This window comes from Hyla sarda, chromosome 3 (genome assembly GCF_029499605.1).
Source record: "Hyla sarda isolate aHylSar1 chromosome 3, aHylSar1.hap1, whole genome shotgun sequence".
Taxonomy (NCBI): domain Eukaryota; kingdom Metazoa; phylum Chordata; class Amphibia; order Anura; family Hylidae; genus Hyla; species Hyla sarda.
Window position 1 is genome coordinate 5523580 of NC_079191.1, and position 288358 is coordinate 5811937.

The 288358-nt window shown below is 45.4% G+C and overlaps 2 protein-coding genes and 27 non-coding genes across 32 annotated transcripts; 17 read left to right on the forward strand and 12 right to left on the reverse strand.

The window, feature by feature from the left end:
- Window positions 1-56559: 56559 nt before the first annotated feature.
- On the forward strand, window positions 56560-60100 carry OST4 (oligosaccharyltransferase complex subunit 4, non-catalytic). 2 transcript variants are annotated; one of them, XM_056562984.1, is made up of 3 exons: window positions 56560-56716; window positions 59182-59299; window positions 59989-60100. In XM_056562984.1, exons 1-2 carry the CDS (start codon window positions 56589-56591, stop codon window positions 59294-59296), a joined length of 243 nt encoding a protein of 80 aa, XP_056418959.1. In that variant the 5' UTR covers window positions 56560-56588; the 3' UTR covers window positions 59297-59299; window positions 59989-60100. The 2 variants fall into 2 exon arrangements, with proteins under 2 accessions (XP_056418959.1, XP_056418960.1); XM_056562985.1 differs by lacking the exon at window positions 56560-56716 and adding an exon at window positions 57150-57291.
- Window positions 60101-73033: 12933 nt separating this feature from the next.
- Window positions 73034-140955, reverse strand: AGBL5 (AGBL carboxypeptidase 5). 3 transcript variants are annotated; one of them, XM_056563709.1, is made up of 18 exons: window positions 140858-140955; window positions 127999-128048; window positions 127616-127870; window positions 126590-126761; window positions 115183-115349; window positions 107154-107334; window positions 106899-107077; window positions 104099-104660; window positions 101391-101560; window positions 101079-101214; window positions 100427-100617; window positions 96225-96406; window positions 78419-78604; window positions 78028-78158; window positions 77893-77939; window positions 77585-77748; window positions 77119-77228; window positions 73034-73507 (listed from the first exon to the last, which is right to left on the reverse strand). In XM_056563709.1, the coding sequence occupies exons 3-18, from the start codon at window positions 127825-127827 to the stop codon at window positions 73430-73432; spliced, it is 2868 nt and encodes a 955-aa protein (XP_056419684.1). In that variant the 5' UTR covers window positions 127828-127870; window positions 127999-128048; window positions 140858-140955; the 3' UTR covers window positions 73034-73429. The 3 variants fall into 3 exon arrangements, with proteins under 3 accessions (XP_056419684.1, XP_056419683.1, XP_056419685.1); XM_056563708.1 differs by lacking the exon at window positions 140858-140955 and adding an exon at window positions 140707-140847; XM_056563710.1 differs by lacking the exons at window positions 78419-78604; window positions 140858-140955 and adding an exon at window positions 140707-140847.
- Window positions 140956-151062: 10107 nt separating this feature from the next.
- On the forward strand, window positions 151063-151134 carry TRNAG-UCC (transfer RNA glycine (anticodon UCC)). The gene has a single exon. It is a non-coding gene; the product is annotated as a tRNA-Gly (tRNA).
- A 2328-nt stretch (window positions 151135-153462) lies between these two features.
- Window positions 153463-153548, forward strand: TRNAY-GUA (transfer RNA tyrosine (anticodon GUA)). The gene is given in 2 exon segments: window positions 153463-153499; window positions 153513-153548. It is a non-coding gene; the product is annotated as a tRNA-Tyr (tRNA).
- A 392-nt stretch (window positions 153549-153940) lies between these two features.
- On the forward strand, window positions 153941-154012 carry TRNAE-UUC (transfer RNA glutamic acid (anticodon UUC)). Its single transcript has one exon. It is a non-coding gene; the product is annotated as a tRNA-Glu (tRNA).
- Window positions 154013-156180: 2168 nt separating this feature from the next.
- On the forward strand, window positions 156181-156252 carry TRNAE-UUC (transfer RNA glutamic acid (anticodon UUC)). Its single transcript has one exon. It is a non-coding gene; the product is annotated as a tRNA-Glu (tRNA).
- A 1136-nt stretch (window positions 156253-157388) lies between these two features.
- On the forward strand, window positions 157389-157460 carry TRNAE-UUC (transfer RNA glutamic acid (anticodon UUC)). Its single transcript has one exon. It is a non-coding gene; the product is annotated as a tRNA-Glu (tRNA).
- A 13370-nt stretch (window positions 157461-170830) lies between these two features.
- Window positions 170831-170903, reverse strand: TRNAA-AGC (transfer RNA alanine (anticodon AGC)). Its single transcript has one exon. It is a non-coding gene; the product is annotated as a tRNA-Ala (tRNA).
- Window positions 170904-171626: 723 nt separating this feature from the next.
- Window positions 171627-171700, forward strand: TRNAN-GUU (transfer RNA asparagine (anticodon GUU)). The gene has a single exon. It is a non-coding gene; the product is annotated as a tRNA-Asn (tRNA).
- Window positions 171701-172112: 412 nt separating this feature from the next.
- TRNAA-AGC (transfer RNA alanine (anticodon AGC)) lies at window positions 172113-172185 on the reverse strand. The gene has a single exon. It is a non-coding gene; the product is annotated as a tRNA-Ala (tRNA).
- A 3014-nt stretch (window positions 172186-175199) lies between these two features.
- On the forward strand, window positions 175200-175281 carry TRNAS-AGA (transfer RNA serine (anticodon AGA)). Its single transcript has one exon. It is a non-coding gene; the product is annotated as a tRNA-Ser (tRNA).
- A 2060-nt stretch (window positions 175282-177341) lies between these two features.
- TRNAN-GUU (transfer RNA asparagine (anticodon GUU)) lies at window positions 177342-177415 on the reverse strand. The gene has a single exon. It is a non-coding gene; the product is annotated as a tRNA-Asn (tRNA).
- A 5273-nt stretch (window positions 177416-182688) lies between these two features.
- TRNAE-UUC (transfer RNA glutamic acid (anticodon UUC)) lies at window positions 182689-182760 on the forward strand. The gene has a single exon. It is a non-coding gene; the product is annotated as a tRNA-Glu (tRNA).
- Window positions 182761-183085: 325 nt separating this feature from the next.
- On the forward strand, window positions 183086-183171 carry TRNAY-GUA (transfer RNA tyrosine (anticodon GUA)). Its single transcript is given in 2 exon segments — window positions 183086-183122; window positions 183136-183171. It is a non-coding gene; the product is annotated as a tRNA-Tyr (tRNA).
- Window positions 183172-195096: 11925 nt separating this feature from the next.
- Window positions 195097-195178, reverse strand: TRNAS-AGA (transfer RNA serine (anticodon AGA)). Its single transcript has one exon. It is a non-coding gene; the product is annotated as a tRNA-Ser (tRNA).
- An 18773-nt stretch (window positions 195179-213951) lies between these two features.
- On the forward strand, window positions 213952-214023 carry TRNAG-UCC (transfer RNA glycine (anticodon UCC)). Its single transcript has one exon. It is a non-coding gene; the product is annotated as a tRNA-Gly (tRNA).
- Window positions 214024-215364: 1341 nt separating this feature from the next.
- Window positions 215365-215436, forward strand: TRNAG-UCC (transfer RNA glycine (anticodon UCC)). The gene has a single exon. It is a non-coding gene; the product is annotated as a tRNA-Gly (tRNA).
- Window positions 215437-215754: 318 nt separating this feature from the next.
- On the forward strand, window positions 215755-215827 carry TRNAA-AGC (transfer RNA alanine (anticodon AGC)). Its single transcript has one exon. It is a non-coding gene; the product is annotated as a tRNA-Ala (tRNA).
- Window positions 215828-215919: 92 nt separating this feature from the next.
- TRNAY-GUA (transfer RNA tyrosine (anticodon GUA)) lies at window positions 215920-216006 on the forward strand. Its single transcript is given in 2 exon segments — window positions 215920-215956; window positions 215971-216006. It is a non-coding gene; the product is annotated as a tRNA-Tyr (tRNA).
- A 231-nt stretch (window positions 216007-216237) lies between these two features.
- On the reverse strand, window positions 216238-216311 carry TRNAN-GUU (transfer RNA asparagine (anticodon GUU)). The gene has a single exon. It is a non-coding gene; the product is annotated as a tRNA-Asn (tRNA).
- A 2579-nt stretch (window positions 216312-218890) lies between these two features.
- TRNAG-UCC (transfer RNA glycine (anticodon UCC)) lies at window positions 218891-218962 on the forward strand. Its single transcript has one exon. It is a non-coding gene; the product is annotated as a tRNA-Gly (tRNA).
- Window positions 218963-227960: 8998 nt separating this feature from the next.
- On the reverse strand, window positions 227961-228032 carry TRNAE-UUC (transfer RNA glutamic acid (anticodon UUC)). The gene has a single exon. It is a non-coding gene; the product is annotated as a tRNA-Glu (tRNA).
- Window positions 228033-228594: 562 nt separating this feature from the next.
- TRNAN-GUU (transfer RNA asparagine (anticodon GUU)) lies at window positions 228595-228668 on the forward strand. The gene has a single exon. It is a non-coding gene; the product is annotated as a tRNA-Asn (tRNA).
- A 2206-nt stretch (window positions 228669-230874) lies between these two features.
- Window positions 230875-230956, reverse strand: TRNAS-AGA (transfer RNA serine (anticodon AGA)). The gene has a single exon. It is a non-coding gene; the product is annotated as a tRNA-Ser (tRNA).
- Window positions 230957-233048: 2092 nt separating this feature from the next.
- TRNAG-UCC (transfer RNA glycine (anticodon UCC)) lies at window positions 233049-233120 on the forward strand. The gene has a single exon. It is a non-coding gene; the product is annotated as a tRNA-Gly (tRNA).
- Window positions 233121-252518: 19398 nt separating this feature from the next.
- On the reverse strand, window positions 252519-252590 carry TRNAE-UUC (transfer RNA glutamic acid (anticodon UUC)). The gene has a single exon. It is a non-coding gene; the product is annotated as a tRNA-Glu (tRNA).
- A 25247-nt stretch (window positions 252591-277837) lies between these two features.
- TRNAY-GUA (transfer RNA tyrosine (anticodon GUA)) lies at window positions 277838-277923 on the reverse strand. Its single transcript is given in 2 exon segments — window positions 277838-277873; window positions 277887-277923. It is a non-coding gene; the product is annotated as a tRNA-Tyr (tRNA).
- A 199-nt stretch (window positions 277924-278122) lies between these two features.
- TRNAE-UUC (transfer RNA glutamic acid (anticodon UUC)) lies at window positions 278123-278194 on the reverse strand. The gene has a single exon. It is a non-coding gene; the product is annotated as a tRNA-Glu (tRNA).
- A 5034-nt stretch (window positions 278195-283228) lies between these two features.
- TRNAE-UUC (transfer RNA glutamic acid (anticodon UUC)) lies at window positions 283229-283300 on the reverse strand. The gene has a single exon. It is a non-coding gene; the product is annotated as a tRNA-Glu (tRNA).
- Window positions 283301-288358: the final 5058 nt, after the last annotated feature.

The window sequence follows — 288358 nt, forward strand, 5'->3', positions numbered from 1 at the left end:
CCTGTACTGTGTGGGAGCAGAAATCACGATCTTTTGATAGAGTGAGCCACAGTTCCTGCGGCATACACTGACAGGCAGCATTCCCCTGTATGTGTGTGTGTCTACAGCTGAAGGCGGAGCTCGCTTGCCTGGGGATCTGGGACAATTACCATTAGCGTCCTGAATCCTTATTAGCGAACAAGCCTGAGCCAGGGCTATGGGGGTGAGACTTAGCATGATTCCAATAATACCAAACTTGAATCATCTTTATTTTGTTTTATTTTATGATTTATTTTATTAAAACTTGAAAAAAAAACCTGTTCATTGCCATATTCTGACCCCTATTTTAACTTTTCTAATGAAAGAGCTGTGTTAGGGTTTATTTTGTGCACCATGAGCTTTAAAATGTTAACAGTGTCGCATTTGTGTAGTTCTGGCTTTTTGATCTTTTTTTATTCTATTTTCATGGGATGTGACAAAATATCTGGAATTTTAGCATTTGGCAAATATGTCTTTTTTTAGCTTTTTTTTTTACAGTATTTTATTTGAAAGTGGGGTGATTTTAAATTCTTATTAGGAAGGGGATTTAAAATGTTTTAGATGATTTTTTTTATGATTAGCCATCGTTAGATGCTATTGCATTACATTGAGTCTTCAAAAATTTCTTACGCATGGAAGTCTACGGAGCACAGGTAGGACCCCGGGCTTTCCCAGCAACCCATGGGTACCCCGTGAATACTTTGCAGAGGTGTCGATGGGACCCCTAGTCACCAGGAATTACCAGCATTTTTTTTTGTTTAAATGCTGTGATCTCTATTGATAACGGCATTTAACTATTTAAATGATAGACATCGGAGCGATCACCAATGTTCCTTATTACCGGCAGATGTCAGCTCCTGATAGCAGTGGTTATGTGCCAGTTATGACACAGACCCACGCTATAATCCCCTCATGCAACCCATGACGTACATGTATGTCATAGGTCGGAAGGGGTTGAATATTGTTTTTGTTTTAACCCCTTAACGACCACGGACATAAATGTACGTCCTGGTTTGGCGGGACTTCCCGCACCACGACGTACACTTACATCCTGTGTATGACCACGAGCATCGGAACGGTGCTCGCGTCATACACGGCAGGTTCCGGCTGCTAGTAGCAGCCGGGGACCCGCCCGTAATGGCCGACATCCGCGATCGCGCTGATGTCTGCCATTAACCCATTAGATGCCATGATCAATACAGATCACGGCATTTGTGACAGTGCGGTACTTTGAATGGATGATCGGATCGCCCGCAGCGCTGACACGGTGATCCGATCATCCAGCATGGCGGCCGGAGGTCCCCTCACCTGGCTCCGGCCGTCTTAGAGGTTTCATTAAAAAGTACAATTGGCAACGCAAAAAACAAGCCCTTATATGGGTCTGTAAATGGAAATATAAAGGAGTTATGGATTTTAGAAGGCGAGGAGGAAAAAACGAAAAACACTAAAATAAAATTGGTCCTTAAGGTGAAAATTGGCTTGGTCCTTAAGGGTTTACATTTTATTAATAATTTTTATATTTTTTTGAAAGTAGTAAAACATAATGGAAACTATATAAATTTTTGTTATCGTACCAATTTGAGAAACACATCAATTCTACTGAACAGTAAATGGTATAAAAACATTACATTGTCCTCCGTGATGCATTTTTTGAGTTATATCTTTTTCATCCAGATTTGTATTTGATCATATGATTTAAGGTTTTCTGTTCAAAAATTTGAGGGAAAAACATCAGGAAAAGAAAAAACGGCCACACGCACTCACACATGCATCCAATAGAGATCTGTAGAAGGAAAAAATGCCACAAACTGGTTTAAAAAATGCTGTTGCCGGAGTATGACGAATTAAAAAAAAATTTATAAAAAAAAAACTGCCACTGACCCCGAAAAAACTCAAATAAAGCGAGGAACAAAATGCTATGAAAACATTGCAGGTGAAGTGTTTCATATTTCCCTACTGAACTCCAGCTGACATCTAAATAAGATGTTTTTTGTAATCAAAAACAAAAAAATTCCACGTATCCCCCCCCCAGGTGTTCTTAACAATGTGCATAAGAAAAAGTGCCATGACTAAAACCTCCATTAGGCTGCATTCACATCTCGTTTTGTACATACGGGCGCCGGATCCGGCTGGGGGAGGGGCAAACCGGGCACTCCCGTACCCCAGCCGGATCACCCCGTGACTCCATTTACTTTAATGAGCCGACCGGAGTGAAACGGTGACTCCGGTCAGCTCAATTTTGACCTGTATGCGGTTTTGGACTGGACCTAAATCTGTAGTATACTACGGTTTTAGGTCCGGTCAGGAAACCGCATACGGGTCAAAACTGAGCTGACCGGAGTCACCGTTTCACTCCGGTCGGCTCATTAAAGTAAATGAAATCACGGGGTTATCCGGCTGGGGTACGGGAGCGCCCGGTTTGCCCCTCCCCCAGCCGGATCCGGCACCCGTATGTACAAAACGAGATGTGAATGCAGCCTTATGTTTGAGAAAGATTTATCAAAAAAATTAAAAGAGGGCCGTGTCATTGCTGGATATACACACTGAGAAAAGGAGAGACGACTGTATTTGAAAGCATTAGTGCCTACTATACATTGAGTTAAGGATTTACCCCCATCCCACCAACCATGAATACAGGATCTGCAGATGTGGCCCTGAAAGTCCTGCAATACTGGCCCTGGGGCACTTACCTCAAGCAAATGGATATGGAAGGCATAGAATCATTTCTGCTAATCTTATTCATAAAATAATTGACAGTGAAGACTCCACCGATGATGACGTCTCCATCCTGAAAATATTCATAATCCTCAATAATATTCACCAAGGGCAGATGACAGGCTGCTGGTGGATTCTGGGATCTACAATGTGTCACATGCAGAATCAGGACAAGGAATAGAGTTATCCTTGTGTATGAGGTGAGGTGTAAAAGTCTTTTCATGATACCCCCAGACTGTGCACCCCAATATAAAACAGAACAGGAGCAGGAGGCTGAGGAGCTCAGGAACATCAAACATCATTTAGGACAGGTCACCCCAATATAACACAGGACATGAGGCTGTAGAGATCACGGACATGAAGCGTGGTGTAGGACAGGTCACCCCAAGATAACACAGGACAGGAGACTGTAGAGATCACGGACATGAAGCGTGGTGTAGGACAGGTCACCCCAATATAACACAGAACAGGAGACTGTAGAGATCACGGACATGAAGCGTGTTGTAGGACAGGTCACCCCAATATAACACAGGACAGGAGACTGTAGAGATCCCGGACATGAAGCATGGTGTAGGACAGGTCACCCCAATCTAACACAGAACAGGAGGCTGTAGAGATCACGGACATGAAGCATGGTGTAGGACAGGTCACCCCAATATAACACAGAACAGGAGGCTGTAGAGATCAGGACATGAAGCGTGGTGTAGGACAGGTCACCCCAATCTAACACAGAACAGGAGGCTGTAGAGATCAGAGACATGAAGCATGGTGTAGGAGAGGTCACCCCAATATAACACAGAACAGGAGGCTGTAGAGATCAGGGACATGAAGCATGGTGTAGGACAGGTCACCCCAATATAACACAGAACAGGAGGCTGTAGAGATCAGAGACATGAAGCATGGTGTAGGAGAGGTCACCCCAATATAACACAGAACAGGAGGCTGTAGAGATCAGGGACATGAAGCATGGTGTAGGACAGGTCACCCCAATATAACACAGAACAGGAGGCTGTAGAGATCAGAGACATGAAGCATGGTGTAGGACAGGTCACCCCAATATAACACAGGACAGGAGGCTGTAGAGATCACGGACATGAAGCATGGTGTAGGACAGGTCACCCCAATATAACACAGAACAGGAGGCTGTAGAGATCAGAGACATGAAGCATGGTGTAGGAGAGGTCACCCCAATATAACACAGAACAGGAGGCTGTAGAGATCAGGGACATGAAGCATGGTGTAGGACAGGTCACCCCAATATAACACAGAACAGGAGGCTGTAGAGATCACGGACATGAAGCATGGTGTAGGACAGGTCACCCCAATATAACACAGAACAGGAGGCTGTAGAGATCACGGACATGAAGCATGGTGTAGGACAGGTCACCCCAATATAACACAGGACAGGAGACTGTAGAGATCACGGACATGAAGCATGGTGTAGGACAGGTCACCCCAATATAACACAGAACAGGAGGCTGTAGAGATCAGGGACATGAAGCATGGTGTAGGACAGGTCACCCCAATATAACACAGAACAGGAGGCTGTAGAGATCACGGACATGAAGCATGGTGTAGGACAGGTCACCCCAATATAACACAGAACAGGAGACTGTAGAGATCACGGACATGAAGCATGGTGTAGGACAGGTCACCCCAATATAACACAGAACAGGAGGCTGTAGAGATCAGAGACATGAAGCATGATGTAGGACAGGTCACCCCAATATAACACAGAACAGGAGACTGTAGAGATCACGGACATGAAGCGTGGTGTATATAGAGGATAGTGCATTAGATGTCTGTATCTCCCTCCTTTTATACAGTACAGTCTCATACATCTCTATGTGATCTGGATTTAGGCAGAGGCTCAGCTGGTCACTGACTAATGTTTTTCCTGGTCTTATAATATCTCCAGGAGATCATTTATAAGCTTCTTTCTTGGGACGCTTCTTAGAAGAGTATTTTTCTTTATCACTTTTTCTTATTTAACAATTGCTAGATTTGCCTTTCCCTGTAGTGTCCTCAATGTTGTAATAATACACAAGTACTCATTCAGCCAGTTCTGATCAGTAGCCATTGCCCCCTATTCCCATGTAGTTACAGTAGTGTGGTAGCCACAGGGAGTTGGACAGACTGTGGTATGGCACGTCATTCAGGGTGGTTGGATGTATCACTTTGTGATGCCAGGACACTGTCAACCTACATAGTCCGAGGATAGGACAGCTTCTCCTGGGCCAGGCACAGGATAAGAAATAGACTGATGCCAGGTTACGGATAACTGTCTTTACTGAGGCAGGAGTACATGTTACGCATCCTCACAGCGTAGATTAGAGGAGATGCAGTGTAACCCTTGGGAGCCCTATAGACTTACTGTGACTTTTAGTATTGTGCTTGGGATTTTAAGCCTAATGCTGAGGCCTCCTACGCTGACTAGGGTTCTGATAGTGTCCAATAATGCTACACCGCCAGGGTATGAATTATCTCTGTGTGGCATGTCAACTCACCGGGTATTATGCTTGCAATCAGGAATTTCTTAATCCTCCTGGGCGGAGAACATTTGCAGCATGGTGCAGTCGCTTGTTGTAGATTTGTTTAAAGCTTCCGTTAGATTCACCTCACACTCCCTCTGTATCTGCTCCACACTGAGCTCTCACTGAGCTCTGCAGTAATGTCGAGTAAACTGAACCTAAACTTAGACTAAACTGAATAGCTTCCCCCCCCCCCCCACACTACATTTTATATGGCCTAGCTAGGGGGGCCTCCCATTGGCCGTCAGGGTAACATGGGTACTCTGCATCATGCCTTCTTACAGATATCCTGAACATTTCTTAAAGGTACAGTGCAACACAACATAAATTAACAAAGATTATAATAAATATTAAAGCATCATCTGAGAAGCAGGGCCTAGCGCAGGCATCTGAAGCAATGTTTACCTGACAGGACGCACTCCGGTACTGGGATACCGCTCTATTTCCAATTGTTATCACCTCAGGAATATATCCCCAATAGAAGCCAGTGTTGTACTCAAAGGGAAGGCTATCCAGGGTTGTAGTCCCTCAGTAGCAGAAGATAGAGATGTCCCATGGCAGGGTGGTTTTGTCCTGCTACCATGTGACTTGCAGTGCTGGTTCACACTGATGATTCAAGGGGCATTTGCCATGGGTTTTCTAACCAATGAACCACAAGACCTGATCAAAATATCATGGCAGCCATGTTGTCACGTTAGCAATGTGGTCATCAGCCATGTTAGCTGCAAGGTCGGACAAGGTTCACCTAAAAAGGTCCTATTCCCGAGATATCTTATTTGTTTCTTCACGTGTTTCTCTCCACAACTCTCCATTGTATAAGAAAGCCCATCTTGTCATTTCAGACTTACGATGGGTGATAAGAAAGGGTTTGTATAGGTTATCTCTGTAGAGCAGAGCAATGCCGTCCTCCACCACACATTTACTGTAGAACAGAAGGGAAAAAAGGGGAAATAGGGAATGAAAACAAATATGTTTATCCATATAATGAACATTATCTCTTTTAGTATAAAATAATCCATTAAGGTCATATATACTATTAAGGACATCACACATACCTATCCCTGTATAATTACACTACACATAGTTATACCTTATCGTTCTATACATTATTGTCCCTCTTTATATATGTGACATACGATCTCACATAGACATGGGGGATTAGTAACATTCCAAGGCTGACCTGATGTTCTAACATTAATTGGTCGTATGAACAATGGAGCTGTGTCTCCATATTGAGAGGACACATCCGTCTATGGAGAGCAGGAATATGTTATTTAATGTTAACTGGTGGTTGTGTGAATAAGGAGACACCTACAGATAGTGCTGGGCGATATACCGGTTCATACTGAATACCGTTTTTTTAATTCTGTCCGATATGAATTTTTCCTATACTGCAATACCGGTCGGGCCCCTCCCCCCCCCCCCTTCGAATGAATGAATTATCAGCCGCAGCGGCTGTCCCAAGAAGCCGGCCGGCTCCTTACATGACAGTGCGCTCAGCCTATCACCAGCCGAGGTGGGACATCACTGCAGCCGGTGATGCGCTGACAGCTCTGTGATGTTCCCGTCCCCAGGAAGCAGCATGAAGATCGCAGCGGAGGCAGCGGAGAACAGTGAGGCCGATACGGGGGAACGTAGGAGGGTGAGTCAAAGTTTATTTTGTTTATTTTTGTAGCCCGGGCACAGAAATAAGTAAAATTAATCAGTACAGATGTCATTTATTAAACATTTCCGGTGCTGCGCCATGCAACTCATTCATTTAAAGCGCCGGCGGCTCACAGGACTATGGGGGGTGGAGCAGCGCCCATGGGTCACATATGATTAGTTCCCCGATGTGGGGGACAGCGCTGCGGCTGATAATTCATTGGGGGGGGGGTGTTAGAGAAGCATAGCAGCACCCGGGGGTCACATATGATTAGTTCCCCAGCGTTGGGGGTGGGGGGAATACCGTTTAATACTGTGGAACTGCCATAACTTACAAAAATACTGTGATCGCCCAGCACTACCTACAGATTTATTATGTAACTAGGCCCTAACCGGTGCCTGTGTGTCTGGGAACCACCATATTTAATTGCCCAAGTGTCAAATCCCTACATTTGATGGATGTTTGAAAACTCAAGTTAGTTCTTGAAAACAGTTAACCCTAGACTAGCTGGTTGGTAATGAATATAATTACCTATGTAATAGTGCAACCTAGTGTATAAGTGGATGATAAATAAATTGAAAGAGACATCACATGGTCATTTCAGCATATACATACCCAATATCCATTTATTGGGTAAATCCAATTAAGGGGGTGTGTCTAACTGATTAGGAATTCTGTTTAAACATGTTTACGCCTAATTGGGGGACACACAAAAAGAATTCTTCTGCATACTTCATACTTCTACTACCAGATCTCAGGATGGAGTTCCATATTCTTTCATAGATCTTGGATGTAGTTCATTATAAAGAAATCTTATATGATCTTCAGGACTTCCTTACATCTCTAGAATATATCTGAGAGATGGTCCATAATGAAAAGTCACAGGGAGAGCCATGCTGCCAAGTTCTTTTTGAGATGCCCATATGGTGACAAGACGGGACATGGTCTATGCCAAGTAATGCATTCCCATGATATATATATAATATAGTCTATGGATTATCCCTCCACAATCTTAATTTACATAATTTACAACAAAAAAATCCCACAAAATGGAGCTTCTGAGTTTTCCCTCCAAAATTAATGTACAGTGGATCACTGTATACATCCTAAACTATGTCTCATAAAGTTCTTACCAAGTCATGTGATGTGTAGTTAGTTACAAGGGGTGGAGTTTATTTATCATTTGATAAGCCTATTAATTAGATATTGCCCAATTGGATATCATGAGGTTTCCTCATGCAGAGTAATTTACCTACTGTCTGTATATAATGTCCAAACTAACCTGGTAACTGTTGTTATATTGGGATATAGTTTCTAACTTCTGACTTGTACTAATGATTGTATGTAGAACAATGCTTTACTAATAATCTTTCCATATATAGATATCTCATCGATATTCATGCATATATATTGCTGTGTTTATTTACTCATTAATCTTTATTAAAACCAATAAGCCTGCATATTTTTATAACACTTGTGTAAAATGTTATATTTAGCGTTAATTTCATCTCATATCATCCAAAAGAACTTAACATCTCTGAGAAATAGTCGGCTTAGATGTGAATTGTATCAAATATATTTGTCTGCAATTCACCAGGTCATAATTTTGATTCATAATTATGTTGTGATATGCTATAAAAATTATAGATGGAGGCAGTGCTGAGATCACAGTGGGATGTCCACTAAATTATCGCATTTTTTGTATGGAAGTGGTTTTGCAATATTAATAACTTGTGGCTATTGTTAACCTCACTCTGTGTAATTCCATTGCATTGCATTGTGTAAGTATTGGCCGGGTGCCATCTTAGCCATGCGTAGTGGTTATTGTAAGCTGTTCTATTACAGCACGCCAACAGTGAATCCAAAATGGTCATGTATATATGTGCCGACCAAGAGCCAGACCACATACATAAAAACCCTTAAGTGGGTGTGGTCTATAAATAGTCAAGATCACTGTCTGGTCCTGAAGGGGTAAGACCCATCCCAGAACCACAGCTGAAGTTGGAGCAATCTAGTGTTAGTACACAGAAGCAATAAGTGCAAGACAAGTAAATTAACTGCACATGTCTATGCAAAACACAATTGAATTTATATATTGCTTGGAAATCATTTCAAGTGTCCCAAAATGTTCAAGATAACAAAGGCAACATATGTAGGTCTTATTAGCCTAGGTGATATAGGGTCCTGGTTCTACCATAACCTTCCCATAGACACTCATCATTAAATAGATTTGTATTGAAGTCCCAATTAAAGGGAAATCAAGTTGGGTAACTCAGGGCGTGGCAGGAGAAAAAAGTAACTTTGCAATAAAGTTTGACCCAATAACTTCCTAATAAATAGAATCAATAAAAGCAATTTGAATTACACATGCCAATTCCTGTAATGCCAGTGTAACCATGTTTTCTTGCATTGTTTTTGATTCTAAATTCCTGAGCTGCGGTGGTTGCAGACATGTTAATTCCCCAAGGGGGGAATTGTTTTGTTTAATAAATATATCTGATATATCTTTTCAAATGTCTGTTTATCTGTTTGTGGGTTTCTTCCAAGAGTGTACCTGGACTGAAACCAGCCTGTTTGCTGCTGGACAGGAGAAAGCCGTTTTCCAAAACACTTTTACAAGCTAAGACAGTTTGTGAGGTAAGTGGTAAAGTTACCAGCCCTCTATAATGTAGGCAAGAAGGTGGGCAAAGGCTAGAACACGGGGAGAAAAGTTATATGCCAGCTCTACCTGCAAGTCTTGAAGCTGCTGACCCTGTGCTTTAAATTAATAAATATATTCCTTCAATAAAGCATTATAAATCTTTGCAGAAAGGAGGGGGCTATAAAAGAGATACCGCAGGAAACAATTTGGTTTTATCTCTGCGATCAGATATTTCCTTAGGTCTAGCTGAATTCTTATGTATCGGACCATGTGGCTCTGGCACACTCTATGATATGCCATTACAAATACCGACACAGTGTTTACCCTCTGATGTGCCACTCCAGTCGCTCCACATGGCAGATGGAGTACAAGAAAAAGTCTCACAGCAAACAAAGTGGGTGGATTTAGGTTAATACTTACAGCAAATTTAGAAGGAAGGTGGCCGCTTGCGGAAGGTTTTTGTGGACCAAAAACTGGTGCAATTGGCGCTCTTCTCCGGTAAGATGGATTGCTTCTCTCAGTCACAAAGGAAGGGTAGTGGTAGATAATCAAAAAATTGTTCTTTTATTGCATAAAAGCAAAGTATAAAACAGGTACCAAAATTGATGACGCGTTTCGAGGGGCATGACCCCTTCTTCGTCAGGTCATATAATTGGACAGCAGAAAGTGACGAAATGTATGCAGGAAAAACCCGCGAAAAAACAAGATTTTTAAAAAAGTATACAGATGCATGTAATCAAAAATATGTAAAATAACATCATGTTTATAAATAATGGATGTTCTGAAATATATATTATTTCTAGCATTTTTTCTTGGAACCACCATTTGAAAGAGCGCTATTTAGAACGCTCAGAGGATCTGATAGTCTTTCCTAAATGGAGGGAATACTATCAGATAGACCTAGTGTCTAGCTGTATCACAGATGTGCTTGTTGCAGCAGAGCCCGTTCGGGCACACTGTGCTATGGGGGACCATATGTCTAAAGTAATGCATCAAATGGATAAATAGTTTAAAACGACAATGTAATACAGCCCTTTTCAATAGCATTCCATACATGTTATTTAATGTATTATAGATATCAGTATCAGACGTTATCTACAAGTATATTAACAAATATAGCCATAATACACTGATACAAGCAATTAAAGTGCATTTTTCTTTGTTCACTGCCAGTAAATCTTGTAGAGGGCAATGGAAATATACAGGATGGGCCATTTATATCTATACACCTTAATAAAATGGGAATGGTTGGTGATATTAACTTCCTGTTTGTGGCACATTAGTATATGTGAGGGGAGAAACTTTTCAAGATGGGTGGTGACCATAGTGGCCATTTTGAAGTCAGACATTTTGAATCCAATTTTTATTTTTTCAATAGGAAGAGGGTCATGTGACACATCAAACTTATTGGAAATTTCACAAGAAAAACAAAGAATGTGCTTGGTTTTAACATAACTTTATTCTTTCATGAGTTATTAACAAGTTTCTGACCACTTATAAAATGTGTTCAATGTGCTGCCCATTGTGTTGGATTGTCAATGCAACCCTCTTCTCCCACTTTTCACACACTGATAGCAACACCACAGGAGAAATGCTAGAACAGGCTTCCAGTATCCGTAGTGTGGTAGAACGACGATAGATATAGCATGAGAATATATTTAAAACATAATCATATATAATCATATATATAATAATTCAATACAGTCTATGTGACTTTAAAGATCTCTGCTTTCAGCTTGCTCATGTGTAACAGATGGCAGTGGCCTTCCTTCCAGAGTGTGGTCTGATTATCAAGATTAAACTTTGTTCGATCAAATAGATAGTCATGCTGTACTAGAACACATATTGATACATCTTCTGAACAAACGCCTGATATTTGCCTGACAATGACTTATCAATAAAATGTCAGTGTCAAGCTGACCTACTGGGGGGAAGGAGGAACAAACTATGATTACTTAGCGCTTACAGAGAAAAACAGGGGCATAAGCTTAGCGCATGACAGAACCGCATGATAGAACAGCACATACACGTCATTGAATGATGATCGATAATATGGGTGATGATTTATGTTAATCTTGAGGCCTTATAAACCTTAGTAAAATGCTTGAATAAACAGATAATAACAGATAACAGAGATTTGGTTATCTGAACCATGTGTCAGCTGTCTCATTTCTCCTCCACCGATGCATGCATTATATATTCAATTTGGCCGGGAATAGATAAGCACTGTATACCTGGAGAAGTCATTCTACTTCAGTTGGCGCCCGAACAGGTATACAGTGCTTATCTATTCCCGGCCAAATTGAAAAAAACAAGGAATGCATCGGGGGAGGAGAAATGAGACAGCTAACACACGGTTCAGATAACCAAATCTCTTCTGTTTATTCAAGCATTTTGCAAAGGTTTATAAGGTCTCAAGATTAACATAAATCAACACCCATATTATCGATCATCATTCAATGACATGTATGTGCTGTTCTATCATGCGGTTCTGTCATGCGCTAAGCTTATGTCCCTGTTTTTCTCTGTAAGCGCTAAGTATTCATAGTTTGTTCCTCCTTCCCCCCATTAGGTCAGCCTGACACTGACATTTTATTGATCGGTCATTGTTAGGCAAATATCAGGCGTTTGTTCAGAAGATGTATCAATATGTGTTCTAGTACAGCATGACTATCTATTTGATCGAACAAAGTTTAATCTTGATAATCAGACCACACTCTGGAAGGAAGGCCATTGCCATCTGTTACATATGAGCAAGCTGAAAGCAGAGATCTTTAAAGTCACATAGACTGTATTGAATTATTATATATATGATTATATATGATTATGTTTTAAATATATTATCTTGCTATATCTATCGTCGTTCTACCACATTACCCCGTTTGATAATGTATTTAAACATTCTTGCCCTAAAATAAAGTCCTATCTCATCTGTCCTATGTACTTCTCCAACTCTTTTTCTTCTTGCTGTACATTAGACGAGTCATGGCTATTCCATGACCCCCCTTGCCACAGACTTTGTACATAGGTTTTCAGATGCTGTCCCTTACATATTTAATCTTTTTTAGTATTTGGGTATTTCTTCAGGGGTGCATGGGGTTAATCTGGGTATTTTTCTAAGTCGATGTTTGTCATCAAGTGAGTAGCATTGTCCATGGCTTTTTCACACATCTTCTTCAGGCATGGTAGAACGCAACAGATGATAAAAGCTAGGAGAATGAGAATTGTTAGAATTGATATTCCTATTTGCATCAACATTTTCTGTCATCCCCCCATTCCACTAAAATATTGGTCCCAGGGGTCTGACACTCCTGAATTTCTTTTGAGTTCTAATGACAGGCTTTCTAATTTCTTTATGACTAGGGTTACTTTACCATTGGGGCCTGTATTCTCTGGGATGTATGTACAGCAGGTATCCCCAAACATTTAACACACCCCTCCTTTTCTGCTAGAATCATATCTAAGGCCACTGCCATCTGTTACATATGAGCAAGCTGAAAGTCACATAGACTGTATTAAATTATTATATATATGATTATATATGATTATGTTTTAAATATATTCTCATGCTATATCTATCGTCGTTCTACCACAGTAGTTTCAGGTGCTGCACAACTCGTATCTTCACAGCATAGACAATTGCCTTCAGATGACCCTAAAGATAAAAGTCTAAGGGGGTCAGATCGGGAGACCTTGGGGGCCATTCAACTGGCCCATGATGACCAATCCACTTTCCAGGAAACTGTTCATCTAGGAATGCTCGGACCTGACACCCATAATGTGGTGGTCACCATCTTGCTGGAAAAACTCAGGGAACGTGGCAGCTTCAGGGCATAAAGAGGGAAAAATCATCATGTAGCAATTTTGCATATCCAGTGGCCTTGAGGTTTCCATTGATGAAGAATGGTGCTGGGACCTGTGGCTAATGCTGGACATCCCCGATCGCAGTGATGCTCAACATTAACCCTTTAGGCGCTGTGATCAAAGTTAATCACAGCATCTAAAATGTCAATTAACTGAGAGGATGACGGAAGGGCCCTATGCTCCGGTCAGACATGGCAGGCTGGAGCAATCGAGTACTGATAACACTGATAAATGCTATGCTATGGCATAGCATTGAGCAGTTTATGCAATGAAAAGATTGCATCTTTTAGTCCCTATCGGGACTGCAACATAGTAAAAAATAAAATAAGAAAAAAAAGTTCAGAAATGTGAATTAACCCCTTCCCTAATAAAAGTTTGTATCATCCCCCTATTCCCATAAAAAAAAAGTAAGCAAAAATAAGTATAAACATATGTGGTATCATCACGTGCGTAAATGTCTGAAGTATAAAAATATAATATTAATTAAACCGCACGGTCAATGACATATATGTAAAAAGAATTGCTTATTTTTGGTCATGTATACCCTAAAAATAATAAAAAGCAATAAAAAAAAGTCCCATCAAAACAAAAAGATCACAGCTCAAAAAATTACCCTCACACATCCCATATACAGAAAAATAAAAAAAAGTTATTGGGGTCAGTAGAGGATTATTTTAAACTTACAAATTTCCGTATAAAAAGTTATAATTTTTTTAAAGAAGTAAAACAAAATAAAACCTTTGGGTATCATTGTAAATGTATGGACCTACAGAATAAAGTTAATGTGTCACTTTTACCAAAAAGTGTACTACATAGAAGAAAAAGCCCCCAAAAGTTGCAAAATTTAGCTTTTTTTCTCGCACAAATAATTTGGGGTTTCGTCGTAGATTTTGTGGTAAAATGATGAATGTCATTACAAAGTATAATTTGTGGTGCAAAAAACAAGCCTCATATAGGTCTGTAGATGGAAAATTTAACGCGTTATGATTTTTAGAAGGTGAAAAGGAAAAACCGAAAATGCAAAAACAAAAAAAAAAAAAAACTTTAAGGAGTCTTTAAGGGATTAAACTTTCAGCTTCAAATTTGTGATAAGAAGGCTTGATGCTCAAAGTAGATTGGTCTTGATATTGTGATAGCGCGGGGAGTGATGAAAGGGTGTTGGATTAACCCTTAACTGTCGTGACACCAGGGTGCAGGCTCCTCTCCGTATATGTATCCTACCGCCACCCATCTCAGGAATGATAGGGAGGAATAAAGGATTTCCACAACTGGAATTTTAGTAAACTGAAGATAACTTTACTGCAGATTTTATGCAGGTTAAACGTAGTAACAGTCTTTACAGCGGACCAGACTTTAGGCTCCTCACAGGTTTGGTTGGGACCTTGTAGGGAATAAGCTTGAAGGATTTGCTTTACGCTGTTCCCTGGATTTAGGGGTATTGTTTAGGTCCAGCAGTCATGTAGGATTAACGGAATTTGGATTGAGTAGACTCACGTTATAGTAAGGCTCTGGATTGGTAGGCTTCAGGCCTAATTTGTCTTGTAGGTAAGCACAGAGCTCCGCTCGCTGTCATATCCCAAGGGAAAGAGCCGGACAAGAGAGCGATGATTGGATAACAGCGCCCTTATATCTAAATAGGCAGACTTCAAGCTTATTGGTCCCCCAGACCTGTCAGTCCTAATACAAAGCATTGTGGTTAATCACGTGACATGAGCACATGACCTGGAAGGTCCTTAACCTTAGCAGAACAACATAATTATTAATCATGTGACCTAAGGTCCTGGAAGCAACATTTACACTATTCAATATATAAAATATATACATAAAATTAAAGAACGAAGAGGCGACTAGGGGTTATCCCACTAAGAGCATCCTATCAGTTGAGGAACTCTAACTTTGGGGACTTATTACACAAGGTATAGTACATGTACAGTACCGGGACACCACAAATCCCCTTACTTGAAATGAGTCGACCTCGACGACTGTCCCCTGAGACAGAGGGACAAAGTACTGAAAGTTTTTAGACAGTCCTGGGCATAATTGAAATGTCCTTTTAGTCAGGCTGTATCAACACATAACAAAAGAGTCCTTGCATTTGAGAGAGTCCTTGCATAAAAGTCTGTGCAGGCTCCAAATATTAAAACAGTTTTTTTTTTTAATATATATATATTTTTATATCAACAAGAGTATACTACATCACTTTACTGTACAAACATGGGAAGCTAGTAAACTCATGAACAGGATTGTATTGTCCATGAATTCAAGAACAGGATGACATTATTACACATGAAATACAATCAATTATTGACTTTCATTATTTACTTTTTCTTTCTCTGCTTTGACTAAACTGTTAGAGGTATGTATGCTAAGCTGAGAGTTACTACATACTAAGACATTTGAATCTCACTTTATATTTTTATTTATACCACACTAGTTACCTGTTATGCACACTGGTAGTGTATTGGCTTGCCTGAGGCTGTCTGACCAATACCTAGCTACTAGGGTCCATTGGCTACACGCACTTTTCCCTAGAACTCTTCCCAGATAATCCTGACATAGATTATCTTACTGAATACGTGTTTACACTTAGGCTTACAGGAGCGCCTTCTGGCCAGGAAGAGCATCCTGAATACGTAGAAAGAAAAAGAACAAGTTAGTGTACAAACAGTGGTGTTACGCCGAGCGCTCCGGGTCCCTGCTCCTCCCCGGAGCGCTCGCGGCGTTCCCCTCTCTGCAGCGCCCCGGTCAGACCCGCTGACCGGGAGCGCTGCACTGACACTGCCGGCGGGGATGCGATTCGCATAGGGGGACACGCCCGCTCGCGAATCGCATCCCAAGCTACTCACCTGTCCCGATCCCCGGCTGTCATGTCCTGGCGCGCGCGGCTCCTCTCCTTAGGGCGCGCGCGCCAGCTCTCTAAGATTTAAAGGGCCAGTGCACCAATGATTGGTGCCTGGCCCAATCAGTCTAATTAGCTTCCACCTGCTCCACGTCCATATAACCTCACTTCCCCTTCCCTTCCTTGCATCTTGTTGCCCTTGTGCCTAGAGAAAGCGTTTACTTTGTTTGCCATACCAGTGTTCCAGACCTCTTGCTATCTCCATTGACTACGAACCTTGCCGCCTTCCCTGACCTTCTGCTATGTCTGACCTCGCCTCTGTCTAGTCCTTCTGTCCCACGCCTTCTCAGCAGTCAGCGAGGTTGAGCCGTTGCCGGTGGATACGACCTGGTTGCTACCGCCGCAGCAAGACCATCCCGCTTTGCGGCGGGCTCTGGTGAATACCAGTAGCAACCTAAAACCGATCCACCGGTACGGTCCACGCCAATCCCTCGCTGACACAGAGGATCCACCACCAGTATCCTCACAGTACCCGGATCCTAACAAGTGGTATGAAACTGAATAACGACACGTTACAGTCCCTAAAGCTTTGTGTTGAGTTACTTGAAGTGTGAGATATTTATTTTGTGTACTGAAATTAGTGTGAGGTAAGTACAGTAGAGAAGTGAGGATATGCACTATGTGTACATGAAATTATTTGGATGTCAGTCTTGGTATCTGAGGGGTAGATTACCCTGAGTAGGTGTTAGCGATGAGTGACATGATTGTTACTCTCAGTGGAGCTGAGAGAGCCACCTGAATACAGCTACTACCCTTAAAATTTTATGTACCCATGTACAAAGTTGAAATCCCTGTACAATAACCATTTACATTAGTTTACATTAGTTTAACCTTTAAACACACATTTATGGGAGGACACACAAAAATTGACAGGTGCATTTGTTAAGGATTAGCTAATGTGCGGCCTTAATCTGTGAGTGACTACCGCTGTACTAATTTCCGACGTAAGATAATTCACACCAGGCCAGGTTGGTATGGGTCCTCTCCTCGGTACCCCAGGGAGTTCTGTTTATTACAGGAAGTAAATTTAGTTTTTACAAACTGAGAAAAATGGGAGGGTGAAAGGTAAAATTATGCATCATTCTGTATGCTGATTGGTCATTTGAGCGTGGCATAGCACAAGCCATTATCTTGAAAGTCCTCTTGGCTTAAGATTTCAGCATCTTTCCACAAAGTCCAATGTTTAGACGTCTTGTCTCCATAGTCTCCATCTCAAGGCTCTAGTCTTAGTTACAGGCAAAGTGATAAGATGAAATGTTCTGCATTTAGCATTCTGATGTATCTGAGTTAAAGGGTAATATTAATATATCGATCATTCATTAGAAACATAAGGGTCATCCCTATCAATTCCCCCCTAAAAGATATCTGTTACCGTACATGACTGTTACGCCGTGCGCTCCGGGTCCCCGCTCCTCCCCGGAGCGCTCGCAGCGTTCTCTCATTCGCAGCGCCCCGGTCAGACCTGCTGACCGGGTGCGCTGCGATATTACTCCCAGCCGGGATGCGATTCGCGTTGCGGGACGCGCCCGCTCGCGATGCGCATCTCGGCTCCCGTACCTGACCCGTTCCCCGTCTGTGTTGTCCCGGCGCGCGCGGCCCCGCTCCTTAGGGCGCGCGCGCGCCGGGTCTCTGCCATTTAAAGGGCCGCTGCGCCACTGATTGGCGCAGCAGGCCTAATCAGTATTCTCACCTGTGCACTCCCTACTTATACCTCACTTCCCCTGCACTCCCTCGCCGGATCTTGTTGCCATTGTGCCAGTGAAAGCGTTTCCTTGTGTGTTCCTAGCCTGTGTTCCAGACCTCCTGCCGTTGCCCCTGACTACGATTCTTGCTGCCTGCCCCGACCTTCTGCTACGTCCGACCTTGCTCTTGTCTACTCCCTTGTACCGCGCCTATCTTCAGCAGTCAGAGAGGTTGAGCCGTTGCTGGTGGATACGACCTGGTTGCTACCGCCGCTGCAAGACCATCCCGCTTTGCGGCGGGCTCTGGTGAATACCAGTAGCAACTTAGAACCGGTCCACCAACACGGTCCACGCCAATCCCTCTCTGGCACAGAGGATCCACCTCCAGCCAGCCGAATCGTGACAGTAGATCCGGCCATGGATCCCGCTGAAGTCCCACTGCCAGTTGTCGCCGACCTCACCACGGTGGTCGCCCAGCAGTCGCAACAGATAGAGCAACAAGGTCACCAGCTGTCTCAACTGACCGTGATGCTACAGCAGCTATTACCACAGCTCCAGCAACAATCTCCTCCGCCAGCTCCTGCACCTCCTCCGCAGCGAGTGGCCGCTTCCGGCTTACGATTATCCTTGCCGGATAAATTTGATGGGGACTCTAAGTTTTGCCGTGGCTTTCTTTCGCAATGTTCCCTGCACTTGGAGATGATGTCGGACCAGTTTCCAACTGAAAGGTCTAAGGTGGCTTTCGTAGTCAGCCTTCTGTCTGGGAAAGCTCTGTCATGGGCCACACCGCTCTGGGACCGCAATGACCCTGTCACTGCCTCTGTACACTCCTTCTTCACGGAGATCCGAAGTGTCTTTGAGGAACCTGCCCGAGCCTCTTCTGCTGAGACTGCCCTGCTGAACCTGGTCCAGGGTAATTCTTCTGTTGGCGAGTACACCATTCAATTCTGTACTCTTGCCTCCGAATTATCCTGGAATAATGAGGCCCTCTGCGCGACCTTTAAAAAAGGCCTATCCAGCAACATTAAAGATGTGCTGGCCGCACGAGAAATTCCTGCTAACCTGCATGAACTTATTCATCTTGCCACCCGCATTGACATGCGTTTTTCCGAAAGGCGTCAGGAGCTCCGCCAGGATATGGACTTTGTTCGCACGAGGCGGTTTCTCTCCCCGGCTCCTCTCTCCTCTGGTCCTCTGCAATTCGTTCCTGTGCCTCCCGCCGTGGAGGCTATGCAAGTTGACCGGTCTCGCTTGACACCTCAAGAGAGGACACGACGCCGCATGGAGAACCTATGCCTGTACTGTGCCGGTACCGAACACTTCTTGAAAGATTGTCCTATCCGTCCTCCCCGCCTGGAAAGACGTATGCTGACTCCGCACAAAGATGAGACAGTTCTTGATGTCTACTCTGCTCCTCCACGCCTTACTGTGCCTGTGCGGATATCTTCCTCTACCTTCTCCTTCTCTGCTACGGCCTTCTTGGATTCCGGATCTGCAGGAAATTTTATTTTGGCCTCTCTCATCAACAGGTTCAACATCCCGGTGATCAGTCTCGCCAGACCCCTCTACATCAATTCTGTTAACAATGAAAGATTGGACTGTACCGTGCGTTACCGCACGGAACCTCTCCTAATGTGCATCGGACCTCATCACGAAAAAATTGAATTTTTGGTCCTCTCCAACTGCACTTCTGAAATTCTTCTTGGATTACCGTGGCTTCAACGCCATTCCCCAACCCTTGATTGGTCCACAGGAGAAATCAAGAACTGGGGTACTTCTTGTCACAAGGACTGTCTTAAATCGGTTCCCAGTACTCCTTGCCGTGACCCTGTGGTTCCCCCTGTATCCGGTCTTCCTAAGGCTTATATGGACTATTCTGACGTTTTTTGCAAAAAGCAAGCTGAGACTTTGCCTCCTCACAGGCCTTATGACTTTCCTATTGACCTCCTCCCGGGTACTACCCCACCCCGGGGCAGAATCTATCCTCTGTCTGCTCCAGAGACTCTTGCCATGTCGGAGTACATCCAGGAGAATTTAAAAAAGGGGTTTATCCGCAAGTCCTCCTCTCCTGCCGGAGCTGGATTTTTTTTTTGTGTCCAAAAAAGATGGCTCCCTACGTCCTTGTATTGATTACCGCGGACTTAATAAAATCACGGTAAAAAAACGCTACCCCTTACCTCTTATCTCGGAACTCTTTGATCGCTTACAAGGTGCCCACATCTTTACCAAACTGGACTTAAGAGGTGCTTATAATCTCATCCGCATCAGGGAGGGGGACGAATGGAAGACCGCATTTAACACCAGAGATGGACACTTTGAGTATCTGGTCATGCCCTTTGGCCTATGCAACGCCCCTGCCGTCTTCCAAGACTTTGTTAATGAAATTTTTCGTGATCTCCTATATTCCTGTGTTGTGGTTTATCTGGACGATATTCTGATTTTTTCTGCCAACTTAGAAGAACACCGCCAGCATGTCCGCATGGTTCTTCAGAGACTTCGTGACAATCAACTTTATGCCAAAATGGAGAAATGTCTCTTTGAATGTCAATCTCTTCCTTTCCTAGGATACTTGGTCTCTGGCCAGGGACTACAAATGGACCCAGATAAACTCTCTGTCATCTTAGATTGGCCACGCCCCTCCGGACTCCGTGCTATCCAACGTTTTTTGGGGTTCGACAATTATTACAGACAGTTTATTCCACACTTTTCCACTATTGTGGCTCCTATCGTGGCTTTAACCAAGAAAAATGCCAATCCCAAGTCCTGGTCCCCCCAAGCGGAAGACGCATTTAAACATCTCAAGTCTGCCTTTTCTTCCGCTCCCGTGCTCTCCAAACCTGACCCATCTAAACCATTCCTATTGGAGGTAGATGCCTCCTCAGTGGGAGCTGGAGCTGTCCTTCTACAAAAAAATTCTTCCGGGTATGCTGTGACTTGTGGGTTTTTTTCTAGGACCTTCTCCCCGGCGGAGAGAAACTATTCCATCGGGGATCGAGAACTACTGGCCATTAAATTGGCGCTTGAGGAATGGAGGCACCTGCTGGAGGGATCAAAATTTCCAGTTATCATATACACTGATCACAAGAATCTCTCCTATCTCCAGTCTGCCCAACGACTGAACCCTCGCCAGGCTAGGTGGTCGTTGTTCTTTGCCCGTTTTAACTTTGAAATCCATTTTCGCCCTGCTGACAAGAACATTAGGGCCGATGCCCTCTCTCGTTCTTCTGATGCCTCTGAAGTAGAGGTCTCTCCGCAACACATCATTCCTCCGGACTGTCTGATCTCCACTTCTCCAGCTTCCATCAGGCAAACTCCTCCAGGGAAGACCTTCGTTTCTCCACGCCAGCGTCTCGGGATTCTCAAATGGGGACACTCCTCCCACCTCGCAGGCCATGTGGGCATCAAAAAATCCTTGCAACTCATCTCTCGATTTTATTGGTGGCCGACTCTGGAGACTGATGTTATTGATTTTGTGCGGGCCTGTACTGTTTGTGCCCGGGATAAGACTCCTCGCCTGAAGTCTGCTGGTCTCCTTCATCCTCTGCCTGTTCCTGAACAGCCTTGGTCACAGATTGGTATGGATTTTATTACGGACTTGCCCTCATCCCGTGGCAACACAGTTGTTTGGGTGGTCGTTGATCAATTTTCCAAGATGGCACATTTTATTCCTCTTCCTGGTCTTCCTTCAGCGCCTCAGTTGGCAAAGCAATTTTTTGTACACATTTTTCGCCTTCACGGTTTGCCCACGCATATCGTCTCAGATAGAGGCGTCCAATTCGTGTCTAAATTCTGGAGGGCCCTTGTTACGCCGAGCGCTCCGGGTCCCCGCTCCTCCCCGGAGCGCTCGCTTCTCTCTCGCTACCGCAGCGCTCCGGGCAGCTCCACTGACCCGGTGCGCTGCGATACCGTCTCCAGCCGGGATGCGATTCGCGATGCGGGTGGCGCCCGCTCGCGATGCGCATCCCGGCTCCCGTACCTGACTCGCTCTCCGTCTGTCCTGTCCCAGCGCGCGCGGCCCCGCTCCCTAGGGCGCGCGCGCGCCGGGTCTCTGCGATTTAAAGGGCCACTGCGCCGCTGATTGGCGCAGTGGTTCCTATTAGTGTGTTCACCTGTGCACTCCCTATTTATACCTCACTTCCCCTTCACTCCCTCGCCGGATCTTGTTGCCATTGTGCCAGTGAAAGCGTTTCCTTGTGTGTTCCTAGCCTGTGTTCCAGACCTCCTGCCGTTGCCCCCGACTACGATCCTTGCTGCCTGCCCTGACCTTCTGCTACGTCCGACCTTGCTTCTGTCTACTCCCTTGTACCGCGCCTATCTTCAGCAGTCAGAGAGGTTGAGCCGTTGCTAGTGGATACGACCTGGTTGCTACCGCCGCAGCAAGACCATCCCGCTTTGCGGTGGGCTCTGGTGAATACCAGTAGTAACTTAGAACCGGTCCACTAGCACGGTCCACGCCAATCCCTCTCTGGCACAGAGGATCCACTACCTGCCAGCCGGCATCGTGACAGTAGATCCGGCCATGGATCCCGCTGAAGTTCCTCTGCCAGTTGTCGCCGACCTCACCACGGTGGTCGCCCAGCAGTCACAACAGATAGCGCAACAAGGCCAACAGCTGTCTCAACTGACCGTGATGCTACAGCAGCTACTACCACAGCTTCAGCAATCATCTCCTCCGCCAGCTCCTGCACCTCCTCCGCAGCGAGTGGCCGCTTCTGGTCTACGACTATCCTTGCCGGATAAATTTGATGGGGACTCTAAATTCTGCCGTGGCTTTCTTTCCCAATGTTCCCTGCACTTGGAGATGATGTCGGACCAGTTTCCTACTGAAAGGTCTAAGGTGGCTTTCGTAGTCAGCCTTCTGTCTGGAAAAGCTCTGTCATGGGCCACACCGCTCTGGGACCGCAATGACCCCGTCACTGCCTCTATACACTCCTTCTTCTCGGAAATTCGAAGTGTCTTTGAGGAACCTGCCCGAGCCTCTTCTGCTGAGACTGCCCTGTTGAACCTGGTCCAGGGTAATTCTTCCGTTGGCGAGTACGCCGTACAATTCCGTACTCTTGCTTCAGAATTATCCTGGAATAATGAGGCCCTCTGCGCGACCTTTAAAAAGGCCTATCCAGCAACATTAAAGATGTTCTGGCCGCACGAGAAATCCCTGCTAACCTACATGAACTCATTCATCTAGCCACTCGCATTGACATGCGTTTTTCCGAAAGGCGTCAGGAGCTCCGCCAGGATATGGACTTTGTTCGCACAAGGCGTTTTTTCTCCCCGGCTCCTCTCTCCTCTGGTCCCCTGCAATCCGTTCCTGTGCCTCCCGCCGTGGAGGCTATGCAGGTCGACCGGTCTCGCCTGACACCTCAAGAGAGGACACGACGCCGCATGGAGAATCTCTGCCTGTACTGTGCCAGTACCGAACACTTCCTGAAGGATTGTCCTATCCGTCCTCCCCGCCTGGAAAGACGTACGCTGACTCCGCACAAAGGTGAGACAGTCCTTGACGTCTACTCTGCTTCTCCACGTCTTACTGTGCCTGTGCGGATATCTGCCTCTGCCTTCTCCTTCTCTACTATGGCCTTCTTGGATTCCGGATCTGCAGGAAATTTTATTTTGGCCTCTCTCGTCAACAGGTTCAACATCCCAGTGACCAGTCTCGCCAGACCCCTCTACATCAATTGTGTAAACAATGAAAGATTGGACTGTACCATACGTTTCCGCACGGAGCCCCTTCTAATGTGCATTGGACCTCATCACGAGAAGATTGAATTTTTGGTCCTCCCCAATTGCACTTCCGAAATTCTTCTTGGACTACCCTGGCTCCAACTCCATTCCCCAACCCTGGATTGGTCCACTGGGGAGATCAAGAGTTGGGGGCCCTCTTGTTTCAAGGACTGCCTAAAACCGGTTCCCAGTACCCCTTGCCGTGACTCTGTGGTTCCCCCTGTAACCGGTCTCCCTAAGGCCTATATGGACTTTGCGGATGTTTTTTGCAAAAAACAAGCTGAGACTCTACCTCCTCACAGGCCTTATGATTGTCCTATTGACCTCCTCCTGGGCACTACTCCACCCCGGGGCAGAATTTATCCTCTGTCCACCCCAGAGACTCTTGCTATGTCGGAGTACATCCAGGAAAATTTAAAAAAAGGCTTTATCCGTAAATCCTCCTCTCCTGCCGGAGCCGGATTTTTCTTTGTGTCCAAAAAAGATGGCTCTCTACGTCCTTGCATTGACTACCGCGGTCTTAATAAAATCACGATAAAGAACCGCTACCCCCTACCCCTCATCTATGAAATCTTTGATCGCCTCCAAGGTGCCCACATCTTTACTAAGCTGGACTTAAGAGGTGCTTATAATCTCATCCGCATCAGAGAGGGGGATGAATGGAAAACGGCATTTAACACTAGAGATGGACACTTTGAGTATCTGGTCATGCCCTTTGGCCTGTGCAACGCCCCTGCCGTCTTCCAAGACTTTGTTAATGAAATTTTTCGTGATCTCTTATACTCCTGTGTTGTTGTATATCTGGACGATATCCTGATTTTTTCTGCCAATCTAGAAGAACACCGCCAGCATGTCCGTATGGTTCTTCAGAGACTTCGTGACAATCAACTTTATGCCAAGATAGAGAAATGTCTCTTTGAATGCCAATCTCTTCCTTTCCTAGGATACTTGGTCTCTGGCCAGGGACTACAAATGGATCCAGACAAACTCTCTGCCGTCTTAGATTGGCCACGCCCCTCCGGACTCCGTGCTATCCAACGTTTTTTGGGGTTCGCCAATTATTACAGGCAATTTATTCCACATTTTTCTACCGTTGTGGCCCCTATCGTGGCTTTAACCAAAAAAAATGCCAATCCCAAGTCTTGGCCTCCTCAAGCGGAAGACGCCTTTAAACGGCTCAAGTCTGCCTTTTCTTCGGCTCCCGTGCTCTCCAGACCTGACCCATCTAAACCCTTCCTATTGGAGGTTGATGCCTCCTCGGTAGGAGCTGGAGCGGTCCTTCTACAAAAAAATTCTTCCGGGCATGCTGTTACTTGTGGGTTTTTTTCTAGGACCTTCTCTCCGTCGGAGAGGAACTACTCCATCGGGGATCGAGAGCTTCTAGCCATTAAATTAGCACTTGAGGAATGGAGGCATCTGCTGGAGGGATCAAGATTTCCAGTTATTATTTACACCGATCACAAGAACCTCTCCTATCTCCAGTCTGCCCAACGGCTGAATCCTCGCCAGGCCAGGTGGTCTCTGTTCTTTGCCCGATTTAATTTTGAAATTCACTTTCGGCCTGCCGATAAGAACATTAGGGCCGATGCTCTCTCTCGTTCCTCGGATGCCTCGGAAGTTGAACTCTCTCCGCAACACATCATTCCTCCTGACTGCCTGATTTCCACTTCTCCAGCCTCCATCAGGCAAACTCCTCCAGGAAAGACCTTCGTCTCTCCACGCCAACGCCTCGGAATCCTCAAATGGGGTCACTCCTCCCATCTCGCAGGTCATGCAGGCATCAAGAAATCTGTGCAACTCATCTCTCGCTTCTATTGGTGGCCGACTCTGGAGACGGATGTCGTGGACTTTGTGCGAGCCTGCACTGTCTGTGCCCGGGATAAGACTCCTCGCCAGAAGCCCGCTGGTTTTCTTCATCCTCTGCCTGTCCCCGAACAGCCTTGGTCTCTGATTGGTATGGATTTTATTACAGACCTACCCCCATCCCGTGGCAACACTGTTGTTTGGGTGGTCGTTGATCGATTCTCCAAAATGGCACATTTCATCCCTCTTCCTGGTCTTCCTTCAGCGCCTCAGTTGGCTAAACAATTTTTTGTACACATTTTTCGTCTTCACGGGTTGCCCACACAGATAGTCTCGGATAGAGGCGTCCAATTCGTGTCAAAATTCTGGAGGGCTCTCTGTAAACAACTCAAGATTAAATTAAACTTTTCTTCTGCATATCATCCTCAATCCAATGGACAAGTAGAAAGAATTAACCAGGTCTTGGGTGATTATTTACGACATTTTGTTTCCTCCCGCCAGGATGATTGGGCAGATCTTCTACCTGGGCCGAATTCTCGTATAACTTTAGAGTCTCTGAATCTTCCTCCAAATCCCCATTTTTCGTGGTGTACGGCCGTCACCCTCTTCCCCCCCTCCCTACTCCCTTGCCCTCTGGTGTACCCGCTGTAGATGAAGTGACTCGTGATCTTTCCACCATATGGAAAGAGACCCAAAATTCTCTTTTACAGGCTTCATCTCGCATGAAAAAGTTTGCCGATAAGAAAAGAAGAGCTCCCCCCATTTTTGCTCCCGGAGACAAGGTATGGCTCTCCGCTAAATATGTCCGCTTTCGTGTCCCCAGTTACAAACTGGGTCCACGCTATCTTGGTCCTTTCAAAGTCTTGTGCCAAATTAATCCTGTCTCGTACAAACTTCTTCTTCCTCCTTCTCTCCGTATTCCTAATGCCTTTCATGTCTCTCTTCTTAAACCACTCATCATCAACCGTTTCTCTCCCAAGTTTGTTTCTCCCACTCCTGTCTCCGGTTCTTCTGACGTCTTCTCAGTGAAAGAGATACTGGCCTCCAAGACGGTCAGAGGAAAAAGGTTCTTTTTGGTGGATTGGGAGGGCTGTGGACCTGAAGAGAGATCCTGGGAACCTGAGGACAACATCCTAGACAAAAGTCTGCTCCTCAGGTTCTCAGGCTCTAAGAAGAGGGGGAGACCCAAGGGGGGGGGTACTGTTACGCCGAGCGCTCCGGGTCCCCGCTCCTCCCCGGAGCGCTCGCTTCTCTCTCGCTACCGCAGCGCTCCGGGCAGCTCCACTGACCCGGTGCGCTGCGATACCGTCTCCAGCCGGGATGCGATTCGCGATGCGGGTGGCGCCCGCTCGCGATGCGCATCTCGGCTCCCGTACCTGACTCGCTCTCCGTCTGTCCTGTCCCGGCGCGCGCGGCCCCGCTCCCTAGGGCGCGCGCGCGCCGGGTCTCTGCGATTTAAAGGGCCACTGCGCCGCTGATTGGCGCAGTGGTTCCTATTAGTGTGTTCACCTGTGCACTCCCTATTTATACCTCACTTCCCCTTCACTCCCTCGCCGGATCTTGTTGCCATTGTGCCAGTGAAAGCGTTTCCTTGTGTGTTCCTAGCCTGTGTTCCAGACCTCCTGCCGTTGCCCCCGACTACGATCCTTGCTGCCTGCCCTGACCTTCTGCTACGTCCGACCTTGCTTCTGTCTACTCCCTTGTACCGCGCCTATCTTCAGCAGTCAGAGAGGTTGAGCCGTTGCTAGTGGATACGACCTGGTTGCTACCGCCGCAGCAAGACCATCCCGCTTTGCGGTGGGCTCTGGTGAATACCAGTAGTAACTTAGAACCGGTCCACTAGCACGGTCCACGCCAATCCCTCTCTGGCACAGAGGATCCACTACCTGCCAGCCGGCATCGTGACAGCCCTCTGTAAACAGCTCAAGATCAAATTAAACTTCTCTTCTTCTTATCATCCCCAATTCAATGGGCAAGTAGAAAGAGTTAATCAGGTCCTGGGTGACTATTTACGGCATTTTGTTTCCTCCCGCCAGGATGACTGGGCAGATCTTCTACCATGGGCCGAATTCTCATACAACTTCAGAGTCTCCGAATCTTCTGCTAAATCCCCATTTTTCGTGGTGTACGGCCGTCACCCTCTTCCCCCCCTCCCTACTCCCCTGCCCTCTGGTTTGCCCGCTGTGGATGAAGTGACTCGTGATCTTTCCACCATATGGAAAGAGACCCAAAATTCTCTTTTACAGGCTTCATCCCGGATGAAAAGATTTGCTGATAAAAAAAGAAGAACTCCCCCCATTTTTGCTCCCGGAGACAAGGTATGGCTCTCCGCTAAATATGTCCGCTTTCGTGTCCCCAGTTATAAACTGGGACCACGCTATCTTGGTCCTTTCAAAATCAAGTGCCAGATCAACCCTGTCTCTTACAAACTCCTTCTTCCTCCTTCTCTCCGTATTCCCAATGCCTTCCATGTCTCTCTCCTTAAACCACTCATCCTTAACCGCTTCTCTCCCAAAGTTGTTTCTCCCACTCCAGTTTCCGGATCTTCTGACGTCTTTTCTGTGAAGGAGATTCTAGCATCCAAGACGGTCAGAGGTAAAAGATTCTTCTTGGTCGACTGGGAGAATTGCGGCCCTGAGGAGAGATCCTGGGAACCTAAGGACAACATCCTGGACAAAAGTCTTATCCTCAGGTTCTCAGGCTCCAAAAAGAGGGGGAGACCTAAGGGGGGGGGTACTGTTACGCCGTGCGCTCCGGGTCCCCGCTCCTCCCCGGAGCGCTCGCAGCGTTCTCTCATTCGCAGCGCCCCGGTCAGACCTGCTGACCGGGTGCGCTGCGATATTACTCCCAGCCGGGATGCGATTCGCGATGCGGGACGCGCCCGCTCGCGATGCGCATCTCGGCTCCCGTACCTGACCCGTTCCCCGCCTGTGTTGTCCCGGCGCGCGCGGCCCCGCTCCTTAGGGCGCGCGCGCGCCGGGTCTCTGCCATTTAAAGGGCCGCTGCGCCACTGATTGGCGCAGCAGGCCTAATCAGTATTCTCACCTGTGCACTCCCTACCTATACCTCACTTCCCCTACACTCCCTCGCCGGATCTTGTTGCCATTGTGCCAGTGAAAGCGTTTCCTTGTGTGTTCCTAGCCTGTGTTCCAGACCTCCTGCCGTTGCCCCTGACTACAATCCTTGCTGCCTGCCCTGACCTTCTGCTACGTCCGACCTTGCTCTTGTCTACTCCCTTGTACCGCGCCTATCTTCAGCAGTCAGAGAGGTTGAGCCGTTGCTGGTGGATACGACCTGGTTGCTACCGCCGCTGCAAGACCATCCCGCTTTGCGGCGGGCTCTGGTGAATACCAGTAGCAACTTAGAACCGGTCCACCAACACGGTCCACGCCAATCCCTCTCTGGCACAGAGGATCCACCTCCAGCCAGCCGAATCGTGACAATGACATCTCTCCCTATGGTGCGTTCTGCCTAACAGTCCCAAGTTCAGGTGGAGAAAAATAAAAAACGGGTATGGGATGCTTCACTGAATTGAGACGAGCGGCCCCTTGTGAACCGCCCCCCTTTGTAGTCAGACTAGTCCTTTACCTGGGACTTCTATGTTCACCCTACTCTGCTGGGTATACACTTGCACTATTGGCATACAGGATGGTTGTTCTCATGCGGGGAATTCCCTCGGTCATGTTTGGGTCTGATGTATCAATTAGGTTCAGATAAGCTGAAATAATAGGTTCAATATCCACAGTTGTTCCCCCAGTAGTCATCTGTCACACATGATATGGAGTATGGAGTCCAAGGTCTGCTCCCACCACTCTCCAATGTTCTCTTGTAATATCCACAATGAAAGCCAGTCCTTGGTCGCTTTCTATTACTTCAGGGACTCCAAATCTGCATATCAGTTCTGTTAGTAGTTTCTTTACAGTAGTCTTTGCTGTAATATTAGTGACTGGGTAGGCTTCTGGCCATCCTGAGAACATGCCCACTGCTACTAGCACGTACTCAAACTTTCCACTTTTAGGCAGTTGCATGTGATCAAGCAAGGTTTGGCCAAGTGTTTCTTCTCTTCCAGGGTTGCAGGTGTTGCAAATGTCACATTCCTTGACATATTGTTCAACTGGTGTTGTTATTCCTGGTGCAAGGTAGATTTGTTGATAGAAGTGATCATTTGGTTTTTCCCTCTGTGGGTGACTCCATGAGCCCATTGAGTCACCCCCGGATAAAGGGCTTGGTGAAGACAAATCTTGTTTGTTTTCCTTCATAGGCCGTCTGAGTTCAGCTCCCATTTCCTCTTTCCCTTGTTCAAGGCTTGAGTCTGGAACTGTTTCAGTGTCTTGAGTCCGGGGTTTTCTTTTTCCTCTTCTGGTTCTTCTGATCCTTTCTTCTGTCTTCTTGTCGTGGTCCGGGTTTCTTCTTTCCATCTTCTGGTTCTTCTGATACTTTCTTCCATGAGAGTCCAATCTTCCATGCGCTTTGACTTTGATGATCTCCACCTGTTCAGGCAATTTTAAGACTTCAATCAGGGTCCTGACAGCTTCAAAGTTCTTTATAGGGGTTCTATTTGCAGTCATGTACCCCTTTAGGGCCCATTTAAATCCGAGGTCCAGCGCCACTCCATGCCCATAGGCAGAGTTCGTGTAGATGTTGGCGGTTTGTCCTTCCAAAATGTGTCAGGCTTCAGCTAAGGAAATGAGTTACACCTCTTGTGCTGAAACACGGGAAGTCTCGTTCGCAGAACTTCAAATGGGCCAACCACTGAGTATTCTGTGTGGAAGTTGCCACTTTCATCAGCATATCTGGACCCATCTGTGTAGAGAGTAAAGGTTGTATTGCCCAATGATGTTCTTAGTAGATGTGATGTCTCCATTTCCATAACCTCTAAATAATTTGTTTTTCTTCATCATCCCCCCTCGAGAGAGAGGAAGCAGGGTAGCTGGATTGAGGATTGTGCATCTTTGAAGGGTGACTTTATCCGGGAGTAAAAGAGAGCATTGAAGTTTCACTTGTCTTTGTAGAGAAAGTAGATTTCTTTGGCATTGAGTCAAAATAACTTTCAGTTCATATGAAGCGAGGATAATGATAGAATGTCCAAGAATGATGTCCAAAGTTCAAAAGGTCTTTAGCAGCTATCATAGTTCAAAGTCAGCTGGGTGCAGTTTGTGCAACAGGATCTAGTCTGGATGAGTAGTATCCCAAAGGTCTCAGTTTGTCTCCATGTTTTTGTGCAAGTATATTGGCTTCGGGTTTTAAGAAGACCTTTACAGGCGGAACAGGCAAGAGTCCAACATCATCTGGGCTTTTGAACCAGACACAGTCAGGAATTTGTTTTAGATGGACATCGGGTATAGTCTTTGTTGGGATGTTCATGACCATCAGTGGAGAGGCTGCAGGACACTAAGTTCTTCAGGTGGGAGTGGTTAGGATAATTCAAGGTACATCCCATCATCCTTATTGGTTGCTTCAAGTTTCAGAAGTAAATTTCAGATCCAGATTTTAGACAATTTCTATATGAGACATGATTGGCTGGATTCTCTTGAGTTATTCTGTTGTTGGGTCTTCATTGTTGATTCATCCTGGAGTAGTTTGGGTGTCCAGAGAGAGGTCCAGATTGTTGTTGGTCCATATCATGACGGTTTTGTGACATCATTGGCCTTACAGTGGCTGAATCCATTTGGTAGTTAGAAGGAGGAGGTCTGGTTCTGCAATTTCGCTGGACATGTCCGATTTTATCTGTAGCAGATGATCGTTCTGACGGGTGATCTTCGAGGGACATAATCCTGAACCGGGTATTGTGCTGTAGCATTAAGCATCATCGATGCATCTTGACAGATTGACACATCCGAGCTCTTCTTAGTAGGTGCCACTCCAATTTGTGTTTCAGTAGCTTCGACAATGAGTGAAAGCTGTTTTGGTTCAAGTGTCACATATTCAGGCCTAGTGTCCGTAAGTGTTTCTTTAGCATCGTGGAGGCCAGTAACAAAGGTGCTAATGAAGAGGTCTTATGGAAGTTGCTTCTTAGGTCATAACCTTGATCCTGGAACAGATTATGTAGTCTGGAGAAAAACTCTTCAGCTGATTCCGTAGGTTCCTGAGAGGCATCATAAAAATTGGTGGAGCTTGAAGCTAGTCTGTCTTCGGCCCAGGCTTGTAGTTGTCGGCAGAATTCTATAGCAGAAGAGTATGTCTCTGTGTCCACAATAGCAGAGCTATCAAGGCTGGCAGAAATGATAGGCCAGAAGGCGTCTCCAGTTCTGATAGAGACTAGATTATATAAATCTTTCTGTGGTATCCTGGTACCGTATTGTATACGTTACCTTTATAGAGGTCCCCATAGTCAGAGTCCCTAGGACGTCGGGGTCCCTCTTCTGTAGTTATCCCTTTGTCACCCCTCAGTTATTCCATAACTGTATGACGTGTTCACCCACAATGCACTGTAACGGTGAGTGACAGTTGTTATGGACCAATCCAAAACAGCCAGCCCCTGCCCATATAAGGGAGCTGCAGCCATTAATCTCTCTCTTGTTCCTGTGCTGCCAAGCAAGCAGCATCTCTCTTGGGTTGCTGGCTCTGGAAGAGGTAGGACCTCCGCAGCTTCGAAGACGATTTACTAGGCCAAAGCCTTGCGGCCTCGGCCTCTAACATAGCGGATATACTAAGCAATTCACCGCTACTCACCGCAAGATCACTGGACCTAAACGCACCCTTAAATCCAGCGGATCTATGCTACAAAATCCCTAAAAAGCTAAATTGGGCTTATCTGATCCCAACCAACTGTCAATCGCTGCTCAAGCCATATGTAAAGAGGCTCTGGTATCTGGACTGTTACTATTGCTGCATGTACAGAAATTACTCAGTAAAAGTTCCTGCAAGTTTTCAGTTAACAGCGGTTGTGGACAATCCTTTATTTCTGCATCACCTATTGCTCTTGGGAAGGGTGGCAATAGGCCTATCAAGAAATACAGTATTTAACCCTCACCCCAGCGTCACGAGTGACAAGGGTTAACAGCGCCCTTTATTATCCCGAACAGCAACACCCTAACTACCCTACACCCCACAAGGCTTTATCCCAATTCAGCCACCACAAGCCTTTTTGGCGTCACAAACAGGATTCGGGTGTGTGCATGCTGCTGTTGCAACTAGTGAAAGTGTACTCCCCCAAGTTCACCACAAAGCCTTTTTGGCGTCACACGAACAGGATTCGGGTGTGTGCCTACTGCTGTTGCCACTAGTGAAGTTGTACTCCCCCCCAGAAAGTAACAGATTTTATTCATGTGTCGCAGACTGCATTACAGTGTACAAGAGAGGTGCGTGTGGTGCAAGTTGCAAGGGGGCCACGTGAAAAGTAAGGGGGAGGCGAAAATTCATGCACAGAAAGAATGTGTAAACTGCGAAACGAATTCATGCTACGATCCTCTGGTCCAGTCAGCATGGGAGGAGTTAACCTGCTGCCGGAGAAGCGCGCGAAGAAGTCCCGCGCTGCGCCACGACCCGCCCCTGGGCGTGGTTATCAAGTTGCTGTGTCGCAACCGAAAGGGAACTTGGAGACACAGGAGTTGTTTCTGGGAGGAACGGAAGTCGGGGCTGCACCGATGACGTCTGTCACGATGCCGGCTGGCAGGAGGTGGATCCTCTGTGCCAGAGAGGGATTGGCGTGGACCGTGCTAGTGGACCGGTTCTAAGTCACTACTGGTGTTCACCAGAGCCCGCCGCAAAGCGGGATGGACTTGCTGCGGCGGTAGTGACCAGGTCGTATCCACTAGCAACGGCTCAACCTCTCTGACTGCTGAAGATAGGCGCGGTACAAGGGAGTAGACAGAAGCAAGGTCGGACGTAGCAGAAGGTCGGGGCAGGCAGCAAGGATCGTAGTCAGGGGCAACGGCAGGAGGTCTGGAACACAGGCTAGGAACACACAAGGGAACGCTTTCAATGGCACAATGGCAACAAGATCCGGCGAGGGAGTGCAGGGGAAGTGAGGTATAAATAGGGAGTGCACAGGTGAACACACTGATTAGAACCACTGCGCCAATCAGCGTCGCAGTGGCCCTTTAAATCGCAGAGACCCGGCGCGCGCGCGCCCTAGGGAGCGGGGCCGCGCGCGCCGGGACAGGACCGACGGAGAGCGAGTCAGGTACGGGAGCCGGGGTGCGCATCGCGAGCGGGCGCCACCCGCATCGCGAATCGCATCCCGGCTGGAGGCAGTATCGCAGCGCACCCGGTCAGTGGATCTGACCGGGGCGCTGCGGGAGCGAGAGTGTAGCGAGCGCTCCGGGGAGGAGCGGGGACCCGGAGCGCTCGGCGTAACAGTACCCCCCCCCCCTTGGGTCTCCCCCTCTTCTTGGAGCCTGAGAACCTGAGGACCAGACTTTTATCTAGGATATTGTCCTCAGGTTCCCAGGATCTCTCTTCAGGACCACAGCCCTCCCAGTCAACCAAAAAGAAGGTTTTTCCTCTGACCTTTTTGGAGGCCAGTATCTCCTTTACAGGAAAGATGTCTGAAGAACCGGAGACAGGAGTGGGAGAGATAAGTTTAGGAGAGAAACGGTTGATGATGAGTGGTTTAAGAAGAGAAACGTGAAAGGCATTAGGAATACGAAGAGAAGGAGGGAGAAGAAGTTTATAAGAGACAGGATTGATCTGGCACAAAATTTTGAAAGGACCAAGATAGCGTGGTCCCAATTTGTAGCTGGGAACACGGAAGCGGACATATTTAGCGGAGAGCCATACCTTGTCTCCGGGAGAAAAAATGGGGGGAGCTCTTCTTTTCTTATCAGCAAACTTCTTCATGCGTGATGAAGCCTGTAAGAGAGAATTTTTGGTCTCTTTCCATATGGTGGAAAGATCACGAGTTATTTCATCCACAGCGGGCAAACCAGAGGGCAAGGGAGTAGGGAGGGGGGGAAGAGGGTGACGGCCGTACACCACGAAAAATGGGGATTTGGAAGAAGATTCAGAAACTCTGAAGTTATACGAGAATTCGGCCCATGGTAGAAGATCTGCCCAGTCATCCTGGCGGGAGGAAACAAAATGCCGTAAATAATCACCCAGGACCTGGTTAATTCTTTCTACTTACCCATTGGATTGAGGATGATAAGCAGAAGAAAAGTTTAATTTAATCTTGAGTTGTTTACAGAGAGCCCTCCAGAATTTTGACACGAATTGGACGCCTCTATCCGAGACGATCTGCGTGGGCAACCCGTGAAGACGAAAAATGTGTACAAAAAATTGTTTTGCCAACTGAGGCGCAGAAGGAAGACCAGGAAGAGGGATGAAATGTGCCATCTTGGAGAATCGATCAACGACCACCCAAACAACAGTGTTGCCACGGGATGAGGGTAAGTCTGTAATAAAGTCCATACCAATCAGAGACCAAGGCTGTTCGGGAACAGGCAGAGGATGAAGAAGACCAGCGGGCTTCTGGCGAGGAGTCTTATCCCGGGCACAGACAGTGCAGGCCCGCACAAAATCAACAACATCCGTCTCCAGAGTCGGCCACCAATAGAAACGAGAGATGAGTTGCATGGATTTCTTGATGCCCGCATGGCCTGCGAGATGGGAGGAGTGACCCCATTTGAGGATTCCGAGGCGTTGGCGTGGAGTGACGAAGGTCTTCCCTGGAGGAGTTTGCCTGATGGAGGCTGGAGAAGTGGAGATCAGGCAGTCAGGAGGAATGATGTGTTGCAGAGAGAGCTCTACTTCCGAGGCATCCGAGGAACGAGAGAGAGCATCGGCCCTGATGTTCTTATCGGCAGGACGAAAGTGAATTTCAAAATTAAATCGGGCAAAGAACAGAGACCACCTGGCCTGGCGAGAATTCAGCCGTTGGGCAGACTGGAGATAGGAGAGATTTTTGTGATCGGTGTAAATAATAACTGGAAATCTTGATCCCTCCAGCAGATGCCTCCATTCCTCAAGTGCTAATTTAATGGCTAGTAGCTCTCGATCCCCGATGGAGTAGTTCCTCTCCGCCGGAGAGAAGGTCCTAGAAAAAAAACCACAAGTAACAGCATGCCCGGAAGAATTTTTTTGTAGAAGGACCGCTCCCGCTCCTACTGAGGAGGCATCTACCTCCAATAGGAAGGGTTTAGATGGGTCAGGTCTGGAGAGCACGGGAGCAGAAGAAAAGGCAGACTTGAGCTGTTTAAAGGCGTCTTCCGCTTGAGGAGGCCATGACTTAGGATTGGCATTCTTTTTGGTTAAAGCCACGATAGGAGCCACAATGGTGGAAAAATGTGGAATAAATTGTCTGTAATAATTGGCGAACCCCAAAAAACGTTGGATAGCACGGAGTCCGGAGGGGCGTGGCCAATCTAAGACGGCAGAGAGTTTGTCTGGATCCATTTGTAGTCCCTGGCCAGAGACCAAGTATCCTAGGAAAGGAAGAGATTGACATTCAAACAGACATTTCTCCATCTTGGCATAAAGTTGATTGTCACGAAGTCTCTGAAGAACCATGCGGACATGCTGGCGGTGTTCTTCTAGGTTGGCAGAAAAAATCAGGATATCGTCCAGATACACAACAACACAGGAATATAAGAGATCACGAAAAATGTCATTAACAAAGTCTTGGAAGACGGCAGGGGCGTTGCACAGGCCAAAGGGCATGACCAGATACTCAAAGTGTCCATCTCTAGTGTTAAATGCAGTTTTCCATTCGTCCCCCTCCCTGATGCGGATGAGATTATAAGCACCTCTTAAGTCCAGTTTGGTAAAGATGTGGGCACCTTGTAAGCGATCAAAGAGTTCCGAGATAAGAGGTAAGGGGTAGCGTTTTTTTACCGTGATTTTATTAAGTCCGCGGTAATCAATACAAGGACGTAGGGAGCCATCTTTTTTGGACACAAAGAAAAATCCAGCTCCGGCAGGAGAGGAGGATTTGCGGATAAACCCCTTTTTTAAATTTTCCTGGATGTATTCAGACATAGCAAGAGTCTCTGGGGCGGACAGAGGATAAATTCTGCCCCGGGGTGGAGTAGTGCCCGGGAGGAGGTCAATAGGACAGTCATAAGGCCTGTGAGGAGGAAGAGTCTCAGCTTGTTTTTTGCAAAACACATCAGCAAAGTCCATATAGGCCTTAGGGAGACCGGTTACAGGGGGAACCACAGGGTCACGGCAGGGAGTACTGGTAACCGGTTTAAGGCAGTCCTTGAAACAAGAGGTACCCCAACTCTTGATCTCCCCTGTGGACCAATCCAGGGTTGGGGAATGGTGTTGAAGCCAGGGTAGTCCAAGGAGAATTTCGGAAGTGCAATTGGAGAGGACCAAAAACTCAATTTTTTCGTGATGAGGTCCGATGCACATTAGGAGGGGTTCCGTGCGGTAACGCACGGCACAGTCCAATCTTTCATTGTTAACGCAATTGATGTAGAGAGGTCTGGCGAGACTGGTCACTGGGATGTTGAACCTGTTGATGAGAGAGGCCAAAATAAAGTTTCCTGCAGATCCGGAATCCAAGAAGGCCTTAGTGGAGAAGGAGAAGGTAGAGGCAGATATCCGCACAGGCACAGTAAGACGTGGAGAAGCAGAGTTGACATCAAGGACTGTTTCACCCTTGTGCGGAGTCAGCATACGTCTTTCCAGGCGGGGAGGACGGATAGGACAATCCTTCAGGAAGTGTTCGGTACCGGCACAGTACAGGCAGAGATTCTCCATGCGGCGTCGTGTCCTCTCTTGAGGTGTCAGGCGAGACCGGTCAACTTGCATAGCCTCCACGGCGGGAGGCACAGGAACGGATTGCAGAGGACCAGAGGAGAGAGGAGCCGGGGAGAAAAAACGCCTCGTGCGAACAAAGTCCATATCCTGGCGGAGCTCCTGACGCCTTTCGGAAAAACGCATGTCAATGCGAGTGGCTAGATGAATGAGTTCATGTAGGTTAGCAGGAATTTCTCGTGCGGCCAGAACATCTTTAATGTTGCTGGATAGGCCTTTTTTAAAGGTCGCGCAGAGGGCCTCATTATTCCAGGAAAGTTCTGAAGCAAGAGTACGGAATTGCACGGCGTACTCGCCAACGGAAGAATTACCCTGGACCAGGTTCAGCAGGGCAGTCTCAGCAGAAGAGGCTCAGGCAGGTTCCTCAAAGACACTTCGAATTTCCGAGAAGAAGGAGTGTACAGAGGCAGTGACGGGGTCATTGCGGTCCCAGAGCGGTGTGGCCCATGACAGAGCTTTTCCAGACAGAAGGCTGACTACGAAAGCCACCTTAGACCTTTCAGTAGGAAACTGGTCCGACATCATCTCCAAGTGCAGGGAACATTGTGAAAGAAAGCCACGGCAAAACTTAGAGTCCCCATCAAATTTATCCGGCAAGGATAGTCGTAGGCCTGAGGCGGCCACTCGCTGCGGAGGAGGTGCAGGAGCTGGCGGAGGAGATGATTGCTGAAGCTGAGGTAGTAGCTGCTGTAGCATCACGGTCAGTTGAGACAGCTGGTGGCCTTGTTGCGCTATCTGTTGTGACTGCTGGGCGACCACCGTGGTGAGGTCGGCGACAACTGGCAGAGGAACTTCAGCGGGATCCATGGCCGGATCTACTGTCACGATGCCGGCTGGCAGGAGGTGGATCCTCTGTGCCAGAGAGGGATTGGCGTGGACCATGCTAGTGGACCGGTTCTAAGTCACTACTGGTGTTCACCAGAGCCCGCCGCAAAGCGGGATGGACTTGCTGCGGCGGTAGTGACCAGGTCGTATCCACTAGCAACGGCTCAACCTCTCTGACTGCTGAAGATAGGCGCGGTACAAGGGAGTAGACAGAAGCAAGGTCGGACGTAGCAGAAGGTCGGGGCAGGCAGCAAGGATCGTAGTCAGGGGCAACGGCAGGAGGTCTGGAACACAGGCTAGGAACACACAAGGGAACGCTTTCAATGGCACAATGGCAACAAGATCCGGCGAGGGAGTGCAGGGGAAGTGAGGTATAAATAGGGAGTGCACAGGTGAACACACTGATTAGAACCACTGCGCCAATCAGCGTCGCAGTGGCCCTTTAAATCGCAGAGACCCGGCGCGCGCGCGCCCTAGGGAGCGGGACCGCGCGCGCCGGGACAGGACCGACGGAGAGCGAGTCAGGTACGGGAGCCGGGGTGCGCATCGCGAGCGGGCGCCACCCGCATCGCGAATCGCATCCCGGCTGGAGGCAGTATCGCAGCGCACCCGGTCAGTGGATCTGACCGGGGCGCTGCGGGAGCGAGAGTGTAGCGAGCGCTCCGGGGAGGAGCGGGGACCCGGAGCGCTCGGCGTAACAACGTCCTTCCTGCTGGCCGCCATTTTGGGGAAGCCCACTATAAAAGACACCACGCACAGCGACCTCTTCAGTCTGCACAGGGAGCCGGAGAGTACAGACATGGCGGAGAGCAGCATTCCACGTGGTGAAGAAAGCAAAATGGTGCCGGAACAGCGGAAAGTTGTGGCAGTCGCAGCCCGACTTTTCCAAGAACTTGCTGACCGTCTGAAGCGATTGTCATTAGATGAAGAGGGGGCCTGCAATCTTCCCCTACTGCCTGATGATGATGACGACGAAAATTGGCCAGACACACCTCCAGAGGAGAGCGCAGGGACACCTGGAGGTGCATCGCCGGTGAGATTGTCCCCTCACCACAGAACTTGGGGCTAGTGGGCCGAGATCCCATCGGAGGAGTTTGCAGTGAGTACCCCGCCAGAGGCGGCCTATTCTTCCTCCTCCAGCCCTGAAGCTAAAATACCCTTATCCAGATTGCCAAGTGCACACCAGATTTGCCCCAGTGGATCTTTGGGGACGAGCCGGGACTCATCGAGTATATGCACGCGGTTCTACAACCCATACCTGGGAAGCCACTCCCACCAATTCCAGCCGCACAAAGGGAAAGGGCCCGTCAAGAAGCCGAGCTGGCTGAGCTGAGGAATAAATTAAAGGCCAGACACAGAGAACTGTACGCCCCTAAGCATGTGCATTTGCCTCCTGAGGAAAGAATTCATTATCAGGAGAACACTAAAGAAATGGAAGCATTATTCATCCGCAAATAGGACCATCGCTGAGAAGGGGAGGAGCCTCTAGAATGACGAATAGAAACTGTGGCCAAGTTCGACAAGGTCAGAGGTTATGGGACACTCCTAGATTGCCATACAGGGCAAACTATCCTCGTAAACCGGCGAGCAGTACAGAGGCCATATCTTCACAAAAAGTTCTACTCCTTGGAGGTGGGTGAGATAGTGGAGTACACCCCCGTCCAGAGCCTGCGTGGAGAATGGGCTGCAGCGGTCACAAGACCAAAAGCCCCAACACAGCTTCCGTTCAAATACTTTCCGTCTACAGATTGGGAATCGGATCCCTTCAACCTGAGGCCGAAATGGTCTGCTCCTGATGCCTCCACCATCGTACTCAAGGAGGAGGAGCCTCTACAACATCAATCATCTTCTGTGTACAGTAAAGTGCCAAGTCCTGCTCAAGATCAAGAAAGTAAGCCTAAATTGGGGGCACCAAAGACTGTACCTAGACCCTCTCGGAGCAATGAGAGTATGTCTGTTCCAGAGGTACCAACGCACGTACCTAGGCCCTCTCGGAGCAATGAGAGTTTGCCTCCTGCACAGGTACCAACCTATGTACCAAGGCCCTCTTCTGACATGGAGTTTGCCTGCTTCCAGGGTACTGACGAAAGTGTTTTGCCCCACTCCTGATATGGCGATGGTGCTAAAACCCTATGCACCAACGGTGATCCCAGCCAATAAACCTCTGGTCACCTTGAATCCTACTGTTACCCATTCTACTCTCACCAATGTGGTGTGGGAGAGTTACATTAACTCCTCGCCTGCTCCAGATGTTGGCAGATATAGAGGATCTACAAGAGGCACAAGAAGATTCAGAAGAAATGTCTTTTGAAGGACTGTAAAGTAATGTTTATTGCTTTTCTATGCTAACCACTTTTGTTTTTCAGTAACCAAGTTCAAGACATGTGCCTAGCAGGACTGTGCTAAGATTGTTCCAGCTTCAAGTTCAGCAACGTAACCATCAAGCTTTGTGCCTGACCATCAGGTCAAGAGACTCCTAGCCAGTAGGAGATTCATAAGTTTTTGTGCCCTATTGATTTGGGACAACCGTGAAACATAGACTCCTAGTGTAGGTGGACTGCAGATCCTTACACGTCCATTCTATGTACATAACCCTATATTTATAGGAATCTCTGGCGAAATGTTGCACTTATCAGGTGTATGCGCCTGAACCTTGATGGAGTGTTAATAAATGTATAATAAAAATGTCTATGGTTCCTGTACACAGAAAAATAGCTTTGTGTCTGTGTACATAAAAAAGTAAGTAAAGGTTGTACACGGAAAATTGTCCGCTATGTGCAAGTGTACACCAAAAACAAAAATGTAAATAACTCTTGTACACATGTACATACAAAGGTATAAACATGCTAATGTCAGCATCCGGACCGGTATGCAGGGAGGACACGGGTGGTGGATCCTCTGTGTCAGTGAGGTGATGGCGTGGGCCGTACCAGGGGAACGGAAACTAAGGGGTTACTGGTTTTCAACAGAGCCCGCCGCAAAGCGGGATGGACTTGCAGCAGCAGGTAACCCCCAGGTCGTTCCACCCGATAGCGACTCAACCCCAGATGACAGCTGAGACAGGCGCGGTACACATGGACAAGGCAAGAGCAAGGTCGGAAGTAGCAGAAGGTCTGGGCAGGCAGCAACGGGTCTTAGTCAGGGGCAACGGCAAGGGTCTGGGTACACTGGCAATGGAACACAGAAACGCTTTCACAGGGCACAAGGCAACAAGATCCAGCAAGGACAGGAAGGGGAAGTGGGTTTATATAGTGTAGGGAGTGCTTGGGACTAATTGGGCCAGGCACCAATTAATGGTACACTGGCCCTTTAAATCTGAGAGACCCAGCGCGCGCACGCCCTAAAGAGCGGGGCCTGAACAGGAGGACGGGGTAGGTGAGAGACACGGGGCGCGATCCGAGAGCGGGCACGTCCCGTACCTCGGATCGCGTCCCCACCAGAGACATGGAAGCAGCGCTCGTGGTGAGCGGTGCCGACCGGAGCGCTGCATACACGGGCACGCCGCGAGCTCTCCGGGGAAGCGGCGGGACCCGAAGCGCTCGGCGTGACAGTACCCCCCCCCCTTGGGTCTCCCCCTCTTTTTGGAGCCCAGGAACCTATGGATGAGCTCCTTGTCGAGGATATTGTCCTCGGGCTCCCAAGATCTCTCTTCGGGACCACAATTCTCCCAGTCAACAGGAAAAATTTTTTTTACCTCTGTCGACCTTGGAAGCGAGGATTTCTTTTACCGAGAAGACGTCAGAGGACCCAGTGACAGGAGCAGGAACGGTGACCTTGGGGGAAAAGCGGTTAAGAACGAGAGGTTTGAGAAGGGATACATGAAAGGAGTTAGGAATACAAAGAGAAGAAGGAAGATGGAGCTTGTAGGAGACAGGGTTGATTTGACTTTTGACTCTAAATGGCCCGAGGTAACGAGGACCCAGCTTGTAGCTAGGGACATGAAACCGAATATATTTGGCAGAGAGCCACACTTTGTCACCAGGGGCAAAGACAGGAGGAGTTCTTCTTTTCTTATCCGCATGTTTCTTCATGCGAGAAGAGGCCAGTGAGAGCGACTTTTGAGTCTCTTTCCAGAAGTCCAGGGTCAATTCCTCTATGGCAGGAACTCCAGATGAAGTGGGGATGGGGTGGGGGGGAAGCGGGTGATGGCCGTACACCACAAAGAACGGAGACTTGGCGGATGACTCAGAGTTTCTGAAATTGTACGAGAATTCAGCCCAGGGTAACAGGTCGACCCAATCATCTTGGCGAGAGGAAACAAAATGTCGCAGGTAGTCACCAAGGATCTGGTTCACTCTCTCCACTTGTCCATTGGACTGCGGGTGGTAGGAGGATGAGAAATTTAATTTGATCTTTAATTGATTGCAGAGAGCTCTCCAAAATTTAGACACAAATTGAACGCCTCTATCCGAGATGATATGTGTGGGAAGCCCGTGAAGACGAAAGATCTGCAGAAAAAATTGCTTCGCCAACTGTGGCGCAGAAGGAAGGCCTGGAAGCGGAGTAAAGTGAGCCATTTTGGAAAAACGATCAATGACCACCCAGATGACAGTGTTGCCATGGGATACAGGAAGATCAGTGATGAAGTCCATGGCTATGTGGGACCAAGGCTGTTCAGGCACGGGCAGCGGATGGAGAAGACCTGAAGGTTTCTTTTTTATTCCAGTGTGACCAGCCAGAAGGGAGGAATGGCCCAATTTGAGGATCCGGAGGCGAAGACGGGGAGGAACATAAGTCTTTCCTGGAGGGACAGGTACAAGAGAAGCAGGAGCAGAAGAGATCAGGCACTCAGGGGGAATGATGTGCTGAGGAAGGGTCTTGGCTTCAGAGGCATCGGTGGTACGAGATAGAGCATCAGCTCTGACATTCTTGTCTGCGGGACGAAAATGGATCTGAAAGTTGAAACGGGCAAAAAAACAACGACCACCTAGCCTGGCGAGGATTTAGCCACTGGGCGGATTGGAGATAAGACTAATTTTTGTGATCTTTATAGATGGTGATGGGGAGAAGGGATCCTTCCAGAAGGTGTCTCCACTCCTCAAGGGCCGACTTAATCGCCAATAGTTCACGGTCTCCAATGGAATAGTTTTTTTCAGGAGGAGAAAAAGTTTTGGAGAAAAATCTGCAAGTGACATTTTTTCCTTTAGCGGATTTTTGTAGGAGAACAGCTCTGGCTCCAACGGAGGAGGCGTCAACCTCGAGGAAGAAGGGCTTCTGAAGATCTGGTCTGGACAAGACTGGAGCAGAGGAGAAGGCGGCTTTGAGGTGTCTAAAGGCTTCCTCCGCCTCTGGCGGCCAGGATTTCAGATTAGAATTTTTCTTAGTCAGTGCTACAATAGGAGCAACGATGGTGGAGAAGTGGGGAATGAATTTACGGTAGTAATTTGCAAATCCGAGAAATCTTTGGATTGCTCGCAGGCCAGTGGGACGAGGCCAATCCATTACCGCAGAAAGTTTATCAGGGTCCATTTGAAGACCTTGTCCAGACACAATGTAACACAAGAAGGGAAGACTGCTGCGTTCGAATAGACACTTCTCGATTTTGGCGTAAAGTTGATTTTGGCGTAGTTGCTGGAGCACTTGACGAACATGAAAGCGATGTTCCTCTAGGTTGGAGGAAAAAATTAGGATGTCGTCAAGATAGACTACCACAGAAGAGTTCAGCATGTCCCGAAAAATTTCATTAACAAAGTCCTGAAAGACTGCTGGGGCGTTGCATAGACCAAATGGCATAACTAGGTATTCAAAGTTATCATCTCTGGTTTTGAAGGCGGTTTTCCATTCATCGCCTGCTCGAATACGGATGAGGTTATATGCGCCCCTTAGATCTAGTTTGGTGAAAATCTTAGCACCTCACAGTAGGTCTAAGAGTTCGGAGATGAGAGGCAGAGGATAGTGATTTTTTACGGTAATTTTATTGAGACCGCGGTAATCAATACAAGTGAATTTGGGTAGAAAAACAGACATGGTGCACATCTACAATCTTGTATAATGATCTGATTGCTTCTCAGCATAATATCAAAAACTAACAGGTTGTTATTATACATTTTTGATCAAAAAGTACAAGCCCACTCGCCACGTCAAGGCCACCTATCCAGAGTGGGTCCCTAATGTCCCTAGCATAAAATGGCGCAGCACCGGGCGGCGACCACCACCGCCGCGACGCCAATACCCACAGGGGGGAACGACCCACCGGCAGAGCGGCCCCAATGCCACTCAAACCAGTCTATGGGCCCGCACCCCCCCCAGAGACAGCGCCACGGGAGCAACGGACACCGCACAGCACCACACCAGTGTGAACAGGGATGTAATAGCTCACTTACCATACTCTCCCAGTCAGACTGGGAGGCAGCTAGGAAAGAAATGGCCCATGTGCAGCTAATTACTGATTATATAGGGTTGGGCTGAGGGGGTGGGGAAGAGTGCAGCACATGTTAAAACAAAGAAAAAGGAGGGGATAGAAATCACAGTGTGAATTCGGGTAGAAAAACAGACATGGTGCACATCTACAATCTTGTATAATGATCTGATTGCTTCTCAGCATAATATCAAAAACTAACAGGTTGTTAGTATACATTTTTGATCAAAAAGTACAAGCCCACTCGCCACGTCAAGGCCACCTATCCAGAGTGGGTCCCTAACGTCCCTAGCATAAAATGGCGCAGCACCGGGCGGCGAACACCACCGCCGCGACGCCAATGCCCACAGGGGGGAACGACCCACCGGCAGAGCGGCCCTAATGCCACTCAAACCAGTCTATGGGCCGCCTCCCCCCCCCCCCCGCAGACACGGCGCCACGGCGCCACGGCAGCAACGGACACCGCACAGCACCACACCAGTGTGAACAGGGATGTAATAGCTCACTTACCATACTCTCCCAGTCAGACTGGGAGGCAGCTAGGAAAGAAATGGCGGCGGGCGGTGACCACCACCACCACCGTAATCAATACAAGGGCGGAGAGATCCATCTTTTTTAGCGACAAAGAAAAATCCAGCTCCAGCCGGGGAAGAAGATTTCCGGATAAAACCTTTTGTGAGGTTTTCTTGTATGTACTCAGACATAGCTTGGGTTTCCGGGGCAGAAAGTGGGTAAATCCTACCACGGGGCGGTGTGGTACCAGGGAGCAGGTCGATAGGACAGTCATAGGGTCTATGTGGTGGTAAGACCTCTGCCTGCTTTTTACAAAAGACGTCCGAAAAGTCCTGATAGGCCTTAGGAAGACCTGACAAAGGAGTTGCCATGGAGACCTGGCAGGAGGAAACTGGGTGGAGACATCGCTTGTGGCAAGAAGATCCCCAGCTCTTAATGTCCCCGGTAACCCAGTCGAGGCTAGGCGAATGACGTTGGAGCCAGGGCAAGCTCAGAAGAATTTAAGAAGTGCAGTTGGGTAGCACAAAAAATTCAATATGTTCATGATGGTGAACTCCAACAGTCATGAGTAGCGGTTGAGTGCGGTAACACAGGGTGCAGACCAGTCTCTCTCCATTGACGGATGAAATGAAGAGAGGCTTGATGAGACGGGTAACTCGAATGTTGAATCTGTTTACTAGGGAGGCTTCAATGAAACTTCCTGCTGAACCCGAGTCCAAGAAGGCCACAACGGAGAAGGAAGTAGCATTAGTGGGTATAGCAATCCGCACAGGTAAAATCAATCGTGGAGAGGTAGAATTCACTCCTACCAACGACTCTCTTACGTTGACTAGGTGAGTGGGTGCGTTTCTCAGACGTGGAGGATGAATAGGACAGTCTTTTAGGAAATGTTCGGTGCTTGCACAGTATAGACACAGGTTTTCATTCCTACGGCGAGTCCTCTCTTGTTGGGTCAGGCGAGTCCGATCCACTTGCATAGCCTCCTCGGCAGGAGGCACAGGAACAGACTGCAAAGGACATTGGAGGAGAGGAGCCTGGGAGGGAAACCGCCTGGTGTGAACAAGATCCTTTTCCTGACGAAGCTCCTGGCGTCTTCCCGAGAAATGCATGTCAATGCGGGTGGCCAAATGGATGAGTTCAGACAGGGTAGCAGGAATTTCTCGTGCGGCCAGGACATCTTTGATGTGACTGGATAAGCCTTTCTTGAAGGTCGCGCAGAGGGCCTCATTATTCCAGGAAAGCTCAGAGGCGAGGGTGCGGAACAGGATGGCGTATTCGCCCACTGAAGAACTCCCTTGGACAAGATTCAGCAAAGCAGTCTCGGCTGAGGAAGCCCGGGCTGGCTCCTCAAAGACACTACGTACTTCTGAGAAGGACTGGATTGTAGAAGTGGCAGGATCGTTGCGGTCCCAAAGCTGTGTGGCCCATGACAAGGCCTTTCCAGACAGGAGGCTGACCACGAACGCCACCTTAGACCATTCTGTAGGAAATTGGTCTGACATCATCTCCAGGTGCAGGGAACACTGGGACAGGAATCCACGGCACAGTTTAGAGTCCCCATCAAACTTGTCTGGAAGAGAAAGGCGGAAACTGGGAGCAGCCACTCCCTGCGGAGGAGATGCAGGAGCTGGCGGAGGAGATGGTTGCTGTTGTTGCGGCAGAAGCTGTTGCAGCATGGCGGTCAGCTAAGTCAGCTGTTGTCCTTGTTGTGCGATCTGCTGTGATTGCTGGGCGACCACGGAGGTTAGGTCAGCGACACTGGGCAGCGGGACCTCAGCGGGATCCATGGCCGGATCTACTGTCAGGATCCGGACCGGTATGCAGGGAGGACACGGGTGGTGGATACTCTGTGTCAGTGAGGTGATGGCGTGGGCCGTACTAGGGGAACGGAATCTAAGGGGTTACTGGTTTTCACCAGAGCCCGCCGCAAAGCGGGATGGACTTGCAGCGACAGGTAACCCCCAGGTTGTTCCAACCGATAGCGACTCAACCTCACTGACAGCTGAGACAGGCGCGGTACACAAGGACAAGGCAAGAGCAAGGTCGGACGTAGCAGAAGGTCTGGGCAGGCAGCAACGGGTCTTAGTCAGGGGCATCGGCAAGGGTCTGGGTACACTGGCAATGGAACACACAGAAACGCTTTCACAGGGCACTAGGCAACAAGATCCGGCAAGGACAGGAAGGGGAAGTGGGTTTATATAGTGTAGGGAGCGCTTGGGACTAATTGGGCCAGGCACCAATTAATGGTGCACTGGCCCTTTAAATCAGAGAGACCCGCGTGCGCGCCCTAGAGAGCGGGGCCACGCGCGCCAGGACTGAACAGGAGGACGGGGTAGGTGAGAGACACGGAGTGCGATCCGAGAGCGGGCACGTCCCGTACCTCGGATCGCGTCCCCACCGGAGACATGGAAGCAGCGCTCGCGGTCAGCGGTGCCGACCGGAGCGCTGCATACACGGGCACGCCGTGACAGCTAAAAGGTGTTTTAGTAGTTGCTCAATAGGTGACTCTCTTGGCTCCTCCGAGAGTGACATTGTTTCTAGTCGACAATCGCTAGTACCTTTCATCAAACAAAACTAACAGGGTAAATTACCCTTAAGATAGAAAGACTAACTAGTAAGCAGTACTTGCACACATAATACTTAACCCCTTAAGGACTCAGGGTTTTTCCGTTTTTGCACTTTCCTTTTTTCTTCCTTACCTTTTAAAAATCATAACCCTTTCAATTTTCCACCTAAAAATCCATATTATGGCTTATTTTTTGCGTCGCCAATTCTACTTTGCAGTGACATCAGTCATTTTACCCAAAAATGCACGGCAAAATGGAAAAAAAATCATTGTGCGACAAACACGAAAAAAAAACACCATTTTGTAACTTTTGGGGGCTTCCGTTTCTACGCAGTGCATTTTTCGGTAAAAATAACACCTTCTCTTTATTCTGTAGGTCGATACGGTTAAAATGATACCCTACTTATATAGGTTTAATTTTGTCGCACTTCTGGAAAAAATCATAACTACATGCAGGAAAATGTATACGTTTAAAAATGTCATCTTCTGACCCCTATAACTTTTTTATTTTTCCACGTACGGGGCGGTATGAGGACTCATTTTTTGCGCTGTGATCTGAAGTTTTTATCGGTATGATTTTTGTTTTGATCGAACTTTTTGATCACTTTTTATTCATTTTTTAATGGTATGAAAAGTGACCAAAATACGCTTTTTTGGACTTTGGAATTTTTTTGTGCGTACGCCATTGACCGTACAGCTTAATTAATGATATATTTTTATAGTTCGGACATTTACGCACACGGTGATACCACATATGTTTATTTTTTATTTTTTTTACACTGTTTTATTTTTTTTATGGGAAAAGGGGGGTGGTTTAAACTTTTATTAGGGAAAGGGTTAAATGACCTTTATTAACACTTTTTTTTACATTTTCTTTTCAGTGTTATAGGTCCCATAGGGACCTATAACACTGCACACACTGATCTCTTATACTGATCATTGTTATCCCATAGGGACCTATAACACTGCACACACTGATCTCTTACACAGATCACAGGCGTGTATTAACACGCCTGTGATCAGTGTTATCGGCGCTTGACTGCTCCTGTCTGGATCTCAGGCACGGAGCAGTCATTCGCCGATCGGACACCGAGGCAGGTAAGGGCCCTCCCTGTGTCCGGTCAGCTGTTAGGGACGCCGCGATTTCACCGCGGCGGTCCCGAACAGCCCGACTGAGCAGCCGGGTCACTTTCACTTTAGAAGCGGCGGTCAGCTTTGACCGCCGCTTCTAAAGGGTTAATACCGCACATCGCCGCGATCGGCGATGTGTGGTATTAGCCGCGGGTCCCGGCCGTTGATGAGCGCCGGGACTGACGCCATATGATGCGGGTTCGCGGCGCGATCCCGCTTCATATCGCGGGAGCCGGCGCAGGACGTAAATATACGTCCTGCGTCGTTAAGGGGTTAAATAAACTCACTTAAATGTACTACCTCAGTCTACTTCAGTACATACACAAAAACAAAAATATATCTCACATTCAAGAAACACTTAGGAATTGTAGCCTACTGATACTCAATTCCGGCCACTGTTAGGTACACTCATATTTCTTTTCTCTGTATTACGTGTGTGAGATGCTCTACCTGGCCAGTAGGTGCTCTTGCGAGCTTGATATTAGGCACGTATTTCTAAAGGTAACCTAGGTAGGTTATACTGTTGTGTTCTAGGGGTAAGTAGCTTGTAGGCGATAGACCCTAGTAGCCATCCTTATTGGTAGAGAGCCTCGGTCAAGCCAATATACCCTTCTGTGTACTAACAGGTGACTCATCGTGGCAAATAGAAGAAATGTGGTGAGATTTCAAAATGTTTAGACAGCTTGAGAATAAAGGTTATAGAGAGCTGTACTAATGTATAGTTAGCCTCATAAATGTTATAGAGAGCTGTAATAAATGTCTAAGGAGCTAGAAACTAAAGGTTAGATAGCTTCATCATTATCTAGATAGCTTCTTAATGTCTAGATAGCTTCAATATTGTCTATTCAAGATACTAGTAGGAGTATCCAGAGAATGTGAATGTGTTTAATGTTTACTTAGGTTTTGTCAGGATGTAAAAAAAATTATATATATGTATAATCCTGTTCTAGTCCTAGTTCCTCTGCCTTAGGGGACAGGCGTCGGGGTCGACTTATTTTAACCCGATAACGACCATGGACGAGTATAGACGTCCAGGTTGGACGTCTATACAAGTCCATTATTCTCGTGGGTGCTGCCCAGTGCACCCACGAGATCGCGGCAGGGACTCTGCTGTATCACACAGCCGGGACCCTGCTGCACTGCCGGGACCAAAGTAAACTTCGGTCCCGGCAGTTTTAACCCTTACAGTCGCGGTCGGAAGTGACCGCGGGCTATAAGTGTTATGACAGAGGGAGGGAGCTCCCTCTGTCACCCCTGAAGCACCCCGCATCGCGATCGCGGGGTGCTGTGTGTGGCCGCGGCTGGCCGGGGCCTGCCGCACTGCCGGGAGTGAAGTTCACTTCACTCCCGATAGTTTAACCCTTACAGCCGCGGTCAGAAGCGCTGTAAGGAGTTCTGACAGAGGGAGGGGGCTCCCTCTGTCTCTCCTGCAGCACCCCGGAGCATCGCGAGGTGCTACTGCATACCTGGGCAGCCGGGGGTCCTACAAAGACCCCAGGTCTGCCCTGAGTATTGCCTGTAGGATGTGCCAGAGGCACGTCCTGATATGCTGCCTGCTAGTGAAAACTGGCAGGCAGCATATAACTGCAATGCTTTGAAATACTAAGTATTCCAAAGCATTAAAAAGTGTAAAAAATAAAAAAATAAAATAAAAGTGTAAAAATACATAAAAATTTAATAAAAGTGAAAAAAAAGTACATTTATTAAATTAATCTAATAAAAAAAAATGTATAATGTGTAGGATCGCATTGGCGGATATCCGCAGCATGTAATATGCTGCGGATGTCCACCATGTGATCCTACACATTATGCAGCAGTCACGGTGTTGAGCTCCCTGCTGCGGCTGGGTAGCTTTGTGTGTCCACTCATAGCGGTGGATTTCCCGCCAGCAGTCATGAGCGGACACACTGAGCTACCCAACCGCAGCAGTGATGGATATATTCGCCATGAGCGGGTGCTTATTCCCACAACATGGCGGATATATCCATCAGGAGCCTTAACTGTCACAGACAGACGCGTTATACTGCTAGCCGACCAAGGACCAATCAGAGAGGTCCCTGGTCCAGCCAATAACTTGTAGGGGTGCGGTATATAAATGGGGTCACTTGTGGGGGTGGGGGTACTGTTCTGCCCTGAAAGCCAAATGGCGCTCCTCTCCTTCTGAGTCCTACCACGTGGCCAAGGAACCATATATGGCCAAAGCGGGGGTATTTCCAAACATGGGAAAAGCAGCTAAATAAAATATAGGGGCATTTCTTTCAATATCAGAAGTGATGTACAAAAAATATGTCCCACAAATGATGCATTTGAATTTTTAACACTGACTTTGTAATAATTCCTGCCAAAAAACTATGGTGTTAAAATACTCACTGTACCCCCTAGCGAATACCTTGAGGGTTCTAGTTTTTAAAATGGGGTCATTTGGGGGGTGTTCCTATGTTCTACCACCTTCAAATTTCTGAAAACCTTGCATAGCACATAAAAAAATATGTACTTTTCAAATTTTCTAAATTTCAAGTTAAATTGTTCGGCTTCTAACTAATTTAAAATCTTAATTAAAAACAAAAAAATTACGTCAAAATAAAGTAGACATCTGAAAGTATAAGTATCATAAACTATTTGGTCAGTATGTATAAATATATGTAACCTATTAGTGGTAAAATAGCAAAAAATCTTAATTTCTTGTAAAAATTTCATGATTTTTTGCATTGTAAAAAAAAATACAAATGATATCGGCTTACTTTTACTATGTACATGAAGGACGACTTGTGACAAAAAAAACAATGTCAGAATTATCGTGATTGGCAAAACATTACCAAAGTTATTCTCTAATAAAGACAGACATCCCCGATGTGAAAAAACAGGCCTGGTCTTTCAGGGGCGTACAGGTTTATTTGTATTGGTCCTTAAGGGGTTAAGTATGGGGTTTTGTGATGTCCCGGTACCATATTGTATACGTTACCTTTATAGAGGTCCCCAGGACGTTGGGGTCCCTCTTCTGTAGTTAGTCCATAACTGCATGGAAGTTCTTATCAATATAAATATAAGTATAAGTATATAAATATGTATATATTTAATTGCCTACCTATTCAAGCGTAGCAGGACCTGCGGGTCACGTGATTAGGTTTGAACTCTATGGTTTTGCTACAGGACCTTTGGAGGTTCCCATGACGTGTTCACCCACAATGCACTGTAACGGTGAGTAACAGTTGTTACGGACCAATCCAAAACGGCCGGCCCCTGCCCATATAAGGGAGCTGCAGCCATTAATCTCTCTCTTGTTCCTGTGCTGCCAAGCAAGCAGCATCTCTCTTGGGTTGTTGACTTTGGAAGAGGTAGGACCTCCGCAGCTTACAAGACGATTTACTAGGCCAAAGCCTTGTGGCCTCGGCCTCTAACATAGCGGATAGACTAAGCAATTCACTGCTACTCACCGCAAGATCACTGGACCTAAATACTCCCCTAAATCCAGCGGATCTCTGCTACAAAATCCCTAAGAAGCTAAACTGAGCTTATCTGACCCCAACCGACTGTCAATCGCTGCTCAGCTATATCTATAGAGACTGTTATCTGGACTGTTACTATTGCTGCATGTACAGAAATTCTTCAGCAAAAGTTCCTGCAAGTTTTCAGTTAACAGCGGTTGTGGACGATCCTATATTTCTGCATCACCTATTGCTCTTGGGAAGGGGGACAATAGGCCTATCAAGAACGACAGTATTTAACCCTCACCCTGGCGTCATGAGTGACAAGGGTTAACAGCGCCCTTTATTATCCTGAACAGAAACACCCTAACTACCCTACACCCCACAAGGCTTTATCCCAATTCAGCCACCACACTTCCATACTGATGAATAGGTCTGTTGGATTTGCTTAATTCTTCTGTAGAACGGCTTTGGCTGTTTCTCTGGGTCAGGTAGTTGGGCTACAAGATTATTTACTTGTACCAAGGTAAACGGAACATATTTATAAAGACCCTTTATTTCCACCACTATAGGTAAGTGGTATTGGCATAGTTTGCCGCGGACTGGATTCACAAAAACTATGCAGGAGATCTCTGGAATCCTCAGTCTGTTTGGGCAAAAGTTTAGATGGCGCGGATCTGGGGAATCCATGTTGCCGGTTATCTGAATCATCACGTGACATTGGGTGTTTACCCAAGAGGTTAAGTTGATTGAATAAGTTGGCAGCATCCACCAGAGCTTGGACTGTTTCATATGTTTTAGAGATAAGCCTGATTTCTTGCAATGTTGGTATTGGCTTGTGATTCTCAATACTGGACACTATTACATTGGCAAAGATATCAAGAGGAAATCCGAAGAGACCAGAACTGATGGGTGGAATGGCCAGGGAGGAAATTTCTTTCTCTCCAGCTAAATCAAGAATGTGGTCCATTGTGGACTGAAGCTGCCTTATGCAGGCATCATGTTGGGCAGAGGAATATCTGGGACCAACAACATGTATTATCATGTGGCAGGGCAGTGTCCCAGCACCTGTAATGGCCAGTTGGGAGGTTGAAATGGGCCATTGTTGTTGTATTATCAACCGATCAGAGTCCTGCTGTATACTATTCCCCTCTGCCTGCACTAAGGCAGCAGCAAGGCCATCATTATACTTAAGATATGGATTTGCAGGGTTAACTATAGCTTGCACTCACTGGGTTTCCATGGAACCCATGCCAATCCGGAGTAGGGTGTTATTCCAGATCTTTGTTCCAAGGGCCAGTTGAAAAGATTCAGGCACCATATCTGCTATAATGGTTTGGTACATGTTACTGTTGGAGGTATTGGGAGGGTCATGAAATTGCACCCCAGTAGGTGTGATTGTATTAACAGGTGAAAGTGGTCTCTTTCCTGGGGACTGGAGATGATGATCATTGGTAGGAGAGTTAAACTGTTCCTGGAGTTCATTTCGGTCTGGATGACTGTCTTCACTGGGTGCAGAGGTCTGACTTCTTGGTGAGGCACAGAAATTATTAGCAGAATGAAATCCAGAGCTTTCCGATGAGGGCTGATCCCGGAGTGTGCGGGTTTGATTTTGGTATAGGCCAGTGATCTGGTCATTACGTACAAAGTAACTCCCGTCCTGGGTCACACCTGGAAAGAGATCAAGTGCTTCAGCACTAGAGGAAGTTTCATTTGGAAACCTTCCAGCAACGGCCAAGTTCTGTTTGGGTATACTGCATGACGGCTCGTCACACAGAATAAGTAGATTTGTTGAACCAAAATGGCTGACAGCACAGGAAATGGATTTTGCCACACTTCCTGGGCATCCAATATGGCTGCCAGTACAGGAGGTTACTGTAGTAACATGGCCACCACTATACGGAGGTTGAATAGAATACCGTAGGGTGGGTGAATTTTTTTTTGGGGGGGGCTTCTATTTTTCCAGTATACGGAGGGGCTGAGACAATACCTGGTGGAGCATTTACAGGCCAGGAACAGGAAACAGTCTCTAACAGTCTTTTACTGAGGGCAGGTTTTACTGACCACCACGGGAACACAGCCGACAGCTGCGGTATTACTCTTCTCTACATTCCATCTCTATATATTTTCCTTTTGTTATGGAACATGAGGAATGATACCAAGCTTGGGCAGCAGCCAACAAATCATTAGCTTCTAGAATTGCTTTATATTTCTTCCTTTCACAGTGCATAACTATGTCATGTGACTCTAGATAGCCAGGGATAGAAGCAGTCTGACTTTTAAACAAATACGGCAAGTGTTCATTTCTATCTCCAAAAGTTTATCTGTACACTAAGAACAAGTAGGGCTCTGTACACTGAGGACAAGTGGGGCTCTGTACACTGAGGACAAGTGGGGCTCTGTACACTGAGGACAAGCAGGGCTCTGTACACTGAGGACAAGCAGGGCTCTGTACACTGAGGACAAGTGGGGCTCTGTCCACTGAGGACAAGCAGGGCTCTGTACACTGAGGACAAGCGGGGCTCTCTACACTGAGGACAAGCAGGGCTTTGTACACTGAGGACAAGCGGGGCTCTCTACACTGAGGACAAGTGGGGCTCTGTACACTGAGGACAAGGGGGGCTCTGTACATTGAGGACAAGCAGGGCTCTGTACATTGAGGACAAGCAGGGCTCTGTACACTGAGGACAAGCAGGGCTCTGTACACTGAGGACAAGCAGGGCTCTGTACACTGAGGACAAGCAGGGCTCTGTACACTGAGGACAAGCGGGGCTCTGTACACTGAGGACAAGCGGGGCTCTGTACACTGAGGACAAGCGGGGCTCCGTACAGTGAGGACAAGCAGGGCTCTGTACACTGAGGACAAGCGGGGCTCTGTACACTGAGGACAAGCGGGGCTCTGTACACTGAGGACAAGCAAGGCTCTGTACACTGAGGACAAGCGGGGCTCTGTACACTGAGGACAAGCGGGGTTCTGTACACTGAGGGCAAGCGGGGCTCTGTACACTGAGGACAAGCGGGGCTCTGTACACTGAGGACAAGCGGGGCTCTGTACACTGAGGACAAGCGGGGCTCTGTACACTGAGGACAAGCGGGGCTCTGTACACTGAGGACAAGCGGGGCTCTGTACACTGAGGACAAGCAGGGCTCCGTACAGTGAGGACAAGCGGGGCTCCGTACACTGAGGACAAGCGGGGCTCTGTACACTGAGGACAAGCGGGGCTCTGTACACTGAGGACAAGCGGGGCTCTGTACACTGAGGACAAGCAAGGTTCTGTACACTGAGGGCAAGCGGGGCTCTGTACACTGAGGACAAGCGGGGCTCTGTACACTGAGGACAAGCGGGGCTCTGTACACTGAGGACAAGCGGGGCTCTGTACACTGAGGACAAGCGGGGCTCTGTACACTGAGGACAAGCGGGGCTCTGTACACTGAGGACAAGCGGGGCTCTGTACACTGAGGACAAGCGGGGCTCCATACAGTGAGGACAAGCGGGGCTCTGTACACTGAGGACAATCGGGGCTCTGTACACTAAGGACAAGTAGGGCTCTGTACACTGAGGACAAGCGGGGCTCTGTACACTGAGGACAAGCAGGGCTCTGTACACTGAGGACAAGCAGGGCTCTGTACAGTGAGGACAAGCGGGGCTCCGTACAGTGAGGACAAGCAGGGCTCCGTACACTGAGGACAAGCGGGGCTCTGTACACTGAGGACAAGCGGGGCTCTGTACACTGAGGACAAGCGGGGCTCTGTACACTGAGGACAAGCAGGGCTCTGTACACTGAGGACAAGCAGGGCTCTGTACACTGAGGACTATTGTCTTTTGCTTTTACATTTTTTATATTTTTTTCATACCATAAAACAAAAAATATCCAAGTTTTTTTTTCTCAGGCTCTTTTATGCATCATATGATAAAATAAAGTGTGACAATGAAAAAGTACAACTTGTCCCATAAACAAGACGCCCTAATACAACTTTATTGGAAAAATTTAAAAGTTACGGTTTTTGGAATGTGAGGAGGGGAAAAACATAAACAACAAAAATAAAAAATGAAAACAATTGCTTGCTCATGAAAGGGTTAAATGTATAGAAAGTTTAAAAAAATTAAAATAATTTGAAATGCATTAAAAAAATCTATTTTTTTTTTCTCGCCTCATAAAAAGTCAATCAGCATATACATATAATAAAAGTGAATTAATAAATTACATGGGCTGAAAAAAATAAAATAAAAAAGCGCCGTACAGATCATTGTGCAAAATGACAACAAAAAAGAAACGAGACAAAACAAACAAAAAAAATTATTTAATTTATTAAAAAACAAGCGTGAAAACTTCATGTGTAAAGTGTCAGAACTTTTTATTGTTACAAATGTAGTGCGCTTCCACATGTGGCCACTAGATGGCTCCGGTAGACTCTGCAGTTATAGACTTGTGCGGCAGGTGGCGCGCTGACACCTACATTCTTCATTTTATCCGCCGTGTTCTGCACTTCCACCTACGGCCGCCAGATGGCGACATCAGCAGCGTTCAGTGTGCAGCCGCGCGCTCCATGCCGCGAAGCGCAGATGCGGACGGAGTTTATACCGGAAGTAATGGCCGCGCACCGGAAGCGGAAGTTGAGCGGTTGACGTGTCCACCGGGAGTGCGGACTGAACGCAGCGGAGACCACACTGACAGGTACCGGGGGGGGGGACGCGGCCTCTACAGCAGCTGCTGCAAAACTACAACTCCCAGCATGCCCGGACAGCCTTTGGCTGTCCGGGCATGCTGGGAGTTGTAGTTTTGCAACAGCTGGAGTCACCCTGGATGGGACCCCCTTCTGTAGAAGTCTATTCATGTCTCCTATTATGTGAGGATGAGCAGCCGATCACTGCAGGGGCTTCAGGAGACTGGGAAAGCTGGGTGGCAGACCATATGTATGCCATCCAGCTTTCCCAGTTTCCTGAAGAGCTCCAGTATGGCTGCTTAACCAGACTGATAATTACTTCAGGAGACTGGGAAAGCTGGGTGACGGGGGAGTGCTGTGAGCCCTGCACTGTGTACTGTCTTCCACCCAGCTTTCCCTGCCTCCTGAAGCGATCATCTGGTGCAGCAGCCATATTGGAGACATGATGTGAAGTACCTGATGTTGCTCTATTATTCTGTCATTCAGGAGTCCTAGTGCAGTGCTCATCCAGCTTTTCCAGTCTCCTGACGTGATTATGTGTCCGGTGCAGCAGACATATTGGCCATTGGAAAGCTGGGGAAGTCCTGTGAGTCCTGTATCACTGCACGAGTGCGGGGCCCCGGGGGGGGGGGGTGAGCGGTGAGGGCCGGGGGGGGGGGGGTTGAGTGGTGAGGGCCGGGGCCCCGGGGGGGGGGGGGGGTGAGTGGTGAGGGCCGGGGGGGGGGGTGGGGGTTGAGTGGTGAGGGCCGGGGCCCCGGGGGGGGGGGGGGGGGGGGGGGGGGGGTGAGTGGTGAGGGCCGGGGGGGGGGGTTGAGTGGTGAGGGCCGGGGGGGGGGGGTTGAGTGGTGAGGGCCGGGGGGGGGGGGGGGGGGGGGTGAGTGGTGAGGGCCGGGGCCCCGGGGGGGGGGGGGGGGGGGGGGTGAGTGGTGAGGGCCGGGGGGGGGGGGGGTGAGTGGTGAGGGCCGGGGCCCCGGGGGGGGGGGGGGTGAGTGGTGAGGGCCGGGGGGGGGGGGTGAGTGGTGAGGGCCGGGGCCCCGGGGGGGGGGGGGGGGTGAGTGGTGAGGGCCGGGGGGGGGGGTGAGTGGTGAGGGCCGGGGGGGGGGGTGAGTGGTGAGGGCCGGGGGGGGGGGGTGAGTGGTGAGGGCCGGGGGGGGGGGGTGAGTGGTGAGGGCCGGGGGGGGGGGGGTGAGTGGTGAGGGCCGGGGGGGGGGGGTGAGTGGTGAGGGCCGGGGCCCCGGGGGGGGGGGGGGGGTGAGTGGTGAGAGACTTGCATTGAGGGGGCGTGGCTGTGACATCACAAGCCTCCGGAGCTGCTCCCGACGCTCTAAACGAACGCCGCGTGCAGCAGGGAGGTCACAGGGGCCCCCAGAGGTCAGACATCTTATCCCCGATCCTTTGGATATAAGACATCTAGGGGCGGAGTACCCCTTTAACCCCTTAGATACATTCCCAGCAGCTCAGGTCATTGGGGTACACGTAAAAAAAAATTCCAAAGTTGCGCATCTTTTATCACTTTACCCTAAAAAATTGTATAAAAAGTCCGATCAAAACAAAAAATGGTACCGACAAAAACTACAGACCACGGCGCAAAAAATGACCCTCATACCGCCCCCGTATACGGAAAAATAAAAATAAGTTATAGGGGTCAGAAGACGACAATTTTAAACATAGTAATTTTGGGGCGTTTAGTTATAATAAAATAAAACCCCTATAAATTGGGTCATTGTAACCGTAACGGCGCCCGCAGTCTCTTTAAGTTGTAATAACTTTCGGCTTTTACTCGGAAACGCGATTCTGAGGTTGTTTTTTTCGTGAGATTTTTTACTTTATATTTGCGGTAAATCTTTGTTAATTCGTGCTGAATTTTTAATGAAAAACTCCAAAATATTGTGAAAAATGTGAAAATTTCTGACTTTGTATTTATTTATTATTTTTACCGCACAGTGAGCGCCATAAAAAACTAAAATACATTATTTTTTTTTTTTTTTTTTTTTAAAGGGGCATTTATTTAATTTTTTTTGCACTTTATTTAGTCATTAAAAACCTTTTATTTTTCTAGTCTGTCCTTTTTCCCTGTTATGCTGTGTATACTGAGCTGCAGTACAATGTTACCTGACACTCAGCCTAAGGCTGGACCCCACAGGCTGCACTTCTGCTGCCATGGCAACTAACAGGGTGCCACAATCACATCAGGGGGTCCCCATCAGTGGTCAGGGCAGATCACAGTATTTATGGGGTTAATGCTGCCTGATTACGGTCTCAGCAGCTGCAGCGCCCCCCGACAGTGATTGACAACCGGATCCTGCAGCGCAAACATGTCAGCATTTGGGACTTACGCTTATGTCCTGGGGCAGGAAGGGGTTAACACCTTCCCAGAAAACCAGTAGATATATAGAGTGTGAAGTCTATGGGGGGCGCTGTATACTCCTCTCCGTATATACTGTATTACCTGTCTGTACTTTGTCTCCCCCTGCAGGATGATCACGGACGTGCAGCTGGCGATCTTCGCTAACATGCTGGGGGTGTCGCTCTTCCTCCTCGTCGTTCTTTATCATTACGTCGCAGTCAATAATCCTAAGAAGCAGGAGTGAGTGGTAAGTGGGCGGGGCTTATACAGTGGGGGCGGGGAGAGGGGCTGACCAATACCATAGTGAGAGGGCGGGGCTGGGATAGGGGCTGACTAATACCATAGTGAGAGGACGAGGCTGATGCAGTGGGGGCGGGGCTGGGAGAGGGGCTGGTTAATGCTATAGTAAGAAGGCAGGGCTGATGCAGTGGGGGCGGGGCTTGGAGGGGCTGGTTAATGCTATGGTAAGAGGGCGGGGCTGGGAGAGGGGCTGACCAATGCTATAGTGAGAGGGCGGGGCTTATGCAGTGCTGGGAGAGGGGCTGACCAATGTCATAGTGAGAGGGCGGGGCTGATGCAGTGGGGGGTGGAGCCAGGGAGGGGGTGACTGATGCAATAGTGTGGGGGTGGGGCTGATGCAGTGGGGGGTGGAGCCAGGGAGGGGGTGACTGATGCAATAGTGTGGGGGTGGGGCTGATGTGCAGTAGGGAGTGACTGATGCCATAGGGGTTTTTACTCCTATTAACCCTCCCTGTATTGGTCGCTCAGCAGGTTTCTCAGGTTAGGAGTGATTGCAGCAGGGGAGACAGCACTGAAGATCATATACTCACCTGTCTCCTCCAGAGGGCAGTTCTGGGGCAGATCCTCATGTCGGGGTGGGGTGGTATAATCACGTGTTGGATTAACACTTTATCATCTGTATCCTTTTATCCTCAGGTCACATGATGATCCAGCAGTGGCTCCGCCCCCCATACTGTACAGATATTTTCTAAGTTTGATGTTTTCTTATGAATGTGGATGAATAAAGTCCAGATGTTGAGTCCGTGAAGCGTCTGCCGCCATCTTTATTTATTGAGGGGGACGCGTTCTCCGTGGTACAGGGGTCTGCAGGGAGGCGGAGCTGTAAAGGGGTCGTCCTATCTCATCGACTCAACTTCTCGGCCACCTCCAGCCTGTTTACCAGCCAGGGTGCCTTCAGCTGTTGCACTACTACAACTCCCAGCATGTCTGGACAGCCAAAGGCTGTCTGGGTATGCTGAAAGTTGTAGTTGTGCAACAGCTGGAGGCACCCTGCTTGGGAACCACTGCTCTTAATAACAGCCTGTGCTGTATGAGGAGGAGACTGACCTGCTGCACCAGGATCTGTAACTCTACCGCCATCCAGTGCATAAACCACCAGATATCAGTGCCTGCAGAACTACACATACCAGCAAAATCACTGAAAAACTACACCTTCCAGCAAGTCCCTGAGATAGCAGCAGTATACAGATAGAGCTGGAGGGGAAGTGTATAAATAATAATTATACACTTCACCTCCAGCTTTATCTGTATACTGCTGCTATTTCTATGGGATCAGTATATAGTAGTTATACACCACCCCTCCAGCTCTATCTGTATACTGCTGCTATCTCTATGGGATCAGGATATATAGTAGTTATACACCTCTCCTCCTGCTCTATCTGTATACTGCTGCTATATTTATGGGATCAGTATATAGTAGTTATACACATCCCCTCCAGCTCTATCTGTATACTGCTGCTATCTATGGAATCAGGATATATAGTAGTTACACGCCACCCCTCCAGCTCTATCTGTATACTGCTGCTATCTCTATGGGATCAGTATATATAGTAGTTATACACCTCTCCTCCAGCTCTATCTCTATGGGATCAGTATATATAGTAGTTATACACCTCTCCTCCAGCTCTATCTGTATACTGCTGCTATATCTATGGGATCAGTATATAGTAGTTATACACATCCCCTCCAGCTCTATATGTATACTGCTGCTATCTATGGAATCAGGATATATAGTAGTTACACGCCACCCCTCCAGCTCTATCTGTATACTGCTGCTATCTCTATGGGATCAGTATATATAGTAGTTATACACCTCTCCTCCAGCTCTATCTGTATACTGCTGCTATATCTATGGGATCAGTATATAGTAGTTATATAGCTTTTCCTCTGTCTCTTCCAAAAAAAAATTTTTTTTTTTTCATGCAATAGTAAGTTTTAATAGTTACCTGTTTTTGTAAGAAGTTTTAAAGTACACGAATGGTGTTTTATACAAGTCTTCTTGAAGCAAGTGCTCCTCCCTCTTGAACTTGGTATTTAGGAGGTGAGGAACACACAGGTGGTGTGGTGATCAAGAACGCGCATGCGTTCGAAACGCGTCCATAGGAGTTGTTTGCTGACCAGGTGAAGGTGGATGGTGTGTGCTCTGTACTTTTAAAGAAAAGTGAAATAAAGGATCTACGTTTTAAGGGACTGCTGGACTACTTTTCTTCATTTACCTACAAGTCTCAAGCCTGGCCGGGCTCGGGTCCTTGCAGACCGTGGAGGAGGTGAGCTGAGAGAACTTTATTTCTTATTCATTTGGCATGCATTTTGGCTGACTTTCGAGCTCCCTCTGAAGACCACACTCACATCAAATCTCCACACATCAGAGCACCCCACACCTCACTGAAGACGCCAGCATAAACACTCCATTTTCTCTCCTCCTTATTGCCAGCCAACAAGGCAAAAAGCACATACTGCTATAATATGGCGACGGGACAGCAGAACAAACGCAATCGCAAAGAAAAAGCTGCTGAATTGTTCTCCTCGTCTGCACAGCAGGAGCAAACGGAGGTGAATTTTAAAGTACTATTGCATGATTTGGAAAAGTTACTCTCACAGGAAACAAGAGTTTGGTGGGATCAAGCAACTCTAAGCAATTATCTGAGTCAAGAAATGATACCGAGAGGATTAAGAGTAAAAAAAATCCCAACCACAATTTACTGTGATGAGATGTTGCAGGAGTGGAACCAGGCACTCACGGTATGTTCAAAAACTCTTATTAATGTCATCACTAAATATGAAGCAATCAAACTGGATGATTTGAAAATTGACATAGACAAAACAAAAGAAGAAGTGGAAAAATACAAAAATTTACCGGACTATGATTTATTTCTGGAAAAAATTAATGATAGAGTGGAGAAGCTTGAGAATTTTATCATGGAAACGAAAAAAGTCAAATACAAAAGGGACACCAAGGATTACACGTTAAATCAAGTATATGATTGGCACAAATGGGAAAAAAATTAGAATGTTCCCAGATCTATCCTAAAAAGGGGTGGATACAAAAGGAAGCCGCGTAATCATCCTAAAGTAACCTTCAGTTCTACAGAAGTAGATACAGATGATGCAGAAAGTACAGGATCAGAAAGTTCCACGTCACAATTTAAAAGAAACGTCCCCTATCAACACAAATCAAAAAACTGGAAGGGCAAAAAAGGAAAAAAACAGACGGGCCGGACGCAAACATAGAAGAAGAAATCGCAGAACAAACGTTACAGACCCGAAGCAGGGTGAAAAAAGCAGCGTCCTGAACCTATCATCAAAGGATTTAAGCCCAGAACACATCGAAGTATTAGCCCTTGGTTTAAATTTTGCACCCACCAATAATTTCAATGTTTTCCACACTCTAACAGAAATCAATAAATTTGTTCGGAATCTAACAGTCAAACGTCATTTTCATAATCCTGAGGATGAATCAATCTTGGCACAGGATCAACAAATCAGCAACTCATATTCCACACTAATGTTTTCTGAACAGTTGGCACTAAAGGCACTTGAGGATCTCAACATGGAAAATGAAGAGCAAACAAGGGACATTGAGAAAAATAAACATCACAAAATCAAAAATCCATATTTCTATCCGGTACAAGCGAGAACAGAAGGAATGGACAAATTTCAGGAAGCCATAGAAAGAGATCTCACGGACTTACAAACAGAATTAAACACAAACAGTCACAAGCACAATAATTTAAGCAAAGTACACAGATTAGCTTTAAAAGACCTCCAAGAAGACAAATCGATTGTTATTCGAATGTCAGACAAGGGGGGCATGGTAACTGTTATGAATAAGAAGGATTACTTAACACAGATACAAAAAATGCTATCTGATGACCAAATATATGGTAAACTAAGTGCAGATCCAACTGCCAAATTCACCAAAGAGTTAAATATTCTTCTAAGTGAGGGAATAGCTTTAAAAGTGCTCAGTGAGAGAGAAAAAGAGTATCTTCTGGGTGATAATCCTGTTATGCCCATCCTGTACACCTTACCTAAAACGCACAAGGGAGTGCTGCCACCCCCGATGCGTCCCATTGTATCCAGCCGAGGATCCTTGCTAGAGAGATTATCTCTCTGGCTGGACCAAATGCTTCAGCCACTTGTCCGCCGTGTGCCGGGGTACCTACAAGACTCTAGGGATGTATTGAACAATTTGAGAGATTTGCAGTGGCAGTCTGGATGGTGTTGGCTCACTTGTGATGTTGTATCGTTATACACTTGCATACCCTGGCCGGTGGCTATGAGAGCCTTAGAACATCATCTAGATTGTCACAGCAACTACACAAGCGATTTGTGTGAATTCATTAAACAAGTCACATGGTTTTTAATGTCACACAACTTCTTTAATTTTGACAACCAATTCTACATTCAGCGCAGTGGGGTGTCAATGGGGGCTAGACACTCCCCCTCATTGGCTAACCTCACCATGTCTTATTGGGAGGAGACCACCATCTTCTCAAGCCATAATCCCTTTGCCACCCATGTACAGTGGTATGGAAGATTCATAGATGACCTTCTCCTTATTTGGAGAGGAGATATGTCTTCCATACCACTGTACATGGAACATCTGAATGACAACCAGTTTAATTTGAGGTTCACACAACATGTTGATTTAGTTACAGTCAATTTTTTGGATTTACAGCTCACAGGCATACCAGGATAGACAATACAAAGCTCCACATATCGCAAACCTACATCAGGAAACACTATTTTACGGGCCAATAGTAACCATCCCACACAAACCATAAGAGCTATTCCAGTTGGAGAACTTACTAGGTTGAAACGCAATTGCACTTCACATTCCACATTCCAGGAAGAGGCAAAACAATTAAAGGACAGGCTCACAAAAAGAGGCTACAGCCACAAACAATTCAATAGAGCCATGAAAATTGTCCAAAACAAAAATCGAGAAAATCTTGTGACAAATAAAAAGAAAACATTGTGCAATAATACAACACAAAAACCGGTACTTGCTATCACACATAATCCATATTTCAAAAACATTCGTGGTTTAATTTACAAAAACCTGCATCTTTTGAAGGAAGATGAGATCTTGGCAGGTCTTTTGGCACAAGGAGTGGCTGTAGTGCCAAAAAAAGCTTGCAATTTAAAGGATAGTCTATCCCCGAGCCTAGTCATCTCAGAAACGCAGTGTGCGAATACATGGTTAAGTAACAAAGGTTTCTTCAAGTGTGGAGCAAATCGGTGCAAACTATGTGATGTTGCCAGGGTTTGCAAAGATTTTGCTGACAGTACAGACAACCACAGATATGATATCAAACAGTACATCAATTGCAATACGACTAATGTCGTGTATGCAATTGAATGCACTGCCTGCAATTTAAAATATGTAGGATGCACTTCACGTCCTTTAAAAATTAGGATCCGCGAGCACTTATATGACGCGGTTAAAATGGAAAGTAACAGAAACAAATCGGGTGCATCCACACATTTTGCACAGGCACATAATGGAAATACAAATAATTTCATAGCATATGGCATTGAGAAGGTGAAAAAACCCACAAGAGGTGGTGACACATACAAAGAAAATTGTTCAACCGTGAAGCCTTCTGGCAGTACACTCTGCGTACCAGAATACCGCACGGTCTGAATATACGGAAGGAATTAATGTTGCATTATTAAAAAACTTTTCAGCAAGTGAACTTTTGTGAATGAAACCACAGGGTTTTTTCAGAACCAGTACACACAGTGCGATTACTGTCAACTCTGCTGCGGTGTAGAATATATTCAACCCTAATTGGTTGATTCAGAAAACACACCGAGCAGAATTTGACAACACAGCTTTTCCTCTGTCTCTTCCAAAAAATTTTTTTTTTTTTTTTTTCATGCAATAGTAAGTTTTAATAGTCACCTGTTTTTGTAAGAAATTTTAAGGTACACGAATGGTGTTTTATATAAGTCTTCTTGAAGCAAGTGCTCCTCCCTCTTGAACTTGGTATTTAGGAGGTGAGGAACACACAGGTGGTGTGGTGATCAAGAACGCGCATGCGTTCGAAACGCGTCCATAGGAGTTGTTTGCTGACCAGGTGAAGGTGGATGGTGTGTGCTCTGTACTTTTAAAGAAAAGTGAAATAAAGGATCTACGTTTTAAGGGACTGCTGGACTACTTTTCTTCATTTACTTATAGTAGTTATACACCTCCCCTTAGGCTGTGTTCACACATTGCATGTTCCCTAAATTACTACGATTGTGCAAATTGCGGTAAGAGGTCATTATTTCTGCAATATTAGAAAAAATAATTGAAACGTATAAATACAATTGAAATTCAACGTGTGAACTCGGCCTAAAGACTCCAAATCTTCCTAAAACTTCTCATTGTGATTATAGGTAAAGTCACTTTCTCCTCCTAGTGACAATATTCATTTATAAAAACACTTTAAATAAGAAAAATCATCAAAACTGCGCACAGTGTGAACTGCCCCACTCCACTTATGAGTCCTCTCAGATCTCTTAGGTGACCAGCAGCCTAATGAGATGACCAGGTGCAGTGATCAGACTCCATTCATACACCCCGGGCTCCCCTAACCAATCCCCTCTCTGTAAAGCCAGAGGATTCATGGGAAATGTAGGCAGCATTAGGAAATCATTTCAGTGATGGAATTGCAATCAAGAGGAGAACATATGGTGGCAGAATGAGACAGCCTGGAGGTGGCAGCAGCATCAGGAGTCCTGAAAGTGACCCGGTGACAGAGTGGTGCGGTGGGTGGCAATACCAGTCCCCGGTGATGAAGGTCGGTGAAAAAAGGAGAACTTGGCCTCAGATGTGTGGAATCAGCCAGGTGGCAGGATTAGAATAGTAGCAGGTAGGTAGGCAGAAGAAAACGGTCTCTTTTAGTAAGAAGTGTTAGTGTGCACAAGTAAGTATTGAGGATACGCGTTACGGAAAACGTAACTTTTAATAATAATCTTAGGATAAAATATATGGACCCAAAATCTAATAAAAGGAAAGTTGTGCAAAAAACACCATGTGCCACCTACACCACCAAGTATTGATGGAAAGACCTCTAAAAGGTGGAAATAGGGAGAGGTTCCTGTGTGGGGCCGCACTTTTTAGGGTAACACTTGCCTAGAAGGGAATTAATAGGGCGAGAGTAGGGCCTTATAGGGGAATTTTTTACCCCACCAGTTACAATGGGCCATACATTGTTCCCTTCCACCTCTTAGAGGCCTTTGCATCACATCAATACTTGGTGGTGTCGGTGGCACATGGGGTTTTTTGCTCACCTTTACTTTTGTTTTATTTAAAAAAAAACTTTTGGGTACATACAGAAAAGTTACGTTTTAGCTAATGCATATCCTCAATACTTACTTGATGCGGAGGAATGTCTGTAACTGGGGAGCAGCGCCTTAAATCTGTTTGGCACTATCCATATTTGTGCAGTGTTGGTGGCACCATGGTCAATCTACTCAGACCCATCTATCATTGGTGGCTGGAAATCCTGGCTGATCCATCCCTGATTCATCTTGACAAACGTCAGTCTCTCCACATTTTTAGTGGACAGACGAGTTCTCCTTGGGGTGACTATGAGTTGGTACTGCTCCTGCCACCCCTCCCCTCCCCAGCAGCCATGGCAGTGGAAGGTGAGCAAAGAGGGCCCCCCCACCGTTGTCGGTCACCATGGTTCCCATTTCCAGTTTATGCGGAGTATGCCATGATCCGATTTCTTTGTGAATGACTTTTAGCAGTTCCTCCCCTGTGTGACACTTTTCGCCAAAGCAAACCATGTGAAGAACAGCATGACACAGCCGTGCCCTGCACACATGGTACGATGAAGGGCCAGCGAGACTGTGCAGTGGAGGCCGAGGACACGGTGGAGGATGAGGAGGTGGCGTCGCACACTGTAACAGGACCAACTGCCTGAGAGCGAGAGCGTGGAGGAGGAAGCGGTGTGACCTGTCCAAGTCCAAGGTGCTGTTGTGGCTGTGCAGGAACCACATTTACCCAGTGGGCCGTAAAAGACAAGTATTGTCCCTGTCCGTAGTTACAGCTCCATACGTCGGCGCTGCCGTGCCCTTTTGAACACACCGACAGGCTCAAGGACTGGCCCACCTTCTCTTCCACAAAATTGTGCAGGGCTGGTATTGCCCTGTTCGCAAAGAAATGACGGCTTGGGACTCTCCACCTCGGCTCGGCACAAGCCATCAATTCCCTGAAAGGTGCAGAGTCCACCACTTGAAAAGGGAGGGACTGCAACACCAGCAACTTGGACAGGAGCACATTCATCTTCTGTGGGCGCATACTGTTGTCTCTTGGACATGACTTCGCCGATGGATTGTTGGCGGAATGGCTGACTAAAAGCGGGAGAAGCAGGAGCATCTGGAGCGACAGGAGGGTGTGATACACAGCTCCCATCGGCTGAGGTGGTGGAGCCTTTGCTGGATGAAGGAGGGAGCGGATGGCCACTGGGTGATGCAGCAGGCTGGACCACTACATCGGAGCCACGGTTCTCCCATGCCGCTTTATGGTGGCGAAGCACATGTTGATGCACGGCCGTGGTGCCAACATTGGGACCCCTGCCACGCTTCACCTTGTGCCGACATATCTTGCATGTGGCTACGTGAACCTCCTCCGGATGCCTGATGAAAAACTGCCACACCGCCGAGTAGCTGATTTTCCGCCCAACAGTCCGCACCAATTTTGTGCTACTGCCGCCATCTCCAGGAACCCCTGTTCCACTGCCTCCCGGGAAGGTAGGCTGCCGCGAAGCAGGTGGTCTCCCCCGGGCACGTTTGGCTCCAGACTTCCCACTTCTGCCACCATGCCGACTACCAACCGTGCTACCACCTTGCTGGTTCAGCTGCTTCCTCACGGGCAACCTGCAACTCTCTTCTCCTGATGATGATGAAGCCCCTTCTGCACTTGGCTCCCAATTGCGATCGTCTTCATCATCATCGAGTTGTGTCTGCATGTCACTGATGTCCTCCTCAGGTTCCCCAACAGTGTCTGCTTCAGGACCATGAACCCTGGCAACACCGACTCCCACATCACTCTCCGCATCACTACTTGGCCGCCTAGCGGAGCAACCGGCGCATGTCTCCTCCCCTTCTTGGCTGGGCAGTAGCTGCTGACTGTCCTCTAATAGAGCGTCCTCAGTAAATAGTGGAGCTGAACCCACAGCATTAGATACTTCTTTACGAGAGGGAACAGAATAGGACAAAGGCAATGGGAGAACAGGGACTGCTCCCGGGCCATGCCAACTGAGGGTTGTGTCTGAGGAACCCACCGACTGTTGACTGGGGGTGTCAGATGTCACTTGTGATGAAGTGGATGACCGTGTTAACCAATCGACGACAGCAGATAGGTTGCTGGTCGGGACACGACCTCTAGCTGATACTGGGAGCTCAGGCGTCTCGCTGCCACTCCTGCTGCCACTCTCCCGTAGTTTGCTATGACCTCTTCCTGTGTACCTACAGTTTACTCTTATGAGACGTGGACAATACGCTCTGCTTAAAACTGCATTAGGCTACAAAAACAATTGTGTCACTTTGGCTGGCCTTTCACAGTAACTAGGCCAAAATTAGTTTGACAGGAAAAAAAAATCATATACCACCAGGTTACACTTATGAGATGACAATATGCTCCACTACGCAACCTGTATTAGACACTAAAAGCAGGTGACTATGACTTAGTGCTCACCCTGACTGGCCCCTTATAAGCTTTAGAGTTGCTGTACACCCCACTGCAGCAGCACAGAGTCACTGTGTATTACACCCAAGAGTGTACATTCTCGCTCTCTCTCTCTCCCATCAGTTCTTTTCTGCAGTGATTTGGGTTCGTGCTGAATCGCTGCGGTGAAGCTGTTTTTCTGTGCAACACACACTCTGCGCTCTCTCCCTGCAATAAAACGGTCTCTGTGCAATAAATCACTGAAATGTCTGGCTGCAGCGATGGCTGCCGATTATATAGGGCTGTGACATCACAGGGGTGGCTGGCTGCTGATAGGCTGCATGCGATTCAGTATGATCCCGCCTACCCAGAGTTCCTTGTCCCATGTCCTCACATGTGGAGCCGCCATTTAAGATGCCCTGGAGCCTGGAACGCACTAAATGGAGTTTAATGAAGCGATTCGTTTTATCGAATTGCGGCAATATTCGTATTTGTTACTGAACAAATTGTTCATGAAATTCGTAACGAATTCGGATTCGTCAGATTCAATTCGCTCATCCCTAGTCGTGTCATAATAAAGGGTATGAATACTTATGCCCATTCCAAATTAAATTCTTTCCTATTTAACCCCTTAAAGTGTACCTCTCATGAAAAAAAAACATATATCAAAAATGAAGCCCTAATGAACGCTTTTCTAATTGCTTTTATTAAATTTTTTTTCTTCTTTTCATGTATATTTTTACTTTGAAAAATCCTCCACTAGGGGTCTCCCTAGATCTCCTGGCATTTTGGACTCAGAGCGCGAGTCCAAAATCACTCTGCAGCCAGGACTCAGCGCAGCGAGTGCTGTTCTCGCACTTCAGAGGGGGCGCTCCTGACTCGGAGCTCATGTTATTGTAGACATTGGATCTGCCGAGAGAGAGAGGAAAAAACGCTGATCGAGGTCTTTTCATTCTAAATGTAAGCTATGGTTATTTTTCTTTGCAGGTTGAATAGGGACGGCAGCTCTGTCCTCCGATGTTTCTCAGCTCTGTATGGCACGTGCAACGCCAAACAGAGAGGAGGAGACTCAGGAGCTGCCATCCCTGCCCAGTGCTGCGGCTGATTGCGCGCTCCCGAGTGGAAACACAGCATACAGGAAGAAGGGCGGAAGTGAGCCCCGGCCAGGCATCAAATTACGTTGCGCCTACCGGGCCATGCCCACTTCCGCCCCTCAGAAGCACAAGGCTACTGAGCTACCAAAGATAGCTGAAAAGAGGTATTTCTAAGGGGAATGTGTTATAAACTTTATTTAAAAAAATGTTTTATACATTTTTATATTTAAAAAAAAATGTTTATTTAATTTTTTATGTTTTATCCATCAGAAAATAACCTTAAAGGGATATTCCGGGCAAAAATATTTTATCCCCTATCCAAAGGATAGGGGATAAGATGTCTGATCGCGGGGGGCCCACTGCTGAGACCCCCCCCCGCGATCTCCCTGCTGCGGGTACTGAATCCAGAACTCCAGTTTCCAGGACTGGGGACGTGATGTCACGCCCCCTCCATTCATGTCTATGGGAGGGGGCGTGATGGCCATCACGCCCCCACCCATAGACATAAATGGAGGAGGCGTGTCGTGACGTCACGTCCCCAGTCCCAGAAACCTGGAGGTTTCCGGAACTTGAGATTCAGCACCCGCATTGCAGGGAGATCGCGGGGGGTCTCAGCAGCGGGCCCCCCGCGATCAGACTTCTTATCCCCTATCCTTTGGATAGGGGATAAAATACATTTTTCAGGAATATCCCTTTAACCAAGCTCATTATAACCTTACGGGAGTATTTTTTGCACATCTGACCACTGTCACTTTACGCATTAATAACTCTGATGCTTTTACTTATGAATTTGATTCAGAGAGAGTTTTTCGTGACATATTCTACTTTAACATAGTGGTAAATTTTCGCCGATACTTGCATCATTTCTTGGAGAAAAATTCAAAAATTTCATGAAAAATTTTAAAATGTTGCACTTTTCTAACTTTGAAACTCTCTGCTTCTAAGGAAAATAGATATTCCAAATAAATTATATATTGATTCACATATACAATGTCTACTTTATGTTGGCATCATAAAGTTGAGATGTTTTTACTTTTGGAAGACATCAGAAGGCTTCAAATTTTAGTAGCAATTTACCAATTTTTCACGAAATTTTCATAATCAGAATTTTTCATAGACCACTTCAGTTTGAAGTGGATTTGAGGGGCCTTCATATTAGAAATACCATATAAATGACTCCATTATAAAAACTGCACCCCTCAAAGTATTCAAAATGACATTCAGTAAGTGTGTTAACCCTTTAGGTGTTTCACAGGAATAGCAGCAAAATGGAGGGGAAAAAAAAATTCAATTTCATACACTAACATGTTCTTGTAGCCCCATTTGTACAAGGGGTATAAGGAGCAAAAGCCCCCCAAAATGTGTAACCCAATTTCTCTCGAATATGGAAATACCTCATATTGTTGATGTAAAGTGCTCTGCGGGCTCACAACATGGCTCAAGAGGGAAAGAGCAACTGTGGGATTTGGGAGAACAAATTTTGCTGTCATGGATTTTGGGGGCCTTGCTGCATTTAGGAAGCCCCAAAAAAAATAAAAAAAAATAAAAACACATGCCAAACTATTTGGGAAACTACACCCCATCAAGGAACTTAACAAGGGGTCCAGTGAGCCTTAACACCCCACTGGTGATTGACAAAATTTTGTTAAAATTGGATGTGAAAATGAAAAATTTGATTTTTTTCACTAAAGTGCTGGTGTTACCACAAATTTTTCTTTTTTAAAAGGGGTAATAGGAGAAAATGTCCCACAAAATTTGTAACCCCATTTCTCTTGAAAATGGAAATCCCTAATATGTGGATGTAAAGTGCTCTGTGGGTGCACTAGAGGGCTGAGAAGGGAAGGAGCGACAATGGGCTTTTAGAGAGAGAATTTGGTTGGAATGGAAGTCGGGGGCCATGTGCGTAAAAAAAGTCATTTTTCATTTGCGCAGCCCACTGTTCCAAATATCTGTCAGACACCAGCGGGGTGTAAATGCTCACTGCACCCCTTATTATATTACGTGAGGGGTGTAGTTTCCAAATGGCCTTCAATCCAGCCAAATTCTCCAAAAGCCTAATGGCGTGATCAGCCACCCCTGTGCAAATCACCTCAAATGTACATGGTGCATTCTCACTCCTGAGCCTTGTTGTGCACCCGCAGAGCACTTTGCTTCTACATATGGGGTATTTCCGTACTCAGGAGAAATTGCATTACGAATTTTGGGGGTCTTTTTTTCTTTTTACCTCTTGTGAAAATGAAAAGTATGCGGCAACACCAGCATGTTAGTGTAAAAATGTAATTTTTTTTACACTAACATACTGGTGTAGATCCCAACTTTTCCTTTTCATAAGGAGAAAAAGGCCCCGAAAATTTGTAACGCAATGTCTCTAGAGTACGGAAATACCCCATATGTGACCCTAAACCGTTGCCGTGAAATATGACAGGGCTCCGAAGTGAGAGAGCGCCATGCGTCCTTAAGTGGTTAATGCATTTCTGAAATTCGGTTTGTTATTATGGGGTATTCGGTGCAGAATGATGGGGGGGGGGGGGGGGAACCTGAAATTATGCCACAATATAAAATGTAAAGGGGTCTGAATACTTTTTGAGTGTATTGTATGTACTATCTAGTGATTGGCTCACTTTGCTTTATGTGCACTATCCTAGTATTGAACCCTTTATAGAACAATCACACGTTATTTCCTCTGGTGAGTGGAGACTGTTATAGAGCAGCTCCAGATAATGACTGTGAGTCCCATGGGGGGGGCACATACTTTTGGTGATTTATCCTTATACTGATCATTTCTATTCTTTATATCGGAGCAGTGATTTCTCCCGGGTATGGCCCGTTCCCCGTAGGTTCCTATTCTCACACCTATAATTTCCGCCACGTATAACATGAATGATCACCTGGGAGCCGCAGGCGCTCTGGAGACTTCACAGATAAATACAGAACTTTATTTAAATAGATTTCATCAGCAGCCGCGGGACGTGAAGCAGCAGAGACCAGAGATTGTGTATTTACAGCCGCAGAATTAAAATCACATAAAAATGTATCAAAGTTCATAAGAAAAATTAAAAATCCCGAGCTGGAGGTCTACGAATGTAGAAAACGTCACCGTGTACAAACCAGGGGTCAGCTGTGAGGGAGGAGGAGGCCTGCGCCATAACCGTGAACACACAAGTGCAAATAACAGAGGACGGGTCCAGACGGCAGAGAACACACACGATAAGACAGGGAGGTCGTATAAACACGGGAGGCCTTGGTCCATTCTCCAGTCTCATAGAACGTAGCACCATGATGAAAATCTGCTCTGGGGGCATACAAGGGGGCATCCTCAGCCCTCAGCACAGAAGGACAGGACACCCTGATATGGGGAGAGGTGTGCGCTGTCCGGGGAGACGGCCGGAAAACTCTGGAATAAAGAATAAATAGATGAGACAAAACGAGACACAACATGAGGCAGAGAGTCACAGAGATTACAGGGATACTCCGCCCCTAGACATCCGCTAGCCAAAGGGGCGGGGCCCCCGCGATCTCTGCTGCGGCACCCCAGCAAACTTTGCTCCGTACCGGATGTCTGGCGATGCCAGGCGGAGGCTTGTGATGTCACGGTCACACCCCGCTCATGATATCATGGCCACGCCCCCTCAATGCAAGTCTATGCGAGGGGGCGGGACGTCCGTCATGCCCCCTCCCATAGACTTGCATTGAGGGGGCTGTAGCTGTGACATCACGAGCCTCCGGCGCTGCACCTGATGCTCTAAACGAACACCAGGTGCTGCAGGGAGACCGCTGGGGACCCAGCGGCGGCCCCCCACAATCAGACATCTTATCCCCTATCTTTTGGATAGGGGATAAGATGTCTAGGGGCGGAGTACCCCTTTAACTAAGCCAAGGTGAAGGGTTACAGAGCCGAAACAACATGGACGGTCCCAAAGCAGAGATGAGATGAGATGAAGTGCTGCAGAGATGAGACAAAGGCTGAAACTCCAAACCAATGCTATGACAGATGTACACCCAAAAGGATAAATGTAGGAAAAAATAATACATTTTATTGAGAATACATGAAATACAAAATCAGCAAAAAAAAGACACACAAGAATAAAAACACTTAAAAAGGCTCATACTGAGCAGGGAGACGCTGTACATGTCACCCCAGGACATGGGTGTAAATATGAGGTCAGAAACTCCTTTTCCAAATAACATGTACCTGTATTAACCCCCAAATACTGAATAGATGCTCTTAAAATGTACAAAAATAGATGATGCAAAAAAAAGCACACAAACAACAATATCGTGGTACTATAACAATAGAGAGACCTGCAGAGGGAATGAAAAATCCTGAGAGCCAGCTAAACTCAATAATATAAGGTCAATGGTAATAATAGCTGGTATACAACCGTCTCATAGGGGGAAAAGGCCAGGCAAAAAAGGGACATGAGGAACAGTGAAGTTGGTTAGCCCATGTCCATCAGAGACCCCACGCGTTCCGTCATTAAATGTGACTTCCTCAGCGGTCGCAGAGCCGAGACAAGACAGATGGTCGCAAAGATGAGCCAAGACAATCAGAGGGTCACCGAGACAAGGTAGAGGGTCACAGATGAGCTAAGATAAGGGGAGGAAGAGAATGTAGAGGGTCACGGACAGGAGCACAGACAAGGAAGCGGGTCAGGGACAGGAGCACAGACAAGGAAGCGGGTCAGGGACAGGAGCACAGACAAGGAAGAGGGTCAGGGACAGGAGCACAGACAAGGAAGAGGGTCAGGGACAGGATCACAGACAAGGAAGAGGGTCAGGGAGAGGATCACAGACAAGGAAGAGGGTCAGGGAGAGGATCACAGACAAGTAAGAGGGTCAGGGCGAGGATCACAGACAAGGAAGAGCGTCAGGGACAGGATCACAGACAAGGCAGAGGGTCACGGACAGGAGCACAGACAAGAAAAAGGGTCACGGACAGGAGCACAGACAAGAAAAAGGGTCACGGACAGGAGTTCAGACAAGGAAGAGGGTCAGGGACAGGATCACAGACAAGGAAGAGGGTCACGGACAGGAGCACAGACAAGAAAAGGTCACGGACAGGAGCACGGACAAGGAAAAGGGTCACGGACAGGAGCACAGACAAGGAAGAGGGTCACAGAAAATGCTTAGCGGACACGAACAGAAACAAAGAAGAGGGTTGTAGACAATATTGAGGGTTGCAGAGATGAGCCAAGAGAAAGTGAAGGGTCACAGAAAGGAGCTGACACAATGTGGAGGGTAATAGAGAAGAGACAAAGCAGAGGGTGGCAGACACCAGCCAAGATAAGTTGAAGGGTTGCACAGATGAGTTAGGACAAGGCGGAGGGGTCATGGAGACAAGGCGGAGGGGTCATGGAGACGAGGCAGAGGGGTCGTGGAGACAAGGCGGAGGGGTCATGGAGACGAGGCAGAGGGGTCGTGGAGACGAGGCGGAGGGGTCATGGAGACGAGGCGGAGGGGTCGTGGAGACGAGGCAGAGGGGTCGTGGAGACAAGGCGGAGGGGTCGTGGAGACAAGGCGGAGGGGTCGTGGAGACAAGGCGGAGGGGTCGTGGAGACAAGGCGGAGGGGTCGTGGAGACACGGCGGAGGGGTCGTGGAGACGAGGCAGAGGGGTCGTGGAGACAAGGCAGAGGGGTCGTGGAGACAAGGCGGAGGGGTCGTGGAGACAAGGCGGAGGGGTCGTGGAGACAAGGCGGAGGGGTCGTGGAGACAAGTACAGTACAGATTTAATTCACATTCTTCTGCTAGTTGCTGGAAACAGTTGCTGGCTGATGGAACGACACCTTCTAACAGCTCAACCTGTGGACAGACGCCTCCTAACAGCTCAGCCTGTGGACAGACGCCTCCTAACAGCTCAGCCTGTGGACAGACGCCTCCTAACAGCTCAGCCTGTGGACAGATGCCTCCTAACAGCTCAGCCTGTGGACAGACGCCTCCCAACAGCTCAACCTGTGGACAGACGCCTCCCAACAGCTCAACCTGTGGACAGACGCCTCCCAACAGCTCAACCTGTGGACAGACGCCTCCCAACAGCTCAACCTGTGGACAGACGTCTCCCAACAGCACCGCCTGTGGACAGACGCCTCCTAACAACTCCGCCTGTGGACAGACGCCTCCTAACAGCTCCGCCTGTGGACATACGCCTCCTAACCGCTCAGCCTGTGGTCAGACGCCTTCTAACAGCTCCGCCTGTGGACAGACGCCTCCCAACAGCTCCGCCTGTGGACAGACGCTTCCTAACAGCTCCGCCTGTGGACAGACGCCTCCCAACAGCTCAACCTGTGGACAGACGCCTTCCAACAGCTCAACCTGTGGACAGACGCCTCCCAACAGCACCGCCTGTGGACAGACGCCTCCCAACAGCTCCGCCTGTAGACAGATGCCTCCCAACAGCCCAACCTGTGGACAGACGCCTCCCAACAGCACCGCCTGTGGACAGACGCCTCCCAACAGCACCGCCGGTGGACAGACGCCTCCTAACAACTCCGCCTGTGGACAGACGCCTCCTAACAGCTCCGCCTGTGGACAGACGCCTCCCAACAGCACCGCCGGTGGACAGACGCCTCCTAACAACTCCGCCTGTGGACAGACGCCTCCTAACAGCTCCGCCTGTGGACAGACGCCTCCTAACAGCTCCGCCTGTGGACAGACGCCTCCTAACAGCTCCGCCTGTGGACAGACGCCTCCTAACAGCTCCGCCTGTGGACAGACGCCTCCTAACAGCTCCACCTGTGGACAGACGCCTCCTAAGGATAAGCAGGAGGTGCTGGGAAGTGATATTCTCAGTGATCATTGAATTCTGTGTCGGTTTCTTGGCTGCAGAGCTAACAATCACATGCAGCCTTTTATATTGATGCACTTTAGGCTCATCCTCAGCACATATTTGGTGATGTGTTATGTAATTCTATAAGAAGTAGCACAGTGTGTGGTATATACAGAGATATTCTGCTGGAGGTTTCTCCATGTGTCCTCCTCCCGGGAGGTCCGGGGACCCCAGGAATTACCTGCTCCTTCAGCTCCTTGGTTTGGTCACAGATAAAGAGGGGTTCGTCTGTCTTAGATCGGAGAAGCGGCACAGAGCACACCGTCAGGCTGGAGGTTACCGCCGCCAAATCTGCAAGCACAGAAAAGAAAAACATGAAGGTCACTAAGAAAACCTGCAAATTCTTACAGGGTGCGACATGGTGCAGGACAACACCTACAGCAAGAGGAGAGCAAGCAAATTTATCCTGGGACACAATGGGTTTCACGTATTATAACACACACACAACACAGGGTAAAGAGAGGTTCCGGCACACGATGAATCACTTTGCAATGTTTTATTTAGCTTTCAGCTACAGCGTTACAGCTCACTGTGGTGAGCCACAACGCATGCAGTTACACTGTAGCTGAAAGCTACTATAGTGTCCTGAAAACGCATTTCACATAACTGTAGCGCACAACACGCGCAATATTCTAGAACCCTCTTACCTGTGAGGGTGCAATGCTTCAGTGCCTGCTCGGAGGTGTATTTCCAGACTCTGAGGATGGGAGAATCTCGCTCATTGGTGACGTGGAGGAGACTCTGGGAGTGTAGCAGAGCGCCTCTCCTCACCGGGATCCGGCTGGGACGGACACCCAAACTCTCCAGAGACCTGGAGGGGAGAAGATACAGGTGAAGGAACATGGATGAAACCTCGAGATCCAAGAACAGGACTGAAGCCTGAGCAGACCCAGAAGAGGATAACAGCCGAGATAATAGCTATATAAGAAGGGCTGGTGGCCACAGTACATGTTACCTGGAGAACTCCGCATGGTTATGGCTGTTACTTCTTTTTTGCAAAGTCTGAAACAAAAAGGACATAAATGAGTCACAAAAATCTCTATTACTCCTCATCCATCTCCAGAGTCCATCTTCTCCTCCTCTTCCGTACCTGTATCAGAGGGATTTCTGGGTCGGCCCGGGTCAGTGGTTTACCGGAATCTCCTCCTTCCCGTAGACTCTTATTGACCGCTGCCAGACTCTTGGTCTTGTTGACTGTAGTCAAGTTGCTAAGTCTACTGCCTGGTGGAAGAGAAACCAGAGAAGACCTCACAACCGATACTAAAAAGTGGCCACATAGGAGTCAGACCAACAATCACAGGTCCATGGAACTAAAACAACATTGGCTCCTAGAAGAGGAATCCTGCAAAGTGTGCACAAAGGTGAAGATTCCAGCTCCCATCCTCCATTACTATTGATGGAATACCCTACTAAAGGCATGTCATGGGGTCATACATGGTGAGGGACATGACATTCTAGGAAACACAGGGCTGAACACTGACCTGACATGCTGAGTGTCACTGGCAGGGTATACGATGGCTTCTGATGGACCATAGGGCGCGGGCTTACGAGGGTCGACAAGTGTGGACTGTGGGTGCTGGGGACCTGATGGCTCTTGGTTGGACTGTGGACAGCTGCCCGCAATAGAGACTGGTGGTGCTGCCGCCGCTTCTCCTGGACTTTGGTGTCTGTCAACAGCGGAAGTCAGACTGATCACATATAAGACACACGGCTGGATAAGTAGGTAAAGGCTGGTGAGAGGGTGGTGACGACCACAAAGTGATGTAACAGCACAGAAGTAATGCCCACATAGTGAGGCCACAGCATAGATGTAACGCCCACACAGTGAGGTCACAGAACAGAGGTAACGCCCACACAGTGATGTCACAGAACAGAGGTAACGCCCACACAGTGAGGCCACAGCATGGAGGTAACGCCCACACAGTGAGGCCACAGCATGGATGTAACACCCACACAGTGAGGCCACAGCATGGATGTAACACCCACACAGTGAGACCACAGCATGGATGTAACACCCACACAGTGATGTCACAGAACAGATCTAACGCCCACACAATGATGTTACAGAGGTAACGCCCACACAGTGAGGCCACAGCATGGAGGTAACGCCCACACAGTGAGGCCACAGCATGGATGTAACGCCCACACAGTGATGTCACAGAACAGAGGTAACACCCACAGTGATGTCACAGAACAGAGGTAACACCCACACAGTTGTGTCACAGAACAGAGGTAACACCCACACAGTGGTGTCACAGAACAGAGGTAACACCCACACAGTGGTGTCACAGAACAGAGGTAACACCCACACAGTGGTGTCACAGAACAGAGGTAACACCCACACAGTGGTGTCACAGAACAGAGGTAACACCCACACAGTGGTGTCACAGAACAGAGGTAACACCCACACAGTGGTGTCACAGAACAGAGGTAACACCCACACAGTGATGTCACAAAACAGAGGTAACGCCCACACAGTGATGTCACAGAACAGAGGTAACGCCCACACAGTGATGTCAGAGAGGTAACGCCCACACAGTGAGGCCACCGCATTGATGTAACACCCACACAGTGAGGCCACAGCATGGAGGTAACACCCACACAGTGAGGCCACAGCATGGAGGTAACGCCCACACAATGATGTCACAGAGGTAATGCCCACACAGTGAGGCCACAGCATGGATGCAACGCCCACACAGTGATGTCACAGAACAGAGGTAACACCCACAGCGATGTCACAGAACTGAGGTAACACCCGCACAGTGATGTCGCAGAACAGAGGTAACACCCACACAGTGGTGTCACAGAACAGAGGTAACACCCACACAGTGATGTCACAAAACAGAGGTAACGCCCACACAATGATGTCACAGAGGTAATGCCCACACAGTGAGGCCACAGCATGGATGCAACGCCCACACAGTGATGTCACAGAACAGAGGTAACACCCACAGTGATGTCACAGAACTGAGGTAACACCCGCACAGTGATGTCGCAGAACAGAGGTAACACCCACACAGTGGTGTCACAGAACAGAGGTAACACCCACACAGTGATGTCTCAGAACAGAGGTAACACCCACAGTGATGTCACAGAACAGAGGTAACACCCACACAGTGATGTCACAAAACAGAGGTAACGCCCACACAATGATGTCACAGAGGTAACGCCCACACAGTGAGGCCACAGCATGGATGTAACGCCCACACAGTGAGGCCACAGAACTGAGGTAACGCCCACACAGTGAGGCCACAGAACAGAGGTAACACCCACACAGTGGTGTCACAAAACAGAGGTAACGCCCACACAATGATGTCACAGAGGTAATGCCAACACAGTGAGGCCACAGCATGGACGTAACTCCTACACAGTCATGTCACAGAGGTAACGCCCACACAGTGAGACCACAGCATGGACCTAACAACCACACAGTGATGTCACAGAACAGAGGTAACGCCCACACAGAGATGTCACAGAACAGAGGTAACGCCCACACAGTGATGCACAGAGGTAACGCCCACACAGTGATGTCACAGAGGTAACGCCCACACAGTGATGTCACAGAGGTAATGCCCACACAGTGAGGCCCCAGCATGGACCCAACAACCACACAGTGATGTCACAGAAAAGAGGTAACGCCCACACAGTGATGTCACAGAACAGAGGTAACGCCCACACAGTGATGTCACAGAACAGAGGTAACGCCCACACAGTGATGCACAGAGGTAACGCCCACACAGTGATGTCACAAAGGTAACGCCCACACAGTGATGTCACAGAACAGAGGTAACGCCCACACAGTGATGTCACAGAACAGAGGTAACGCCCACACAGTGATGTCACAGAACAGAGGTAACGCCTACACAGTGATGTCACAGAACAGAGGTAACGCCCACACAGTGATGTCACAGAACAGAGGTAACGCCCACACAGTGATGTCACAGAACAGAGGTAACGCCCACACAGTGATGTCACAGAACAGAGGTAACGCCCACACAGTGATGTCACAGAACAGCGGTAACGCCCACACAGTGATGTCACAGAACAGAGGTAACGCCCACACAGTGATGTCACAGAACAGAGGTAACGCCCACACAGTGATGTCACAGAACAGAGGTAATGCCCCCCCCCTCCACCCCCAATGGCAGCTGATATAACTCGTGATCTGCTAGCTTCACCAAGGCGTCTCCACATGTGATCAGTGTCAAGAGAATGAGGGCGCCCATGCTGGACGGGACACCTCTGGTGTACTCTCTGAAGAGGACTAGAGGACATGGGGCCGTCATGGCGTATGTTTCTGACATTTATGAGGGCTCTCACAGTGTTCCTCCTCACACAGGAGCAAATACTGTTCCCTGCTGCCTCCTTAATAACTCTTCTAGTCCCTGCCTGGTTGTCCTTGTGTAGCGGCTGTGTCTTGGTATCTGCTCCATGCCTGAGACCTATATGTGACAGCCGGACTGCCTTTTCCACAGAACTGTCCAGAGGTTTTCATCACTCTGATAATTTCTTTCTAATTTCCAAATTCACCTATCAGTATGTATCTGGAGTGTGGGAGGAAACCAGAGAATCGGGAGGAAACCCACAAAAACACAGGAATAACATACAAACCCCCCGGCAGATGTTGGTAGAACATACAAACTCCTTGCAGATGGCGGGAGAGCATACAAACTCTCTGCAGATGTTATCCTTAGTGGGATTCAAACCCAGACGCCTCCATTGCTAAGCAATCTAAATGGTCTGCTTCCCAGTAGAGACAAGGACACCAGCATAACCTAAGACGACTCCATCATGAAGGATGAGGAGGTGTCCCCGTCTGTGGTTGCCGCCAGCAGAACTTTTTTTTTTGGGGTTGTCTTGCCGTTTTCCTCTCTAATGCACCAAAGCAGATCAAATAGATCCACAATAGCCTACGCTTCTTAACTGGATTGATTTACTTGGTGTTATATACTGTGATGCTTTCGTGTTTCCAAGACCTGGACTGACATACAGTGAGAGAAAAGGGACGACTTCTTCTGGCGCCAGGTAAATCTTCAGTCCACAAGGATTTTGTTCAGAACTTGTTGACGACCCAGGAGGAGTATACGGGTGTATGGAGCTGGATGGGGACTTGAGCCTGTTCCAATCCCGGTGGCACCCGGCTACTTTCAGTGATCGCTCCGTGTTGCCTATTTTACCTGTTTAGATGCAGCTGTCAAATCTGACCAAGGCATCTAAACAGTTCTACATCACGGATGTCCCAGTGGGACGGATCTGCTCCCTGGGACGCGATTGCAGGGAGTTGAGGCACTGTCATGGCGGTCTCCGGCCTCCATGACAGATTTGCTCCTACCACTCTCACAATTAACCCCTAGAGGTCACTAATACCCTTTTGACCCTCTAGTCCTAAAAATTAAAACCTAATTTTTATTAATATGCACTAATATACAGAGGAGCAAAAAATATTTCAAGCTCTAGTTTCTCAGCAGGATCCGAGTGGTTGTATCCAAGGCCGAACATAATAAGTTACCGGTCCCTTTATTTCAGAGCACTTTATATAGTTCTCCTGAATTAGAGGGGTTATCCGGCCAAAAGACATCTTATCCCCTTATGCAGTCTCGGAAAGCTCTTTCTTTCCTGGGACTGGAGAGGTGACGTAACACCACGCCCCCTACTGTAGACCTGAATGGAGGGGGCGTGTTGTGACGTCACGAGGGTGGCATGACATTACGTCACGTCTCCAGTCCTGGAAAGAAAGAGCTTTCCAAGACCGGAGACTGAGCCCCGCATAGAATGGGGCCCCCCGCGATCAGACATCTTATCCCCTATCTAGTCTCTGAAAGCTCTTTCTTTCCGTGACTGGAAACATAACGTAACACCACGCCCCCTCATGGCTTCACAACATGCCCCCTCCATTCTTGTCTATGGGAGGGGGGTATGATGGCTGTCACGCCCCCTCCCATACACAAGAATGGAGGGGGCGTGACGGAGATCGCGGGGGACCCGCCCCTTTGGATAGGGGATAAGATGTCATTGGCCGGATAACCCCTTTAAGTGCTATATGCGACACACAACTAATAAGGCTCCTATTCATTTAGCGTAAAGTAAGACAGTACTGAAAGTGTAGTATAATGATAACTGTTAAGATATACAGTGACTATGCACATGGGGTCTACACTACTTTTTGGGATATTATCTAATGATTATTGGCTCGATGAGCGATTGTAAAAATGCACTGACCGTACACCGCGCCACCTAATGTACCGCTCTGACAATAGCTGCCGAGGCCCTCCACACTGTGCCCCTCACTATCTACTAGATGATTACTACATAGTCCTAGGCACAGGAGTTATCTAGAACTATACATCCAGATCTATCTGTATTTATCCAAAGGATATAGGAAAACTTCAGGTTCAATGAGCAGCCAATACAGGCCTCTGCCTAAGGCACTAACTGGAAGAAAAATGTCTCCAATACTAAAGCTGCTGTCCATACAGATGTGATATCCGTCAGCAGAACCCTCTGATATCAGCAGGACCAGCAGACCACCCAATGTCTATGGTGGTCTCCTTACTCTGCCCAATGGCCAGGGGGGGTGAAGGGATTAGATCTATTTGATTTTTAAACTCCTGGAACAGATTGAGCTTAAAGGGGTACTCCACCCCTAGACATCTTATCCTCTATACAAAAGATAGGGGAAAAGATGTGTGATCACGGGGGTCTCGCCGCTGTGGACCCCCGCAATCTCGGCTGCTGCACCTAAGACATCCGATGCATAGAGCGAACTTCGCTCTGTGCCGGATGACTGGTGATGTGGGGCGGATGCTAGTGATGTCACGGTTGTGCCCCCTCAATGCAAGTCTATGGGAGGGGGCGTGGCTGTGATGCCACGAGCTGGGCACAACTGTGATGTCATGAGCCTCCGGCGCTGCACCCAATGCTCTAAACGAATACTGGGTGCAGCAGGGAGATAGCAGGGGGCCCCAGCGGCAGGACCTCCACGATTGGACATCTTATCCCCTATCCTTTGGAGATGGCCGATGCCAGAAGGGTATGTAGGAGGACAGAGGGGTCCGGCTGCTTTCTCACCATGTGCAAACTGTGTGGAGAGTGCACGTGTAATAGAAGCCCAATGGGTAATGTTTCTCACTGAGGAGAGCGTCATGACTTCTAGGCCACTAAGAATTCTGGGAAGAAAAGATATGCAGAGCATCTCTCATGCCACCATCTTCAAGTGGTTCTCCCCTAAAGAGTACCTTTCACCAAACTAAACTATTAATATATTTATAAGACACTTTGCTATTTACTTGCTGTTTCTCAACCTTTATTTTATTTATTTTTTTCAAAATAAAGATTCTTTATTTTCACACAGCAAAGAAAATAAACCATGTATCATGAACAATGCAAGAAAACACATCAAGAAAACACAGGCGATGACGGAAGGAAGCCAAGTGCACAAATGGGTGAACAAAGGGTCTTCTCACAAAAACAACGAACATCCCATAGAAATCCGAGGAGAAAACGAATAAAGCGTAAGAGAAGCTTCTGAAGGAAAAGTAAATTAACCGCTAACCTAAAAAACTAAAGGAGGGAGGAAAGAGGGAAAAAAAATTTAAATGGGGGGAGAAGCAGGAGAGGTGGTCCGTAAGAGAATAGAGAGCAAAAAATAGACAGACAGACCTACCTTGCAGAACAGTCGCGGTTCCAGGTGGCTCCAGTTCCAAGAGTTGAGAAAAGCACGACAAGGAAGAGTTTGAGCCCAGAGTTGCCAACCTACGTGATGGTGGCATAGAGATCCTTACATTCTGGGGAGGAGACAAATTCCAGCCATGGGTACCAGATGAACATGTGTTTATCTACCTGGTGACACAAGTCCGCTAATAGTTCTTCAATTCTGTGGAGGTGAGAAACCTCCTGAAGCCAGGACGAGAGGGCCAGGGGGAGTTGAAGAACGCCAGAGGCGGCCAAGAGTAGGAAACGGGCGAGGGTCTTAGATCTCTCCTGGGCCTCGGTCGGGAGAGTGGGAGGGAAGCGGATCAAGAGGCAAACGTAGGGAGGTCAGGCGGTGTACCAGGTCTAGTACCTGAGACCAGTAAGTGGAGAGAGAGAGAGAGGGGGGCAAGTCAGCCATATGTGTTGAATCGTGCTACCCGATGCTCCACAATGCCAACAGTTGTCTGGCAGAGATGGGTAGAAACGGGAAAGGAGGGCAAGAACCCTGTACCCCCACATGAGTAATTTGTAGTTTGTTTCCTGTGCTTTGTAGGAAATCGATGTCTTGTGACACAGGGCCACCGCTGTTGTCCATTCATCCTCAGTGAGAGAGCAACCCCCCCCCCCCCTCCCTGCTAGGCCGGAAGGGAAGGGGTTGCTCCCTAAGAGAGTCCAGGAAGAGATTGTAGAGAACACAATAGGTTAATGAACCTTCGAGGATGAGGCGCAGAGGCGCTCAAAGGGAGTTAGAGGTCGGTGGAGACGGAGGGTTGATCTGGCCGTAGTGTAAAAATGATGTAACTGTGAGTATTGGAAGGTGTGCTTTATCAAAGGAGAGACACTGTCTATCAGTATGGGAAGGGGTTTCAAAGAGGCATTATGAAGGAAGACTTTGAAGGTCACCCCCTCCACCCTTCATCTGCCTAGAAAAGAGGGAGCAGAAAAGGCAGGGTTAAAGGCTTTGTTGCTAATTACCAGAGTCATAGGACCATCAGGTGATGATATGTGGGAACATTTCAGATAAGAGATCCATTCGCATTGAGGCTAGAGGGGCAAGGAGATAATCGGTTTAGAGAGTTCCCGACTCGGAAGCCAAAGGAGGGCTCTGGGGTCTAAACATGAGGCAGAAGATTCTAACTGGATTCACTGCATGGAGTCTCTATGATGGAAGCTGTCTAGAACACGAGAAAGTGAGGACAGATAGTAAGAGAGGCAATCTGGGCTAATCCGCCGTCCCGCTTTCTACGTATCAGGACGGTTCTCGCTATCCTTGGATGCCTATTAGCCCACACGAAGCCAGAAAGGAGTCCCGCAAGTGAGGTAAATGCGTAGGGAAACAGGAAAATAAATATAGGAGGCGGGGGAGTACGTTCATCTTAATGATGTTGACCCTCCCCAGCCAGGAAAAGTCCTTCGGTTCCCATCTGGCTAGGTCTGATCTAAGAGACTGAAGAGGGGGGGAATTAAGTCTGAAAGAGTCAGAAAGGTTAGAAGGGACAATTTTAAACGTATACATTTTCCCGCATGTAGTTATGATTTTTTCCAGGAGTACAACAAAATCCAATCTATATAAGTCGGGGATCATTTTAACCGTATGAAATATAGGACTAACAGTGTCCAGGATGTGCTCTATAAAACTTAACTTTTAATGTCAAATTAAAGATATTAACCAGTGTCTAGTATTATGAAAAAGTATGATTATCTCGGTCTAATAAGAGACATTAACAAGGTGTGTCCGGGACTCTGCAGGGCCCAGTCAGTCCCGAATCACCTCTCACTAGAGGGTGCAGTTTAGTTGCACACCTATAGAGTATAGTAATCAAATAACCCAACGCGTTTCTGCTCGCTAGTATATAGCGGGCGTCCTCAGGGGGTATAAACAAAAGAATAAATCAATGACCGAGAGGATATGATATGTAAAAGGGGGATCCCCAAGGGGCAGTTCTTCCGCCTCAGGAGGAATTGTTCAAGAACCCAGGACTTTCAGGTGGAGGCCCAAGATATGATCACAAGATTCAGAGATAGAGGCTATCCACAATACATTATTAAACAGGCATACAGAGAGGCAGCATCCAGACCACGCACGGAACTACTTACTCCAAAAACAAGAGAATCCAATCACTCGCATCAAGCGAGAATAATTGGAACTTTTGATAAAATGGCTGCTCCAATACGGGAGATTATCTCCCGCCATTGGGAAATTCTAAGAATGGACACTGATCTCCTTGACTTGGTAGGCACTAAACCTCAGATAACTTATAGACGAGGTAAAAGCTTGGGAGACCTTTTGGTACATAGCCATCTTTCCACTAATGACACTCAGGTACATACTTGGCTTAATAGTTCTAAACCTCCACAGGGGTGTTTCCAATGCGGACATTGTCGGGCATGCCAATATGTCTTGAAAAGTACCACAGTCCCACAGTCTTCGATCAAAATCAAACAATTTATGAATTGCTCTTCTACAGGTGTCATCTATGTAGCTGTGTGTACCTGCCCGCTCCTCTACGTAGGCAAGACCATTCGCCCTTTCAAAAAAAGAATTTTGGAACATGTGGGCGATATACGCAATGCACGAGACACCCCGGTGGCAACACATATTATAGAAGTACATAGAGGAGACCTGAGCCAGATTAAATTTACAGCAATCGAAAAAGTAACTCCCTCTGTACGTGGAGGCAACCTGGACAGGTTGATCCTACAAAAAGAATGTAGGTGGATATACCACCTAGATTCGTTATCTCCCAGAGGTCTAAATGAGCAGCTCCATTTTGCATGTTTTTTATAGTTTACACTTTCTCCCCACGGGTGTATTCCAGGTAGTTAGGGACGACCGTAGCTGGTCGGACAGGAGATAACTTTCACCCGAACCCTATTATCCAAAGGGCCTAACAGTTTTAGTCTAGGAGGCTCCTGTGCGGGACCGCCCTTTTTAGGGCGGCCACCCCGCCTAGGTTTAGGGACTGATTACAGGGTCTACTAGGGCGAGTTCAGGATCCCTAGGGCCCCGCTATCCCCACTCCCTCCCTATAGACAGTTAGGATCGCCCCCCCCCCCCACCCCCTCCATAGCCAACTTTCTTTACCCTCACCCCCCCTTTTTTTGAGGGTTACCTTACAACCAGCAGTAGTATTACCACTTACCGTGGGGTGGTCTGGATTCTTGCCTCTATTTCATCCTCTGCATATATAATCACTAATTATAGCCCCAGTAAGGGGTTTTGATCTTTATGTACAATTATAATTGATTCTAATACCCCGATTGTGGGATGACCATAGATACACCAATCTTGGATCAGAACAATGCATCTTTGATAGCATTGTCCCTACACCAGGTTTATTTGCATATTGACCTCTCCTGTCAATTGCGACAATGACAGCTACATATGAGTGACAGTCAGCTATGCCTCGGTTTCTCGCCATCTTTAGTCTGTATCTAGAATAATTGAACTCCTCCATTCCTTACCTGTTCCTTTACTGTTTAATTAATACGCCTACAGACATCGGCATCTGCTACTTGACATTGACAGCGCGGCATGTCTTTGTTTACATGCGATCGCACGCCCCCTTTTCTGGCGTCACAGGGGCGGTGCGCGCCGCACTGCATATAAGCAGAATAGCCGACGGATATGACGTCAGACGCCTTCGCTCCCCACACGAGGAGAGAGCGGCCGGACAACTCCGGCTCCCGCTGACAGCGGGACTGCGCCTGCATACAGTTCACAGTTCGGCTAACCGTGAGTAATGATACACTATCAGTGTATAGTGTGGGGCTTTCTTTTCAGGTCCGTTCCCTCAAAATGGTCTCTCTTTCTCTTATAGGTGGACCCGGTTTATGCCGACTGCATTATATCTCTGTGTGCATAAGTGACCCTAGGGACAGCTTTTTTCTTCCCCACAGGAATAAATACCTTGCATACATTAATTTTTGCAGGTTTTATTAGGGATAGAGCAAAAATTTTTTCCAGGCTCCTGGGTCACTATACTTATTTATATTTTATGCTATGGATGTCATTGCATATTTAATTGACTCCTTTATTTTGCATATATAGAGATGTACCTTTCTCTTAACAGTTGTTGGATATGGATGACGGAATTTACATATCATATCCTCTCGGTCATTGATTTATTCTTTTGTTTATACCCCCTGAGGACGCCCGCTATATACTAGCGAGCAGAAACGCGTTGGGTTATTTGATTACTATACTCTATAGGTGTGCAACTAAACTGCACCCTCTAGTGAGAGGTGATTCGGGACTGACTGGGCCCTGCAGAGTCCCGGACACACCTTGTTAATGTCTCTTATTAGACCGAGATAATCATACTTTTTCATAATACTAGACACTGGTTAATATCTTTAATTTGACATTAAAAGTTAAGTTTTATAGAGCACATCCTGGACACTGTTAGTCCTATATTTCATATTATTTATGCTGGATGGAACAACTGATACTAGGGGCACCGCGTAGATCCCCCTTAATGTTCTACGTTTTTGTGGATCATTTTAACCGTATGGACATACAGAATAAAGAGAAGGTGTCATTTATACCGAAAAATGTACTGCGTAGAAACGGAAGCTGCTAAAGTTACAAAATGGCGTTTTTTCTTCAATTTTGTCGCACAATTATTTATTTATTTTTGGTTTCGCCGTAGGGTATAATGACTGATGCCATTACTAAGTAGAATTGGTGGCGCAAAAAATAAGTCATCATATGGGTCTGTAGGTGCAAAATCTAAAAGGTTATGATTTCTTTTTTAAATCGAAAGTGAATCGAAATCGAAAACGAAAGTGCAAAAATGGAAAAACCCGAGTCCCCAAGGGGTTAAGGGATAAGGGCTGCCAAGCAAATGGGTAGGTGGTGCGTAGGTGGTGGACTATAGAGGGCGGGAGAGAAATATTGAGCGCCTCACATTTCATAGGATTGAGTTTATAATTCCTATATAGAGAGAAACGGCAAAGAGTGGCCATAAGGGAGGGGAGGTAAGTCATAGGGGAAGAGAGAAAAAGGAGAAGATCGTCCGCAAAAGCTGAGCATTTGAAATGGCACGAGGGGATATCCAAACCCTTAATATCAGGGTTACGGCAGATGTCAATAAGGAGATGTTCCATACAGAGGACATATAGAAGGGGGGACAGTGGGCATCGTTGCCTCGTACCACCTTTATTTGTTTTAATGTGATTGAAAAAAAATGTCCACTAGGTGGCTCTGTTCTGTTCCCTGCCACAAGTCAGTTAGTTTGGTCTCCTCCTGGCCTGGCAGGAGACCAAACACAGGAAGTACGTGCGGATCACAGCTCTTACAGGCTTCAGTGACGTTGTGCCTGCTGGGGAACGCCCACTTTCTACTGCCTGGAGCTCACACAATGTGAGCAAGGGGAAAGGTATGATTACACAGCTTGGAAAAAAAAATGTTAGGAGTAGTTAGAGAATATAATCTGAGTTTGTTTAGAAAATAGGGTTTGATGACAGGTACTCTTTAAAAATTATTGCTTCACTCCAACCAAGAGTCTGGGAAACTTACTGGGAATGTATGCTAGAAGAAGTACATACCCATCTGCAAACAGATGATAGGCGTCTCACACCCAGCTCTGTACAGACGAGGCGCAATCCCCCTGAATCAGCTGCCTGCACGTATTCTATCCTTTAGGGGAGATCTCTGGCTTGTCATACATTCCCAGTCAGTTTCTAAGGAGTAAAACACTGACTTTTTAAAAGGGATAACCACTTGGAGAAAGTGATGCGAGAGCTGCTTTCTTTATAAGCGCCGGGCACAAGAAAACAAGAGGACTAGAAAGGAATAGAATGTTGGTGCCCAATGTTCTGTCCAGAGTCATAAATCTCCCCCAATGGACAGAATAGAGATCTGACACTTCTACAGAGGAGGCGGCATCGGACGAGGAGGCACCAAGAAGAGAAGCCTCATTTAGAGAGCAGCCGACTGCAGAGCCGCTCTGTAGGGGCCGTACTAGGAAGTGCCAGGAAACGTCTATATGCCAAAGCTTCCCCCAAGGCCATTGTAAGAATCACATGAACCCATCCCCAATATATTACACACAAGTCGAAGAGAACCTGGCACGGGAAACGTTAGGACAGTAGGTGGAGTACCAGAAGCACATGGGGGAGGGGGATATGTCGGTCAATACCTGGAAATTTATTTATTTATTTTAAATGATTACAGTCCAGCACTGGGCACAATCGTTTTACTACACTCGTTTTATTCTGGATTCCGTACATAAATCCCTTACTGGTGGTGTCGTTGTCCCCTACGCTTTTAACTGTGAATTATGCGGCGGTGCTTCCTGATCCATCTCCAAAGCCCCCGTCTCCAGTAGAATCACACTGCGCTGGGTTTCGCACTAAAGACGTGCGCTATGGAGCCAGAGCAGGGAACTAAGTCACCTCTATTAAAGGGGTACTCCGCTACTCAGCATTTGGAACAAACTGTTCCGAACGCTGGAGCCGGCGCTGGGAGCTCGTGACGTCATAGCCCAGTCCCCTCAATGCAAGTCACGCCCCCTCCCATAGACTTGCATTGAGGGGGCAGGGCTATGACGTCACGAGCTCCCAGCGTTGGCTCCACCGTTCGGAACAGTTTGTTCCAAACGCTGAGCAGCGGAGTACCCCTTTAAAGGGAATTTAGGCACCAAATATAATGTGAATAATGATGGTGTGCAGTGCTCCATCCGGCTCCGCTGTGTCCTCAGGTTGGGTAAGGTATTGCAGCTAAGGCTTTTGAAGTAAATGGCACTAAGCTGTAATCTTGGAGAAGTCCAGTACATCCTCCACGGGTCCTGTGTATGACGGACTCTCTGCTCGGATAGGACCCTTTCCCATATTAATTACTAGGTGCTGGAAGCGACCCACCGGACTTCATAATCTGTCCTTTTCCTTCTTCTTTGGACAATGGCTGCATAAATGTTTGAGGACGTCTTCTCCTTGCTCTTAGGACCTTGGTAACACCCAAAGCGATAAGGCGATACCTCCAAAAGGCACTGAGACTTGGGACAGAGGTGATGCTTTATGACTCGAGGTAGAATGTTCTTCATTCTATCAGTTCTTGTAGAAGATTTCAGACCCCAGCACTGCCACCGGCAGAGCTTCTTTCATCATTCACTGTATTTTTACGGGAGATCAGTTTTAGTTGCTAACAGACGATTTGCTTTACTAAACATCTCGGATTTTGCGCCATCTTCCCATGGGGTTTGGAGTCCAGCTGAAGTATCTCTCGCCCTACGCAATGAGATGATGAAGAAGCAGAATACAGTGTCTGCGAAACTGTCAGTCCATGGTCATTGTATGCGGTGGCTTCTCTGTGGAAGATGCTGCGCCTGCGCGGGTCTACATTGGTTTAGCTGCAGGATCTCCGGGATGGTGAACGGGGCCACATGTCCTCTAACCTGGTAGAGACATAAGAGTATACTTGTCCTGCAGTCATCACACATATCCCAAGCCGCTTCATAACCAGAGAACTGATGCCAATAGCCGGCACGGTCATCCATCCACATGGGCTATATTAACTGTTTAGAAGCCAAAACTGACAGCAGCATTTAACCTGTTATATGCCGCATCATTGGTGGGATAGAGGAAGAGATCGGCTCCCAGTGATCGCACAGAGCTGATCTGTTGTCATAGCGTTGACCTCTGCTTCTACAGCCTTTACTAGAAGATCTTTGAAATCAGTAGCAATGCACTGAATAAGAAAAATATAAAATAAAATTCAAATTCCCCCTTTAGCCTTTTTTTTAAAGATAAAATAAAACCATATTTGGTAGCGGCACGTGCAGTAAGGTCGGACCTACTAAAATGCAACAGTAATAAAACCGCACGGTGAACGGTGTCCAGAATGACTCCAGTCGGCAGATCTTTAGATGTTGTTCTTTTGTGACCTCCTGGAGGAGTCTTCACTGCGCTCTTTGGGTACTTTAGGTCGTCCGGCCGCTCCTTGAAGGGTTCCTCACTATGCCAAATTGTCTCCATCTGCAGAGAAGGTCTCTCACCGCAGCTCGCTGGAGTCCTGAAGCTTTAGGAACGGTTCTGTAACCTTTCCAGACTGATAGATATTTTATTTCTCATCTGTCCCTGAATTTCTTTGGATGGCAGATTGATGTCTTACAGTTTAAAGATCTTTTGGTCGACTTCACTTTGTCAGACAGGGTGACAGGTAATTACTTTTTGACACAGGTCCATAAAAGGTTTGAGAGTTTTTTTTCGAACCTCCATAATAAATTCTGTGTTTTCATTGGTTATTTTTGTATAATATAAAAGGGATCTGTCATCACCAGCATTAACCTTTAGGTACAGGCTTGTAGTGAGGGCGACTCTGATGACAATGGTCTTTTCCATTTCCTGATTTGTGCCGCCATTATTCCCAGTGTGAGGTGCAGAACTGCGTCCTATGCCCTCCCCTCCGAACATACAGCGAGGGAAGGGGAAGGCAGAGCAGGACACAGCCCTGCACCTCCCTCAGCCCTATACACAGCTCCCTCCTCGCACCACCCTCAGGAGGAGAGGAAGGACTTAGATTTTCACAGAGAATCTAGGTCCAGGAGTGAAGCTGTGTGAGCGGGGCTGTTAAAATCTACGTCATGGAGCGGGGCTGTGAAAATCTACGTCCTTCCTCTCCTCCTGAGGGTGGTGTGAGGAGGGAGGTGTGTACGGGGCTGAGGTAGGTGCAGAGCTGTGTCCTGCCCTGCTCTGCCTTCCCCTCACTGTATGTTCGGAAATCTCCAGACAGCTGAGGGGAGAACGCAGAACTGCATAGGACACAGTTCTGCACCTCACACCAGTTTTTAAACTATGCAATTATGTGGCTTGGTGCCCTCAGTCCATTCCCAATCCCAAATTGCACGCCCGGCCTGGGTCTTCAGAATAAACTCCTCCCCTGTGAAAAATCTCTGGTGATCTGAGAGATTTCACTTAATTTCTCAGTGACGATTGAGCATGCGCAGCCGCGACCACAGGCGCTATGAAGTGAAATCTCTCCGCTCGCAAAAGAGATTTCACAGGGGAGGAGTATTGGCGCAGGGGAGGAGGTCATGAAGACCCAGGTTGGACATCATGGTGCACTCAGGAATTGGGAACGCCTGAGTGCACCCAGCCACCTAATTTGCATAATTACAAAACCCGGAATAATGGAGCCACAAATCAGAAACTGTGAGGACCATCATCCTCAGTGTCACCCGCATTACAAGCCTGTACCCATAGGTTAGTGCAGGTGACACTGATGACAGATTTCCTTTAATATTCGTTTAATGATCTGAACATGATCTGAAATGAGCAAAAAATAAGAAATCAGAGCAGAGGTGAATACATTTTCACAGTCTTGTAGGTTTTATGTTAAAATTAAGAGGTGACATTACCAAGTACAGTCAGTCTCTCAAACAACAACAACAACACTAAGCCTTATATGGATCTGTGAATGGAAAATGTAAAGAGTTATGTCTTTTAGAAGATGAGGAGGAAAAAATAAAAATGTTAAATTGTACGTGTCCTCAAGGAGTTATTTATGCATTTCTAAGAAAGAAAATGAATTTGTTTATTGGGGTATGAAAAGTTTCTTTTTACTTTACGGGGACTATGATTGGTTTTACTCTTTATCTCCACTTTGTGCCGCTTTTTGTCACTTAATATATGGAAATAAGAAAAAGTACCAGTTATTTTCTATGTAAAGCAACTCAAATTAAAATTCTCTTTTTTATGGAAATATCTGGGGCCACCACCTGTAAGGGGCACATAATGTTTAAGGGTCTATTCATATGTACATTATTCTGCACAGATTTGATGTGCAGGATTTCAAGCTGTGTTCAGTCATTCAATTTACATTCAAATCGGCAGCAGAAAATCCTGCGCATTAAATCTGCACAGAATACTGTATGTGTGAATAGACCTTAAAGCTTTCTTTTTCTAAGCTGAGGGGTACCGCAATGGGGAAAGCGAGAACCCCTATGTGACAGGGGTCAGCCCCCCCCAATGAATGTGAGGGATATTAAAATGGAGATGGATTGCCCCCAATGAATGTGAGGGGTACCGCAATGGGGAAAAAAGCATCCCAATGAATGTGAGAGATACCATGATGAAAACTGACAGCTTCACAATGAATGTAAGGGGTACCCCAATGGGGATGGACAGTACCCCAATGAATGTGAGGGGTACAGCAAAGGGGACAGATAGTATCCCTATAAATGTGAGGGGTACTGCAATGGGGACAAACAGCACCCCAATGCATCTTAATTCATTCCTAGTAGGGTTTATGCCTATTTGTCCTTCTATACTGATGACATTTTATACATACTGCTCCATGTCTCCTAATTGTCTTGTCAATTCTTCTTTCATAACAGATGTGTTATCATATATTATCATGTGTTATCATGTATTACCAATGTCTTTTTATGTGGTATCATTATCCCCGGAGTCTTCATTTTGGACAGACACACAACAATGACATGTGTGGAACTTAGATAGAGGCGACACAGAGGCAGCGAGGATGATCAGCCTTAACTCATTTATTATTGACAGTCAGATCGAATACAGACATCACAACAGGCATTACATTACACGTATTATCACATTTATTGTCACTCATTGTAATCCCCACTGCCCATAACCCACGGCTGATCAAAAGTGTTGCTACAAAATAGCCTTGATCATACTACGTTTGTGCCAGTGGTGGCGCGGATACATTGGCAAAATTAGGTGAAGACATTTCTGTGCACGGACAGACACGGGTCCTATTGGTTTCAGTTGTAGTGACTACATTCAGGCCATTGAAATCAATTTTGCACATGCACAGATACCTTGGGGTCCCATTTTGCCATTGTATCTCTGTCACGAAGGGCATAAACATGGTGTGAACCGAGCCCAACAACAGGCTATAGTCCTTTACTGAGTGAAGACATGAGATGGGAACACCACGATATAGGACACGGTACAGACAGGACACTCACATACACTTGCTGTATAATATACAGGTATACCAAGTGCACATCCCAGAGGAAATAAATAAGGTCACTTCACCATAAATAAAAGGCATCAAAACAAAAAGCATCAAAAATCCATTCAAGTAAGTCAGGAAGAGCAATGGGTGCGGCTCGGGGCCACGGTAATGGACACGGAAGTGAGAGGTTCCATGTTGGAGTCCTGATTAATAGAAGGCAATGAGAGAGTACATATAGGTCTTTTACACAAGAGGGGACAAGATGGCGGAGTGAGCACTCAATGAGCAGACGGTGGTCCGTCCTAATAGCATACAAACTCCTGGATGTAGACACATATATATCTATAAGCCAGAAATGTCAGTGACCGGAAATGTAAAGGAAGAGAGAGGATAAATCTTCATGTAGGACAATTCATGGTGCAGCTTTTGGGAGATCTCCGTTCAGTTCAATGTGATCCTACAGACCTTCAACCACACAGAGAACTGAGAGGACAAGAGGAGCCCCTCCTGGTCACACGTGTGCAAAATACACCACAAATTCCTGACAGAAATGGAAGGTCACCACAAAGGGAGGTTTCCTCAACTCTGCTTGGACCACCAACGCCAGATGTACCCTAAGGGGGTGAGGACGGGATGCCAGCACTGTGCTGAGATCAGCTTACCTCGCACCGGACCCAGGAGCCTGTGACCACCTGCCTTCGGGGGGCTCTGGCCGCAGATAAAGGTGAAGCTGGGGGAGGGTCTGGTCTGGGGGGAGTTCTGCTGACTGCTGCTGCTGCTGGTGCCATTGCTGAAGCTTCTCGCTCTGCTCAGGTTGTTCTCCGTCAACGAGGGCGATGCAAAACTACGGCAGGAGGGAGAAGAGACGAGGTTGAAGAGAATAATCAGGAAGAGACAAAACACAATCCTACCAGTGATGTTCAAAAGGTTTCCGCATTATATAGGTTTGCCTGGAAAATTTTTGAACATCTCTCATACAGTCAGGAATTGTGGTTGCCACAGTGTTTGGGGCATGGAGCATTAAATGGGTACTCCGCTGCCCCAGCATTGGGAACATTTTGTTCCGAGCGTTGGGTGCAGGCGGCGGGGGTCGTGCCGTCATGGCCACGCCACTTGTGCAATCACACCACGCCCCCTTAATGGAAGTCTATGGGAGAGGGAGTGGCGGCACGAGGGGCTTGGCCGTGACGGAACGACCCCCCACCGCCTGCACCTGGCGTTCGAAATGAACACTGGGTGCTACACAGAGATCACGGGGGTCCCGGTCAGACATTTTATCCCCCAGCTCAGCCAATCAGTGGCTGCAGCAGTGTCATGTGTCAGTCCAGTGATTGGCTGAACAGGAAGGTCCTGTGTGTCCCAAAAGACACAGGACTACAGAGGAGAACAGGATCAACATTAAATTTGGGGATTTTACCATTTATTATATCACATATCAAAATTGCAATATTTATCTCAATAATCGCAAATTTTTCCCCAAATTGTGCAGCCCTCATATGATACAAAAACAAGAAGAACTGTTAACTAGGAGAACGGGAAGACACCCTAGGACCTGAGGGCATAAATGCAGAAAGATTTTAGACTTTAAGTTTCAAGATTCATAAAATTCTCTTAATAAAAATCACTGGTAGAGCTGACACGTTTCAGACAGTTAATGGTCCTTAATTCATGGCTGGGTAGAGGTTGCCAAAAAGGGCCAAAGCAGGGCAGATCCCTCAAAACGAGCCATGTCCTCCTGCCACCATCTGTGGTGAGGATGCCGAGATGACCACTGGCCACAGATGGTGGCAGGATGACCTGGCTCATGTTTAGGGATCTGCCCTGCTTTGGCCCATTCAGCCACACAGGCCAGAGGGTTATGGATGCTCTTTTATGTAGACTTAGGATTTGTCTCTTTTGGGAACTTCTACCCCGTTAATAGGAAGCGCCGAGGCATTTCGGACAGTTGTGTGTTTTTTACAAGATGTTCCATAAAGTTTGAGAATTTTACTAATCTTGAAGTTTTCAGATATTTGGACCAAGGCACGATCGCTGGGCTCCAGCTGCAGGGACACCCACTCAACAAGAAGAATGGGGTTCCCAAAATGCCCCTTGTGAATGGATCAGAGGGGGGGTACAGACCTAGTCACTGCTCCATTTACTGACCGCTATATCAGAGCACTATCTCCAGTCAGTCTAATATAGGAGCGAATGGAGTGGTGGCCACACAAGTGCACTACCGCTCCAGTACTAAGACACCACCGTGGTCTTCAGGGGGTCCCTGCAGGTGGTCTCCCATTATCACACATAACAGGGCTAATACATGCAGATAGTTAGTGGGCCAACAGCTCTAAAGGGGGCTTTAAACTCCCCTTAAACTCTCCTCCCCCCCCATACTAAAGGAATAAATATAAAGGCCCCAAGACATACACTCACTGACACACCAATAACTCACAAGAAGGAGCTGCTGGAGTGGAATGTCAGGACCAAAGGTCATGCCCCCTTACACATTTTTTACAGGTATGTATGTGTTCTGCTTTTCCCGCTCTTTTTTATTGCAGGGGTCAATATTGCTCTCTGCTGATTGGCTGCTGGTATTCTGCCTGGAGACCTGCATTTTTGCCCAGCAACCAGACTCCACAGCAACAGGGCACTGATTGGCCACAGCCTTCTTTTGGCGGGAAGAATTCTGTTTTAGGGTACGGTCACTCGTAACGGATCCACAGCGTATTTTACACTGCGGATCCGCTGGTGACCCGACCCATAGTGTGCCTCCAGCTGTTGCCACCCCCTGGACTGCTCGCATTGGCAATCCGCCACTCCGAGCAGCCACACATCGGCCTGAGAGTCAATGCGTGCATGCAAAGTGTACTCAGACATCGCGACTGTTCTACAATGGTTGAGTACACTGCGAGCAGGCCAGGGGGTGGGGCGAGGCAAGGCGGGGCAGTGGCAACAGCTGGGGGCACACTATTGGTCAGGTCACCGGCAGATCCACAGCGTAAAATACGCTGCGAGAAGGCCAGGGGGTGGGGCGAGGCAAGGCAGGGCAGTAGCTGGGGGCACACTATTGGTCAGGTCACCGGCAGATCCACAGCCTAAAATACGCTGCGAGAAGGCCAGGGGGTGGGGCCAGGCAAGGCGGGGCAGTGGCAACAGCTGGAGGCACACTATTGGTCAGGTCATCGGCAGATCCACAGCGTAAAATACGCTGCAGATCCGTTACTTGTGACCTTAAAGGGGAATTCCAGGCAAAAACTTATATATATATATATATATATATCTCAACTGGCTCCGGAAAGTTAAACAGATTTGTAAATTACTTCTATTAAAAAATCTTAATCCTTCCAATAGTTATTAGCTTCTGAAGTTGAGTTGCTGTTTTCTGTCTAACTGCTTTCTGATGACTCACATCCCGGGAGCTGTCCAGCTCCTATGGGGATATTCTCCCATCATGCAAGGGATATTCTCCCATCATGCACAGCTCCCGGGACATGACATCATCATTGAGCAGTTAGACAGAAAACTTCAGAAGCTAATAACTATTGGAAGGATTAAGATTTTTTAATAGAAGTAATTTACAAATCTGTTTAACTTTCCGGAGCCAGTTGATATATATAAAAAAAAGTTTTTGCCTGGAATACCCCTTTAACCTTAAAAAGATCTGCATTCCTGTGGTCGGTCAGTGCCTGACAGGGAAGAGAAGAAGAAGCCCCCGCCCCCCTGTGACGGGGAAGAGAAGCCCCCGCCCTCCTGTGACGGGGAAGAGAAGCCCCCGCCCTCCTGTGACGGGGAAGAAAAGCCCCCGCCCTCCTGTGACGGGGAAGAAAAGCCCCCGCCCTCCTGTGACGGGGAAGAAAAGCCCCCGCCCTCCTGTGACGGGGAAGAAAAGCCCCCGCCCTCCTGTGACGGGGAAGAAAAGCCCCCGCCCTCCTGTGACGGGGAAGAAAAGCCCCCGCCCTCCTGTGACGGGGAAGAAAAGCCCCCGCCCTCCTGTGACGGGGAAGAAAAGCCCCCGCCCTCCTGTGACGGGGAAGAAAAGCCCCCGCCCTCCTGTGACGGGGAAGAAAAGCCCCCGCCCTCCTGTGACGGGGAAGAAAAGCCCCCGCCCTCCTGTGACGGGGAAGAAAAGCCCCCGCCCCCCTGTGACGGGGAAGAGAAGCCCCCGCCCTCCTGTGCCGGGGAAGAGAAGCCCCCGCCCTCCTGTGCCGGGGAAGAGAAGCCCCCGCCCTCCTGTGACAGGGAAGAGAAGCCCCTGCCCTCCTGTGACAGGGAACAGAAGCCCCCTGCCCTCCTGTGACAGGGAAGAGAAGCCCCCGCCCTCCTGTGACAGGGAAGAGAAGCCCCCGCCCTCCTGTGACAGGGAACAGAAGCCCCCTGCCCTCCTGTGACAGGGAAGAGAAGCCCCCGCCCTCCTGTGACAGGGAAGAGAAGCCCCCGCCCTCCTGTGACAGGGAAGAGAAGCCCCCGCCCTCCTGTGACAGGGAAGAGAAGCCCCCGCCCTCCTGTGACAGGGAAGAGAAGCCCCCGCCCTCCTAGTTTTATTAATATTTATGAATTATACAAGTGAATAAATGTTACCATCTATAAACATTGTGGCCTCCTGTCACCATTCTCTGTTTTATTTAGACTGACTGTGGTGTCTTATTTATTGTTAGTAATCTTTAATTTGTGGGGGTCTGTGAACCTTTTTATAGGGAGCGGGGGAAGCACTTTTACACCCTCTTGTGGCACATCAGACCCCACCTGTAATCACATACCTGCAGGAAACATTACCCATTTTTTAGCAATCTAACATTTCTATCTGGTGTGTTACTTTTTGTCAGTGAGTGTACCCCTCCCCCCTCTATGCTTGATCATTTGCCGTACATGGTTGGCACCCTACCTGCCGGCCTTGGGAGGGGTCTTGGTGCCCTTCTTCCTGGACCCTCCACCAGCCACTGTTTTGGTATTCCGGACGTGCTTGAGCATCCACGCTCTCAGGTTGGAGAGGCCGCTGTACTCCGACATGACGAGCCGAGGCCACGGGTTACACTCCTCCAAATCCAAGGCCGCAATGGCGATGGCTCTGCCAACCTGGAAAACAGAGATAGGGCGTTATCGGTGATCGATAGATCCTAACTCCGTACGTTCTGCTTGGAAATAAAAGTGGACCTCTCGGGTAACTCTTCTGAGGCGCTAAGAGCGAAGTGTCAGCAGAGTTCCCATAATTCCGTGCAGCATCTTGTGTAAACACCACATTGCCGACAGTGCAGTAAAAGCAGAGCAGGCTTGGCACAGACAGGGGGCAGTAGTGAGGAGTATAATGTTAATATTGTAGGACTGGAAGACTAAAGCTAAATGTGTGCCAGGAGTACAGCCAAGCCGGTTCACCAAGATGAGGAGAGCGCACAACATTCCTGCCACCGCCTATTCACATAGCAACCATTATATAACAAGACAACGCCTGGATGGCTGCAGAGGGCAGGGCCACTACCCAGTGACCCCAGAATGACCAGTGCCAGGGCCTGCAGAGTGGGCACATCCACAGATCTCACCTGCTCAAAGATGTCGGTGGTGAACTTGGGTGGGAAGGCGGGCGGTGGGGGAGGGGTGGCTCTGCCGTTGTCATGACACGCAACGGGGATGGTGTTGACGCAGCGGCCGGTGTTGTAGTTGCACTCCAGGGTGTAGCTAAAACAAAACAGAATAACGGTAACAATGTATCATAGACCGGGACCGAAAACTCATTACAGGGACCGGCCATGCCCGCTCTATATGGATAAGGTGGAGGTGTATACAGAGCAGCCATGAGCCATACAAACAGGACGCAGCGAGTCACATGACACCAGGGGAGGCCGCCATCTTACCTGTGAATGATTCCCGTGGCCTTGTGGATGGCAACGCGCCCGCTGCCCTCCTTAGACTGACCGTCCCTCTTGTCCTTCGCGTACATGTTCTTCTCCGAGAAATTACAGCCCATAAAATCAAAGTGAGCGGAGTTCAGGGAGATGAGCTTAGGGTACAACAAGTTCTCCAACTACAGAGGAATCACAGGGGGCGGTATTATAGGAGGTATATTCTTGTATATAGGAGCAGTATTATAGTAGTTATATTCTTGTATATAGAAGCAGTATTATAGTAGTTAGATTCTTGTATATAGGAGCAGTATTATAGTAGTTATATTCTTGTATATAGGAGGCAGTATTATAGTAGTTATATTCTTGTATATAGGAGCAGTATTATAGTAGTTATATTCCTGTATATAGGAGCAGTATTATAGTAGGTATATTCTTGTATATAGGAGCAGTATTATAGTAGGTATATTCTTGTATATAGGCACAGTATTATAGTAGTTATATTCCTGTATATAGGAGCAGTATTATAGTAGTTATATTCTTGTATATAGGAGCAGTATTATAGGAGGTATATTCTTGTATATAGGCACAGTATTATAGTAGTTATATTCTTGTATATAGGAGGCAGTATTATAGTAGTTATATTCTTGTATATAGGAGCAGTATTATAGTAGTTATATTCTTGTATATAGGAGCAGTATTATAGGAGGTATATTCTTGTATATAGGCACAGTATTATAGTAGTTATATTCTTGTATATAGGAGCAGTATTATAGTAGTTATATTCTTGTATATAGGAGCAGTATTATAGTAGTTATATTCTTGTATATAGGAGCAGTATTATAGTAGTTATATTCTTGTATATAGGAGCAGTATTATAGTAGTTATATTCTTGTATATAGGGAGCAGTATTATAGTAGTTATATTCTTGTATATAGGGAGCAGTATTATAGTAGTTATATTCTTGTATATAGGGAGCAGTATTATAGTAGTTATATTCTTGTATATAGGAGGCAGTATTATAGTAGTTATATTCTTGTATATAGGAGCAGTATTATAGTAGTTATATTCCTTTATATAGGAGCAGTATTATAGTAGTTATATTCTTGTATATAGGAGCAGTATTATAGTAGTTATATTCTTGTATATAGGAGCAGTATTATAGTACTTATATTCTTGTATATAGGAGACAGTATTATAGTAGTTATATTCCTGTATATAGGAGGCAGTATTATAGTAGTTATATTCTTGTATATAGGAGGAGTATTATAGTAGTTATATTCTTGTATATAGGAGCAGTATTATAGTAGTTATATTCTTGTATATATGGGAGCAGTATTATAGTAGTTATATTCTTGTACATAGGAGACAGTATTATAGTAGTTATATTCTTGTATATAGGAGCAGTATTATAGTAGTTATATTCTTGTACGTAGGAGCAGTATTATAGTAGTTATATTCTTGTATATAGGAACAGTAGTATAGTAGTTATATTCCTGTATATAGGAGGCAGTATTATAATAGTTATATTCTTGTATATAGGAGCAGTATTATAGTACTTATATTCTTGTATATAGGGGCAGTATTATAGTAGTTATATTCTCGTATGTAGAAGCAGAATTATAGTAGTTATATTCTTGTATATAGTAGTTATATTCTCGTATGTAGAAGCAGTATTATAGTAGTTATATTCTTGTATATAGAAGCAGTATTATAGTAGTTATATTCTTGTATACAGAAGCAGTATTATAGTAGTTATATTCTTGTATATAGGAGCAGTATTATAGTGGATATATTCTTGTATATAGGAGCAGTATTATAGTATTTATATTCTTGTATATAGAAGCAGTATTATAGTAGTTATATTCTTGTATATAGGAGCAGTATTATAGTAGTTATATTCTTGTATATAGGAGCAGTATTATAGTAGTTATATTCTTGTATATAGGAGCAGTATTATAGTAGATATATTCTTGTATATAGGAGCAGTATTATAGTAGTTATATTCTTGTATATAGAGGCAGTATTATAGTAGTTATATTCTTGTATATAGAAGCAGTATTATAGTAGTTATATTCTTGTATATAGAAGCAGTATTATAGTAGTTATATTCTTGTATATAGAAGCAGTATTATAGTAGTTAGATTCTTGTATATAGGAGCAGTATTATAGTAGTTATATTCTTGTATATAGGAGGCAGTATTATAGTAGTTATATTCTTGTATATAGGAGCAGTATTATAGTAGTTATATTCTTGTATATAGGAGCAGTATTATAGTAGTTATATTCTTGTATATAGGAGCAGTATTATAGTAGTTATATTCTTGTATATAGAGGCAGTATTATAGTAGTTATATTCTTGTATATTGGAGCAGTATTATAGTAGTTATATTCTTGTATATAGAGGCAGTATTATAGTAGTTATATTCTTGTATATAGGAGCAGTATTATAGTAGTTATATTCTTGTATATTGGAGCAGTATTATAGTAGTTATATTCTTGTATATAGGAGCAGTATTATAGTAGTTATATTCTTGTATATAGGAGCAGTATTATAGTAGTTATATTCTTGTATATAGAAGCAGTATTATAGTAGTTAGATTCTTGTATATAGGAGTATTATAGTAGTTCTATTCTTGTATATAGGAGGCAGTATTATAGTAGTTCTATTCTTGTATATAGGAGCAGTATTATAGTAGTTAGACAAGAGCAGCACTTACTTGGTCGTTATCATCGGTGAAGTGGTTCCCATACATGAAGCATCCCCTTTTTGAAGCGTGGCCATGCAGGTCCACATAGAAGGCAATTCCACTTTCCTGAGGGGGAATAAAAGTTGTGGGCTCATTGTTGCCGTCACCGTCCAGCCGGGACTCACATTGGTTGCCCTCTTCAGCCTTGGATTCCAGCCCCAAGACCCACTTTTCCTTTTCCCTGATGAAGTCCTCGTGCTCAGGTAAGATGGGGGTTTCTTTTGTAAGGCCCTGAGGTGCAGCATACGGCCCTTCTCTGCCCATACTGTTTAGCAGGTTATTAGTCTTCTCCATGTCAGACAAGTCCTCCTGTGTGGGGCGCTGTTGGGGGGAATGATTGGAAATCTTTGGTCGTAGTGCGGGGTTGGAGGGGGAGTGTGTTGTGGGATTCCTGCAGTCGGGGTCATTGGGGCGGACGCGGTTGTGGATGTGGTGATAGAGAAGAACGGCCTTGGCTCCGTAGACTGATGAATGGAGCTCCACATCTGGGGCAAGATACTGTCGGTTCAGGTTTACTCCCCGGGTATCTGTCCTGCATGAGGAGAGAAGAGCTGTCAGTAATGTCCCAGCGGATGTCTCCCCCATGTTATCTCTCCCCCCACACAAATGCTCCATCTCCACTAACAAATAAGAGTACGGTAATGTAATCCGCACAATACTGACCAGTAGGGATCGACCGATAATCGATTTTTTAGGGCCGGGGCGGTGCGGTGTGGTGGTGGGGGTTTGGTGGGGCGTTGTTTGGTGGTGCTGGGGGGGCGGGGCATTATCGGATTATCGGCAAGGTAATTGCTGATACCGAAAATCGGTCGATCCGTACTGACCAGTAACGTCGTCCGCGCAATCCTGACCAGTAACGTCATCCGCGCAATCCTGACCAGTAACGTCATCCGCGCAATCCTGACCAGTAACGTCATCCGCGCAATCCTGACCAGTAACGTCATCCGCGCAATCCTGACCAGTAACGTCATCCGCGCAATCCTGACCAGTAACGTCATCCGCGCAATCCTGACCAGTAACGTCGTCCGCGCAATCCTGACCAGTAACGTCGTCCGCGCAATCCTGACCAGTAACGTCGTCCGCGCAATCCTGACCAGTAACGTCGTCCGCGCAATCCTGACCAGTAACGTCGTCCGCGCAATCCTGACCAGTAACGTCGTCCGCGCAATCCTGACCAGTAACGCCGTCCGCGCAATCCTGACCAGTAACGCCGTCCGCGCAATCCTGACCAGTAACGCCGTCCGCGCAATCCTGACCAGTAACGCCGTCCGCGCAATCCTGACCAGTAACGCCGTCCGCGCAATCCTGACCAGTAACGCCGTCCGCGCAATCCTGACCAGTAACGCCGTCCGCGCAATCCTGACCAGTAACGCCGTCCGCGCAATCCTGACCAGTAACGTCGTCCGCGCAATCCTGACCAGTAACGTCGTCCGCGCAATCCTGACCAGTAACGTCGTCCGCGCAATCCTGACCAGTAACGTCGTCCGCGCAATCCTGACCAGTAACGTCGTCCGCGCAATCCTGACCAGTAACGTCGTCCGCGCAATCCTGACCAGTAACGTCGTCCGCGCAATCCTGACCAGTAACGTCGTCCGCGCAATCCTGACCAGTAACGTCGTCCGCGCAATCCTGACCAGTAACGTCGTCCGCGCAATCCTGACCAGTAACGTCGTCCGCGCAATCCTGACCAGTAACGTCGTCCGCGCAATCCTGACCAGTAACGTCGTCCGCGCAATCCTGACCAGTAACGTCGTCCGCGCAATCCTGACCAGTAACGTCGTCCGCGCAATCCTGACCAGTAACGTCGTCCGCGCAATCCTGACCAGTAACGTCGTCCGCGCAATCCTGACCAGTAACGTCATCCGCGCAATCCTGACCAGTAACGTCATCCGCGCAATCCTGACCAGTAACGTCATCCGCGCAATCCTGACCAGTAACGTCATCCGCGCAATCCTGACCAGTAACGTCATCCGCGCAATCCTGACCAGTAACGTCATCCGCGCAATCCTGACCAGTAACGTCATCCGCGCAATCCTGACCAGTAACGTCATCCGCGCAATCCTGACCAGTAACGTCATCCGCGCAATCCTGACCAGTAACATCATCCGCGCAATCCTGACCAGTAACGTCATCCGCGCAATCATGACCAGTAACGTCATCCGCGCAATCCTGACCAGTAACGCCATCCGCGCAATCCTGACCAGTAACGCCATCCGCGCAATCCTGACCAGTAACGCCATCCGCGCAATCCTGACCAGTAACGCCATCCGCGCAATCCTGACCAGTAACGCCATCCGCGCAATCCTGACCAGTAACGTCATCCGCGCAATCCTGACCAGTAACGTCATCCGCGCAATCCTGACCAGTAACGTCATCCGCGCAATCCTGACCAGTAACGTCATCCGCGCAATCCTGACCAGTAACGTCATCCGCGCAATCCTGACCAGTAACGTCATCCGCGCAATCCTGACCAGTAACGTCATCCGCGCAATCCTGACCAGTAACGTCATCCGCGCAATCCTGACCAGTAACGTCATCCGCGCAATCCTGACCAGTAACGTCATCCGCGCAATCCTGACCAGTAACGACATCCGCGCAATAGTGACAAGTAACGACATCCGCGCAATAGTAACCTGTAACGTAATCCGCACAGTACTGACCAGTAACGTCATCCGTACTGACCTGTAACGTCATCCGTACTGACCTGTAACGTCATCCGTACTGACCTGTAACATCATCCGTACTGACCTGTAACGTCATCCGTACTGACCTGTAATGCCCTTTCACCACCCCGTCAGGGTTCAGCATGGGGATGAGCTTAAAGATGTACATGCGCCTCAGTGCTGCCGCCCGGGGGTCGTCCTGCCGCAGGATGAACTCCAAGAAGCCATTGAAGACGAAGCTGGAAGGGGTCTCCCCTGGGTGAACGCGGCTGCTCAGGAAGAAAACCTGATGTGGGGCAGAGCGGACAGATCAGATACTTAGCACACGGGCAGGTGGGGGCGCTATACCGGGGTCCACTCACCCTCTTCCCACTGAAGCGGTACGGGCGCGGACAGGAGCGATCCGGGAACAGCTTGTCCAGTCTGGGTTCCCGTTCCTCCATCATCCCGTGGCCAGAGCTGATGGTCAGGAGGTCCACGCGGAGCCCCTCCAAGGAGTGACACAGCAGCTCCCGGTGGTAATAGATGGAGTCGGGGGGGCTGCTGCAGAGAACAGCACATACACTATAGTCACATGACCTGATGGCTGCCCCTAACTCCACCCACATGACCTGATCTCATCACTGTACAGTATATTGTATGAGTGACACCCCGGTCTTCAGCGTGTGCGCCCTCCATCACAGGTCAGAGAACCTGGGTGTCAATCATACAGCGCTCTCAGCGTGGCAGCCATTCATGACAGTTATCCTTTAAAGGGTTTTCTGGGAGAAGAACAGTATAACAAAGCCAATTTATTCCAAAAACAGCACCACCCCTGTCCTCAGGCTGTGTGTGGTATTACAACTTGAAGCCATTCCCTATAATGGATAGGGCATAAGATGTCTAGGGGCGGAGTACCCGTTTACAGATCATGACGGATATGGAAAAATAAAAGAGTTTTAGGGGTTTCAAAGGGGTACTCGACCCCTCCACCCCTATACAAAGGATAGATGGTCCCAGCAGCTGGACCCCCCACGATCAGACATCTTATCCCCTATCCTTTGAATAGGAGATAAGATGTCTAGGGTCGGAGTACCCCTATCACCCCTTCCCACAAATAAACGTATATTTACATCCACTGCGGGCTCCCGCTGTATGACGCACGCTCAGCAGGTGAGCGACCATCATACCCGATGGGGGTCCTGGTTGCTATTAGCAACCAGGACCCGCGGCTCATACCGGACATCGCCAATCGGGCTGATGTCCGGTATTAACCCTTTAAACGCAGCGATCAAAGTTGATTGCGGCGTCTAAAACGGGAGATTGCCATTGCCGATTAGCTCGGGACCGCTGCGGTGAAATTGCAGACAGCTGGAAGCGCCTTACCTTGCTCCTCGCTGGCAGATCAGTGTTTTATTGCTCCAAGCCTGAGATCCAGGCAGAAGCAATTGAGCACAGATTACACTGATCCAATACCGGATATCGCCGATTGGGCTGATGTCTGGTATTAAACCTTTAGACGCCATGATCAAAGTTAATCGCGGCATCTAAAACGGGAGAGTATGCTGCCGGTTATCTGAGCGGGGCTGTTTGGGACCGCCACGGTGAAATCGGGGCGTCCTGAACAGCGGGAGTCTTCTTACCTTTCTCCCGGCTGTCCAAACGGCGCTTGATTGCTCCAAGCCCGAGATCCAGGCTTGAGCAATCAACCGCCGACAACACTTATCAATGCAATGCTACGCTATGGCATAGAATTGATCAGTGTATTCAATCAGTGTAATGCATGTTTAGTCCCCCATAGGGGCTATAACGCAGCAAAAAAAAAAAAATAAATAAAAGTTAATAAAATGTGATTTAACCCCTTAAATAAAAGTTTGAATCGCATAGTGTAAATAAAAATATAAGCATGTGGTATCGCCGCATGCGTAAATGTCCGAACTATAAAAATATAGCATTAATTGAACTACATGGTCAATGGCGTACAGGTTAAAAAAAAATCAAATTCCAAAATAGCGTATTTTTGTTCACCTTTTATACAATAAAAAAATAAAAAGCAATCAAAAAGTCTGATTAAAACAAAAATGGTACCGATAAAAACTTCAGATCACGGCGCAAAAAAAAAAATTAGCTCTCATACCGCCCCGTATAAATAAATAAAAAAATGTTATAGGAGTCAGAAGAGGACAATTTTAAACAAATTTTGGTGCATGTAGTTTAAAAAAAAATGTAAGTAGTAAAATAAAATAAAACTATTTAAAAATTGGGTATCCTTGTGACCATATGGACCTACAGACTAAAGGTGTCATTTTTACTGAAAATTGCACTGCGTAGAAACAAAAGCCCCCAAAATGTACAAAATAACGTTTGTTTTTTTCCAATTTTGCCCCACAAATATTTTGTTTCTGGTTTTGCCATAGATTTTGTGGTGAAATGATTGATGGTATTACAAAGTAAAATTGGTGGCGCAAAAAACAAGCCCTCATATGGGTCTGTAGGTGGAAAATTGAAAATGTTATGATTTTTAGAAGGGGAGGAGGAAAAATTAGATTTTTTTTTTGCACTCACCATAAAATCTCTCTCTCGTAGCCTTCATTGGGGGACACCTATACTGATGGGTATATGCTCTTGCCACCAGGAGGCGCTGACACTAGGAAAAAAACTCGGCTCCTCCCTGGCAGGATATACCCGCCCACTGGAAGTGAGGTCATCAGTTGTGTCACAGGCAGTAGGAGAAGTCAACAAAGAAATACGTCCGAAGGACCCTAGAAAAGAATCCAGGAGAAAAAACCCAAGAACCGGAAAAGAAGATCCAGAACAAAAATGAAGAAATGGGTGGGTGCAGTGTCCCCCAATGAAGGCTACAAGAAAGAGATTTTACGGCGAGTACAAAAAAAAAAAAATATCTCCATTTTTCGGTCGCTCTTCATTGGGGGACACTGATCCTATTGGGACGTACCAAAGCAGTCCCCTAAGGTGGGTGGGAAGAACAACCACCAGAGAAGGGGAGACTGTCCGGAAACTGACGAGACCCTGGGCTAAAAGGCAACAGAGACCCAGAAACTGAGTGTCCGAAAGGTCCCACCGTCCATGGAGATGGACTAGGACGCCAAGGAAAAGATCGGCCATTGTAGAGACTCAAACCTATGGTCCACTTAGAGAGAAAAAAGAAGGGCTGCCAGGAAGCCCCACGACCGTAACCATCATGGAAAGAGATAGAAAAAAAAGAATTCCAGAAACACAGAACCGGACAGAGGGCCAGCCAGGCTGTAAAACAAAAATAGAAGGGGCCTGAAAAGGAAAACCCAGCCTAGAGAACCAAGCGATTCAAGAAAATATGGCAAAAAAATGCCAAGGAGAACAGTGCATGAAGGAGCAGAAGGAGAGCACAGTCAAGGTGGAGTCCAGAACCCCTGGATAAAAAGGAAGAGAGACGGAAACCGGCCCTAGAAAGGCACGATGCAGAAGATCGATGACCGAAATTGAAAAGCTGAAGGCTCCAAAACCAAAGTCCCAGGGGAAAGCCGTGAGCACCCGGGCGGAAGCTGACAGTCTGACAGTGCCAGAACAGCGGTAAAAAAACGTGATGAGGAAAGCAGATGGCGAATTGTCCTGACTGGCGTAATCTCGAAGACCGGAACACCCTCCATCCCAGGAATATGTGGACCCCAAAGGAGGAGACGGAGAGTAACAAACGGCCAAAAAAGGAACTGAATGCCCTGAGAAGGAGCATCCTGGAATACCAGAGCGGCCGACATGGGAACGGAGGTTCCAGAGTCTCCTAGAAGACTTACACCCGTAGGGCGAGCAAATCCAGCCACCGTAGCTCTCCGGGAGACATACGTCTATGTCTGGACAAGAAAAAGGTGAGGTACAGGAAGACCGCCCCACAAATGGGATCGCGGAGAAGTCTGGGCAGGAGTGCTACCATGCCCGAGACCACAACCATCACTAAGGCCATAAGAACCAGAAGGGCCAACCTAGACAATAAGGCCAGCCACAGCAGCCTAGGAGGTTGCCCAATACAAGGAGACTCCCCCGTACTCGCACAAGACAGCGAAGAGGGAATGGGCACGGAAAACCAGCCTTGAACCCCAGTGGTCCGAGTGGACCAGAGTATTCCGAAGCAACATCCTGTCAGGATGGGAACAGAGAGGGAAACAAAGGAAACCCAGCTGGGACTCAGGATCTGGGTACATGAAGGTTTCTCCAGAAGAATATTGTGTCAGTGTAGAGCAACTGACACTGTCAAAGGGAAGGATGAACACACCCCTCCAGGGAGAATGCGCCAAGGAAGGAGAGCAATGGCAGGGCCCAAACAACAGACGGTGGCTAGACTCGCTGACGCTGAGCCCTTCATTGCATAAACTCCACCAACAGAGGAGCGTGCCATGTCTACATGAAGAGCAGGAGAGAACCAAGAAAGAGGGGGAGAGCCGGGCTGCAATAGTGGGCAGTAAGCACACAGGCAAAGCTGGTACAAAGCTCTTCAAGGGGTGGTGAGAGGAAACTCAGGTACTGACCGTGCTGAGCTTCCTGATCCCCATACCTCCTGCCAAGTAGGAAAGGTATTGTAGGAACGGGTCAATATAATGGGAGAACGCAGCAGCCCCAAGAACCCTGCGGCAACATAGCGAGGTATGGAGGAGCCATTTGTGTCCCCAGAGGAATCTGAATCCTGGACACTGGTCCTGGGTACAGAGAATGCAAGTAAGAAGCACACCCAGTAACCTATAGCATGTGGGAGGAACCCTTTTGGGTGAAACCTTGTCCCCTGTGAAAAAAAAGAGGAGGGGACCAACAGTGCGTCAACAAAGCCAATCTGGTTGCTGACTAAGGCAGTAGAGCAGGCGACCGGCCTGCACCGAAATCCAGGAAAGATACCTAGAGGCATAGGGGGCTGTGGAACAGACTGCGTCGTCCTATCAGGCCCCATGCCAGAACAGATGTGTTCAACTGCAGCAGACCTGTACAAGACCACAGAAAGGCCCAAGGTACACCCCACTGAAAAGGAGAGGAGGTGGGCTCTATACGTGCAGAGTGTCCGTAGCATATGTGGGGACACAGACATGGTTACCGCACTATAGTAGTGAGGCACCAAGACAGCAGCCACGAAGAAAACACAGACATCCAAAGTGCCGGCGGTATGGAAAATAGGCGCAGCACCTAATGGGGTGAAATAACCATGCTCATAGCAGACCAACGTAGGGGGACAGAGAGGGCTGCTGTCGCTGCAAAGGTTAATGGAATCTGCAGGAAACGCCCACACCCCGTCTACTAATGATGATACATATCAGGACTGCTGTCACAGACGCAAGGGGTGAAGGATGCAAGTGGTGCAGGAAACCATGCAGGACCAGACCGACTTACAGGTATAAGGAAGAAAGAATATCCAATGAAACCACAGGGTCACGTTTTCGGAACTTCACAATGAAAAGTGAGGCACCGGACTGCAGCTGTGGAAGGAGGGAGGTGACCTGGTGGATTAGAAACCCATGCAGACAGTCTGGCTAATGGGCATAGGGACCATGGAACACACCAGGATACCGCATTCAGAACCACACACAGAAATTGGGTTACCAGCCGTCAGGCATGTGGAGAGGGACCTGGTAGAGTAGGGAAACCTGTGAACCATAATGTGGTGCATGGTATAGGGCCCATGGAACGACCTGGGCTCCACATTCAGAACCTCACCTTGGCAGTGGGTTACTGAACTTCCGCCACGGTATAGGATGTATGGTAGGTGACCCGGCGCAGTAGGAAACCATACAGACCACCATCTGGCTGACTGGCATAGGATCCTTGAATGTGCAGGGTCACTCCTTCGAAAGCCCCCATAGAAAGTGGGATTACTGGAGTGCAGACGATCTGATGGGCGACCTGGTGGTGTAGGAGACTATGCAGACGAGTGTCTGGCTGACAGGCATCAGTCCCTAGTACCTGCAGGGACCCTATCCCACACCAGCAGAGAGGTACGGGAAACTCCAGCCCTGCACGCGGCAGACCTGTGATAGGAAACCGACAGCAGTGGAAATCGTGCAGACCACAGTCTAGCTCAACGAGGACACCTCCAGGCACTGACCGGTGACAATAATGGGACAACAGCACCAATAGGAGAGCACTGTGCCCCTTTGTTGCATGCAGGAGGGCCGGGAGGCCTAGGAGCCATGGATAGTATGCCCACCATCCCGTAGATCGGGGAAGCGGAGGAGCTGTGGATTGTATCCCCGTTGCCCTGTATAGTAGTCCATAGGACACGCCGGGTCACTTCTTCGGACATCTCACACTAGTAGTGGGGAACCGGAACTCCAGCTGCAGATACATCAACGTGTGATGAGTGACAGGAGGCGGAGGAGCCACGCAGACCACAGTCAGGCTTACTGGCATAGGGTTCATATAGTAGACATCGGGTCATTCCTTCGGACACCTCGCACTAGCAGTGGGGTACCAGAAGTCCAGCCGCGGATACGGAAGCACTGAGATGAATGACAGGCGGTAGAGGAAACTAAGTCCAATCCATGTCCCCGCAGGGTCACTTCTGTGGAATCCTCACACTAGAGGTGGGATCTGGAACTCCAGCTGCAGCAGACGTGAGAAGAAAACCACATAGACGACAGTCTTACTGATATATGGACCACTGCACGTGCGGGGTCATTCCTCCGGAGACCCCCTAGTTATGGGGTACGGGGGGGAAAAAGGAGCCATAGGCCCAACTACATAAGACGGGTGACCGGCGGTGGAGGAAACCACTGCAGATAGGTTTCCTAATGTCGTCTCGAGAATGAAAGGCCACGTGGTGGACATTGGCGCAGGGCAGGGAAGTAGGCCCAGGCATGGAGGAGGGGACACCTCAGTTTCTGCTAGAATTGCAATGGCACCAATTGAAGCACCCCTAGGGAGGGAATGGAATCATGGAGAGACTGAAGGGAAGCAGCCAGAAGGGAGCTCATTGGTCAGCATAAGACCAAGAGCTGAGATTCAGTAAATGGCCACAATGTGTAACACCTGATTCATTTATAATTATTTTTTTTTTTTTTTTTTTTTTTTTTTTTTTTACACACGGTTGCAACGCAGCACATAGTAAGGAGAGGGACAAACCGTGTCGATGACCACTGACCCCTCAATGCCACACTGCAGGAGAGGAGAAGGAGGACGGAGCTATGCCGACTCCCCAGTGCCATAATGACGGCCGGGGAGGGAAGAGACCTATAACCCCCAGTTCCTGCACTGTGGGGGCGGAAGACAGAGTTACGCTCTGAGTCCCCAGCACACATGACCGCCGGCATTTATAAAAGCGACGGCTTCCCCATGACTGATGCACCGACTGCAGGTGAGTCTGCGGGTGCTGAAATAAGGCAGCTGCAACAAAGCGAGGAGCGAGTCCCCACTCAGCCGATCTCCAGAGTCCCGCACAGAGCCTGGTAAGAAGGGGGGGAGGAGTACAGAACAGCCAGGGCGGAGAGGAGGGGGAAAAGAGTCTGCGGCCGCAGAAAGTGCAGGGAGGAAAGAGTCTGCGGCCGCAGAAAGTGCAGGGAGGAAAGAGTCTGCGGCCGCAGAAAGTGCAGGGAGGAAAGAGTCTGCGGCTGCAGAAAGTGCAGGGAGGAAAGAGTCTGCGGCCGCAGAAAGCGCAGGGGGCCGCCGCTAAAGCCGACAGCTGACCTCAACAGAACTCCCGACTCACCAATATCAGGACCTTAGCCCCCGAAATTGTTCCATTGCGGACCAAGTCCACAGAGTAGCAGAGGTAAGAGAGACCCAGGGAGATAATTAACCCCATAAGTCCCACCATAGTGCTGCCAGAGGTTCAGGAAGTGAATCACTGCACTAAAGAGGGCACATACCTACCTAGCTCTTGGCCATACTCCCCTCCTGAGCTAAAGGCCGCGCTGCACCGTGCCAGGCTGCCATAGCGAGGCGAGCCGGACCCAATGTACACCTCCAGGCGCTGCCAAGAAGGGGTTAACGGTCCATACTCTATGCACCGTGCCCCTTTGTCGCATGTGGGAGATCAGGTAGTGCCACGATCCTGGCACCAAATCTAGAAAACTAACAAAAAAGAAAAAGAACCTAACTATACTTAACTAGAAAATAATAAAACAAGAGACCAGGTCTGGGGAGTGTCTGCCTCCCACTGACACTAGATAAAACTGATGACCTCACTTCCAGTGGGCGGGTGTATCCTGACTGGGAGGAGCCGACTTTTTTTTCCTAGTGTCAGCACCTACTAGTAGCAGGAGCAGATACCCAATAGTATCGGCGTCCCCCAACGAAGAGCGACCGAGAAAACAAAAGTGCAAAACTAAAAAATGGCCCGAGAGGGAAGGGGTTAAGCATACTAATTTTATTTATTAAAAAAAAAAAAAAAAACACCTTTCCTATGTGTGACTATAGTGATGACCTCCCCCATCACATTACCTGCCCGGAGACATCAGTCGGCTGTCACTGAATCGGTCGTCCAGTCCGGCCAGCAGCTCCTGACACTCCTCATAGGAGAACGGGAAGCAGAAGGCGAAGTAGGTGGTGGCTCCGCGACAATCCAAGAAACGGTGGACGAAGGACAAGACGAACTGGTTATCCACCATCTGCAGAGAGGAGACCCCATTATATATGATATGTGATCACAGCCCCGCCCCCTGTATGACATCACTCATATAATATAATGACATGTGATCACAGCCCCGCCCCCTGTATGACATCACTGATATAATATAATGACATGTGATCACAGCCCCGCCCCCTGTATGACATCACTGATATAATATAATAGTAATATAATGACATGTGATCATAGCCCCGCCCCCTGTATGACATCACTGATATAATATAATGATATGTGATCACAGCCCCGCCCCCTGTATGACATCACTCATATAATATAATGACATGTGATCACAGCTCCGCCCCCTGTATGACATCACTGATATATAATGACATGTGATCACAGCCCCGCCGCCTGTATGACATCACTGATATAATATAAGTTATATAATGACATGTGATCACAGCCCCACCCCCTGTATGACATCATTGATATAATATAATAGTTATATAATGACATGTGATCACAGCCCTGCCCCCTGTGTGACATCACTCATAATATAATGACATGTGATCACAGCCCCGCCCCCTGTATGACATCACTCATATAATATAATGACATGTGATCACAGCCCCGCCCCCTGTATGACATCATTGATATATAATAATAATAATATAATGACATGTGATCACAGCCCCGCCCCCTGTATGACATCACTGATATAATATAATGACATGTGATCATAGCCCCGCCCCCTGTATGACATCACTGATATAATATAATGATGTGATCACAGCCCCGCCCCCTGTATGACATCACTGATATAATATAATGACATGTGATCATAGCCCCGCCCCCTGTATGACATCACTGATATAATATAATGATATGTGATCACAGCCCCGCCCCCTGTATGACATGTGATCATAGCCCCGCCCCCTGTATGACATCACTGATATATAATGACATGTGATCACAGCCCCGCCCCCTGTATGACATCACTGATATAATATAATAGTAATATAATGACATGTGATCATAGCCCCGCCCCCTGTATGACATCACTGATATAATATAATGATATGTGATCACAGCCCCGCCCCCTGTATGACATCACTCATATAATATAATGACATGTGATCACAGCTCCGCCCCCTGTATGACATCACTGATATATAATGACATGTGATCACAGCTCCGCCCCCTGTATGACATCACTCATATAATATAATGACATGTGATCACAGCCCCGCCCCCTGTATGACATCATTGATATATAATAATAATAATATAATGACATGTGATCACAGCCCCGCCCCCTGTATGACATCACTGATATAATATAATGACATGTGATCATAGCCCCGCCCCCTGTATGACATCACTGATATAATATAATGATATGTGATCACAGCCCCGCCCCCTGTATGACATCACTGATATAATATAATGACATGTGATCACAGCCCCGCCCCCTGTATGACATGTGATCATAGCCCCGCCCCCTGTATGACATCACTGATATATAATGACATGTGATCATAGCCCCGCCCCCTGTATGACATCACTGATATAATATAATGACATGTGATCACAGCCCCGCCCCTGTATGACATCACTCATATAATATAATGACATGTGATCACAGCTCCGCCCCCTGTATGACATCACTGATATATAATGACATGTGATCACAGCCCCGCCCCCTGTATGACATCACTCATATAATATAATGACATGTGATCACAGCTCCGCCCCCTGTATGACATCACTGATATATAATGACATGTGATCACAGCCCCACCCCCTGTATGACATCATTGATATAATATAATAGTTATATAATGACATGTGATCACAGCCCCGCCCCCTGTATGACATCACTGATATAATATAATGACGTGTGATCACAGCCCCGCCCCTGTATGACATCACTGATATAATATAATAGTAATATAATGACATGTGATCACAGCCCCGCCCCCTGTATGACATCACTGATATAATATAATGACGTGTGATCACAGCCCCGCCCCCTGTATGACATCACTCATATAATATAATGACGTGATCAACATAGCCCCGCCCCCTGTATGACATCACTGATATAATAGAGACATGCAAATGAAGAAATGGCGCTCACCAGTCTCTTGTATCTTCTCTTTATTAGAACAGAAAGTGCAGGTTACAAGTCGTCCTATTCCCTATACAAGTGTTTTTCCCTATACAAGTGTTTTGCTCGGTTTGAGACCCGCCCCTTCCTGTGCTTTCCCATCCCTTAAATATCTTACTACCTGGATGACGAAAGCAAATGGGCGGGGCTAACAAGCGTGGGTTAAAACAAGTGAAAACATACAAAGACACAGCTAAAGGGGTACTCCGCTGCTCAGCGTTTGGAACAAACTCCCTTCTGACCCTGTAGACCGTGTCTCGGAGAACTTTTTATTTTCGTGTTTTTCTTTCCTTTTTGATTTTTTATATTTTTTGTGTTTTTCTTCCCATTCTCATAATCTTCACGATCTCTGAGAAATTTATCATTTTCTGTATAGTACTTCGTCTTTTCTCTATTTTTTTCTGAAAATCGTTCTAGGCTTGTTCAGACATGGGGTACTCCTTCCAGTACTTATCAGCTGCTGTGTGCTCCAGAGGAAGTTCTTTTCTTTTTAAAATGTCTTCTCTTTCTGACCACAGTGCTCTCTGCTGACATCTTAGGAACTGTCCGGAGAAGCATAGGTTTGCTATGGGGATTTGCTCCTACTCTGGACAGTTCCTAAAATGGACAGAGGTGTCAGCAGAGAGCACTGTGGTCACACAGAAAGGAAATTCAAAAAGAAAAGAACTTCCATCACACAGCAGCTGATAAGTACTGAAAGGATTAAGATTTTTTAATAGAAATAATTTACAAATCTGTTTAACTTTTTGGCACCAGTTGATAAATTTTTTTTTTCCAGTGGAGTACCCCTTTAATCCTTCCAGTAGTTATCAGCTGCTGTTATGATCCACAGGACGTTCTTTTCTTTTTGAATTTCCTTTCTGTCTGACCACAGTGCTCTCTGCTGACACTTTGGTCCATTTTAAAGGAAAAGCGGTACTGGCTGGTAGTGCGGGGGACGCTGATCAGTTTGATGCCTACTGTGCCCGCATCCACTGCGCCGTTCGGCTGTAATCTTCTATTTTTGGTAAATGCTAATTAGGTGCTAACTGGCACCGGACAGGCTAACTGGCACTCTGATGTCAGTGCCGCCGGCTGCAGCGCCGCCCAGCTCATCAATATTCCTCCCCTCTCTCTTCATTACAGAGTGGGGAGAAGAGGGAGAGGCGGAGGGAGGAGAGGAATATTGATGAGCTGGAAGGCGCTGCAGCAGGCGACAGTGACGTCAGAGTGCCAGTTAGCCTGTCCGGTGCCAGTTAGCACCTCATTTGCATATACAGTGGTCCCTCAACATTCGATGGTAATTAGTTTCAAACGAGCCATCGTTTGTCGAATCCATCGTATGTTGAGGGATTTGTGCAATGTAAAGTATAAGAAGCTGTACTCACCTGTCCCCGCTGCTCCCGATGGTGTCCCCAGGCCTCCGCTGAGCTCTCCGCTGTCTTCTGCGGTCCTCCGCTGTCCTCCCCGGTCCTCCCCGGTCCTCCCCGGTCCTCCCCGGTCCTCCGCTGTCCTCCCCGGTCCTCCGCTGTCCTCCCCGGTCCTCCGCTGTCCTCCCCGGTCCTCCGCTGTCCTCCCCGGTCCTCCGCTGTCCTCCCCGGTCCTCCGCTGTCCTCCCCGGTCCTCCGCTGTCCTCCCCGGTCCTCCGCTGTCCTCCCCGGTCCTCCGCTGTCCTCCCCGGTCCTCCGCTGTCCTCCCCGGTCCTCCGCTGTCCTCCCCGGTCCTCCGCTGTCCTCCCCGGTCCTCCGCTGTCCTCCCCGGTCCTCCGCTGTCCTCCCCGGTCCTCCGCTGTCCTCCCCGGTCCTCCCCTGTCCTCCCCGGTCCTCCCCTGTCCTCTCCGGTCCTCCCCTGTCCTCCCCGGTCCTCCCCTGTCCTCTCCGGTCCTCCCCTGTCCTCTCCGGTCCTCCGCTGTCCTCTCCGGTCCTCTTCTGTCTTCCGCAAGGCCTTACTGGGCCTGCGTAGCGACGTCATTACGCCGCTGCGTACGCCATTCCTATTGGATGACGTGCGCAGCAGTGTATTGACGTCATCGGAGAGGGCCGAGAAGACACCAGAAGACCAGCGCTGGACCCGGAGGGAACCCCGGAGCATCGTGGGGGGGTAAGTAATACTCACCGCACCACACGGGGAACATTAAGCTGCTATCCCGCAGCAGCTTAAGCATTTGGCACTGCCGGATAGCACTTAATGCGATGGCCCCGACATAAAAAAGCATCGTATGTCGATTTCATCATATGTCGGGGCCATCGTAGGTCAGGGGGTCACTGTATAGAGAAAATAGAAGATTACAGCGGAACGGCACGGTGGATCCATCAAACTGATCAGCGTCCCCCGCACTTCCTGTGGAACATACAGCAAGGATGAAGGATTAAGATTTTTTAATAGAAGTAATTTACAAATCTGTTCAAATAGTTACCGTATTTTTCGCCGTATAAGACGCACTTTTTCTTCCCCCAAATTGGGGGGGGGGGGGGGGGAAAGTTGGTGCGTCTTATACAGTGAATACACCCCTATCGCGGCGGTCCCTGCGGCCATCAACGACCGGGACCCGCGGCTAATACAGGACATCACCGATCGCGGTGATGCCCTGTATTAACCCTTCAGGCGCGGCGATCAAAGCTGACCGCCGCGTCTGAAGGGAAAGTGACACTAACCCGGCTGTTCAGCGATTTCACCGCGGCGTCCCGAACAGCCCGACTGAATAGCCGGGTTAGTGCTTACAGGACACCGGGGGGACCTTACCTGCCTCCTCTGTGTCTTCTCCGTTCAGGGATCCCCTGTATGGCCGGCGCTCTCCTTCCTCGTCATCACGTTGTCGCGTACGTGCGTCGGCGTGCGTAACGACGTGATGACGGCGACGGAGAGCGAGGATACCCGGCCGGCAGCGGAGACGTTCCGGAGCGGCAGCGACAGCGATGGAGCGACATCCAGGGCAGCGGTGACGGGTCCGGAGCGGCGGGGACACGTGAGTATTACCTCCTATGCAGTGGTCTTCAATCTGCGGACCTCCAGATGGTGCAAAACTACAACTCCCAGCATGCCCGGACAGCCAACGGCTGTCCGGGCATGCTGGGAGTTGTAGTTTTGCAACATCTGGAGGTCCGCAGGTTGAAGACCAGTATTGGGTTCAAAATCTAAATTTTTTTAGATTTTGCACCTATAAATTGGGTGCGTCTTATACGCCGGTGCGTCCTATAGGGCGAAAAATACGGTAACCTGCTGCGCAGGCAAAGATAACCTTAAAGGGGTATTTTGGGCAAAAACATCTTATGTCTGATCGCGGGGGGGCCGTGGATGGGACCACCCGCGATCTCCCTGCAGCCCCCACATTCTATGCGTACCTCCGGCCTTCCGAGATGGGGACGTGAGGTCACGCCACACGCCCCCTCCATTCCTTCTATGGGAGGGGGCGTAATGGCCACAACGCCCCCTCCCATAGACATCACGTCCCCGTCTCGGAAGCCCGGAGGTTTCCGAAACTTCAGACGCAGCTACTATAGAATGTGGGGGCTGCAGGGAGATCGCGGGTGGTCCCAGCCATGGCCCCCCCGCGATCAGACATCTTATCCCCTTATCCTTTCGATAGGGGATAAAATGTTTTTGCCCGGAATACCCCTTTAAAGCTCTAAGAGAAATAGAGGCCGCTGGATATTAAAGACAGGAGCCCAGGAGCTCGCGGGTCTAAATCATCCAATTGACTTGGGTTTATTCCTATGAACACGGCTTTTTGTGGTTTTAACCCCTTAAGGACGCAGGACGTAAATGTACGTCCTGGTGAGGTGGTACTTAACGCACCAGGACGTACATTTACGTCCTAAGCATAACCGCGGGCATCGGAGCGATGCCCGTGTCATGCGCGGCTGATCCCGGCTGCTGATCGCAGCCAGGGACCCGCCGGCAATGGCCGACGCCCGCGATCTCGCGGGCGTCCGCCATTAACCCCTCAGGTGCCGGGATCAATACAGATCCCGGCATCTGCGGCAGTTCGCGATTTAAATGAACGATCGGATTGCCCGCAGCGCTGCTGCGGGGATCCGATCATTCATAACGCCGCACGGAGGTCCCCTCTCCTTCCTCCGTGCGGCTCCCGGCGTCTCCTGCTCTGGTCTGTGATCGAGCAGACCAGAGCAGGAGATGACCGATAATACTGATCTGTTCTATGTCCTATACATAGAACAGATCAGTATTAGCAATCATGGTATTGCTATGAATAGTCCCCTATGGGGACTATTCAAGTGTAAAAAAAAATGTAAAAAAATGTAAAAGTAAAAGTAAAAAAAAAGTGAAAAATCCCCTCCCCCAATAAAAAAGTAAAACGTCCGTTTTTTCCTATTTTACCCCCAAAAAGCGTAAAAAACATTTTTTATAGACATATTTGGTATCGCCGCGTGCGTAAATGTCCGAACTATTAAAATAAAATGTTTATGATCCCGTACGGTGAACGGCGTGAGCGAAAAAAAATTAAAAAAGTCCAAAATTCCTACTTTTTTAATACATTTTATTAAAAAAAAAATTATAAAAAATGTATTAAAAGTTTTTTATATACAAATGTGGTATCAAAAAAAAGTACAGATCATGGCGCAAAAAATGAGCCCCCATACCGCCGCTTATACGGAAAAATAAAAAAGTTATAGGTCATCAAAATAAAGGGATTATAAACGTACTAATTTGGTTAAAAAGTTTGTGATTTTTTTTAAGCGCAACAATAATATAAAAGTATATAATAATGGGTATCATTTTAATCGTATTGACCCTCAGAATAAAGAACACACGTCATTTTTACCAGAAATTGTACGGCGTGAAAACAAAACCTTCCAAAATTAGCAAAATTGCGTTTTTCGTTTTAATTTCCCCACAAAAATAGTGTTTTTTGGTTGCGCCATACATTTTATGATATAATGAGTGATGTCATTACAAAGGACAACTGGTCGCGCAAAAAACAAGCCCTCATACTAGTCTGTGGATGAAAATATAAAAGAGTTATGATTTTTAGAAGGCGAGGAGGAAAAAATGAAAACGTAAAAATTCAATTGTCTGAGTCCTTAAGGCCAAAATGGGCTGAGTCCTTAAGGGGTTAAAGGGGTACTCCGGTGGAAAACTTTTATTTATTTTTTTTTTTTTTTAAATCAACTGGCTCCAGAAAGTTAAACAGATTTGTAAATTACTTCTATTAAAACATCTTAATCCTTCCTGTACTTATTAGCTGCTGAATACTACAGAGGAAATTCTTTTCTTTTTGGAACACAGAGCTCTCTGCTGACATCATAACCACAGTGCTCTCTGCTGACATCTCTGTCCATTTTAGGTACTGTCCAGAGCATCATCTGTTTGCTATGGGGATTTTCTCCTACAGTTCTACAAATTTTTTTCCCCAGAAAGTGTAAAAAAAAAAAAATTTTATATACATATTTGGTATCGCCTAATAGCGTAAATATCTAAACTATTAAAATAAAATGTTAATGATACCGTACGGTGAACGGCGTGAATGTAAAAAAAAAGAAAAAAGAAAAAAAAAATCCAAAATTGCTGCCTTTTTTTTTAGAACATTTTATTCCAAAAATAAATTAAATAAAAAAAAGTATTAAAAGTTTTATATAAGCAAATATGGTATCAATAAAAAGTACAGGTCCCGGTGCAAAAAATGAGCCCCCCTACCGCCGCTTATACGGAAAAATGAAAAAGTTATAGGTCTTCAAAATAGGGGGATTTTAAACGTATTCATTTGGTTAAACAGTTTGCGATTTTTTTTTTAAGCGCAACAGTAATATAAAAGTGTGTAATCATGGGGATCATTTTAATCGTATTGACCCAGAGAATAAAGAACACGCGTCATTATTACCGTAAATTGTACGGCGTGAAAACAAAACCTCCCAAAATTATCAAAATTGCGTTTTTTTTTATTTTTATTTCCCCACACAAATAGTATTTTTATGGTTGCGCCATACATTTTATGGTAAAGTGAGTGATGTCATTACAACGGACAACTGGTCGCGCAAAAAACAAGCCCTCATACTAGTCTGTGGATGAAAATATAAAAGAGTTAGGATTTTTTGAAGGCGAGGAGGAAAAAAGTCCTTAAGGTCCAAATGGGCTGAGTCCTTAAGGGGTTAAAACCACAAAAAGCCGTGTTCATAGGAACAGACCCAAGTCAATCGGATGATTTAGACCCGCGAGCTCCTGGGCTCCTGTCTTTAATATCCAGCGGCCTCTATTTCTCTTAGCAAACTGTTCCAAACGCTGGAGCCGGCGCCGGGAGCTTGTGATGTCATAACCCCGCCCCTTCATGACGTCACGCCCGCCCCCTCAATACAAGGCTATGGGAGGGGCGTGACAGCCGCCACACCCTCTCCCATAGACTTGCATTGAGGGGGCGGGGCATTACATCACGAGGGGGCGGGGCTATGATGTCACAAGCTCCTGCGTTCAGAACAGTTTGTTCCAAACGCTGAGCAGCGGAGTACCCCTTTAGCTGTGTCTTTGTATGTTTTCACTTGTTTTAACCCACGCTTGTTAGCCCCGCCCATTTTCTTTCGTCATCCAGGTAGTAAGATATTTAAGGGATGGGAAAGCACAGGAAGGGGCGGGTCTCAAACCGAGCAAAACACTTGTTACCTGTAAGCGCTCACACTGGCGTCCGCACCTGTCAGGGGAATAGGACGACTTGTAACCTGCACTTTCTGTTCTAATAAAGAGAAGATACAAGAGACTGGTGAGCGCCATTTCCAAATTCAGCACCACGGATCCCGCCTAAGGGAGACCAGGTCCGGCGGGAAGGGATATTACGGAACGTAGCAGTGGCGGCCGGCTAATCTCTAATCTGCATCCTGATATAATCCCAGAAGAAAGAAGTACAGGCAACTCACCACGTAGAGGTCTTCAAACTTTGTGCTTTATTGCTGGGACATGAAGGCAAAGCGGCTACCGTGCCGCACCGGGATGCCGAGCGCTAGTGCGTTGAACGGAAGGAAACAGCTGTCATCGTATAACGCACTAGCGCTCAGCATCCCGGTGCGGCACGGTAGCCGCTTTGCCTTCATGTCCCAGCAATAAAGCACAAAGTTTAAAGACCTCTACGTGGTGAGTTGCCTGTACTTCTTTCTTCTGGGATTGGTGAATACCTGCATTTCTTAGTACACGAGCACCACCAGATGCAAAGCGCACGCTGCTAGATGAACCTTGTACATGGACAGCTTGAGGGAGACACCAAGGGATAGCAGTGCCAACACGCATGGTGATATAATATAATATAATAGTAATGTAATCACAGCCCCGCCCCCTGTATGACATCACTGATATAATATAATGTGATCACAGCCCCGCCCCCTGTATGACATCACTGATATAATATAATAGTAATATAATGACGTGATCACAGCCCCGCCTCCTGTATGACATCACTGATATAATAGTAATATAATCACATGATCACAGCCCCGCCCCCTGTATGATATCACTGATATAATAGTAATATAATCACATGATCACAGCCCCGCCTCCTGTATGACATCACTGATATAATAGTAATGTAATCACATGATCACAGCCCCGCCCCCTGTATGACATCACTGATATAATATAAGGACATGTGATCACAGCCCCGCCCCCTGTATGTCATCACTGATATAATATAATAGTAATATAATGACATGTGATCACAGCCCCGCCTCCTGTATGACATCACTGATATAATAGTAATGTAATCACATGATCACAGCCCCGCCCCCTGTATGACATCACTGATATAATATAAGGACATGTGATCACAACCCCGCCCCCTGTATGACATCACTGATATAATATAATAGTAATATAATAACGTGTGATCACAGCCCCGCCCCCTGTATGTCATCACTGATATAATATAAGGACATGTGATCACAGCCCCGCCCCCTGTATGACATCACTGATATAATATAATAGTAATATAATGACGTGTGATCACAGCCCCGCCCCCTGTATGACATCACTGATATAATATAATGACATGTGATCACAGCCCCGCCCCCTGTATGACATCACTGATATAATATAATAGTAATATAATGACGTGATCACAGCCCCGCCTCCTGTATGACATCACTGATATAAGAGTAATGTAATCACATGATCACAGCCCCACCCCCTCTATGACATCACTGATATAATAGTAATGTAATCACATGATCACAGCCCCGCCCCCTGTATGACATCACTGATATAATAGTAATGTAATCACATGATCACAGCCCCGCCCCCTGTATGACATCACTGATATAATATAATAGTAATATAAATGACATGTGATCACAGCCCCGCCCCCTGTATGCCATCACTGATATAATATAATAGTAATATAATGACATGTGATCACAGCCCCGCCCCCTGTATGACATCACTGATATAATATAATAGTAATATAATGACGCGTGATCACAGCCCCGCCCCCTGTATGTCATCACTGATAGAATATAATAGTAATATAATGACGTGTGATCACAGCCCCGCCCCCTGTATGACATCACTGATATAATATAATAGTAATATGATGACATGTGATCACAGCCCCGCCCCCTGTATGATATCACTGATATAATATAATAGTAATATAATGACGTGATCACAGCCCCGCCTCCTGTATGACATCACTGATATAATATAATAGTAATATGATGACATGTGATCACAGCCCCGCCCCCTGTATGACATCACTGATATAATATAATAGTAATATAATGACGTGTGATCACAGCCCCGCCCCCTGTATGACATCACTGATATAATATAATAGTAATATAATGACATGTGATCACAGCCCCGCCTCCTGTATGACATCACTGATATAATATAATAGTAATATGATGACATGTGATCACAGCCCCGCCCCCTGTATGACATCACTGATATAATATAATAGTAATATAATGACATGTGATCACAGCCCCGCCTCCTGTATGACATCACTGATATAATAATAGTAATATGATGACATGTGATCACAGCCCCGCCCCCTGTATGACATCACTGATATAATATAATGACGCGTGATCACAGCCCCGCCCCCTGTAGGTCATCACTGATATAATATAATGACATGTGATCACAGCCCCGCCCCCTGTATGACATCACTGATTTATAGATATGGAGTTACTGACCTGGAAGGTGGGCCTGTCGCGAATGCGTTCCCAGCGTGAGCGGATGGGGACAGTGCGGACGAAGGGCGCCATCCCCTGGCCGTACAGCTTACTCTGTTTGTTCATGTTCATGATGTTGATCTTGATGACTTTCCCTGGAGCTCCGCCCCGCACGCTGAAGTAGAACCAGGACCTGCGGAGACAAGACACAGTGTCACCTGTCGATCCCTCACACACAGAACGCGGTGTCACCTGTCGATCTCTCACAGACAGAACGCGGTGTCACCTGTCGATCTCTCACACACAGAACGCGGTGTCACCTGTCGATCCCTCACACACAGAACGCGGTGTCACCTGTCGATCCCTCACACACAGAACGCGGTGTCACATGTTAATCTCTCACACACAGAACGCGGTGTCACCTGTCGATCCCTCACACACAGAACGCGGTGTCACCTGCCGATCTATCACACACCGAACGCTGTGTCACCTGTCGACCTCTCACACACAGAACACGGCGTCACCTGTCGATCTCTCACACACAGAACGAGGTGTAACCTGCCGATCCCTCACACACAGAACGCAGTGTCACCTGTCAATCCCTCACACACAGAACGCGGCGTCACCTGTCGATCTCTCACACACAGAACGCGGTGTAACCTGTCGATCCCTCACACACAGAACGCGGTGTAACCTGTCGATCCCTCACACACAGAACGCGGCGTCACCTGTCGATCTCTCACACACAGAACGCGGTGTAACCTGTCGATCCCTCACACACAGAACGCGGTGTAACCTGCCGATCTCTCACACACAGAACGCGGTGTAACCTGTCGATCTCTCACACACAGAACGCGGTGTAACCTGCCGATCCCTCACACACAGAACGCAGTGTCACCTGTCAATCCCTCACACACAGAACGCGGTGTAACCTGTCGATCTCTCACACACAGAACGTGGTGTAACCTGTCGATCTATCACACATAGAACGCAGTGTCACCTGTCAATCCCTCACACACAGAACGAGATGACCTCCACACAACGCACCTGTTCCCGTTCTCGTACTCCGTTTCTGCACAGTCCGGTCGGGTCCACACGTTGAATTCATAGTCGGGGGCGGGGCTGCCGAACCCACTGCCCCCATTACTGCCAGATGATGCGTCTCCCTCGCCATCCGTCTGCTCCACCTTCTCCACCCGAGATAAATTCCCAGAATCAAACCTGGAGCTGAAGAGTAGCCCCCCGCAGCGGACCTCCATCACCACACAGGGGCGCCAGCAAGGGGGCTCATTTTCCTGGACCCTGCACAACAGATATAGGTCATGTGACTATAACATTGAGACTCCATTACCTTACACAGGGCATACCACCAGTAGGGGGCGGAGCGGGGAACCATCATGAGGCAGTCAGACCAGACTATACATACTGACCATTAGGTGGCGCTGTGTTGTATCTGACGTCTATCTTCTCATATAATGATCTAGAAGGAAAAAAAGATACAAGATCAATCGCTGAGGTGAAGCGGGTGAGAGGAGGAGCCACTGCAGGGGGGAGGAGCCACTTCTCTGTGATCAGTCTCAATCGGTATGTATTATGATATGCGTATTATGTATGACCGGTGTACTGTATGACGTATGTATGATCAGTGTACTGTATGATGTATGACCAGTGTACTGTATGACGTATGTATGATCAGTGTACTGTATGATGTATGACCAGTGTACTGTATGACGTATGTATGATCAGTGTACTGTATGATGCATGTATGATCAGTGTACTGTATGATGCATGTATGATCAGTGTACTGCATGATGTATGATCAGTGTACTGCATGATGTATATATGATCAGTGTACAGTATAATCAGTGTAGGGCATGATGTATGTATGATCAGTGTACTGTATGATCAGTGTACCGTACGACGTATATATGATCAGTGTACCGTATGGCGTATATATGATCAGTGTACTGTATGACGTATATATGATCAGTGTACTGTATGATGTATGATCAGTGTACTGTATGATGTATGATCAGTGTACCGTATGACGTATGATCAGTGTACCGTATGACGTATATATGATCAGTGTACCGTATGGCGTATATATGATCAGTGTACTGTATGATGCATGATCAGTGTACTGTATGATCAGTGTACCGTATGACGTATATATGATCAGTGTACCGTATGACGTATATATGATCAGTGTACCGTATGACGCATGTATGATCAGTGTACCGTATGATCAGTGTACCGTATGATGCATGTATGATCAGTGTACCGTATGATGCATGTATGATCAGTGTACCGTATGATGCATGTATGATCAGTGTACCGTATGATGCATGTATGATCAGTGTACCGTATGATGCATGTATGATCAGTGTACCGTATGATGCATGTATGATCAGTGTACCGTATGGCGTATATATGATCAGTGTACTGTATGACGTATATATGATCAGTGTACTGTATGATGTATGATCAGTGTACTGTATGATGTATGATCAGTGTACCGTATGACGTATGATCAGTGTACCGTATGACGTATATATGATCAGTGTACCGTATGGCGTATATATGATCAGTGTACTGTATGATGCATGATCAGTGTACTGTATGATCAGTGTACCGTATGACGTTTATATGATCAGTGTACCGTATGACGTATATATGATCAGTGTACCGTATGACGCATGTATGATCAGTGTACCGTATGATCAGTGTACCGTATGATGCATGTATGATCAGTGTACCGTATGATGCATGTATGATCAGTGTACCGTATGATGCATGTATGATCAGTGTACCGTATGATGCATGTATGATCAGTGTACCGCATGATGCATGTATGATCAGTGTACCGCATGATGCATGTATGATCAGTGTACCGCATGATGTATGATCAGTGTACTGCATGATGTATATATGATCAGTGTACAGTATAATCAGTGTAGTGCATGATGTATGTATGATCAGTGTGCTGTATGATCAGTGTACTGTATGATGCATGTATGATCAGTGTACTGTATGATGCATGATCTGTGTACTGTATGGCGTATGTATGATCAGTGTACTGTATGGCGTATGTATGATCAGTGTACTGTATGGCGTATGTATGATCAGTGTACTGTATGGCATATGTATGATCAGTGTACTGTATGGCATATGTATGATCAGTGTACTGTATGGCGTATGTATGATCAGTGTACTGTATGGCGTATGCATGATCGGTGTACTGTATGATGTATGTATGATCAGTGTACTGTATGTATGATCAGTGTACTGTATGACGTATGTATGATCGGTGTACTGTATGGCGTATGTATGATCGGTGTACTGTATGATGTATGTATGATCAGTGTACTGTATGTATGATCAGTGTACTGTATGACGTATGTATGATCAGTGTACTGTATGACGTATGTATGATCAGTGTACTGTATGTATGATCGGTGTACTGTATGATGTATGTATGATCAGTGTACTGTATGATGTATGTATGATCAGTGTACTGTATGATGTATGTATGATCAGTGTACTGTATGATGTATGTATGATCAGTGTACTGTATGATGTATGTATGATCAGTGTACTGTATGATGTATGTATGATCAGTGTACTGTATGATGTATAATCAGTGTACTGTATGGTGTATGTATGATCAGTGTACTGTATGGTGTATGTATGATCAGTGTACTGTATGGTGTATGTATGATCAGTGTACTGTATGATGTATGTATGATCAGTGTACTGTATGTATGATCAGTGTACTGTATGACGTATGTATGATCGGTGTACTGTATGGCGTATGTATGATCGGTGTACTGTATGATGTATGTATGATCAGTGTACTGTATGTATGATCAGTGTACTGTATGACGTATGTATGATCAGTGTACTGTATGACGTATGTATGATCAGTGTACTGTATGTATGATCGGTGTACTGTATGATGTATGTATGATCAGTGTACTGTATGATGTATGTATGATCAGTGTACTGTATGATGTATGTATGATCAGTGTACTGTATGATGTATGTATGATCAGTGTACTGTATGATGTATGTATGATCAGTGTACTGTATGATGTATAATCAGTGTACTGTATGATGTATGATCAGTGTACTGTATGGTGTATGTATGATCAGTGTACTGTATGGTGTATGTATGATCAGTGTACTGTATGATGTATGTATGATCAGTGTACTGTATGATGTATGTATGATCAGTGTACTGTATGGCGTATGTATGATCAGTGTACTGTATGGCGTATGTATGATCAGTGTACTGTATGGCGTATGTATGATCAGTGTACTGTATGGCGTATGTATGATCAGTGTACTGTATGGCGTATGTATGATCAGTGTACTGTATGGCGTATGTATGATCAGTGTACTGTATGGCGTATGATCAGTGTACTGTATGTTGTATGATCAGTGTACTGTATGATGTATGATCAGTGTACTGTATGATGTATGATCAGTGTACTGTATGATGTATGTATGATCAGTGTACTGTATGGTGTATCTATTACCAGTGTACTGTATGATGTATGTATGATCAGTGTACTGTATGATGTATGTATGATCAGTGTACTGTATGATGTATGATCAGTGTACTGTATGATGTATGATCAGTGTACTGTATGATGTATGATCAGTGTACTGTATGATGTATGATCAGTGTACTGTATGATGTATGTGTGATCAGTGTACTGTATGGTGTATCTATTACCAGTGTACTGTATGATGTATGTATGATCAGTGTACTGTATGATGTATGATCAGTGTACTGTATGATGTATGTATGATCAGTGTACTGTATGATGTATGATCAGTGTACTGTATGATGTATGTATGATCAGTGTACTGTATGACGTATGTATGATCGGTGTACTGTATGACGTATGTATGATCGGTGTACTGTATGACGTATGTATGATCAGTGTACTGTATGTATGATCAGTGTACTGTATGATGTATGTATGATCAGTGTACTGTATGATGTATGTATGATCAGTGTACTGTATGATGTATCTATTACCAGTGTACTATGACATATGTATGATCAGTGTGCTGTATGATGTATGATCAGTATGACGTATGTATGACCAGTGTACTGTATGATGTATGATCAGTGTACTGTATGATGTATATATGATCAGTGTACTGTATGATGTATGTATGATCAGTGTACTGTATGATGTATGATCAGTATGACGTATGTATGACCAGTGTACTGTATGATGTATGATCAGTGTACTGTATGATGTATATATGATCAGTGTACTGTATGATGTATGTATGATCAGTGTACTGTATGATGTATGATCAGTGTGCTGTATGATGTATGATCAGTATGACGTATGTATGACCAGTGTACTGTATGATGTATGTATGATCAGTGTACTGTATGACGTATGTATGATCAGTGTACTGTATGATGTATGTATGATCAGTGTGCTGTATGATGTATGTATGATCAGTGTACTGTATGATGTATCTATTTCCAGTGTACTGTATGATGTATGTATGATCAGTGTGCTGTATGATGTATGTATGATCAGTGTACTGTATGATGTATGATCAGTGTGCTGTATGATGTATGTATGATCAGTGTACTGTATGATGTATGATCAGTGTGCTGTATGATGTATGTATGATCAGTGTACTGTATGATGTATGATCAGTGTACTGTATGATGTATGTATGATCAGTGTGCTGTATGATGTATGTATGATCAGTGTACTGTATGATGTATGATCAGTGTGCTGTATGATGTATGTATGATCAGTGTACTGTATGATCAGTGTACTGTATGATGTATGTATGATCAGTGTACTGTATGGTGTATCTATTACCAGTGTACTGTATGATGTATGTATGATCAGTGTACTGTATGATGTATGTATGATCAGTGTACTGTATGATGTATGATCAGTGTACTGTATGATGTATGATCAGTGTACTGTATGATGTATGATCAGTGTACTGTATGATGTATGATCAGTGTACTGTATGATGTATGATCAGTGTACTGTATGATGTATGATCAGTGTACTGTATGATGTATGATCAGTGTACTGTATGATGTATGATCAGTGTACTGTATGATGTATGATCAGTGTACTGTATGATGTATCTATTTCCAGTGTACTGTATGATGTATGTATGATCAGTGTACTGTATGACATATGTATGATCAGTGTACTGTATGACATATGTATGATCAGTGTACTGTATGATGTATGTATGATCAGTGTACTGTATGACGTATGTATGATCAGTGTACTGTATGATGTATGTATGATCAGTGTACTGTATGATCAGTGTGCTGTATGATGTATGATCAGTGTGCTGTATGATGTATGTATGATCAGTGTACTGTATGATGTATCTATTTCCAGTGTACTGTATGACGTATGTATGATCAGTGTACTGTATGATGTATGTATGATCAGAGTGCTGTATGATGTATGTATGATCAGTGTACTGTATGACGTATGTATGATCAGTGTACTGTATGACGTATGTATGATCAGTGTACTGTATGATGTATGATCAGTGTGCTGTATGATGTATGATCAGTATGACGTATGTATGAACAGTGTACTGTATGACGTATGTATGATCAGTGTACTGTATGACGTATGTATGATCAGTGTACTGTATGATGTATGTATGATCAGTGTGCTGTATGATGTATGTATGTATGATCAGTGTACTGTATGATGTATCTATTTCCAGTGTACTGTATGATGTATGTATGATCAGTGTGCTGTATGATCAGTGTACTGTATGATGTATGACCAGTGTACTGTATGACGTATATATGATCAGTGTACTGTATGATCAGTGTACTGTATGACGTATGTATGATCGGTGTACTGTATGATGTATGTATGATCAGTGTACTGTATGATGCATGTATGATCAGTGTACTGTAAGATGTATGATCAGTGTACTGTATGATGTATGACCAGTGTACTGTATGATGTATGACCAGTGTACTGTATGATGTATGACCAGTGTACTGTATGATGTATGACCAGTGTACTGTATTATGTATGATCAGTGTACTGTATTATGTATGATCAGTGTACTGTATGATGTATGACCAGTGTACTGTATGATGTATGACCAGTGTACTGTATGATGTATGATCAGTGTACTGTATGATGTATGACCAGTGTACTGTATGATGTATGACCAGTGTACTGTATGATCAGTGTACTGTATGATGTATGACCAGTGTACTGTATGATGTATGATCAGTGTACTGTATGATGTATGATCAGTGTACTGTATGATGTATGACCACTGTACTGTATGATCAGTGTACTGTATGATGCATGTATGATCAGTGTACTGTATGATGCATGTATGATCAGTGTACTGTATGATGTATGACCAGTGTACTGTATGATGTATGACCAGTGTACTGTATGATGCATGTATGATCAGTGTACTGTATGATGTATGATCAGTGTACTGTATGATGTATGATCAGTGTACTGTATGATGTATGACCACTGTACTGTATGATGTATGATCAGTGTACTGTATGATGCATGACCAGTGTACTGTATGATGTATGACCAGTGTACTGTATGATGTATGATCAGTGTACTGTATGATCAGTGTACTGTATGATGTATGATCAGTGTACTGTATGATGTATGACCAGTGTACTGTATGATGTATGACCAGTGTACTGTATGATGTATGACCAGTGTACTGTATGATGTATGATCAGTGTACTGTATGACGTATGATCAGTGTACTGTATGATGTATGACCAGTGTACTGTATGATGTATGACCAGTGTACTGTATGATGTATGATCAGTGTACTGTATGATGTATGACCAGTGTACTGTATGATGTATGACCAGTGTACTGTATGATGTATGATCAGTGTACTGTATGATGTATGATCAGTGTACTGTATGATGCATGTATGATCAGTGTACTGTATGATGTATGACCAGTGTACTGTATGATGTATGATCAGTGTACTGTATGATGTATGACCAGTGTACTGTATGATGTATGATCAGTGTACTGTATGATGCATGTATGACCAGTGTACTGTATGATGTATCTATTTCCAGTGTACTATGACGCATGTATGATCAGTGTACTGTATGGTGTATGATCAGTGTACTGTATGATGTATGATCAGTGTACTGTATGATGTATGATCAGTGTACTGTATGTATGATCAGTGTACTGTATGTATGATCAGTGTACTGTATGTATGATCAGTGTACTGTATGTATGATCAGTGTACTGTATGATGTATGATCAGTGTACTGTATGATGTATGATCATTGTACTGTATGATGTATGATCATTGTACTGTATGATATATGTATGATCATTGTACTGTATGATGCATGTATGATCAGTGTACTGTATGATGTATCTATTTCCAGTGTACTATGATGCATGTATGATCAGTGTGCTGTATGATCAGTATGACGTATGTATGATCAGTGTACTGTATGATGTATGATCAGTGTACTGTATGATGTATGATCAGTGTACTGTATGATGTATGATCAGTGTACTGTATGATGTATGTATGATCAGTGTACTGTATGATGTATGTATGATCAGTGTACTGTATGATGTATGATCAGTGTACTGTATGACTTATGTATGATCAGTGTACTGTATGATGTATGTATGTATGATCAGTGTACTGTATGATGTATGATCAGTGTACTGTATGATGTATCTATTTCCAGTGTACTATGACGCATGTATGATCAGTGTACTGTATGATGTATGTATGATCAGTGTACTGTATGATGTATGATCAGTGTACTGTATGATGTATGTATGATCAGTGTACTGTATGATGTATGATCAGTGTACTGTATGATGTATGATCAGTGTACTGTATGATGTATGTATGATCAGTGTACTGTATGACGTATGTATGATCGGTGTACTGTATGACGTATGTATGATCGGTGTACTGTATGACGTATGTATGATCAGTGTACTGTATGTATGATCAGTGTACTGTATGATGTATGTATGATCAGTGTACTGTATGATGTATGTATGATCAGTGTACTGTATGATGTATCTATTACCAGTGTACTATGACATATGTATGATCAGTGTGCTGTATGATGTATGATCAGTATGACGTATGTATGACCAGTGTACTGTATGATGTATGATCAGTGTACTGTATGATGTATATATGATCAGTGTACTGTATGATGTATGTATGATCAGTGTACTGTATGATGTATGATCAGTATGACGTATGTATGACCAGTGTACTGTAAGATGTATGTATGATCAGTGTACTGTATGATGTATGTATGATCAGTGTACTGTATGATGTATGATCAGTGTGCTGTATGATGTATGATCAGTATGACGTATGTATGACCAGTGTACTGTATGATGTATGTATGATCAGTGTACTGTATGACGTATGTATGATCAGTGTACTGTATGATGTATGTATGATCAGTGTGCTGTATGATGTATGTATGATCAGTGTACTGTATGATGTATCTATTTCCAGTGTACTGTATGATGTATGTATGATCAGTGTGCTGTATGATGTATGTATGATCAGTGTACTGTATGATGTATGATCAGTGTGCTGTATGATGTATGTATGATCAGTGTACTGTATGATGTATGATCAGTGTGCTGTATGATGTATGTATGATCAGTGTACTGTATGATGTATGATCAGTGTACTGTATGATGTATGTATGATCAGTGTGCTGTATGATGTATGTATGATCAGTGTACTGTATGATGTATGATCAGTGTGCTGTATGATGTATGTATGATCAGTGTACTGTATGATGTATGATCAGTGTACTGTATGATGTATGTATGATCAGTGTACTGTATGGTGTATCTATTACCAGTGTACTGTATGATGTATGTATGATCAGTGTACTGTATGATGTATGTATGATCAGTGTACTGTATGATGTATGATCAGTGTACTGTATGATGTATGATCAGTGTACTGTATGATGTATGATCAGTGTACTGTATGATGTATGATCAGTGTACTGTATGATGTATGATCAGTGTACTGTATGATGTATGATCAGTGTACTGTATGATGTATGATCAGTGTACTGTATGATGTATGATCAGTGTACTGTATGATGTATGATCAGTGTACTGTATGATGTATCTATTTCCAGTGTACTGTATGATGTATGTATGATCAGTGTACTGTATGACATATGTATGATCAGTGTACTGTATGACATATGTATGATCAGTGTACTGTATGATGTATGTATGATCAGTGTACTGTATGACGTATGTATGATCAGTGTACTGTATGATGTATGTATGATCAGTGTACTGTATGATCAGTGTGCTGTATGATGTATGATCAGTGTGCTGTATGATGTATGTATGATCAGTGTACTGTATGATGTATCTATTTCCAGTGTACTGTATGACGTATGTATGATCAGTGTACTGTATGATGTATGTATGATCAGAGTGCTGTATGATGTATGTATGATCAGTGTACTGTATGACGTATGTATGATCAGTGTACTGTATGACGTATGTATGATCAGTGTACTGTATGATGTATGATCAGTGTGCTGTATGATGTATGATCAGTATGACGTATGTATGAACAGTGTACTGTATGATGTATGTATGATCAGTGTACTGTATGACGTATGTATGATCAGTGTACTGTATGATGTATGTATGATCAGTGTGCTGTATGATGTATGTATGTATGATCAGTGTACTGTATGATGTATCTATTTCCAGTGTACTGTATGATGTATGTATGATCAGTGTGCTGTATGATCAGTGTACTGTATGATGTATGACCAGTGTACTGTATGACGTATATATGATCAGTGTACTGTATGATGTATGATCAGTGTACTGTATGACGTATGTATGATCGGTGTACTGTATGATGCATGTATGATCAGTGTACTGTATGATGCATGTATGATCAGTGTACTGTAAGATGTATGACCAGTGTACTGTATGATGTATGACCAGTGTACTGTATGATGTATGACCAGTGTACTGTATGATGTATGACCAGTGTACTGTATGATGTATGACCAGTGTACTGTATTATGTATGATCAGTGTACTGTATTATGTATGATCAGTGTACTGTATTATGTATGATCAGTGTACTGTATGATGTATGACCAGTGTACTGTATGATGTATGACCAGTGTACTGTATGATGTATGATCAGTGTACTGTATGATGTATGATCAGTGTACTGTATGATGTATGACCAGTGTACTGTATGATGTATGACCAGTGTACTGTATGATCAGTGTACTGTATGATGTATGACCAGTGTACTGTATGATGTATGATCAGTGTACTGTATGATGTATGATCAGTGTACTGTATGATGTATGACCACTGTACTGTATGATCAGTGTACTGTATGATGCATGTATGATCAGTGTACTGTATGATGCATGTATGATCAGTGTACTGTATGATGTATGACCAGTGTACTGTATGATGTATGACCAGTGTACTGTATGATGCATGTATGATCAGTGTACTGTATGATGTATGATCAGTGTACTGTATGATGTATGATCAGTGTACTGTATGATGTATGACCACTGTACTGTATGATGTATGATCAGTGTACTGTATGATGCATGACCAGTGTACTGTATGATGTATGACCAGTGTACTGTATGATGTATGATCAGTGTACTGTATGATCAGTGTACTGTATGATGTATGATCAGTGTACTGTATGATGTATGACCAGTGTACTGTATGATGTATGACCAGTGTACTGTATGATGTATGACCAGTGTACTGTATGATGTATGATCAGTGTACTGTATGACGTATGATCAGTGTACTGTATGATGTATGACCAGTGTACTGTATGATGTATGACCAGTGTACTGTATGATGTATGATCAGTGTACTGTATGATGTATGACCAGTGTACTGTATGATGTATGACCAGTGTACTGTATGATGTATGATCAGTGTACTGTATGATGTATGATCAGTGTACTGTATGATGCATGTATGATCAGTGTACTGTATGATGTATGACCAGTGTACTGTATGATGTATGATCAGTGTACTGTATGATGTATGACCAGTGTACTGTATGATGTATGATCAGTGTACTGTATGATGCATGTATGACCAGTGTACTGTATGATGTATCTATTTCCAGTGTACTATGACGCATGTATGATCAGTGTACTGTATGGTGTATGATCAGTGTACTGTATGATGTATGATCAGTGTACTGTATGATGTATGATCAGTGTACTGTATGTATGATCAGTGTACTGTATGTATGATCAGTGTACTGTATGTATGATCAGTGTACTATATGTATGATCAGTGTACTATATGTATGATCAGTGTACTGTATGATGTATGATCAGTGTACTGTATGATGTATGATCATTGTACTGTATGATGTATGATCATTGTACTGTATGATATATGTATGATCATTGTACTGTATGATGCATGTATGATCAGTGTACTGTATGATGTATCTATTTCCAGTGTACTATGATGCATGTATGATCAGTGTGCTGTATGATCAGTATGACGTATGTATGATCAGTGTACTGTATGATGTATGATCAGTGTACTGTATGATGTATGATCAGTGTACTGTATGATGTATGATCAGTGTACTGTATGATGTATGTATGATCAGTGTACTGTATGATGTATGTATGATCAGTGTACTGTATGATGTATGATCAGTGTACTGTATGACTTATGTATGATCAGTGTACTGTATGATGTATGTATGTATGATCAGTGTACTGTATGATGTATGATCAGTGTACTGTATGATGTATCTATTTCCAGTGTACTATGACGCATGTATGATCAGTGTACTGTATGATGTATGATCAGTGTACTGTATGATGTATGATCAGTGTACTGTATGATGTATGATCAGTGTACTGTATGATGTATGATCAGTGTACTGTATGATGTATCTATTTCCAGTGTACTGTATGATGTATGATCAGTGTACTGTATGATGTATGATCAGTGTACTGTATGATGTATGTATGACCAGTGTACTGTATGATGTATGATCAGTGTACTGTATGATGTATGTATGATCAGTGTACTGTATGATGTATGATCAGTGTACTGTATGATGTATGTATGATCAGTGTACTGTATGATGTATGATCAGTGTACTGTATGATGTATGATCAGTGTACTGTATGATGTATGATCAGTGTACTGTATGATGTATGATCAGTGTACTGTATGATGTATCTATTTCCAGTGTACTATGACGCATGTATGATCAGTGTACTGTATGGTGTATGTATGATCAGTGTACTGTATGATGTATCTATTTCCAGTGTACTGTATGATGTATGATCAGTGTACTGTATGATGTATGATCAGTGTACTGTATGATGTATCTATTTCCAGTGTACTATGACGCATGTATGATCAGTGTACTGTATGATGTATGTATGATCAGTGTACTGTATGATGTATGACCAGTGTACTGTATGACGTATGTATGACCAGTGTACTGTATGACGTATGTATGATCAGTGTACTGTATGATGCATGTATGATCAGTGTACTGTATGATGTATCTATTTCCAGTGTACTATGACGTATGTATGATCAGTATGACGCATGTATGATCAGTGTGCTGTATGATCAGTATGACGTATGTATGACCAGTGTACTGTATGATGTATGTATGATCAGTGTACTGTATGATGTATGTATGATCAGTGTGCTGTATGATGTATGTATGATCAGTGTACTGTATGACGTATGTATGATCAGTGTACTGTATGACGTATGTATGATCAGTGTACTGTATGATGTATGTATGATCAGTGTGCTGTATGATCAGTGTACTGTATGATCAGTGTACTGTATGACGTATGTATGATCAGTGTACTGTATGATGCATGTATGATCAGTGTGCTGTATGATGTATGATCAGTGTACTGTATGATGTATCTATTTCCAGTGTACTATGACGCATGTATGATCAGTGTGCTGTATGATCAGTATGACGCATGTATGATCAGTGTGCTGTATGATCAGTATGACGTATGTATGACCAGTGTACTGTATGACGTACGGCCGGTATATTACACGTCACACGCGATCCGCCGGGCCCGGGCTCCGCACGTCTCCTGTACCTCGGTCTCCGGCTCCGATCACCGCTCGTCTCTCACAGCTGAGCCCAGTAACCCAAACAAACCCCCCCGCTCCTCCTCCCGGCCGCTCACCTACAAGCTGCGCTCTCATTGGTCTCGCGATCCTCTCACTAGTAAAGCGGCTGTTGATTCGCCTTTTCAGATAACCGTTGCGTTCCGAGCCTCGTTGTGAGATCAGAGCGGAAATTGAAGTCATGTTTCCATGGAGACTGGAGCCGAGGATGACAGCCACAGCTGGGGGTGGGCGGTGCCTGTGATTAATCCCGCATTACAGCACACGTGACCCTGGCGCACACCACAGCGCCTCCGATAACTGAGCAGGTAGAGCGGAGAAGTGCAGAGGGGTTCACTTATTTATCACTGTATATGGTATAATGCTGTATGGTGGAGCTGAAGACAGGAAGGTTTTCTGGAGTGTAGCCACCCAGCTTTCCAGAGGGTAGACACCCAGCTTTCTGCAGCGTAGCCATAAAGCTTTCTGTAGCATAGCCACCCAGCTTTCCAGAGGGTAGACACCCAGCTTTCTGCAGCGTAGCCATAAAGCTTTCTGTAGCAAAGACACCCAACATTTCAGAGAATAGACACCAAGTTTGCTAGAGCGTAGCCACTAAGCTTTCCATAGCATAGAACCCCAGCTTTCTGAAGTGTAGTCACCCAGCTTTCCAGAGAGTAGACGCCCAGCTTTCCGGAGCATAGCCACAAAGCTTTCTGTAGCATAGCCACCCAGCTTTCCAGAGTGTAGACACCCAGCTTTCTGGAGCGTAGCCACAAAGCTTTCTGGAGTGTATCCCCCCAGCTTTCTGGAGTGTATCCCCCCAGCTTTCTGGAGTGTATCCCCCCCCCCAGCTTTCTGGAGTGTATCCCCCCCCCAGCTTTCTGGAGTGTATCCCCCCCCCCAGCTTTCTGGAGTGTATCCCCCCAGCTTTCTGGAGTGTATCCCCCCAGCTTTCCTGAAAGTAGTATCTCATCTTTCTGGAGCATAGCCACCAAGCTTTCGGTAGAGTAGCCTTTCAGCTTTTTTGAGTACCCACCCAACTCTTCAAAACATACACCCAGCTTTCCAAGAGAGTAGCACCTCAACTTTAGCCACCAGAGCATAGTCACCCAGCTTTTCGTGGTGTAGCCCTCAGCTTACCCCATCATAGACATCCAGCTTTCTGGTGCGTAGATACCCAGCTTTCTGGAGTGTAGCCACTATAATTGTATCACTTCTCAGCTGAGAGCAGGACGAGCTATGTACAATGTATCAGTCTGGAGTCCAGGATGTTTAGCTCACAGAGCATTGTCTAGACTGGATACAATTGTATCACTTCTCAGCTGAGAGCAGGACGAGCTATGTACAATGTATCAGTCTGGGGTCCAGGATGTTTAGCTCACAGAGCATTGTCTAGACTGGATACAATTGTATCACTTCTCAGCTGAGAGCAGGACGAGCTATGTACAATGTATCAGTCTGGGGTCCAGGATGTTTAGCTCACAGAGCATTGTCTAGACTGGATACAATTGTATCACTTCTCAGCTGAGAGCAGGACGAGCTATGTACAATGTATCAGTCTGGGGTCCAGGATGTTTAGCTCACAGAGCATTGTCTAGACTGGATACAATTGTATCACTTCTCAGCTGAGAGCAGGACTAGCTATGTACAATGTATCAGTCTGGAGTCCAGGATGTTTAGCTCACAGAGCATTGTCTAGACTGGATACAATTGTATCACTTCTCAGCTGAGAGCAGGACGAGCTATGTACAATGTATCAGTCTGGGGTCCAGGATGTTTAGCTCACAGAGCATTGTCTAGAGCTGAGAGCAGGACGAGCTATGTACAATGTATCAGTCTTGGGTCCAGGATGTTTAGCTCACAGAGCATTGTCTAGAGCTGAGATCAGGTTCTCTATATACAGGTTCCCTGACGTCCGGTAGTACAGATGGGGTATTCCACCCCCGTAAACTGGTTAGGACAGATGGAAGTTTATTGAAATTAAAGTGATTAATTAATTAAGCGCTACCCCTTCCCCCTGTATGGAGGGTCACCCTCTGCCCCCATTGTGTTATTTATGTGACCCCCTCCCCCCCCCCCCCCCCCCCTTCCATGAATATTTGGGATTTTGCCTTTTTCTTTAGTTTTTGTTTCGGGGTCTTGTTACTACTTCTCTGCCCCCTTGTGTTATTTATGTGACCCCCCCCCTTTCCATGAATATTTGGGGGTCTTGTTACTATTTCTCTGCCCTCTTGTGTTATATGTGACCCCCCCCCCCCCCTTCCATGAATATTTGGGGGTCTTGTTACTATTTCTCTGCCCTCTTGTGTTATATGTGACCCCCCCCCCTTCCATGAATATTTGGGGGTCTTGTTACTATTTCTCTGCCCTCCTGTGTTATTTATGTGACCCCCCCCCCCCCTTCCATTAATATTTGGGGGTCTTGTTACTATTTCTCTGCCCCCTTGTGTTATTTATGTGACCCCCCCCCCTTTCCATGAATATTTGGGGGTCTTGTTACTATTTCTCTGCCCTCTTGTGTTATATGTGACCCCCCCCCTTCCATGAATATTTGGGGGTCTTGTTACTATTTCTCTGCCCTCTTGTGTTATTTATGTGACCCCCCCCCCCCCCCCCCTTCCATGAATATTTGGGATTTTGCCTTTTTCTTTAGTTTTTGTTTCAGGGTCTTGTGATTCCTCCTCCCCGGTCTCAGTCCGGTTCTCTCCTGATTTTCCGGCCTCTGTTTCGGGAGCGCGCTCCTCTCCACAATCCCGTTCCGGAAGTTCCTTAGCGGCGCCGACGTCTCTTCCCCTTTCTCTCTGCCCTCCTCTTGGGTTTTTAGCCTGTGTATAAGGCAGAATGATGCGAGCGGCGCCTCCTCCACTGCCCTAAACTGTTTATGAAGTTTTATTCAGAATTTAAACATTTATTAAAGGAGAACTCCAGGATGGGAAATTGTCCCCCGTACTGCCGGTATTAAGGACGGGAGCCTTTTTTGCACATCTAACCACTGTCACTTTAAACATTAATAATTCTGATGCTTTTACCTTTTCATTCTGATTCCGAGATTGTTTTTTCGTGATATATTCTACTTTATGTTATTGGTAAAATGTTGTCGATACTTGTATCATTTCTTGGTGAAAAATTCCAAAATTTGATGAAAAAATTGAAAATTTTGCAATTTTATAACTTTCTAGCTCTCTGCTTATAAGGAAAATGTATATCCCAAATAAATTAACTATTGATTCACATATACAATATGTCTAATTTATATTTTCATCATAAAGTTGAGATGTTTTTACTTTTGGAGACATCAGAGGCTTCAAAGTTCAGCAGGAATTTAGCAATTTTTCACAAAATTTTCAAAATCTGAATTTTTCAGGGACCAGTTCAGTTTTGAAGTGGATTTGAAGGGCCTTCATATTAGAAATACCCCATAAATGACCCCATTATAAAAACTGCACCCCCCCCAAAGTATTCAAAATGACATTCAAAAGGTTTGTTAACCCTTTAGGTGTTTCACAGGAATAGCAGCAAAGTGAAGGAGAAAATTAAAAATCTTCATTTTTTACACTCGCATTTTCTTGTAGACCCAATTTTTTAAATTTTTACAAGGGGTAAAAGGAGAGAAATCTTCCTAAAATTTGTAACCCAATTTCTCTCGAGTAAGGAAATACCTCATATGTGTAGGTAAAGTGTTCGGCGGGCGCAGTAGAGGACTCGGAAGGAAATGAGCAACAATGGGATTTTGGAGAGTGAGTTTTTCTGAAATGGTTTTTGGGGGGCATGTCACATTTAGAAAGCCCCTATGGTGCCAAAACAGCAAGAAAAAAAACAACCACATGGCATACTACTATGGAAACTACACCCCTCAAGGCACGTAACAAGGGGTACAGTGAGCCTTAACACCCCACAGGTGTTGGGCAACTTTTCGTTACAGTCGGATGTGTAAATGATTTTTTTTTTCACTAAAATGCTGCTTATCCCCCAAATTTAACATTTTTACAAAGGGTTATAGGAGAAAATGACCCCCAAAATTTGTAACCCCATTTTTTCTGAGTATGGAAATACCCAATGTGTGGATGTCAAGTGTTCTGCTGGCGAACTACAATGCTCAGAAGAGGAGGAGCGCCATTGGGCTTTCGGAGAGTGAATTTGTTTGGAATGGTAGTCAGGGGCCATGTGCATTTACAAAGCCCCCCTATGGTGCCAGAACAATGGACCCCCCACATGTGACCCCATTTTGGAATCTACACCCCTCACAGAATTTAATAAGTGGTGCAGTGAGCATTTACACCCCACTGGCATTTGACAGATCTTTGGAACAGTGGGCTGTGCAAATGAAAAATAAAATTTTTCATTTTCACGGACGACTGTTCCAAAAATCTGTCAGACACCTGTGGGGCGTAAATGCTCACTGCACCCCTTATTACATTACATGAGGGGTGTAGTTTCCAAAATGGGGTCACATGTGGGGGGTCCATTGTTCTGGCACCACGGGGGGCTTTGTAAACACACGTGGCCTTCAATTTCAGACACATTCTCTTTCCAAAATCCCAATGGCGCTCCTTCTCTTCTGAGCATTGTAGTTCACCCGCAGAGCCCTTTACATCCACATATGGATTATGTTCTTACTCAGAAGAAATGGGGTTACAAATTTCCCATCCAACTTTAATGAAAATTTGTCAAACACCTGTGGGGTGTTAAGGCGCACTATACCCCTTGTTACATTCCGTGAGGGGTGTAGTTTTCAAAATGGGGTCACATTTGGGTATTTTTTTGCGTTTATGTCAGAACCGCCGTAAAATCAGCCACCCCTGTGCAAATCACCAATTTAAGCCTCAAATGTACATAGTGCATTCTCACTCCTGAGCCTTGTTGTGCATCCTCAGAACACTTTATGCCCACATATGGGATATTTCCGTACTCAGGAGAAATTGCGTTACAAATTTTGGGGGTCTTTTTTTGGTTTTACTGCTTGTGAAAATAAAAAGTATAGGGCAACACCAGCATGTTAGTGTAAAAAAATTTAATTTTTTACACTAACAGGCTGATGTAGACCCCAACTTTTCCTTTTCATAAGGGGTAAAAGAAGAAAAAGCCCCCCGCAATTTGTAGTGCACTTTCTCCCGAGTACGGAGGTACCCCATGTGTGGCCCTAAACTGTTTCCTTGAAATATGACAGGGCTCCGAAGTGAGAGAGCGCCATGCGCATTTCAGGACTAAATTAGGGATTGCATAGGGGTGGACATAGGGGTATTCCACGCCAGTGATTCCCAAACAGGGTGCCTCCAGCTGTTGCTAAACTCCCAGCATGCCTGGACAGTCAGTGGCTGTCCAGAAATGCTGGGAGTTGTTGTTTTTCAACAGCTGGAGGCTCCGTTTTGGAAATAGTGCCGTACAATATGTTTTTCATTTTTATTGGGGGGACAGTGTAAGGGGGTGTATATGTAGTGTTTTACCCTTTATAATGTGTTAGTGTAGTGAAGTGTTTTTAGGGTACATTCGCACTGGCGGGTTACAGTGAGTTCCCTGCTAGGAGTTTGTGCTGTGGCAAAAAATTTGCCGCAGCCCAAACTTGAAGCAGGAAACTTACTGTAAACCTGTCCATGTGAATGTACCCTGTACGTTCAAATGGGGGGGGCAAACCTACAGCTGTTTCAAAATTACAACTCCCAGCATGTACTGACAGACCGTGCATGCTGGGAGTTGTAGGTTTGCAACAGCTGGGGGCACACTGGTTGGAAAACCCTTCAGTTAGGTTCTGTTACCTAACTCAGTATTTTCCAACCAGTGTGCCTCCAGCTGTTGCAAAACTACAACTCCCAGCATGTACTGATCTCTGAAGGGCATGCTGGGAGATGTAGTTGTGCAACATCTGGAGGGCTATAGTTTAGAGACCACTGCACGCACTACAACTCCCAGCATGCCGAGACAGCTGTTTACTGTTTGGGCATGCTGGGATTTGCAATTTTGCACAGTGATCTCCAAACTGTGGCCCTTCAGATGTTGCATAACTACAAATCCTAGCATTCCCAAACAGCAAACTGCTGTGTGGGCATGCTAGGAGTTGTAGTTTTGCAAGATCTAGAGGGCCATAGTTTAGATACCACTGCAAAGTGATCTCCAAACTGTAGCCCTCCAGCTGTTGCAAAACTAAAACTCCAAGCATGCCCAAACAGCTGTCTGGTCATGCTGGGAGTTGTAGTTTTGCAACATCTGGAGGGCTACAGTATAGAGACCACTGTATAGTGGTCTAAGACTGTAGCCCTCCAGATGTTGCTAGGCAACGCATGGCTTCCGTAGGATCCAGGGAGCCGCATAGCTGTCCTCTTCTGCCACCACTGATCGCTTCCCGCTGCCATCACCAATGGGTAAGTGGACTTCGGCCCTGGTCCTCCTCGGTTTCCCTGTCCTGCCGCGACTATTGTGGGTAAGTAAGGACGGGGAAAGCGAAAGTTAACCCCCCGCCCCTGATCTGCTATTGGTCGTCGCGTCATGACGACCAATAGCAGGGATAGGAGGGGGGGATCGTAGGTGTCTTAGACAACCGCGATCCCCCTTATATTCCGGGTCACCATAGACCCGGAATAGGTGCAAATCACAAGTGTGAATTCACTTGCAATTTGCGCCGATCGCCGACATGGGGGGGTCTGCTGATCCAGGGCCCTTGTGATAACAACACTCCAACTGTTACAATATATTCATATTACAATATAAGAAATAATATAAGAAATACAATATAAAATATGAGTTAAAAATGAGACCACAATAAAAATTAGATGTAGACGTAATTAATCGTATCACTTCTGTGTGTCTCCAATGCTCCCCAGAAATACTCCTACTTTCTATTATGCCTTCGTCGGTCCCTAAATATACGGCGCGCTTCATCCTATTCCTGCTCTTAGCGGCCAGGACTGTGATCCCGCGGATCTGGAAATCGCCGAATCCTCCATCTATTTCGGCTTGGCTACAAGAAACCGCTAGGCTACATAGGATGGAGGAGCTGTTGGCAGACAACTATCTAAATATCACATGATATGGTCCCCCTGGGTAGCATTTGTGTCATCCACTGACTATGTGACACTCCATACGGACATCTAGTTTCCCCCGACCCGACACTGCTCCCCCCCTATTGCCCCTCACGTGACATCACTGACGTTCTGACAGTCCGGCCCACGGATAATCTAGCTCATGTGCTCTGGATGCTCGGGGGGCTCCTGGTCGTCTTGGGCTAAGAGGTTGGTTCACTTCTTCTTCTCTAGGATCCTCTTCTATCCACTCCTATCGCTACTTCCCTCCTCCTTTTTGCTCCCCATTTCTCTTCTTTTCTTCTTACCCGACTAGTCACATATAGTTTGCAGAGTCATCGTCTCCTTAATGTTTATGCCAGCATTCATGGTTAAACCACATTGTCAGACATGTGAGTTGACCTATTGTCCTCAAAGGGACATCAGTGGCTTACACCTTCATACAGCCAATGTTACATACGTTACTTACATTATTTCTGCTGAGCGAATGCTTGCTGTCCCTTTTTGATTTCTGATGACTAATGCAACTGTTGTCTTATTTTACTGTTTCTTGATTGTGTATTGGAAAACTCAATAAAAACCTTATGGGGAAAAAAAAAAATTAGATGTAGGAAAAATTCAAGTTCATCTGGAATATTCAATTATCCTTTTCTCTCCAAGATAATGTAATATAAGTCAGTTTCAGTCGGATATCAGTAACCAGTAGCAACCATCCAATGTCTCAGCCAGTTGGCAATGAGTTCCAATTAATCGCCACAAAATCCAATCTAAGGTGTTGGTAACCAATAGTAACCATGCACAGAGGGTAACCAGCCTGAATAATTCCCGTCAATATTTTTGTATGTAATAAGTCATTGATGTTTAAAGAATTCTGCCAGCAGGATAGAAGCAAATAGGACAGATTTACACTGTAAGTGCGGACATAGCAAATATGTAATAGAACAGGATACGTTGTATCTCACCGCTCCCGGGCACCGGTATGTTAGGTTCGCGATGTTGTCCCGCAGTGAGCTGAACATCGGCTATCTCTCGCAGCGTGAGAAAACACCACCGGAGACTCAGCCGACTCCTGTAGAGGTGGTGTTTAGGTGGCGGTGGGTTCCTGATGGTGGTCCGGCAGCGCTCCCACAGCGATGGTATCAGGAGGCGGTGGGCTCCGGATGAGGATCCTGCAGCACTTCCACAGGTAGGTTAATTATAGTACTTGCGGCGTCCTCGTGGCAGCGAGGCGCGCGTGATCCTTGGTGAATGATGGACAGATATCTCCGCCGGTTTTAGGTTGCTCAATAGTGGACTGGAACTGTATCGTGTATATGGTGGTGGTCTCAATAATTGTATAGGGGATGCTGGACGCGTTTCAGGACTTTCAGTCCTTCAGCAGCTATAGGAGATAGACTTGCATGGCGGGAGCAGGGTGTGATGTCACACGGGGGCGGAGTCATGATGGATGTCATACCCCCTCCCATAGACTTGCATAGCGGGGCGGGGGTGACATCCCATGGGGGTGGAGTCATGATGTCCGTCACGCCCCCTCCCATAGACTTGCATAGCAGGAGCGGGGCGTGATGTCACATGGGGGCGGAGTCGTGATGGATGTCACACCCCCTCCCAGACATCTTATGCCCTATCCTTTGGATAGGGCATAAGATGTCTTAGGGCCGGAGTACCCCTTTAATTCTTTTCGCAGGATCCAAGAGAGGTCTCAAAGCTTCAAAACCCTCCATCGGTAGATGGGTAAGGGATGCTATCCATATTTCTATGGTACCCCAAGGTATGGAGCCTCCTGAGGTTGTAAACGCTCATTCCACCAGGTCTGTATCACCCTCTTTTGTGGAAAGGAGTTTAGTTCCTTTGGATTATATATGTAAAGCTGCATTTTGGCGTTCACTCTCCACATTCATCCCCCTCTACAGACTTGACAGAACATTGGCCGATTTATCATAGGGTCTTCTTGCCATTTCCCCATCTGTGCTACTGGTTAGGACGTAAGGGAATCGTTAATTTCTAACGATAATTACCGTATTTTTCGCCGTATAAGACGCACTTTTTCTTCCCCAAAACTGGGGGGGGGGGAAAGTCGGTGCGTCTTATACAGTGAATACACCCCTATCGCGGCGGTCCCTGCGGCCATCAACGGCCGGGACCCGCGGCTAATACAGGACATCACCGATCGCGGTGCTGCCCTGTATTAACCCTTCAGACGCGGCGATCAAAGCTGACCGCCGCCTCTGAAGGGAAAGTGACACTAACCCGGCTGTTCAGCGATTTCACCGCGGCGTCCCGAACAGCCCGACCGAATAGCCGGGTTAGTGCTTACAGGACACCGGGAGGGACCTTACCTGCCTCCTCGGTGTCTTCTCCGTTCAGGGATCCCCTGTATGGCCGGCGCTCTCCTTCCTCGTCATCACCTCGTCGCGTACGTGCGTCGGCGTGTGTAACGACGTGATGGCGGCGACGGAGAGCGAGGATACGTTCCGGAGACGTTCCGGAGCGACGGCGACAGCGATGGAGCGACATCCAAGGCAGCGGTGACGGGTCTGGAGCGGCGGGGACACGTGAGTATTACCCCCTATGCAGTGGTCTTCAATCTGCGGACCTCCAGATGTTGCAAAACTACAACTCCCAGCATGCCCGGACAGCCAACGGCTGTCCGGGCATGCTGGGAGTTGGAGTTTTGCAACATCTGGAGGTCCGCAGGTTGAAGACCACTATTGGGTTCATAATCTTTATTTTTTTAGATTTTGCAGCTATAAATTGGGTGCGTCTTATACGCCGGTGCGTCCTATAGGGCGAAAAATACGGTAGTTTTCCCTTAGTCCTAACAGTAGCACAACATTCCCTCCCTAGTCTAAGTTTTCTATTACTATTTTGTTAATTATTACTAAATCATTATTTTCTTTTTTTTTGGTTCTTCTCGTTTTTGTACACAAGGGGACAGAGGGTGACCCTCCTACTTATACAGGGGAAGGGGTAGCGCTTAATTAATTAATCACTTTAATTTCAATAAACTTCCATCTGTCCTAACCAGTTCCCCCATCTGTGCTCCTGTTAGGACTAAGGGAAAACAAATTATCGTTAGAAATTAACGATTACTGCCTCTATATCCAGCAGTGATTGTATTGCCATATCCCAGAATCCTCTGTACAGGTCTCCGTGTGTTATAGCCTGATGAGGGGGCGGAGTCATGTGATCTGTATCCCCACAGATCTATAAGGATGAACCACTCGTCTTCCTCTCTATGATCCTGCTGCACATCTGGCCTGCATGAAGCGTTGGTGGTATAGTGGTGAGCATAGCTGCCTTCCAAGCAGTTGACCCGGGTTCGATTCCCGGCCAACGCATGTACTTTTTAACTTTTTTTTTTTAAAATGTTTACCTTTATATTATGAAGACGTTGTATTCTTGGTCCCCATAGGACATTTTTTCCTAACTGGGGCCTTCGGCTGTCTGGGCATGCTGGGAGTTGTAGTTTTGCAACAGCTGGAGGCTCCCTGGTTGAGAAACACTGCCATAGCACATAAAGGGGTATTTTTAACCCAACTTTGACATAAACAGGACCCCCGGTAGAGGATTATAGAGGATCCATATAGAGGCTCCTCTCATAGAGGCTCCTCTCATAGAGGCTCCTCTCATAGAGGCTCCTCTCATAGAGGCTCCTCTCATAGAGGCTCCTCTCATAGAGGCTCCTCTCATAGAGGCTCCTCTCATAGAGGTTCCATTTGTAGAGGCTCCTCTCATAGAGGTTCCATTTGTAGAGGCTTCACTCGTAGAGGTTCCATTTGTAGAGGCTTCACTCATAGAGGTTCCATTTGTAGAGGCTTCACTCATAGAGGTTCCATTTGTAGAGGCTTCACTCATAGAGGTTCCATTTGTAGAGGCTTCACTCAGGTTCCATTTGTAGAGGCTTCGCTCATAGAGGTTCCATTTGTAGAGGCTTCGCTCATAGAGGTTCCATTTGTAGAGGCTTCGCTCATAGAGGTTCCATTTGTAGAGGCTTCGCTCATAGAGGTTCCATTTGTAGAGGCTTCGCTCATAGAGGTTCCATTTGTAGAGGCTTCGCTCATAGAGGTTCCATTTGTAGAGGCTTCGCTCATAGAGGTTCCATTTGTAGAGGCTTTGCTCATAGAGGTTCCATTTGTAGAGGCTTTGCTCATAGAGGTTCCATTTGTAGAGGCTTTGCTCATAGAGGTTCCATTTGTAGAGGCTTCGCTCATAGAGGTTCCATTTGTAGAGGCTTCGCTCATAGAGGTTCCATTTGTAGAGGCTTTGCTCATAGAGGTTCCATTTGTAGAGGCTTTGCTCATAGAGGTTCCATTTGTAGAGGCTTTGCTCATAGAGGTTCCATTTGTAGAGGCTTTGCTCATAGAGGTTCCATTTGTAGAGGCTTTGCTCATAGAGGTTCCATTTGTAGAGGCTTCGCTCATAGAGGTTCCATTTATAGAGGCTCGACTCGTAGGGACTTCAATCGTAGGGACTCCACTCATAGAGATTCCATTTATAGAGGCTCCACTCATAGAGATTCCATTTATAGAGCCTCCACTCATAGGGACTTCACTCATAGAGGCTCCACTCGTAGGCACTTCAATCGTAGGGGCTCCACTCATAGAGACTCCATTTATAGAGGCTCCACTCATGGAGGTTCCTCTTTAGGGGCTCCACTCTTAGGGGCTCCACTCATAGAGGTTCTATATGGGCAGGGGGGGGGGGGTTAACTGTTGTGAAGAAAAAACTTTTAGAGTTTAGTAGAGTCATATCCAAATTTTTGATCAGGAAAATGAGGCAGAAGAAATGTGCGCTAAGTGCGTTCTCTCCTGGATCTTCCGTTTCTACGTAGCACACTTTTCGGTGAAATTGACATCTTATCTTTATTCTTTAGGTCCATACGATTAAAATGATCCCAACTTATATAGGTTTGATTTAACTTTTATTTTTTCCCCTTTATGGAGCTGCCTTATGGTTTATTTTTTGCACCGTGATCTGTAGTTTTTATCGGTACCATTTTTGTTTTTATGGGACTTCTTGATCGCTTTTTTATACATTATTATAGGGTATACAAAGTGACCAAAAATATGCAATTTTGGAATTTAGAATTTTTTTTGATGCACAGGATTACAAGCTGTGTTCAGTCATTCAGTTTACATTGAAATCTGCAGCAGAAAATTCTGAGCATCAAATTTGCGCAGAATACTGTACATGTGAATAGACCAATAATGAGATAAACATTAGATGGTTGTCCGGTCTTACCGATATTGGTGGCTTCGGCTAATAGACGTCTTATGCCTGTGACCGGCTTTAGTCTCTTTGTGAAGTAGCGTGGACCCCGGGCCCCAGGAACAAGTAATTATAAAACCGGGGATGGGGGAGGCAATGGGCAGCGATGGCGGTCTCTGGCCAGGGTGGTGGGGGATGCAGTGCGGTGCTGGGCATTATCGGATTATCGGCAAGGTAATTGCTGATATCGATAATGTCCAAAATTGTGAATATCGGCCAAACCGATAATCGGTCGATCCCTAGTATATTGCGCCAATCCCACTTATCTGCTGCCATCCGCACCTCAAGACTCAACCGCCACCGAATGACTGTCAGATATTTCGGAATAACCTCTCCCGGTGAGATAGTCCGTCCTGTCACTGTGGATGATCTCCCGTAGAGAGGCTGCTCCTGTGGCTCCTTCGATAGCTCAGATGGTAGAGCGGAGGACTGTAGAGGAGATGCAGAAATCCTTAGGTCACTGGTTCGATTCCGGTTCGAAGGACATTTTTGTTTTTTATCTTTTTCTTTTTTTTTTAAACAAAAATCTTAATTAAGAATTTTTTTTGTTTTTGTGCCTAATATCTTCCGGGTAACTAGTGCGACCTTTATGTCCTTCTGGAGGGGATTGTCTTATGGTGATCATGATTCCCCGTGTAGCTTCATACACAGAAGCCTTCATCTCGTAGACCACTGTTTCCCAACCAAGGTACCACCAGCTTGTGCTAAACCACAACTCCCCAGCATGCCCGGACTGCCGAATGCTGTCCGGGCATGCTGGGAGTTGTAGTTTTACAGAAACCCCTATCATCGACACTGTCTGTAGCAGCAGTCAGGGAAAGGGTTAACAGCTACAGTCGGCACGTAAGACAAGAATTCAGCTGTAGCTCTCAGCCCTCCCATATGGTCTAGCGGTTAGGATTCCTGGTTTTCACCCAGGCGGCCCGGGTTCGACTCCCGGTATGGGAAGTTGTATTTTTTGTATTTTATTTTTTTTTTTTTTTTTTTTTTTTTGCCTTGATAATTAAGTTTTAAGTAAAAAATAAAATAAAAAATACACAAAATGAATAACTCAATATCCAGAATTTGCACCTGTGTGAAAATTTAGATTAGAATTTTTTCTGGGGTGTATCTATCTATAGAGGATGCTGGGGTTCTGGCCCTGGCGTCTGTAGGGGGCACAAGAGTGTCTAGATAAGGGACGGGCACACCAGTTTCTCATCTACTGCGCAATACTACCACCTAGTAGATACTTGTACGAATAAGTAAGTGTAAGAAGAGCCAAGAAGAGGAGAAGAAAGAAGCGGAGGAGACGTGTGAAGGAACTGGGAGGTCAGGTATGACGAGAGGAGAAGATATTAGGAGGTGAAGTGAAATGGAAGCAGCTCCTGGCTCCTCCCTCTCTCCTGAAAGGAAGTTGTGTAGTCCTTTGAAATAGTCAGTGTTTGGTTGTCTCAGCAGCTTGTGACTCATTCCTCTCTCCTGACAGGAAATTGTGTAGTCCTCTCATGGTCAGTGTGCTGTTGTCTCAGCAGCTCCCCATCTCTTTCATAACAGGAAGTTGTGTACTCCCCTCATTGCCAGCATGATGTCTCCGCAGCTCCCCACCTTCTACATCTTTCTTTACAGGATGTTGTGTACTCCCATCATTGTCAGCATGATTTTGTCTCAGCAGCTCCCCACCTTCTACCTTTCTTTACAGGAAGTTGTGTACTCCCCTCCTTACCAGCATGATGTTGTCTCCTCAGCTCCCCAACTCCTCCCTTTTTCGTGACAGAAAGTTGTGTAGTCCTCTTATTGTATGTGTGGTGTCTTTAGCAGTTCCCAGACCCTTACTCACTCCTGATAGGAAGTTGTGTAGTCCTCTCATGGTCAGTGTGCTGTTGTCTCAGCAGCTCCCCATCTCTTTCATTACAGGAAGTTGTGTACTCCACTCATTGCCAGATGTTGTCTCAGCAGCTCCCCAGTTTTCACGTATGGGCAGAGGAGTGCTCACCCGCGCCCCTGTCCCTGCCTACTTGTCCGCCTATCCTAAATGATAGGCCGGCAACTGGTCGACAATCCCTTCCTAAATAAGTGAGGGGAGTCAAATGTCAACACAATAAAATACAATCCTGTCAGTTGTCAGGAGCAACAGGGAAACAAGCAACTAACAAAGACAAACTAAACATACACACATAAAGTCGATGTCAGTCAAACCAGGAGTGGGAAGAGGTGCCGAATCGCTATAACGAAAGAGAAGTCAGATAAGAAGCCAAAAGTCAAGTTGGCTGGTGTACAAGGGAATAAGGAAATGCTAGCTACTCAGGTAATGACCAGTTTCACAGGCATCTTCCCAGAGACTGATGCCTGGTAAAATAGGGAGATGCACATGTGGTCAATCAGTAGCTAGCCACTCAGACAGCAGGGTGTAACCCGGCAACCTAGCAAACACCTTGTCAGCACCTGTTAACCTTGCTGGTGCTGACAGTAGTATTTTTCATTGTCAGTGTGGTGTTGTCTCAGCAGCTTCTCCTTCCCAATGCATAATCCTGTCTTAGGAGGCATGGTTGGATCTTGTCTCTCAGCTCTAGTCCTGCCCTTGAGTGATGTCATCACCTCTGACCAGCCTACATCACCATCTCCCTGCCATATACACATATATATGAAGGATTAGGTGTGGTTACAGCATGCTGCCTTTTGCTGAACAGTGTCACAGGCAGAGGAGCAGACAGGGTATGTATGCAGCAGGTGCTACAGACTGTACTGCTCTGTAGAGAAATGTTCTGCAGCAGCTCTGGTCGGGGAACTGGCAGGACTGCTGGGGGGGGGCGGTGATGAAGATAATGCAATCCTGGAAATTGTAGTACTGAGCAAAAGGAAGTCATATTTCTGACATGGTAGGATTATAGATGCACACAACAAATGGTTTCAAAACTGGGGCAGACAGCTAAGGGTTTTCTTTCATCCTGACGTCGGAGTACCCCTTTAACCTAGTGCCCCTGAATTTCTAGGGACAAATATCGGCTCTTTTAGGTAGTTATATCTTGGGTAGAGAGAATACTTTTTGCATCGTATGGAGCTTCTATTAGGCAGATTACGGTTCCTGCAGTCAGAGTCTGAGTGTGGAGACACACGTAATGAGATAAGATGTGTCCTCCCATATGGTCTAGCGGTTAGGATTCCTGGTTTTCACCCAGGCGGCCCGGGTTCGACTCCCGGTATGGGAAGAATTAACTTTTTCCCCACTTTATCAAAGTTATTGTTAGCAAAAAACTTACAGCCGATCTGGGTGGTCTCTGTCGACCCCCTAATGTCCATAGTGACCACAATCTCCGGGACTGACCACATAAGGTTTATATCCATCACTGGTCACCATTATGCTTGAACACACAACAAAGTGAAATAACGCTGATTCAGGACAAAGGCTGAAACAGCTAAATGCATCAAATACATAAATAAAAACAACTAAATGTATTGAATACATAAATACAAACAACAAAATGTATGAAATACAAATACATAACTACAAACAACAAAATGTATCAAATACAAATACATTAAAACAACTAAATGTATTGAATACATAACTACAAACAACAAAATGTATCAAATACAAATACATTAAAACAACTAAATGTATTGAATACATAACTACAAACAACAAAATGTATCAAATACAAATACATTAAAACAACTAAATGTATTGAATACATAAATACAAACAACAAAATGTATGAATTACAAATACATAACTACAAACAACAAAATGTATGAAATACAAATACATTAAAACAACTAAATGTATTGAATACATAACTACAAACAGCTAAATGTATAAAATACAAATACAAAACTACAAACAACAAAATGTATCAAATACATAAATAAAAACAACTAAATGTATTGAATACATAACTACAAACAACAAAATGTATGAAATACAAATACATAACTACAAACAACAAAATGTATCAAATACATAAAAACTGCTAAATGTATCTTTTTATAATTTTTTTTAAATTCATTAGTTTTTATAAAAATAATGTCATATCTCAGTAAAGGATTATTATTTTATAACTTTATTTCATACATCTTATGTATTAGCACACTCCTGTATATTACATTGTACTCTGTGTCTCTGCTGTACGTCACCGACTGCGGAAATCAAAGGGTTAATGGGGCAGCTTTTGAATTCTCATCATTTTTTGGATCCTGACTTTCACTCTTGTTTGTTGATAAGAATGACCAACGAGCTGATTGACATGCTGGCCCCGCCCCAAAGTGCAAGCCCCGCCCCTCACACAGTACAGCTGCCGGGTGCACATTCCTCCACAGCCGTCTCGGTAACCTCCGTTCTAAGACCTCCCATATGGTCTAGCGGTTAGGATTCCTGGTTTTCACCCAGGCGGCCCGGGTTCGACTCCCGGTATGGGAAGATTATTTATTTTTCCTCATTATGAAGCTCGTTATTTTTTTTAACGTCGTGTCTTTTAGTTGAGACTTTACTAACCATAAAACTGCTATTTTTTCACTTGGTCACCGACGTCCCTCATTATTGGTGGGTGGCAGCTGCTCCTGCGCTCGCTTTATAGACAGTAAACACTGGTGTACACCCTGCAAACAGTGTGTCTCCAGCTGTTGCAAAACTACAACTCCCAGCATGCCTGGACATAAATACAAACAGCTAAATGCATCAAATACAATTAACTAAATGCATCAAATGCATAAAGACAATGAACTAAATAGATCACATACATACAAACAACTAAATGTATCAAATACAAAAATTTACAAACAGCTAAATGTATAAAATACGTAAATACAATGAACTAAATGTATCAAATACAAACAACTAAATGTATCAAATACATAAATACAAACAACTAAATGTATCAAATACAAACAACTAAATGTATCAAATACATAAATACAAACAACTAAATGTATCAAATACAAACAACTAAATGTATCAAATACATAAATACAAACAACTAAATGTATCAAATACATAAATACAAACAACTAAATGTATCAAATACAAACAACTAAATGTATCAAATACATAAATACAAACAACTAAATGTATCAAATACAAACAACTAAATGTATCAAATACATAAATACAAACAACTAAATGTATCAAATACAAACAACTAAATGTATCAAATACAATTAACTAAATGCATCAAATGCATAAAGACAATGAACTAAATAGATCACATACATACAAACAACTAAATGTATCAAATACAAAAATTTACAAACAGCTAAATGTATAAAATACGTAAATACAATGAACTAAATGTATCAAATACAAACAACTAAATGTATCAAATACATAAATGCAAACAACTAAATGTATCAAATACATTTAGCTGTTTGTAAATGTCTGTATTTGATACATTTAGCTGTTTGTATTTATGTATTTGATGCATTTAGTTAATTGTATTTATGTATTTGATACATTTAGCTGTTTGTAAATTTTTGTATCAAATACATAAATGCAAACAACTAAATGCATCAAATACATAAATGCAAACAACTAAATGCATCAAATACAAAAATACAAACAACCTCACAACAATAGGTTCAGGATAAGGGACAATAAGCAGCACACAATGAAGTAACTGATAAACTGTTCATCAGGAGACCATAACATTAACCCCTTAAGGCAGCATTTCCCAATCAGGGTGCCTCCAGCTGTTGCACAACTAGAACTCCCAGCATGCCCGGACATCCTTCAGCTGCGAGTTGTAGTTTTGTAAACTCTAACATAAATGTACGCCCTGTGTCTTCTATGGGTTAAAAGCAGTGAGTGAGCTCTCCACTACTCTGAGCACAGGCCTTGTACACTGAGCATGCCCTACACCTGCTGCATTGTGGGAGATGTAGTTTTCTTTTTTTTTTTTTTTTTTTTAAATTTTTTTTTTTTTTTTTCAATAATAATTTTTATTAAAGAGTTTTGAATGGTTACAATCAATGCACACCAACGGGTGTGGAAACAATGCAGGGTATGACATCATGTTTATACGCTGACATTGGGAAGTCAGCCATTAGCTTCTTACTTAACAGTTACAAATAGTCAACAAATAACCTTAACCTTGGTGTCATTTCCAGAGAGAACTATTGGATACCTCAGGGATATAAAGCAATAGGTCTACAAAATTACTGATAAGGAATATATAGAAGTGTACATAACTGTGTGCTCGGTGAGTTACATGTCTCAGCATTGGTTATCGACTCTTATGTCGAGTATGGTGAACGGCAATGCTAGGGGAAAGGAGAATGGGTGTGAGGAGTTAATATCCATAGGAGGATTATATGTCTACACAGTGTGGGGATGAACGCCAGCGTCTCCATCTTTTCTCAAAACGATGGAATTTATTGGATCCCAAAGCTATTATTTTTTCAAAAGAGTAAGTAGTGTTGATTTTAGCGACTATGGAGGTAATCGATGGTGTGTTGGACGTCTTCCAATGACACAACAGTGCTATTTTAGCTATCGTGCAGATAATGCAGTACAATTCACGTTCATGAGAAGGTATGAGTGAGATGGAGAGGAATAGCAATACCGACTGAGGGGACCACGGGACCTTAGCCCCCAGGGCTTCTCTTATTAAGTCAGCGCATGCACCCCAGTAAGTTTGAATAAGAGGGCATGTCCACAGGATGTGATGGAGTGTACCCTTGAGACCGCAGCCCCGCCAACATTTGTCAGATGTAGAGTGATAGAATATGGCCAACTTATCAGGAGTGTGGTACCAACGTAAGATTGTTTTATAAGCCGATTCTATATGGGATGAGCATTGGAGGGCTGATTGTATGTTTCCGAAGGCTTCTTGCCAATCCGTCATTGTGAATGACATTCGTAACTCCGTTTCCCATATCCTTAAAGGATAAGGTTTAGAGAGCGTTTCAGTGTGCTGTAGAGCTGCGTATATAGGTTTCAGCCCTTTCCTTGGAGATGTAAGTAATCTGAAGGTCGCCCCGTCCCGACTTCCCTGTGAGGGAGATAGGCTTTGTAGGAGGTGTCTAACCTGTAGGTACTTATAAAAATCATGGGGTGGGGTCCCATATTTGTGTGCCAGATCTGAATATGTCATCAGTCCCCCTTCTTCGTGCAGGTGTTTGATCTGGAGTATGCCTCTCTTTGTCCAGGAGGATAGATCTAGGTCTGGGATTTGAGCTTGCAAGAAAGATAAAGGCACATCGTTCAATGTCATGGGGACTGGGTTTGACATATGAGATACAAAGAAAGTCCAAGCTACATATGACGCCTTAACAATAGGATTGGAAAGTGGGGGTGGGGAGACACTCCAGAAGGGCGTGTAGAGTATGTCTCTTAATGAGTAAGGGGCCACGTCTATGTTTTCTATTTCTACCCAAGGGAGGGATGCTTTGTTGCACCACCAATGCTTAATCATAGATACCAGAGTAGCAACATAATAAAAATAAAGGTTTGGGGCACTCAGTCCCCCTGCCAGTCTGGGACGAGACAGTATTTGCGAGGACAGCCTGGGTTTCCTACCTGCCCAAATGAAAGAGGAGAGCCCTTTTTGTGCTTTAGTAAAGAAGGTAGAAGGGAGAGGTATTGGGAGGGTCCGAAATAGGTACAGAAGTTTAGGTAGGAGAAACATTTTGTAAGCTGCCACCCTGCCCACCCATGAGATTTCCGAATTAGCATAGTGTTCCATGTCTTTTTGTATGGAGAGCAATAATTTTTCGTAATTGTCTACGTAAAGTGATTTAGAAGGGTAGGAGAGATAAATGCCTAGGTATTGGAGACTGGATGGTTGCCATTGAAAAGGGTATGTGTCCTTCAATTTGTGCAGCATAGTAGGGGAGAGGTTGATGGGTAACGCTTGTGTTTTAGTGTCGTTGAGATGATAGTAAGACAGTGTCCCGTAATACGAGATGTTCGACATAACTGCTGGGAGTGAAATTTCAGGGTTCGTCAAGGTTAGTATGACATCATCTGCGTATAGCGAGATGACATGGTCTTGTCCCCCTACTGTAACCCCATGTATTCTCTTGTCTTGTCTGATTGATTGTGCTAGCGGTTCCATGGAAAGGACATAAATCAATGGGGAAAGGGGGCACCCCTGACGTGAGCCATTCGTGATGGGAAATGGATCAGAAAGGGTACCATTCACCGATACTCTGGCCGTCGGGGTGGAGTACAAGGAGGTGATAGCGGACAGTATGTTACCCGAAAATCCCATATGTGATAGGACAGAAAAAGCGAACGACCAACGTAGTCGGTCAAACGCTTTCTCCGCATCCAGCGCTACAATAACCGCTTTAGTCGAGCAGCGTTCTAAGTGGTGAAAAATGTTAAGAAGACGGCGCGTGTTGTCTGAACTTTGACGTCCAGCAATAAATCCCGATTGGTCTCTGTGTACTATAGATGGGAGGATTTTAGACAGGCGGCAGGCCAAGAGCTTTGCATAGATTTTGACGTCCTGGTTAAGGAGCGAGATAGGCCGGAAATTCTGAGGTCTATCAGGCTCCTTCCCCGGTTTCGGCAAAGTGGTTATGATCGCTTGCAGGTTTTCTTTAGGGAACGAGCCTTTTATGATCGCTGTCCTGCAAAACTCCACAATATTTGGGGCCAGCAGGTCGCTAAAAGTTTTGTAATATGAGGCAGCAAAGCCATCTGGGCCTGGGGCCTTGCCTGTGGGCAAGGATTTAATGATTTTTAAAACCTCAGGAAGTGTAATATCAGAATTTAAATCTTGTAGTTGGGCCTGAGTTAGGGAAGGAAGTCGTAGGCTAGAGAGGTAGGATTGTAGAGTAGACGTCAGGTCTGGTGGAGTGGCAACAGAATTTCGTAAGTTATATAGATTAGAGTAGAAGGACCCGAATCCATTAGCAATGTCAGAAGGGGTGTAGAGTCTATCACTGGTGACTGGATGGAGTATATATGGGATGCGGGATTTAGCTTGTCGTTGTTTTAGGCGGTTAGCTAATAGCTTGCCGGCTTTATTATTTTGGGAGTAATAATTTGCCTGAAGTTTCCGGTATGATTTTTCATACGAAGAAAGTAGTAGACATCTTAATTCTCGCCGTACATCTGCCACCGAGTCGGCGTTAGCGGGGGAGGGTAGCGTCTGATTCATAAGTTCTGCTTGTTTGAGCCTGTCTAATGTGTCAGTGAGAAGTCGCTCCCGTTGCCTTTTTAAGAGGGATCCATACTTGATGCAAAAACCCCTTATAACTGCTTTGTGGCAGTTCCATAGTAGGATAGCATCCTCCACTGAACCAGAGTTACTAGAGAAGTAGTCTGTTATGTCCTTTCTTAGTTGAGGAGCATAGGTTGGATGGGACCAAAGATAGGGATTGTTGCGCCAGGCATGGATTGGGGGGGAGGAGGCTCGGTCAATGATTTTCAGGACCACAGCTGCATGGTCCGACCATTTTATTGTGTGCACGTCAGTTTGTGTAGACTTGTATATAAGTGATCTGTCTACCAGGAATAGATCAATGCGGGAGTAAGTGTTATGTACCCCAGAGTGAAAAGTAAAGGTCCTTTCAGAAGCGTGATGAATGCGCCAAATGTCATATAAATCTGTAGCAGAGAGAAAAGGGGTCAAGGAAGCAGAATGGAAGCGGGAGGAGGAAGTAGAGTCCATGGAGGCATCAACAACCGTATTGAAGTCCCCACATACCACTAAGGAACCCCAGGCTGTGCTATTGACCCTTTTCATCAAACGCTGCAGGAAGCGTGTTGGATTCTTGTTTGGGGCATATAATGAGACAATAGTAAACTGTGTGGCATTGATGGTGCAACGAAGTATTACATACCTCCCAAGGTCGTCTGCTATGGATTCCTTCAATGTAAACGCAACGGAGTTCTTAATTGCTATGAAAACCCCTCGTGATTTGGAACTGAAATGAGAATGAAATATGTGAGTATACACAGGGTGACGTATGCGGTGTGCATCTTTAGCCAACAGATGTGATTCTTGTACACATAATACATCGCATTTTAACAACTGGGCTTCCTTCCACAAATGTGCCCGTCTATGGGGAGCATTTAAACCGTTCACATTTAAGCTAGCGAGGGTTATGGCCATATTAATATGAAAAAGAGCAGATGACAACTTAGTAGCAGGTAAAGGATATCAGGATGGCAAGACGCACCTCCCAGCCAGCGTGCATCCGCCAGATGTCCATCGAGCACATTCAGTAGACCAAGGAGTATAAAGACACCAATGAACTTATAACAGAATAATACAAAACAATAAAAAGAAAACAAAACAAGGAAGGATAGCTTGCCGAAGCAAACGCTATCCCACAGACAGTGGGGGTAAGAGTCCACTCTGAAGCCGTGCGGTCAGGGCACAGCACGGAGCCCGCACAGAAAAAGAAAGGAAACACCGTCCATTAATTAGCTAATCAAGCCGGAGCCCAGTCCTTCACTTTATCTGGAGATTTGGGTGCTCGAGATCCTGTGGGGGGATAGATTGGAGCAATGTTCCATTGAGATAAAAGTTTTTCACCTTCCTGGAGGGAGCGAATAACATGCATGGAGTTGTCATATCTGATGAGAAGACGAACTGGGAAGCCCCAGCGGTACATTATCCTAGCGGAGCGTAAGGCTGAAGTAATTGGCAGCAAAGATCTTCTTGCTTGCAGGGTGGGGGCAGACAGATCCGCATACACCGTGATTTTGTGGTATGGGGCAGGCAGTCCATTGTTACGGCGTGCATATTCCATGAGCTTTTCTTTTACTTGATAGAAATGAATACGTGCTAGAACATCACGTGGCACAGTGTCCTCTAAGTGTTTGGGTCTGGGGACCCTGTGTGCTCTATCCACAATTAGCTCTGACATGGAGCAATCAGGCAGGGTTGCTTTAAGCAGGGATAGTACATAATTTGGTATGTCCGTAGAAGCCACAGACTCTGGTATCCCTCGCAATTTAACGTTGTTACGACGGCTCCTGTCTTCTAGATCCGCCACTTTGAGCTTTAATGCAAGAACCTCATCCTCCATTTCATTTGTTTTATCTATGAGGGAGTTGTGAGAGCCAGCAAATTCTCCAAATTTCTGCTCAACATGGTCTATTCTGCTTTCCAGTGCCTGCACTGAGGCTTTTAAAGGGTTAACCAGGTTCTGCATGTCTTGTACGAACGAGGAGCGTAACAATAGCAGCATTTCTTTAAGTGCAGTGTCTGTTAGAGCTTGGTTGGAGACTGGGACCTTAGCTAGCGGGTCGTCAGGGACTAGGTCTGCATAGTCGTCAGCCCCCCAGAGTCCTACCTTGTCAGTGTCCAAATTGGGCCGCCTGGAAGTCAGCTCAAGCAGAGGTTCCTGTGTCCGAGAACTCCTGGCCGGGGAAGCGGGGGGACTCAAGGAGTCGGATCCCGTCCTGTGTGCAGCTGCGGCATGCCGGGTGTTCGCAGTCGCGTCCGGGGAGGTCGAGCGGCGCCCCGCTGGAACCAGGAGCTCCGTAGATGTATGCAAGGATGGTACTGAAAGTGATCGGCGTTGAAGCGGAGGAGAAAGGTGAGCTCCGTCTTCCTCCTCCTGGCGGGCCCGCCTCGAGGAGATCGCATGGTTGCCGGCGCCATTTTGAGAGGCCGTAGTGCGGGGCACAAAGGTGAATCTCTGCAATGCGCCGGGCTTGGTTTGCCTTCTCCGGCGTGCTGGCATCTCCGCTGGGGTTCCGGTGGCAGTAGATGTCGGTAAGGAGCGGTGATTTGCAGTATATTCGTCGCTTTAGCAGGCTTCTATGCGGAGCTGCTCTAAGCTGCGACCATCCGCCTCGGCTGCCAGGCCACGCCCCTGGGAGATGTAGTTTTCACTCCAGGCACTTAGGTAGAGAAAAGCACACTTCCCACAATGCACAGAGCCAGGAATTGAGAAAACGAGAGGCTGCGGAAGCAAGGTGCGAAGCGAGGAGGATTGATATCAAGGAGAAAGTGACTGTGGTTCTGGATGGGACTTGTGTCCTGGTTCCATTTGCACCTTTTTTGTGTGCCTTTTAACCCCTTAAGGACACATGATGTACTGGAACGTCATGTGTCCGCTCCCGATCTATAACACGGGGCCACGGCGTGGCCCCGCGTCATAGTGGGTCGGGCCCGGCCTCTAACAATGGCCGGAACCCATGGCTAATGGCGCGCTACACCGCGATCAATGCCGTGCGCTATTAGCCACGGGTCCCGGCTGTTGTAAGAGGCAGGGCCCGACCCGCTATGAACGCCGCGTCGAAAGTGAAAGTATGCCGGTTAGTTCAGTGAGCTGTTCGGGATAGCCACGGCGAAATCACGGCATCCCGAACAGCTTACAGGACAGCAGGAGGATCCCTACCTGCCTCCTCGCTGTCCGATCGCCGAATGACTGCTCAGTGCCTGAGATCCAGGCATGAGCAGTCAAGCGGCAGAATCATCGATCACTGGTTTCTTATGAGAAACCACTGATCAATGTAATAGATCAGTGTGTGCAGTGTTATAGGTCCCTATGGGATAATAATGATCAGTGTGTGCAGTGTTATAGGTCCCTATGGGATAACAATGATCAGTGTGTGCAGTGTTATAGGTCCCTATGGGATAATAATGATCAGTGTGTGCAGTGTTATAGGTCCCTATGGGATAATAATGATCAGTGTGTGCAGTGTTATAGGTCCCTATGGGATAACAATGATCAGTATAAGAGATCAGTGTGTGCAGTGTTATAGGTCCCTATGGGATAACAATGATCAGTATAAGAGATCAGTGTGTGCAGTGTTATAGGTCCCTATGGGATAACAATGATCAGTATAAGAGATCAGTGTGTGCAGTGTTATAGGTCCCTATGGGATAATAATGATCAGTATAAGAGATCAGTGTGTGCAGTGTTATAGGTCCCTATGGGATAATAATGATCAGTATAAGAGATCAGTGTGTGCAGTGTTATAGGTCCCTATGGGATAATAATGATCAGTATAAGAGATCAGTGTGTGCAGTGTTATAGGTCCCTATGGGATAACAATGATCAGTATAAGAGATCAGTGTGTGCAGTGTTATAGGTCCCTATGGGATAACAATGATCAGTGTAAGAGATAAGTGTGTGCAGTGTTATAGGTCCCTATGGGAGCTATAACACTGCAAAAAAAAGTGATTAAAGATCATTTAACCCCTCCCCTATTAAAAGTTTGAATCACCCCCCTTTTCCCATAAAAAAAAACAGTGTGAATAAAAATAAACATATATGGAATCGCCGCATGCGGAAATGTCCGAATTATAAAAATATATCATTAATTAAACCGCACGGTCAATGGCGTGCGCGCAAAAAAATTCCAAAGTCCAAAATAGTGCATTTTTGGTCACTTTTTATATCATGAAAAAAATGAATAAAAAGCAATCAATAAGTCCCATCAATGCAAAAATGGTACCGCTAAAAACTTTAGATCACGGCGCAAAAAATGAGCCCTCATACCTCCCCATACGCGGAAAAATAAAAAAGTTATAGGGGTCAGAAATTACAATTTTAAACTTATTAATTTTCCTGCATGTAGTAATGATTTTTTCCAGAAGTGCGACAAAATCACCTATATAAGTAGGGGATCATTTTAATCGTATGGACCTACAGAATAAAGAGAAGGTGTCATTTTTACGGAAAAATGGACTGCGTAGAAACGGAAGCCCCCAAAAGTTACAAAACGGCATTTTTTTTTTCAATTTTGTCTCACAATGATTTTTTTTTTCCGTTTCACCGTAGATTTTTGGGCAAAATGACTGACGTCATTACAAAGTAGAATTGGTATCGCAAAAAATAAGCCCTCATATGGATTTCTATGTGCAAAATTGAGTTATGATTTTTTAAAGGCAAGGAGCAAAAAATGAAAATTTAAAAACGGAAAAAACCCCGGTCCTTAAGGGGTTAACCCCTTAAAGGGGTACTCCCGTGGAAAACTTTTTTTTTTATTTTTTATCAACTTGTGCCGAAAAGTTAAACAGATTTGTAAATTACTGCTATTAAAAAATCTTAATCCTTCCAGTACTTTTTAAGGGCTGTATATTATAGAGGAAATGCTTTTCTTTTTGGATTTCTCTGCTGATCTCTGCTGTCCATTTTAGGAACTGTCCAGAGCAGAAGAAAATCACCATAGCAAACATATGCTGCTCTGGACAGTTCCTAAAATGGACAGCAGAGGTCAGCAGAGAGCACTGTGGTCGTGACAGAGGAGAAATCCAGTATACAGCCCCTAAAAAAGGATTAAGATTTTTTAATAGAAGTAATTTACAAATCTTTTTAACTTTAATTTAAAAAAGTTAAAGGTTTTCCAGGAGGAGGGAAGGAGTGATGGGTCTGTGTATGACTCCTATAAGACTGTAATGTATGAGGAGGAGGAGGGAAGGAGTGATGGGTCTGTGTATGACTCCTATAAGACTGTAATGTATGAGGAGGAGGGAAGGAGTGATGGGCCTGTGTATTACTCCCATAAGACTGTAATGTATGAGGAGGAGGGAAGGAGTGATGGGCCTGTGTATGACTTCTATAAGACTGTAATGTATGAGGAGGAGGGAAGGAGTGATGAGCATGTGTATGACTCCTATAAGACTGTAATGTATGAGGAGGAGGAGGGAAGGAGTGATGGGCCTGTGTATGACTCCTATAAGACTGTAATGTATGAGGAGGAGGAGGGAAGGAGTGATGGGTCTGTGTATGACTTCTATAAGACTGTAATGTATGAGGAGGAGGGAAGGAGTGATGGTCTGTGTATGACTCCTGTAAGACTGTAATGTATGAGGAGGAGGAGGGAAGGAGTGATAGGTCTGTGTATGACTCCTATAAGACTGTAATGTATGAGGGGGAGGAGGGAAGGAGTGATGGGCATGTGTATGACTCCTATAAGACTGTAATGTATGAGGAGGAGGAGGGAAGGAGTGATGGGTCTGTGTATGACTCCTATAAGACTGTAGTGTATGAGGAGGGAAGGAGTGATGGTCTGTGTATGACTCCTATAAGACTGTAATGTATGAGGAGGAGGGAAGGAGTGATGGGCCTGTGTATGACTTCTATAAGACTGTAATGTATGATGAGGAGGAGGGAAGGAGTGATGGGTCTGTGTATGACTCCTATAAGACTGTAATGTATGAGGAGGAGGAAAGGAGTGATGGGTCTGTGTATGACTCCTATAAGACTGTAATGTATGAGGAGGAGGGAAGGAGTGATGGGCCTGTGTATGACTCCTATAAGACTGTAATGTATGAGGAGGAGGAGGGAAGGAGTGATGGGCCTGTGTATGACTCCTATAAGACTGTAGTGTATGAGGAGGGAAGGAGTGATGGTCTGTGTATGACTCCTATAAGACTGTAATGTATGAGGAGGGAAGGAGTGATGGTCTGTGTATGACTCCTATGAGACTGTAATATATGAGGAGGAGGGAAGGAGTGATGGGCCTGTGTATGACTCCTATAAGACTGTAATGTATGAGGAGGAGGAAAGGAGTGATGGCCTGTGTATGACTCCTATGAGACTGTAATATATGAGGAGGAGGGAAGGAGTGATGGGCCTGTGTATGACTCCTATAAGACTGTAGTGTATGAGGAGGAGGAGGGAAGGAGTGATAGGTCTGTGTATGACTCCTATAAGACTGTAGTGTATGAGGAGGAGGAGGGAAGGAGTGATAGGTCTGTGTATGACCCCTATAAGACTGTAATGTATGATGAGGAGGAGGGAAGGAGTGATAGGTCTGTGTATGACTCCTATAAGACTGTAATGTATGAGGAGGAGGAGGGAAGGAGTGATGGGCCTGTGTATGACTCCTATAAGACTGTAGTGTATGAGGAGGGAAGGAGTGATGGTCTGTGTATGACTCCTATAAGACTGTAATGTATGAGGAGGGAAGGAGTGATGGTCTGTGTATGACTCCTATAAGACTGTAATGTATGAGGAGGAGGGAAGGAGTGATGGGCCTGTGTATGACTCCTATAAGACTGTAATGTATGAGGAGGAGGGAAGGAGTGATGGGCCTGTGTATGACTCCTATAAGACTGTAATGTATGATGAGGAGGAAGGAAGGAGTGATGGGTCTGTGTATGACTCCTATAAGACTGTAATGTATGAGGAGGAGGGGGGAAGGAGTGATGGGCCTGTGTATGACTCCTATAAGACTGTAATGTATGAGGAGGAGGAGGGAAGGAGTGATGGTCTGTGTATGACTCCTATAAGACTGTAGTGTATGAGGAGGGAAGGAGTGATGGTCTGTGTATGACTCCTGTAAGACTGTAATGTATGAGGAGGGAAGGAGTGATGGTCTGTGTATGACTCCTATAAGACTGTAATGTATGAGGAGGAGGAGGGAAGGAGTGATGGGTCTGTGTATGACTTCTATAAGACTGTAATGTATGAGGAGGAGGAGGAGGGAAGGAGTGATGGGCCTGTGTATGACTCCTATAACACTGTAATGTATGAGGAGGAGGGAAGGAGTGATGGGCCTGTGTATGACTCCTATAAGACTGTAATGTATGAGGAGGAGGAGGAGGGAAGGAGTGATGGGCCTGTGTATGACTCCTATAAGACTGTAATGTATGAGGAGGAGGGAAGGAGTGATGGCTTGTGTATGACTCCTATGAGACTGTAATATATGAGGAGGAGGGAAGGAGTGATGGGCCTGTTTATGACTCCTATAAGACTGTAATGTATGATGAGGAAAGGAGTGATAGGTCTGTGTATGACTCCTATAAGGCTGTAATGTATGAGGAGGAGGAGGGAAGGAGTGATGGGCCTGTGTATGACTCCTATAAGACTGTAGTGTATGAGGAGGGAAGGAGTGATGGGCCTGTGTATGACTCCTATAAGACTGTAGTGTATGAGGAGGGAAGGAGTGATGGTCTGTGTATGACTCCTATAAGACTGTAATGTATGAGGAGGGAAGGAGTGATGGCCTGTGTATGACTCCTATAAGACTGTAGTGTATGAGGAGGGAAGGAGTGATGGTCTGTGTATGACTCCTATAAGACTGTAGTGTATGAGGAGGGAAGGAGTGATGGGCCTGTGTATGACTCCTATAAGACTGTAGTGTATGAGGAGGGAAGGAGTGATGGTCTGTGTATGACTCCTATAAGACTGTAATGTATGAGGAGGGAAGGAGTGATGGGCCTGTGTATGACTCATATAAGACTGTAATGTATGATGAGGAGGAGGGAAGGAGTGATGGGCCTGTGTATGACTCCTATGAGACTGTAATGTATGAGGAGGAGGGAAGGAGTGATGGGCCTGTGTATGACTCCTATAAGACTGTAATGTATGAGGAGGAGGAGGGAAGGAGTGATGGGCCTGTGTATGACTCCTATAAGACTGTAATGTATGAGGAGGAGGAGGGAAGGAGTGATGGGCCTGTGTATAAACAAATTGGTATCCATAGTAACCGGAAGTAGGAGGAGCTTCTGTATATATATACTGTGATGTATCCATTGTATTGCATGTCAGTTTGAATAAGGCTTTGGCCGAAACGCGTCCTTTGTATTTTGCACTGTGTTAATAAAACACACATCACTTGGCGGAAGATTATTGTGTGTGCCGGGATTTTTTCCTCTACTTGTTTTGCTACAGTCCACGTGCACCACAACAGACTCGAGTGCCAACCCTTTCCACACTTTCAGTGTTAATGAAAACATTTCCCCCTAAAATATCCTTCGAGCCGGAATCGAATCAGCGGCCTAATGATTGCCGATTGTTCTACTACAGTCCTCAGCTCTACTAGCTGAGCTATCGAAGAATTGGCAAGGTCTGGTATGCGCAACTCTTTGGCTTGGCTAAGAGTGCCATGAGCATTAGCTAAAAAGATGTTTGAAAAAGTCAAGATGTTTTTGGAGGATGCGGGCATCGATCCCGCTACCTCTCGCATGCTAAGCGAGCGCTCTACCATTTGAGCTAATCCCCCACGTCTGATGAATTCACTGTGCCACTCAATCCACCGATCAATCTCTGTTACTACCTTAAACTTTTTATTTTATAAAAAAAAATTTCCATAAGAAAACGTAGAGCTAGGTTGGGCTTCACGTGGCCTAATAGTTAGGATAAGAAAGTTGTTATGTAGCAGATGAGGCTCTAGAGCCATGGGACCCTTTTGGGAGGAGCATTGTAATGTAAGGAGCTGAAAGGGTGCTTGAAAGGCAGCTATGCTCACCACTATACCACCAACGCTTCTGTGACAGCTGTGATGTCGGTGATGTCGGTGATGTCGGTGACGTCTGTGATTCGCATGGCTTAGACTGACTACTTCTGCTATCATGAAGATCAAAATTCGTTCACAAAGACCTTAAAACACCTCCAAAGAAGAGGAACAATGCGTTGGCCTAGAAACGAACCTGCCTCAATTACAATGGTGGAAACAGTAAAATTGATTGCTTAGCAGAGGATGGTTTCGATCCATCGACCTCTGGGTTATGGGCCCAGCACGCTTCCGCTGCGCCACTCTGCTTCTGTCTGTAAAGGAGATGAGAAGCATAACTACCCTCTGGTTCCTGTCAAGCTGCTAGCGGGAAGGCGGTCTCTGCCGTTTCAGCAAGTTTAGCAGTAAAGCCCATTGTTATGGGCTGAAGTCCACCTGGAGACCAGCATTTGGGTTTTCGCTTGTGCCTAGTCATGAGCATGCAGCACCGTTGTCTCTGTGGCGCAATCGGTTAGCGCGTTCGGCTGTTAACCGAAAGGTTGGTGGTTCAAGCCCACCCAGGGACGAGGTCCCCTTTTTGATTTGGTTGCACGTCACAGCTAAAGGTGGTTCTTTGGCGAGCCTTAGATGTGCTCTCAACTGAAAGCTTGGTCTCTGTGCCTGTTTTAAAGTCCCAATGTTGACGGGAGACCTCTCTGGAAAGGGTGTTTCTAGTGTCAAGAGCAGGGGTCAGCGGAAGTGTGTGTGTTTCAGCAGCTTGAAACATCCCAAATGAAAACATACCCCCCCCCAAAAAATTTCCTTTGAGCCAGAATCGAACCAGCGACTTAAGGATTGCGGATTGTTTTACTACAGTCCTCCGCTCTACCAGCTGAGCTATCGAAGGATTGGCAAGGCCAGGTGTGCGCAACTCTTTGGCTTGGCTAAGAGTGCCATGAGCATTAGCTAAAAAGATGTTTGAAAAAGTAAAAAAGATTTTGGAGAATGCGGGAATCGATCCCGCTACCTCTCGCATGCTAAGCGAGCGCTCTACCATTTGAGCTAATCCCCCATGTCTGGTGAATTCAGTTTGCCAGACAGTTTGTCACACAATCCACCGATCCACCTCTGTTAATACCTTAAACTTTTTTTTTTTTTTTAAGTTTCATACATTTTCTTTTTTCCATAAGAAAACGTAGGCTAGGTTGGGCTTCATGTGGCCTAATAGTTAGGATAAGAAAGTTGTTATGTAGCAGATGAGGCTCTAGAGCCATGGGACCCTTTTGGGAGGAGCATTGTAATGGGAGGAGCATTGTAATGTAAGGAGCTGAAAGGGTGCTTCTAGCTGCTAAATTTTCTACCATGAAAGCGCAAGCATAGGAGACAGGTGACAAAACCTTGAAAGAAATGCGTTGGCCGGGAATCGAACCCGGGTCAACTGCTTGGAAGGCAGCTATGCTCACCACTATACCACCAATGCTCTATGAGTGTCAACTCTCCTCTCATTCAGTCCGTGCAGTGTGATGTGTAACGTGTAATATCGTCCTCCAACATTTACAGGATGATCCTGCTGAGGTCTGGACCGGGGCCCAGATCATTGTCTACACAATTCTTCCTGATCCTCATTATTGATGTAATGATCCGGTCATTTATACCTCCGGGGTCTCTACCTGCAGCTGAGACTACAGGGGGTTCCCATGGGGCAGGATGGTCGGCCATAGAGATGACCATTCTGGCCCGGGACACCTTCTGGGCATAAAATTAAAATTTTGGTCTTTCCTGGAAGCAGAATAATTTATTTTTGTGTTTCATAGACGTTTGGTGCTCAATCGGGTTTGTCCTTATGTTCCTTCTTTTTGTCCCAGGATTGATCTCTGTTTATCTCCGGTTACAGTCAACAACATCTACTGGGAGTTTGTTCCCAGAATCTCATATACAAGGTGAATGTAGCCTCTCTGCTGCCCGGAGAGAACTGAAGAGAACTCCCCCATATCTATCTATCTATATATATATATATATATATATATATATATATATATATATATAAATGTATATGAGCTGTAGATTACTGGGGCATTTATTTTTATACACCATATTGTTTGGGGATTCCGTTTCTATGTTTTAGTAATAATGACACCTCAACTTTATTTTGTAGGTCCATACTATTAAAATGATACCCAATTTATATAGGTTTTGTTTTATTTTACTACTTTAAAAAAATATACATCACTTTTACTTTTTCCGTATACTGAAATGTGCAAGTCTCTTTTTTGGCGCTGGGATATGTATTTTTTATCAGTACCATTTTTGTTTTGATTGCTTTTTATTAATTCTTTTCTGATATATAAAGTGACCAAAAATACGCAATTCTTTTTATTTTTTCCACTATTTTTTATTCTTTATAGGAGACTATCACATGGAATCTTTTTATTGTAACAATGCTATGCCAGCACTGATCAGTGTTATCTGTGCTCCATTACTTCAGCCTCATAGGAGCATCGATCAGACAGCCAGAAGGCATGTGAGGGACCTTCCACTGTCCTCTCAGCTGATAGGGACCCTGTCGTCGTAGGGGTCCTGATCAGCTTCACTGAGCTAACTGGGATGAGATTTTTCCCGTTTTAGACACCACAATCAACTTTCATTACAGCATCTAAAGGGTTAATGCCAGACATCATCAATTAACATTAGTCATGGGTCCCTGCTGCTTATAACAAATGGGACCCACTGGGTTTGAAGTGCACTCAGCTCCTGAGCACGCTTCATATAACAGGAGTGGGAATAGGGCATAAAAGTACACCCGATGTCCTTAAAGGGGTACTCCTCCTCTAAACATATTATCCCCTTGTAGCTTCCGTGTTCATGACGTTACTCCATGCCGACTATATTCATGTCGATGTGCTAGCCGTCACACCTCCTCCCATAGACATAAATGGAGGCGACGTGACGGCTGTGGTAGTCAGTCATCCGGCATGGAGCGGAGTTCCCTCTGTGCACCGGATGACTGGGTTGGCGCACCAGAGATCATGGGGGTCCCAGCGGCTAGACCCCCCAAACAATCAGTCATCTCATCCCCTATCCTTTAGATGGGGGATAAAAGGGGGAGATTTATCAAAATCTGTCCTTGATCAGTTGTTATAAGAAAAAAAATTGTGGTTATGATGGGACCAAAAATCAGCAATTTTGCCATTTGGAATATGCCAGATGTAGTTTTGGTCCCTGGATGAGCACAGTAGAGTTATAGGATGAAGCGGATGGATTCCTCTGAAATATATAACAATGTATCCATCAGTGTCCTGACAACAACCAGAGGGTAGTTGTCAGGCCCCTCCTCCTCCCCCCTCCCTCCTCCTCCTCCTCCCCCCTCCTCCTCCTCCCCCCTCCTCCTCCCCCTCTCCTCCTCCCCCTCTCCTCCTCCCCCACCTCCCCCTCCCCCTCTCCACCTCCCCCTCTCCACCTCCCCCTCTCCTCCTCCCCCCTCCTCCTCCCCCCTCCTCCTCCCCCCTCCTCCTCCCCCCCTTCTTCTCCTCTCCTCCTCCTCCTCCACTTCTCCTCCTCTCCACCTCCCCCTCTCCACCTCCCCCCCCTCCTCCCCCCTCCTCCCCCCCCTTCTTCTCCTCTCCTCCTCCACTACTCCTCCTCTCCACCTCCCTCTCTCCTTCCTCCTCCTCTCCTCCTCCCCCCCCTCCTCCCCCCTCCTCCCCCCCCTTCTTCTCCTCTCCTCCTCCACTACTCCTCCTCTCCACCTCCCTCTCTCCTTCCTCCTCCTCTCCTCCCCCGCTCCTCCTTCTCTCCACCTCCCCCTCTCCACCTCCCCCTCTCCTCCTCCCCCCCTTCTTCTCCTCTCCTCCTCCACTTCTCCTCCTCTCCACCTCCCTCTCTCCTTCCTCCTCCTCTCCTCCCCCGCTCCTCCTCCTCCCCTTCTCCTCATCCTCTTTCCTCCCCCCTCAGGTTGTGTAGTTTATAGACTGGAGACATTACTCCATCTCAGTGACATTACTCCGGACGGTGATCGCTGGGTCTGCAGATAAGGAGCCGGCGGCCCCTCACGCTGGATGATGACTAAGTCCAAAAACATAACATCGGGTAGTCGTGGCCGAGTGGTTAAGGCGATGGACTAGAAATCCATTGGGGTCTCCCCGCGCAGGTTCGAATCCTGCCGACTACGAGAAATTTTTTGTTTGTGTCCAAAACCACAACCCTGAAATAAACATGTAAACCAGTGGGCTCAAACTGTGGCCCTCCAGATGTTGTAAAACTACAACTTCCTGCATGCTTGAAATTGAAGTTTTGCGACATCTGGAGGGCCACAATTTGAGCCCACTGAAGGGAAAGGAATTCAGGGTTGGGTGTCCTATATGTCTCGTTTGGTTCGGTAGCTGATCTCTTTTTTCTTTTCTTTTTTTCCCCCTAAAACTAGAAATTTATTTTTTTGGAATAGTCAGAATCTTAATAACATGTAAATAATATAAAATATTTTTATACTTTTTTAGCTCAGTAAATAATATAAAATATTTTTATACTTTTTTAGCTCAGTTGGTGGAGCAGAGGACTGTAGAGGAGAGGTCCCGCCCGGTCCTACAGGCTCCACCAACAGTCCAGGGTTGTAATTTTACCCTGTTTAATTTCAATGGAGAAACTGAAAAAAACCTGGAATGTTGTTGGACTGGGTTGGGGACTGGGTTGGGGACTGGGTTGGGGACTGGGTTGAGGACTGGGTTGAGGACTGGGTTGGGGTCTGGGTTGGGGACTGGGTTAGGGAGTGGATTGGGGACTTGGTTAGGGAGTGGATTGGGGACTGGGTTAGGGAGTGGATTGGGGACTGGGTTAGGGAGTGGATTGGGGACTGGGTTGGGGACTTGGTTAGGGACTGGTTTTGGAATGGGGTTGAGCACTTGGTTGGGGATGGGATTGGGGACTGGGTTGAGAACGGGGTTGGGGACTAGGTTAAGGACTGGATTGGTGACTGGGTTAGGGACTGGTTTGGGAATGGAGTTGAGAACTTGGTTGGGGATGGGATTGGGGACTAGGTTTTAGACTGGGTTGAGGATTGGGGACTGACTTGAGGACAGGGTTGGGGACTAGGTTAAGGACAGGGTTGTGGACTGGGTTAAGGACAGGGTTGAGCACTTGGTTGGGAACGGGGTTGGGGTAGAGGACGGGGTTAATCACTGGGTTAGGGATGGAGTTGGAGACTGGGTTAAGGACAGGGTTGGAGCCCTCTGCTGGAGAAGATGCAGAAATCCTTAGGTTGCTCATTTTAATACAACTCGAAAGAAGGTCTCTCTTTTTCTATCAGGACTATAGTTTTTTCTTTTATTTTAACCTAAAACCAATATAATGTTTTTATATCAAATACACAGCCTAAATAAATAAAAGTTAATATCAACCCCTCTGCAACCCATGATGGTTCTAATCTAAGGGTGTGGATCACTGCGGCGGCCGGCCATTAACACTTTACATGCCACCGTAGATGTTGACAGTGCCATTTTAATGCATGTTAAAGTAATGGTTGTGGGTGCAGTGGGTCAGAGCTCCTGGCCGTGGCGCTGTCTGGCTGGGGCAGGCTGTACCAATAGAGCACAGATAATATGGATCAGTGCAGTACTGCATTGATCTGTATAAGCAATCTAATGATTCCTCATACAAGTTCCCTATGGGGACTAATAAAGTGTAAAAAAAAAAAAAAAAAACAAGGGTCAACTCCTGTATAGTCAAACTTTACAAAATTAAGTTTCAAATCACTCCAATAGCAAAGTGTAAAACAAAAAAAAACAAAAAAAACAACCCATAAACATTATCTGGTATCGCCACGTGTGTAAATGTCTAAATTATTAAAATGTAACATTAACAAAACCACACGGTGAATGGTGTATACTTATAAAAAAGACTAAACACAATTGTTTTTGTTTTTTTTACATCATATCCTAGAAAAAAAGTGTAATAAAAAATAATCAAAGTCCAATCAATACTGAAATGGTAATGAAAAAAAATACATATCACATCACTAAAAAAATTACCCTCATACAGCCGGGTATACAGCAAAAATTTAAAAAAGTCATGCAGTGGCAATTAATAAAAAAAAATTATAATTTTAAAGTTCAGGGGATCATGGAAAAATATGGTGGACTAGGTGATATAGAAAAATGATTCCTTCCAATCATGTAAAATATTAACCGCAGCAAAGAACTTAGTCAAGGTCAGAGCCAAAAAACCCAAAAATATCACCGTCCCTGGGTGGGCTTGAACCACCAACCTTTCGGTTAACAGCCGAACGCGCTAACCAATTGCGCCACAGAGACTGGACTGCTCATTTGAATTTTATTAAAGTGTTGATCAGGTGACTGAACGTGTTTCTTTTCTGTGTCTTTTTGAACAATAAAAAAAAAAGTTTTAATAAAAAAAATGTTTGCTGGCCAACTTATCCTTTTTTTGTATTGTTAGCAGTGTGCTGGCGTATTCTCTTGCAGATATATATATATATACACATACACTGTATGGCCATACACTATATAGGGACCCCATAGACCAGTGGTCGCAAACTGTGGCCCTCCAGGTGTTGCAAAACTTGAACTCCCAGCATGCCCTGAAAGCCGTTGGCTGTTCACCTTAAATTTTTTTATTCATTTTGTCAAAATCTTTTTAGCGCCCAAATAATAGAAAATATTCTATTATTTGTTATTTTTGTAATTTCAACAATATAAGTTACTTACACGGCGATACATGGCAATCTAGACTTTAGCAGTGGGACTTCTTAAGATTTTTGGATATTTTCAGAATCTTTATCGCATGTAAACAAAATAAATATTTTGTTTTTGGAATTCTTGGAAGTTTGATGGTCTTAGCTGCTCTCAGTGATAGGTGGATATACAGACTATGCCGGTCAGATAACAACAGGTTAACAGCAGGGCACAAGCCTTCGATAGCTCAGATGGTAGAGCGGAGGACTGTAGAGGAGATACAGAACTCCTTAGGTCACTGGTTCGATTCCCGTTCGAAGGACTTTTTTTTATTTAGTTATATATATTCCCCTTCATGACCCTTCACATTTTTGTTTCTGGCTTACGTTTTTTCCCCCTTTCCTTCTAAGACCCATAACTTTTTTCTTTATCCATTAAAGCTGTCTTAGGGCTTAATTTCTGCGTAACCAGTTTTACTTTCCACACTTTGACAATTTTTTCATACAATGTAGTATGAAGCTAGAAAAAAAAGTTATATTTCGGGAAAAATAGAAACATTTTTGGGGGGATTTGCACAATTTTGTGGGCAATAATTTTTTCGGTAAATCTGACACACCATCTATACTCTATGGGTCAGTACGATTCCAATGATACCAAACTTGAATAATTTTTGTTTCCTTTTATGATTTAAAAATCAGTTTTAGGTTTTAAAGGTACCACTTTTGTGTAGTTTTGGCTTTTCTGATCACTTTATATTATGTATTTTTGGGATGTAATGTAACCAGAAATCAGTAATTTTGGGGTCTGGAATGTTTTTTTTTTGTGTTTATGCCGCTCACCATGCATGGCGTAGGCTGACTAATTCTGCTATCATGGAAGGGAATGGAGCAAAACTAGTTAAAAAAACATAAAAAACACCACCAAAGAAGAGGTACAATGCGATGGCAGAGAACAGAACCTGCGTCAATTATAATGGTGGAAACAGTAAAAGTGAGCACTTAGCAGAGGATGGTTTCGATCCATCGACCTCTGGGTTATGGGCCCAGCACGCTTCCGCTGCGCCACTCTGCTTCTGTCTGTGACAAAAAGAACAGAGGAGGAGAAGCAGAACTACCCTCTGATTGTTGTCAGGATCTACGTCACCAGCAGTGAGGCCAATTGTTTTATCTCCTGTCACAGCTGACGTCTCTGGAGAACAGAAGGCTGAATAGAAGAGGATGAGGAGTGCGGTGGGGAGGGGACTGGTGAAGGCTTAACCAAAGTAGCACAGTACGAAAAAAATATGATCAAAAGTACATACGTATATATCTTTATTAGAAAATCAACATATAAAATGAATGTCCAAAAAGAAAGAAAATATATAAAAAGATGACGGGAACTACTTTACGGATACAGACACTACTCTTAATAAGGGCCTGATCTGCATAATGAAGATGTAAAACAACCACCAATGTAAAATAACAATAGGATGAGGGGTGAATGTAGGTAGAGCAAGTATACATGGAAAAATATACACTTTGTGTCATGGTCCGACCTGGTTTTGGCCGAAGAGTTAACTTTTCTGGTGTTTGGATGAAGTGTCTTGCATTTCTGTGATGAAACCGGGGGCCAATCACATCTGGTCTCAGCCTCCACTTCCTTCTCAGGTAAATATAAATACCCTGCTGAGGATAGGGACCGCCATCCAGTTGAGGATCCGCCATTTAGGGCTTATACTCAAATAGACAGGGAAAGTGACTTTGTGACAGTAACACAAGCCCAACATACTTACATTGGTGCCTCTTGCGTTGCTATGGATCTCCTTTTTCCATAGCGTACCAGATGCAAGGACTTTTCTCAGCTTGTCCAGGACTTAGCATTTAACCAGCAAGAGTCACCCCGGACTCAGACCAAGTTGGTCCTCGATTTGACTGAGAATCCAGGGTTTGCTTGACAGGATTCAGGAGTTAGAGTTCTCCCTTGCACAAATACCAACTACCCCTGAGTCTGTTCCTTTGGAACCTCAGGTTAATCTTCCTGATCTCTTTTCTAGGGACCGGAAAGCCTGTAGGACCTTAAAGTTGCAGGCTTTATTTTTAATCGAGCCCTTACTCTTTGGGTGCCAAGGCCCAAAGGCTTGGGATTATTATGTCCGTCATCCATGGGGGTCCCTAAGGCTGGTATTTTCCCTTGACCATGTGGCCCCTGACTTATCCTCAGTGGATTTTTTATGTTCTGCATTGGGTCTCTTATATGCTGAATCTGACAGAGCTGGTGTGTGGCTTCTAACTGGAAGGACCAGGTCCTGATTTTTCAGATTAGATTGGGTTTGTCTGACTCTGTACCCTCTTCCAGACACTTCACCATGCCATGACTTCACAGACGACTGCGTGAACGTAGACGGGAATTATCTGGTTCTCTCAGCTCTCCTCTCTGTTCCTTCTTTCTTGCCTGTTAACCCACCTGTGCCCGAGGTATAACCCATACTGATTGGTACCACCTTGAGCCCGGAAGAGCACAAGAGGATACACAGGAACAAGGGGATATGCTTCTACTGTGAGAGAGAATGTCCAGTTCATCAGGGCCTGTACCAAGTGTTCATGTCCGAGTGGTCATCATGGAGATAACTTGGGCGCACAGGTATGTCATCTTTCATCATATAATACCAAGCCTGGCGGTGTTCCTCTCAGGGGTATTAAAGGGGTATTCCGGCCTTATGCATCTTATTTCCTAACCAAAGGATAGGGGATAAGATGTCTGATCGCAGGGGTCCCGCCGCTGGGACCCTCATGATCTCAGTGCAGCCCCCGGCATTCTATGCCGGGCACTGCCTCCAAGATGTGACATCACTGCCACGCCACCTTGTGATGTCACGCCACGCCTCCTCCATTCATGTCTATAGGAGGGGGCATGACGGCCGTCACATCCCTTCCCATACACATGAATGGAGGGGGTGTGGTGTGACATCACAAGGGGACATGGCTGTCACATCTCTGCCTCGGAGGCAGTGCACCGCCACAGAATGACGGGGACCGTACCAAGATCACGGGGGTCCAAGTGGGGGGGGGGTTACATTCGTGACTCGACCTGGTTCTGGCAGAAGGGTTAAGATTTCTGGTGTCTGCCAATGATATCAGTGTAATTGTATTGATCTGTGGAATAAAGATAACAACATATTAGTTTTACTGAAACAATAACAACACAAAAACTAAAGCTCTAAAAATGTGCAGATTTGCAAGTGTTTTTTATTTTTTTTTACTTTCAGCCCACAAATTTTTTATTCTGTTTTTCATTTTATGATAAAATGAGGGTGTATTTAACCCCTTAAGGACGCAGGTTTTTTCCGTTTTTACATTTTCATTTTTTCCTCATCACCTTCTAAAAATCATAACTCTTTCAATTTTGCACATAAAATTCCATATTATGGCTTATTTTTTGCGCCACCAATTCTGCTTTGCAGGAACATTAGTCATTTTACCCCAAAATCCACGGCAAAACGGAAAAAAATTCATTATGCGACAAAAATGAAGAAAAAATTTCATTTTGTAAATTTTGGGGGCTTCCGTTTCTACATAATTAATTTTTCGGTAAAAATAACACCTTCTCTTTATTCTGTAGGTCCATACGGTTAAAATGATCCCCTACTTATATAGGTGATTTTGTCATACTTCTGGAAAAAAAATCATAACTACATGCAGGAAAATTGATATGTTTAAAATTGTCATCTTCTGACCCCTATAACTTTTTCATTTTTCTGCGTATGGGCCAGTATGAGGACAAATTTTTTTGCACCGTGTTCTGAAGTTTTTATTGGTACCATTTTTGTATTGATCGGACCTTTTGATCGCTTTTTATTCATTTTTTCATGATTAAAAAAAGTGACCATAAATTCGCAATTTTTTTGTGCGTACGCCATTGACCGCGCGGTTTAATTAATGATATATTTTTATAGTTCGGACATTTCTGCTCGCGGCGATACCAAATATGTTCATTTTTATTTACACTGGTTTTTTTTATGGGAAAAGAGGAGTGATTCAAACTTTTATTAGGGAAGGGGTTAAATGACCATTGTTAACTTTTTTTTTCACTTTTTTTTTGCGGTCTTATAGCTCCTATAGGAGACTATAACACTGCACACACTGATCACTTATACTGATCATTGTTATCCCATAGGGGACTATAACACTGCACACACTGATCACTTATACTGATCATTGTTATCCCATAGGGGACTATAACACTGCACACACTGATCACTTATACTGATCATTGTTATCCCATAGGGGACTATAACACTGCACACACTGATCACTTATACTGATCATTGTTCTCCCATAAGGAGCTATACCACTGCACACACTGATCTCTTACACTGATAATTGTTATCCCATAGGAGACTATAACACTGTACACACTGATCTCTTATACTGATCATTGTTATCCCATAGGAGACTATAACACTGCACACACTGATCTCTTACACTGATAATTGTTATCCCATAGGAGACTATAACACTACAGACACTGATCTCTTATATATATATACACTGTATGGCCATACACTATATAGGGACCCCATAGACCAGTGGTCGCAAACTGTGGCCCTCCAGGTGTTGCAAAACTTGAACTCCCAGCATGCCCTGAAAGCCTTTGGCTGTCCAGGCATGCTGGGAGTTGAAGTTTTGCAACATCTGGAGAACTGCAGTTTGAGACCACTGCTTAAAGGGATGAGATGAGAGGGAAGCCTTGATTTACCTTTCATGGACAGTTTAAATAATCTGGAGAAGGCAGACAGGCTTTTCGCTCTCCTGACATGCTGTTGAAACATCTGGAGGGCCACAGTTCGCAGCCACTGCCTGAGACAGTACAGATTATATTAGATGAGTGTGAATTTTTTTCTTGTGTAGTTAATCATTTCCCATATGGTCTAGCGGTTAGGATTCCTGGTTTTCACCCAGGCGGCCCGGGTTCGACTCCCGGTATGGGAAGCAAAGTCTTTTGTTTGCTCTTTTTCCCTCATTGTTCACCTTAAATTAATTTATTTTTTTCTTCCTTTTGTCAAAATCTTTTTAGCGCCCAAATAATAGAAAATATTCTATTATTTGTTATTTTTGTAATTTCAACAATATAAGTTACTTACACGGCCATACATGGCAATCTAGACTTTAGCAGTGGGATAACAACAGGTTAACAGCAGCTATAACACTTCTTAAATTAATATTGACATTTTTGGTAGTCTTAGCTGCATTCAGTGATAGGTGGAAATACAGACTGTACCAGTCAGATAACAACAGGTTAACAGCAGGGCACAAGCCTTCGATAGCTCAGATGGTAGAGCGGAGGACTGTAGAGGAGATACAGAAATCCTTAGGTCACTGGTTCGATTCCGGTTCGAAGGACATTTTTTTATTTATATATATTTCCCCCTTCATGACCCTTCACATTTTTGTTTCTGGCTTACGTTTTTTCCCCCTTTCCTTCTAAGACCCATAACTTTTTTCTTTTTCCACTTACAAAGCTGTGTTAGGGCTTAATTTCTGCGTGACGAGTTTTACTTTCCACACTTTGACAATTTTATCATACAATGTAGTATGAAGCCAGAAAACAGATTATATGTCGGGCAAAATAGAAATTTTTTGGGGGTATTTGCACAATTTTGTGGGCAATATTTTTTTCAGTAAATCTGAAACACCATCTATACTCTATGGGTCAGTACGATTCCAATGATACCAAACTTGAATAATTTTTGTTTCCTTTTATGATTTAAAAATCAGTTTTAGGTTTTAAAGGTACCACTTTTGTGTAGTTTTGGCTTTTCTGATCACTTTATATTATATATTTTTGGGATGTAATGTAACCAGAAATCAGTAATTTTGGGGTCTGGAATGTTTTTTTTTTGTGTTTATGCCGCTCACCATGCATGGCGTAGGCTGACTAATTCTGCTATCATGGAAGGGAATGGCGCAAAACTAGTTAAAAAAACATAAAAAACACCACCAAAGAAGAGGTACAATGCGATGGCAGAGAACAGAACCTGCGTCAATTATAATGGTGGAAACAGTAAAAGTGAGCACTTAGCAGAGGATGGTTTCGATCCATCGACCTCTGGGTTATGGGCCCAGCACGCTTCCGCTGCGCCACTCTGCTTCTGTCTGTGACAACAAGAACAGAGGAGGAGACGCAGAACTACCCTCTGGTTGTTGTCAGGATCTACGTCACCAGCAGTGAGGCCAATTGTTTTATCTCCTGTCACAGCTGACGTCTCTGGAGAACAGAAGGCTGAATAGAAGAGGATGAGGAGTGCGGTGGGGAGGGGACTGGTGAAGGCTTAACCCCTTCATGACCCAGCCCATTTTCACCTTCAGGACCTGGGCATTTTTTGAAAATCTGACCTCTGTCACTTTAAACATTAATAACTTTGGAATGCTTTTACTTATCATTCTGATTCCGAGATTGTTTTAACGTGACATATTCTACTTTATGTTATTGGTAAAATTTCACTGATATTTGTATCCTTTCTTGGTAAAAAATCTAAAAATTTCATGAAAATTTTGAAAATTTAGCATTTTTCTAACTTTGAAAGTCTCTGTTTGAAAGGAAAATGGATATTCCAAATAAATTACATATTGATTCACATATACAATATGTCTACTTTGTGTTTGCATAAAAAAATTGACAAGTTTTTACTTTTGGAGACATCAGAGGCTTCAAAGTTCCGCAGCAATTTTCCAATTTTTCTCAAGATTTTCAAAATCGTAATTTTTCAGGGCCCAGTTCAGGTTGGAAGTGGATTTTAAGGGTCTTCATATTAGAAATACCCCATAAATGACCCCATTATAAAAACTGCACCCCCCAAAGTATTCAAAATGACATTCAGTAAGTGTTTTAACCCTTTAGGTGTTTCACAGGAATAGCAGCAAAGTGAAGGAGAAAATTCGAAATCTTCATTTTTTACACTCGCATTTTCTTGTAGACCCAATTTTTGAATTTTTACAAGGGGTAAAAGGAGAGAAATCACCCTAAAATTTGTAACCCAATTTCTCTCGAGTAAGGAAATACCTCATATGTGTATGTACAGTGTTCGGCGGGCGCAGTAGAGGGCTCAGAAGGGAAGGAGCGACAATGGGATTTTGGAGAGTGAGTTTTTCTGAAAGGGTTTTTGGGGGGCATGTCACATTTAGGAAGCCCCTATGGTGCCAGAACAGTGGACCCCCCCCACATGTGACCCCATTTTGGAAACTATACCCCTCATGGAATTTAATAAGGGGTGCAGTGAGCATTTACACCCCACTGGCGTTTGACAGATATTTGAAACAGTGGACTGTGCAAATCAAAAATTTTATTTTTCATTTTCACAGACCACTGTTCCAAAAATCTGTCATACACCAGTGGGGTGTAAATGCTCACTGCACCCCTTATTAAATTCCGTGAGGGGTGTAGTTTCCAAAATGAGGTCACATATGGATATTTATTGTTTTGCGTTTGTCAGAACTGCTGTAACAATCAGCCACCCCTGTGCAAATCGCCTCAAATGTACATGGTGCACTCTCCCTTCTGGGCCTTGTTGTGCGCCCCCAGAGCACTTTGCGCCCACATATGGGGTATCTCCGTAGTCGGGAGAAATTGCGTTACAAATTTTGGGGGTCTTTTTTCCCTTTTACCTCTTGTGAAAATGAAAAGTATAGGGCAATACCAGCATGTCAGTGTAAAAAATTTATTTTTTTACACTAACATTCTGGTGTAGACCCCAACTTCACCTTTTCATAAGGGGTTAAAGAAGAAAAAGCCCCCCAAAATTTGTAAGGCAATTTCTCCCGAGTACGGCGATACCCATATGTGTCCCAAAACTGTTGCCCTGAAATACGACAGGGCTCCAAAGTGAGAGAGCGCCATGAGCATTTGAGGCCTGAATTAGGGATTTGCATAGGGGTGGACATAGGGGTATTCTACGCCAGTGATTCCCAAACAGGGTGCCTCCAGCTGTTGCAAAACTCCCAACATGCCTGGACAGTCAATGGCTGTCCGGCAATACTGGGAGTTATTATTTTGCAACAGCTGGAGGCTCCGTTTTGGAAACAGTAGCGTACCAGACGTTTTTCATTTTTTTGGGGAGGGGGCTGTGTAGGGGAATGTGTATATGTAGTGTTTTTTACTTTTTATTTTAGGTTAGTGTAGTGTAGTGTTTTTAGGGTACAGTCACATGGGCAGAGGTTCACAGCAAGTTTGCCGCTGGAAGTTTGAGCTGTAGCGCAAAATTTGCGCCATCTCAAACTTGCAGCACTCACTGTAAACCTCCGCCCATGTGAGTGTACCCTGTACATTCACATTGGGGGGAGGGGGCAAACATCCAGCTGTTGCAAACTCCAAGCATGCCCTTTGGCTGTCCGTGCATGCTGGGAGTTGTAGTTTTGCAACAGCTGGAGGAACACTGGTTTGGAAACACTAAGTTAAGTAATAAACTTTCAAGTGTTTTGCAACCAAACTTAGTGTTTCCAAACCAGTGTGCCTCCAGCTGTTGCAAAACTACAACTCCCAGCATGCATGGTCTGTCAGTGCATGCTGGGAGTTATAGTTTTGCAACAATTGCAACAGCTGGAGGCACTGAGGTAGGAAACGGACAATGTTTCCCAACTAGTGTGCCTCCAGTTGTTGCAAAACTACAACTCCCAGCATGCCCAGACTGCCCAGGCATGCTGGAAGTTGTAGTTCGGCAATATCTGAAGGATCAGATGTTGCCGAACTACAACTTCCAGCATGCTTGGGCAGTCTGGGCATGCTGGGAGTTGTAGTTTTGCAACATCTGGAGGTCCACAGTTTGGAGACCACTGTATAATGGTCTCCAATCTGTGCTCTTCCAGATGTTAGAGAACTACAACTCCCAGCATGCCTGGACAGACTGAGCATGCTGAGATTTGTAGTTTTGCAACATCTGGAAGAGCACAGATTGGAGACTATTATACAGTGGTCTCCAAACTGTGGGCCTCCAGATGTTGCAAAACTACAACTCCCAGCATGCCCAGAAAGCCAAAGGCTGTCTGGGCATGCTGGGAGTTGCAGTTTTGAAACTCTCAGAGGCAGCAGTGAGATCGCTTTACGGCGATCTCACTGCTGCCAATGAAGATGCCGCACTGCTGCCGGAAACTCACCTCCGGGACGCAGCGCAGCCGGGACCGCATGGAGGACGCCGGGACCGCCGGGACCGCTCGGGACACCGCTCGGACAGGTAAGTGACGCCGGGGGACGGGTCAGGGACACTTAGCAGAGCGGTGTGTGTTCCGATCACCGCGCTGCTAAGTATTCAGATTTGACCAGCTGATAGCAGCGATCGCTGGGGGGATGAAACCCCCCGTGGTCGCACGGTAAGATGGCTGGATATCAGTGATAGCCACCATCTTTCCGGGCGCTGCGGGATGCCGCGAGTAGCGGCAGTAATGTTCATGACGTACCTGTATGTCATAGGTCGGGAAATGGTTAACCAAAGAAGCACAGTACGAAAAAAATATGATCAAAAGTACATACGTATATATCTTTATTAGAAAATCAACATATAAAATGAATGTCCAAAAAGAAAGAAAATATATAAAAAGATGACGGGAACTACTTTACGGATACAGACACTACTCTTAATAAGGGCCTGATCTGCATAATGAAGATGTAAAACAACCACCAATGTAAAATAACAATAGGATGAGTGGTGAATGTAGGTAGAGCAAGTATACATGGAAAAAACACTTTGTGTCATGGTCCGACCTGGTTTTGGCCGAAGGGTTAACTTTTCTGGTGTTTGGATGAAGTGTCTTGCATTTCTGTGATGAAGCTGGGGGCCAATCACATCTGGTCTCAGCCTCCACTTCCTTCTCAGGTAAATATAAATACCCTGCTGAGGATAGGGACCGCCATCCAGTTGAGGATCCGCCATTTAGGGCTTATACTCAAATAGACAGGGAAAGTGACTTTGTGACAGTAACACAAGCCCAACATACTTACACTGGTGCCTCTTGCGTTGCTATGGATCTCCTTTTTCCATAGCGTACCAGATGCAAGGACTTTTCTCCGCATGTCCAGGACTTAGCATTTAACCAGCAAGAGTCACCCCAGACTCAGACCAAGTTGGTCCACGATTTGACTGAGAATCCAGGGTTTGCTTGATAGGATTCAGGAGTTAGAGTTCTCCCTTGCACAAATACCACCTACCCCTGAGTCTGTTCCTTTGGAACCTCAGGTTAATCTTCCTGATCTCTTTTCTAGGGACCAGAAAGCCTGTAGGACCTTTTGATAAAGTTGCAGGCTTTGTTTTTAATCGAGCCCTTACTCTTTGGGTGCCAAGGCCCAAAGGCTTGGGATTATTATGTCCGTCATCCATGGAGGTCCCTAAGGCTGGTATTTTCCCTTGACCATGTGGCCCCTGACTTATCCTCAGTGGATTTTTTATGTTCTGCATTGAGTCTCTTATATGCTGAATCTGACAGAACTGGTGTGTGGCTTCTAACCGGAAGGACCGGGTCCTGATTTTTCAGATCTTCAGATCTTCCTGACACTTCACTTCGACTTGACAGACGACTGCGTGAATGTAGACGGAAAAAAACACTAAAACATAACTTTTATTGGACGTTTTGGCATAAAATGTCAAAGAAAAACCACCACAGTGTTCTCAAAAATGGAGATAAAAAAATACCGGATCTATGGATGGCGATCCTTGGTAAGATTAGTACTTTTCACCAAAATATGCCACAAAAAATGCTCCTCTGGTTGGGAGACTTGCCAGATAGAAGGAAATACAGTTATAGTTTCTATAGGATAGGTGGGGTACAGGTATGTGAGGGGGGATAAGGGGGGGGGACCTAGGGTGGTTGGAGGCCGGAAGATGTAGAGGCCACTACCTATATAACCCTAGGACTCGAACGCTATACTACCCCTGAACCTAGGCGGGCTTGTCTGTCCTAAAAAGGACGGGCCGGCACAGGAACCTACCCCTACCTTCCTAAGAGTTCCCTATAATGATGGAAAACAAGGAGAACTGACTGTCTCACTAGATATGGCTAGCTAGATAAGTGAGGATAGGGGTAGGGTAAGGAGTGGCCTATTGCCAATAACAGATATGTATGTGGTTAACCCTCACTCCTGATGGTGAAGACAGATATTAGGTCCAAATATTCCTTTGTATATAAATGGTGAATATATAGGAATTAGTCTCCGATTGGAATACAAAAGATGTCCTAACTGTACCAATTAATTACAGTGCATACAGGGATGCCCCAACTGATAAGCAGACAGCTGACATATAATACAGTTACCTATCTATGAAGGTATCATAACAATTTGGAGATTTGTTCATAACACACAATCAGGTAGTGAACAGCAAGGAAATACAGGTCATCGAATGTCCGAGTGGTTAGGAAAATCAGGACAGTATAAACCACAAAAAAAATTGCAATATGGATGTAAATAAACCCAACTTATACGGCATATATGGGTGATAATCATGACGTCTCAACGCGTTTCCTGCCCCGTTCATCAGGAGACGGTAAGGGGCAAAGAGTGCTTGGATATTCTATCCATGGAGGAGAATTATACTGTTCTTCCCTCTGACCCCACTAAGGGTCATCAGGAGGAACTCAAAATTCTCCTTGAAGGGGCGAAACAAAATAAACTTATTGACTCCAAAGAGTTTAATTACCTGTACCCTAAGTACCCACAGCTTGCTACATTTTACTGCCTGCCAAAGGTACACAAAGGCCTAAAAAAACTGAAAGGGAGACCCATCGTCTCGGGTAATGGATCTGTGACTGAGGCGGCAGGAGTCTACGTTGATAAGATCTTATGTAGCTTTGTTGTCTCATTGACATCGTTTGTCAGAGACGCAATGGACCTCTTGAAACGTTTGGAAGGGGTACAAGTTGACAGCTCAGTCCTTCTTATTAGCATTGACGTTGAGGCCTTGTACAGTTCCATCATACACGAACAAGGACTCCGTGCAATTGCGTATTACCTATCATCAAGAGGTAACTTTTTTCAGGCACATAACAACTTTATTATTGGATTAGTCGAATTTATACTGACCCACAATGTATTCACTTTCGACGGGAAGACCTACCACCAGCTCAGGGGGACAGCGATGGGGAGCCCATGTGCCCCCACGTACGCAAATCTCCTCCTGGGCTGGTGGGAAGACACCGTAGTCTTCCCGCCGGATGATAACATCTGGACCCCCCACATTGTAATGTGGGTCAGGTATATCGACGATATCCTGCTGTTATGGAGTGGTGGTGAATCTCACTTTCTTGATTTCATCAGACACCTTAATGTTAATCAATTGGGTTTGAGATTCACTTATGAGATCGGTCGTGACTCTCTCCCATTTTTAGATGTCTTGATACAGAAAGTCTTACTTGGCAATATCTCCACCACTCTATATCGCAAAACAACCACCACCAACAGCCTGCTTCACTGGTCAAGTTTTCACCCATTAGCACTCAGGAAAGGGATCCTGAAAGGACAGTATTTGAGAATACGACGCAACTGTTCTTCGGAATCAGAGTTCCATAATGAGGCTAGGAAACGCCAAAAAAGATTTCAACAACGAGGTTATCCCAATGAGACTTTAAAACCTGCTTTCCACCATGCTAGGGATCAACCTAGTGATGACCTCTTTACCCCCCGAGAACGTTCAGCTTCTGATGGAGTCACACGTATCACCGCAACCTATGGTGACCACTCCAGAGAGATATATAACATCCTATCCAAACATTGATCAATTTTAGAAGCTGATCCCTATTTAGACAAGGTAATATCGTCACGCCCATTGATTACCTATTGGAGGGGACGCAGTCTCCGGGACCGACTGGTCCACAGCCATTATACTAGACCAGCCACTGAATCATCATGGCTTCAACACCGCATTTGTGGTAACTTTAAATGTGGTGGTTGTCGGGCCTGTCCATTCGCACAAAAAAACAAAGCAGTGTCATGCTCAGTGACAGGGACCAGTTATCTAATTAGGGATTTCGGCAACTGTAAATCTAAAGGAGTGGTGTATCTGTGCCAATGCAGTTGTCCTATGGATTACATAGGAAAAACCATAAGGGAGTTTCGCAGAAGAGTATGTGAGCATGTCAATTATGTTAAGCACACTAGACCAACACCCATAGCCAGACATGTCCACGAATGTCACCAAGGCGATCCCCGCTGTCTAAAATTTTCCATTATCGAAGTTGTCCGTCCGTCAAAGAGAGGGAGCAACTATGATCAATTGCTCATCCAAAAAGAGACCCGATGGATCGATAGGCTTCGGTCCGTGGCTCCATGGTCTCAATGAGACTGTGTCTTTCACAAGTTTTATATAATGTTTTAAAGTCCATGACAAGTATGGCTGACCACCAACTGTGGTCATTCATTTTAATGTTCCTCAGTATATAGGTGGTCAACAAGTCCTTTTTTCCAGCCATCCGGGAATCTGCACTAGAGTGCTCATTCCCTTTCTATATTCACCAGCCCACATAGGGCTATGAACTATAAATGGCTGTTAGGAGTTTTATCAATATCTTTGACCTCCTCAGCCTGTTTATGTAATTTTTTATAATTTTTTGTTTAGTGTCATATGTCTTGCCATATGCCCGTGTAACTAATTATTCGGAACATTTATCCCCTTAGTGTATCATTATCTGTTTCCACCTCTCACACAATAGTCCCAGCCGTTTATTACGTTTCAGACGTTCATTTTTATTGTATTGGTCAACTTACATTGTTTTCCTGATGAGCGATATGTATAAGAGCTGTTTACCAACATGGGTCATGTGACCCGGTCTTCGCCCACCCACTTCTGCGCGACCGAGCCTTCTCTATCAATCCTTATGGATGATGAGAAGCGTCACATGACTCAATGACGAAAGCAGTCATGTGACCTGTCACCCGGACACACAGCTAGAGAGCTATTTAGAAAAAGAACGATCACGTGAGTTATCACGTGATCAGTATCCTAGATACCACTGCACGCTCCGGCTTCATTCATTATAAACCGGATATGACGTTACGCAGACTGGGACTTCCGGCAGAGCGTACCGCTTCATGAAACAAGGCCACTGATTGAACAACTGGCAAAAAGTAAATACCTTGTGATTGGTGGGAACGAGACTGTCCATCACTTAAAGAGGGATCCGCCGTGTGAATCTAGCATGGTGGTATAATTTCCGGCGTTTACCAGCTACTGGGTCCGACCATCATCTATATCTGACAAACATCACTCTTTGCCCCTTACCGTCTCCTGATGAACGGGGCAGGAAACGCGTCGAGACGTCATGATTATCACCCATATATGCCATAAGATCCAGATAAGTTGGGTTTATTTAAATCCATATTGCAATTTTTTTTGTGGTTTATACTGTCCTGATTTTCCTAACCACTCGGACATTCGATGACCTGTATTTCCTTGCTGTTCACTACCTGATTGTGTGTTATGAACAAATCTCCAAATTGTTATGATACCTTCATAGATAGGTAACTGTATTATATGTCAGCTGTATGCTTATCAGTTGGGGCATCCCTGTATGCACTGTAATTAATTGGTACAGTTAGGACATCTTTTGTATTCCAATCGGAGACTAATTCCTATATATTCACCATTTATATACAAAGGAATATTTGGACCTAATATCTGTCTTCACCATCAGGAGTGAGGGTTAACCACATACATATCTGTTATTGGCAATAGGCCACTCCTTACCCTACCCCTATCCTCACTTATCTAGCCATATCTAGTGAGACAGTCAGTTCTCCTTGTTTTCCATCATTATAGGGAACTCTTAGGAAGGTAGGGGTAGGTTCCTGTGCCAGCCCGTCCTTTTTAGGACAGACCAACCCGCCTAGGTTCAGGGGTAGTATAGCGTTCGAGTCCTAGGGTTATATAGGTAGTGGCCTCTACATCTTCCGGCCTCCAACCACCCTAGGTCCCCCCCCCCTTATCCCCCCTCACATACCTGTACCCCACCTATCCTATAGAGACTATAACTGTATTTCCTTCTATCTGGCAAGTCTCCCAACCAGAGGAGCATTTTTTGTGGCATATTTTGGTGAAAAGTACTAATCTTATCAAGGATCGCCATCCATAGATCCGGTATTTTTTATCTCCATTTTTGAGAACACTGTGGGGGTTTTTCTTTAACATTATGTCCATTAAAAGTTATGTTTTAGTGTTTTTTTCGGTGATTAGTGATTTTGTTGGACACTAAAAATTATCCAGTTCTGTGATTTTTTTGTGAATGTAGACGGGAATTATGTGGTGCTCCCAGCTCTCCTCTCTGTTCCTTCTTTCTTGCCTGTTAACCCACCTGTGCCCGAGGTATAACCCATACTGATTGGTACCACCTTGAGCCCGGAAGAGCACAAGAGGATACACAGGAACAAGGGGATATGCTTCTACTGTGAGAGAGAATGTCCAGTTCATCAGGGCCTGTACCAAGTGTTCATGTCCGAGTGGTCATCATGGAGATAACTTGGGCGCACAGGTATGTCATCTTTCATCATATAATACCAAGCCTGGCGGTGTTCCTCTCAGGGGTATTAAAGGGGTATTCCGGCCTTATGCATCTTATTTCCTAACCAAAGGATAGGGGATAAGATGTCTGATCGCAGGGGTCCCGCCGCTGGGACCCTCGTGATGTCAGTGCAGCCCCCGGCATTCTATGCCGGGCACTGCCTCCAAGATGTGACATCACTGCCACGCCACCTTGTGATGTCACGCCACGCCTCCTCCATTCATGTCTATAGGAGGGGGTGTGGTGTGACATCACAAGGGGACATGGCTGTCACATCTCTGCCTCGAAGGCAGTGCCCCAGCACAGAATGCCGGGGACCGTACCAAGATCACGGGGGTCCCAGTGTCGGAACCCTTGTGGGGGGGGGGGGGGTTGCATTCGTGACTCAACCTGGTTCTGGCAGAAGGGTTAAGATTTCTGGTGTCTGCCAATGATATCAGTGTAATTGTATTGATCTGTGGAATAAAGATAACAACATATTAGTTTTACTGAAGCAATAACAACACAAAAACTAAACCTCTAAAAATGTGCAGGTGTTTTTTTTTTTTTATCTTTCAGCCCACACATTTTTTATTCTGTTTTGCATTATATTTTATGATAAATTGAGGGTGTATTTAACAGAACAATTAGCCCTGCAAACAACAAGCCCTTATGGCTCTATATGTGGGGAAGGAGTTATATCTCTGAGGCTATGTACATCCGGCAGAAATTCCACATAGATGAGTGAATTCCGTGGCCGCAATAATTTGTCCAGAATTCCGCATCTTTCAATGCAGAATTTCCGCATGAATAAACAGTACAAGAAAAAAAGTGCCTATATTCATTGACAAAGTTAAACTGCATATGGAATCTGCGCGACTTCCGAGTGAATTTGATTCTGAAATTTGACATTGAATGAGCTTCTGAAGCAGAATTCCCCAAAAAATATCGGACAATATCAGACATGTTTGTCCGCAGCGAAAATTCTGCAGTGTGAATGGGAGTGCAGAATCCCATTGAAGTTACTCGGCTATAAACACATGCAGAATTTTCATGTAGATTTCAATGTGGAAATCCATGGGGAAATTCTGGTGTGTAAATATAACCTTAGAAGAGTTACAAACGTGGCAAATGGGGAAAGGGTTAATTCCTTCTATACTTTCCTGTTATACTGATCCCTATTAGCAAGTCTAATACTATAATACCAAAACCGGCTGTAAAGTGTCAGCTATAGATTACAGCCGCCGCGAAATACTCTTGTGTCTGCGCCATCACTATACCAAACATCTAAGGTAATATACAGTGCAGGAAGAGGTTAAGGTAATACACAGCCCAGGAAGGGGTTAAGATAATATACAGCCCAGCAAGAGTTTAAATCAGTTTACAGCCCAGGAAGGGGTTTACATATGGTACAGCCCAGGAAGGGGTTAAGGCAGTGTAGAGCCCAGGAAGGGGTTAAGGCAGTGTACAGCCCATGAAGGGGTTTACATATGGTACAGCCCAGGAAGGGGTTAAGGCAGTGTACAGCCCAGGAAGGGGTTAATGCAGTGTACAGCCCAGGAAGGGGTTAAGGCAGTGTACAGCCCAGGAAGGGGTTAAGGCAGTGTACAGCCCAGGAAGGGGTTAAGGCAGTGTACAGCCCAGGAAGGGGTTAAGGCAGTGTACTGCCCAGGAAGGGGTTAATGCTGGGTGGGGCTGAGGAGTCGGCACCTATAGACCCAGTAATAAGGTGATGTCCCCCGTCCTTATACCTGTCGGTCACCTCTGGAGTTTTACAGCTTTTTTTAAAATTCTTTTGTAAACTAAAAATATCCTCGTAGTCGGCAGGATTCGAACCTGCGCGGGGAGACCCCAATGGATTTCTAGTCCATCGCCTTAACCACTCGGCCACGACTACCTGATGTCGTACATGCTGATCTCAGCCTCCTCCAGGCTGCGCCACTGTCACCAGATCATAGAGCACAAACACGAAGGAGACCGTCTAAGGGAGTCTGGCAATGACAGAGTTAATGTCACTAATAGAGTCTGGGGGGGGGGGGGGGGGGGGGCAGGAGACTCAAACTAAGGTCTGTGGCAGTGTTTCCCAACCAGGGTGCCTCCAGCTGTTGTAAAACTACAACTTCCAGCATTCCTGGACAGCCAATGGCTGTCTGGGCATGCTGGGAGTCGTTTTGCAACAGCTGGAGGCACCCTGGTTGCGAAACACTGATCTAAGGATAGAAGAAAAATGAGATAGATTCCAGTCACTGGAGTCGGGGGAGGGGGCTGCAGGTTTTGTCTACTGAAACTGACTAAGACAGAAAAGAACGGACGATGATTTGGGCCTCTGTCCCCTTATCTTTTGCCCAAAAACACAAACCCTAATCCCAGGAGACTTCTGGGAAATTACAATGGTGGAAAAAGTAAAAGAGAGCACTTAGCAGAGGATGGTTTCGATCCATCGACCTCTGGGTTATGGGCCCAGCACGCTTCCGCTGCGCCACTCTGCTTCTGTCTGTAAAGGAGAGGAAAGACTAGAGAAGAGGAGGGGAAGTAAAGAGGAGGAAGAGGGGAGGAGGGCAGGAAGAGAAGAGGAGGATGAGAAGGAGAAGAGGAGTAGGGCAGGAGGAGGATGAGAAGGAGAAGAGGAGTAGGGCAGGAGGAGGATGAGAAGGAGAAGAGGAGTAGGGCAGGAGGAGGATGAGAAGGAGAAGAGGAGTAGGGCAGGAGGAGGATGAGAAGGAGAAGAGGAGTAGGGCAGGAGGAGGATGAGAAGGAGAAGAGGAGTAGGGCAGGAGGAGGATGAGAAGGAGAAGAGGAGTAGGGCAGGAGGAGGATGAGAAGGAGAAGAGGAGTAGGGCAGGAGGAGGATAAGAAGGAGAAGAGGAGTAGGGCAGGAGGAGGATGAGAAGGAGAAGAGGAGTAGGGCAGGAGGAGGATGAGAAGGAGGAGGAGTAGGGCAGGAGGAGGATGAGAAGGAGAAGAGGAGTAGGGCAGGAAGAGGGGGAGGAGGATTAGAAGGAGAAGAGGAATAGGGCAGAAGGGGAAGATGAGGTGGGGGGGGGAGGATGGCAGGAGAAAGAGAGGAGAGGGGAGGCATAACTACCCTCTGGTTGTTGTCATGATCTATACCAGCAGCAGGGGGAGCAGTGAGGACGATTGTTTTATCTCTGGAGAACATAACCCTGAATAGAGGAAGAGGAGTGTGGGGGAAGGAGCCTGGTGAAGGTTCGGGATACACACAGACTATGGGGGAAGTTATGTGTGCGCTGTGCGGAGGCTTTTTGGCGCTGTTTTTAGTTGTGGTGTATTTGATGTACCTGCCCCAAATCTATCGAACAGGTGCACGAAGTATGAAAAATGTGGAGCAGCCAACAAACCACCCGGGAAACGACTTCACTCCACCCGTCCGCCGTCACTTCTGTCCATTCCCTCGGCCTCTGTGTCGCCCTCTCAGGGCTTTTGTTGGTGATAAATTCTGGCAAATTTTTATAATTTTTTTTGTAGCAGGATAAATCCCTCCAGCACTTACCTTTACCACAAATGTCACCATAACTAGAAACAACTTCAACATAACAGTTAAAGATCAGGAAAATTTGAAGCCACTTTCACTTTATTAACTTGTCCAGGATGAAAGGTGTACAGGTATGCCCTGGCGCATGGTACTTAAGGACCGAGGGCGTACCTGTACTCCCTGATCCTGTTAGCAGGGTTTAAACCCGGTGGGTTGGGGTTGGGGTCCATTACCTGCCTCTGGTGCGTCTGATCGACGATTGATTGGTCCAAGCCTGAAATCTAGGCTTGAGCAATCGATTGCAGATAACACTGACCATTACTATGTTAATGAATGCCAGTGATCTGTGTAGAAGATCAGTGTGTGCAGTGTTATAGCCACTAGAGGGAGCTATAACACTACAAAAAAAGTGTGAAAAAAAGTTAATAAAGATCATTTATCCCCTTCCCTAATAAAAGTTTGAATCACCCCCCTTTTCCCATTTAAAAAAAATAACTGTGTAAATAAAAATAAACATCCGCGTGCGGTAATTACCGAACTATAAAAAAAAATATTGTTAATTAACCTCTTAAGGACCCATAACGTACGTGTACGTCATGAGTCCGCTCCCGATCTATAACGCAGGGCCACGGCTGCATTAATCGCAGTGCCGCGCGCTATTAATCCTTTAGACGCGGCGTTCAAAGTTGAACGCCGCATCTAAAGTGAAAGTAAAACCATGCCGGTTAGCTCAGGGGGCTGTTCAGGATCGCCGCGGCGAAATCGCGGCATCCGGAACAGCTTACAAGACAGCCGGAGGAGCCCTACCTGCCTCCTCGCTGTCCGATCTCCGAATGACTGCTCAGTGCCTGAGATCCAGGCATGAGCAGTCAAGTGGCAGAATCATCGATCAGTGGTTTCTTATGAGAAACCACTGATCAATGTAAAAGATCAGTGTGTTCATTGTTATCCCATAGGAGACTATAACACTGATCAGTATAAGAGATCAGTGTGTTCAGTGCTATAGTCTCCTATGGGATAACAATGATCAGTATAAGAGATCAGTGTATGCAGTGTTATAGTCTCCTATGGGATAACAATGATCAGTATAAGAGATCAGTGTGTGCAGTGTTATAGTCTCCTTTGGGGTAACAATGATCAGTATAATAGATCAGTGTGTGCAGTGTTATAGTCTCCTATGGGATAACAATGATCAGTATAAGAGATCAGTGTGTGCAGTGTTATAGTCCCCTATGGGGTAACAATGATAAGTATAAGAGATCAGTGTGTGCAGTGTTATAGTCTCCTATGGGATAACAATGATCAATATAAGAGATCAGTGTGTGTGCAGTGTTATAGTCTCCTATGGCATAACAATGATCAGTATAAGAGATCAGTGTGTGCAGTGTTATAGTCTCCTATGGGATAACAATGATCAGTGTAAGAGATCAGTGTGTGCAGTGTTATAGGTTCCTATGGGATAACAATAATCAGTATAAGATCAGTGTGTGCAGTGTTATAGGTCCCTATGGGATAACAATGATCAGTATAAGAGATCAGTGTGTGCAGTGTTATAGTCTCCTATGGAATAATAATGATCAGTATAGGAGATCAGTGTGTGCAGTGTTATAGTCTCCTATGGGATAACAATGATCAGTATAAGAGATCAGTGTGTGCAGTGTTATAGTCTCCTATGGGATAACAATGATCAGTATAAGAGATCAGTGTGTGCAGTGTTATAGGTCCCTATGGGATAACAATGACCAGTATAGGAGATCAGTGTGTGCAGTGTTATAGTCACCTATGGGATAATAATGATCAGTATAAGAGATCAGTGTGTGCAGTGTTATAGGTCCCTATGGGATAATAATGATCAGTATAAGAGATCAGTGTGTGCAGTGTTATAGTCTCCTATGGGATAACAATGATCAGTATAAGAGATCAGTGTGTGCAGTGTTATAGGTCCCTATGAGATAACAATGATCAGTATAAGAGATCAGTGTGTGCAGTGTTATAGTCTCCTATGGGATAACAATGATCAGTATAAGAGATCAGTGTGTGCAGTGTTATAGGTCCCTATGGGATAACAATGATCAGTATAAGAGATCAGTGTGTGCAGTGTTATAGGTCCCTATGGGATAACAATGACCAGTATAGGAGATCAGTGTGTGCAGTGTTATAGTCACCTATGGGATAATAATGATCAGTGTGTGCAGTGTTATAGGTCCCTATGGGATAATAATGATCAGTATAAGAGATCAGTGTGTGCAGTGTTATAGGTCCCTATGGGATAACAATGATCAGTATAAGAGATCAGTGTGTGCAGTGTTATAGGTCCCTATGGGATAATAATGATCAGTATAAGAGATCAGTGTGTGCAGTGTTATAGGTCCCTATGGGATAACAATGATCAGTATAAGAGATCAGTGTGTGCAGTGTTATAGTCTCCTATGGGATAACAATGATCAGTATAAGAGATCAGTGTGTGCAGTGTTATAGGTCCCTATGGGATAACAATGATCAGTATAAGAGATCAGTGTGTGCAGTGTTATAGGTCCCTATGGGATAACAATGACCAGTATAGGAGATCAGTGTGTGCAGTGTTATAGGTCCCTATGGGATAACAATGATCAGTATAAGAGATCAGTGTGTGCAGTGTTATAGGTCCCTATGGGATAACAATGACCAGTATAGGAGATCAGTGTGTGCAGTGTTATAGTCACCTATGGGATAATAATGATCAGTATAAGAGATCAGTGTGTGCAGTGTTATAGGTCCCTATGGGATAATAATGATCAGTATAAGAGATCAGTGTGTGCAGTGTTATAGGTCCCTATGGGATAACAATGATCAGTATAAGAGATCAGTGTGTGCAGTGTTATAGGTCCATATGGGATAATAATGATCAGTATAAGAGATCAGTGTGTGTAGTGTTATAGGTCCCTATGGGATAACAATGATCAGTATAAGAGATCAGTGTGTGCAGTGTTATAGTCTCCTATGGGATAACAATGATCAGTATAAGAGATCAGTGTGTGCAGTGTTATAGGTCCCTATGAGATAACAATGATCAGTATAAGAGATCAGTGTGTGCAGTGTTATAGTCTCCTATGGGATAACAATGATCAGTATAAGAGATCAGTGTGTGCAGTGTTATAGGTCCCTATGGGATAACAATGATCAGTATAAGAGATCAGTGTGTGCAGTGTTATAGGTCCCTATGGGATAACAATGACCAGTATAGGAGATCAGTGTGTGCAGTGTTATAGTCACCTATGGGATAATAATGATCAGTATAAGAGATCAGTGTGTGCAGTGTTATAGGTCCCTATGGGATAATAATGATCAGTATAAGAGATCAGTGTGTGCAGTGTTATAGGTCCCTATGGGATAACAATGATCAGTATAAGAGATCAGTGTGTGCAGTGTTATAGGTCCCTATGGGATAACAATGACCAGTATAGGAGATCAGTGTGTGCAGTGTTATAGTCTCCTATGGGATAACAATGATCAGTATAAGAGATCAGTGTGTGCAGTGTTATAGTCTCCTATGGGATAATAATGATCAGTATAAGAGATCAGTGTGTGCAGTGTTATAGTCTCCTATGGGATAACAATGATCAGTATAAGAGATCAGTGTGTGCAGTGTTATAGTCTCCTATGGGATAACAATGATCAGTATAAGAGATCAGTGTGTGCAGTGTTATAGGTCCCTATGGGATAACAATGATCAGTATAAGAGATCAGTGTGTGCAGTGTTATAGGTCCCTATGGGATAACAATGACCAGTATAGGAGATCAGTGTGTGCAGTGTTATAGTCACCTATGGGATAATAATGATCAGTATAAGAGATCAGTGTGTGCAGTGTTATAGGTCCCTATGGGATAATAATGATCAGTATAAGAGATCAGTGTGTGCAGTGTTATAGGTCCCTATGGGATAACAATGATCAGTATAAGAGATCAGTGTGTGCAGTGTTATAGGTCCCTATGGGATAACAATGACCAGTATAGGAGATCAGTGTGTGCAGTGTTATAGTCTCCTATGGGATAACAATGATCAGTATAAGAGATCAGTGTGTGCAGTGTTATAGTCTCCTATGGGATAACAATGATCAGTATAAGAGATCAGTGTGTGCAGTGTTATAGTCTCCTATGGGACCTATAACACTGCAAAAAAATTTTTAAAAAAAGTGAATAAAGATCATTTAACCCCTCTCATAATAACCCCCCTTTTCCCATAAAAAAAACCTGTGTAAATAAAAATAAACATATGTGGTATCGCCGCGTGCGGAAATGTCCGAATTACAAAAATATATAATTAATTAAACCGCATGGTCAATGGCGTGCGCGCAAAAAAATTCCAAAGTCCAAAACAGCGCATTTTTGGTCACTTTTTATATCATGAAAAAATGAATAAAAAGCGATCAATAAGTCCTATCAATACAAAAATGGAACCGATAAAAACTTCAGATCACGGCGCAAAAAATGAGCCCTCATACCGCCCCATACGTGGAAAAAAAAAGTTACAGGGGTCAGAAGATGACAATTTTAAACATATACATTTTCCTGCATGTAGTTATGATTTTTTCCAAAAGTACGACAAAATTAAACCTATATAAGTTGGGGATCATTTTAACCGTATGGACCTACAGAATAAAGATAAGGTGTAATTTTTACCCAAAAATTTACTGCGTAGAAACGGAAGCCCCCAAAAGTCACAAAATGGCATTTTTTCTTCAATTTTGTCGCACAATGAATTTTTTTTCCGTTTTGCCGTGGATTTTTTGGTGAAATGACTGATGTCACTGCAAAGCAAAATTGGTGGCGCAAAAAATAAGCCATAATATGGAATTTTAGGTGAAAAATTGAAAGGGTTATGATTTTTAAAAGGTGATGAGGAAAAAACGAAAATGCAAAAACTGAAAACCCCCTGGTCCTTAAGGGGTTAATAACAACTTTATTTACCTTACACATCTACATTACAAAAGAAATGCAAAACCAAAAACGCCAACACAAAGAGGTAAACAAGTTGTCTGTGAAAGTGTGCTCCCGGCAGATGTGACTATTCGCGCTTTTGTATAAGCTTTGTGTTCCCCCCCCGCCCCCGTCTTAACGCAATATGCAAGTCGCATGTAAATCAAAGTCCACTGCAAAAAAAAATATTTAACTACGTTTAGATCAGAAGTGAAACATTGACTAAAATGAAAAGCCATATATATATATATATCCTATAAAGTATAAATACCTATATATACCTATAAAGTATAAATACCTATATATACCTATAAAGTATAAATACCTATATATACCTATAAAGTATATAAATACCTATATATATCTATAAAGTATAAATACCTATATACACCTATAAAGTGTAAGTACCTATATATACCTATAAAGTATAAGTACCTATATGTACCTATATATACCTATAAAGTATATAAATACCTATATATACCTATAAAGTATATAAATACCTATATATACCTATAAAGTATATAAATACCTATATATACCTATAAAGTATAAGTACCTATATATACCTATAAAGTATAAGTACCTATATATACCTATAAAGTATAAGTACCTATATATACCTATAAAGTATAAGTACCTATATATACCTATAAAGTATAAGTACCTATATATACCTATAAAGTATAAGTACCTATATATATACCTATAAAGTATAAGTACCTATATATATACCTATAAAGTATATGTACCTATATATACCTATAAAGTATATGTACCTATATATACCTATAAAGTATAAGTACCTATATATACCTATAAAGTATAAGTACCTATATATACCTATAAAGTATAAGTACCTATATATACCTATAAAGTATAAGTACCTATATATATACCTATAAAGTCCTAAAATATATGGCTCCAAATAAAAATGGGAATAGTAGTAGCGAGGGGTTAACCACAAAAGAACCAATGTTACGCCGAGCGCTCCGGGTCCCTGCTCCTCCCCGGAGCGCTCACGGCGTCTCTCTCCCTGCAGCGCCCCGGTCGGTCCCGCTGACCGGGAGCGCTGCATTGACATGGCCGTCGGGGATGCGATTCGCACAGCGGGACGCACCCGCTCGCGAATCGCATCCCAAGTCACTTACCCGTCCCGGTCCCCTGCTGTCATGTGCTGGCGCGCGCGGCTCCGCTCTCTAGGGCGCGCGCGCGCCGGCTCTCTGAGACTTAAAGGGCCAGTGCACCAATGATTGGTGCCTGGCCCAATTAGCTTAATTAGCTTCCACCTGCTCCCTGGCTATATCACATCACTTCCCCTGCACTCCCTGGCCGGATCTTGTTGCCTTGTGCCAGTGAAAGCGTTTAGTGTTGTCCAAAGCCTGTGTTACCTGAACTTCTGCTATCCACCTTGACTACGAAACTTGCCGCCTGCCCTGACCTTCTGCTACGTCTGACCTTGCCTCTGCCTAGTCCTTCTGTCCCACGCCTTCTCAGCAGTCAGCGAGGTTGAGCCGTTGCTAGTGGATACGACCTGGTTGCTACTGCCGCAGCAAGACCATCCCGCTTTGCGGCGGGCTCTGGTGAACACCAGTAGCCTCTTAGAACCGGTCCACCAGCACGGTCCACGCCAATCCCTCGCTGACACAGAGGATCCACAACCTGTAAGCCGAATCGTGACAGTAGATCCGGCCATGGATCCCGCTGAGGTGCCGCTGCCAAGTCTCGCTGACCTTCCCACGGTGGTCGCTCAGCAATCGCAGCAGATTGCCCAACAAGGACAGCAGCTGTCGCAGTTGACCGCCATGTTACAGCAACTTCTGCCTCTGCTACAGCAGCAACCATCTCCTCCGCCAGCTCCTGCACCTCCTCCGCAGCGAGTGGCTGCCCCTAGCCTCCGCTTGTCCCTGCCGGACAAATTTGATGGGGACTCTAGACTCTGCCGTGGATTTCTGTCTCAGTGTTCCCTGCATATGGAGATGTTGTCGGACTTGTTTCCTACAGAACGGTCTAAGGTGGCGTTCGTAGTGAGCCTTCTTTCAGGAAAGGCCTTGTCTTGGGCCACACCGCTCTGGGACCGCAATGATCCTGCCACAGCCACAGTCCAGTCCTTCTTCGCTGAGGTCTGTAGTGTCTTCGAGGAGCCAGCCCGAGCTTCTTCTGCCGAGACTGCCCTGCTGAACCTGGTCCAGGGTAATTCTTCAGTGGGCGAGTACGCCATCCAATTTCGTACTCTTGCTTCCGAATTATCATGGAATAACGAGGCTCTCTGCGCGACCTTTAAAAAAGGCCTATCCAGTAGCATCAAGGATGTGCTGGCCGCATGAGAGATTCCTGCCAACCTGCAAGAACTTATCCATTTGGCCACCCGCATTGACATGCGTTTTTCTGAGAGACATCAAGAGCTCCGCCAGGAAAAAGACTTAGATCTCTGGGCACCTCTCCCACAGTATCCGTTGCAATCTACGCCTGGGCCTCCCGCCGAGGAGGCCATGCAAGTGGATCGGTCTCGCCTGACCCAGGAAGAGAGGAATCGCCGTAGGGAAGAAAATCTTTGTCTGTACTGTGCCAGTACCGAGCATTTCTTGGTGGATTGCCCTATTCGTCCTCCACGTCTGGGAAACGCACGCACGCACCCAGCTCACGTGGGTGTGGCGTCTCTTGGTTCAAAGTCTGCTTCTCCACGTCTCACGGTGCCCGTGCGGATTTCTCCTTCAGCCAACTCCTCCCTCTCAGCCGTGGCCTGCTTGGACTCTGGTGCCTCTGGGAATTTTATTCTGGATTCTTTTGTGAATGAATTCTGCATCCCGGTGACCCGTCTCGTCAAGCCGCTCTACATTTCCGCGGTCAACGGAGTTAGATTGGATTGCACCGTGCGTTACCGCACTAAACCCCTCTCAATGTGCATTGGACCCCATCACGAATTGATTGAATTTTTTGTCCTTCCCAACTGTACCTCTGAGGTCCTCCTCGGTCTGCCATGGCTCCGGCTTCATTATCCCACCCTTGACTGGACCACCGGGGAGATCAAGAACTGGGACTCTGCTTGCCATAGGAAGTGCCTCTCCCCCCCCTCCCAGTCCCGTCAGGCAAGCCTCAGTGCCTCCTCATGGCCCCCGTCCTGGTGACACACTGCCCCGTGCCAGGCTTCGCCCTCTGCCCTCCCTCCCCATTCCCACTCCTGCTGTACTGCCTGCCGTTGAGGAAACCCTCCATTCACTCCCGGTGTCCTCGTCCCAGGTAAGGCAGTTGTCGGACAAAAAAAGGGGGAGACCTAAGGGGGGGGGGTACTGTTACGCCGAGCGCTCCGGGTCCCTGCTCCTCCCCGGAGCGCTCACGGCGTCTCTCTCCCTGCAGCGCCCCGGTCGGTCCCGCTGACCGGGAGCGCTGCACTGACATGGCCGTCGGGGATGCGATTCGCACAGTGGGACGCACCCGCTCGCGAATCGCATCCCAAGTCACTTACCCGTCCCGGTCCCCTGCTGTCATGTGCTGGCGCGCGCGGCTCCGCTCTCTAGGGCGCGCGCGCGCCGGCTCTCTGAGACTTAAAGGGCCAGTGCACCAATGAGTGGTGCCTGGCCCAATTAGCTTAATTGGCTTCCACCTGCTCCCTGGCTATATCTGCTCACTGCCCCTGCACTCCCTTGCCGGATCTTGTTGCCTTGTGCCAGTGAAAGCGTTTAGTGTTGTCCAAAGCCTGTGTTACCTGAACTCCTGCTATCCATCTTGACTACGAACCTTGCCGCCTGCCCCGACCTTCTGCTACGTCTGACCTTGCCTCTGCCTAGTCCTTCTGTCCCACGCCTTCTCAGCAGTCAGCGAGGTTGAGCCGTTGCTAGTGGATACGACCTGGTTGCTACTGCCGCAGCAAGACCATCCCGCTTTGCGGCGGGCTCTGGTGAACACCAGTAGCCTCTTAGAACCGGTCCACCAGCACGGTCCACGCCAATCCCTCGCTGACACAGAGGATCCACAACCTGTAAGCCGAATCGTGACAACCAATATATAAACCTACAAACGCCAAAGGCGAACCACAGTGTAACCCCAACACCAAATCAGTGTATGAAATATATATTTTTATTAATAAAAAGACAGAAATCTAAAAATATGTGCATAATAGATGGAATAAAATTGATTGATATATATTTATTTCATTCTGTCTATTATGTACATATTTTTAAATTTATTTCTTTTCATTAATAAAAAATATATATTTCACATACTGATTTGTATTCTCATTTGGTGTTGGGGTTACAATGCGGTACGCCGCGACCAATCACAGAGCAAAAAATAAAGTCTGGACAGGTATTTAGAGCTGGCATTTAACCCCTTAATGACCACGGACGTAAATGTATGTCCTGGTCTGGCGGGACTTCCCGCACCAGGACGTACATTTACGTCCTGTGTATGACCGCGAGCATCGGAACGGTGCTCGCGTTATACACGGCAGGTTCCGGCTGATAGTAGCAGACGGGGACCCGCCGGTAATGGCCAACATCCGCGATCGCGCGGATGTCCGCCATTAACCCCTCAGATGCCGTGATCAATACAGATCACGGCATCTGCGGCAGTGCGGTACTTTGAATGGATGATTGAATCGCCCGCAGCGCTGCCGCAGGGATCCGATCATCCAGCATGGCGGCCGGAGGTCCCCTTACCTGGCTCCGGCCGTCTCCCGGGGTCTCCTGCTCTGGTCTGAGATCGAGCAGACAATACAAGAAGATCACAGATAATACTGATCAGTGCTGTGTCCTATATATACCACTGAACAGGATTAGCAATCAAATGATTCCTATAGATAGTCCCCTATGGGGACATAAAAAGTGTAAAAAAATAGTTGAAATTTTTTTTTAAAAAAAGTAAAAAATCCCCTCCTCCAAAAACAATGAAAATTGTCAGTTTTTCCCATTTTATTCCCAAAAAGAGTAATTTTTATTATAAACATATTTGGTATCACCGCGTGCGTAAATGTCCGAACTATCAAAATATAATGTTAATTATCCCGTACAGTGAATGGCGTAAACGTAAAAAATTCCCAAAATGCAGCTTTTTTGTCACATTTTATTAAAAAAAAAATAATAATAAAAAATTATCTAAAAGTTTTATATATGCAAATGTGGTATCGATAAAAAGTAAAGATGACGGCGCAAAAAATGAGCCCTCACACTGCCCCATATACGGAAAAAATGAAAAAGTTATAGGTGGTCAAAATAGGGCGATTTTAGATTACTGATTTTGTACAAAAAGTTTTAGATTTTTTTTTAAGCGGTACAAAAATATAAAAGTATCTAACCATGGGGATCATTTTTATCATATTGACCCACAGAATAAAGAACGCGTTATTTCTACCGTAAAGTGTATAGTGTGAAAACGAACCCCCCCAAAATGTGCAAAATTGTGGTTTTCATTTAAATTTCCTCCCTAAAAAAATGTTTTTGGGTTTGCCGTACATTTTATGGTAAAATGAGAGGTTTCATTACAAAGTACAATTGGTCTCGCAAAAAACAAGCCCTTACATGGGTCTGTAGATGGAAATATAAAGGAGTTAAGGATTTTAAAAGGCGAGGAGGAAAAAACAAAAATCCAAAAATAAAATTGGCCTGGTCCTTAACCTGGACCCAGCCATTTTACACCTTAGGACCCGGCCATTTTTTGCACATCTGACCACTGTCACTTTAAACATTAATAACTCTGATGCTTTTAGTTATCATTCTGATTCCGAGATTGTTTTTTCGTGACATATTCTACTTTAACATAGTGGTAACATTTTTTGGTAACTTGCATCCTTTCTTGGTGAAAAATCCCAAAATTTTATGAAAAATTTTAAAATTTTGCATTTTTCTAACTTTGATGGTCTCTGCTTGTAAGGAAAATGTATATTCCAAATAATTGTTTTTATTCACATATACAATATGTCTACTTTATATTGCAATCATACAGGAGATATCTTTATATTATTATATTATATACAATATATTATGTCACCATCATACAGGAGATATCTTTATATTATTATATTATATACAATATATTATGTCACCATCATACAGGAGATATCTTTATATTATTATATTATATACAATATATTATGTTTGCATCATAAAATTGACGAGTTTTTACTTTTGGAGACATCAGAGGCTTCAAAGTTCAGCAGTAATTTTCCAATTTTTCACAAAATTTCCAAACTATTTTTCAGGGACCAGTTCAGGTTTGATGTGAATTTGAAGGGTCTTCATATTAGAAATACCCCACAAATGACCCCATTATAAAAACTGCACCCCACAAAGTATTCAAAATGACATTCAGTCAGCCTTTTAACCCTTTAGGTGTTTCACAAGAATAGCAGCAAAGTGAAGGAGAAAATTCACAATCTTCATTTTTTACACTCGCATGTTCTTGTAGACCCAATTTTTGAATTTTTACAAGGGGTAAAAGGAGAAAATGTATACTTATATTTGTAGCCTAATTTCTCTCGAGTAAGCACATACCTCATATGTCTATGTAAAGTGTTCAGCGGGCGCAGTAGAGGGCTCAGAAGCGAAGGAGCGACAAGGGGATTTTGGAGAGTACGTTTTTCTGAAATGTTTTTTCGGGGGCATGTTGCATTTAGGAAGCCCCTATGGTGCCAGAACAGCAAAAATAAAACACATGGCATACCATTTTGGAAACAAGACCCCTTGAGGAACGTAACAAGGAATAAAGTGAGCCTTAATACCCCACATGTGTTTCACAACTTTTGCATATGTAAAAAAATAAAATTAAATTTCACTAAAATGTGTGTTTCCCCCCAAATTTCAAATTTTTGCAAGGGTTAATAGCAGAAAATACCCCCCAAAATTTGTAACCCCATCTCTTCTGAGTATGGAGGTACCCCATAAGTTGACCAGAAGTGCACTACGGGCGAACTACAATGCTCAGAAGAGAAGGAGTCATATTTGGCTTTTTGAGAGCAAATTTTGCTCGGGGGGCGTGTCGCATTTAGGAAGCCCCTATGGTTCCAGGAGAGAAAAAAAAAAAAAAACACATGGCATACCATTTTGGAAACTAGACCCCTTGAGGAACGTAACAAGGGGTACAGTGAGTATTTACCCCCCACTGGTGTCAGTCAGATCTTTGAAACAGTGGGCTGTACAAAATTTTTAATTTGCACAGCCCACTGTTCCAAAGATCTGTCAGACACCTGTGGGGGGTAAATTCTCACTGCACCCCTCATTACATTCCGTGAGGGGTGTAGTTTCCGAAATGGGGTCACATGTGTTTTTTTTTTTTTTGCGTTTTTCAAAACTGCTGTAACAATCAGCCACCCCTGTGCATATCACCTCAAATGTACATGGCGCACTCTCCCTTCTGGGCCTTGTTGTGCGCCCCCAGAGCACTTTGCGCCCACATATGGGGTATCTCCGTAGTCGGGAGAAATTGCATTACAAATTTTGGGGGGCTTTTTTCCCTTTTACCTCTTGTCAAAATGAAAAGTATAGGGCAACACCAGCATGTTAGTGTAAACAATTTATTTTTTTACACTAACATGCTGGTGTAGACCCCAACTTCACCTTTTCATAAGGGGTGAAAGAAGAAAAAGCCCCCCAAAATTTGTTAGGCAATTTCTCCCGAGTACGGCGATACCCCATATGTGGCCCTAAACTGTTGCCCTGAAATACGACAGGGCTCCGAAGTGAGAGAGCGCCATGCGCATTTGAGGCCTCAATTAGGGATTTGCATAGGGGTGGACATAGGGGTATTCTACGCCAGTGATTCCCAAACAGGGAGCCTCCAGCTGTTGCAAAACCCCCAGCATGCTTGGACAGTCAACGGCTGTCCAGCAATACTGGGAGTTGTTGTTTTGCAACAGCTGGAGGCTCCATTTTGGAAACAGTGGCGTACCAGACGTTTTTCATTTTTATTGGGGAGGGGAGGGGGGCTGTGTAGGGGTATGTGTATATGTAGTGTTTTTTACTTTTTATTTTGTGTTAGTGTAGTGTAGTGTAGTGCTTTTAGGGTACAGTCACACGGGCGGGGGGGATTACAGCGAGTTTCCCGCTGCGCGTTTGTGCTGCCGCGCAAAATTTGCTGCATCGCAAACTTGCAGCCTGATACTCACTGTAAGCCCCCTGCCCATGTGAATGTACCCTTTACATTCACAGGGGGGGGGGGGGGAACCTCCAGCTGTTGCAAAACTACAACTCCCAGCATGCACAGTCTATCAGTGCATGCTGGTAGTTATAGTTTTGTAACAGCTGGAGGCACACGGGTTGGGAAACACTGAGTTAGGAAACAGACAATGTTTCCCAACCAGTGTGCCTCCAGATGTTGCAAAATCACTACTCCCAAACATTCTCAGGCATGCTGGGAGTAGTAGTTCAGCAACATCTTTAGAGCCAGATGTTGCCGAACTACAACTCCCAGCATGCTTGGAGTTGTAGTTTTGCAACATCTGGAGGACTACAGTTTGCAGACCACTAATACAGTGGTTCCCAATCTGTGCCCTTCCAGATGTTGCAAAACTACAACTCCCAGTATGCCAAAATTGTCCAGGCATGCTGGGAGTTGTAGTTCTGCAACATCTGAAGGGCAAGATGTTACAGAACTACAACTCCCAGCATGCCTGGACAGTAAGGGCATGCTGAGGATGTGTAGTTTTGCAACATCTGGAAGGGCACAGTGGTCTCCAAACTGTGGAGCTCCAGATGTTGCAAAACTGCAACTCCCAGCAAGGGCTTCCTCCCGTCCTCTCCGGACTTCCAGGGCCCGGGCAGGACGGGAGGAAGTAACCGCCCCCCCCCTGCGATTGGTCGGTTAGCTAAGTGACGGATCGCAGGGGATCGGAGGAGGGGGCCGGCTTGTCACCTCGCTCCTATACTTTAGCATGGTCCTGCCTGTCTGTGACAACCGGGATCATGCAAAATTACCGGGCGGTCGGGTCCCAGAGACCCTATCAGCCCGGTAACGCTGCAGATCGCAGGGGCAATTTCCCTAGTGATCTGCAACGATCGCCGACATGGGGGGCCTACATGGCCCCCCTCGGCGTTTGCCCTGGATGCCTGCTGAAGGATTTCAGCAGGCATCCGCTTCCGATCTCTGCCCGGCGCGCGGCAGGGACCGGAAAACGCCAGGGCGTATGGATACGCCCTGGGTCCTTAAGGCCCAGGGTGTGAGGGCGTATCCATACGCCCTGGGTCCTTAAGAGGTTAAAGGGGTACTCCGGTGAAAAATCAACTGGTGCCAGAAAGTTAAACAGATTTGTAAATTACTTCTATTAAAAAATCTTAATCCTTCCAGTACTTATTAGCTGCTGAATACTACAGAGGAAATTATTTTCTTTTTGAAACACAGAGCTCTCTGCTGACATCACAACTACAGTGCTCTCTGCTGACATCTCTGTCCATTTTAAGAACTGTCCAGAACACCATATGTTTGCTATGGGGATTTCCTTTTACCCTGGACAGTTCCTAAAAATGGACAGAGATGCCAGCAGAGAGCTCTGTGTTTCAAACGGAAAATAATTTCCACTGTAGTATTCAGCAGCTAGTAAGTACAGGAAGGATTAAGATTTTTTTAATAGAAGTAATTTACAAATCTGTTTAACTTTCTGGCACCAGTTGATTTAAAAAATAAATAAATAAACGTTTTTCACCAGAGTACCCCTTTAAGGTTAAAATGGGCTTGGTCCTTAAGGGGTTAAACTTGACGCAAATTTTTACACAATCTCATTTTATTTTTTTACTAAGCCAGTGTTTCCCAACCAGTGTGCCCTCAGCTGTTGCAAAACTACAACTCCCAGCATGCCCGGACAGCCAACGGCTGTCCGGGCATGCTGGGAGTTGTAGTTTTGCAACAGCTGGAGGCTAGTGATGAGAAGCAGGGGCCATATTCGCATTCACAATATTTTGTGAATATATTGACGATTATCCGTCCTGTGTTCGGGAAATTCGCATATTCGCTATGTTCATTTACTTTTTTTTTCCATGCGAAAATTTGCATGGAAACGTCGCATAAAAATTTGCATGTAAAAAAAAAAATGAAAATTTGTATGGAAAATCTGCATGGAAAATTTGCATAAAAATTCACATGTGAAAAAACAAAAAAAAAACAAATATTCGTCATTACGGATAGATAGCACTATATTCTAAATATTCACGAAATGGCCAATATTCACGATAAAAATTCGCATTACGAATATTCATGCTCAACACTACTGGAGGCTCCCTGGTTGGGAAACACTGAACTAAGTTATTTTGCTGTGTGATTTTTCTCACGCGTGCCTGCGCCGAATTTCATATGTTAATTTAAAAAATATATATATATTATAAATCGGCTCAAAATACAAAATATTCAAAACATTCAATATTCAAATTTGACTTTGTCCTGAGGGAAGGGGGTCCGATTGCTGGGACCCCCGCAATCTCTGGAATGGGACCACAGCTCCCAGTGAGGAGCATGTGCTGTAGATTGCGAGGAGCAGGCGCTCCATTCATTTCTATGGGAGCCCTGAAGAGACCTGAGTGCTTTACCATAATTACCCTAATAGAAGCTCCACATTAGGACACACGAGCAAGGGAGGAGTTATTATTTCCTTTAAAAAATTTTTTTTTAAATTTAACTACTTAATTATATATATATATATATATATATATATATATATATATGTATATGTGTATATATATATATATGTGTATATATATATGTATATGTAAAAAAAGAAAATGGCAGCAGCACACTTGGTCAACAAAATGGAGGCTCTTAGCGCACTTTTTGATCAAAACGTGTCCCCCCATCCACCACGCGGAGGTGGCCTCTTATCGGAATATATATATACACTAGGGATCGACCGATATCGATTTTTAACTTATACTGATATTCCGGTATAACTTATCGGCTTTTTACCAACCCCCCCCCCACCCCGGCACTGCTGCAGATCAATGATTTAAAGCGGGCGCTTTAAATCAATGAACTGCAGCGGCTTTTGCGGGGCCAGAGACCACCACCGCCACCCGCTTCTCTCCCCCTGCCTGTCCTGGGGTCCTCCCTGGTCCAACCCCCGCCGCTGCCCCATTGCCTCCCCCATCCCCGGTTTTATAATTACCTGTTCCTGGGGTCCGCGCTACTTCTGGCTCCGGCGGTTTCCTGAGCTGTCACTGTGCGCACTGATGGTGACGTCGCGATGAGGACATCACTCGTCATTGCGCAGCGCGCAGGACGCCGCAGGAGCCAGAAGTAGCGTGGACCCCTGGGCCCCCAGGAACAGGTAATTACAAAACCGGGGATGGGGGAGGCAATGGGGCAGTGGCGGTGGTCTCGGTGGTGGTCTCTGGCCGGGGAGGGGGGGCGGGGCCTTGCATTATCGGCATATGGGCAGGTAATTGCCGATACCGATAATGTCCAAAATCGTGAATATCGGCCGATAATATCGGCCAAACCGATAATCGGTCGATCCCTAATATACACAATAAATCTTCTATCCAGCTTCTTATACTGTATCTGTAAAACATCTGATTATATGGTCTTAAAGGGGTACTCCAGTGGGAAAAAAAAATTCTCAAAATCAACTGGTGCCAGAAAGTTATACAGATTTTTAAATTACTTCTATTTAAAAATCTTAAACCTTTCCAGTACTTATCAGCTGCTGTATGTTCCACAGGAAGTTGTGTAGTTCTTTCTAGTCTGACCACAGTGCTGACACCTCTGTCCATGTCAGGAACTGTCCGGAGAAGGAGAGGTTTTCTATGGGGATTTGCTCCTGCTTTGGACAGTGGGTTGTGATGTCATTCCCCGCCTCCTCAATTCAAGTCTATGGGAGGGGGCAAGGAAGCAACCCCGCCCCTCCCATAGACTTGCATTGAGGGGGTGTGGTCTGACATAACGACCCCCGCAGCCTGCACCCAGCGTTCGGAACATTTTGCTGTGGCAGTGGAGTACCCCTTTAAGCCCAGAAGGTGTCCCGGGACAGATTGGTCATCTCTATGGCTGACATTCCTGCCCCATGGGAACCCCCTTTAGTCTCATCTGCAGGTAGAGACTCCGGAGGTATAAATGACCGGATCGTTACATCAATAATGAGGATCGGGAAGAATTGTGTAGACAATGATCTGGGCCCCGGTCCGGGCTCCGGAGGCATCTGAGTGTCCAGACTTGAGCGGGGTCATCCTGTAAATGCTGGAGGACGATATTACAGGTTACACATCACACTGCACGGACTGACGGAGAGGAAATGAGATTCTTACAGAGCGTTGGTGGTATAGTGGTGAGCATAGCTGCCTTCCAAGCAGTTGACCCGGGTTCGATTCCCGGCCAACGCATTTCTTTCGAGGTTTTGTCACCTGTCTCCTATGCTTGCTCTTTCATGGTAAAAAATGTTGCAGCTAGAAGCACCCTTTCAGCTCCTTACATTACAATGCTCCTCCCATTACAATGCTCCTCCCAAAAGGGTCCCATGGCTCTAGAGCCTCATCTGCTACATAACAACTTTCTTGTCCTAAGTATTAAGCCACGCGAAGCTCTGTAAACATCCCAGTCTTAGTCTTCTAATGTCAAAAATATTTTGTCACTTAAAAAAAATAAAAAAATGAAAAAAAGTTTCAGACAGTTACAGAAATTGATCGGCAAACTTCATGGGTCAGATGTGGGGGATTAGCTCAAATGGTAGAGCGCTCGCTTAGCATGCGAGAGGTAGCGGGATCGATGCCTGCATCCTCCAAAAACTTTTTGTCTTTTTCAAACATCTTTTTAGCTAATGCTCATGGCACTCTTAGCCAAGCCAAAGAGTTGCACACACCCGGCTTTGCCAATCCTTCGATAGCTCAGCTGGTAGAGTGGAGGACTGTAGTAGAACAATGGGCAATCCTTAGGTCGCTAGTTTGATTTCGGCTCGAAGGACAGTTTTTTTGGGGGGGGGGGGGTATGTTTTCATTTGGGATGTTTCAAGCTGCTGAAACACACACACTTCCGCTGACCCCTGCTCTTAACACTAGAAACACCCTTTCCAGAGAGGTCTCCCGTCAACATTGGGACTTTAAAACAGGCACAGAGACCAAGCTTTCAGTTGAGAGCACATCTAAGGCTCGCCAAAGAACCACCTTTAGCTGTGACGTGCAACCAAATCAAAAAGGGGACCTCATCCCTGGGTGGGCTTGAACCACCAACCTTTCGGTTAACAGCCGAACACGCTAACCGATTGCGCCACAGAGACAACGGTGCTGCATGCTCGTGACTAGGCACAAGCGAAAACCCAAATGCTGGTCTCCAGGTGGACTTCAGCCCATAACAATCGGCTTTTAAGCTAAACTTGCTGAAACGGCAGAGACCGCCTTCCCGCTAGCAGCTTGACAGGAACCAGAGGGTAGTTATGCTTCTCATCTCCTTTACAGACAGAAGCAGAGTGGCGCAGCGGAAGCGTGCTGGGCCCATAACCCAGAGGTCGATGGATCGAAACCATCCTCTGCTAAGCAATCAATTTTACTGTTTCCACCATTGTAATTGAGGCAAGTTCGTTTCTAGGCCAACGCATTGTTCCTCTTCTTTGGAGGTGTTTTAAGGTCTTTGTGAATGAATTTTGCTCTTCATGATAGCAGAAGTAGTCAGTCTAAGCCATGCGAATCACCGACATCACCGACATCACCGACATCACAGCTGTCACAGAAGCGTTGGTGGTATAGTGGTGAGCATAGCTGCCTTCCAAGCAGTTGACCCGGGTTCGATTCCCGGCCAACGCATTTCTTTCGAGGTTTTGTCACCTGTCTCCTATGCTTGCTCTTTCATGGTAAAAAATGTTGCAGCTAGAAGCACCCTTTCAGCTCCTTACATTACAATGCTCCTCCCAAAAGGGTCCCATGGCTCTAGAGCCTCATCTGCTACATAACAACTTTCTTGTCCTAAGTATTAAGCCACGCGAAGCTCTGTAAACATCCCAGTCTTAGTCTTCTAATGTCAAAAATATTTTGACACTTAAAAAAAAAAAAAAAAAAAAAAAAAGTTTCAAACAGTTAGAGATTGATTGGTGGATTGCGTGGCTAAATGCATGGGTCAGACATGGGGGATTAGCTCAAATGGTAGAGCGCTCGCTTAGCATGCGAGAGGTAGCGGGATCGATGCCCGCATCCTCCAAAAACTTTTTGACTTTTTCAAACATCTTTTTAGCTAATGCTCATGGCACTCTTAGCCAAGCCAAAGAGTTGCACACACCCGGCTTTACCAATCCTTCGATAGCTCAGCTGGTAGAGCGGAGGACTGTAGTAGAACAATCGGCAATCCTTAGGTCGCTGGTTCGATTCCGGCTCGAAGGACATTTTTTTGGGGGGTATGTTTTCATTTGGGATGTTTCAAGCTGCTGAAAAACACACACTTCCGCTGACCCCTGCTCTTAACACTAGAAACACCCTTTCCAGAGAGGTCTCCCGTCAACATTGGGACTTTAAAACAGGCACAGAGACCAAGCTTTCAGTTGAGAGCACATCTAAGGCTCGCCAAAGAACCACCTTTAGCTGTGACGTGCAACCAAATCAAAAAGGGGACCTCGTCCCTGGGTGGGCTTGAACCACCAACCTTTCGGTTAACAGCCGAACGCGCTAACCGATTGCGCCACAGAGACAACGGTGCTGCATGCTCGTGACTAGGCACAAGCGAAAACCCAAATGCTGGTCTCCAGGTGGACTTCAGCCCATAACAATCGGCTTTTAAGCTAAACTTGCTGAAACGGCAGAGACCGCCTTCCCGCTAGCAGCTTGACAGGAACCAGAGGGTAGTTATGCTTCTCATCTCCTTTACAGACAGAAGCAGAGTGGCGCAGCGGAAGCGTGCTGGGCCCATAACCCAGAGGTCGATGGATCGAAACCATCCTCTGCTAAGCAATCAATTTTACTGTTTCCACCATTGTAATTGAGGCAGGTTCGTTTCTAGGCCAACGCATTGTTCCTCTTCTTTGGGGGTGTTTTAACCCCTTAAGGACCATGGTTTTTTTCCATTTTTGCATTTTCGTTTTTTGCTCCTTGCCTTTAAAAAACCATAACTCTTTCAATTTTGCACCTAGAAATCCATATTATGGCTTATTTTTTGCGCCACCAATTCTACTTTGTAATGACATCAGTCATTTTGCCCAAAAATCTACGATGAAACGGAAAAAAAAAATCATTGTGCGACAAAATTGAAAAAAAACCCTGCTGTTTTGTAATATTTGGGGGCTTCCGTTTCTACGTAGTACATTTTTCGGTAAGAATGACACCTTATCATTATTCTGTAGGTCCATACGGGTAAAATGATCCCCTACTTATATAGGTTGGATTTTGTCGCACTTCTGGAAAAAATCATAACTACATGCAGGAAAATTAATATCTTTAAAATTGTCATCTTCTGACCCCTATAACTTTTTTATTTTTCCGTGTATGGGGCGGTATGAGGGCTCATTTTTTGCGCCGTGATCTGAAGTTTTTAACGTTACCATTTTTGCATTGATAGGACTTATTGATCGCTTTTTATTCATTTTTAAATGATATAAAAAGTGACCAAAAATGCACTATTTTGGACTTTGGAATTTTTTTGCGCGTACGCCATTGACCGAGCGATTTAATTAACGATATATTTTTATAATTCGGACATTTACGCACGGGGTGATACCATATATGTTTATTTTTATTTACACTGTTTGTTTTTTTTTGGGAAAAGGGGGGTGATTCAAACTTTTAATAGGGGAGGGGTTAAATGATCTTTATTCACTTTTTTTTCCCACTTTTTTTTTGCAGTGTTATAGCCCCATAGGGACCTATAACACTGCAAACACTGATCTCTTATACTGATCATTGTTATCCCATAGGAGACTATAACACTACACACACTGATCTCTTATACTGATCATTGTTATCCTATAGGGACCTATAACACTGCACACACTGATCTCTTATACTGATCATTGTTATCCCATAGGAGACTATAACACTGCACACACTGATCTCTTGTACTGATCATTGGTATCCCATAGGGACCTATAACACTGCACACACTGATCTCTTATACTGATCATTGTTATCCCATAGGGACCTATAACACTGCACACACTGATCTCTTATACTGATCATTATTATCCCATAGGAGACTATAACACTGCACACACTGATCTCTTATACTGATTATTATTATCCCATAGGAGACTATAAGACTGCACACACTGATCATTGTTATCCCATAGGGACCTATAACACTGCACACACTGATCTCTTATACTGGTCATTGTTATCCCATAGGGACCTATAACACTGCACACACTGATCTCTTATACTGATCATTGTTATCCCATAGGGACCTATAACACTGCACACACTGATCTCTTATACTGATCATTGTTATCCCATAGGGACCTATAACACTGCACACACTGATCTCTTATACTGATCATTGTTATCCCATAGGGACCTATAACACTGCACACACTGATCTCTTATACTGATCATTATTATCCCATGGGGACCTATAACACTGCACACACTGATCTCTTATACTGATCATTGTTATCCCATAGGGACCTATAACACTGCACACACTGATCTCTTATACTGATCATTGTTATCCCATAGGGACCTATAACACTGCACACGCTGATCTCTTATACTGATCATTGTTATCCCATAGGGACCTATAACACTGCACACACTGATCTTCATCATTGATCACTGGTTTCTCATAAGAAACCAGTGATCGACGATTCTGCCGCATGACTGCTCATGCCTGGATCTCAGGCACTGAGCAGTCATTCGGCGATCGGACAGCGAGGAGGCAGGTAGGGGCCCTCCCGCTGTCCTGTAAGCTGTTCGGGATGCCGCGATTTCGCTGCGGCTATCCCGAACAGCCCACTGAGTTAACCGGCAGCTTTTACTTTCACTTTTAGCCGCACGGCTCAGCTCTGAGCGCGCGGCTAAAGGGTTAATAGCGCGCGGCGCTGCGCGCTATTAGCGGCGGGTCCCGGCTTCACTATGACGCCGGGCCCGCCGTGATATGATGCGGGGTTACTGTGTAACCCCGCGTTATATCACGGGAGCAGGACCAAGGACGTACCTGTATGTCCTTGGTCCTTAAGGGGTTAAGGTCTTTGTGAACGAATTTTGCTCTTCATGATAGCAGAAGTAGTCAGTCTAAGCCATGCGAATCACAGACGTCACCGACATCACAGCTGTCACAGAAGCGTTGGTGGTATAGTGGAGAGCATAGCTGCCTTCCAAGCAGTTGACCCGGGTTCGATTCCCGGCCAACGCAGAATTTTTTTGTTTTAACTATAAATCTTCCTTTCGGATTTTTAACCCCTTAAGGACCAGGCCATTTTATACCTTAAGGACCGGAGCGTTTTTTGCAATTCTGACCACTGTCACTTTAAACATTAATAACTCTGGAATGCTTTTAGTTATCATTCTGATTCCGAGATTGTTTTTTCGTGACATATTCTACTTTAACTTAGTGGTAAAATTTTATGATAACTTGCATCCTTTCTTGGTGAAAAATCCCCAAATTTTATGAAAAAAATGAAAATTTTGCATTTTTCTAACTTTGAAGCTCTCTGCTTGTAAGGAAAATGGATATTCAAAATATATATTTTTTGGGTTCACATATACAATATGTCTACTTTATGTTTGCATCATAAAATTTATGAGTTTTTACTTTTGGAGACACCAGAGGGCTTCAAAGTTCAGCAGCAATTTTGAAATTTTTCACAAAATTTTCAAACTCACTATTTTTCAGGGACCAGTTCAGTTTTGAAGTGGATTTGAAGGGTCTTCATATTAGAAATACCCCATAAAAGACCCCATTATAAAAACTACACCCCCTAAAGTATTCAAAAAAACATTCAGTAAGTGTATTAACCCTTTAGGTGTTTCACAGGAATAGCAGCAAAGTGAAGGAGAAAATTCAAAATCTTCATTTTTTACACTCGCATGTTCTTGTAGACCGAATTTTTGAATTTTTGCAAGGGGTAAAAAGGAGAAAATTTTTACTTGTATTTGAAACCCAATTTCTCTCGAGTAAGCACATACCTCATATGTCTATGTTAATTGTTCGGCGGGCGCAGTAGAGGGCTCAGAAGGGTAGGAGCGACAAATGGTTTTTGGGGGGCATGCCGCATTTAGGAAGCCCCTATGGTGCCAGGACAGCAAAAAAAAAACACATGGCATACCATTTTGGAAACTAGACCCCTCAGGGAACGTAACAAGGGGTAAAGTGAACCTTAATACCCTACAGGTGATTCACGACTTTTGCATATGTAAAAAAAATATATATTTTTTTTACCTAAAATGCTTGGTTTCCCAAAAATTTTACATTTTTAAAAAGGGTAATAGCAGAAAATACCCCCCAAAATTTGAAGCCCAATTTCTCCCGATACAGAAAACACCTCGCATGGGGGTGAAAAGTGCTCTGCTGGTGCACTACAGGTCTCAGAAGAGAAGGAGTCACATTTGGCTTTTTGAAAGCAAATTTTGCTCTGGGGGCATGCCGCATTTAGGAAGCCCCTATGGTGCCAGAACAGCAAAAAAAAAAAAACACATGGCATACCATTTTGTAAACTAGACCCCTCGGGGAAAGTAACAAGGGGTAACGTGAACCTTAATGCCCTACAGGTGTTTCACGACTTTTGCATATGTAAAAAAAAAAATGTTTTTTTACCTAAAATGCTTGTTTTCCCAAAATGTTTACATTTTTAAAAAGGGTAATAGCGGAAAATACCCCCCCAAATTTGAAGCCCAATTTCTCCCGATTCAGAAAACACCCCATATGGGGGTGAAAAGTGCTCTGCTGGCGCACTACAGGTCTCAGAAGAGAAGGAATAACATTTGGCTTTTTGAAAGCAAATTTTGCTGTGGGGGCATGCCGCATTTAGGAAGCCCCTATGGTGCCAGAACAGCAAAAAAAAAAAAACACATGGCATACCATTTTGGAAACTAGACCCCTCGGGGAACGTAACAAGGGGTAATGTGAACCTTAATACCCTACAGGTGTTTCACGACTTTTGCATATGTAAAAAAATATATATATTTTTTACCTAAAATGCTTGGTTTCCCAAAATTTTTACAATTTTAAAAAGGGTAATAGCAGAAAATACCCCCCAAAATTTGAAGCCCAATTTCTCCCGATTCAGAAAACACCCCATATGGGTGTGAAAAGTGCTCTGCTGGCGCACTACAGGTCTCAGAAGAGAAGGAGTCACATTTGGCTTTTTGAAAGCGAATTTTGCTCTGGGGGCATGCCGCATTTAGGAAGCCCCTATGGTGCCAGGACAGCAAAAAAAAACCACATGGCATACCATTTTGGAAACTAGACCCCTCGGGGAACGTAACAAGGGGTAATTTGAACCTTAATACCCTACAGGTGTTTCACGACTTTTGCATATGTAAAAAAATATATATTTTTTTTACTTAAAATGCTTGTTTTCCCAAAAATTTTACATTTTTTAAAAGGGTAATAGCAGAAAATACCCCCCAAAATTTGAAGCCCAATTTCTCCTGAGTACGGCGATACCCCATATGTGGCCCTAAACTGTTGCCTTGAAATACGACAGGGCTCCAAAGTGAGAGCGCCATGCGCATTTGAGGCCTAAATTAGGGACTTGCATAGGGGTGGACATAGGGGTATTCTACGCCAGTGATTCCCAAACAGGGTGCCTCCAGCTGTTGTAAAACTCCCAGCATGCCTGGACAGTCAACGGCTATCTGGCAATACTGGGAGTGGTTGTTTTGCAACAGCTGGAGGCTCCGTTTTGGAAACAGTGGCGTATCAGACGTTTTTCATTTTTATTGGGGAGGGGGGTTGTATAGGGGTATGTGTATATGTAGTGTTTTTTACTTTTTATTTTATTGTGTGTTAGTGTAGTGTTTTTAGGGTACAGTCACACGGGCAGGGGGTTCACAGTAGTTTCTCGCTGGCAGTTTGAGCTGCGGCAGAAATTTTGCCGCACCTCAAACTTGCAGCCGGATACTTACTGTAATCCTCCGCCCATGTGAGTGTACCCTGGGGGGGACATCCAGCTGTTGCAAAACTACAACTACCAGCATGTACGGTCTATCAGTGCATGCTGGGAGTTGTAGTTTTGCAACAGCTGGAGGCACACTGGTTGTGAAACACCGAGTTTGGTAACAAACTCAGTGTTTTGCAACCAGTGTGCCTTCAGCTGTTGCAAAAGCTACAACCCCCAGCATGTACGGACAGCGGAAGGGCATGCTGGGTGTTGTAGTTATGCAACAGCTGGAGGCATACTACTTTGGCTGGGGATGCTGGGGATTGTAGTTATGCAACAGCTGGAGACACACTGGTTTGCTACTTAACCCAGTGTGCCTTCAGCTGTTGCAAAACTACAACTCTCAGCAGTCACCGACAGCCAACGGGCATGCTGGGAGTTGTAGTTATGCAACCACCAGATGCACCACTACAACTCCCAGCATGCACTTTAGCTGATTGTGCAAGCTGGGAGTTGTAGTTACACAACAGCTGAAGGTACACCTTTCCATAGAAAGAATGTGCCTCCAGCTGTTGCAAAACTACAAGTCCCAGCATGCCCATAAGGGCATGCTGGGAGTTGTGGTGGTCTGCCTCCTGCTGTTGCATAACTACAGCTCCCAGCATGCCCTTTTTGCATGCTGGGAGCTGTTGCTAAGCAACAGCAGGAGGCTGTCACTCACCTCCAACGATCCTCGCTGCACCAGGTCAGTCCCTCGTCGTCTCCACCGCCGCCGCTGCTCCAACAGGGGCGCCGGGGATCGGGGTCCCCAGCACCCGGGGTGCACGTCCCGCACCCGCTCACGTCCTCCGGAAGAGGGGCGGAGCGGGTTGCGGGAGTGACACCCGCAGCAGGCGCCCTGATTGGTCGGCCGGTAATCCGGCCGACGAATCAGGGCGATCGTGAGGTGGCACCAGTGCCACCTCACCCCTGCTGGCTCTGGCTGTTCGGGGCCGTCTCTGACACCCCCGATCAGCCAATAATTCCGGGTCACCGGGTCACTGGAGACCCGATTGACCCAGAATCCGCCGCAGATCGCTGGACTGAATTGTCCAGCGATCTGCGGCCATCGCCGACATGGGGGGTCATAATGACCCCCCTGGGCGATATGCCCCGATGCCTGCTGAACGATTTCAGCAGGCATCGGGGACCGGCTCCGTTCCAGATGGTTGCGGGGGGCCGGTAAAACACATGACGTTCTCATACGTCATGTGTCCTTAAGGACTTGGAAATGGAGACGTATGAGAACGTCATGTGTCCTTAAGGGGTTAAGCATCACAGGAAAGATGTTCAGCAGATACAGGAGAGACGGACAGGGAAATGTCCTTGTGCCACAAACAAATATCTCAGGACAGCAAGAGATATTCCAGATACACATAATGGGGGAGATTTATCCAAACGTGCAGAGGAAGAGTGGTGCAGTTACCGATAGCAACCCACTGCACACTGATTGGTTGATATGGGAAACCGCACCACTCATCCTCTGCACAGGTTTGGATAAATCTCCCCCATTATGTGTATCTGGAATATCTCTTGTTGTCCTGTTATATCTAAGTGCACATTATAGGCTGTGAAGGGGTTAATAAGTACACAAGCACTAGGGATAAGCGGCGAGCCTAGCCGACGGACCCGCTCAGAACTTTAGGGTTAAAGGGGTATTCCAGGAAAAAACTTTTTTTTTATATATCAATTTACTTCTATTAAAAAATCTTAATCCTTTCGGTACTTATGAGCTTCTGAAGTTAAGGTTGTTCTTTTCTGTGTAAATCCTCTCTGATGACACGTGTCTCGGGAACCGCCCAGTTTAGAAACAAATCCCCAAAGCAAACCTCTTCTAAACTGGGCGTTTCCCGAGACACGTGTCATCAGAGAGGATTTAGAAAGAAAAGAACAACCTTAACTTCAGAAGCTCATAAGTACTGAAAGGATTAAAAATTTTAATAGAAGTCATTTACAAATCTGTTTAACTTTCTGGAGCCAGTTGATATATAAGTTTTTTCCTGGATAACCCCTTTAAATTGGCTCACAGAACTTTTAGGATGTTAGATCGTGGGGATCCCACCACTGGGGACCCCCGTAATCTCTCTTTCAGCACCCCTGTTTTCAGCTGCACCTAGCAGGGGAGTGGTGCAGGGGACAGAGTATCGTGACACCAAGGCTCCGCCCCTCGTGACATCACGCCCCGCCCCCTCAATGCAATTCTATGGGAGGGGGTGTGTTGGGGACACTGTAAGGCATTATAGTGGATGTGTGTAGGGGGAAGAAGGAGGCCAGGATCACACATCATACTAAGAGGAGTGGTGGGGAGGATGAGGAGTTTGATGATGATGATGACGATGATGGTGATGTGGTGGTGGACAGGACATGGAAACCACCGAGACATGAGCCAATGTGTTAGAGCAGGAGGGCAGTGCCAGCGAGTAAAGCGCAGCCAAGGTTGGGGAAAAAACATCTGAGAAACGTAAAAGACGTAGGGCGGCTGGTCTGATGAGCTCAGGTGATGGCGACGCTGCTGCATGTTCAGAGGAGGAGCACAACCAGGGGGGGGCAGTTGGTGGTGCAGTCAGGCAGCGCAGTTAGGTCTCATGTGCGGACATTCTTTTCTATCTTACCATGTGCAGAGAACGTGACACTACATCGTCTGTGCAAACAGAAAGTAAACCATGGCAGGGGCCATAGGGAGCGTCACCACAAGGCCACGTGGGAAGTCGAAATGCCTGGTAATGTGAGGAAAAGCCTCATCAGTGTCGTCTCCTCCTCGATTGGGGAATCCATGTCCTCCAGACAACAGTATTCCCCCAGTAACCCTGTTGTAGTGCGCCTCAATTTGTATCTGGCCAAGTTTTTGGTGGCGCAATCACTCCCATACCATCTGGTAGACTCCACGGACTTCAGGCAACTAATGGGTTGTGCCCAGCCAAGGTGGTGCGAACCACAAAGGTTTCCGAGACTGGAGCAGCAGTCCGGCATAGAGTGGGGGTGCTGCAGGAGATCACGGGGGGTCCCAGCGGGATAAGATGTCTTTGTCCGGAATACCCCTTTAACCTGTTAAGGACCAAGGGCGTAAACTTACACCCCTAGTCCTGCTCCCGTGGTATAACGCAGGGTTGCACGGTAACCCCGCATCATAGCACGGCGGGCCCAGCGTCATAGTGAAGACGGGACCCGCCGCTAATAACGCGCGGCACTGATCGCGGTGCCGCGCCCTATTAACCCTTTAGGCGCGCGCTCAAAGCTGAGCCGCGCGGCTAAAAGTGAAAGTAAAATGTGCCGGTTAGCTCAGGGAGCTGTTCGGGATCGCTGCGGTAAAATCGCGGCACCCCGAACAGCTGTAGCACAGGAGGAAGGTCTTCTTACCTTCCTTCATGCAGTCCGATCGCCGAATGAATGCTTCAAGACTGAGATCCAGGCCTGAGCAATCAATCCCCGAAAACACTGATTGATCCATTCCTATGGAGATGCATCAATCAGTGGTAAAGATCAGTACATGCAATGTTATAGCCCCCCCTATAGGAGCTTTAATATGGCATAAGAAAAGTGTAAAAAAAAATCATTAACCCTTTCAATTATCCCTTCCCCTGATAAAAGTTTGAATCACCCGGCATTTCCAAGAATAAAAGAAAACAGTGTAAATAAAAATAAACATATGTGGTATCGCCGCGTGCGGAAATGTCTGAATTATAAAAATATATCATTAATTAAACTGCACGTTTAATGGCGTACTCGCAAAAAAATTCAAAAGTCCAAAATAGCGTATTTTTGGTCACTTTTTATATCATGAAAATATTAATAAAAAGCGATCAAAAAGTCTGATCAATGCTAAAATGGTACCGACAAAAACTTCAGATCACGGCGCAAATAATGAGCCCTCATAGCGCCCTGAAAATGGAAAAATAAAAAGGTTATAGGTCTCAGAAAATGACAATTTTAAACGTATACATTTTCCTGCATGTAGTCATGATTTTTTTTTCAGTAGTAATACAAAATCAAACCTATATAAGGAGGGGATCATTTTAACCTTATTGACCTAGAGAATAAAGAAAAGGGATCATTTTTAACGAAAAATGTGCTACGTACAAACGGAAGCCCCCAAAAGTTACAAAATTGCATTTTTTTAAAAATTTTGTCGCACAATGATTTTTTTTCCGTTTCGCCGTAGATTTTTGGGTACAATGACTGATGTCATTACAAAGTAGAATTGGTGGCGCAAAAAATACGCCATCAATTCCGATTTTTAGGTGCAAAATTGAAAGAGTTATGATTTTTTAAAGGTAAGGAGGAAAAAACGAAAGCGGAAAAAACAAAAGACGCCTGGTCCTTAAGGGGTTAAACACCGTGATCTACACATCACAGCATTTCAACAATAAATGCCGCTATTCCCTGGTGTCTAGTGGTCCCATAGCCCCCCGAGCCTGAGGCTTCACCTGGTCCTCAGCATCTTCCCTGGATCTGTGCCCTTGGCAGTCCTTAGCAATCGAGCACAGATTTCATGGATCAATGGAATGCAATAGCATCACATTGATCTATGTAAGCCATCTAATAATGGCTTATGATAGGCCCCTAGGGGGGGGGGGGGGGCATAAAATGGGTAAAAAAAAGTTTGAAAATATAAAAAAAAATCCCTCCCCTAATAAAAAAATTACATCACCCCCTTTTTCTATTTTTTTTTAAATAAAACATTGTACAAAAAAGAAAAAATACACATAAATGGTATTGCCGCATGCATAATTGTCCGAACTATTAAATTATTATGTTTCTGACCATGAACGGTGAGCGGCGTAAATGCAAAAAAAAAATTCCGGACCCCCAAATTGCTGATTTCTGGTTACATTACATCCCAAAAAATACGTAATAAAAACTGATCAGAAAATCCAAAACTACACAAAAGTGCTACCTTTAAAAACTAAAACTGATTTTTAAATCATAAAACGAAACAAAAATGATTCAACTTTGGTATCATTGGATACCAAACTTGAATAATTTTTGTTTCGTTTTATGATTTAAAAATCAGATTTACCGAAAAAATTATTGCCCACAAAACTGTACAAATCCCCAAAATTTTTTACATTTTGCCCTACATATACTTTTTTTCTGGCTTTGTAATACATTGTATGATAAAATTGTCTGATAAAAAAGTGTGGAAAGAAAAACTCGTCACACAGAAAATAAAGCCTTAATCCGGCTTTCTTAGTGGAAAAAGAAAAAAGTTATGGGTCTTAGAAGGAAAGAAGTAAAAAAACGTAAGCCAGAAAATAATGTGAGGGGGTAAACAACATATAAAGATAAATAAAAATGTCCTTCGAACCGGAATCGAACCGGAATCGAACCAGTGACCTAAGGATTTCTGTATCTCCTCTACAGTCCTCCGCTCTACCATCTGAGCTATCGAAGGCTTGTGCCCTGCTGTTAACCTGTTGTTATCTGACTGGTATAGTCTGTATTTCCACCTATCACTGAGAGCAGCTAAGACCATCAAACTTCCAAGAATTACAAAAACAAAATATTTATTTTGTTTACATGCGATAAAGATTCCGAAAAATCCAACAGGATCCAACAGGTTAAGAGCAGACCTAAAACAGTAGTATACTACGGTTTTAGGTCCGTTCACACAGCTGGATAAGGGTAAAAAATTTGCCAACCGGAGTCACCGTTTGGTTCATTAAAGTGAATGGAGTTCAGCGCTGGTCCGGCTGGGGTACGGGAGAGCCCGGTTTGCCCCTCCCCCAGCCGGCACCTCCCCCAGATCCGGCACCCGTAGTATAAAAACGAGGTGTGAATGCAGCCTAAACAAAGTAAAAGTGTTATAGCTGCTGTTAACCTGTTGTTATCCCACTACTAAAGTCTAGATTCCCACGTTTTGCCGTGTAAGTAACTTTTATAGTTGAAATTACAAGAATAACAAAAAAGATTTTGACAAAATAAAACAAAAAAATAATAATAAAATTTAAAGGAAAACTGTCAGCTTTCTCCGCCTGCACTAACTGGCGGTACTGACTGGTAGTGCAGGGGACGCTGATCAGTATAATGCTTACCGTGCCCGGATCCGCCGCGCCGTCCGGCCGTAATCTTCTATTTTCGGTAAATGCTAATGAGGTGCTAACTGGCACTCTGACTTCAGTGCCACCTGCCGCAGCACCGCCCAGCTCATCAATATTCCTCCCCTCTCTCTTCATTACAGAGCAGAGGGAGGGGAGGAATATTGATGAGCTGGGCGGTGCTGCGGCAGGCAGTTTTCCTTTAAGGTTGATCATGAGGAAAAGAAAGCTCAGCTTCCCATACCGGGAGTCAAACCCGGGCCGCCTGGGTGAAAACCAGGAATCCTAACCGCTAAACCATATGGGAGAACATGGATGAAATAGGCAAAAAATTCACACTCATCTGATATAATCCGTACTGTCTATGGCAGTGGCCACATACTGTGGCCCTCCAGATGTTTCAACAGCATGCCTGGAGAGCAAAAAGCCCGTCTGCCTTCTCCAGAGGATCTAAACGGTCCCTGAAAGCTAAATCAAGGCTTCCCTCTCATCCCATGCCTTTAAGCAGTGGTCTCAAACTGCAGTTCTCCAGATGTTGCAAAACTTGAATTCCCAGCATGCTTGGCCAGCCAATGACTTTACGGGCATGCTGAGAGTTGAAGTTTTGCAACATCTGGAGGGCCACATTTTGTGACCACTGGTCTATGGGGGTCCCTATATAGTGTGTATATATATATATATATATATATATATGCAGGAGAATGCGCCAGAACACTGCTAGCACAAAGATAGATATGAAATATGAAATGCTATAATGAAATATGAGGTGCTTCACTTACCATTTGGCCCAATAGTGTGTACCATCCCACCACGATAAGGTGACCTCATTGGGACGGACCATACACTGTGAATGTTCCATGTGCAATCCAGTCTCTGTGGCGCAATTGGTTAGCGCGTTCGGCTGTTAACCGAAAGGTTGGTGGTTCAAGCCCACCCAGGGACGGTGATGTTTTTGGGTTTATGTCACAGACCGGGCTCTGACCTTGACTCAGTTCTTTGCTGCGGTTAATATTTTACATGATCGGAAGGGAACGTTTTTCACCTAATCCGCCTTATTTTTCACTGACCCCCTGACCTTATAAAAAAATGTTTTTTGATTAATTGCCATTTTCTAGCCTGAATGACTTTTTTTAAATTTTTGCTGTATACCCGGCTGTATGAGGGTAATTTTTTTTTGTGGCGTGATATGTATTTTTTTCCTTACCATTTCAGTATTTATCTTTTCGATTATTTTTTTTCAATTTTTTTCTGGGATATGATGTTTATGTTTACGCCATTCACCGTGTTGGTTTTGTTAATGTTACATTTTAATAATTTAGACATTTACGCACGTGACGATACCAGATAATGTTTATGGGTTGTTGTTTTTTTGTATTTTTTTTTTTTGTTTTACACTTTGCTATTTGAGTGATTTGAAACTTAGTTATGTAAAGTTTGACTATACAGGGGTTGACCCTTGTTTGTTTATTTATTTATTTATTTATTTTTTACACTTTATTACACTTTATTAGTTCCCATATGTATGAGGAATCATTAGATTGCTTATACAGATCAATGCAGTACTGCACTGATCCATATTATCTGTGCTCTATTGGTACAAACAATTACATTGACGTGATCTAAGGTGATACAAGGTGCTCAACCCCAAGTGCAGTTGTGCACCTACTTTGGAGTGGAGGACCTGCACCTATGGATCACAATATGGTTTCACTACTGTGGTTAATGTAAACAATGACATTAGCTAACCCTCAAAACTGATATAAAACTGAGACATTAGCCAGTATATCCTTATATGAAGGACCCACTTGAGCCCGCACACCACGCCAAGGTTTGTCAGATGGTGCAGGATCAATCCGCTAACCTACCTGGCCAGATAAATAAAACCAGGAACCAAAATACGGCAGCCATAGGTCCGACCTGCAGATTGCTCCTCAGTCACCTCCAGTGTGGACTAGGCACACATACAATGGGAGGGAGAAGACAAGCTACAAGCCCCACCCCTGGTTGGTTCAGCCTGCCCCATCCTGCCCCAGCCAGACTCAATTGGCAGCCAAGGAGACTCAGGTAAGCTCTTCGGCTACCAGGACGGATATTCTGGCTGCAACAGCGCCACGGCCAGGAGCTCTGACCCACTGCACCACCAACCATTACTTTAACATGCATAAAAATGGCACTGTCAACATTTGCATTGGCATTTAAAGTGTTAATGTCCGGCCACCGCGATGATCTACACCCTTAGATTAGAACCATCATGGGTCGCAGAGGGGTTGATATTAACTTTAAATAAAATTATATTGGTTTTAGTTTAAAAAAAAACTAAAAACTATAGTCATGATAGAAAAAGACCTTCTTTCGAGTTGTATTTAAATGAGCAACCAAAGGATTTCTTCATCTTCTCCAGCAGAGGGCTCCAACCCTGTCCTTAACCCAGTCCCCAACCAACTGCTCAACCCTCAGTCCCCAATCCTCAACCCAGTCCCCAATCCCATCCCCAACCAAGTGCTCATCCCCATTCTCAACCCAGTCCCCAATCCAGTTTTTAACCCCATCCCCAACCCAGTCCTCAACCTAGTCCCCAACCCATTCACCAATCCACTCCCTAACCCAGTCCTCAACCCAGTCCCCAACCCAGTCCTCAACCCAGTCCTCAACCCAGTCCAACAACATTCCAGGTTTTTTTCAGTTTCTCCATTGAAATTAAACAGGGAAAAATGACAACCCTGGACTGTTGGTGGAGCCTGTAGGACCGGGCCGGGACCTCTCCTCTACAGTCCTCTGCTCCACCAACTGAGCTAAAAAAAAGTATAAAAATATTTTATATTATTTACTGAGCTAAAAAAGTATAAAAATATTTTATATTATTTACATGTTATTAAGATTCTGACTATTCAAAAAATACAACATTTCTAGTTTTAGGGGGAAAAAAGAAAAGAAAAAAGAAAACGAGACATATAGGACACCCAACCCTGAATTCCTTTCCCTTCAGTGGGCTCAAATTGTGGCCCTCCAGATGTTGCAAAACTTCAATTCCAAGCATGCAGGGAGTTGTACAACATCTGGAGGGCCACAGTTTGAGCCCACTGGTTTAATTTGTATATTACATGTATATTTCAGGGTTGTGGTTTTGGACATAAACAAAAAGTTTTCCTCGTAGTCGGCAGGATTTGAACCTGCGCGGGGAGACCCCAATGGATTTCTAGTCCATCGCCTTAACCACTCGGCCACGACTACCTGTTGTCAAGATCTCTGCCTCAGTCATGATCCAGTGTGTGTGAGTGTGAGTGTGAGTGTGTGTGTGTGTGGGGGGGGGGGGGGGGGGGGTATGGGGCAGAGAGGGAGAGGAGGAGGGGGGAGGGAGGTGGAGGAGGAGCGAGAAGCATAACTATCCTGCACAGGTTTTGATAAACCTTCTCCCTTATCCCCCATCTAAAGGATAGTGGATGAGATGTCTGATTGATTGGGGGGGGGGGGGTCCCAGTTAGCCCTGATCAGGACCCCCACGACGAAATCACAGGGTCCCTATCAGCTGAGAGGACAGTGGAAGGTCCCTTACCTGTCTTCTGGCTGTCTGATCGATGCTCCTATGCTCCAGGCAGCCATGGCAGGCTGAAGTAATGGAGCACAGATAACACTGATCAGTGCTGGCATAGCATTGTTACAATCTAAAGATTCCATGTGATAGTCTCCTATGAAGACTAAAAAATTGTGGGGAAAAAAAAGAATTGCGTATTTTTGGTCACTTTATATATCCCAGCACCAAAAAAGAGCCTCACACATCCCCGTATACGGAAAAATAAAAGTGTTATAGGAGTCTTCGTATAAAAAGTTATATATTTTTTTAAGTGGTAAAATAAAACAAAACCTATATAAGTTGGGTACCATTTTAATCATATGGACCTACAAAAAAAATTTAAGGTGTCATAATTACTAAAACATAGAAACGGAAGCCACAAACAATATGGTGTATAAAAAAAAAATGTCCCAGTAAACTACAGCTCATATATATATATATATATATATATATATATATATATATATGGGCTAAAAATACAGCAACAGAAGAATACGGCAGCACACTGCAAGCACAAAGATATAGATAAAACATGAGTATATATATATAAAACATAAAAAGCTATACAGCTATGGTCCAATAAATGGAAATATAAAATTATGAAGTTATGAAATAGTGAGGTACTTAGCTTGCAATTTGGTGGCCAAACAGCTTGGATCCTCCCACCACGGTAAGGTGACCTCATTGGGACGGACCCTACACTATGAATATGCCTCTGTGTGATCAGTTCAGCAGGCATTGCAGGACCTGAAACATCAGGTACAGCGTGCACCTGTAAGCCAGGTCCATATAATAGTTTGGAATCAATAGTGCTGGCCAACTTATTCTTTGTCTGTATTGTACATATGGGGGAGTGGCTACCTCCATGTTGGCTCTTGCACCCCACCCACCTCTATCAGGTGTATATAAGGTGTCTTGGATGTTTCAGGTCCTGCAGTGCCTGCTGAACTGATCACACAGAGGTATATTCATAGTGTAGGGTCCGTCCCAATGAGGTCACCTTACCGTGGTGGGACGGTCCAAGCTATTTGGTCGCCAAATTGCAAGCTAAGTACCTCACTATTTCATTACTTCATAATTTTATATTTCCATTTATTGCACCATAGCTGTATAGCTTTTCATCTATATACTCATGTTTTATCTATATCTTTGTGCTAGCGGTGTGCTGCTGTATTCTTCTGTTGCTATATATAGATAGATAGATAAATATATAGATAGATATGGGGGAGTTCTCTTCAGTTCTCTCCGGGCAGCAGAGAGGCTACATTCACCTTGTATATGAGATTCTGGGAACAAACTCCCAGTAGATGTTGTTGACTGTAACTGGATATAAACAGATAAATCATGGGGTAAAAAGAAGGAACATAAGAAAAAACCAGATTGAGCACCAAACATCTATGAAACACAAAAATAAATTATTCTGCTTCCAGGAATGACCAAAATTTAAATGTTAAGCCCAGAAGGTGTCCCGGGCCAGAATGGTCATCTCTATGGCCGACCATCCTGCCCCATGGGAACCCCCTGTAGTCCCATCTGCAGGTAGAGACCCCGGAGGTATAAATGACCGGATCGTTACATCAATAATGAGGATCAAGAAGAATTGTGTAGATGATCTGGGCCCCGGTCCGGGTTTCCGGAGGCCTCTGAGTGTCCACACCTGAGTGGGGTCATCCTGTAAATGCTGGAGGACAATATTGCACGTTACACATCACACTGCAGGGACTGACTGACAGAATCTCAGATCTTCATTAAGCGTTGGTGGTATAGTGGTGAGCATAGCTGCCTTCCAAGCAGTTGACCCGGGTTCGATTCCCGGCCAACGCAGATTTTTTTATTTTTCCTTAGGATTTTAAGCAGCACCAGAAAAATTTTCTGAGTCATTTTCAGCAGACACAGGATAGAAATAGATTTTTTAATTTACTCTTAACAAAAGAAAAAAAAAATGCTTCAACTAAACTTCAATTCATTTCGCTAAAAATAATTTAAATTGATGGGAAAGTAATAAATGTTACAGATCTTGGAATCTTGTAAGTCTTTGGGGGATATTTATCAAAGTTGTCTATTTCCCGCATCAATATAGACCAAACTACAGAGGGTTAGGCCGGTCTATTGTGCGCCTAATTTATCAAAAGGCGCATGGTTCCTGATAAATTCTGCACTTCCGCTCCCTACACCTTTACAAAGGTTGTGGCTCCGGTTGTTGCTGCTCTCTAGAGGTCTGGAGGTCATTCCCTATCTAGATTATTGGCTTCTAACAGCCGCTTCTCTAGATGTTCTACAATCTCATCTTCATCTGGCTTTGGATTTTCTCCAGCGTTTAGGTTGGATTATAAATTGGGAGAATTCGAAATTTCCTGGGCTTTGTAGTCATCTCCTCTCGGATGACTTTGTCTCTAACTCTGGTTCCTCGGAGGGTTTACATCAGAACCCTGATGAAGATGTTGGGTCACATGTCAGTGTCTACAGGGGCAGTTCCCTGGGCCCTATATGGCATCTCCGTCCGCTTCAAGATCAGGTTTTGAGTGTCTGGAATCACAACCCCAGAGGGTTGGACAGGGAGTGCTTTCTGTCTGCCAAAGTCTGTGCATCCTAAACAAACAACAAAAAACGTGGTCTCAAATGGCTGGAGGTGCTCAACCCCAAATGCAGTTGTGCATATATACTGGGGGAGCAGATCCTGCCCTTGTAGTCCGTTGCTAAGGGCGATCCCCAGCATAAAAATGCATACAATGGAGGATGCCTGCAGCGGACTACAAGTGCCACAATAGAATCCTACACCAGATAAACGGTGTGGATGTGTAACAATTAGAATACAATACAGGAATATGGGTGCACTACTGTGGTAGATGTAAACAATACATTGGCTATCCCTCAACACTGATGTTAAAATTGAGACATTCGCCAGTGTATCCTTATATGAAGGACACACCAGAGCCCGCACACCAATGCCAAGGTTTCTCAAGATGGTGCGGGACCTACGCTAATCCTACCTGTGCTTGATAAGCAAAACAGGGGCCAGTGGGCAATTACGGCAGCATTCGGTCGACTCACAATAGGATTCTATTGTGGCACTTGTAGTCCGCTGCAGGCATCCTCCATTGTATGCATTTTTATGCTGGGGATCGCCCTTAGCAGCGGACTACAAGGGCAGGATCTGCTCCCCCAATATATATGCACAACTGCATTTGGGGTGGAGCACCTCCAGCCATTTGAGACCACATTTTTTGTTGTTTGTTTAAAATTTATACTTGGAGGTGTATAAACTCCAAAATAAATGCGCCTTGAATATCTTCAAGGCAGCATTAAGGTAGCACCTGTGAGGCCAGGCACCCATATTAGCCAACTCAGGTGGGGCTTGCAGCTTGCCTCCCTCCTCCCATTGCATGTGTGCTCAGTCACGCTGGAGGGTATCTGGGAGGAAGTTGTGAGTCGACCGAATGCTGCCGTAATTGCCCACTGGCCCCTGTTTTGCTTATCAAGCACAGGTAGGATTAGCGTAGGTCCCGCACCATCTTGAGAAACCTTGGCGTTGGTGTGCGGGCTCTGGTGTGTCCTTCATATAAGGATACACTGGCGAATGTCTCAATTTTAACATCAGTGTTGAGGGATTAGCCAATGTCATTGTTTACATCTACCACAGTAGTGCACCCATATTCCTGTATTAAAGTCTGTGCATCCCTCAGATGGTGGACGAATCTGACAGATGGGAAGTCCTTGATTCAAACTCGTTAGATCACATTGACTACAAACGCCTCCCTTCTAGGCTGGGGAGCCCATCTAGAGGAAAATCCTGTACAAGGTACTTGGACTCCTCAGGAGAGACTTCTCTTCCAACAAATATAGGTTGAACTTGATGGACTCTGGTCTTTTTTCAACCTTATGAACTATGTTACTAGCATAAGAGAGCTGAGAGCAGTTAATCTGGCTCCCAACCACTTCACACCCCTTGTTCTGGGGAAAGCGGTAAAAGTGCGTTCAGACAACACAACTGTGGTGTCTTACATCAACAGACAGGGAGGCAAGAAGTCTCAAGTTCTCCTCAAGGAGACCGGACTAATTCTCTCTTGGGCAGAACGTCTGAAAGTCCAAGGCAATGATCCCTGAACAAGGTCATCTTCAAAAAGATCATCAACTCTCATGGCAACTCGTCTAAATGTTAAGGTGAGCAGATTTTGCTCTCTATACAGAGAGGACAATCCTGTGGTGATAGACACTCTGTCCAGTCCATGGAGGTTCAGGCTGGCCTATATATTCCCTCCACTTTCCATGATACCGAGGGTATTGGTGAAAGTCAAGCAAGACCAGGCCTAAGTGATTGCCATCATGCCATTTTGGCCAAAGAGGTCCCGGTTCACCCAACTCAGGAGGATGAGTCAAGGGTGTTATTGGAGGCTTCCCCCCCCCCGTGCAGAACTTTGTGTCTCACAACACAGGCTCCTGCCTAGATCTGAGAAGACTCAATCTGACAGCCTGGAGATTGATAGACCCTACTAGGTAGTGGGCTTTCTTCGGAGGTCTTGAGAACTATTGCACACTCTAGAGCAGAGTCAAACAACAAATTATTGTAGGATAAATCGGATTTTATATCAAGACAGGAGGCCTCACATTACATGCAATAACTTTCTTTACTGTAAATCATAGCAGTGAAACAGTTAAAGTATTTATCACACATGAAAGAAAAAACTTGTATGAACATAGGTACACCCTAAGATGCTGTGTACATATTATCCAATTAGGTAACACCCAAGGTGATAAAGGTGCTGATCAACAGGTGATATTCCTCTTTCTTTCCTGCTCTGCAGATAAGTACTTGTGCTCTGTGTATTGTGTCATACATATTGGTATTTTATGATTTTTCCTTTTATTTCCATTGAACACTTATCATTATTGTATAATTAATAATTGTTTCTAATATCCTCCCTTTTTATTTCTATTTCTCTATTTCATATTCACTGTGCTCCGTTTTTTCTCTTTGAGGCCCTCTTTTCCATTAGAATCTAACCTCCTTTACTTCTTTTCGTCCGCTCCACTGCATTTTCCCCGCTATCGCCATTCTGTATACTCCGCCGGCGGTCCGCGCGCACAGTCCTCCATCTTCTCTGTAGGTCACGCGTACTCTCGTCTCTCGCTTGCCTTGGCCAGTTGGTGATCACCTGGCCGTTCCCGCCTCCCGCTCTGACAGTCGTGGCATTCATCCTGTCAGAGCGGACCTCTTCTCAGCGCTGCTCCTATCACGCCTCTGGCAACTCTCCTGACTACCATTTGTTGTGCTAGACTGCTCCCTAGTGTCCTTTTAAGGACATTGCAGTCAATTATACTATATTGATATAAAAAAATTTCAAGAAAATGTAAGTATTTCTCGCAGAAAAGGATTGCAGTAACACATATTTTGCTATACACATGTTTATTCCCTTTGTGTGTATTGGAACTAAACCAAAAAAAGGAGGGAAAAAAAGCAAATTGGACATAATGTCACCAAACTCCAAAAATGGTCCGGACAAAATTATTGGCACCTTTCAAAATTGTGGATAAAAAAGATTGTTTCAAGTATGTGATACTCCTTTAAACTCACCTGGGGCAAGTAACAGGTGAGGGCAATATAAACATCACACCTGAAAGCAGATAAAAAGGAGAGAAGTTCACTTAGTCTTTGCATTGTGTGTCTGTGTGTGCCACACTAATCATGGACAACAGGAGGAGAAGAGAACTGTCTGAAGACTTGAGAACCAAAATTGTGGAAGAATATCAACAATCTCAAGGTTACAAGTCCATCTCCAGAGATCTAGATTTGCCTTTGTCCACAGTGCGCAACATTATCAAGAAGTTTACACCCCATGGCACTGTAGCTAATCTCCTTTTGTTTTGGGGTTGTTTTGCTGCCTCTGGCACTGGGGGCCTTGAATGTGTACAAGACATCTTGAAATCTGAGGATTACCAACGGATTTTGGGTCGCACTGTACAGCCCAGTGTCAGAAAGCTGGGTTGCGTCCAAGATCTTGGGTCTTCCAGCAGGACAATGACCCCAAACATACGTCAAAAAGCCCCAGAAATGGATGACAACAAAGTGCTGGAGAGTTCTGAAGTGTCAGCAATGAGTCCAGATCTAAATCCCATTGATCACCTGTGGAGAGATCTTATAATTACTGTTGGGAAAAGGTGCCTTCCAATAAGAGACCGGGAGCAGTTTGTAAAGGAAGAGTGGTCCAACATTCCGGCTGAGAGGTGTAAGAAGCTTATTGATGGTTATAGGAAGAGTGGTCCAACATTCCAGCTGAGAGGTGTAAGAAGCTTATGGATGGTTATAGGAAGAGTGGTCCAACATTCCGGCTGAGAGGTGTAAGAAGCTTATAGATGCTTATAGGAAGACACTGATTTCACTTATTTTTTCCAAAGGGTGTGCAACCAAATATTAAGTTAAATGTGCCAATTATTGTGTCCAGCCCAGTTCTGGAGTTTGGTGACATTATGTCCAATTTGCTTTTTTTCCTCCCTTTCTTTTTGGTTTTGTTCTGTGAAAAATACTTCATTTTCTTGAAAACTTTCAGGGGTGCCATCATTTGTGGCCATGACTGTATACTATCTACATATAATTGTTTTATCTACTTAATTCAATATATATTAATTTTATTTATTATATTTTAAAATGTCTTCTGAACAAACTTCATGTCAGGACTAATTTCATGTCAGGAGACCAGATACAAGAAATAATAGACCAGACTGTATCCGGGTCTGTGCCAACTGCATTAAATAGTGCAATGACGACCATGCATGAGTCTATGGCTAAATCCGTCCCTATGACGATTTTGCAGATGTTGTCCCATAAAGCTCATCAATGCCAAGTTTTAGCCAAAAAGAGTCTCTCAAAAAAGAGACATATCAATAATGATGACCTTCCAGTTACTAAACATAAAAGACCCAATTATGGGGATGAAGGTCAGTACAATATTGACTGCCCGTCTCATAATGACGACCATAATACAGATGCCTATATGTCGCATCCAGGACCCTCTACCCGTGAGGAGCAAATAATTAATCAGGTTAAGAAAGCCTCTAACTATCATGAGCAACCTGATTATACTGAGGACTCTGACTTTAAGGCCTCAGATGATAACTCCGTTTATCGGATTATAATGACCCCTCTTACTTACCTGGGTAATCAGAGGGAGACGATGCAAATTTTGGTGACTCCTCTACTGGGTTTCAGGTACTCTTGACAGTCAAGGTGTCCGATTGGTCGCGGTTATGCACAGGACTTAAATGTACATCCTGGTGCGTTAAGTACCACCTCACCAGGGCATACATTTATGTCCTGCGTCGTTAAGGGGTTAAGAAAGGTCTAGATAACAAGACACGTAATAAGTTATGGGCTGAATGCCCGAGACCCACCATATCGTTGAATGCCGCTCAAACTCCTGAACTAGATCCGATTTTAATAAAATATCTTAAAAAAATCGGTAAAAACCCCAAAAAGGACATTGACCGCAGTTTTAAACTGTGTCAGGACAAATTCTTAGGCCTTTTGGGTCCCAAAAATTCTAGATTTATCTGAGGAAGCCGTTAATTTCGGCAACCCCATTGACATCCCCACCCTAAGGGGTTGGGTCCAACGGGCCATGTGCATTTTTGGGAATGTTAAAAAGGCCCTTTGCACCGAGAGAAAGAGAGCGTTGCTTATGAAGCTGGATACCGAGCTAGCCCATTTGGCTTCTTCAGAACCATCATCCCCTACTGAAGGTCTCCTCTTTGGGGACCAGTTTATAAAGGAGATCTCAAAGTATGTAGGGTTATCCTCTATGTTGGATAAGGCCCAATCATCCCTTAAAAAGTTTTTCACCAACAAGGTTTTTGCAAAGGCGGGAAAAAGTAGGGGCAGTTTCTGCTGCCGAGGCTCCCAATACAGACCTCAACAACGAGGATTCTACCATCAAGATAGACCCTCGTACCCTGTACCCACCACCCAGGCTCCTCCCTTCTTCCCCTATCATGGACGCCCTTGGAGGGCAAGAGGACAGGGAGGCTTCACTCTCTCCAGACCAGCAGGTAAGTCTACCATCTTTACATTCTTCCCTTCTTCCAGTGGGCGGACATCTCCTTCATTTTTCCCTGAACTGGGAATTAATATCCTCCGACCATCAAATAGAATTCCTTTCTCTACCTTATCAGGAACAACTACCTCATCCCACACAATTTTCCAAAGAAGATCAAATACTAGTAAATTTAGAAAGCAGATATTTGTTCCAAAAATGCTATGTCCCAAGTTCCATTTCACTCAACAGGTTTCATCAGCAACCTCTTTTTAGTAAAAAAAGAAAGACTGAGGATTCAGACCTGTTATAAACCTGAAAATGTAAAAAAAAAATTGTACGCTACCAACATTTCAAGATGGAAGGCATCGATCTTATAAGAGATCTATTGTTACCAGATGATTGGCTTGTAAAAATAGATCTAAAAGATGCCTATTTAACAGTCCCTATCCATCCTTCTTCCCAGCCTTTTCTACAATTTCTTTGGAACAACAAGAAATGGCAATTCAATTGCCTTCCATTTGGCCTTTCCTCAGCCCCCTGGTGTTTCACCAACTTGATGAAACTGGTAGTGGCTGTTCTTCGTTCTCGAGGAGTTCATCTAATCATTTATCTGGACGATATCCTCATGGCCAGATCTCAACATATGGCTTATCTTCTTAAGAATTGGACTCTCTCACTTCTAGTCCATTTAGGCTTTCTAATCAACTATGACAAATCCATTCTTATTCCTTCCAAAGAATTGGAATTTCTGGGGTTTCTCATCAATACCCATACAATCCTTCTAAGTCTTCCCTCCAAAAAACTGAAGACCATCCAGAAGGAAATTTGATCTATCATTAACAAGGATCTTATTTCGTTATGTGCTATAGCTCGTATAGTAGGCCTCCTTTCAGCTTCTATACAAGCAATATTTCCGGCCCCATTACATTACAGGGCCCTCCAACACTTGACAATTCAACATCTGAGAGAAGGATTGCAATATTCAGATGAAAATCATCTGTCCCTAGAAGCCAAGGAAGAACTTCTTTGGTGGTTCCATCACGTTCAGGAATGGAATGGCAAAACAATTTTTCATTCCAATCTGGATCTGATTATGGAATCAGATGCAAGCTTGATCAGTTGGGGAGCTCGATGCGGGTCCCTTTCCACAGGAGGCAAATGGTCTGCGTCGGAAGCTCGATTACATATAAATTGTTTGGAGCTCCTGGCAGGCTTCTTTGCTCTTCGGAGTTTTGCGAAAGATTCTTCGAATTGCTGTGTTCTTCTTCGCTTGGACAACATTTCGGCTGTCCACTACATAAATCGTTTAGAAGGAACAAAATTGGAAATTCTTGCCAACATTGCCAAAGATCTTTGGCATTTCTGTTAACACTGAAACATTACCTTAAGAGCAGAATATCTTCCAGGCCTCTCCAATACAGTAGCAGACTGGAATTACAGATACCTCACAGATTCCAGCAATTGGAAACTAGTGCCCTTGGTATTTCAGGAAATAAATCTCCTCTGGGGACCCCTTCACTTACATCTTTTCGCCTCCCGCCTCAATCATCAACTTCCATGGTTACATAGTTACATAGTTAGTATGGTTGAAAAAAGACAGACGTCCATCAAGTTCAACCAGGGAATTGAAGGGAAGGGTGTAAGGGGATAAGGGGAAGGGATGTAGTTTTATAATTCTGCATAAGCATTAATGTTATTTTTTTCCAGGAATGTATCTAACCCTGTTTTAAAGCTGTTAATTGTTCCTGCTGTGACCAGTTCCTGAGATAGACTGTTCCATAAATTCACAGTCCTCACGGTAAAGAAGGCGTGTCGCCCCTTTAGACTAGACCTTTTCTTCTCCAGACGGAGTGAGTGCCCCCTCGTCCTTTTGGGGGGTTTAACCTGGAACAGTTTTTCTCCATATTTTTTGTATGGGCCATTAATATACTTATATACGTTTATCATATCCCCCCTTATACGTCTCTTCTCAAGACTAAACAATTGTAACTCCTTTAATCGCTCCTCATAGCTAAGATGTTCCATGCCCCATATTAGTTTAGTCGCGCGTCTCTGCACCCTTTCCAGCTCCGCAGTGTCCCTTTTATGAACAGGTGCCCAAAACTGAACAGCATATTCCAGGTGAGGCCGTACCAATGCTTTATAAAGGGGGAGTATTATGTCCCTGTCCCTTGAGTCCAGGCCTCTTTTTATACATGACAATATCCTGCCGGCTTTGGAAGCAGCAGCCTGACATTGTGCTATTCTGTAGTCTGTGATCTACAAGTCACCCAGATCCTTCTCTACCAGTGACTCTGCCAGTTTAATCCCCCCTAAGACATACGATGCTGCAGGTTATTAGTACCCAGATGTAAAACTTTACATTTATCCACATGGTTCTTCAGTCTCATCCGGAAGCCCTGGGAGTGGATGCTTTTGTTCAGAATTGGCCAACAAAAACTCTATATGCTTTTCCCCCGTTTACTCTAATCCCCAGAGTCCTCTTACAAGTATCCATTCGGAAGGCGACCTTAGTCTTTATCACTCCATGGTGAACGTCCCAATTAGAGATGAGCGAACTTTTCGAAAATTCTATTCGCCAAATTTTCGGAAAAAATGTGCTTAGATCCGAATTTTTTTGCGGAAAATCTATATTAAAAAAGGCTATTTCTAGCCTACATACAGCCTCTATAGGGGTATAGGACACTTTTCTGTGTTCTAAAACGCATATGGAGTGTGCTGGGGTAGGGAAATAATACTGTTATTCAGCATAACATGCAGATTACTGGCATCGCTTTTATAATCACTGCCGCACAGCAGCACAATGACAGAGCCTGGTGGTGGCATCAGTGTCAGGAGACCATATAGTGACTGAATGACACAGCGTGGAGGTGTTGGCAGCATGAGGACACCATATAGTGGCTGAATGACACAGTGTGGAGATGTTGGCAGCATGAGGAGACCATATAGTGGATGAATGGCACAGTGTGGAGGTGTTGGTAGTATGAGGACACCATATAGTGGCTGAATAACACAGTGTGGAGGTGTTGGCAGCATGAGGAGACCATATAGTGACTGAATGACACAGCATGGAGGTGTTGGCAGCATGAGGAGACCATATAGTGGATGAATGACACAGCCCGGAGTTGCCAGCAGCAAGAGTAGGCACTAGGCCTTCACAATCCCTAAGATTAAAAAATGAATTAAGAAATTTAAACCGAAGATTTTGGATAGCGGGTGCTACCTATGAGAAAATGTAAAATTCCCAGACCAAGGCCCCACAGCGGCATCAGTAACCCATTTATTGCCTGAATGACACAGTCTGGAGTTGGCTGATGCACGAGTACACAGCAGGGCTTCACAATCCAACCCCAAAAAACACCACAATTATAGAAATTTTTGAAAAAGATTTTGGATAGCAGGTGCTACCTATGAGAAAATTTGAAATTCCCAGACCCAGACCCAGCAGCGCCATCATTGTTTGATTTGAAAATTAAAACAACCTTTGCGTGTTCCAGACCACAGCGTGTTGGTACGAGGACCAAATACAACAAGCCCCCACAGGGCTCATGTGGCCGTTAGATGAAGGCCGTTAGATGACACCGCCGTGCCCTGCACACATGGTATGCTGAAGGGCCACTGAGACTTGTCTGGGCAGTGGAGGCTTAAGACACAGTGGAGGATGTGGAGGCGGAGTAGCACACTGTCGCAGGACCAACGGGCTGACAGAGTGGAGCAGGAAGCAGCATTGAGTACACACCGGGGCTTCACAATCCCAAAGTAAAAACAAGGATTTAAAAAAAAAAAAGTAAGACTATTTAGGACAGCGGGTGCTACCTTTATGTTGCCTGAATGAAACAGCCTGGAGTTGGCTGAGTACACACTAGGGCTACCGATTGTATAATGAAATATTTGTTTGCTAAAGCTAATGCTATGTTTTATGTGTGGTATGTCGCTTTTTCTTTTCTCCCCTGTTTTTGCTTATTGCTATAGGTCATTGCATCAGTCGGAGGATATTCAAATGAAGCCACAAATAAGCTTTTTCATCATTTGTCTGCATTTATGTGCTTTGTACTGTATACATGTTTGCTTTGATGTACTATAAATATGTATAGTCTGAATTGTCTCCTTTTTTTGTACTAAGTTGTGCCATTGTCCATGACTCACATACTGTCTATATATATATTTTTTCTCCATATCTCTGTGCTTTTTATGTGTACTTTTATACTGTTGTTGTCATCCCCTGATGAACCGTTGTAAATTATAAGATACACGGGGAAACGCGTTGGGATATACAGATGTTCATCATAGGAGAACTTTTTCTTTTCTTTTTTGTGTGGATATAATTTCTTTATACTATTGTATTTGTTTTTTTTAATGAGGATATAATAAACTAAAAATTTTTAGCAACATGGTTTAGTGTTATTCTGCTATCGATTGGATGGCTTATGAGGTCCTCAGATCCTCCGCGGCAGGGTAGGAGAAGGCCCTGGCAGAGCGCCGAGAATTTAAAGATCATTGTTGAAATTTGCATTAAGCATGTATTAGCTACTGCTAAACTTCCAAAAATTAAAGGCCCAAGGCCAGAAGTGTCAGTAAGGCAAGTAGTTCCTGAAAGACACAGGATGAGTCAGGAGCAGGCATTCACAGTACCCAAGAGGGTTTCATAATCCCTTACATTTAAAGATCAATGTTGAAATATGCATTAAGCATGTATTTAGCTACTGCTAAACATCCAAAAATTGAAGGCCTGAGGCAAAAGGGAGGCAAGTAGTTCCTGAATGACACAGGATGAGTCAGGAGCAGGCATTCGCAGTACCCAAGAGGGTTTCATAATCCCTTACATTTAAAGATCAATGTTGAAATTTGCATTAAGCATGTATTTAGCTACTGTTAACTTCCAAAAATTAAAGGCCCAAGGCCAGAAGCATCAGTGAGGCAAGTAGTTCCTGAAAGACACAGGATGAGTCAGGAACAGGCATTCTCAGAACCCAAGAGGGCTTCATAACCCCTTACATTTAAAGATCAATGTTGAAATTTGCATTAAGCATGTATTTAGCTACTGCTAAACATCCAGAAATTAAAGGCGCAAGGCCAGAAGCGTCAGTGAGCGTAGTAGTTCCTGAAAGACACAGGATGAGTCAGGAGCAGGCATTCACAGTACCCAAGAGGGTTTCATAACCCCTTACATTTAAAAATCAATGTTGACATTTGCATTAAGCATGTATTTAGCTACTGCTAAACTTCCAAAAATTAAAGGCCCAAGGCCAGAAGCATCAGTGAGGCAAGTAGTTCCTGAAAGACACAGGATGAGCCAGGAGCAGGCAATGGCAGTACCAATGAGGGTTTCATGACCCTAATTGATAACCCAAGAGGGTTTCATAACCAACCATAATTGGGAAATGTTGGTGTAGCAGCTTGGTCAATCTACTCTGAGGCATCTGGCATTGGTGGCTGGAAATCCTGGCTGATCCATCCCTGATTCATCTTGACAAACGTCAGTCTCTCCACATTTTTAGTGGACAGACGAGTTCGCCTTGGGGTGACTATGGCCCCGGCTGCACTAAACACCCGTTCTGATGGCACACTACTGGCCGGGCAGGACAGCTTTTCCAGGGCAAACTCTGCTAGTTGCGGGCATAAATCAAGTTTGGCTGTCCAGAAGTCCAACAGATCTTCAATGTTTGTTGGCAGGGTCATGTCGAGGTAAGCCACCACCTGCTGGGTCAAGTCCTGCTCCATGTCTACCTGCTGCTGATGAGTTGCTTCACTATGCGGGTTAAGAAAGCTACTCATCAGTGACTGTAGACTCAGGCTGCTGCTGATGGAGCTGGTACTGCTCCTGCCACCCTTCCCCTCCCCAGCAGCCATGGCAGTGGAAGGTGAGCGCAGAGGGCCCCCCCGAGTCAGACCTGCGAGTGGATGGACCATGTGGCCAATAGGCATCGGCCAACTGACTACGTAGAATCTCTCTGTAGTAGGTCAGTTTGTCCTCCCTCTCAGTGGGTGAAAAAAAGGCCCCCATTCTGGGACGGTAGCGAGGGTCTAATAAGGTGGAGATCCAGAAGTCATCCCGCTGATGAATTTTGACAATTCGGGGGTCACTACGCAAGCAACTGAGCATGCATCGTGCCATTTGCGCCATCTCCACTGCATACTGCCATGGTGTGTCTGGGTCCTCGGTCTCGCCTTCCTCATAACCCTCCAGCTCCTCTGGCTGCTCCTCCTCTCCTGTCCGATGACTAGAAACACCGGCCATCTCATCCAACCTAAACTCTGCTCCTCATCATCCTCCTCCTCCTCCAGTTCAGCCCCCACAGGGCTCATGTAGCCTTGAGATGTAGGCGCAACGTCTCCATTACCGTGACCAGCCATGGTTTCAATAATTTGTTGTAGGAAATGTAGGAGTGGAATTACGTCGTTCATGGCGTAATCCAGGTGACTTACAAATAATGTGGCTTCCTCAAGGGCCTCAGCAAACGGCAGGTGTCACGTATTAGCTGTCACTGGTTTACATTGAAGTTACACAGGGGAGTACTCCTATCTGCTTGGATCATCAAGAAATTGGTGATGGCTTTTCTTTGTTTGTATAGTATGTCCAACATAAGGAGGGTGGGATTCCAACGTGTGGCAACGTCTCAAATAAGACTATGTTGTGCGATACCGTTCTGACGCTGCAGCTCAAGAAAGGTGTGCTTGGCGGTGTACGAGTGGCTGAAGTGCATGCACAATTTCCTTGCCATTTTCAGGATGTTTTGCAAATGGGGTGAAGCCTTGAGGAAGTGCTTGACAACCAGATTCAACACGTGTGCCATGCAGGGCGCATGTTTCACACTTCCTTGTCGCAGCGCGGACACGATGTTCTTCCCATTGTCGGTCACCATGGTTCCCATTTCCAGATTTCATGGAGTAAGCCATACTGAACTTTAGCAGTTCCTCCCCTGTGTGACTCCATTTGCCAAGGTAAACCATGTGAAGAACAGCTTGACACCGCCGTGCCCTACACACATGGTACGATGAAGGGCCACCGAGATTTGGACGTGCAGTGGAGGCCGAGGCACGGTGGAGGATGAGGAGGCGGCGTCGCACACTGTAACAGGACCAACTGCCTGGGAGCGAGAGCGTGGAGGAGGAAGCGGTGTGACCTGTCCAAGTTGCTGCTGTGGCTGTACAGGAACCACATTTACCCAGTGGGCCGTAAAAGAAAAGTATTGTCCCTGCCCGTAGTTACAGCTCCACACATCGGCGCTGCCGTGCACTTTTGAACACACCGATAGGCTCAAGGACTGGCCCACCTTCTCTTGTACAAACTTATGCAGGGCTGGTACTGCCTTCTTCGCAAAGAAATGACGGCTTGGGACTCTCCACCTCGGCTCGGCACAAGCCATCAATTCTCTGAAAGGTGCAGAGTCCACCACTTGAAAAGGGAGGGCCTGCAACACCAGCAACTTGGACAGGAGCACATTCAACTTCTGTGCCGTTGGATGAGTGGGTGCATACTGTTGTCTCTTGGACATGGCTTCGCCAATGGATTGTTGGCGGAATGGCTGACTAAAAGCGGGAGAAGCAGGAGCGCAAGAAGGATGGTTTGACACACAGCTCCCTTCGGCTGAGGTGGTGGAGCCTTGGCTGGATGAAGGAGGGAGCGGATGGCCACTGGGTGATGCAGCAGGCTGGACTACTACATCGGGGCCACGGTTCTCCCAGGCCGCTTTATGGTGACAAAGCATGTGTTGACGCAAGGCCGTGGTGCCGACTTTGGGACCCTGGCCAAGCTTCACCTTCTGCCGACAGATCTTGCATGTGGCTACGTGAACCTCCTCCGGATGCCTTATGAAAAACTTCCACACCGCCGAGTAGCTGATTTTCCCACCCACAGTCCGCACTAATTGACTGCTACTGGCGCCGTCTCCAGGAACTCCTGTTCCATTACCTCCTGGAAAGGTAGGCTGCCGCGAAGCAGGTGGTCTCCCCCGGGCACTTTTGGCCTCCTTTTTGGCTCCTGAACTCCTGCCACCATGCTGACTGCCAACCGTGCTACAGCCTTGCTGCCTCAAGGGCAACCTGCAACCTTCTTCTCCAGATGATGATGAAGCCCCTTCTGCACCCCGCTCCCAATTGCAATCGCCTTCATCATCATCCACAGTTGTGTGCACGTCACTGATGTCCTCCTCAGGTTCCCCAACAGTGTCTGCTTCAGGACCCTGAACACTTGCAACACCGCCTCCCACGTCACTCTCCTCATCACTACTTGGCCACCTAGCGGAGCAAGCGGTGCATGTCTCCTCCCCTTCTTGGCTGTCCAGTAGCTGCTGACTGTCCTCTATTAGATCATCCTCAGTAAATAGTGGAGCTGAACCCACAGCATAAGATACTTTAGGAGAGGGAACAGCATAGGACAAAGCCAATGGGAGGACAGGGACTGCTCCCGGGCCATGCACACTGAGGGTTGTGTCTGAGGAACCCACCGACTGTTGACTGGGGGTGTCAGATGTCACTTGTGATGATGTGGATGAGCGTGTTAACCAATCGATGACAGCAGATGGGTTGCTGGTGGAGACACGACCGCTGGCTGATAACGGGAGCTCAGGCCTCTCGCTGCGACTCCTGCTGCCACTCGCCCCAAGTCTGCTGCGACCTCTGCCTGAAGTATTTAGGCCTCTGCCACTCCTCTGTGCACTTCCTGGCACTTCTCTGCCTGACATACTTAGTGCGTTTATGAGGGTATTACAATACGCTACACTACTCTTTAAAGAGTATTTGTCTAGAACAGCAGCAGGTGATTACTTACGGCTGTCCTTTCACAGTATGTAGGCCCTTGACAGATTAACAGGTACAAGATGGTACACTACTTAGATGTAGGTAAGCGGTATGCACTGATGAGGGCAGTAATATGCGCAACTATAGGCAGAAAAAACTCTGCATTTTTGTAAAACACCAGCCGGTGAATACTAGTGTTTGGACTTTGCCGGTATGGAGCACCTTGACAGATTAACAGGTACAAGATTGTACAATACTTGGATGTACGTATGCGGTATGCTCTGATGAGGGCAGTAATATGCCTAACTATACGCAGAAAAAACTCTGTATTTAAAAAAAAAAAAAAAAAAAAAACAGCCGGTGAATGCTATTGTTTGGATTTGCACAGTATGTAGCCCCTTGACTGATTAACAGGTACAAAATGGTACAAATGCACTACAGTCCACTGAACAATCACGTATTTCTGAACAGCAGCAGGACCCAACAGTGCAGCACCACAAATAAAAATAAACTCAATTGGGCTGAAAAATGAGGAGATAAGATGGTTGATAAAGTTGAGGCAGCTTGGAGATGTGTATGAGGCAGCTGACAGCTATCTGCCCCTCTCTGCTGCAATGCTCAATAACGTGAATAGGAGGTTTAGCAATCAATGATCCTTCTCAGAGTAACAGCACAGCACTCTGCACTCCTGCCTTTCCCTAATGCTGATGTGACTAGCAGTTGCAGTGTAACGCTGTGGTATGAGCTATTCACACACACACAGTCCCGTCCTCTCCATCTGACTGCATAGATGAAATAAAGAGAGGCAAGATGGCCGCCGATTATATAGGGGCTGTGACATCACAGGGTTCAGTGAACACTGATAGGCAGGATCTCACATGTGGTTCAGGGTCAGCCCGCCTTCCTTCATTCCCACCGCTGTTTCCCGCCCTCCCATAATCCCTTGCACCATGTACTCACATGTGGATCCGCCATCTTAGCTCTACAATAGCCTGGAACGCTGTAAAATTGAGTTTGATGAAGAGATTCGTGCGATAGAATCGCGGCGATATTCGTATTCGTTGCAAATCGAATTTTCATGAAATTCGTAACTAATTCGGGTTTGTCAAGTTCAATTCGCTCATCTCTAGTGCCAATCATGGTTCCCACATATTCTCAGTATGTTGATAGATTACCCCAGAATTCTTCCTCACCATTCAAATCTATTGCTAGACCCATTAGGGAACCCTCATCCTTTGATCCTTTCCCGTGAACTTCTGCTGGTTGCTTGGTTAATATCAGGTCAAACTCTTTTACCGATCAGCCTGGAAACTTTGGGCTGATTGGTGCAGTCAACGGAACTTGGATCCCATTCCTGCACCTATTCCCCACATCTTAAATTATCTTTCCGCATCTTTTGATTCAGGAAAGGCTTATCGCACCCTCAATCTTTACCGTTCCGCCATTTCTTTTTGCCATTTTTCTATAGACTCCATCCCAGTAGGTAGACATCCTATCATATGTAAACTACTTAAAGGCATTTGTTTCCGTCACGCAGAATATAAGCCCTAATCCGGCTTTGTTAGTGAAAAAAGAAAAAAGTTATGGGTCTTAGAAGGAAAATCGGAAAAAAAAACGTAAGTCAGAAAAAAATGTGAAGGGTCATGAAGGGGAAAATATATATATATAAAAAATGTCCTTAGAACCGGAATCGAACCAGTGACCTAAGGATTTCTGTATCTCCTCTACAGTCCTCCGCTCTACCATCTGAGCTATCGAAGGCTTGTGCCCTGTTATTAACCTGTTCTTATCTGACTGGTACAGTCTGTATTTCCACCTATCACCAAAATTCCAAGAATTACGAAAAAAAATATTTATTTTGTTTACATGTGATAAAGATTCCAAAATATCCAAAAATATCAATACTAATTTAAGAGGTAAACAAAGTAAAAGTGTTATAGCTGCTGTTAACCTGTTGTTATCCCACTGCTAAATCTAGATTCCCACGTATCGCCGTGTAAGTAACTTATATAGTTGAAATTACAAAAATAACAAAAAATTTTATACTTTTTCTCTAATTTTTTTTCTCCCCCGCACTAACCAGCGGTACTGACTGGTAATGCGGGGGACACTGATCAGTATGATGCTTACCGCGCCCGGATCCGCCGCGCCGTTCGGACGTAATCTATTTTTGCTATATTCTAATGAGGTGCTAACTGGCACTGGCCAGCCTAACTGGCACTCTGACATCAGTGCCGGGCCGCAGCGCCGCCCAGCTCATCAATATTCCTCCCCTCTCTCTTCATTACAGAGCGGGGAGAAGAGGGAGAGGCGGAGGGAGGAGAGGAATATTGATGAGCTGGGTGGCGCTGCGGCCGGCAGCACTAACATCAGAGTGCCAGTTAGCCCTGCCGATGCCAAATAGCAACTCATTAGCATATACCGAAAATAGAAGATTACGGCCAAACGACGCAGCGGATCTGGGTACGGTAAGGATCAAACTGATCAGCGTCCCCGCACTACCAGCCAGTACTGCTGGTTAGTGCAGGGGAGAAAGCTGACAGTTTTCCTTTAAAGGGGTTGTGCGCTGCCCTGCCTTTCGGAGCTCCGCTCGCAGCGTCCGGAAGTTCCTTACTCCGAACGCTGTGTGCGGGCTTCCGTTTTCGTGGCGTGATGTCACGCCCGGCCCTTCATGATGTCACGCCCGGCCCCTCGTGACGTCACGCCCGCCCCCTCAACGAAGTCTATGGGAAGGGGGCGTGACAGCGGCTGTGCCCCCTTCCCATAGACTTTCGTTGAGGGGGCAGGCATGACGTCAAGAGGGGGCGGCTGCGAACACGGAAGCCCGCACACAGCGTTCAGAGTAATGAACTTCCGGACGCTGCGAGCGGAGCTCCGAAAGGTAGGGCAGCGCACAACCCCTTTAACCCCTTAAGGACTTAAGGGTTTTTCCGTTTTTGCCCTTTTGTTTTTTCCTCCTTACCTTTTAAAAATCATAACCCTTTCAATTTTCCACCTAAAAATCCATATTATGGCTTATTTTTTGCATTGCCAATTCTACTTTGCAGTGACATTAGTCATTTTACCCAAAAATGCACGGCGAAACGGAAAAAAAATCATTGTGCGACAAAATCGAAAAAAAACCCCCCATTTTGTAACTTTTGGGGGCTTCCGTTTCTACGCAGTGCATATTTTGGTAAAAATGACACCTTATCTTTATTCTGTAGGTCCATATGGTTAAAATGATACCTTAGTTATATAGGTTTGATTTTGTCGTACTTCTGGAAAAAATCATAAATACATGCAGGAAAATTTATACGTTTAAAAATGTCATCTTCTGACCCCTATAACTTTTTTATTTTTCCATGTACAGGGCGGTATGAGGACTCATTTTTTGCACCATGATCTGAAGTTTTTATCGGTATGATTTTTGTTTTGATCAGACTTTTTGATCACTTTTTATTCATTTTTTTAATGGTATAAAAAGTTACCAAAATACGCTTTTTTGGACTTTGGAATTTTTTTGCGCGTACGCCATTGACCGTGTGGTTTAATTAATGATATATTTTTATAGTTCGGACATTTACGCACGCGGCGATACCACACATGTTTATTTTTTTTTTTTTTACACTGTTTTATTTTTTTAATGGGAAAAGGGGGGTGATTCAAACTTTTATTAGGGAAGGGGTTAAATGACCTTTATTAACACTTTTTTTTAAAATTTTCTTTTTGCAGTGTTATAGGTCCCATAGGGACCTATAACACTGCACACACTGATCTCTTATACTGATCATTGTTATCCCATAGGGACCTATAACACTGCACACACTGATCTCCTATACTGATCATTATTATCCCATAGGGACCTATAACACTGCACACACTGATCTCTTATACTGATCATTGTTATCCCATAGGGACCTATAACACTGCACACACTGATCTCCTATACTGATCATTATTATCCCATAGGGACCTATAACACTGCACACACTGATCTCTTATACTGATCACTGGCGTATATTAACACGCCTGTGATCAGCATTATCGGCGCTTGACTGCTCCTGCCTGGATCTCAGGCACGGAGCAGTCATTCGTCGATTGGACACCGAGGAGGCAGGTAAGGGCCCTCCCGGTGTCTGATCAGCTGTTCGGGACGCCGCGATTTCACCACGGCGGTCCCGAACAGCCCAACTGAGCAGCTGGGTCACTTTCAGTTTCACTTTAGAAGCGGCGGTCAGCTTTGACCACCGCTTCTAAAGGGTTAATACCGCACATCGCCGCGATCGGCGATGTGTGGTATAAGCCGCGGGTCCCGGCCGTTGATGAGCGCCGGGACCGACGCGATATGATGCGGGATCGCGGCGCGATGCCGCTTCATATCGTGGGAGCCGGCGCAGGACGTAAATACACGTCCTGCGTCGTTAAGGGGTTAAGGTGATCAATGAGGGGAAAAAGAACTAACAAAGAACTCAGCTTCCCATACCGGGAGTTGAACCCGGGCCGTCTGGGTGAAAACCAGGAATCCTAACCGCTAGACCATATGGGAGGACATTAATGAAAAGGACAAAATATTCAGACTTCTCCGATATATCTGTACTGTCTATGGCAGTGGTCACAAACTGTGGCCTTCCAGATGTTTCAACAGCATGCCTGGAGAGCCAAAAGCCTGTCTGCCTTCTCCAGAGGATATAAACTGTCCCTGAAAGCTAAATCAAGGCTTCCCTCTCTTCCCATCCCTTTAAGCAGTGCTCTCAAACTGCAGTTCTCCGGATGTTGCAAAACTTCAACTCCTAGCATGCCTGGACAGCCAACAGCTTTCCGGGCATGCTGGGAGTTGAAGTCTTGCAACATCTGGAGGGCCACAGTTTGCGACCACTGGTCTATGGAGTCCCTATATAGTGTATGGCTATACAGTGTATATATATATATATATATATATATATAAGCAGGAGAATGCAGCAGCCCACTGTTAGCACAAAGATATATAGGAAATATGAAATGCTATATTGCTATGATGAAATATGAAATATGAGGGGCTTCGCTTACCATTTGGCCCAATAGTGTGTACCATCCCACCACGATAAGGTGACCTCATTGGGACGGACCATACACTGTGAATGTTCCTCTGAGCAGTCAGTTACCAGGCTTGTAAGGTCTGGGACATCCAGCACCTCATAAAGTGGGTGGGGTGCAGGAACCAACATGGATGTAGCTACTCCCCCATATGTCCAATACAAAAGAAGGATAAGTTGGCCAGAAAACATTTCCTTTTTAGTTTTTTTTTCTGTTATTGTTCAAAAAGGCAAATAAGAAAACAGTCACCTGATTGACAACCAACATATGGGCTAATGTAAGAGTTATTGACCTTCCGGAAGGGGAAGAAGGAGCGGACCCTATTGCCTTCCGCACAAAATGGCTAGCTGACACCTTTGGAGAACGGACATTTCAACTTGTTATGTTATAGAAAGAGCCCACAGGATACCATATACTAAACCACCGCCCGGAGCTCCGCCAAGGACTTTACTGCTAAAATGTATGTGCGCTAAAGACAGAGACACCCTATTGAGGTGGAAGACGGGTCTAAGGGTATAGAGGAGGAGATTAAATGGTTTTGGGCCACTAATAAAGGTTCTACCGATATATTTATGGTTTGGGACGCTATGGAAGCATATCTGAGGGGGATTTTGATCCGAAATATAACCCAGTTTAGGAGGAAAGTAATGAGGAAAGAAGATAATTTGGTAGATCAGATTAAAAAATTAGAGGAAGCTTATGCAAAGGACGCCCGAAATGAGAATTGGGAAAAATTGGAACAAGCTCAAAAAGAATATAAAGAGTTAATGCTTGAGAAGGCACAACATAGGATTTTTTTCTGGGGACAAAAACGGTATGCGGAAGGGGGGAAATCCAATAAGTGGCTCTTGGGTATAATAAAAAATCAAAGGGAAAATACGGAAATTACTAATTTAGAAAATAAGCAGGGGTTAATAGTAACGGATCAAGAGGAGATAAGGAAGATAGCGATGGAGTATTATCAAACATTATACGAATCTGAGGGGGAAAAATCAGAATCGGAGATTAAAACATTCTTACAAAATTTAGCTCTACCAAGTTTAAATGAGGAGGGGAAGAGGAAGATGAATGAGGGGATCAGCTTGGGGGAAGTCCAAGAAGCATTGAGAACATGTGCGGGGAATTCCGCCCCAGGGTCTGATGGGTTCTCATTAGATTTTCACAGGAGATTTCATGGGTCTCTGTTACCCCGCTTGTTGGAGATTATTAATGAATCCTTGGAGAGAGGGGCTATGACCCCTTCAATGTCTGAAGCAGTGATAATATTGATCCCCAAGAAGGGGGGGGGGGGGGACAGATGGAGAATTATCGACCTATATCACTATTGAATACGGATTACAAAATCTTTGCAAAGATATGGGCAGGAAGATTAAAAAAGGTTTTGGGTGAGATGATAGGGGAAGAACAGAGGGGTTTTATGGTAGGTGGGAACATGTTTGCTAATATACACAGGACATTCCTTAATATTCAAACACGTGGAGGGGACCCCCGCTCCATCCTGTCGTTGGACGCTAACAAAGCGTTCGACAGGGTGGAGCGGGGCTTCCTCTTTGGGGTGGTGGAGAGATTTAGTTTGGGCACTTTACTCTTAAAAGCTATAAAAACGGTTTATTCAGCCCCTACAGCAAAAATTAGTATCAATGGGAATTTTTCTAATACGATATTTTTAAAAAAGAGGCTGAAGACAGGGATGTCCGCTATCACCTTTATTATTTGCACTTTTTATAGAGCCACTAGCAGTCATGGTTAGGAACATGGAGGTCTTTCAGGGGTTTGGGGTACAAGGGGATAGAGAAAGAATGCTATTACATGCCGATGATGTGCTTCTGTTTGTTAGGAATCCGGTAGAGAAAGTACAGGAAGTGATCAGGTAAGTGGAAAAATTCGGATGTTTCTCAGGAATGAAAATTAATTGGCAGAAGTCCGGTCTTATGCCATTGGATGTAGAAATTGAGGTCCCTATTGGCCCTGTAAACGTACTAAGAGTTAATGATATAGAAGGTGCAAGCAAGTAGAACCAGCTCCACCCCAGGCTTCTGCGCGCGGACAGGACCAGGACTAGTCCAAACATATGCAAGAAAAGAAGATTATCCAGCGCACACACACGTGTAAAACCGAGCTGCTTTATTGCATAGTTGCCATAGGATACATCGTGTACGAGTAAGCAGCTTCAATGGAGACGCCGGCTCAACGTGGCGCTGGACACAGACCAAGCAGGTAGGTGATAGACAAGGTGTTTATTTACCCAGAATGCAACGCGTTTCGCTGCCTAAGCAGCTTCATCAGGCATGTCCCATGCCTGATGAAGCTGCTTAGGCAGCGAAACGCGTTAGATTCTGGGTAAATAAACACCTTGTCTATCACCTACCTGCTTGGTCTGTGTCCAGCGCCACGTTGAGCCGGCATCTCCATTGAAGCTGCTTACTCGTACACATATTCTTGTGCCGGAGGGACACCTTATCATGTGCTCACCATTGGTGTGTATGCGCTTACACAACCTGACCAGGTGAGAAGGTTACATACCTTTTTAAAACAATCCTTCATCCTCTTTTAATACACCACGGAGCGCTGTTTCCCGTTTTTTTCAGATATAGGATACATCGGACACTCAGGTAACGTGACGCGTTTCGGCCCTTCGGGCCGAAACGCGTCACGTTACCTGAGTGTCCGATGTATCCTATGGCAACTATGCAATAAAGCAGCTCGGTTTTACACGCGTGTGCGCTGGATAATCTTCTTTTCGTGCAAGAGTTAATGATAGTTTGGAATATTTGGGTATTAAGATCTCTAGCGCTGTCTCGGATTTTGAGAGATTAAATTTAGTACCTCTGATGGGGAAGGTAAGGGGAAAGATAAATACATGGAGGAAAATGAGATTAGGAATGGCGGATAGAATAGGACTGCTGAGAATGGTATTACTCCCCATGATAACGCATTATTTGAGAGCTTCTCCCATATGGATTAATAAGACTTGGTTTAAAAAATTGGAAAGGATATTAAATAATCTTATATGGGGTGGAAAAAGAGTCAGGATCAAGAGTCAATATCTGTACCACCCCTTAGAGGAAGGAGGGCTGGGTCTCCCTAATTTTCATCAATATTTCATAGCATCCCTATTAACATTGGTTATCCAAGAGCAACAAACATTGTTGGATTATTTGGAAAGGGGGCGTAAGAAATAGGGGTCCATATGGGAGTGGTTGGAGAGTGGGAGTTTGAAGAAGGGCGTAGAAGAGGAGAACATAGCTAAAGATTTATTGGTACAAGTATGGGATGGTATGAAGTCAGCAATAGGGATAACAAGTAGTGTGTGGTGTACCCCCTTATGGGAAAATGAGAACTTCCCCGAAATAAAGAAAATCGCAGAATATTTGAATTGGGAAGATAAAGGAATTAGGTTGGTAGAGCAGGTTTGCACAAATGGGAAGATAATAGATTGGGAGTGTCTGAGTGAACGTTTTAATCTAAAAAATAGTAATTATTTTGGTTATGTACAGTTAAAGGGAACCAATCATCAGATTTTACCCTATATAACGCTTGGCAAAGCGTTATATAGGGTAAAATCTTTATTTTCACCATTCCCGGGGGACGCTCCTGCCTCCAGGGATGGTGAAGATATGAAGTTATAAACTAGTCACCGCCGCCGCCGTAAGTAGTCACCTGGGCGGGGAGCTCTTCTCATCTACTCCCGTTCTTCGGCCGGGAGAGACGCCCCCTCCGCTTGATTGATGGGCCGCGTCATTGTTCCGCTCACTGAACAGACGGAGCAGAGTGATGACGCTGCCCATCAATCAAGAAAGGGGGCGTCTCTCCCGGCCGAAGAACGGGAGTAGATGAGAAGAGCTCCCCGCCCAGGTGACTACTTACGGCGGCGGCGGTGACTAGTTTATAACTTCATATCTTCACCATCCCTGGGGGCAGGAGCGTCCCCCGGGGATGGTGAGGACAACAATTTTACCCTATATAACGCTTTGCCAAGCGTTATATAGGGTAAAATCTGATGATTGGTTCCCTTTAAAGGATGCCTTGGGACAAGAAGAACCGAAAGGGAAATTAAAGGTAGGGTGTTATCACATTACAGAATATATAAAAAATGCACAGGGGGGAAAAAAGAAAATAATGAGTACTTTATATAAAATGTTAGGTCAGAAGGGTTGGGAGGATGTAGTAAAATGGTTAGGACAGGCACTGGATATAGGTGGGATCACAGAAGAAGAGTGGAAACTGGTGTTAAAGAATATTAGAAGAACAACGATTAACGCAAATAATAGGGTGTCTTTCTTGATGTTAGTATATCGGGCACAGTACTCACCGCAATTTTTGTATAAAATTAATGTGAGGGAGAATGCACAATGCCCCAAGTGTGGGTCCGGGGGAGGTAATTGGTTACATATGATATGGAATTGCACCAAGTTGCAAAAATTTTGGAGTGTAGTGTTTGAAACTATTAAAGCTAGAATAGGGGCGGTATTGCTCTTTGAACCTAAGGTCGCAATTTATGGACTAGAGATAGTGGGAACTAAGCATACTGATCTCATACTGGGAGTATTAGGAGTGGCAAAGAATATGATTCTTAGGAAATGGTTGGCCCCAGAGGCTCCATCAAGGGAAGAATGGTTGGCCCCAGCGGTTCCATCAAGGGAAGAATGGTTGGCCCCAGCGGCTCCATCAAGGGAAGAATGGTTGGCCCCAGCGGTTCCATCAAGGGAAGAATGGTTGGCCCCAGCGACTCCATCAAGGGAAGAATGGTTGGCCCCAGCGGCTCCATCAAGGGAAGAATGGTTGGCCCCAGCGGCTCCATCAAGGGAAGAATGGTTGGCCCCAGCGGCTCCATCAAGGGAAGAATGGTTGGCCCCAGCGGCTCCATCAAGGGAAGAATGTTTGGCCCCAGCGGTTCCATCAAGGGAAGAATGGTTGGCCCCAGCGGCTCCATCAAGGGAAGAATGGTTGGCCCCAGCGGTTCCATCAAGGGAAGAATGGTTGGCCCCAGCGGTTCCATCAAGGGAAGAATGGTTGGCCCCAGCGGCTCCATCAAGGGAAGAATGTTTGGCCCCAGCGGCTCCATCAAGGGAAGAATGGTTGGCCCCAGCGGCTCCATCAAGGGAAGAATGGTTGGCCCCAGCGGCTCCATCAAGGGAAGAATGTTTGGCCCCAGCGGCTCCATCAAGGGAAGAATGTTTGGCCCCAGCGGTTCCATCAAGGGAAGAATGGTTGGCCCCAGCGGCTCCATCAAGGGAAGAATGTTTGGCCCCAGCAACTCCATCAAGGGAAGAATGTTTGGCCCCAGCGGCTCCATCAAGGGAAGAATGTTTGGCCCCAGCGGCTCCATCAAGGGAAGAATGGTTGGGACGTATAAATAAGTTTAGGACTTATGAGTTGTTGCTGTTTAACCCCTTAAGGACACAGCCCTTTTTCACCTTAAGGACTGAGCCCTTTTTCGCAATTCTGACCACCGTCACTTTACAAATTAATAACGCGAAAACGCTTTTACCGAATATTCTGATTCTGAGATTTTTTTCGTGACATATTCTACTTTATTTTGGTGGTAAATTTTCGGCGTTACTTGCATCCTTTTTTGGTGAAAAATCCCCAAATTTCATGAAAATTTTGAAAATTTTGCATTTTTCTAACTTTGAAGCTCTCTAATTGTAAGGAAAATGGACATTCCAAATAAATTATATTTTTCTTCACAAATACAATATGTCTCCTTTATGTTGGCATCATAAAATGGACATATTTTTGCTTTTTGAAAAAATTTGAGGGCTTCAAAGTAGAGCAGCAATTTTCAAAAATGTCATGAAAATTGCTAAATCTGAAGGGACAGATGAGACAGAGCATGGCTGGGCAGTCTAGGCATGCTGAGAGTTGTGGTTTGGCAACATCTGGAGGGCTACTGTTTGGGAGCCACTGTAACAGTGGTCTCCAAACTGTGACCCTCCAGATGTTGCAAAACTACAACTCCCAGCATGCCCAGACAGCCTTTGGCTGTCTGGGCATGCTGGGAGTTGCAGTTTGGCCCCCCTAGTGGTTGCCTCAGTAAAGATCATTTTACTTTCACTTTCAATTCCCCCCCCCCCCCCCCCCCACTGTCGATTCCCTACCTGATCAGGATCCTGCAGGCTCCAGCGCAGATCCCAGGTCCCCAGGCATCTTCTCCTGCAGGTACGGCCTCCATCTTCTTTCCAGAGCCCCTTGACATCCAGGGGCGGGCAGAACGGGGGTTGCCATGGCAACCCCCTGTCCTGCGCTGCCATTGGTCAGAACTCCGTTCTGAGTAATGGCAGGGGATAGGAGGAGATCGCAGCTTTGCGATCTCACTCCAATCCTTTAGGCTGATCAGGGCTGTTGCTGACAACTCCGATCAGCCCTATTTTCCGGGTGATCGGGTCACCAGAGACCCAATCAGCCCGGAATTGGAGAAAATCGCATGTCTGAATTGACATGCGATTTTCTCCGATCGCCGACATGGGGGGGGGGGGGGTCTCAGGACCCCCCTGGGCGATGTGCCAGGGTGCCTGCTGAATGATTTCAGCAGGCATCCGGCTCCGGTCCCCAACCGGCTAGCGGTGGGGACCGGAATTCCCACGGGCGTATGGATATGCCCTCGGTCCTTAAGGACTCGGAATGCAGGGCGTATCCATACGCCCTGCGTCCTTAACCCCTTAAGGACAATGGACGTACTCCTACCCCCCCCGTTTCCGAGTCCTTAAGGACCGAGGACGTAGGAGTACGTCCTGTCCATTCCCGGCCCCCCGCCGCTAGCCGGAGGGGAGCCGGTGCCCGATGCCTGCTGAAATCGTTCAGCAGGCATCGCGGCATATCGCCCAGGGGGGTCATTATGCCCCCCCATGTCGGCGATGGCCGCAAATCGCTGGACAATTCAGTCCAGCGATCTGCGGCAATTCCGGGTCAATCGGGTCTCCAGTGACCCGGAATTACTGGCTGATCAGGGCCGTCAGAGACGGCCCCGAACAGCCAGAGCCTGCAGGGGTGAGGTGGCACTGGTGCCACCTCACGATCGCCCTGATTCGTCGGCCGGATTCCCGGCCGACCAATCAGGGCGCCTGCTGCGGGTGTCACTCCCGCACCCGCTCCGCCCCTCTTCCGGAGGACGTGAGCGGGTGCGGGAAGATGACCCCCGGTGCTGGGGACCCCGATCCCCGGCGTTAATGTTGGGATCGGGGCCCCAGGAGCGATGACGGCGGCGGCGGCGGGACTGACCTGCAGCGTCGATCAGCAGCAGCAGGAGGTGAGTGACAGCCTCCTGCTGTTGCTTAGCAACAGCTCCCAGCATGCAAAAAGGGCATGCTGGGAGCTGTAGTTATGCAACAGGAGGAGGCAGACCACCACAATGCTGGGACTTATGGTTTTGCAACAGCTGGAGGCACATTCTTTCTATGGAAAAGTGTACCTTCAGCTGTTGTGTAACTACAACTCCCAGCTTGCACAAACAGCTAAAGTGCATGCTGAGAGTTGTAGTGGTGCATCTGCTGGTTGCATAACTACAACTCCCAGCATGCCCGTTGGCTGTCGGTGACTGCTGAGAGTTGTAGTTTTGCAACAGCTGAAGGCACACTGAGTTGAGTAGCAAACCAGTGTGTCTCCAGCTGTTGCATAACTACAATCCCCAGCATCCCCAGCCAAAGTAGTATGCCTCTGGCTGTTGCATAACTACAACACCCTTCCGCTGTCCATACATGCTGGGGGTTGTAGCTTTTGCAACAGCTGAAGGCACACTGGTTGCAAAACACTGAGTTTGATGCCAAACTCTGTGTTTCACAACCAGTGTGCCTCCAGCTGTTGCAAAACTACAACTCCCAGCATGCACTTGTAGCCCGTGCGACTGTACCCTAAAAACACTACACTACACTACCACAAAATAAAATAAAAAGTAAAAAACACTACATATACACATATCCCTACACAGCCCCCCTCCCCAATAAAAATGAAAAAACGTCTGGTACGCCACTGTTTCCAAAACGGAGCCTCCAGCTGTTGCAAAACTACAACTCCCAGCATGCACTTATAGACCCTACATGCTGGGAGTTGTAGTTTTGCAACAGCTGGATGTTTCTCCCCCCTCCAATGTGAACGTACAGGATACACTCACATGGGCGGAGGATTACAGTAAGTATTCGGCTGCAAGTTTGAGCTGCGGCAAATTTTCTGCCGCAGCTCAAACTGCCAGCGAGAAACTACTGTGAACCCCCTGCCCGTGCGACTGTACCCTAAAAACACTACACTACACTAACACACAATAAAAAGTAAAAAACACTACATATACACATACCCCTACACAGCCCCCCTCCCCTCCCCAATAAAAATGAAAAACGTCTGGTACACCACTGTTTCCAAAACGGAGCCTCCAGCTGTTGCAAAACAACTACTCCCAGTATTACCAGACAGCCACTGACTGTCCAGGCATGCTGGGACTTTTGCAACAGCTGGAGGCACCCTGTTTTGGAATCACTGGCGTAGAATACTCCTATGTCCACCCCTATGCAAATCCCTAATTCAGACCTCAAATGCGCATGGCGCTCTCACTTTGGAGCCCTGTCGTATTTCAAGGCAACAGTTTAGGGCCACATATGGGGTATCGCCGTACTCGGGAGAAATTGGGCTTCAAATTTTGGGGGGTATTTTCTGCTATTACCCTTTTTAAAAATGTAAAAATTTTGGGAAACCAAGCATTTTAGGTAAAAAAATATTTTTTTTTTTACATATGCAAAAGTCGTGAATCACCTGTAGGGTATTAAGGCTCACTTTACCCCTTGTTATGTTCCCCGAGGGGTCTAGTTTCCAAAATGGTATGCCATGTGGTTTTTTTTTTGCGGTTCTGGCACCATAGGGGCTTCCTAAATGCGGCATGCCCCCAGAGCAAAATTTGCTTTCAAAAAGCCAAATGTGACTCCTTCTCTTCTGAGACCTGTAGTGCGCCAGCAGAGCACTTTTCACCCCCATATGGGGTGTTTTCTGAATCGGGAGAAATTGGGCTTCAAATTTTGGGGGGTATTTTCTGCTATTACCCTTTTTTAAAATGTAAAAATTTTGGGAAACCAAACATTTTAGGTAAAAATTTTTTTTTTTTTTTACATATGCAAAAGTCGGGAAACACCTGTAGGGTATTAAGGTTCACTTTATCCCTTGTTACGTTCCCCGAGGGGTCTAGTTTCCAAAATGGTATGCCATGTGTTTTTTTTTTGTGGTTCTGGCACCATAGGGGCTTCCTAAATGCGGCATGCCCCCAGAGCAAAATTTGCTTTCAAAAAGCCAAATGTGACTCCTTCTCTTCTGAGACCTGTAGTGCGGCAGCAGAGCACTTTTCACCCCCATATGGGGTGTTTTCTGAATCGGGAGAAATTGGGCTTCAAATTTTGGGGGGTATTTTCTGCTATTATCCTTTTTAAAAATGTAAAATTTTTGGGAAACCAAGCATTTTAGGTAAAACATTTTTTTTTTTTATACATATGCAAAAGTCGTGAAACACCTGTAGGGTATTAAGGTTCACTTTACCCCTTGTTACGTTCCCCGAGGGGTCTAGTTTCCAAAATGGTATGCCATGTGTTTTTTTTTGCTGTCCTGGCACCATAGGGGCTTCCTAAAGGTGACATGCCCCCCAAAAACCATTTGTCGTTCCTTCCCTTCTGAGCCCTCTACTGCGCCCGCCGAACAATTAACATAGACATATGAGGTATGTCTTTACTCGAGAGAAATTGGGTTACACATACAAGTAAAAATTTTCTCCTTTCTACCAATTGCAAAAATTCAAAAATTGGGTCTACAAGAACATGCGAGTGTAAAAAATGAAGATTGTGAATTTTCTCCCTCACTTTTCTGCTATTCCTGTGAAACACCTAAAGGGTTAATACACTTACTGAATGTCATTTAGAATACTTTGGGGGGTGTAGTTTTTATAATGGGGTCATTTATGGGGTATTTCTAATATGAAGACCCTTCAAATCCACTTCAAACCTGAACTGGTCCATGAAAAATAGCGAGTTTGAAAATTTTGTGAAAAATTTCCAAATTGCTGCTGAACTTTGAAGCCCTCTGGTGTCTCCAAAAGTAAAAACTCATTAATTTTATGATGCAAATATAAAGTAGACATATTGTATATGTGAACCCCAAAAATGTTTTATTTTGAATGTCCATTTTCCTTACAGGCAGAGAGCTTCAAAGTTAGAAAAATGCAAAATTTTCATTTTTTTCATCAAATTTTGGGATATTTCACCAAGAAAGGATGCAAGTTACCATAAAATTTTACCACTAAGTTAAAGTAGAATATGTCACGAAAAAACAATCTCGGGATCAGAATGATAAGTAAAAGCATCAGAGTTATTAATGTTTAAAGTGACAGTGGTCAGATTTGCAAAAAACGCTCCGGTCCTTAAGGTGTAAAATGGCCTGGTCCTACCCTGGGAGAAAGCAGATAGTGAAAACCAGAAAAGAGTAAGAGAGGAGGAGGGAAAGGAAGGAAGATAATGGATGCCGGGCAGGCTGTCTTAAAGGAGTAGTCCAGTGGTGATTCAGTGGTGAGCAACTTATCCCCTATCATAAGGATAGGGGATAAGTTGCAGATCGCGGGGGGTCCGACCGCTGGGGCCCCCTGCGATATCCTGTACGGAGCCCCGACAGCCCGCTGGAAGGGGGCGTGTCGACCTCCGCACGAGGCGGCGGCCGACACGCTCCCTCAATACAACTCTATGGCAGAGCCGAAGCGCTGCCTTCGGCAATCTCCGGCTCTGCCATAGAGATGTATTGAGGGGGCGTGTCGGCCGCCGCCTCGTGCGGGGGTCGACACCCGCTATCTCGGCGGAGAGCCGGGGCCCCGTACAGAGAGATCGCAGGGGGCCCCAGCGGTCGGACCCCCCGCGATCTCAAACTTATCCCCTATCCTTAGGATAGGGGATAAGTTTTTCACCACTGGACTACCCCTTTAAGGGGAGGAGGGAAAAGGGGGGGGGGGGGAGGGAAAAGAGGGGGGTGGTTTATAATGCTGTAAGTAATAATGGATTTTGTATGTATTAAAATGTAAATAACAAATATATATAAAAAGTATATATAAAAAGACCACATGTGCAGTCCAGTCTCTGTGGTGCAATCGGTTAGCGAGTTCGGCTGTCAACTGAAAGGTTGGTGGTTCAAGCCCACCCAGGGACGGTGATATTTTTGGGTTTATGTCACAGACCGGGCTCTGACCTCGACTAATTTCTTTGCCACGGTTAATATTTTACATGATCGGAAGGGATCGTTTTTCTATATCACCTAGTCCACCTTTCAAAAAATTTTTTTTTTATTAATTGCCATTTTCTAGCCTGAATGACTTTTTTTTATTTTTGCTGTATGAGGGTAATTTTTTTTGTGGCGTGATATGTTTTTTTTTCAGTACCGTCTCGGTATTGATCGGACTTTTCGATTATTTTTAATTCCATTTTTTTCTGGGATATGATGTAAAATAAAACAAAAACAATTGTGTTTAGTCTTTTTTATGTTTACACCATTCACCATGTTGGTTTTGTTAATGTTACATTTTAATCATTTAGACATTTACGCACGTGACGATACCAGAGAATGTTTATGGGTTGTTTATTTTTTTTGTTTTACGCTTTGCTATTTGAGTGATTTGAAACTTAATTATGTAAAGTTTGACTATACAGGGTTTAACCCATTTTTATTTTTATTTACATTATATTATTTCTGACAACATTTCTAGTTTTCAGGGAAATAAAGAAAAGAAAAAAGAGATCAGCTACCGAACCAAATGAGACATATAGGACACCCAACCCTGAATTCCTTTCCCTTCAGTGGTCTCAAATTGGGGCCCTCCAGATGTTGCAAAACTTCAATTCCAATCATGCAGGGCATCACGAGGGCCACAGTTTGAGCCCACTGGTTTACATGTGTATTTCAGGGTTATGGTTTTGGACATAAACGAAAAGTTTTCCTCGTAGTCGGCAGAATTTGAACCTGCGCGGGGAGACCCCAATGGATTTCTAGTCCAGGGGAGGAGGAGGAGGAGGGCGGAGAGGAGGGAGGAGGAGGAGGGAGGTGGAGGAGGAGACAAGAAGCATAACTATCCTCTGCACAGGTTTTCATAAATCTTCCCCTTATCCTCCATCTAAAGGATAATGGATGAGATGTCTGATTGATTGGGGGGATCCAGCCGCTGGGCATCCCAGTTAGCTCAGTGAAGCTGATCAGGACCCCCACAACAAAATCACAGGGTCCCTATCAGCTGAGAGGACAGTGGAAGGTCCCTCACCTGCCTTCTGGCTGTCTGATCGATGCTCCTATGAGGCTGAAGTAATGGAGCACAGATAACACTGATCAGTGCTGGCATAGCATTGTTACAATCTAAAGATTTCATGTGATAGTCTCCTATAAAGAATAAAAAATAGTGGAAAAAATAAAAAGAATTGCGTATTTTTGGTCACTTTATGTATCAGAAAAGAATTAATAAAAAGCAATCAAAACAAAAATGGTAGTGATAAAAAATACATATCCCAGCGCCAAAAAAGAGACTCGCACATCCCCGTATACGGAAAAAGTAAAAGTATTATAGGAGTCATTATTACTGAAACATAGAAACAGAATCCCAAAACAATATGGCGTATAAAAAGAAATGCCCCAGTAAACTACAGCTCATATATATATATAGATAGATAGAGATAGAGATAGATAGATAGAGATAGATAGATAGATAGAGATAGAGATAGATAGATAGATAGATAGATAGATAGATAGATAGATAGATAGATATGGGGGAGTTCTCTTCAGTTCTCTCCGGGCAGCAGAGAGGCTACATTCACCTTGTATATGAGATTCTGGGAACAAACTCCCAGTAGATGTTGTTGACTGTAACCGGAGATAAACAGAGATCAATCCTGGGACAAAAAGAAGGAACATAAGGACAAACCCGATTGAGCACCAAACGTCTATGAAACACAAAAATAAATTATTCTGCTTCCAGGAAAGACCAAAATTTTAATTTTATGCCCAGAAGGTGTCCCGGGCCAGAATGGTCATCTCTATGGCCGACCATCCTGCCCCATGGGAACCCCCTGTAGTCTCAGCTGCAGGTAGAGACCCCGGAGGTATAAATAACCGGATCATTACATCAATAATGAGGATCAGGAAGAATTGTGTAGACAATGATCTGGGCCCCGGTCCGGGCTCCTGAGGCCTCTGAGTGTCCAGACCTAAGCGGGGTCATCCTGTAAATGCTGGAGGACGATATTACACGTTACACATCACACTGCACGGACTGAATGAGAGAAGTATTGACACTCACTGAGTGTTGGTGGTATAGTGGTGAGCATAGCTGCCTTCCAAGCAGTTGACCCGGGTCCGATTCCCGGCCAACGCAGAAGATTTTTCTTTTTGGGATTTTGAAGCAACACAATAAAAATGTTCTGAGTCATTTTTTAACAGATACAGGATAGAAATAGATTTTTTAATTCCCTCTTAACAAAAGAAAAAAAAAAGAAAACAAATGCTTCAACTAAACTTCAATCAGTTTCACTAAACATAATTTACATTGATGGGAAAGTAATAAATGTTACAGATCTTGGAACCTCGAAACTCTTTGTGTTTTACAAAAGTCATGAATAATACAAAGAAACCCCCCAAAAAACTCTGAAAAATTGATATTGCCGAAATGATATGAACCCAGAGGATACAAAATGGGGCCATTAACCCCTTAACGGCGAAGGACGTATATTTACGTCCTCCACCGACTCCCGCGATATGCCGCGGGATCACGCAGTGATCCCACGTCATATCGGGTCGGTCCCAGCCGCCATCAACAGCCGGGACCGACGGCTAATACAGGACATTACCGATCACGGTGATGCCCTGTATTAACCCTTCAGACGAGGCGATCAAAGCTGACCACTGCGTCTGAAGTGAAAGTTTCCCGGCTGCTCAGTCGGCCTTTTTGGGGCCCGCCACGGTGAAATCGCGGCGTCCCGAACAGCTTACAGGACACCGGGAGGGACCTTACCTGCCTCCTCGGTGTCCGATCGGCAAATGACTGCTCCGTGTCTGAGATCCAGGCAGGAGCAATCAAGCACAGATAACAGTGATCACAGGCGCGTTAATACATACCAGTGATCTGTGTAAAAGATCAGTGTGTGCAGTGTTATAGGTCCCTATGGGATAACAATGATCAGTATAAGAGATCAGTGTGTGCAGTGTTATAGGTCCCTATGGGATAACAATGATCAGTATAAGAGATCAGTGTGTGCAGTGTTATAGGTCCCTATGGGATAATAATGATCAGTATAAGAGATCAGTGTGTGCAGTGTTATAGGTCCTCTATGGTATAACAATGATCAGTATAAGAGATCAGTGTGTGCAGTGTTATAGGTCCCTATGGGATAATAATGATCAGTATAAGAGATCAGTGTGTGCAGTGTTATAGGTCCCTATGGGATAACAATGATCAGTATAAGAGATCAGTGTGTGCAGTGTTATAGGTCCCTATGGGATAATAATGATCAGTATAAGAGATCAGTGTGTGCAGTGTTATAGGTCCTCTATGGTATAACAATGATCAGTATAAGAGATCAGTGTGTGCAGTGTTATAGGTCCCTATGAGATAATAATGATCAGTATAAAAGATCAGTGTGTGCAGTGTTATAGTCTCCTATGGGATAATAATGATCAGTATAAGAGATCAGTGTGTGCAGTGTTATAGTCTCCTATGGGATAACAATGATCAGTAAAAGAGATCAGTGTGTACAGTGTTATAGTCTTCTATGGGATAACAATGATCAGTGTAAGAGATCAGTATGTGCAGTGTTATAGTCTCCTATGGGATAACAATGATCAGTATAAGAGATCAGTGTGTGCAGTGTTATAGTCCCCTATGGGATAACAATGATCAGTATAAGAGATCAGTGTGTACAGTGTTATAGTCTCATATGGGATAACAATGATCAGTGTAAGAGATCAGTGTGTACAGTGTTATAGTCTCCTATGGGATAACAATGATCAGTATAAGAGATCAGTGTGTGCAGTGTGATAGTCTCCTATGGGATAACAATGATCAGTATAAGAGATCAGTGTGTACAGTGTTATAGTATCCTATGGGATAACAATGATCAGTATGAGATCAGTGTGTACAGTGTTATAGTCTCCTATTGGATAACAATTATCAGTATAAGAGATCAGTGTGTACAGTGTTATAGTCTCCTATGGGATAACAATGATCAGTGTAAGAGATCAGTGTGTGCAGTGTTATAGTCCCCTATGGGATAACAATGATCAATATAAGAGATCAGTGTGTACAGTGTTATAGTCTCCTATGGGATAACAATGATCAGTGTAAGAGATCAGTGTGTGCAGTGTTATAATCTCCTATGGGATAACAATGATCAGTATAAGAGATCAGAGATCAGATCGGCAGGGGGCACAGAAGTCAGTGGGGGGTCTGACCACTCATCCCAGAACAGTGGCTGGTGGCCCATAAACAGACCCTACACAAAATACCTGAAAAATAAAATAATAAAACGCTTAACCCCGAAAAAATGCACCCGCCTGAACCCACAAAAAACGCTGATCAGTGATTAATCACTGACAGCGGTGGGGCAGGCCGCACACAGAGGTACGGTCCGTCCACACAGTACACGCCTGCTACTGGTGGCACGGACCGCCTATAGGTGCAAAATAAAAAAAAATAAAAAGCCGCTATAACCCGATAAAGCGCCCGCACCACAAAAAAAAAGCGCTGATCAGTACTACGGGACTGATCAGCGGCGGGTGGGCTTTAGCTTATGGTGGCGGACCGCTCTTTTATAGCTAATAGGGCCCGGCCACACGTTTAGCAAAAAAGGTCTGCGCCACAAAAAAACACTGGGGGCAGACTGCAGCGACCCTGTAGGGCCGGGGTCACACAGCTAAAGGTGCTACGGACCCACGGACATGCATACCGTATGCCAAAAAAAAAAAAATTCCTATCTGTCCCCCCCTAATCTACTGCTTTCCCTGACTGTTTTCTGTGCCAAGGGACCACAGAAAGGGGGCACTTTTTTACACTTTTTTATGTATGAGGGGGGAGATGGCAGCACGGGACTCCGTCCTACACACCAGATCTCTGTAAAATGGTGGGCAGAACGGAGCAGCGTGCTCCTGCACCCCCCCCCCATACTGCAGTGATTGGTACAGTCACTACGGCCCCCCAATCACTGCTGTACTTGGGGATGATGATCGGTGGTGTATATGACACCCCCGATCATCATCATTATCCAGGCCATCGGGTCACACATGACCCAGATGACCTGGAACCGCCACAGACTGCCGGTTAGTATTTATCGGCGATCTACTGTGATCGCCGATATAGGGGATCCTTTACTGTGATCGCTGATATAGGGGATCCTCTACTGTGATCGCTGATATAGGGGATCCTCTACTGTGATCGCTGATTTAGGGGATCCTCTACTGTGATCGCCGATATAGGGGATCCTCTACTGTGATCGCCGATATAGGGGATCCTCTACTGTGATTGCCGATATAGGGGATCCTCTACTGTGATTGCCGATATAGGGGATCCTCTACTGTGATCGCCGATATAGGGGATCCTCTACTGTGATCGCTGATGTAGGGGATCCTCTACTGTGATCGCCGATATAGGGGATCCTTTACTGTGATCGCTGATATAGGGGATCCTCTACTGTGATCGCTGATATAGGGGATCCTCTACTGTGATCGCTGATTTAGGGGATCCTCTACTGTGATCGCCGATATAGGGGATCCTCTACTGTGATCGCCGATATAGGGGATCCTCTACTGTGATTGCCGATATAGGGGATCCTCTACTGTGATTGCCGATATAGGGGATCCTCTACTGTGATCGCCGATATAGGGGATCCTCTACTGTGATCGCCGATATAGGGGATTCTCTATTGTGATCGCCGATATAGGGGATCCTCTACTGTGATCGCCGATATAGGGGATCCTCTACTGTGATCGCCGATATAGGGGATCCTCTACTGTGATCGCCGATATAGGGGATCCTCTACTGTGATCGCCGATATAGGGGATCCTCTACTGTGATCGCCGATATAGGGGATCCTCTACTGTGATCGCCGATATAGGGGATCCTCTACTGTGATCGCCGATATAGGGGATCCTCTACTGTGATCGCCGATATAGGGGATCCTCTACTGTGATCGCCGATATAGGGGATCCTCTACTGTGATCGCCGATATAGGGGATCCTCTACTGTGATCGCCGATATAGGGGATCCTATACTGTGATCGCCGATATAGGGGATCCTCTACTGTGATCGCCGATATAGGGGATCCTCTACTGTGATCGCCGATATAGGGGATCCTCTACTGTGATCGCCGATATAGGGGATCCTCTACTGTGATCGCCGATATAGGGGATCCTCTACTGTGATCGCCGATATAGGGGATCCTCTACTGTGATCGCCGATATAGGGGATCCTCTACTGTGATCGCCGATATAGGGGATCCTATACTGTGATCGCCGATATAGGGGATCCTCTACTGTGATCGCCGATATAGGGAATCCTCTACTGTGATCGCCGATATAGGGGATCCTCTACTGTGATCGCCGATATAGGGGATCCTCTACTGTGATCGCCGATATAGGGGATCCTCTACTGTGATCGCCGATATAGGGGATCCTCTACTGTGATCGCCGATATAGGGGATCCTCTACTGTGATTGCCGATATAGGGGATCCTCTACTGTGATCGCCGATATAGGGGATCCTCTACTGTGATCGCCGATATAGGGGATCCTCTACTGTGATTGCCGATATAGGGGATCCTCTACTGTGATCGCCGATATAGGGGATCCTCTACTGTGATCGCCGATATAGGGGATCCTCAGGATCCCCCTCGGCACTCGGCATGAATGATTTCAGCAGGCATCCGGCTCTGATCGCCGCCCGAGCGGCAGGGAACAAAATTGCAGCAAATCGCCAGTCTGAATTGACCTCAGGGCCCCCTTGGGCGATATGCCGGGATGACTGTTGAACAATATCATCAGGCATCCCGGTCCGGTCCCTGCCCGGTGAGCTGCAGGGGCCAGAAGAACGCAGGGCGTACCCATACACCCTGAATCCTTAAAGACTCGGAAACGGGAGCGTATGGATACACCCTGCGTCCTTAAGGGGTTAAAGCCTCTAAACCCTCTCTGAGTAGATGGGTCAAAGAGGCAATCCGGGAGGCTTTTGTAGCCCAGGTTTTAACTCTTTCTTCCTTTGTTACGGCCCATTCTACCCGGGCAGTTGCTACCTCTTTTGCTGAAAGGAAAGCTGTTCCTCTGGAACAAATTTGCGCTGCTGCCTCCTGGAGCACGCATAATACATTTATTAATCATTACAGGGTTAATGCCAGATGTTCGGAAGAGTTGGCTTTGGGCAATCCATCCTAAGTGCCGCTCTTCCTTATTCCCGCCCTTTTTGTGTTCGTTCCTTGCTAAGTCCCCACTTGTGCTGCTGGAAGCGTAAATTTTTAAAAGAAATTCGTTTTCCCTTAGTCCTAACAGCAGCACACAAATTTACCGCCATTATTTTATTTTCTTTCTTGTTATTAAGCACTATGGCCTTAGGGAGGGGGACTTATATAGGGGGCCTAATACATGGACCCCTGACATATACATATAGACCCCTGACATATACATATGGACCCCTGACATACACATAAAGACCCCTGACATATACATATGGACCCCTGACATATACATATGGACCCCTGACATATACATATGGACCCCTGACATATACATATAGACCCCTGACATATACATATGGACCCCTGACATATACATATAGACCCCTGACATATACATATGGACCCCTGACATATACATATAGATCCCTGACATATACATATGGACACCTGACATATACATAAGGATCCCTGACATATACATATGGACCCCTGACATATACATATAGACCCCTGACATATACATATGGACCCCTGACATATACATATAGACCCCCGACATATACATATGGACCCCTGACATATATATATAGACTCCTGACATATACATATAGATCCCTGACATATACATATGGACCCCTGACATATACATATGGACCCCTGACATATACATATAGATCCCTGACATATATATATAGACTCCTGACATATACATATGGATCCCTGACATATACATATGGACCCCTGACATATACATATGGACCCCTGACATATACATATAGACCCCTGACATATACATATAGACCCCTGACATATACATATAGACCCCTGACATATACATATAGACCCCCGACATATACATATGGACCCCTGACATATACATATGGACCCCTGACATATACATATGGACCCCTGACATATACATATGGACCCCTGACATATACATATGGATCCCTGACATATACATAAGGATCCCTGACATATACATATGGACCCCTGACATATACATATGGACCCCTGACATATACATATGGACCCCTGACATATACATATGGACCCCTGACATATACATATGGACCCCTGACATATACATATGGACCCCTGACACATACATAAGGACCCCTGACATATACATATGGACCACTGACATATACATATGGACCCCTGACATATACATATGGACCCCTGACATATACATATGGATCCCTGACATATACATATGGACCCCTGACATATACATATGGACCCCTGACATATACATATAGACCCCTGACATATACATATGGATCCCTGACATATACATATGGATCCCTGACATATACATATAGACCCCTGACATATACATATAGACTCCTGACATATACATATGGACCCCTGACATATACATATGGATCCCTGACATATACATATGGACCCCTGACATATACATATGGACCCCTGACATATACATATGGATCCCTGACATATACATATAGACCCCTGACATATACATATAGACTCCTGACATATACATATGGACCCCTGACATATACATAAGGATCCCTGACATATACATATGGACCCCAGACATATACATATAGACCCCTGACATATACATATGGACCCCTGACATATACATATAGACCCCTGACATATACATATAGACTCCTGACATATACATATGGACCCCTGACATATACATAAGGATCCCTGACATATATATATGGACCCCTGACATATACATATAGACCCCTGACATATACATATAGACCCCCGACATATATATATGGACCCCTGACATATACATATAGACCCCTGACATATACATATGGACCCCTGACATATACATATAGACCCCTGACATATACATATGGACCCCTGACATATACATATAGACCCCTGACATATACATAAGGATCCCTGACATATACATATAGACCCCTGACATATACATATGGACCCCTGACATATACATATAGACCCCTGACATATACATAAGGATCCCTGACATATACATATGGACCCCTGACATATACATATGGACCCCTGACATATACATATGGACCCCTGACATATACATAAGGATCCCTGACATATACATATAGACCCCTGACATATACATATAGACTCCTGACATATACATATGGACCCCTGACATATATATATGGACCACTGACATATACATATAGACCCCTGACATATACATATGGACCCCTGACATATACATATAGACCCCTGACATATACACATGGACCCCTGACATATACATATAGACCCCTAACATATATATATATGGATCCCTGACATATACATATGGACCCCTGACATATACATATAGACCCCTAACATATATATATGGATCCCTGACATATACATATAGACCCCTGACATATACATATGGACCCCTGACATATACATATGGACCCCTGACATATACATATGGACCCCTGACATATACATATGGACCCCTGACATATACATATGGACCCCTGACATATACATATGGACCCCTGACATATACATATGGACCCCTGACATATACATATAGACCCCTGACATATACATATGGATCCCTGACATATACATATGGACCCCTGACATATACATATGGACCCCTGACATATACATATAGACCCCTGACATATACATATAGATCCCTGACATATACATATGGATCCCTGACATATACATATGGATCCCTGACATATACATATGGACCCCTGACATATACATATGGACCCTCGACATATACATATGGACCCCTGACATATACATATAGACCCCTGACATATACATATGGACCCCTGACATATACATATAGACCCCTGACATATTCATATGGACCCCTGACATATACATATGGACCCCTGACATATACATATGGACCCCTGACATATACATATGGACCCCCGACATATACATATAGACCCCTGACATATACATATAGACCCCTGACATATACATATAGACCCCTGACATATACATATAGACCCCTGACATACACATATGGACCCCTGACATATACATATAGACCCCTGACATATACATATGGACCCCTGACATATACATATGGACCCCTGACATATACATAAGGACCCCTGACATATACATATGGACCCCTGACATATACATATAGACCCCTGACATATACATATAGACCCCTGACATATACATATAGACCCCTGACATATACATATGGACCCCTGACATATACATATGGACCCCTGACATATACATAAGGACCACTGACATATACATATGGACCCCTGACATATACATATAGACCTCTGACATATACATATGGACCCCTGACATATACATATAGACCCCTGACATATACATATGGACCCCTGACATATACATATAGACCCCTGACATATACATATGGACCCCTGACATATACATATGGACCCCTGACATATACATATAGACCCCTGACATATACATATGGATCCCTGACATATACATATGGACCCCTGACATATACATATGGACCCCTGACATATACATATAGACCCCTGACATATACATATAGATCCCTGACATATACATATGGATCCCTGACATATACATATGGATCCCTGACATATACATATGGACCCCTGACATATACATATGGACCCTCGACATATACATATGGACCCCTGACATATACATATAGACCCCTGACATATACATATGGACCCCTGACATATACATATAGACCCCTGACATATTCATATGGACCCCTGACATATACATATGGACCCCTGACATATACATATGGACCCCTGACATATACATATGGACCCCCGACATATACATATGGACCCCTGACATATACATATAGACCCCTGACATATACATATGGACCCCTGACATATACATATGGACCCCTGACATATACATATGGACCCCTGACATGTGTCACTGTGGGGATGGTGTGATCAGCGTGATGGGCAGTGTTGGGTTATGATGCTCAGGGTGATGGGCAGTGTTGGGTTATGATGCTCCCACCATGTATCACTGTGAGGATGGTGTGATCAGGGTGATGGGCAGTGTTGGGTTATGATGCTCAGGGTGATGGGCGGTGTTGGGTTATGATGCTCCCAACATGTATCACTGTGAGGATGGTGTGATCAGGGTGATGGGCAGTGTTGGGTTATGATGCTCAGGGTGATGGGCGGTGTTGGGTTATGATGCTCCCAACATGTATCACTGTGAGGATGGTGTGCTCAGGGTGATAGGCAGTGTTGGGTTATGATTATAATTAACCAAACCCCAAGGCCGTAGCCTGGGGTGCAAACACCTCAATTTACTCCCCCCTAAAACATAACTTTTAATAGTATATATCTAAAAAGTGACAAATATAATATTGCTCCAATCATGATCCAATACATATGATTCACTTCCCAAATGCTCCCATTCGGGAACCAATGGGAGAGCCTAGAGAGCTCCCTACCTCATCTTTCCTCATCGTTCCGGTATGTCATGTGATGGAACTACGTCAGCGGACTCTTCCGCATCATAACAGTGCGCCGCGCATACCCAATCTGTTATTCAATATTGCCTTGTCCTCTATCGGCCGCGAATGAGTAGGCGCATGCGCCCGCACTCAGATACTATCTCGCTTACAGGGGGCCTAGTGCGCATGCTCCTGCACTTAGATTTTTATCTACTATCTATAGTGCAGCTGCGCTTATGTGGAGAGGGAGAGCGAGGCAAAACAACCTCTCATAGGAGTATGTGTAAGAATAAGGCTTTGATGATAATATTCAATTATATTATAATGACCATGATACATCATACCCAGCAGCCATAATGGATCATATCTTGCAGGATATGGAAGATACAGCACTAATATATTATATTCCGCAGTGGGTTGGGAATATATAAATAAATAAAATAATAATAATACCCAAGGTGCAAAGATAAATAATAATAATGATACAACAATATAAAAAGTGAATTAACAATCCAACTGTGTAAAGGTGAGTATAGTAGAGTGATAAAAAAATATCTATATATAATAAGTAGTGATAAAGTTAATAAATACGTAAATAAATGAATGTGAGGACATAGGTGTAAGATGAGTGTAACCTCAATTTCACACCAATTTTTTAATAGTGCAATAGGTGCTTTATTTGTGTCTGACCACATGTCAACAATTCCAACCCTCGATAGGATTATATATAATGCTGTCTGACTGAGATCATAGAAAAGAATAAAATATATCACAACTTATAAACTATAAATAACCATTATTTAAATAAATCGCCATTAAGACTGTGAATAGACACAATCTGGATGTAACATAAAGTAAATCCTAAATCAAAAAATAATAAATCGAAAAGTAATGCTACAGAAATGCTGAAAAAGAGAACCCTTCATTAAGGCCACTTGGCGCCTGACTATGTAGCCTCCATATGTATTTAGCCTCCTCGCGTAGGAGAAACTTGTCAATATCTCCTTTCCGTGGTCCTAATTTCAGTTGACATAGACCCACAAACCTTAGGTCCCTGACTCGACCTCCATGTAAGGCTCTCATGTGTCTTTTATCGTCCTAATCGAGCTCAGGTGTTGCGATATACGCTTGCGAAATTCCTGTGTCGTCTTACCCACGTACCACTTGGGACATGGGCACTGGGCTTTATATATGAGGTTATGTGAACTACAGTTAATAAACTGTCTGATTTCATATTGGTGGCCGTCCACAGGATCAGTCACTTTTTTGGTCTTATTAATCTGTTGGCAGAAACTACAATGCCCACAGGGGAAACAACCCGTTGTGGTATTCCTCAGCCAACACTGCCTTGTGTTCCTTGTGCAGGGATGTGAATATATCTGCACACTTTTCAGATTTCTATTTCTAAATAACTTTTTTTTTTTTAAATGTTACATTACCCCCCCCCCCCCCCCCCCCCCCCCCACACACTTCTAAATTATGCACCATTTTTTGATGGCCCATTACATGAATGTGAATCTTTGGTTATATCAGGACGAAATGTAGAAAAGTAAACAAAACACGTGCACAAAAAAAAAAAAAAAAACAACTATAAAACATTGGTAACATGCACACAAAAAAACAAAAGCGCCAAGTGTGATCCTAGTCTTAGCCGGATGTGTAGTCACATCTACTCCCCTATATCTACTGAGATAAGTGAGGAACCGTAATCACCCTAATAGAAGCCTCAGGTACCACGGGCGGGGGAGGAGTTATAGTTTACATTCTGAAAAAGAAAAAATGATAAATTTCCTATCCAGTTCCTTATTTTAGTAATAACAGAAGATTATATGGTTAAAAAATGTATATGATAAAATATATATAATAAAAAATGTCCTTCGAACCGGAATCGAACCAGTGACCTAAGGATTTCTGTATCTCCACTACAGTCCTCCGCTCTACCATCTGAGCTATCGAAGGACTGTGCACTCAAGTTAACCTCATGTTACCTGACTGGTGATGTCATTATTTCCCCCTATCACTGAGAGCAACGAAGACCAACGAAATTACAAAAATTGAAAAAAGAAAATATTTATATTTTTTTTACATCTTATAAAGATTCTGAAATTCCAAAAATAATCATATTAATTTTAGAGGTAAAAACATCAAAAGAATCTGCTTCCCATACCGGGAGTCGAACCCGGGCCGCCTGGGTGAAAACCAGGAATCCTAACCGCTAGACCATATGGGAGGACTGTTCCATAATGAACAACTTCCCATACTGCCCTCGAAAGGCAAATCTTGGCTTTCCTCTCATCTCATCCCTTTGTGCAGTGGTCTCAAACTGCAGTTCTCCAGATGTAGCAAAACTTCATCTCCCAGCATGCCCGGACAGCCAACGGCTGTCCGGGCATGCTGGGAGTAGAAGTTTTCCAACATCTGGAGGGCCACAGTTTGAGACCACTGGGGGTTCCCCTATATACTGTACAGTCATAGATTGTATATAGTGATAATATACATGGAATAATTATAAGCGCCATATTGTATGGTCCTGTATGATAATATACATTGCCCCGCCTACCACTTTACTGATCTGTGATTGGCCGGATTCCTCCTTGTGGACACAGATTTTTTTTTATTAATTTTTTTTTTTTTTTTAAGCACAAATCAGTCACCTGACTGAGGCTTTACTTAACCCCTTAAGGACGCAGGGTTTTACCGTTTTTGCGTTTTCATTTTTTCCTCATCGCCTTCTAAAAATCGTAACCCTTTCAATTTTGCACCTAAAATACCATATTATGGCTTATTTTTTGCGCCACCAATTCTACTTTGCAGGGACATTAGTCATTTTACCAAAATATGCACGGCGAAGGGGAAACATTTTTTATTGTGCGAAAAAATTGAAGAAAAAATGCATTTTGTACATTTTGGGGGCTTCCGTTTCTACACAGTTAATTTTTCGGTAAAAATGACACCTTCTCTTTATTCTGTAGGTCCAAACGGGTAAAATGATCCCCTACTTATATAGGTTTGATTTTGTTTGTTACCTCTAAAAAAAATCATAACTACGTGCAGGAAAATTTTTACATTTAAAATTATCATCTTCTGACCCCTATAACTTTTTTTTATTTTTCCGCATATGGGGCAGTATGAGGGATCAGGTTACCATATTGGGGATCAGGTTACTATATCGGGGATCAGGTTACCATATCGGAGATCCGGTTACCATATCGGGGATCAGGTTACCATATCGGGGATCAGGTTACTATATCGGGGATCAGGTTACCATATCGGAGATCCGGTTACCATATCGGGGATCAGGTTACCATATCGGAGATCAGGTTACCATATTGGGGATCAGGTTACCATATTAGGGATCAGTTTACCATATCAGGGATCAGGTTACCATATCGGAGATCCGGTTACCATATCGGGGATCAGGTTACCATATCGGAGATCCGGTTACCATATCGGGGATCAGGTTACCATATCGGAGATCAGGTTACCATATCGGGGATCAGGTTACCATATCGGGGATCAGGTTACCATATCAGGGATCAGGTTACCATATTGCGATCAGGTTACCATATCACGGATCATGTTACCATATCGGGGATCAGGTTACCGTATCAGGGATCAGGTTACCATATCGGGGATCAGGTTACCATGTAGGGGATCAGTCCCGGGCCATCTAGGTAAAAACTAGAAGTCTTAAAAGGATGGAGCTAAGATGTCTGATTCCCAAAACTGGTGTATTTATACTGAGATTAAAGTGCAGGCAGGCGGACCCTAATTACTATTTGTGTAACTTGTGAAGTTGTTTGGTGGCACCAGATCTTTGTAAGGGGTTTTACACTAAGGGATCAGGTTACCATATCGGAGATCCGGTTACCATATCGGGGATCAGGTTACCATATCGGAGATCAGGTTACCATATTGGGGATCAGGTTACCATATTAAGGATCAGGTTACCATATCAGGGATCAGGTTACCATATTGCGACCAGGTTACCATATCGCGGATCAGGTTACCATATCGGGGATCAGGTCACCATATCGGGGATCATGTTACCATATCGGGGATCAGGTTACCATATCGGGGATCAGGTTACCATATCGGGGATCAGGTCACCATATCGGGGATCATGTTACCATATCGGGGATCAGGTTACCATATCGGGGATCAGGTTACCACATCGTGGATCAGGTTATCATAACGGGGATCAGGTTACCATATCGGGGATCAGGTTACCATATCGGGAATCAGGTTACCATATCGCGGATCAGGTTAACATATCGGGGATCAGGTCCCCATATCAGGGATCAGGTTACCATATCTGGGATCAGGTTACCATATTGGGGATCAGGTTACCATATCTGGGATCAGGTTACCATATTGGGGATCAGGTTACCATATTGGGTTCAGGTTACCATATTGGGGATCAGGTTACCATATCGGGGATCAGGTTACCATATCGGGGATCAGGTTACCATATCGCGGATCAGGTTACCATATCTGGGATTAGGTTACCATATCGAGGATCAGGTTACCATATCATTGATCAGGTTACCATATCGGGGATCAGGTCACCATATCGGGGATCAGGTTATCATATCATTGATCAGGTTACCATATCACGGATCAGGTTACCATATCGGGGATCAGGTTACCATATCGCGGATCAGGTTAACATATGGGGGATCAGGTTACCATATCGCGGATCAGGTTACCATATCGTGGATCAGATTACCATATCGGGGATCAGGTTACCATATTGTTTTATACCGGGACCAGGCGCAGAGCGTACAGGTTCGTCCTGTGTCCTTAAGAGGTTATCAGACAGAAGTTGACTTCAATAACATCTGTTCCTTTTCTCCGGTATCGCTGCTCCCGATCCCCGGGACACTGAGCGTCCATGAAGTGAAGTTTACTGTAGAGCGAGTGCTGAGATCGGTGTAAGACGTTGGAGCTCAGCCAATCACTGACCGCAGTGGTGTCCCGCCTCAGTCAATGATTGGCTGATGTATGCATAAATACCATAAAATGCATTTTACTGCATTACTGCCAATTTGTTGCAATGAGTAAACACAGAACAACCTTCCTTACAGGGGTCCTCCGGATTAATAAGACTTACATTTGTGTCATTGTTACCATCGTCCGCTTTATTATTTATGGATCTTTATAAATTTTTTATATTTCGGATCCTTTTATATCACAAATAAGATATCAGAAACAAAAGTCACTGGAGGATGCGGGCATCGATCCCCCTACCTTTCACATGCTAAGCGAGTGCTCTACCATTTGAGCTAATCCCCCATTTATCGGGGATAAGGTTAACATATCGGGGATCAGGTTAACATATCGGGGATCGGGTTACCATATCGGGGATCGGGTTACCATATCGCAGATCAGGTTGCCATATCGGGGATCAGGTTAACATATCGGGGATCAGGTTACCATATCGGAGATCGGGTTACCATATCGGGGATCGGGTTACCATATCAGGGATCAGGTTACCATATCGGGGATCAGGTTACCATATAGAGATCAGGTACCATATCGGGGATCAGGTTACCATATCGGGGATCGGGTTACCATATCGGGGATCGGGTTACCATATCGGGGATCGGGTTACCATATCAGGGATCAGGTTACCATATCGGGGATCAGGTTACCATATCGGGGATCAGGTTACCATATCGGGTTACCATATCAGGGATCAGGTTACCATATCGGGGATCAGGTTACCATATCGGGTTACCATATCAGGGATCAGGTTACCATATGGGGGATCAGGTTACCATATCGGGGATCAGGTTAACATATCGGGGATCGGGTTACCATATCGGGGATCGGGTTACCATATCGCGGATCAGGTTGCCATATCGGGGATCAGGTTAACATATCGGGGATCAGGTTACCATATCGGGGATCAGGTTACCATATCGGGGATCGGGTTACCATATCAGGGATCAGGTTAACATATCGGGGATCAGGTTACCATATAGGGATCAGGTACCATATCGGGGATCAGGTTACCATATCGGGGATCGGGTTACCATATCGGGGATCGGGTTACCATATCGGGGATCGGGTTACCATATCAGGGATCAGGTTTTACACATTGCCAATTTGTTGCAATGTGTAAACGCAGCCCAACCTTCCTTACAGGGGTCCTCCGGATTAAAAAGACTTACATTTGTGTCATTGTTACCATCGTCCTCTTTATTATTTATGGATCTAAATACATTTTTAATATTTCGGTTCCTTTTATATCACAAATAAGATATCAGAAACAAAAGTCACTGAAGGATGCGGGCATCGATCCCGCTACCTCTCGCATGCTAAGCGAGCGCTCTACCATATCGGGGATCGGGTTACCATATCAGGGATCAGGTTACCATACAGGGATCAGGTTACCATATCGGGGATCGGGTTACCATATCAGGTTACCATATCAGGGATAAGGTTACCATATCGGGGATCAGGTTACCATATAGGGATGAGGTACCATATCGGGGATCGGGTTACCATATCGGGGATCAGGTTACCATATAGGGATGAGGTACCATATCGGGGATCAGGTTACCATATCGGGGATCAGGTTACCATATCGGGGATCAGGTTGCCATATCTTGGATCAGGTTACCATATTGGGGATCAGGTTACCATATAGGGGGATCAGGTTACCATATTGGGGATCAGGTTACCATATCGAGGATCAGGACACCATATCGCGGATCAGGTTACAATATCGGGGATCAGGTTACCATATCGGGGATCAGGTTACCAGTTTGGGGATCAGGTTACCACATCGGGAATCAGGTTACCATATCAGGGATCAGGTTACCATATCGGGGATCAGGTTACCATATCGCGGATCAGGTTACCATATCGCGGATCAGGTTAACATATCGGGGATCAGGTTACCATATCGGGGATCAGGTCACCATATCGGGGATCAGGTTGCCATGTAGGGGATCAGGTTACCATATCGGGAATCAGGTTAACATATCGGGGATCAGGTCACCATATCGGGGATCAGGTTGCCATGTAGGGGATCAGGTTACCATATCGGGAATCAGGTTACCATATCGGGGATCAGGTCACCATATCGGGGATCAGGTCACCATATCGGGGATTGTTGCCTGACTGGTGATGTCATTATTTTGCCATATCACTGTGAGCAACGAAGACCAACGAAGTGACAAAAAATTTAGAAAGATTCTGAAATTCCAAAAATAATCATATTAATTTTAGAGGTAAAAACATGAAAAGTATCAGCTTCCCATACCGGGAGTCGAACCCGGGCCGCCTGGGTGAAAACCAGGAATCCTAACCGCTAGACCATATGGGAGGACAATATCATGTTGAACAACTTCCTACACTGTCCCTGAAAGGCAAATCTTGGCTTCCCTCTCATCTCATCCCTTTGTGCAGTGGTCTCAAACTGCAGTTCTCCAGATGTTGCAAAACTTCATCTCCCAGCATGCCCGGACAGCCGTTGGCTGTCCGGGCATGCTGGGAGTTGAAGTTTTGCAACATCTGGAGGGCCACAGTTTGAGACCACTGGTCTATGGGGTTCCCCTATATACTGTACAGTCACAGATTGTATATAGTGATAATATACATGGCCTAATTATAAGAGCCATATTGTATGATCCTATATGATAATATACATTGCCCCGCCCACCACTTTACTGATCTGTGATTGGCCGGATTCCTCCGTGTGGACACAGATTTTTTTAATTTAAAACATTTTTTTATTGTTCAAAAAGGAAAAAAAATAAAAACACAAATCAGTCACCTGACTGAGGCTTTACTTAACCCCTTAAGGACACAGGGTTTTACCGTTTTTGCATTTTCATTTTATCTCATCACCTTCTAAAAGTTGTAACCCTTTCAATTTTGCACCTAAAATATCATATGATGCTTATTTTTTGCGCCACCAATTCTACTTTGCAGGGACATCAGTCATTTTACCAAAATATGCGCGGCGAAGATGAAAAAAAATCATTGTGCGAAAAAATTGAAGAAAAAACGCCATTTTGTAACTTTTGGGGGCTTCCGTTTCTACACAATTAATTTTTCGGTAACAATAACACCTTCTCTTTATTCTGTAGGTCCATACGGGTAAAATGATCCCCTACTTATATAGGTGATTTTGTCGCACTTCTAAAAAAAATCATAACTACATGCAGGAAAATGTATACGTTTAAAATTGTCATCTTCTGACCCCTATAACTTTTTTATTTATTTTATGGGGCGGTATGAGGGCTCATTTTTTGCGCCATGAACTGAAGTTTTTATCGGTATCAATTATGTATTGATCAGACTTTTTGATCGCTTTTTAATAATTTTTTCATGAAATCAAAAGTGACCAAAAATACAAAATTTTGGACTTTGGAGTACACCATTGACCGTGCGGTTTATTTAATGATATACTTTTATAATTTGGACATTTCCGCACGCGGCGATACCACATATGTTCATTTTTATGTTCATTTACACTGTTTTGTTTTTTTAATATGGGAAAAGAGCGGTGATTCTTACTTATATTAGGGAAGGGGTTAAAAGATCTTTATTAACTTCTTTTTACACTTTTTTTTGCAGTGTTATAGCTCCCCCTAGTCTTTCACTGCATATACGGTTCTCATACACAGATCATTGACATGCATTGACTCGGCAAAGATCAGTGTAATCGGTGGTCGATTGCTCAAGCCTGGATCTCAGACTTTTAGCAATCAATCGCCGATCGGACGCGACGGAGCAAGGTCAAGGGGCCTCTGCTTGCATTCTAGCTGATTGGGACATCACGATTTTACCGCGATGGTTCGATCAGCCCAACTGACCTGCCGGGAAGCTTTTACTTTCATTTTACATGCAGCAATCAACTTTGAATGCCGCGTCAAAAGGGTTAATAGCGTGCCACAGCCCAGGGTCCCGGCTGTCAATACCCGCCGGGACCGACCCGGTGTGATGCTAGGTCACGGCGTGCGGTGACCCCGTGTTTTATCAGATAGAAGTTGACTTCAATAACATCTGTTCCTTTTCTCCGGTATCGCTGCTCCCGATCCCCGGGACACTGAGCGTCCATGAAGTGAAGTTTACTGTAGAGCGAGTGCTGAGATCGGTGTAAGACGTTGGAGCTCAGCCAATCACTGACCGCAGTGGTGTCCCGCCTCAGTCAATGATTGGCTGATGTATGCATAAATACCATAAAACGCATTTTACTGCATTACTGCCAATTTGTTGCAATGTGTAAACACAGCCCAACCTTCCTTACAGGGGTCCTCCGGATTAATAAGACTTACATTTGTGTCATTGTTACCATCGTCCTCTTTATTATTTATGGATCTTTATACATTTTTTATATTTCGGATCCTTTTATAGCACAAATAAGATATCAGAAACAAAAGTCACTGGAGGATGCGGGCATCGATCCCGCTACCTCTCACATGCTAAGCGAGCGCTCTACCATTTGAGCTAATCCCCCATTTATCGGGGATCAGGTTAACATATCGAGGATCAGGTTACCATATCGGGGATCGGGTTACCATATCGGGGATCAGGTTGCCATATCGGGGATCAGGTTACCATATCGGGGATCGGGTTACCATATCGGGGATCGGGTTACCATATCGGGGATCGGGTTACCATATCGGGGATCAGGTAACCATATAGGGATCAGGTACATCGGGGATCAGGTTACCATATCGGGGATCGGGTTACCATATCGGGGATCGGGTTACCATATCGGGGATCGGGTTACCATATCGGGGATCGGGTTACCATATAGGGATCAGGTTACCATATCGGGGATCGGGTTACCATATCGGGGATCGGGTTACCATATTGGGTTACCATATCAGGGATCAGGTTACCATATCGGGGATAAGGTTACCATATAGGGATGAGGTACCATATCGGGGATCAGGTTACCATATCGGGGATCAGGTTGCCATATCTTGGATCAGGTTACCATATTGGGGATCAGGTTACCATATCGGGGATTAGGTTACCATATTGGGGATCAGGTTACCATATTGGGATCAGGTTACCATATTGGGGATCAGGTTACCATAGCGGGGATCGGGTTACCATATCGGGGATTTTACTGCATTACTGCCAATTTGTTGCAATGTGTAAATGCAGCCCAACCTTCCTTAAAGGGGTCCTCCGGATTAATAAGACTTACATTTGTAAGTTAGCATCAGGTTACCATATCGCGGATCAGGTTACCATATTGGGGATCAGGTTACCATATCGGGGATCAGGTTACTATATCGCGGATCAGGTTACTATATCGCGGATCAGGTTACCATATCGCAGATCAGGTTACCATATCGGGGATCAGGTTACCATATCGCGGATCAGGTTACCATATCGGGGATCAGGTTACCAGTTCGCGGATCAGGTTACCAGTTCGCGGATCAGGTTACCAGTTCGCGGATCAGGTTACCATATCGGGGATCAGGTTACCATACCGGGGATCAGGTTACCATATCGAGGATCAGGACACCATATTGCGGATCAGGTTACCATATCGGGGATCAGGTTAGCATATCGCGGATCAGGTTAACATATTGGGGATCAGGTTACCATATCGGGGATCAGGTTAACATATCGGGGATTGGGTTACCATATCGAGGATCAGGTTACCATATCGGGGATCAGGTTACCATATCGAGGATCAGGACACCATATCGCGGATCAGGTTACCATATCGGGGATCAGGTTACCATATCGGGGATCAGGTTAGCATATCGCGGATCAGGTTAACATATTGGGGATCAGGTTACCATATCGGGGATCAGGTTAACACATCGGGGATCGGGTTACCATATCGGGGATCGGGTTACCATATCAGGGATCAGGTTACCATATAGGGATCAGGTACCATATCGCGGATCAGGTTACCATATCGGGGATCAGGTTACCATATCGGGGATCAGGTTACCAGTTCGGGGATCAGGTTACCATATCGGGGATCAGGTTACGATATCAGGGATCAGGTTACCAGTTCGGGGATCAGGTTACGATATCAGGGATCAGGTTACCATATCGGGGATCAGGTTACCAAATCAGGGATCAGGTTAACATATCGGGGATCAGGTTACCATATCGGGGATCAGGTTACCATATCAGGAATCAGGTTACCATATCGGGGATCAGGTTAGCATATCGCGGATCAGGTTAACATATCGGGGATCAGGTTACCATATCGGGGATCGGGTAACCATATCGGGGATCGGGTTACCATATCGCAGATCAGGTTACCATATCGGCGATCAGGTTACCATTTGGGGGATTGGGTTACCATATCGGGGATCGGGTTACCATACCGGGGATCGGGTTACCATATCAGGGATCAGGTTACCATATCGGGGATCAGGTTACCATATAGGGATTAGGTACCATATCGGGGATCAGGTTACCATATCGGGGATCAGGTTACCATATCGGGGATCGGGTTACCATATCGGGGATCGGGTTACCATATCTGGGATCGGGTTACCATATCGGGGATCGGGTTAACATATCAGGGATCAGGTTACCATATAGGGATCGGGTTACCATATCGGGGATCGGGTTACCATATCGCGAATCAGGTTACCATATAGGGATGAGGTACCATATCGGGGATCAGGTTACCATATCGGGGATCAGGTTACCATATCGCGGATCAGAATACCATATTGGGGATCAGGTTACCAGTTCGCGGATCAGGTTACCATATCGGGGATCAGGTTACCATATCGGGGATCAGGTTACCATATCGGGGATCAGGTTATCATATCGGGATTCAGGTTACCATATCGAGGATCAGGACACCATATCGCAGATCAGGTTACCATATCGGGGATCAGGTTACCATATCGGGGATCGGGTTACCATATCGGGGATCGGGTAACCATATCGGGGATCGGGTTACCATATCGGGGATCGGGTTACCATATCAGGGATCAGGTTACCATGTCGGCGATCAGGTCACCATATCGGGGATCAGGTTGCCATGTAGGGGATCAGGTTACCATATCGGGGATCAGGTTACCAGTTCGGGGATCAGGTTACCATATCGGGGATCAGGTTACCATATCAGGGATCAGGTTACCATATCGGGGATCAGGTTACCATATCAGGGATCAGGTTAACATATCGGGGATCAGGTTAACATATCGGGGATCAGGTTACCATATCGGGGATCAGGTTACCATATCAGGGATCAGGTTACCATATCGGGGATCAAATTAGCATATCGCGGATCAGGTTAACATATCAGGGATCAGGTTACCATATCGGGGATCAGGTTAAAATATCGGGGATCGGGTTACCATATCGGGGATCGGGTTACCATATCGGGGATCAGGTTACCATATTGTTTTATACCGGGACCAGGCGCAGAGCGTACAGG

Coding starts and splice junctions, on each gene's coding strand:
- OST4 (XM_056562984.1), top strand. CDS start 56,589: ATGCCGCGAAGCGCAGATGCGGACGGAGTTTATACCGGAAGTAATGGC. Junction 56,717..59,181: donor AGCGGAGACCACACTGACAG/GTACCGGGGGGG, acceptor CTCCCCCTGCAG/GATGATCACGGACGTGCAGC.
- AGBL5 (XM_056563709.1), bottom strand. CDS start 127,827: ATGGAGGTCCGCTGCGGGGGGCTACTCTTCAGCTCCAGGTTTGATTCT. Junction 126,762..127,615: donor GAGTACGAGAACGGGAACAG/GTGCGTTGTGTG, acceptor TTGTCTCCGCAG/GTCCTGGTTCTACTTCAGCG. Junction 107,335..115,182: donor CGACTGATGTCTCCGGGCAG/GTAATGTGATGG, acceptor TGTTCTCTGCAG/CAGCCCCCCCGACTCCATCT.